At 50.9% G+C, this 288,358-nt stretch overlaps 1 protein-coding gene across 2 annotated transcripts; it reads right to left on the reverse strand.

Moving 5' to 3' along the window:
- Positions 1 to 20,740: 20,740 nt before the first annotated feature.
- On the reverse strand, positions 20,741 to 165,828 carry st8sia1 (ST8 alpha-N-acetyl-neuraminide alpha-2,8-sialyltransferase 1). 2 transcript variants are annotated; one of them, XM_072471783.1, is made up of 6 exons: positions 165,119 to 165,828; positions 151,474 to 151,660; positions 120,957 to 121,037; positions 120,269 to 120,378; positions 61,576 to 61,668; positions 20,741 to 30,571 (listed from the first exon to the last, which is right to left on the reverse strand). In XM_072471783.1, exons 1-6 carry the CDS (start codon positions 165,298 to 165,300, stop codon positions 30,097 to 30,099), a joined length of 1,128 nt encoding a protein of 375 aa, XP_072327884.1. In that variant the 5' UTR covers positions 165,301 to 165,828; the 3' UTR covers positions 20,741 to 30,096. The 2 variants fall into 2 exon arrangements, with proteins under 2 accessions (XP_072327884.1, XP_072327885.1); XM_072471784.1 differs by lacking the exon at positions 151,474 to 151,660 and having other exon boundaries at positions 120,893 to 121,037; positions 165,119 to 165,827.
- Between the last annotated feature and the right edge of the window lie 122,530 nt (positions 165,829 to 288,358).

Below are 288,358 nucleotides of genomic sequence, written 5' to 3' on the forward strand. Positions count from 1 at the left end.
TCAGCAGTTTACGGAGCTATTTTGGAAGAGGAGTAGGCACCACTGGAAGGGATCAAAGTAAAGTGGGAGGAAGAGTTGGGAGAGGATATGGAGGAGGGGTTCTGGTGTGAGACGCTCCGGAAAGTAAATGCCTCCACCTCGTGCGCGAGGTTGGGGCTGATACAGCTGAAGGTGGTATACAGAGCACACCTCACGAGGGCGAGGATGAGACGATTCTTTGAAGGAGTAGAAGATGTGTGTGAACGTTGCGGGGGGTGCCCCGCTAATCATGTTCATATGTTTTGGTCCTGTCCAAAGCTAGAGGATTACTGGAAGGAGGTTTTTAGGGTAATTTCTAAAGTGGTGCATGTGAAACTGGACCGGGCCCCCGGGAAGCCATATTCGGGGTGTCGGACCAGCCAGGGTTGGAAACGGGTGCGGAGAGAGATGTTGTAGCCTTCGCCTCGTTGATCGCCCGAAGGCGGATCCTGATAGGTTGGAGATCAACCTCTCCACCCTGTGCCCTGGCGTGGAGGGGGGAACTGTTGGAATTCTTGACTCTTGAGACGGTTAAGTTTGAACTGAGGGGAAGGATGGAGGGGTTCTACAATTCATGGGCATTATTCATTATGCACTTTCAAGAACTGGATAACATCGAACATTAGTTGGGGCCTGTGGGTGGGGGGGGGGGGGGGGGGGTTGGGGGGAGGGGGGCTGTGTGTGTTAATGGCGACTATGGGTGATCCCTAATTCCTTTTTGTCATTTGTTTGTGTGAACATGCGGGCTAATGTTTGGGGTTTGGTGGGAGGATGGGATCATTGTTATTGATATGGGGATTGACATATTTGTTACTGATTATTGTTTATTGTTGGCGGGTGTAAATTTGGGAGAAAATGTGAAAAAGGAGGAGAATAAAAATATATATTTTTTTAAAACAGAGATGAGGAGCAATTTCTTCAGCCAGAGGGTGGTGAATCTGTGGAACTCTTTGCTGCAGAAGGCTGTGGAGGCCAAATCACTGAGTGTCTTTAAGACAGAGATAGATAGGTTCTTGATCAATAAGGGTATCGGGGTTATGGCGAGAAGGCAGGAGAATGGTGATGAGAAACATATCAGCCGTGATTGAATGGCGGAGCAGACTCGATGGGCCGAGTGGCCTAATTCTACTCCTATGTCTTATGGTCTTATGGAAATCTATCACTGAGTAGCTGATCCATAAAAGGACTTAGAGCAGCCCTGATACAAGAGAGAAAACCAATAGCACTCACACCCAAAGCTCTAACCTGAGCTAAGAATATGTATATATAAGAAGAATCTATGTAGGGCACCAGCAAGACTACAGAGATTGCTCTTGAAGTATCAGAGGGAGGATTTCTCTCAGAAATACCAGGAAGCCAGGAAGAGTAACGGTGCCAACAGATACCCGGGGCAGGATTCTCCGACCCCCCGCCGGGTCGGAGAATCGCCGGGGGCTGGCGTGAATCCCGCCCCCACCGGTTGCCGAATTCTCCGGCACCGGATATTCGGCGGGGGCGGGAATCGCGCCGCGCCGGTTGGCGGGCCCCCCCCCCCCATGATTCTTCGGCCCGGGTGGGCCGAAGTCCCGCTGCTAAAATGCCTGTCCCACCGGTGTAGATTAAACCACCTACCTTACCGGCGGGACAAGGCGGTGCGGGCGGGCTCGGGGTCCTGGGGGTGGGCGCGGGGCGATCTGGCCCCGGGGAATGCCCCCACGGTGGCCTGGCCCACGATCGGGGCCCACCGATCCGCGGGCGGGCCTGTGCCGTGGGGGCACTCTTTTCCTTCTGCCTTCGCCACGGTCTCCATCGCGCCAATACCGGAGAATTTCGCCCCCGATCTCTGTTGTTACCACAGGAGAAATATGAGATAAAGATCTGGGTATAAAGATTCATCACCTAGTGAATGGAACACCACCATAACTGAATCAAATTAGAGATGGGAGCAGCAAAGATGAAGAGTTAGAAATGTTCTCTCAGGATGTGGCCCAGGGAGGGATGGCCTGAGGAGACACTGCAAATACAATCAGCAATTTGGCTGTGTTAGTCTAACAGAAGTGACAGTTCACTAGAAAATGGTACTCTGCTGGCCAGATCCCAAATAATCATTCCCAAAACAGTTCAGGAAGAACTTCTCCAGAAGAGACCTGAAGGTCACATGGGAATGGAGAAGTGTGAGCTCAGAGTCAGATCAGCTGTGTATTGGATGGAAATCTACAAAGAATGGTGTCTACATGCAAAGTATGTCAGAAGTACCGTAATACTCAGCGGAAAGGGGAGGCGATAGCTACTGAAGGACCACCCAGAACATGGCATACTATGTGGAGCTGATCTATTCACATAAAGTCAAGAAAGGGATCTCCTCATTGTAGGCCACTACTCAAAAGTCCCTTTATCTGAAAGGTGAAAGATTTTAGAGCTGCACAATCAATCTGGGATTCCTGAAAGATTAATATGTGACAATGGCACCCAGCCACTTTCAGGAAATGTAAGAGATTCACTGGACAGTATGGATTCAACACCATCACCTCATCCCCACACTACCCAAGGGGATACAGCTTGAGAAAAGCCACGTCCAGATGGCCAAGAGTACCCCGATAAAATGCTGGGACAATGGAAGACCCAAACATTGTCTTATTGTCACACTGATCTACACTTCTCAAGGCTGACATTAAATCGTTTAAAGAGCGGTTTAATGGAAGAAAGTATGACACAACTCCGCCAATCGGATACTCCCTCCAAATGATCAGGAGCAAGTAAGACAACAACTCACTAGTGCTCAGGTAAGCTTGCTTCAGCAAGCACGCTAAATCCCTGCCTGAGTTCTTGACAGGAAAGGCTGTACATGTACAGGATCTAATCATGACAACCTGCAACCCAGCAAACGTTGATGAAACTAAAACTCCAAGGTCAGACTTCATTGAGGCTGAAACCAGGACACAAATGATAAGGAATGGAGTCTATATTTGACCTATAACTGAGCTAGAAAAGCAGAGGTCATGTAGCCATGGATAGAACCGGGATAGCTGGTTCAGTAGCCACAGAGAAGTCCGGAAGGGAGAGTCAAATTAATGATTTATTACCAAAAGTAAAGTATTTACAAGTAACAATCCCAGCCCCAGTCAGGAGTACACTACAGCTCCTCAGCGGGAAAGCTCAAATTCCACGAAGTTTATGGGCCGATTAATCGGGTTGTCCCATGGATCTCATTCGGGTTATAACATCCCCCCCCACACCCCGAAATCTGTAAGTCCCCCCGAAAAAGGTGGAACAGGAGGACATCTGCTCCTTTTCACCCACGGCTGCAATTTCAGTGGCAGCAGAGCTCAGTTGGGAGGGCGTACGGTGTGTCGAGCAATGCCATTTTCTCGATGACCATCTGGGGAATTACCACCACATGCGACTGATCCCTGGCCAGGTTGCCGTCGGAAACCTCAGATGCCTGGGTCTCCATTCTGAGTCGGGGTTTACCACCTCGCGCATCTCAGTGTCAGGGCCCCAGAGGGTGATGCTCCCAGGCCCCATGTGTTGGGGAGACGCGCCTTATTTCTGTGCCCCTGCTTCTGAGCTGGTCAAGGTGCTTCCGCACCGTCCATTCTTGCGTCTTCACCTGGTACAAAACCATTCCGGTCTGGTTTACCACTGTCCCTGGGATCCATCGGGCAATGTGCCCAGAGTTTTGGAGGTATACTGCGTCCCCTGGTTTGAACCCCCTGGTCCGCGTCCTCCTGCCTTGGCCTCTTCTCTATAGGTCCTGACCCCATGTCTACGTTCCAGCCAATATCGGGGTACGTGTGGCTGAGATGTGTCCTGAGCTACTGTCCCATCAACAGTTCTGCTGGCGCTACACTTGCAATCAGTCCACCATAAATTGGGTCTTTCAGATGTTTTCCGATTTCTAGTGGAGCGAAGCAACTCCTCTGCTTCCACTGGGGTAGTTTCTGTAGAAACCATGATACCCGACATCTCCTCAGGTACTGGTAACTCAGCTTTATCAGTTTCCATGGGGACAACAGACTCATCACTGGCTGGCTCGGTACTTTATTGCCTGGATAGTCAACAACGTTTCCTGATGGCACCATGGTTTCAGGTGGCAGTACTGGCTACTGGGACAACTCCCATCCTCATAAGTGGTCTACATGATTCCACAGGATTCTTGGTCCTGTTTTTGATAAAGGTCCTGTTTTGATACAACATTTCCTGGGACCAAATACGAGCCGCTTCCAAAATTTTGACATATCGGCATTTTCCACTGAAAATGACCTTGTTGATTTACCTGAATCATGATATTTCTTCTGACTGGTCTCTACCCTCCCCGGCAAATTCAGAAACACCAGGCTTAGTCTGGTTTTAAGATTTTTTAAAAAATCATTTTATTTGCCATATTTTCATCATTTTCACCATACAAACAGAAAAAATCCCATAGAAACAATAAAACAACCCCACCAATTGGATTGGATTGGATTTGTTTATTGTCACGTGCACCGAGGTATAGTGAAAAGTATTTTTCTGCGAGCAGCTCAACAGATCATTAAGTACATGGGAAGAAAAGGGAAGAAAAGAAAATACATAATAGGGCAACACAAGGTACACAATGTAACTGCATAAGCACCAGCATTGGATGAAGCATACAGGGTGTAGTGTTAATGAGGTCAGTCCATAAGAGGGTCATTTAGGAGTCGTAACAGTGGGGAAGAAGCTGTTTTTGAGTCTGTTCGTGCGTGTTCTCAGACTTCTGTATCTCCTGCCCGATGGAAGAAGTTGGAAGAGTGAGTAAGCCGGGTGGGAGGTGATGTGTTATTTGAGTTGATTTAACATTGACTGCAACTGGATGCAGTGAGACTAGAAACAGGCTTCCAACACAGGAGATGGTCCAACACTGTTTTATTGAACCTGCTGGTTGCTGTACATAATCTGCTGTGGGTTGACACTCTATTAATCTAAACTGATAATCTCTGACTGGCTTGACCAGACTAGCTCTCTGTCACATGGAGACGGTGCTCACAGCCTTGTACACTCTAACCATCTCTGTAGCTGTATCCTGTGAGAAGAGGGAGAGTCTTAATGCCTTGTGTGTTTTATCGTGGTAGTGTCCTGTCTGGTGATTGGTTGTTCTGTGTCGTGTGTGTTCATTGGTTATCCTGTGTGTCAATCACTGCCTGTCTGCATCGCATTGTGTACATGAGTAGATATTAAGACATCTCCCCTTTATGAAATAAATTTTGGAATGTGGCTATATATACATGTATGACTATGTACAAGTGGTGAGTGAATAAACATATGTACATGGGAAGGTGTCTATCGTGCAGATACAGAGCAAACTGAACAAAATTTTCAGGATTCAAGTCTATAGATTCAGTTTTTGTGGTGGGCGACAGATTCTTGTTGATCGCCTCAGAGGTGGAGGGACGCCGGCACCTGGACAGGCGGGATTGCTGCCAGATCGGTGGCCTCGTGGACAGGCGGGATTTCTGCCAGATCGGTGGCCACGTGGTGCGAGATGTCCTGAGGCAGCATGATGACATGCGGAGAAGTGCGGTCAGGTGGTGGGCAGGCAACTGTGCGCAGCGCCCTCCTGTTGCGCCGTAGAATGGAGCCATCAGCCATTTGAACAACGAAAGACCTGGGGGCGGCCTGTCTGACGACAACAGCTGGGGCTAACCAGCCTCCCTCAGGCAACTGGACGCGAACAACATCTTCTGGAGCCAGCGCACGCAGATCAGTGGCATGAGCATCATACGTGATCTTCTGCTGGTCCCTGGATCGCTGCACTTTCTGCAGCACCGTGAGGTGGTCAAGGTCTGGAACATGGATGGCTGGAACAGTTGTCCGCAGGTTGCGGTTCATGAGCAGCTGCGCCGGAGACAAACCAGTTGACAGAGGGGTTGCCCTGTATGCCAACAGCGCCAGGTTAAAATCAGAGGCTGAGTCTGCAGCCTTGCAAAGCAGCCGCTTGACAATATGGATCCCCTTCTCGGCCTTCCCATTTGATTGCGGGTAATGGGGACTGGATGTGATATGCCTGAAGTGGTAGGCTCATGCAAAGTCGGACCACTCTTGGCTGTCGAAACATGGACTGTTGTCACTCATTACTGTGAGTGGTATCCCATGCCTGGCAAACGTCTCTTTGCAGGCTTTGATGACTGACTTGGACGTGAGGTCCGACAGTTTCACCATTTCCGGGTAGCTGGAGAAGTAGTCGACTAAAAGCACGTAATCACGCCCATTTGCGTGAAAGAGGTCTATCCCCACTTTGGACCACGGAGAGGTCACGATCTCGTGCTGTTGCAGTGTTTCCTTGGGCTGGGATGGTTGGAATTTCTGGCATGTTGTGCAGTTGGGGACCATGTTGGCAATGTCCTACCTGATGCCAGGCCAGTAAACTGCCTGCTGAGCTCTGCGTCGACATTTCTCGACCCCAAGGTGACCCTCATGGATCTGTCTGAGCACCATGGTTTGCATGCTTTGGGGAATGACGATTCTATCCAGTTTAAGAAGGATCCCCTCGACAACCGTTAACTCGTCCTTAACGTTGAAGAACTGCGGGCACTGCCCCTTTTGCCAGCCATGGGCGTGGTGTTGCATCACACGCTGCAGTAGAGGGTCTTTGGCAGTTTCTTCGCGTATTTGGACAATTCGTTCATCAGTGGCTGTGAGGTTGCGGGCACACAACTGTACCTATGCCTCCATGTGGTGAATGAAGTCGCCCTGTTCACACGGCATGGTGATGGATCGGGATAGGGCATCCGCGATGATCAGCTCCTTACCCGGTGTGTAGACGAGTTCGAAGTCATATTGGCGACCCAAGCACTCTTTTTCGATCTGGGCATACCGTTGTTTGGTCGGAGTCATGGTCCTGGATGCATATGCCACTGAAGCCCAAGACGAGGAGTCATCTCTCTGGAGGAGCACCGCACCAATGCCGTCCTGGCTTGCGTCTGTGGATATCTTGGTATCCTTGGTCGGGTCAAAGAACGCCAGTACTGGGGCTGTGGTGAGCTTCGCCTTCAGCTCAAGTCACTCCGCTTGATGTTCGGGAAGCCACTGGAACACTGTAGACTTTTTTACAAGATGCCGGAGGGCTGTGGTGTGGGATACCATGTTAGGAATGAATTTTCCGAGAAAATTTACCATCCTAAGGAAACGTAGGACCGCCTTTTTGTCCTCTGGGGTCTTCATGGCATTGATTGGACAGGCATCAGGTTGCACACTCTGCTGTGAAATGTGGTCACCCAGAAACTTGATAGCGGACCGACCAAATGAGCATTTGGCCCTGTTGAGCAGGAGGCCATTTTCATGAATCCTCTGGAAAACCTGTTTGCAATGTGATCCACGGGCGTCGTGGACCAGATGATCACGTCGTCCACATAGGCTCGCACCCCCTCGATGCCCTCCATCATTTGCTCCATTATGCGATGAAATACTTTGGAAGCTGATATGATACCAAAAGGCATGCGGTTGTAGCATTACCTGCCGAGTGTTAAACGTGCACAGCTTCCTACTGGACTCATCCAGCTGTATCTGCCAGAAGCTACGGGAAGAATTTGGCATGAGCCATCTTGCAGGTCAATTCTTCACGCTTCGGGATCGGGTAATGCTCTCGCATGATGTTGCGACTCAGGTCTTTGGGATCAATGCAAATGCGGAGTTTGGCAGAGGGTTTCTTGACGCAGACCATGGAGCTGACCCAGTCTGTTGGTTCCGTGACCTTTGAAATGATGCCCTGGCCTTGGAGCTCTCGTAGCTGCATTTTCAGACAATCCTGGAGGGGAGCCGGCACTCGGCCTGGTGCCTGGATGACTGGGGTGGCATTCGGCTTGAGCAATATCTTGTAGCGATATGGGAGCGTGGCCATCCCATCAAACACACTGTGGTATTGCGTGAGAATGTCATCTATCTCAGCCTGTAGGTTCGCATTGGGTGAGGCCGTCGCAGGTGTAGGGGACATGGCATGAACTCGCTGTACCAGATTTAGGAGTTTGCATGCACGAGCACCGAGCAGGGATGCCTTGTCAGGCCGGACGATCTCGAATGTTTTTTTAAAAATATATTTTATTAAATTTTTCAAACAAAATTTTTCCGTTTTTACAAATCAACATAAAAATAATACAATAACTGGTAAATAACATTATTTAAATAATATAGTGAACTAACAAAATGACAAAAAATAGTGCTCCCCCCCCCCTCCCGGGTTGCTGCTGCTGTCACTCTATCTTCCCTTAACGTTCCGCGAGATAGTCAAGGAACGGTTGCCACCGCCTGGAGAACCCCTGAGCTGATCCTCTCAGCGCAAATTTTATTCGTTCCAGCTTTATGAACCCTGCCATGTCGTTTATCCAGGCCTCCACGTCAGGGGGTTTTGCTTCCTTCCACATGAGTAGAATCCTACGCCGGGCTACTAGGGACGCAAAGGCCAGAATATCGGCCTCTTTCGCCTCCTGCACTCCCGGCTCTTCCGCTACCCCAAATATCGCTAACCCCCAGCCTGGCTTGACCCGGACCTTCACCACCTGTGAAATCACCGGCGGGACAAGGCGGCGCGGGCAGTCTCCGGTGCCCCCACGGTGGCCTGGCCCGCGATCGGGGCCCACCGATCCGCGGGCGGGCCTGTGCCGTGGGGGCACTCTTTCCCTTCCGCCTCCGCCATGGCGGTCTCCACCATGGCGGAGGCAGAAGCGACTCCCTGCAATGCGCATGCACGGGAATGCCGTCAGCGGCCGCTAACGCTCCCGCGCATGCGCCGCCCGGAGATGTCATTTCCGCGCCAGCTGACGGGGCACCAAAGGCCTTTTCCGCCAGCTGGCGGGGCGGAAATTCGTCCGGCGCCGACCTAGCACCTTAAGGTTGGGGCTCGGCCCCCAAAGATGCGGAGCATTCCGCACCTTTGGGGCGGCGCGATGCCCGACTGATTTGCGCCGTTTTGGGCGTCAGTCGGCGGACGTCGCGCCGTTTCCGGAGAATTTCGTCCCTGTCCTCCATTCCGAAGAAACTGCTGTCTTGCTGCCGTCATATGTGCTCTGTGTAGAACCTTAAATTGAATCAGGCTAAGCCTGGCACACGAAGACGAGGAATTTACCCTGCTTAGGGCATCAGCCCACAGCCCCTCCTCAATCTCCTCTCCCAGCTCTTCTTCCCATTTTCTCTTCAGCTCCTCTATCATCGCCTCCCCCTCGTCTCTCATCTCCTGATATATTTCGGACACTTTGCCCTCCCCGACCCATACCCCGGAAATCACTCTATCCTGGATCCCCTGTGTCGGGAGCAGCGGAAATTCCCTCAGCTGTTGCCTCGTAAACACCCTCACTTGCATATATCTGAAGATATTCCCCGGAGGCAACTCATATTTTTCCTCCAGCGCTCCCAGACTTGCCCGTCTATAAACAGGTCCCGCAGTTTCCTAATTCCTACTCGTTGCCAACTCTGGAACCCCCTTTCCATCCTTCCTGGGACAAACCTGTGGTTATTCCTAATCGGGGACCACACCGAGGCACCCGTCACCCCCCTGTGTCACCTCCACTGCCCCCAGATCCTCAAGGCTGCCACCACCACTGGGTTTGTGGTACACCTTTTCGGGGAGAATGGCAGCGGCGTCGTCACCAGCGCCTTTAGGCTCGTTCCTTTACAGGACGCCATCTCCAGCCACTTCCACGCCGCCCCCTCTCTCTCCCTCATCCACTTACAAACCATCGCCACATTGGCGGCCCAGTAGTAGTCGTTCAGGCTCGGCAGCGCCAGTCCCCCTCTATCCCTACTGCGCTGCAGGAACCCCCTCCTTACCCTCGGGGTCTTCCCTGCCCACACAAAGCTCATAATGCTCCTGTCTATTTTTTTGAAAAAGGCCTTTGTGATCAGAATGGGGAGACACTGAAACACGAAAAGAAACCTCGGGAGGACCATCATTTTTACCGCCTGCACTCTGCCCGCCAATGAGAGCGGCAACATATCCCACCTCTTGAAGTCCTCCTCCATCTGCTCCACCAGTCGCGTCAGATTAAGTCTGTGTAGAGTTCCCCAGTTCCTGGCTACCTGGATCCCCAGATATCGAAAGCTCCTTTCCACTCTCCTTAACGGCAGAGAGTCTATTCCTCTTCCCTGGTCCCCGGGGTGTATTACAAAAAGCTCGCTCTTCCCCATATTTAGCCTGTATCCCGAGAAATCTCCAAACTCCCTCAGTATCTGCATAACCTCTGGCATCCCCTCTACAGGGTCCGCAACATATAGCAGTAAGCCATCAGCGTAGAGTGACACTCGATGCTCCTCTCCCCCTCTAACCACTCCCCTCCATTTCTTAGAGTCTCTCAACGCTATGGCCAGTGGTTCAATTGCCAACGCAAACAGTAATGGGGACAGGGGACACCCCTGTCTTGTTCCCCTGTGTAGCCGAAAATACCCCGATCTTTGCTGGATTGTGACTACACTTGCCACTGGGGCCCCATATAGGAGTCTGACCCATCGAACAAACCCCTCCCCGAACCCAAACCTCCTCAGTACCTCACAAATAGTCCCACTCCACCCTATCGAATGCCTTCTCCGCATCCATCGCCGCCACTATCTCTGCCTCCCCCTCCGCTGGGGGCGTCATCATCACCCCCAGCAGTCGTCGAACATTAACGTTCAGTTGTCTCCCCTTTACAAACCCTGTCTGGTCTTCATGCACCACCCCCGGGACGCAATCCTCTATCCTTGTCGCCAGCACTTTTGCCAGCAGTTTGGCGTCTACATTTAGGAGTGAGATCAGCCTGTATGACCCGCATTGCAGTGGATCTTTATCCTGCTTCAGAATTAGTGATATCGTCACCTCCGACATTGTCGGGGGTAGTACCCCCCCTTCCCTGGCCTCGTTAAATGTTCTCGCCAGCAGCGGGGCCAACAGGTCCACATATTTCGTGTAGAATTCCACTGGAAACCCGTCTGGTCCGGGGCCTTCCCTGCCTGCATGTTCCCCAGTCCCTTAGTCACCTCGTCCACCCCGATTGGCGCCCCCAGACCTGCCACCTCCTGCTCCTCCACCCTCGGGAACCTTAGTTGATCCAGAAAATGTAGCATTCCCTCTTTTCCCACCGGGGGTTGGGACTTATATAGCCTCTCATAAAAGGTCTTAAACACCTCGTTTACCTTCCCTGCTCTCTGCTCCATAGTTCCCGTTTCATCCCTAACTCCCCCAATCTCTCTCGCCGCTATCCTCTTACGAAGTTGGTGGGCCAGCAGCCGGCTCGCCTTTTCCCCATACACATATCTCATCCCCTGTGCCTTCCTACACTGTGCCTCTGCCTTTCCTGTGGTCAGCAGGTCAAACTCCGTCTGAAGTCTTCGCCTTTCTCTATATAATCCTTCGTCTGGGGCCTCCGCATATCTTTTATCCACCCTCAAAATCTCCCCCACTAATCTCTCCCTTTCTTTGCCCTCTTGTTTCTCCTTGTGGGCTCTAATGGAGATCAGCTCTCCCCTAACCACCGCCTTCAGCGCTTCCCATACTACCCCCACCTGAACCTCACCATCGTCATTGACCTCCAGGTATCTCTCAATACATCCCCGCACCCTTCCACAGACCCCCTCATCCGCCAATAGTCCCACATCCAGTCGCCAGAGTGGGCGCTGCTCCCTCTCCTCTCCTAGTTCCAGATCCACCCAGTGCGGGGCGTGGTCTGAAACGGCTATGACCGAGTACTCCGTTCCTGCCACCTTCGTGATCAGTGCACTACTCATAACAAAGAAGTCTATTCGGGAATATACCTTGTGGACGTGGGAGAAAAAGGAAAACTCTTTGGCCAACGGCCTAGCAAACCTCCACGGATCCACTCCCCCCATTTGTTCCATAAATCCCCTAAGCACCTTGGCCGCTGCTGGCCTTCTCCCGGTCCTGGATCTAGACCGGTCTAGCCCTGGATCCAGCACAGTGTTGAAGTACCCCCCCCATTACCAAGCTTCCCACCTCCAGGTCCGGGATACGTCCCAGCATCCGCTTCATGAATCCTGTGTCATCCCAGTTCGGGGCATATACATTCACCAGCACGATCGCCTCTCCCTGCAATCTACCACTCACCATCACATATCTGCCCCCGGTATCCACCACTATATTCTTAGCCTCGAACGACACCCGTTTCCCCACCAGTATCGCCACCTCCCTGTTTTTCGCGTCCAACCCTGAGTGGAATACCTGTCCCACCCATCCTTTTCTTAACCTAACCTGATCCGCCACCTTCAGGTGCGTCTCCTGGAGCATGACTACGTCCGCCTTCAGTCTCTTTAAAGTGCGCGAACACCCGGGCCCTCTTAATCGGCCCATTTAGGCCTCTCACATTCCACGTGATCAGCCAGATTGGGGGGCCGCTCCCCCCCCCCCCCCCGCCAACTAGCCATCCCCTTTTCTGGGCCAGCCCCCCGTCCAGGTCCCACGCACCCACCTGTCCCGACCACCTCTTCTCTTGCCAGCTCCCCCTTGCACTCAGCAGCAGCAACCCGGTTAGTCGTCGTTGAGGCCTCAGCTCCCATTAGCGAATGGAGCATCGTGCTCACATAAGCCCCAACATCATCTCCCTCTGCTCCTTCGGGGAGGCCTAGAATCCTTAGGTTCTTCCTCCTCGAGCTGTTCTCCAGGTCTTCCAGCCTTTCGATACACCTCTTACGTAGCGCCTCATGCGTCTCCGTTTTTACCACCAGGCCCTGTATCTCATCCTCATTCTCGGCTGCCTTTGCCTTCACTCCACGGAGGTCTATCGCCTGGACCTTTTGTGTTTCCTTCAGTCCCTCGATTGCCAATAACATCGGCGCCAGCACCTCTTTCTTTAGTTCCTCCACACATCGTCGGAGGAATTCCTGCTGGTCCGGGCCCCATGTCGTCTGGGCTCCATCCCTCGCCATCTTGTTTCTCCCTTCTCTTCTCTGCCGCTGCTCCAAAGGATCCTTCGCAATCTGGCCACTACCGCTGGTCCTTTCCATACACACACGGGGGGGGGGGATCTTCCTTCGTCACCCCACACTGAGCTTGGTCTAAAAAAAAATTTCCGTTGGGGCTCCCGAAAAGAGCCCAAAAGTCCGTTAGAACGGGAGCTGCCGAAACGTGCGGCTTAGCAGTGCATCGCCGCAACCGGAAGTCCCACAATCTCGAATCTTAACGTCGCCTTGATTGCCTTGTGAGATACACCTAGCTGACATGATCCACTGGCAGCTATGGCATTGCCATTGTAGTCCAGGAGCTGGCAGGCTGGTGGAAGAATGCTAGGTTGGTTTTGGATGCTGTCGAGGTCTGACTGTGATATGAGATTCGCAGACGCGCCAGTGTCCAATGTGAATCGGAAGTGACACTGGTTGACCGTGATGACAGCACACCATTCGTCGTCAGGATCCACACTCAGGATTGAAAGGCGGTTTGCAGGCGCGGTGGAGACCAGCTCGCGTGTGGTGATGATGCCCACCCGATATGGAGACTCGAGGCAGTCAGCATCGGGGTCCGTCGGGCTTTCGGGATCAGAATCCTGCATGCCTTGTTATACGTAGCGGACACGTCTGCGCTGCAGCTGGGATCGCTGGCTGTTGCTCAGTGGAGCGGACCTGCAGAGGGCCGCATAATGCCCAGGCTTTCCACACTGTAGACATCGCCTGCCTTTGGCCGGACCTTGCCGCTTTAAATGGGCGGAGCCACAATTCGGACACGTCACGACGCTGACGTCAGCGCGTTCTGTGCGCTGTCGCGCATGCGCAGTGCGGTCGGCCGACGTTCGTGCATGCGCAATAGCTTCTTCGGCCTCATCGTCCTCACGGTCGTGGCGCGCATGCGTAGGGACCCGGGAAAAGCGAACGAAACGGCCACTCTCCTCGATGCTCAGGCCTTGCATTTCTGCAATGGCCTGCACCCTTTCTGCCTCATGGGAGGCCAGCTTTGCAGTTTCTGCCGCCTGATGCGGGAGTAACGATTTCTGGCATGCTCATGGACAACGCACGTTTCGATGGCGATGGAGAGGGTCAACTGTTTGATTTTGAGTAGCTGCTCCCGCAGGAAGTTGGATTGGACCCCGAAAACGATCTGATCCCGGATCATGGAATCAGCCGTCGAGTCATAATTACATCACTGCGCTCGGATGCGGAGATGGGTCAAGAAGGACTGAAAAGGTTCATCCTTATCCTGAAGCCTCTGTTGGAAGATGTACCGTTCAAAGCTCTCATTCACCTCGATGTCGCAGTGGCTGTCGAATTTCAGCAGAACTGTCTTGAACTTTGTCTTGTCTTCGCCATCGGCAAACGTGAGCGAGTTAAAGATGTGGATGGCGTGATCCCCGCAGTCGACAGGAACAGCACGATCTTCCTGGCATCCGATGCTGCCTCGAGGTCAGAGGCCTCGATATACAGGAGGAACTTCTGTTTGAACACCTTCCAGTTGGCGCCGAGGTTGCCGGAGATCCGGAGTTGCGGGGGGGGCTGGATCTTTTCCATGCCGCTGGATGGTTGCTTGCTGGTCATTGCAGATTCACTCGAGGTAGGTTCGTTAGAGTTAATCGTTCCCTGGTACCATGATGTGTTATTTGAGTTGATTTAACATTGACTGCAACTGGATGCAGTGAGGCTAGAAACAGGCATCCGACACAGGAGATGGTCCAACACTGTTTTATTGAACCTGCTGGTTGCTGTACATAATCTGCTGTGGGTTGACACTCTATTAATCTGAATTGATAAGCTCTGTCTGGCTTGACCAGACTAGCTCTCTGTCACATGGAGACGGTGCTCACGGCCTTGTGCACTCTAACCATCTCTGTAGCTGTATCCTGTGAGAAGAGGGAGAGTCTTAATGCCTTGTGTGTTTTACAGTGGTAGTGTCCTGTCTGGTGATTGGTCGTTCTGTGGCGTGTGTGTTCATTGGTTATCCTGTGTGTCAATCCCTGCCTGTCTGCATCTCATTATATACATGAGTGAATATTATGACAGGAGGGGTCTTTGATTATGCTGCCCGCTTTCTCCAGGCAGCGGGAGGTGTAAATGGAGTCAGTGGATGGGAGGTAGGTTCGTGTGATGGACTGCATCAATATGCAACCTAAAACATCGACTCGTAAGTTAAAAACAAAGAGCAAACAACAAACAAACCCCCCTCCCTCCCCCCGTTAATGCTCAACGGCAACCAACTCCCGAAATTACATGATAAATAAACCACATGAATTGTAGAACCCCTCCTTCGCCATCGCACTGCCCCCCCCCCCCCCCCCTTAACTCAAACCTCACCTTCTCCAGAGTCTAAAATTCCAGCAGGTCCCTCCACCACGCCAAGGCACAGGGCAGAGAAGCTGACCTCCACCCCAACAGGACCTGCCTATGAGCAATCAGCGAGGCGAAGGCTAAAACATCCTCCCCTGCACCCACCTGCAGTTTGGGCCGGTCCGACATCCCGAAAATGGCCTCTAGGGGACCCGGCTCCAAATCTATATGCAGCACCCCACGAGATGATATTAAAAATCTTCCTCCAATACCTTTGCAGCTTTGGGTACGACCAAAACATATGCACATGGTTTGCCGGGTCCTCTCACACCGCACACAGACATCCTCCACCCCCTCAAAGAGCTGGCTCATCCTTGCTTTTGTGAGGTGCACCCTATACACAACCTTCAATTGTATCAGCCCCAACCTCACACATGAGGTTGAGGCATTCACCCTTCACAGCACCTCACACCACAGACCCTCTTCCATCTCCTCCCCAACTCTTCCTCCCACTTAGCCTTAATCCCGTACATGGACACCCATTCTCCTCCAGAATCCTCCCATAGATCGCCAATACCAGCCTCCTCTCCAGCCCCCCACCGATAGTACCGCCTCCAACAGTGAGGGGGCCGGCACTATCGAGAAGGTCGGGAAATCCTTCCTTGCAAAATCTCGGACTTGTAGGTACCCTCCCGCCTGCGCCAACCCGTACTTCTCTACCAGCTCCTCCAAACTCGCAAATCGTCCTCCCAGGAACAGATCCTTCACTGCCCTAATTCCCGCTCCTCCCAACTCCAAAATCTTACATCCAGCCACTCCAGCTCAAACCTATAATTCCCCCTAATTGGCATCCCTCCCAACCCGGCTCCCAGCTTAAAGTGCTGTCTAAACTGCCTCCAGATCTTCAAAGCTGCCACCACCACCAGGCTCACTGAATACTTGCCAGGGGCCATCGGGAGCGGCTCTATTGCCAGTGCCCTCAACCCCAACCCCCTACATGAGCCCTCCTCCATCTTAACCCACCGGGACTCCACCCCCCCCCCCCCCCCCAACCACCACTCCACCACCCCTCCCCCACTCTTACCTACTTGCCTGGGTTCAATTTATACCCTGAGAAGGACCTAAATCTTTGGAGCAGCCCCATTATATTTCCCACCGACGTACTCGACTCGGAGATGTACAGTAACAAGGAAACCCTATGTTCCACCCCCTCATTATCCCCTGCACAACCCCAAGCTCCTTAGAGCGATGGCCAACAGCTCCGTAGCCAATGCAAACAGCAGGGGGGGACATAGAATACCCCTGCCGAGTGCCCCGGTGCAGAGCAAAATACCCAAACTCATATTATTTTTGTGATCACTCACCATCTGCTCCGTATACAGCAGCCATACCCACGCCGCAGACCTCGGCCCAACCCCAAATCTTTCCAAGACGGCCATCAAATAACCCCTCTCTACCCGATCGAACCCCTTCTCCGCATCCTGTGCCACCACCACTTCCGTCTCCTTCCCATCCATCGGTGACATGACCCCATTTAACAACGTTCTAACATTCAAGAACTGCCTTCTCTTCACGAACTGTGGGCAGCACGGTGGCACAAGTGGTTAGCACAGTTGCTTCACAGCTCCAGGGTCCCAGGTTCGATTCCCGGCTTGGGTCACTGTCTGTGTGGAGTCTGCACGTTCTCCCCGTGTGTGCGTGGATTTCCTCCGGGTGCTCTGGTTTCCTCCCACAGTCCAAAGATGTGCGGGTTAGGTGGATTGGTTATTCTAAATTGCCCTTAGTGTCCAAAGAGGTTAGGTGGGGTTACGGGGATCAAGGGGGATGGGGTGGAGGTGTCGGGCTTAAGTGGGGTGCTCCTTCTAAGGGCTGGTGCAGACTCGATGGGCTGAATGGCCTTCATCTGCACTGTAAATTCTATGAACCCTGCCTGATTCTCTCCTATCACCTTTGGGAGGCACCCCTCCAACCTTGCCACCAGCACCTTTTCCAGGATCTTAGCATCCACATTTATTAGGGATATGAACCTGTATGACCCACACTCCACCGGGTCCTTGTCCTTTGTCAACAGCAGGGAAATCGAAGCCTGTCCCAACGTCTGTGGCAAAACCCCCCTACCCATCGCCTCCTTAAACATTTTCACCATCAGCGGCGCTAACTTTTTATAATACTCCACAGGGAACTCATCTAGTCCTGCTGCCTTCCCTGACTGCATCCTCTTTTACCTCCTGCTCCCCCACTGACAGATAGGCCTGCCCTATCTTCCTCCGCCAACCTCAATACTCCAATCCATCCAGGAACTCCTTCATCTTTCACTCTCCTCCCAGCGACTCCGACCTATACAACTTCTCATAGAACTTCTCAAAACTTTATTAATCTGCTCTGGGCCACCACTAACTTCCCCATCCTCTCCCGTACCTAGACTACCTCCATCGTCACCGCCTCCCTCCAGAGATGAGTGGCCAATATACACCCCGCCTTCTCCCCATGTTCATAGTCTGCCCCCATCCCTGCCTTCCCTGTGGACAACCGATCAAATGTTACCTGAAGCTCCTACCTAGTCTCCAGAAGGGCCAGATCCGAGTCCCCCTCAAAACTCCTATCCACCACCAACATCTCCTCCATCAACTTTTGCACTCCACCCTATCCTCCTTGTCCACCTTTGCCTTAAAAGAGATCACCTCCCCCCCCCATTACTGCCTTCAGAGCCTCCCAACCCAGCGCCAGTAAACTTCACCTGTGCAATTAAATCCCACATATTCCTCAATCACTTTCCCAATCTTATCACAAAAAGTCTGGTCCCCCAACAACCCACATCCATACTTCACCCCGGCCGCTGGGTCACCCCGTCTCCAAAACCACATCCACCCAACGCGGCGCATGAATACTCTGCCCCTTGACCCCAGCCAATAACGCCTTCCCCACCACAAAAGAGTCGATCCTCGAATACACTTTATGTACTTGGGAGAAAAATGAGTACTCCCGCTCCCTCAGATGCAGGAACCTCCACGGGTCCACTCCTCCCACCTCTCTCATGAGCCCAGTCAGCACTTTCTCCCACCCGACTGGGCCAGTGAGGGCGGCTGCAATCCTCGATCCATCCTCTGCTCTTGCACCATATTCCAGTGCGCACTACTATTACCTCATGAGTGTTCAAGTCTTGGATGGCACCCAGCACCCTCTTTGCGAACCCTACATCATCCCAGTTGGGGCCATTTATGTTCACCAGCGCCACCATCCTCCCCTCCAATGCCCGTCACAATCACGAACCTGCCCCCTGGTCCGCCACCACCTTCTCCTACTGAAACCTCACCCTCTTGCCCAGCAATACCGCTACCTCCCCGAGCTCGAATCTCTCGTTTTAACCCCAGTCCTTCAGCCTTCATGAACGCCTCAAAGTCAAAGTCATTCAAGCTATTGGTCACCCTCAGCATCGCTGGGTACACCATGCCAAATCTCACGCCATTCCTGGAGAGTGCTGCCTTCACCCGACCGAAGGCTGCCCGCCTTCTCGCCAGCTCGACGGTTAAATCCTGGTATATATGAATACCAACTTCTTCCCACCTCCCCTCATGCCTTTGTTTCACCCAACTCAGGACCTTCTCTTTAACGTGGCATTTATGAAAACTAATTATGACTGCCCTTGGTGGCTCATTTGTCCTCATCTTGGGCCTGAGTGACCGACGACCCCTGTCCAGTTCATACTGAGAGGGTTCCTCCCACTCCCCCAGCAACTCCGCCGTCATCTTCGCTCACCACCACCTTCTCAAGGGAAAATAGAGATGGTCCCGCATCCCATGAACGAATAATAAAACAAATTACAAAAAGACTACAGAGGAACTGGTGAAAGAGCAAAGAATGATTTACGACAATGGTACAAGAGCTGTGGCATTATAACTATCAGGCGGAAGGACTCTTCTTAGAAAGGAGAAGTTTGAATCCGGTAGTTATAGCTTTGTTGAGAATTTGGAGGCAGTCTCGTCAGCACTTCGGGTTGGGGCAGGGTCAAGGGAAATGCTGATTCAGGGGAAGCACAGATTTGAACCAGGGAAGTGAGATGGAAATTTTCAGAGATGGGAGGAGAAGAGAATTAGGACCCTAAAAGATTTGTTTTTGGGGGGTCAGTTTGCAGGATTGAAGGAGCTGGGAGCGAAATATGGGCTGGAGTAGGGGGAAATATTTAGATACATGCAGGTTCGAGACTTTGCTCGGAAGGAGATAGAGCTTCCCAGTGGAGCTGACCTCCACATTGCTGGAGGAGGTGCTGACGATGGGGGACTGGAGAAGTGGGTAGTGTCGGCAGTTTACGGGGCTATTTTGGGAAAGGTGAAGGCACCGCTGGAAGGGATCAAAGCAAAGTGGGAGGAAGAGTTGGGCGAGGATATGGAGGAAGGGTTCTGGTGAGAGGTGTTCCGGAGAGTGAATGCCTCCACCTCGTGCGCGAGGTTGGGGCTGATACAGCTGAAGGTGGTATACAGAGCACCTTACAAGGGGGAGGATGAGCCGGCTCTTTGAGGGGGTAGAAGATGTGTGTGAACGTTGCGGGGGGGTCCCGCAAACCACGTTCATATGTTTTGGTCCTGTCCAAAGCTGGAGGATTACTGGAAGGAGGTTTTTCGTGTAATCTCTAAAGTGGTGCACGTGAAACTGGACCCGGGCCCTCGGGAGGCCATATTCGGGATATCGGACAAGCCGGGGTTGGAAACAGGTGCGGAGGCAGATGTTGTAGCCTTCGCCTCATTGATCGCCTGAAGGCAGATCCTGTTGGGATGGAGATTAACCTCTCCACCCTGTCCCCTGGCATGGCAGGGGGACCTGCTGGAATTCTTAACTCTTGAGAAGTTTAAGTTTGATCCTGGACGGGGGGAGGGGGATTGAGGGGTTCTACAATTCATGGACTTATTCATTATGCACTTTCAAGAATTGGATTACATCGAACATTGCAGGGGGGGGGGGGGGGGGGGGGGGTTGGGGGTCTGTCTGTGTTAATGGTGACGATGGGTGTTTCCTGATTCCTTCTTGTTTTTATTTATATTAACATGCGGGCTGTTGTTTGGACGTTTGGTGGGAGGATGGGATTGTTGTTGATAAGTGGATTGACACTGTATTTGTTACTGTTTATTGGTGGGTGTAAATTTGGAAGAAATGTGAAAAAGGAGAATAAAAATATATTTTTTTTGTAAAAGAAGTTTGAGGGGTGACCTAAAAGTAGTTTTTAAAATTATGAAAGGGTTTGCCAGGATAGACAGATATTGTGGAGAAGTGAAAAACTAGAAATCATGAATACAAGGCCATCATTTCGCAATCCAATAAGCAATTCAGGAAAAACCTCTTTACCCAGAGGGTGGTGAGCATGTAGACTTTTCAAACACATGGAATGGTTGAGTCAAATTGTATAAATGCCTTTAAGGGAAAATGAGATAAGTACATGAGGGAGAAAGGAATAGGATAGGATTTTCTTAGGAGCAGCATGAGAACTGTTTTGTCAAATGGCTGATTACAATGCTGTGCATTCTGTATAATTATTTGATATGAAGTCAAGAATTTCAACAAACAAAAGTCACATTTTATAACTTGCAGAAATTTATTGCATGTTGACACAACACAGGGGCCTACTGACAACTACAAGGCCTAAACCAGTAAGAATTCTGAATCCATAAAAACTCTCATTACAAAGTTAGTCAATAAACATTGTTAGCCACTGCATTGAGCTGAGGTCTGTTGAAGCTGGACTGTACGTCACCTCCTCACGTCGGTACCGGTGCACATTGTGTCATGAGATGCCAGATGTGAGCCTGAAAGTAACTGAGAGCAACATTACTGTACAATTGCTTGGTAGTACAGGGCTTGCATGTCGCTGAAATGAGGGACATGTTGCCAAAGCTTTTTACCCGGCCCTCATCCGGACACCCAGAAAAATGCCCAATTTCAAACGTGTGGTATAAATCGTTGTAAAGGTTTGAAATTTGGCATTCTTGTGATTGTCCTGATGAGTGCAAGATGAAAAGCTTCGACAATATGGGCACGATTCTCCGACCCCCCGCCGGGTCGGAGAATCGCCGGGATCTGGCGTGAATCTCGCCTCCACCGTGTCCCGAATTCTCCGCTACCAGAGAATCGGCAGGGGCGGGAATCGCGCCGCGCCGGTCGGCGGGCTCACCCCGGCGATTCTCCGACCCGCGATGGGCCGAAGTCCCGCCGCTGTCAAACCTCGCCAGCCGGCATGGATTGAACCACCTACCTTACCGGCGGGAGCAGACGGCTCGGGCGGGCTCCGGGGTCCTGGGGGGGGGTGCCGCCACGGTCGCGATCGAGGCCCACCGATCGGCAAGGGAGCCTGTGCCATGGGGGCACTCTTTTTCTTCCGCCTTCGCCATGGTCTTCACTATGGCGGAGGCGGAAGAGACCCCCTCCACTGCGCATGCGCAGGGATGCCGTGAGCGGCCGCTGACGCTCCCGCGCATGCGTCGCCCGGCGAAGTCCTTTCGGCGCCGGCTGGCGTTGTGGCAAAGGCCTTTCCCGCCAGCCGGTGGGGCGGAAATCACTCAAGGTGAGGGCTTGGCCCCTAAAGGTGCGGAATTCTCCGGACCTTTTGGGCGGTGTGACGCCGGAGTGGTTCCCTCCACTCCATTACGCCGGATTCCCCTTGCCCCGCCGGGTAGGGGAGAATCCCGGCCCATGTCTCTCCTTTTAGCAACATTACTGCGTGTATACATGGTTCATTCATGAACAGTTTCCTACCTCCGAAGATGGGCCCCTTTGAAATAGGGAGTAGAGAAATTGATCCAAATGTTTGATAGTTAAAGGCAAGTCCAGAATTAGGGGCCACAATGTTAAAATTAGAGTTATAGGCCATTCAGGGGTGATGTCACGAACCACTTCTCCGCACAAAAGATAGTTCGAAGCTGGAACTGTTGCCTCCAAAATTCTGTTGAGGATGAGGATCAACTGAAAATTTCCAAGCTGAGATCAATGCATTTTTGTGAGGGAAGGTGTAAAAATGGAGTTAAGAAAAAGACAATTAGTAGAAGGACAGGCTCAAGGTGCCGAATAACCTATTCCTGTTTCAAAGTTTTCCATGCATGGAAAAGATAATTTCAGAAAATTGTTTTAAATTGCAAAAGTTAGACAAGATGGACACAGGTCCAAACTGGTATAAAGCAAAATGTAGATCGAAAGTCAGGAAATGCTTCCAACAGAATTCTCGCATAAACAACGGAGGCAAAATGCCTGAGGTCACTTTAACAGCTGGCTGAATGCCACAATGAGGGAATGTAGGAACTTTCTGGGTCAACAAAGTAAGCTGAATGGCCTTTCCACATCTGGAATTAAACAGAAAAATGGGATGGTTTCCTTAACCAATTATTTCCCCAGGTGAAGGCTCAGGATTTGGAAAAATCTTCATTCGTGGACTGAATGTCCATAAAATAATGCTGCACTCAGTAAGTTACCAGACCAACAGTACCCTCAAGTATAAAGCTAAAAATATCTGACTGCCCTCTTCGAGGGCTGCTGGGTGAATGTGAGGAACGGTCATAAACCTGGCGTTCATGAATAAACAGTGTTAAAATAGAGACATTGGGCGTCATTCTCCGACCTCCCGCCGGGTCGGAGAATGGCCGTTGGCCGCCGTGAATCCCGCCCCCGCCCCCGCCGAAGTCTCCGCTCCCGGAGATTGGGCGGGGGCGGGAATCCGGCCGCGCCGGTTGGCGGGACCCCCCGCTGGATTCTCCGGCCCGGATGGGCCGAAGTCCTGCCCAGGAATTGCCTGTCCCGCCGACGTAAATCAAACCTGGTATTTACCGGCGGGACCAGGCGGCGTGGGCGGGCTCCGGGGTCCTGGGGGGGGGGGGGCGCGGGGCGATCTGACCCCGGGGGGTGCCCCCACGGTGGCCTGGCCCGCGATCGGGGCCCACCGATCCGCGGGCGGGCCTGTGCCGTGGGGGCACACTTTCCCTTCCGCCTCCGCTACGGCCTCCACCATGGCGGAGGCGGAAGAGACTCTCCCCACTGCGCATGCGTGGGAAACTGACAGCGGCCGCTGACGCTCCCGCGCATGCGCCGCATTTCCGCGCCAGCTGGCGGGGCAACAAACGCCATTTCCGCCAGCTGGCGGGGCGGAAATCCCTCCGGCGTCGGCCTAGCCCCTCAATGTTGGGGCTAGGCCGCCAAAGATGCGGAGACTTCTGCACCTTTTTGCCGGCGCGATGCCCGTCTGATTGGCGCCGGCTTTGGGGCCAGTCGGCGGGCATCCCGCCGTTGGGGGAGAATTTCGCCCATTAGTTTTGAAATAAAGTATCTTCCATTTTCGTTAAACTTTGGCTGTGATCTACCGGCCCTGTCGCACTCGACTCGAGATTTAATGGCGTGGTTACATCTCGCGAGGCGTCGCGATCTGGATCGCACCCATTGAGGTCGGGATCCAGGGGCGAGATTCTCCGACCCCCCACCGGGCGTAAATTAAACCACCTGCCTTACCGGCGGGACAAGCGGCGCGGGCGGGCTCCGGGGTCCTGGGGGGATCGCGTGGCCTGGCCCGCGATCGGGGCCCACCGATCCGCGGGCGGGCCTGTGCCGAGGGGGCACTCTTTCCCTTCCGCCTCCGCCACGGTCTCCACCATGGCGGAGGCAGAAGAGTCTCCCTCCACTGTGCATGCGTGGGAAGCTGTCAGCGGCCGCTGACGCTCACGCGCATGCGCCGCCCGGAGATGTCATTTCCGCGCCAGCTGGCGGGGCACCAAAGGCCTTTTCCGTCAGCTGGCGGGGCGGAAATTAGTCCGGCGCCGACCTAGCCCCTTAAGGTTGGGGCTCGGCCCCCAAAGATGCGGAGCATTCCGCACCTTTGGGGTGGCGCGATGCCCGTCTGATTGGAGCCGTTTTGGCCGCCAGTCGGCGGACATCGCACCGTTTCCGGAGAATTTTGCCCCAGGTCTGCAACATCAAGTGTGCAGTCAGGCTCACTTGAATATGCTCTCGCCGGAGTTACCCAAGGTCCGGGATCTAACCCCCGTGCGTCGGAGATACTGAGCGAGCGCTGTTTAGCACTAGTCTCCACGAACGTGGACCAGGTGTACAGGCACTTTGGGGGGTTCTCCCAGGCACTCAGGGGGCCCTGGGTGGTTGGGCTCCAGGCTGCACGGTAGCACAGTGGTTAGCATTGTTGCTTCACAGCGCCAGGGGCCCAGGTTCGATTCCCGGCTCAGGTCACTTGAGTCTGCACGTTCTCCCCGTGCCTGAGTGAGTTTCCTCCGGGTGCTCCAGTTTCCTCCCACAAGTCCTGAAAGACGTGCTTGTTTGGTGAATTGGGCATTCTGAATTCTCCCTCTGTGTACCCGAACAGGCGTCAGAATGTGGCGACTAGGGGATTTTCACAGTAACTTGATGAAAGCGTACTTGTGGCACTGATAAACATTATTATTAGGATGGTACCCTGGCACCTTCAATGCCACCGGGGTATTTTGGCACTGCCAGCCTGGTGCTGCCACCTGGGCACTCGTGTGCCCAGATATCACTGTCATGCTGGCAGTGCCAAGGTGCCCAGGTGGCATCTTGCCTGTGCCAGGGACCAGGCCTGGGGTGCCCTGCCCTTTAGAGGTGGGTTGCGGGGCAGCTCAAGGACCTCTCGTTGGTAAGTTGGGCACGGCTAAACGCGCTCGACAAAGGGCTCTGTTTCATTTCCGTTAAATCGTGTCCTTTGTCAAAAAGTATTTTGATACCAGTGACATTACGTGTAAAATATCAAAGTCAGACACCAATAAAACCTTGCACACCAAGAAATCTTTCGCCGTTACTCTTCCAGAGAATTTTGCACACAATGATGTTGTCTACTTTCAAAAATGCATTCCCATCCAGAACAATAGCTCGGGCCTGGGTAACATACTTCAGCGGTGGCAGGTCTGGAGTGTTCAGGCTGGCTGCATGTGGAGTTACAGTTTCAATTCCCAAGTACGAGTACTTCTTGCAAGACGACATCGACACAAATATCATGAACAATTAAAGCTGCAAAGAGGCTTATTGCCCAAGGAACAAAACACACACAAAAAAAAGACCGAATGAACAGGAGGAGAATATTAACAAATCGTGTCTTCATGCAATTCTGCAATCTTGTTATTATCCACATGCTACACTTAAAATGCTAACAATCAGAGATCGATTGCGACATTTGAAAACAAAAAAAAACTTCTGCCCAATAGCTGGACATCCACCTCATATGTCTGCTGGTGCACCATTGATTTCAATGTGCATGACAAGGTTTTCACCAACTCACCGAAATACAATACTGTTTTCTGATATGAAAAAGTACTAAAGCATTACAATGACAAACTCCATCATCCTAAACTGAAAACCTTGATAAGGAGAACGAACACATACAAGCGTAAACGTCAGCTGCTGGTATCGTACTTTCCTATTGTGAAACTGACTGAGCCAGTAGGAGTTAAAATATGCCATCATCTTTTAAAACATGGAGCAACTCATCAAAACTGGAAATAAATGTGATACACATCTTTTTGCTCAAATGTTTAAGAAAAAATAAATAAAATTGTTAATCTATTATAAAATGACTCAAATTACACCTCCAATAAATCTAGTGGACCATGAAATGCTCAGAATTCTCTTTTTCGCAAAGTAGAACCAGTCAAAAAGTACACTGTTGTTCAAAGAGAGGAACCCGGTGTACCGGGGCAGCACGGTAGCACAAGTGGCTAGCACTGTGGCCTCACAGCGCCAGGGTCCCAGGTTCGATTCGCCGCTGGGACACTGTGCAGAGTCTGCACATTCACCCCGTGTCTGCGTAGGTTTCCTCCGGGTGCTCCGGTTTCCTCCCACAGTCCAAAGACGTGCAGATTAGGTGGATTGGCAATGTTAAATTGCCCTTAGTGTCCAAAATGGTTAGGAGAGGTTATTGGGTTACGGGGATAGGGTGGAAGCGAGGGCTTAAGTGGGTCGGTGCAGACTCGATGGGTCGAATGGCCTCCTTCTGCACTGTATGTTCTAATGCTATGTTCAGCATAGTTTTAGGATACACAGGGTTTTTTTTTAATTTAGAGTATCCAATTCTTTTTTTCCAATTAAGGGGCAATTTAGCATGACCAATTTACCTACCCTGCACATCTTTTTTCTTGGGTTGTGGGGGTGAGACCCACGCAGACACGGGGAGAATGTGCAATCTCCACACAGACAGTGACCCGGGGACAGGTTCGAACCTGGGTCCTCAGCACTGAGAGGCAGCTGTGTTAACTACTGTGCCACCGTGCCGCCCTAGGATACACAGGTGAAGGGCTTTGTTTAATTAGACATTTTGAGAACATATGAATAGGGGACTTAACTACGCTTGAGGCCTTCTGCGACGGGTGGGTGCATCGTTTGTCCCTGGAACACCATTTCAACTGAATTGGTTACAATTCCTTTCAAAGTTCCATTTTTGTTTCAGTGCCTCATCAGCGGCTGTCACCCTCCTTAATAATTTATTTTACTAATTACTGTTTTTTTTATAGAAGAGCATACTAATAGGGGATAGCTGGGACACCGGGTGTGTGTCTGTGAGGAGAGCTGTGAGACTAAACAAAGAAAAACTCTGTGCCTTGGCTTCAACTTCAAGGATTCTTGGGCCCGGATTCTACGAACGCCAGGAACTTTCATATTACTAGAATGGGCATCATAATAAAGAGGATTCGTAAATTGATAGTAACATGGTGTAAATTAACTGGGTTACAATGACAGAAAGATCAATCAAGTTGAATCTTGCCCTTTTATCTTCTGTCCATTTAATCCTCAGATATGTGTCCCTTTTCATTATCAGGTGGGAGAATAATTAAGGCAGCTAGTAGTCAAATACATACCTGAGGTTAGGCAAATATGAAATCGGGTGAAATCATGTCAGCTATTCGTGGTAAATGAACAGGCCAGCTAGCTGAAATATTCTCATGCTGCAGTATTACCCTGCTGCAACATTTGGCTTAAACACACACTGTGCTCACAGTACACATAACACTGTTAATTGTCCCTTTTTCAAACAAAAATACACATAACAATAAAGATCAGCACACAGAGAAATGCTGGTATGCACCTTAATATGTTTGGGATCCTAAGTAAAGCACTGGTCTCAGTGCTTGGTCCCATCGAGGGAGTTTGCAGTTGCTTTGCTAACAGGCACCGACAAGAGCAATGGGGTTGAAGACAGGAATGAGCTGGGTTTTCCTGCACCCTTTTCAAATATCTTACAAAGTTGAAAGATGACCCTGTTTAACAAGGTAGATCAGCAAAACACTACAGGATATGCAATTCTCCGACTAGAGTTCTACAGACCTATTCTAAAGCCTTTTAAGGAACATACAGAGAGTGGACAGGGTAACCTCTGAAGGTTTGCTACAGGGTTTCATAGACAACACATCCACGGGTACCCTTCTAACATTTACTATCTGTGATAACACTATTAGATCCACCCAGCTGAGTTTGCAATATGCACAGGCAGATCTTTCATTTGCTTTAAACATCTCGGTCACAATTGATTGCAATGCATTTTGACTTTAAATGTAGAGGCTCTCATTCTTTCTCTTTTGATGGGTGTCTCCCACTCTGACAGACAAGGTCCTAGCTAGGTCATAAACCTCCTTCTGACCATTCATCAATTCTGGTTCCGTGATGAGCATTTAGGAAGCAGCCTTCATAGGATGGGATTGACCGCTGCCCTGGAAATGAAGCATTCTGCTCTCTCCAAAGGCCTGACTCCAGCTCACACAATAAGGTCAAACAGTATCAAAGTGGGGCATAAGAAAGCTCCTGCCTCTGCATTAAAAATACAACACTCATTGCCAACACCTGGGATTGAAACTGATACCTATCTGAATTAGTAAGAAGTCTTACAACAGCAGGTTAAAGTCCAACAGGTTTGTTTCAAATCACTAGCTTTCGGAGCGCAGCTCCTTCATCAGGTGAGTGACTCACCTGATGAAGGAGCTGCGCTCCAAAAGCTAGTGATTCAAAACAAACCAGTTGGACCTTAACCTGGTGTTGTATGACTTCTTACTGTGCCTACCCCAGTTCAACGCCGGCATCTCCACATCATGGCTATCTGAATTAGTAATCCCTTCCATTTGCAATTCAAATTGAAGATCCCCTTGATTGTTGACACGGTGTTGACCCTACCAAGCGCAGTTGTCTGGGGGGATTTCAACAGGATACCAGTTTTCACCGAGTTCACCCCTTTCGTATTATATGGCAAGTGAACTCAGTCATTTGGATCGCCTTATTCCTTTTACTAATGTACAAAACCGTTCATAAATTTAAGCAAGCTCAAAACTTGTATCTTAAAATCGAGACTTCCTCAGAAAGGTATCCATGCAGAAGTATTTGTCACACCCAGCTTGGATGGCTCACTGGAAAAACAGCCAAAGAGTTGGTTGTCAAAATATCGCGCAGAAACCCACGAAGATGAGCCCAAAATAATTCTACCACCTGGAACAAGTGCTCCCGGGAGTTCTATTATTTTCCCAGGATTTGACACGAATTTGCTTCAAATAATACTGTCACCTGTCACTAAAATGTTGTCACAAGAAAATTCAATACTGAAGGAGTAATGTATTGCAAACTGCTTTAAACCTGAGTTAGAAAAATCATTTTAAAAACATCTACACCAGGCATCCCTCTTCCATGGGCATTCCAGCCACAAGCCTCTTTTAACCTAAGCTACCGAAGCAGAAAAAAACAAAGGCGAGACTCCCACAGGAACAAAACAGGAAAACCAATGGGTTTGCCATATAAATCAATGGCAGGATATGAAACAAGTGGCTACATCCTTGGCCTGAAATGCGATTTGCTGACAATGGACGGCATATTATTACTACTTGTAAGGAGTAATTTTGCACAAGTCACTCCCAATGTACGTGGCTCTGGTTTACAAGACCATGGGGGAGCACAGTCTCCACGTCAGGGGGGATGCCTTGCCTATCCTGCGCATGAGACAGGTGCAACAATCTTTTGATTAAAGTTTCAAGCCTGAGGATATATAACCAAATAAAGACCTTCTGCCATGTCTAGTCCATAAAGTAAATGATTGCATTCAACTGCTGTCAGTTATCTGTCAGTTGTTACTCCAATTGGATTTTCATCCACTTGTATGCTTTCAAACAGAATCCTCGCAGCGTGGAAAACAGTCAGATCGCCCAGTTGGTTCTTTTGTCGACTGCAGCTTATTGGATAGGAGGGAAATGGAAAACAGAACATAAGGATGGAACAAAGAGAAAAGACAAACACAAAAGGTGAACGCCTATTCTGTATCTGCAAAGTTAAGGCAAAAAATGATTGAGATTGACTTGTTTATGCCGGACCAAAATAAACCACAAAACAAAGTGCAACGCTAATTCCATTACACTGATGCTTGCAAATAGAATCCTATCAATGAACAAAAGTGAGCAAAAGAACTCAGAAGATCTGGCCTGGATCCAATATAACTGAGAAGGCAAATCCCATTATGATGGCGATCTTTTTACCAATTGCTTCCACGTTCATTCAGGAATCTTTCAACAGCAACTGAAGACAATATTTACAGGCAACCTTTGAAAAACCTAGGCTTCCGGCAGTCTATGTGTTCATTAACGATGGGTGTGCCGACTAAATGGTATAAATTGACACAGTCCCTCAATTCTATCAGTCTCTCTACACTCTTTTCAGCATGATATTCCATGCACAGTGCAGGTCAAGTGTTGGAAGTACAAGTCAGTAAGGATCAGGGCCACTCCATCACTTGTTCCAGTAAATGCATTCATATGTTATGGTAATGAAGAGAGAATGTTCCGGTTTCGTTCTCAGTCACCATTTCTCTCCGAGGGTATTGTTCAAAGCAAGTCGATAGATTATTCCCCAAGGGATAAACCAGAAACCTCCAGGTTATACATCTCCATTCTTCTGCAACGAGGATTACTTCACGTCCTCTTCACATTTGCCAATCTGCATATTTAATATGCCACTTTTATGCAAGAGCCAGAGTTGTAGAAACTCCTCCGGCATTGCATGGTAGCCTGAATAAGGCATCACATTGTCATAGTAGTGGTGGCTAATTATCCTCCTTTGCAGGTCCATTGAAAATGGCCAAAATCCATAAAGGGTCACATCTTCACAGAGGCCCAAGGCAACACTGACCAGGAATAGGCCTGTGGACAGGCGTTTGGCATGGATTCCCTTGCTCTTCCAGAACTTCTCCACATTGCGCAGGAAATCCGGATTTGCAAAGAGTATGGTTTGGTTGGCACTGAAGTCAGACAGCGTGTAGTATGTGCGGAAGGAAGGATCTGTCCCCGTCTTCATGGAAAAGGCAGGCATGTAAATGTAGCTGCGACCATACACCTTCATACTTTCCACAAAGGATTTCCTGGACCACAAGAGGTTCTGAAATCTGAAAGATAATGATAGAAATATTGAATTTTCATTCCTAGTGATTAACTGATGGAAGAACATTTATGAAAGTATTAATTTGACAGGTAACAATGAATTGCACCAAGCATTTAACTCTCTATAGGACATGTATTCATATCATTCTGAGTTATCATCTATTGTAATCAATGAGGTGTCCCGAAGTGGAGAGTCAGAAATAATTTATTTCCTACTCACGCTAGGAAATGCAATAGCAAAGTAACAGTCCAAGTCCCAGCCGGGACCATCCTGAGATGCTGGCTCCTTCATGGGGTGGCTTTATTCTCGGGGAATTAATTATTCTTTTAAAGATAATTTATGGGGGGTGTTTATCTCGGGCAATTAATGAGCCTACCCTTCAGCAGGGAAGCTTGTACTCCACAAGCTCCACGGGGAGATCAATAGAGTCAGTCCGTGGGTCTCATGGGGGTTGTGACACCACCTTTACCGTTTCTAGATATTTCATGAGTTTATTGAAAGGTTCAGACAGATTGATGTGGTGAACTACTGAATTCTGCAATTCCCTCCCGACATCTCCCTCCCCTTCCACCTCGCCTTTCTTCTTTAAGACATTTCTTAAAACATACCTCTTTGGCCAAGCTTTAGGTCAGCTGACCTGATATCTCCTCATGTGATTTAATATTTGTTTTGTTTTATAACGCTTCGATGAAGCACCATGGGATGTTTTATTCCATTAAAGGCACTGCTTAACATAAGTTACTATCGTTGAAATGAAGAAATGGCACAGATAGTGTCAGTCTTCACAGCAGAAAACACACATCTCCCAGAAATAGTGAAGAACAAAGGATCTAAGAGAGTGAAGGACTCCAAAGTAATTAATATCAGCAAAGAAAAATTACTGAAGCAATTAATGTGACTAAAATCCGATAAATTCCCAGGACCTGACAGCCGACACAAGGGTCTGAAAAGAGCTTGTTGCAGATATAGTGGATGCACTTGTTCTAATCTTTCAAAATTCCCCAGATTCTGGACCAACCCTGGCAGATTAAAAGTAGAAAATGTGACGTCGATATTCAAAAAAGGCAGGAGAGAGAAAACACAGGCCAGTTGATGCTGGAATCCATTATTAAGGAGGTGGTAATGGAGCACTAAGAAAATCATAATGTAATTTGGCAGCGTCTGTATGGTATTTGGTAAGGGCAGCACAGTGGCGCAGTGGTGCCTCACGGTGCCAAGGTCCCAGGTTCGATCCCGGCTCTAGGTCACTGTCCGTGTGGAGTTTGCGTATTCTCCCCGTGTCTGCATGGGTTTCGCCCCCCAACCCAAGGATGTGCAGGGTAGGTGGTTTGGCCACGCTAAATTGCCCCTTAATTGGAAAAAATTAATTGGGTACTCTAAATTTATAGACAAAGTATGGGGCGCGATTCTCCGCTCCCGCGACTAAGTGCCCACGTCGTTGTGAACGCCGTCGAGTTTCACGATGGTGCGAAACGGCCCCGATCGCAATCGATTCAAGGCCCGAAAATGGGCTCGAGGCCGGGCCGCAAGGAACTCGGGGGGCGTGTCGCGAAGGCAGCGTCGTCAGCGCGTGTCGGGCATTGGCTTGCGGATCCAAGATGGATCTTGCGGGGCGCGGAGGAAAGGAGGTCCTCCTTCAGAGAGGCCGGCCCGCCGATCGGTGGGCACCGATCGCGGGCCAGACCCCATTTGAGGCCCCCCCCGGTGCAGGAACCCCCCCAAGGGGCCATCCCCCCAGCGTTCCCACGCTGTTCCTGCCGGCAGCGACCAGGTGTGGACGGCGCCGGTGGGAACCCGTCGTATTGGGCAGGCCGCTCAGCCCATCTGGGCCGGAGAATAGCGGGGATAGCGGAGAATCGCCATTTTGGGTGTCTCGTGCGATTCTCCGGCCTGTGCCGCACAAAACACGACGGGGCCGTTCTCGCCGCTTGGGAGAATCGCGGGAGGGCGTCGGACCGGCGTCGCGTGGAAAAATGGCACGCCAGGCAATTTTCCCAACCGGCGCGGGAACGGAGAATCGCGCCCATGGTATTTGGAAAGGGAAGTCATATTTAACAAATCTACCAGATTTCTAAAGGATATAGCTAGCATGGAAGAATAAGGGGAACCAATGGGCGCGGTGTATTTGGATTTTCAAAAGGGATTGGATAACATACCACATGAAAAGTTGATACACAAGTTAAGGATTTATAGGATTGGGGAAAATATATTTGCATGGATATACATCGGTAACAAACAGAAAACAGAGCGTAAGAATAAATGGATCATTGTCAGGTTGGCATGCTTTTACTAGTTGGGTGGCACAAGGATCAATCCTGGGGTTTCAGTGATTTACAATCTATATTAATTACTTAGATGAAGAAAACAAATGTAATGATATCCAAGATTGTTGAAGATACAAAGCTGGGTGGGAAAGTAAGCTATGAAGAAGGCATCGGCAAAGAGCAACAGTGGGTAAAAAGGTAACATGTAGAATATGGGGCGGAATTCTCCGCAATGGGCGCGATGTCCGCCGACCGGCGCCAAAATCGGCGCGAATCAGTCCGGCATCACGCCGCCCCAAAGGTGCGGAATCCTCCGCATCTTGAGCGGCCGAGCCTTAACCTTGAGGGGCTAGGCCCACGCCGGACTGATTTCCGCCCCGCCAGCTGGCGGGAAAGGCCTTTGGTGCCCCGCCAGCTGGCGCGGAAATTAGTTTGCCAGGCGGCGCATGCGCGGGAGCATCAGCGGCCGCTCACTGCATCCCCACGCATGCGCAGTGGAGGGAGTCTCTTACGCCTCCGCCATAGTGGAGAACATGGCGAAGGCGGAAGGAAAAGAGTGCCCCCACGGCACAGGCCCGCCCGCTGATCGTTGGGCCCCGATCGCGGGCCAGGCCACCGTGGGGGCACCCACCGGGGCCAGATCGCCCCGCGCACCCCCCCCCCCAGGACCCCGGAGCCCGCCCGCTCCGCCTTGTCCTGCCGGTAAGAGAGGTGGTTTGATTCTTGCCGGCGGGACAGGCATTCCAGCAGTGGGACTTCGGCCCATCGCGGGCCGGAGAATCGCTGGGGGGGGGGGGGGGGGGGCCTGCCAATCGGCGCGGCACGATTCCCACCCACGCCGAATATCCGGTGCCGGAGAATTCAACAACCGACGGGGACGGGATGCACACCAGCCCCCGGCGATTCTCCAACCCGGCAGGTTGGATCGGAAAGTCCGCCGATCGGCGCAAAAAACGGCGCAAATCCCACTTGCGTCACGTCATAAAAATGGGCCGATAGTCTCCGGCCCGAAATGGGCTAGCAGCGACATAACGGGATCCGCGCTTGCGCAGTGGTTCACGCCGTGCAGCGTCATACGCGCTGCACGGCGTGGCGGCTCATAAGGCCGCGCAGCTCCCCCCCACCCAACCAGAACAACCGACCGCAACACCCGACTGGATGGCTGGCCGTCGCTCAGCCCCGAGGTTCGAGTCACGCGATGTGGAGGCGCTCCTGGACGCGGTGGAGCAGAGGAGGGACGCCCTGTATCCCGGGCACGGCCGCAGAGTTGCCCCACGCCACAGCCGGCGTCTGTGGAGGGAAGTGGCAGAGGCCGTCACCGCTGTGGCCCTGACACCACGGACAGGCACCCAGTGCCACAAGAAGGTGAACGACCTCGTCAGAGCAGGCAGGGTGAGCCCCCCCTCCCCCATATCCCCCCTCCCCATATCCCCCCCTCCCCCATATCCCCCCTCCCCCATATCCCCCTCCCCCATATCCCCCCTCCCCCATATCCCCCCTCCCCCATATCCCCCCTCCCCATATCCCCATATCCCACCTCCCCATATCCCCCATATCCCCCCTCCCCCATATCCCCCTCCCCTATATCCCCCCTCCCCCATATCCCCCCTCCCCCATATCCCCCTCCCCCATATCCCCCATATCCACCCCTCCCCCATATCCCCCCTCCCCCATATCCCCAAGTGAATCCAGCCCTAACCTTAACCTCTGCAATGCACGCGCAACCGATGGCGTGCATTCATATACCTGCCTAACACTGTTGCCTTTTACCCCTGCCACCACCCCCCCCCCCCGCCCCCCAGGAGAAGCGCGCACACAACAATAGGGAGCATGTGAGGACTGGAGGAGGGCCCGCTGATGAGAGGCCACTGACCGTACACGAGGAAAGGGCCCTGGAACTGGCTGGCGGACCTGAGGACCGGGAGGTTGCTGATGCAGAGGTCGGGGGCCCACGAGCAAGTGAGCCACCGACAGCCCGTCCCCATATCCCCCCTCCCCTATATCCCCCTCCCCCGTATCACCTGATCACTGCCTGATGTCTAACCATGCATGCTTCATTGTGTATCGCAGGACCAAACGTCCAGGCACCCATCCCCGCAGATGCACACCGCCCGCAGGATGCCCCTCAGAGACCACAGGAGACGGAGAGACCCGGACCCTCCAGCATGCGACGCCCGCAGGATGCCCCTCGGAGACCACGGGAGACGGAGAGACCCGGACCCTCCAGCATGCGACGCCCGCAGGATGCCCCTCGCACACCACGGGAGACGGAGAGACCCGGACCCTCCAGCATGCGACGCCCGCAGGATGCCCCTCGCACACCACGGGAGACGGAGAGACCTGGAGCAACAGGGAGACGACACCCCCGTCACGTGCGAGAGCGACCACCCAGCGTTGAGGGGGGCAGCCACAGGCCCCCGTCACATCCGAGCCAGGACACCACTACCCAGGACACCACTATCCAGGACACCCCTACCCGGGACAGCACTACCCGGGACAGCACTACCCAGGACACCCCTACCCGGGACAGCACTACCCGGGACAGCACTACCCAGGACACCCCTACCCGGGAAGACGAAATACCGGACAGTGACTCAGAGTGGATGGGTGGAGACGAACCCCCACCCCAAAGTGCCATGGAGTCAGAGTGGGACGAAGAGCACGACACAACGCCACTGCTGTCACCAACACCCTCCACCATCGCAGAAACACTCACCACGGTTGGGCACTTTAGTGATGAGGCGTCTGGTACACTCACTGGTGCGCACAACACAGCCGTCCCGGTACAGCAGGTGGAGGTAGGAGCAGCAGAGGGACCGGGCGGTCGGAGGGCAGCCCAGGCCAAGCGAACATCTGCCGCCCAGATGGATCCCGGGTTCCTGCAGTTACCACACCCACACATAGATCCGATGCAACCACCGACACGGAGACGAGCGAATAGGGTGACGGGTGGCTTGCGGCGGCTGCGGTCGCAGGTGGAGGAGTCCACCCGCGTCCAGGAGCTGGGAGTGGTCCCGGTCATGCGTGCCACCCAGGCTGACACCGCACGGGTGGCGTCCGCGGTGGAGGCAATGGGTGCGACGGTGTCAGACATGGGGAACGGTTTGCGAGGCCTGGGGCCTTCCGTGCAGGCGGCGTCTGTGGCCCAGGAAATGGCTGCCCTCTCACAGGAGGCCATGAGCCAGTGCCAGCGCCAGATGGCAGAGGCGCTCAACGCCATAGCCCAGTCTCAGCAGGCCATGGCCCAGTCTCTGCAGGCCATGGCCCAGTCTCAGCAGGCCATGGCCCAGTCTCAGCAGGCCATCGCTGAGGGCATCGGCGCCAGTGGCCATGTGCGAGCCGGCGTCGCACTGTCACAGACAGGGTTTGACAACCCCCTGGGCTCCATGGCTGCAAACCTGCAGACCCCTGTCGATACCAGCACGGGCCTCCAGGACTGGCAGCGCCAGATGTCGGGGGCGCGTCGGATGGCCAGTCCGTTAGCATCCCCCACCCATGTAGAGGCCTGGGGGCCATCGGGCACCCCGAGGGAGGAGGAGGTGGTGTGGTCCGTCCCGGCTCCCTCTGTAGGGGAGGTCCCGGTACACCGCGACACCTCGGACTCCCCCCCTTCCGTCCCAGGTGCATCGGGTGTGCAACGGGCAGGACAGGCTGGCAGCTCGCCATCCCAGTCGCCCGGGCCGCAGCCTGGCCCATCTAGGCCAGGACGCCCCAGGAAACGGCCGCCAAAGGGATCCAGTGTCAGAGGGCAGGAATCACAGGAGTCCACCTCCAGTTCTGCTGTACCGTCTGGGGAACCATGTAGACGTAGTCAAAGGGCCCGTAAGGCCAAACAATTAGACACTGAGTAAGTTGGCACGGGTGCAGGGCACAGATGAGTTTTAGGGGCTAGGGCACGTGCATGAACTCCTTTGGTTATTAAAGTCAATGTTACACCTACCGAAGCTGCCTTTGTGCTCTGTCCAAAGTGTGCGGGCGTGTCATGTACGTTGAGCGCAAGTGTGTGTGTGACGGGTGGTCTTACCTCAGCCCCAGGTGAGTCTGCCCCCTTCTCCCTGGGCCGCCATCAACATGCCCCGGGCAGAGGACGGGACCGTGCGCTGCAGTGTCACAGCCGCATGCAGGGATGGTCCGGGTGGATGGTGGTACTGTGGCCATGGGTCAGACATAGTCCAACGATGTAGAGCCAGGAGCTCATCGCAGGGCGGGTTGTCATCATCCTCCATGGCCTGCGATAGACACGCGTCCACCCGCAACTGGGTGAGCCCGGCCCGTTGTGCCGCCGGTGGATCGGCAATTGGGGGGGGGGGGGGGGGGGTGGTGTGCATGCGGGTGGGGTGTGTGGGGTTGGGGAGGGGGGTGAGGGTGCTGGGTGGGTGGATGGGTGGGGGGTGTGGGTGGTCGGCTGTTGCCATGGTGTGCGGTCTGTGGCCATACTACCCGATTCCCACGCCCATCTAGTCAGTGAAGCGGGCGGCTATCAGTCTGTCCCGTGCCCGCTGGGCCAGCCGGTAACGGTGGACAGCCACCCGCCTGTGTCTACCCCGTCTGCCCTGACCATTGCCCCCATCCCCCTCATCTGGGGAGGACTGGGCCTCTTCCTGCTGCTCCTCCACTCCGCCCTCCTCTGCCTGCGGCACATCGCCCCTCTGCTGGGCTATGTTGTGCAGGACGCAGCACACCACAATGATGCGGCCGACCCTATCTGACCGATACTGGAGGGCGCCCCCAGAGAGGTCCAGGCACCTGAAACGCATCTTCAGCACGCCAAAGCACCTCTCGATCACTCCCCTTGTCGCTACATGGGCATCATTGTAGCGGTTCTCCGCCTCATTGCGTGGCCTCCATATAGGCGTCATCAGCCACGATCGCAATGGGTAGCCCCTGTCGCCCAGCAACCAGCCCCTCAGCCGGGGATGGCGTCCCTCGTACATGCCGGGGATGGATGACCGCGACAACACGTATGAGTCGTGTACACTGCCTGGGTAACAGGCGCAGACGTGCAGGATCATCATGCGGTGGTCGCAGACCACCTGTATGTTCATCGAATAGGTCCCCTTCCTATTGGTGAACACGGCCCTGTTATCTGCAGGTGGCCGCACGGCGACGTGCATCCCATCGATCGCGCCCTGGACCATGGGGAACCCGGCCACGGCAGAGAAGCCCACGGCCCGGGCATCTTGGCTGGCCCGGTCCACGGGGAAGCGGATGTAGCGGTGCACCATGGCATATAGGGCATCTGTCACTGCCCGGATGCACCGATGCACCGATGTCTGCGATATGCCGGACATGTCCCCACTCGGTGCCTGGAATGACCCCGTTGCATAAAAGTTCAGGGCCACCGTAACCTTGACGGACACGGGGAGAGGGTGTCCCCCGCCAGTGCCACGCGGTGACAGGTGTGCCAGCAGGTGGCAGATGTGTGCCACGGTTTCCCGCCTCATCTGGAGTCTCCTCCTGAATTCCCGGTCCGTGAGGTCCTGGTATGACTGCCGGGGCCGGTACACACGGGGCGCCCTCGGGTGCCTCCGTTGCCGTGGGGCCGCGACGTCCTCCTCCCCCTCCTCGTCCTGTCGGTCAGGTGTCCCTCCAGCCTGGGCGGCTGCCGCCTGTCCCTCTGCGGCAGCCTGCGCCGCCTCTCTGGCACGCTCCTCCTCCTCCTCCTCATCCAGCGCAACATAGACATGAGCAGCTGCCACCACGGCGGCCAACATCGCTGGATGGTCTGAAAACATGACGGCCTGGTGGGGGGGGAGGGGAACGACGACATGTCATCATTGCCCATATCCCCTCCTCCCCCCAGCCAGGTGGCATGGACCGCATGGGTCCAACTGTTGGAGGCTGGCACCTGGCCAGGTGGACCAACTCATTTGCCCTCCCATCACCCTCCTCGGCACGGACCCCCTCCCCAACCTCCACCCCAGCACGGACCCCCCCCAACCTCCACCCCGGCACGGACCCCCTCCCCAACCTCCACCCCGGCACGGACCCCCTCCCCAATCTCCACCCCAGCACGGACCCCCTCCCCAACCTCCACCCCAGCACGGACCCCCCCCAACCCCCAACCTCCACCCCGGCACGGACCCCCTCCCCAACCTCCACCCCGGCACGGACCCCCTCCCCAACCTCCACCCCAGCACGGACCCCCTCCCCAACCTCCACCCCAGCACGGACCCCCCCCCCCCAACCCCCAACCTCCACCCCAGCACGGACCCCCCCCAACCCCCAACCTCCACCCCGGCACGGACCCCCTCCCCAACCTCCACCCCAGCACGGACCCCCCCCCAACACCCAACCTCCACTCCAGCACGGACACCCCCCAACCCCCAACCTCCACCCCGGCACGGACCCCCCCCAACCCCCAACCTCCACCCCAGCACGGACCCCCTCCCCAACCTCCACCCCAGCACGGACCCCCCCCAACCCCCAACCTCCACCCCAGCACGGACCCCCCCCAACCCCCAACCTCCACCCCGGCACGGACCCCCTCCCGGCACTCCCCTGGAGCCCAGCCTACTCTAACCACCACCCCCCCCCCCCCCCCCCCGCCGCACACACACACACACAAGCCGAGACACACCTCTCCTCACGCAATCAGTCTGCGGCCACGCCATTTCCTGCCCAGAGCCAACCCCCCAGGCCGTCACTCACCTCCTCGCTGGTCGGCATGAACCTGGAGCACCGGGTCACGCCGATGAAAAGGAGGTTTGATTCACGTCGACGTGAACGGTCATCACGTCGACGGGACTTCGGCCCATCCGGGAGGGAGAATATCGGCAGGCCGAAAATCGGCTGCCTTGCGCAGACCCGTGACATTCTCCGCGGCAGCGGCGCCATTAACGCCCCGCCGACTTTTCTCCCTTCGGAGACTTCGGCGGGGGCGGGATTCACGGCGGCCAACGGCCATTCTCCGACCCGGCGGGGGGTCGGAGAATGACGCCCATGATGTTAATCACAAAGGTAGGAAGAATAAAAAAAGGAATATTTTCTGAAAGCTAAGGAACTATTAAGTATTGGTGCTCCTTCTAAAAGTTAACATAGGTACAGCAAGCAATAAGGAAGGAAAATAGATTTTGACCTTTACTACAAGATGATAGAATACAATGTGCCACCCATTTATACATCAGAAACACAAATCATCCTTCCCTATTGTCCTGTTACTCATCTTGATGCGTGAAAAATTGGAAAAGCTATGAGTCAGACTTTCTGACTGCTGCACTTGGCAGCTTCAATTCTTCTCCCTCACCATGAGCTTCTATTACAAAGCTGTAGCCTCACCTCGTATTAAACCTACAAAAAGGTGTAACATGAAGGTTCTCGAAGGAAGGCAAAATATTCCAAACCCCAGAAATCTCATCCTTCACCTGTTCTCTGTATTACAAGTGCACCTCTGCACCCTCCCTAAAACAGATACATTTGAATTTCTCAGCACTGATGCACTGAAACAATTTTGTCTTCGTGACTAGAGTGACTGTACTTCATAGTTGAATGAATTGGTTGTGATATGCTTGGAATTCCCTGACGACAGATATTATTGTGGTATGTGAATACAAGTTGTTTCTTACCAGTGGTTTTCAGTACATTCATGTACATTTATAGTCCGGAATAAGCAGATTAATTTAGATATTAATTAAAAGGCTCTTTAGCCCAGCAGGAGATTTTGTTTATTTAAAACCAGCACTGAAATTTAGAAAGTCGGGATTTTGTTGTACGCTACGATGTGAGTAGATTGCAGCAATTCAGTGTCTGCCGGCCATTTGAGGGTAGGTTTGGAACAAAAAACAAATAATCAGCCTATTATAAATACTACTGAGAGGTGCGTTGTCAATAAACCAACATCAGGCTGCCTCCCATTACTGGGGAGTGAGACAAGGTTCATGACAGATGATGAAGGCAAGAAATATTCAGGATAGATCAGACCCTTCTCTTGTTTTCCTTCAAACAAGAACTTTCCTCACAATCGAATCAACGAGCATTGGTCTGGATGGGCTGCAGCCACTAACAAGAGCGATGAGCAATTGGTGGCAGGTCAAGCATTATTAATGGGCTTCATTTCATTCCCCCGTCACCTCTCCACCCTTCCCCCCAAGCCCAGAAAAAAGGTTTGAATTCAATCAAGACAAAAGAAAGCTGTTTCGGAAATTTAGAGACTTCAATAGCTCTTGTGTATTTTCATGATGGACAATTGAGATACTGAGTCAGTGACATGGAATATCCCTCTCCAGACTTTCATTGTCTGATCAAAATGTTAATTAGCACTGAAGGAACGTTGCAATTGGCAAGCCACTGAAATGGACACAAAAACATGAGGTGCAGGGCCATGAATAGCTGCCTGTGGGAACTGCTGGAGATTACAGACTATAAGGGTGAGCAGAGAAGTGGTGTTCATGCCTTTATTGTTCTGTCCGGGTGAACATTGTAAATGTATCATTTCCTGTGTGAGGGCTGGAAGTAGAGCCCACGGGCCCGATCGTATGGCCTCGCCGCGTCCGGCTCGGGATGTGACCAGGTCGTTAAACTCGAGAGAGAGAGAGGTCTCTCACGGGATTTGCGATGCTCAGGACACAGGATCTAAGATCTCGTGAGGCATCGCAAATGGATCTCGCCCTCAGTGGGCCGGATCCAGATTTGTATATATACACGAGCAGTCAGGTTCACTTAAATATGTCTGCACGGAGTCTCCCAAGGCCTGGGATCGAATGCCTGTGCCTAGGAGACCTCGCCACGGCGCCATTTAGCAGTGATTCACACAAACGTAGGCACTTGGGGGGTCTCCCAGGCCTCGGAGGCCCCCGGGTGGTCGGGCTCTGGCAGCGTGATACCCTGGCACGCCCGCTGTCCCCCGGGGACCTCGCACTGCCAGGCTGGCAGGAGCACTCCCGGGAGCCAGGCTTGCAGTAAGGTGCCCTATGGGGCAGGTTGTTCGTGCTGGGGATCGGGCCTGGGAGTGCCCTGCCCTTATGAGGTGGGGTGCGGTGGGCACGAAGACCTCCTAAGAAGTAACTTGGGGCAATGGGAGGGGGTCGGTCTGGAGGCTAATGCGTGGGGTTGAGAGATAAATGCCGCCCTGATCTCTTCCTGTGCTGACGAGCTGAGGTCGTCAATGCAGGGAATGAAGATAAGTGTGTCCTCAGGGGGGCGTGCCGCACTCAGGCCAGAAAAAAGTCTTGTTTGATAGCGAGGTCGTTTTCAGCACTGCACGCTCTGAGAAACACCCCTCTAAACGTGCCCAAAACTGGACTGTTTTCCCCCGTTCAATCACGCCTCACGTCTTTTTAACTTATTTTTTGTGGAATGTGAGTGTCAATAGAAAAGCCATCATTCGGTGCCCATCCCTAATTGCCCTCAAACTGAGTAGCTTGCCACATCATTTCAGAGGCCAGTTAAAAGCCAACCACATTGCTGTTGGTCTTTTAAAAATATCACTTACAGGTTATGGGCATCGCTGGCTAGGCCAGTGTTTATTGCCCATCCCTAATTGCCCTTCAGAAGGTGGTGGTGAGCTGCCCTCTTGAAACGCTGCAGTCCCTGTGGTGTAGGTACATCCACAGTGCTGTTGGTGAAGGAGTTCCAGGATTTTGACCCAGCGACAGTGAACGAACAGCCATACATTTCCAAATCAGGATGGTGAGTGACTTGGAGGGGAACCCCCAGGTGGTGGTGTTTCCCATGTATCTGCTGCCCTTATCCTTCTAGATGGTGGTGGTCATGGGTTTGGAAGGTGCTGCCTAAGGAAACCTGGTGAGTTCCTGCAGTGCATCTTGTAGGTGGTGCACACGACTGCCACTGGTGAAGGGAGTGAATGTTTGTGAAAGAGGTGCCAATCAAGGGGGCTGCCTTGTCCTGGAAGGTGTGGAGCTTCTTGAGTGTCGTTGGAGCTGCATTCATATCGGCAAGTGGAGAGTATTCCATTACACTCCTGACTTGTGCTTTGTAGATGGCGGACAGGTTTTGGGGGGCCAGGAGGTGGGTTACTCACCGTAGGATTCCTAACCTCTACCCTGCTCTTGTAGCCACAGGATTTATAATGCTAGTCAAATTCAGTTTCTGGTCATATGTAGGCCTGACCAGGCAAGGGTAGATTTCCACAGGGCGGCACGGTGGTTAGCACTGCTGTCTCATGGTGCCGAGGACCCGGGTTCGATCCTGTCCCCGGGTCATTGTCCATGTGGAGTTTGCACATTCTCCCCTGACTCTGGATGAGTCTCACCCCCTCAACCCAAAAGGTGTGCATTGTAGGTGGATTGGCCACGCTAAAGTGCCCCTTAATTGGAAGTTTCTTTAAAAGGATGGTAGATTTCCTTCCCCGAAGGACATTAATGAACCAGGTTTCATGGGGTGAAATTCTCCGTTATCGGCGGAAAGTCCGCCGATCAGCGCAAAAAACGGCGCAAATCCGACTTGCGTCACGTCGGAAAAATGGGTCAAAGTCTCCGGCCCGAAATGGGCTAGCAGCGACGTAACGGGATCCGCGCTTGCGCAGTGGTTCACGCCGTGCAGCGTCATACGCGCCGCACGGCGTGACGGCTCATAAGGCCACGCTGCTCCCCCCCACCCGACCGCAACACCCGACCGCAACACCCGACTGGATGGCTGGCCGCCGCTCAGCCCCGAGGTTGGAGTCACGGGATGTGGAGCCGCTCCTGGACGCGGTGGAGCAGAGGAGGGACGCCCTGTATCCCGGGCACGGCCGCAGAGTTGCCCCACGCCACAGCCGGCGTCTGTGGAGGGAAGTGGCAGAGGCCGTCACCGCTGCGGCCCTGACACCACGGACAGGCACCCAGTGCCACAAGAAGGTGAACGACCTCGTCAGAGCAGGCAGGGTGAGCCTCCCCCATATCCCCCCCCTCCCCATATCCCCCCGTCCCCCATATCCCCCCCTCCCCATATCCCCCCGTCCCCCATATCCCCCCTCCCCCATATCCCCCCTCCCCCATATCCCCCCCTCCCCCATATCCCCCCCTCCCCCATATCCCCCATATCCCCTCTCCCCCATATCCCCCCTCCCCCATATCCCCCCTCCCCCATATCCCCCCTCCCCCATATCCCCCCTCCCCCATATCCCCCCCTCCCCCATATCCCCCATATCCCCTCTCCCCCATATCCCCCCTCCCCATATCCCCCCTCCCCCATATCCCCCATATCCCCAAGTGAATCCAGCCCTAACCTTAACCTCTGCAATGCACGCGCAACCGATGGCGTGCATTCATATACCTGCCTAACAGTGTTGCCTTTTACCCCTGCCACCACCCCCCCCCCCCCCACAGGATAAACGTGCACACAACAATAGGGAGCATGTGAGGACTGGAGGAGGCCCCGCTGATGAGAGGCCACTGACCGAACACGAGGAAAGGGCCCTGGAACTGGCTGGCGGACCTGAGGACCGGGAGGTTGCTGATGCAGAGGTCGGGGGCGTAGTAGCAAGTGAGCCACCGACAGCCTGTCCCCATATCCCCCCTCCCCCATATCACCTGATCACTGCCTGATGTCTAACCATGAATGCTTCATTGTGTATCGCAGGACCAAACGTCCAGGCACCCATCCCCGCAGATGCAGACCGCCCGCAGGATGCCCCTCGGAGGCCACGGGAGCCGGAGAGACACGAACCCTCCAGCATGCGACGCCCGCAGGATGCCCCTCGAGGCCACGGGAGAAGGAGAGACCCGCACCCTCCAGCATGCGACACCCGCAGGATGCCCCTTGGAGGCCACGGGAGACGGAGAGACCTGGAGCAACAGGGAGACGACATCACCGTCACGTGCGGGAGCGACCACCCAGCGACGAGGGGGGCATCCACAGGCCCCCGTCACATCCGAGCCAGGACACCACTACCCAGGACACCACTACCCAGGACACCACTACCCAGGACACCACTACCCAGGACACCACTACCCGAGACACCACTACCTGGGACACCACTACCCGGGACAGCACTGCCCAGGACACCCCTACCCGGGACAGCACTACCCAGGAAGACGAAATACCGGACAGTGACTCAGAGTGGATGGGTGGAGACGAACCCCCACCCCAAAGTGCCATGGACTCAGAGTGGGACGAAGAGCACGACAGAACGCCACTGCTGTCACCTACACCCTCCACCATCGCAGAAACACTCACCTCGGTTGGGCACTTTAGTGATGAGGCGCCTGGTACAGTCACCGGTGCGCACAACACAGCCGTCCCGGTACAGCAGGTGGAGGTAGGAGCAGCAGAGGGGCCGGGCGGTCGGAGGGCAGCCCAGCCCAAGCGAACATCTGCCGCCCAGATGGATCCCAGGTTCCTGGAGTTACCACACCCACACATAGATCCGATGCAACCACCGACCCGGAGACGAGCGAAGAGGGTGACGGGCGGCTTGCGGCGGCTGCAGTCGCAGGTGGAGGAGTCCACCCACGTCCAGGAGCTGGGAGTGGTGCCGGTCATGCGTGCCACCCAATCTGACACCGCACGGGTGGTGTCCGCGGTGGAGGCAATGGGTGCGACGGTGTCAGACATGGGGAACGGTTTGCGAGGCTTGGGGCTTTCCGTGCAGGCGGCGTCTGTGGCCCAGGAAATGGCTGCCCTCTCACAGGAGGCCATGAGCCAGTGCCAGCGCCAGATGGCAGAGGAGCTCAACGCCATAACCCAGTCTCTGCAGGCCATGGCCCAGTCTCAGCAGGCCATGGCCCAGTCTCTGCAGGCCATCGCTGAGGGCATCGGCGCCAGTGGCCATGTGCGAGCCGGCGTCGCACTGTCACAGACCGGGTTTGCCAACCCCCTGGGCTCCATGGCTGCAAACCTGCAGACCCTGTCGATACCAGCACGGGCCTCCAGGACTGGCAGCGCCAGATGTCGGGGGGGCGTCGGATGGCCAGTCCGTTCGCATCCCCCACCCATGTAGAGGCCTGGGGGCCATCGGGCACCCCGAGGGAGGAGGAGGTGGTGTGGTCCGTCCCGGCTCCCCCTGTAGGGGAGGTCCCGGTACACCGCGACACCTCGGACTCCCCCCCTTCCGTCCCAGGTGCATCGGGTGGGCAACGGGCAGGACAGGCTGGCAGCTCGCCATCCCAGTCGCCCGGGCCGCAGCCTGACACATCTAGGCCAGGACGCCCCAGGAAACGGCCGCCAAAGGGATCCAGTGTCAGAGGGCAGGAATCACAGGAGTCCACCTCCAGTTCTGCTGTACCGTCTGGGGAACCACGTAGACGTAGTCAAAGGGCCCGTAAGGCCAAACAATTAGACACTGAGTAAGTTGGCACGGGTGCAGGGCACAGATGAGTTTTAGGGGCTAGGGCACGTGCATGAACTCCTTTGGTTATTAAAGTCAATGTTACACCTACAGAAGCTGCCTTTGTGCTCTGTCCAAAGCGTGCGGGGGTGTCATGTACGTTGAGCGCAAGTGTGTGTGTGAGGGGTGGTCTTACCTCAGCCCCAGGTGAGTCTGCCCCCTTCCCCCTGGGCCGCTATCAACATCCCCCGGGCAGAGGACGGGACCGTGCGCTGCAGTGTCACAGCCGCATGCAGGGATGGTCCGGGTGGATGGTGGTACTGTGGCCATGGGTCAGACATAGTCCAACGATGTAGAGCCAGGAGCTCACCGCAGGGCGGGTTGTCATCATCCTCCATGGCCTGCAATAGACACGCGTCCACCCGCAACTGTGTGAGCCCGGCCCGTTGTGACGCAGGTGGATCGGCAATGGGGGGAGGTGGTGTGCATGCGGGTGGGGTGGGTGGGGTTGGGGAGGGGGGTGAGGGTGCTGGATGGGTGGATGGGTGGGGGGTGTGGGTGGTCGGCTGTTGCCATGGTGTGCGGTCTGTGGCCATACTACCCGATTCCCACGCCCATCTAGTCAGTGAAGCGGGCGGCTATCAGTCTGTCCCGTGCCCGCTGGGCCAGCCGGTAACGGTGGACAGCCACCCGCCTGTGTCTACCCCGTCTGCCCTGACCATTACCCCCATCCCCCTCATCTGGGGAGGACTGCGCCTCTTCCTGCTGCTCCCCCAGTCCGCCCTCCTCTGCCTGCGGCACATCGCCCCTCTGCTGGGCTATGTTGTGCAGGACGCAGCACACCACAATGATGCGGCCGACCCTATCTGACCGATACTGGAGGGCGCCCCCAGAGAGGTCCAGGCACCTGAAACGCATCTTCAGCACGACAAAGCACCTCTCTATCACTCCCCTTGTCGCTACATGGGCATCATTGTAGCGGTTCTCCGCCTCATTGCGTGGCCTCCGTATAGGCGTCATCAGCCACGATCGCAATAGGTAGCCCCTGTCGCCCAGCAACCAGCCCCTCAGCCGGGGATGGCGTCCCTCGTACATGCCGGGGATGGATGACCGCGACAACACGTATGAGTTGTGTACACTGCCTGGGTAACGGGCGCAGACGTGCAGGATCATCATGCGGTGGTCGCAGACCACCTGTATGTTCATCGAATAGGTCCCCTTCCTATTGGTGAACACGGCCCTGTTATCTGCAGGTGGCCGCACGGCGACGTGCATCCCATCGATCGCGCCCTGGACCATGGGGAACCCAGCCACGGGAGAGAAGCCCACAGCCCGGGCATCTTGGCTGGCCCGGTCCACGGGGAAGCGGATGTAGCGGTGCGCCATGGAATATAGGGCATCTGTCACTGCCCGGATGCACCGATGCACCGATGTCTGCGATATGCCGGACATGTCCCCACTCGGTGCATGGAATGACCCCGTTGCATAAAAGTTCAGGGCCACCGTAACCTTGACGGACACGGGGAGAGGGTGTCCCCCGCAAGTGCCACGCGGTGACAGGTGTGCCAGCAGGTGGCAGATGTGTGCCACGGTTTCCCGCCTCATCCGGAGTCTCCTCCTGCAGTCCCGGTCCGTGAGGTCCTGGTATGACTGCCGGGGCCGGTACACACGGGGCGCCCTCGGGTGCCTCCGTTGCCGTGGGGCCGCGACGTCCTCCTCCCCCTCCTCGTCCTGTCGGTCAGGTGTCCCTCCAGCCTGGGCGGGTGCCGCCTGTCCCTCTGCGGCAGCCTGCGCCGCCTCTCTGGCACGCTCCTCCTCCTCCTCCTCCTCAACCAGGGCAACATAGACATGAGCGGCTGCCGCCACGGCGGCCAACATCGCTGGATGATCGGAAAACATGACGGCCTGGTGGGGGGGAGGGGAACGACGACATGTCATCATTGCCCATATCCCCTCCTCCCCCCAGCCAGGTGGCATGGACTGCATGGGTCCAACTGTTGGAGGCTGGCACCTGGCCAGGTGGACCAACTCACTTGCCCTCGCATCCCCCTCCCCGGCACGGACCCCCCCCCCCCCCCCAACCTCCACCCCGGCACGGCCCCCCCCCCCCCCCCAACCTCCACCCCGGCACGGACCCCCCCCAACCTCCACCCCGGCACGGACCCCCCATCCCCCTCCCCGGCACGGACCCCCCCCCAACCTCCACCCCGGCACGGACCCCCCATCCCCCTCCCCAGCACGGACCCCCCCCCCAACCTGGCACGGACCCCCCCCCAACACGGACCCCCCATCCCCCTCCCCGGCACGGACCCCCCACCCCCAACCTCCACCCCAGCACGGACCCCCCCCCCCAACCTCCACCCCGGCACGGATCCCCCCATCCCCCTCCCCGGCACGGACCCCCCCCATCCCCCTCCCCGGCACGGACCCCCCCCCCCCCAACCTCCACCCCGGCACGGCCCCCCCCCCCCCAACCTCCACCCCGGCACGGACCCCCCCCAACCTCCACCCCGGCACGGACCCCCCATCCCCCTCCCCGGCACGGACCCCCCCCCAACCTCCACCCCGGCACGGACCCCCCATCCCCCTCCCCGGCACGGACCCCCCCCCCAACCTGGCACGGACCCCCCCCAACACGGACCCCCCATCCCCCTCCCCGGCACGGACCCCCCACCCCCAACCTCCACCCCAGCACGGACCCCCCCCCCCCAACCTCCACCCCGGCACGGATCCCCCCATCCCCCTCCCCGGCACGGACCCCCCCCATCCCCCTCCCCGGCACGGACCCCCTCCCGGCACTCCCCCGGAGCCCAGCCTACTCTAACCCCCCCCCCCCCCGCCGCACACACTCACACACAACCCGAGACACACCTCTCCTCACGCATTCAGACTGCGGCCACGCCATCGCCTGCCCAGAGCCAACCCCCCAGGCCGTCACTCACCTCCACGCTGGTCGGCGTGAACCTGGAGCACAGGGTCACGCCGATGAAAAGGAGGTTTAATTTACGTCGACGTGAACGGTCACCACGTCGACGGGACTTCGGCCCATCCGGAAGGGAGAATATCGGCAGGCCGAAAATCGGCTGCCTTGCGCAGACCCGTGACATTCTCCGACGGCAGCGGCGACATTAACGCCCCGCCGACTTTTCTCCTTTCGGAGACTTCGGCAACCGGCGGGGGCGGGATTCACGGCGGCCAACGGCCATTCTCCGACCCTCTGGGGGGTCGGGGAATGACGCCCCTGGTCACCATTACTGAGGCCAGCTTTTCAATTCCAGATTATTAGTTGGATTTAAATTCCACTGGCTACTGTGGTGGGTGGTCCCAAAGAATTAACTTGGACCTGTGGATGATTAGCCCAGCAACGTTACCACTACACCACCACTTCCCCCTCATGTGTTTGCATTAATTTGTTTCTTTCTTAATTCTGAGCTTATGGACATCAGTGGCAAGAACAGCATTTACTCCCCAACCCTTGATAATCCCCTTTTATTTTAGCGTTTATTGCAAAAGAACTGGAGTACAAAAGTAGAGAAGTGTTGTTGCAATTGGTATAGGGTGTTGGTGAGACCATATCTGGAGTATTGTGTCCAGTCTTTGATCTCCATATTCAAGGAAGGATGCGGTGGACCTTGTAGGGCAATCTAGAACGATTCGAGATGTAGGTTGAGAGGCGGTAGGTTTAAAACTGAGATGAGGAGAAACGACTTCTCGCAGAGGGTGGTGAATTTGTGGAACTCGCTGCCCCATTTTGCAGTGGAGTCTGAGTCATTAAATGGTTTCATCGATATATTTTTGATTTTTTAAAAACGGGTTAAAGGGATATGGGGAACAGGTGGGGAGGTGGATTTGAGACCAGGAAGAGATCAGCCAGGATCTGATTGAATGGCGGAGCAGTTTAGAGGGGCTGAATTGCCCACTCCTGCTCCTAATCCCTATGTTTGAAGTGAACCACAATAATGTGGGACTAGAGATACATATAGGGTGAAAGCAGCATGTTTACTTTGCTGAATGACATTGGATCAGCTGGGTTTTTACTACAATCTGACGCCCTCATGACCATTTCTACCGACATCGGCTTTTCACTCCCAGAATTCGCTCTTGATGTGCACACAAATTCTCAAGCTGTTGTGGTTGTGATCTGGATTCACATTCCTTGGATTACAAGGCCTGTGGCGTAACCACTATATTGTCATAACCCTTGATATATATCACATCTTTAACATAGCAAATGAAGTTAATATGGAGAAGTGTGATGTAGTTTCGTAGGAGAATGAGAGGCACCATTTTAAAGGAGGTGGAAGCACAGTGAGACTGGGGAGTGTATGCAGACAAATGTTCAGTGGTAGACATATTTAGAAAGTTGCTAAAAGACGAATCATAGGATGGTTACAGCATAGAAGGAGGCCATACAGCCCACCATGTCCACACTGTCTCTCAGCAAAGAAGAACTCACTGAGTCCCACTCCACCCCACCTTTTGCCTCATGTCCCTGCAAATCTTTTATTTGAATTATCCAATTTTATTTTGAAAGCCTCGATTGAATCTAGGGCAGCACGGTAGCCTTGTGGATAGCACAATTGCTTCACAGCTCCAGGGTCCCAGGTTCGATTCCGGCTTGGGTCACTGTCTGTGCGGAGTCTGCACGTCCTCCCCGTGTGTGCGTGGGTTTCCTCCGGGTGCTCCGGTTTCCTCCCACAGTCCAAAGATGTGCAGGTTAGGTGGATTGGCCATGATAAGTTGCCCTTAGTGTCCAAAATTGCCCTTAGTGTTGGGTGGGGTTACTGGGTTATGGGGATAGGGTAGAGGTGTGGACCTCGGATAGGGTGCTCTTTCCAAGAGCCGGTGCAGACTCGATGGACCGAATGGCCTCCTTCTGCACTGTAAATTCTATGAAATCTCCCTTCACCATATTTTCAGGCAGTACATTACAGATCGTAACCATTCACTGCGTGAAAAATGTCTTCCCTCCTGCCTCTTTTGCCAATCACCCTAAATCGATGTCCTCCCATTCTCAACCCTTCTGCCAATTACAGTTTCACCCTATTTACTCTGTCCAAGCCCCGTAATTCAGAAAAACTCTATCAAATTTCGACTTGACCTTTCTCTCATCTATCTACATAGCTGAAGTCCCGCACCCCTGGAACCATTCTTGTAAATCTTTGCTGCAGCCTCTCTCAACTGCCTTCTTAAAATGTGCTGCCCAAAACTGGGCAGAATGCACAGGAGTTCAGGCAGCACAGGGCAAAGCATGCCCAGTGCAAACATCGATGATGAACTGGTTCCCCACTCCAGCGTGCTGTCCCGCAATAATTAGACGCTCAGAGGCAATTTAAGTGGCTCAGGGAGAGACATCTGGCCCCATCTGGGGAGTCAGTCCAGCCTCTGAGAACTGCCAGACAATCAAATGGCCGGCAGTTCTCTGGTCCCAACAGCATCACTGGGAGCAATGGCCATTGCCGGGACTGCATCTAGTCAGCAGCAGAGATTGTCGCTGGAGCCGGATCAAGAGATAAGTTGGGGTGGAGGGTTTATTGTATAAAAAATTTGAAAATCAAAGTTAAAGGAGAAGGTAGGAGTGCAGGTTAATGATGGGGACTTTAAGCTCGTTAAACGAGGGGGAAGGGCTCAAGAGAGGTTAGTAAAGTTTCCAGAACACGTAATAGGACAGAGAGCATGGAAAGTGGCAGGAATCGAACTTCAGGCATAGCAGATAAGGGGACAACTATGAGAAGGGGGGCAGTCAACGCAGGAGCTAAATGTGCACAGTATACAAAACAAGGTAAATGAGTTGTAGTGCACATTGAAATTAGCGGGTACGATGTTGTGGGCATCACAGAGATGTGTGTGCAGGGGGGATCAGGGCTGGGATCCAAATATCCAAGGATATGTGTTCTATCGAAACGACAGGCAGCTGGACAGAGGGGGTAGTGATGCCTTGTTGGTAAGGAATTAAATTAAATCGATAGCAAGAAGCAATATAGAATAGGAAGGCGTAGCATCTGTGTGGATAGAGTTGAGGAATGGCAAAAGAAAAAAGACCCCATTGGGAGTTATTTTTAAGCCCCCTAGCAGTAGTCAGGATGTGTGGCAGAAAATAAATCAGGAGATAGAAAAGGCAGTATTACAATAACCATGGGGGACTTCAATATGCAGGTGGATTGGGAAAATCAGTTCGGTAGCGGATCCCAAGAAAAGGAATTTGTGTAATGTCTCGGAAATGTTTTTTTAGAGCAGCTTGTGGTAGAGCCTACATGGGAACAGGCAATTCTGGATTTGGTGATGTGTAATGAGGCAGACTTGGTTTAGGAAGTTAAAGTGAAGGAACGCTTAGGGAGCAGTGACCACAATATGATAGAATTTACCCTACAGTTTGAGAGGGAGAAGCTGCAATCAGATGTAACAGTATTACACTTAAATAAGAGTAACTACAAAGACATGAGCGAGGAGCTGGCCAGAGTTGGTTGGAAGGGGCGCCTAACAGGGATCACAGTGGAACAGCAATGGCAGGAGTTTTTTGGGGGTTATTCGGGACGAACAAAAGAGGTTCATCCCAAGGAAGAGAAAACATGCTAAGGGGAGGACAAGGCAACCATGGCTGACGAGGGAAGTCAAGGACAGCAAAAAAGAAAAAGAAAAAGCAGACAATGTGGAGAGAACCAGTCGGAAGCCAGAGGATCGGGAAGCCTTTAAAAGCGAGCAGAGGACAACTTAAAAAGCAGTAATGGGGAAGATGAAATATGAGAGTAAGCTAGTTAGTAATATAAAAGAAGATTGAGGACAGCACGGTGGTGCAGTGGTTAGCACTGGAACTACGGCGCTGAGGACCCGGGTTCGAATCCCGGCCCCAGGTCACTTTCCGTGTTGAGTTTGCACATTCTCACCGTGTTTGCGTGGGTTTCACCCCCACAACCCAAAGATATGCAGGTTAGGTGGATTGGCCACGTTAAATTACCCCTTAATTGGAAAAAAAAATTGGGTACTCTAAATTTAAAAAATAAATAAATAAAAGAAGATTGCAAGAAGTTTTTTGATATATAAAAGGTAAGAGAGAGGCAAGAATGGACATTGGACCATTGACAGATGAGGCTGGAGAAGTACTAATGGGGAACAAAGAAATGGCAGAGGAACTGAATAGGTACTGTGCATTAGTCTTCACGGTGGAAGACTCCAGTGCCATATCAAAACTTCAAGACAGTCAGGGGACAGAGGTGAGTGTAGTGGCCATCACTAAGGAGAAGGTGCTGGGGAAGATGAAAGGGTTGAAGGTGGATCAATTACCCAGACAGAATGGACTACACCCCAGGGTTCTGAAGGAGATAGCTGAAGAGATTATGGAGGCATGGTGGTGATTTTTGAAGTGGTGGCACAGTGGTTAGCACTACTGCCTCACAGCACCAGAGACCCGGGTTCGATTCCAACCTTGGGTGATTGTGTATGCTCCCCGTGCCTGTGTGGGTTTCCTCCGGGTGCTCCAGTTTCCTCCCACAGTCCAAAGATGTGCAGGTTAGGTGGATTGCCCATGGTAAATGTCCCAAGGTGAGGTTATGGGATAGGGTGGAGGATTGGTGGAAGGTAGTAAAACAGGGACAGAAACAAAAGGCAGTAAGGGGGAAAGTGTAAGGCAGAGAAGCCATAGTCAAAAATCAAAAAGGGCGACAGTACAAGGTACAGTGACTGAGGGGAGCTCAGTGAATAGGACCAGGGATACTAAAAGAAATAAAACGGGAAGTGCAAACATTAATGGTAAGTGACGCGGCAGGTTGTTACATGAAGATATGGGTTCAACGACAAGGAAAATTAGGAGAAAGATTAAGAGGAAATATAACTTAGGAGAGGTTACTGATTGAGGTGTTAAGATTCAGAACAGAGGTAAAAAAGCCAACATAAGTGTACTTTACCTGAATGCTCGTAGTATTCAGAATAAGGTAAATGAGTTGATGGCGCAAATCATCGTGAATGACTATGATTTAGTGGCCATTACTGAAACATGGTTAAAGGATGGTCACGACTGGGAGTTAAATATCCGAGGGTATCAAACTATTCGGAAGGTCAGAGTGGATGGTAAGGGAGGTGGTGTAGCTCTGTTATTTAAGGATGACATCCGGGCAACAGTAAGGGATGACATCGGTGGTATGGAGGATAAGGTTGAATCCATTTGGGTGGAAATCAGGAATAGTAAGGCAAAAAAGTCACTGATAGGCGTAGTCTATAGGCCACCAAATAGTAACATTATGGTGGGGCAGGCAATAAACAAAGAAATAACTGATGCATGTAGAAATGGGACAGCAGTTATCATGGGGGATTTTAATCTACATGTTGATTGGTTTAACCAGGTCGGTCAAGGCAGCCTTGAGGAGGAGTTTATAGAATGTATCCACGACAGTTTCCTAGAACAGTATGTAATGGAACCTACGAGGGAACACGCGGTCCTAGATCTGGTCCTGTGTAATGAGACAGGATTGATTCAGGATCTCATAGTTAGGGATCCTCTCGGAAGGAGCGATCACAATATGGTGGAATTTAAAATACAGATGGAGGGTGAGAAGGTAAAATCAAGCACTAGTGTTTTGTGCTTAAACAAAGGAGATTACAATGGGATGAGAGAAGAACTAGCTAATGTAGACTGGGAGCAAAAACTTTATGGTGAAACAGTTGAGGAACAGTGGAGAACATTCCAAGCAATTTTTCACAGTGCTCAGCAAAGGTTTATGCCAACAAAAAGGAAGGACGGTAGAAAGAAGGAAAACCGACCGTGGATATCTAAGGAAATAAGGGAGAGTATCAAATTGAAGGAAAAAGCATACAAAGTAGCAAATATTAGTGGGAGACTAGAGGACTGGGAAATCTTTAGGGGGCAACAGAAAGCTACTAAAAAAGCTATAAAGAAGAGTAAGATAGATTATGAGAGTAAACTTGTTCAGAATATAAAAACATATAGTAAACGTTTCTTCAAATATATAAAACAAAAAAGAGTGGCTAAGGTAAATATTGGTCCTTTAGAGGATGAGAAGGGAGATTTAATAATGGGAGATGAGGAAATGGCTGAGGAACTGAACAGGTTTTTTGGGTCGGTCTTCACAGTGGAAGACACAAATAACATACCAGTGACTGATGGAAATGAGGCTATGACAGGTGAGGACCTTGAGAGGATTGTTATCACTAAGGAGGTAGTGATGGGCAAACTAATGGGGCTAAAGCTAGAAAAGCCTCCTGGCCCTGATGGAATGCATCCCAGAGTGTTAAAAGAGATGGCTAGGGATCTATGCACTAGTGATAATTTACCAAAATTCACTAGACTCTGGGGTGGTCCCGGCGGATTGGAAATTAGCAAACGTGACACCATTGTTTAAAAAAGGAGGTAGGCAGAAAGCGGGTAATTATAGGCCAGTGAGCTTAACTTCGGTAGTAGGGAAGATGCTGGAATCTATCATCAAGGAAGAAATAGCGAGGCATCTGGATGGAAATTGTCCCATTGGGCAGACGCAGCATGGGTTCGTAAAGGGCAGGTCGTGCCTAACTAATTTAGTGGAATTTTTGAGGACATTACCAGTGCGGTAGATAACGGGGAGCCAATGGATGTGGTATATCTGAATTTCCAGAAAGCCTTTGACAAGGTGCCACACAAAAGGTTGCTGCATAAGATAAAGATGCATGGAATTAAGGGGATAGCAGTCGCATGGATAGAGGATTGGTTAATTCATCGAAAGCAAAGAGTGGGGATTAATGGGTGTTTCTCTGGTTGGCAGTCAGTAGCTAGTGGTGTCCCTCAGGGATCAGTGTTGGGCCCACAACTGTTCACAATTTACATAGATGATTTGGAGTTGGGGACCAAGGGCAATGTGTCCAAGTTTGCAGACGACGCTAAGATAAGTGGTAAAGCAAAAAGTGCAGAGGATACTGGAAGTCTGCAGAGGGATTTGGATAGGCTAAGTGAATGGGCTAGGGTCTGGCAGATGGAATACAATGTTGACAAATGTGAAGTTATCCATTTTGGTAGGAATGATTGCAAAAGGGATTATTACTTAAATGATAAAATATTAAAACATGCTGCTGTGCAGAGAGATCTGGGTGTGCTAGTGCATGAGTCGCAAAAAGTTGGTTTACAGGTGCAACAGGTGATTAAGAAGGCAAATGGAATTTTGTCCTTCATTGCTAGAGGGATGGAGTTTAAGATAGGGAGGTTATGCTACAATTGTATAAGGTGTTAGTGAGGCCACACCTGGAGTATCGTGTTCAGTTTTGGTCTCCTTACTTGAGAAAGGACGTACTGGCACTGGAGGGTGTGCAGATGAGATTCACTAGGTTAATCCCAGAGCTGAAGGGGTTGGATTACGAGGAGAGGTTGAGTAGACTGGGACTGTACTCGTTGGAATTTAGAAGGATGAGGGGGGATCTTATAGAAATATATAAAATTATGAAGGGAATAGATAGGATAGATGCGGGCAGGTTATTTCCACTGGCGGGTGAAAGCAGAACTGGGGGCATAGCCTCAAAATAAGGGGAAGTAGATTTAGGACTGAGTTTAGGAAGAACTTCTTTACCCAAAGGGTTGTGAATCTATGGAATTCCTTGCCCAGTGAAGCAGTAGAGGCTCCTTCATTAAATGTTTTTAAGATAAAGATAGATAGTTTTTTGAAGAATAAAGGGATTAAGGGTTATGGTGTTTGGGCCGGAAAGTGGAGCAGAGTCCACAAAAGATCAGCCATGATCTCATCGAATGGTGGAGCAGGCTCGCGGGGCCAGATGGCCTACTCCTGCTCCTAGTTCTTATGTTCTTATGATTGGGCCTAGGTGCTCTTTCAGGAGGTCGGTGTAGACTTGATGGACCGAATGGCTTCCTTCTGCACTGTAGGGATTCTATGAAACTATGAATCACTGGTGGGTCCCAGAAGACTGGAAAATAGCTAATGTAACACCCCTGTTAAAGAAAGGAGGGAGGCAGAAGACAAGAAATGATAGGCCAGTTACCCTGATTTAGGTCGTTGGTACGATTTCTGAGTCCATTATTAAGGAGTATTTAAAAGTACATGGTAAAATAGGGCTGAGTCAGCACGACTTCGTCAAGGGGGATCATGACAAATCTGTTAGAATTCTTTGAGGAGGCATTGAGGAAGTTAGACAAACGAGAATCAGTGAACGTGATCTGTTTGGATTTCCAGAAGGCCTTTAACAAGGTGCCATAAGATAAGGGCCCATATGGTATTACGGTCAAGGTACTGGCATGGATAGAGGATTGGCTGACTGGCAGAAGGCAGCGAGTGGAAACGAAGGGGTCTATTTCAGGATGCAAACCACCACTAGTGGTGTTCTGCAAGGGTCGGTGTTGGGACCACAACTATTCACGATATACGTTAATCATCTGGAAGAAGGAACTGAGGACATTGTTGCTAAGTGTGCAGATGTAACAAAGATATGTTGAGGGACAGGTATTGTACATGGAAGCGGGCAGTTTTAAGGGATCATCTCTGCTCTCATATGGTCTTATAAATTTGAAGGGTGCTGTTTCGCCGGGGCCTGGATAGAGAGCCCTGGTAAGGGTGGCAGGCAGGGATTGGGGTGCACAGGCTAAGTGGAGGTAAAACTTGGGTTGCAGGGGTGCCAGGCATAGTGGGAGGGTGAACTTCCGATGGGCCCCATAAAGGAGGTATCGCTCCCCTTTCTTCTCAGTAACCCCAGGAGTGGGAACTGGCGAGCTTCAAATCTGGCTCACTCATCCACCCGCCATGTGAAAAACTGTGGGGCAGGAAGAAGGCCTGAAGTGGCCCGAGATGTCAACGTAAGAGCTCAGGTGGCCCAAGGGCTGCCCAATGTCTCCCTCTGCCAGGTGTAAAACTGCGGTGGACTTGGAAGCACGTAGATAGTCATTGGGAGATGTGCTCATGGCATCATACCTAATTGTACACTCCCCACCGGTCTGCTACCCTGCCCCCGGGAGGATAATATTCTACCCAATATTGCAGCTCAGGCCAAACCGGCATTTTATACATGTTTCACATCAATTCCTGACTTTTGTATTGACGCCCCATTTCTAAAGCCTCAGTACCATTTATTCACCACTTTCTCAACATATAATTTGTGCACATACAACATCAGTCCCACCCCTGTCCCTCTGCTCTTGCCACGTATTTTGAATTGTATTCTTTTATTTTATATTGCCTTTTCTCTTAATTCCTACCGAAATGTACCACTTCACACTTCTCTGCATTACATTTCATCTGCCACATATCCACCCCTTCCATCAGCCTATCTGTGCCCTCGCCAAGTTTATCACTATCCTCACAGGTCACAATACTTCCCAGTTTTGTGACATCCTCACTTGTTGAAATTATGTCCTATGCAAATAAATCTAGGTTATTAATGTACATCAAGAAAAGCAGGGTCCTAATGCCAGCCCCTTGGCCCTAAACCTTCCTCCAGTTCAAGCCACAGCCATTCGCCACTGCTGCTTCCGGTCAATCTGTCAATTTTGTATCCTCTTTTAATATAAATTTAGAGTATCCAATTTTTTCCAATTAAGGGGCAATTTAGCATGGCCAATCCACCTGCCCTGCACATCATTTTGGGTTGTGGGGGTGAGACCCACACAGACAAAGGAAGAATGTGCAAACTCCACACGGACAGTGACCCGGGGCTGGGATCAATTCCGGGTCCTCGCAGCCGTGAGGCAGCAGTGTTAACCACTGCGCCGCCATGCCGCCCTCAATTCTGTATCCATGCTGCTACTTTCCCTTTTATCCCAAGATTTCTATTTTGCTGAAAAACCTGGTGAGATACTTTATCAAAAACCTTTTGAAAGACCAGGGGCGGGATTCTCCGATATCGGCGCGATGTCCGCCGACCGGCGCCAAAAACGGTGCGAATCAGTCCGGCATCGCGCCGTCCCAAAGGTGCGGAAGTCTCCGCATCTTGAGGGGCCGAGCCCTCACCTTGAGGGGCTAGGCCCGCGCCGGACTGATTTCCGCCCCGCCAGCTGGCGGGAAAGGCCTTTGGTGCCCTGCCAGCTGGCGCGGAAATGACTTTGCCGGGCGGCACATGCGCGGGAGCGTCAGTGGCTGCTCACGGCATCCCCGCGCATGCGCAGTGGACGGGGTCTCCACTGCGGTGGAGACCATGGCGAAGGCGGAAGGAAAAGAGTGCCCCCACGGCACAGGCCCGCCCGCAGATTGGTAGGCCCCGATCGCGGGCCAGACCACTGTGGGGGCACCCCCCGGGGCCAGATCGTCCCGCGCCCCCCCCCCCAGGACCCCGGAGCCCGCCCGCGCCGCCGTGTCCCGCCGTCCCAAAGGTGGTTCAATCCACGCCGGCTGGCATGGTTTGACAGCGGCGGGACTTCGGCCCATCGCGGACCGGAGAATCGCCGGGAGATTCCCACCGACCGGTGCGGCGCGATTCCCGCCCCCTCCGAATCTCCGGTGGCGGAGAATTCGCGACACGGCGGGGACGGAATTCACGCCAACCCCCGGCGATTCTCCGACCTGGTGGGGGGTCGGAGAATCGCACCCCATATAAGTCACATCAACCACATTCCCCTCATCAACCCTTTCTGTTAATTTCTCCAAAAAACTCAATCAAGTTAATTAAACATAATTTGCCTGAAACAAATTAGTGTTGTCTTTCCTTAATTAACTACATCTGTCCAGGTGACTGTTCATTTGTCAATCATTGCTGGGGTTATCCTTACAGCCTTTATAGAACAAGAGTTCTGTTTGTGGATCTTGTTAGATGTGATTTAATGGAGGACGTTCTAAATTTGGGACTTCCCGGGTGCTTTCCGATGGCCGGGCAAGCAAGGCCGCTGTCGTATTTAACGGCATTTTGTGCCAGAAAGAATATCCCATGGTCTCCATGCCGGAGCTGGCGGTCCCACCAGCTGATTCGCATGGACTGCGTCCAGAAGTTCCCCAAGGACAAAGCACATGCAAGCTCCCTCCAAACACAATCCACTCAGCTCGTACCATGGAGACCAGCTCTACGTTTTGGGGACGCTGACCTGGCCAGGTTTGTGGACGCTGAGAGGACAGTGAGACGGGCACCCTGTTCCCCCGAAGGGGTGGGAGGACCAGCCACGGGACCGCCAATGCTACCTGGAGGCAGTGGCAGCGGCTGTTAGTTCTGGCAGCATCACGAGGAGGACGCTATCCAATGTCGTAAGAAGACAACGACCTGCAGTGGGCAGTGAGGGTTAAGTAAAAACCGGCTCCTGGCACCCGTCCCGCCTGCCCGCCCCCCCCCCCCCCTTAAACACTGCCCCCCCCCCCCCCAAACAAGTCAGCACTGTACCTCACACCACACCCCCGGCACAATACCGTGCCCGTGCCCCAGTACACCCAGGCACCCGCCGGCACAACCCCTCCATGTCCAGTTGCGGTGCCCACACATATCACCTGCCACAGACCTCCCGATGTATCAAGCGTGCGGCTCACAATGCCCCCTCCCTGTCCCCACAGGAGAGGTTTCCCATAACAGGAGGGAAAGGGCCCAGACGGGTGGAGGGGTCCCGAACATCGGAGTCCTCCCCCCCTATGAGGAACGGGTCCTGGAGAGGGCCGAGGAGAGTGCGGTCACTGACAGCGAGGTTGGCCCGTGTCACAAAGATAAGGAGCCACTGCCCCTTCACCCAGATGTTCTGCCTCAAGTGAGTTGTTTGTATCAAACAGAATGATCCTTCTCTCTCACTGACCACATGTCCATTCTCTCGCAGGATCTCCATCAGATGGTGCCAGGCTATCTGGAGCGATTTTCCCCCCCCCCTTCCCCCCCTCCCCCCCCCCCCCAGGGTGATCTCACCCCCCCCTCCCATTGCCATCCAAGAGAACATCCTCCTCCTCCAGCACGTCGTCCCACTGCTGGGCCAGGTTGTGAAGAAGATGGCTCCTCCGATCTCCTCGGCAGCCATTTCGCTAGGTTCCCATTTTTAAATAGAAGTGCTAAAGCGTGACCGCTCGCTGGTTAGCCTGTTAGATCACGGAAGTCCGTTTGATTGGGCTTCCATCTTGCTAATGAAATGGAGATTGCTCTTAATTGGCCTGACTTGGCTTCAAACGGCATCAATGGGAGCGGGCCGGTTAGATCACAAACCGCTCGGCCAGCCCGGTTCCCGATTTGGGCCCCTCCATGATATAACCGGCCCGCAAGCATCCTCGCCGGGCGCAACACGACCATTAAATCACGCCCATTGTGTGCTGTACGTCCTGCCTTCATAGTGTACATTATTGGCTGTAAAATTCGCTTAATGTTTGGAATTGGTTGCAAAAGGCCTGATGATTCATATCAACGACAGGGTACTCTAACTGTTGCTGGGCTCGTTTCAGATCACTGTATCGATCAAGTGTTAAAGGACAGACCAGTAGAACTGCTGTGCTTCTCCATGTCCTCCTTAGCACAGATATTGGCATCAGCGTTAATCCACATAAGGTCAGCCAAAAAACTGAACAACTTGATACAACACAGTGCAGGGAGGAGAATCCGGCAAACTAGATTCTGCCTTCACCCTGGCTTTCTGTTTTGAGACACCACAAGAACGCTGTACCTTACCGTTTCTCGATAATGCTTGGGTTGGCAGTCACGAGGTGTGTCCTGTACCCAGCGTCCTTGGTGTACTCATTAGATAGAGGAGGAAGGTTACACCTGCAAAGAGAGAAGAAACAGGTTACGGACGTCTTTTTATAATCTAGAACTGCGCATTCTTCACTTGTCCACACCCATAACAAAGATAGAATTCATCCTTGTTGCATCAGAAAGGCATATTTTGGCCAGGGTCTCTTTCTTAGGCCTGGACATACTGCTGTGCCTTAACAGAGAGGCCTGAGGTTCGTTAGAATTTGGTCCCTAGAGTCGGGGCACATACAGCTGCAGGTGTTGGTCGTGCCCCCGTCAGAGACGCTGGGTCAACTGCCTCGCTGGCAGTCACCTTCAGCTAATTTGAAGGGGTAGGGAGGGGTTACGTTCCTGTTCCTCCTGGCTTCACAGGAAAATAGTTTAGAAAAAAACAACTCAACTTTTGTTGGCAGGTGCGGGACCCCTGAAGAATCCTGAGGAGTTTAGGCTCAATGTCTGTCCTGCTCATTGTTGACTAATTTCAAAATGGGATACTTCACAGACACCTCATTCACACTTTTACAGCACACACGTTTCAAAGTGGGGGAACAATCCACGTACAGATTGGAAATAGGCTGACCCAGTTTAAATTGGTTAGCTTTACATCTGCTTTATACCATGAAAAGACATGCCAGTTTCTCCATAGAGAACATGGCGTCCCTACAGAGCAGAGGAGACCATTCGGCCCATCAAGTCAACATCGAAACACCAAAACAGCATCCCACACCCCCTATAACCCCACCTAACCTGCGCATCTTTGGACACTAAAGGGCAATTTAGCATGGCCAATCCGTCTAACCTGCATTGTACAAACTCCACTCAGGCAGTCACCCAAGGCCAGAATTGAACCTGGGTCTCTTGCGCTGTGATGCAGCAGTGCCACCATGCCATCCTAACCCCAGCTACTGGAGCCACCTAAGTTGGTCAACTCCCGATTTAAAATGGCGAACGGCAAAGGCTGAAGGGAAATTCAGCCAACACAGGCAGAAACCAGCAGGTGCCGGTCTGCTGTGTATTTAACTCTGCAAAGCCCAGACAGCATCGATACCAGCGACCATCAGCATAATAATGTAGCAGCCATCTACATTTTAATGAGCAATCCCCGGGAACAATAGCAACATTTGGGACACACAAAACTAAGCCAGACTCCCCGGCGCCAGCAGGAGCCAACACAAAAGAGGTTAACGAACACCTCAAGACCGCCCATCGATCAGGGAAACGCTCCAGTATTGGAGAAATCAAACCAAGCGATTGGGACAAAGTCCAATCACTTGGGACCAGGTACAGGGTCCACCCCGAACGGCGGGAAGCCCCTGGCGACTATAAAGTTAAGCTCCCAAGTTCAACTCACTCTCTTCTTCCTGCCTGGGTCACCCAGCAATGCGAACCAACCTTGACCGTGACCGGTGCAGTGACCGCCGAAAGCCCGTAAGTCTTAATTCAACGCTCGCTACGAGATAGGCGCTCCTAGCTACCAATCCGTACCAACTTCGAATCCCGCAGACTCAGAACCCGAATGAAAGGTCATTTGTTCCCCTGACCTGGTGGGCCAGTCCGAAGTTAAGTATAGGCCTGTTAGTTGTAGAAGTAGTTTAGATGTAGAATTTGTGCATGAGTAGCGATTACTGTGTATAATAAATGTGCTTTGATTTGAATCTTACTAATCGGTGTATTGAGTTATTGATCATTACTTGGACTTGAACCTCGTGGCGGTATCATAAAGATACCCGGCAACTCGAGAGCAAAGGTAATAAAACAGAGCAGTTGAACCAACCGAAAAGTTAGCAACACTACCCTCAAGGGTCTGAGTCTGATCAACAAAGGTGCCATAATAAGTATAATATATTAAGTCTTCTGTATAACACTGCACGTGTCACATATGTAATACCGCCCCTATCACACACAAACAAAAACTACTGTCTGGTGAATTAACACTGACGACACCACTGCAGTTAAATACGATACTTCAATTTGCCTTACAACAATGTGCATTTATATAATTCTGCGATCACTTGGGCAGCACAGTGGCACAGTGGTTAGCACTGCTACCTCACAGCGTCAGGGACCTGGATTCATTTCAGGCCTTGGACGACTGTCTGTGTCTGCGTGGGTTTCCTCCGGGTGCTCCAGTTTCCTCCCACAGTCCACAGATGTGCAGGTTAGGTTGCTTGGCCATGATAAATTGCCCCTAAGTGTCCACAGATTAGGTGGCGTTACGGGGATAGGGCTGGGGATGGGCCTGGGTAGGGCGCACTTTCAGAGGGTTAGTGCAGATTCAATGGGCTGAATGGCTTCCTCCTGCACTGTCGGGATTCTATGAACATCTACGAATTCCCTTAACATAACAAGTGCCAAGTGATTCCATGGAGACACAGGGTCAAAGTAGGAGATACTAAGAGGGTTATTTTTCAAAACTGGTACCTATCAACATAATGTTAGAAATAAATTATAAGGAAGCTACCAGTAAGTCTTGAGGTTGTTAATATTTATTTGGATTTATTCACATGCCTGGAAAGGCTGAATTGCCGTCCTCAGATTAGACAGCTCCTCTTACCATCACTGTAAATAGCACCACTGCAGACATTATCTTCATTTTGTGATCTACCTCAGCAGTATCATTATCTTCTGAATCATGCACAGTGTTTGTCAGGTAACTCTTCTTAACGTCCTGCATCATTAGAGGTGGATCAATGGCATCCCAGGCTTCTGTGAACCATTGGGCATTGAGAAAAACATCTGGGGCGAAATTCTCCCCAAACGGCGCGATGTCCGCCGACTGGCGCCCAAAACGGCGCCAATCGGACGGGCTGGAACTGCCTAGGTGCCCAGGTGGTGCAGGCAAGGGCGCTGCCAAGGTACCAAGCTGGCATATATTTCATGCCGTTTGGGCCCACGTGTGCCTGGTGCAGCGGGTCTGGGTACCTCCTTATAGTGAGTTGGGGGCAGGCAGTTGGGGGTTGCTGGGGGGGGGGGGGGGGGCGGGAGAGATCAGGGGCAAAATTCTCCCCAAACGGCGCGATGTCCGCCGACTGGCACCCAAAGCGGCGCCAATCAGACGGGCATCGCGCCGCCCCAAAGGTGCGGAATGCTCCGCATCTTTGGGGGCCGAGCCCCAACATTGAGGGGCTAGGCCGGCGCCAGCTGGCGGAAACGGCCTTTGTTGCCCCGCCAGCTGGCGCGGAAATGACATGTCGGGGCGGTGCATGCGCGCGAGCGTCAGCTGACAATTTCCCGCGCATGCGCAGTGGGGAGAGTCTCTTCCGTCTCCGCCATGGTGGAGACCGTTGCGGAGGCGGAAGGGAAAGAGTGCCCCCACGGCACAGGCCCGCCCGCGGATCGGTGGGCCCCGATCGCGGGCAAGGCCACCGTGGGGGCACCCCCCGGGGTCAGATCGCCCCGCGCCCCCCCAGGACCCCGGAGCCCGCCCACGCCGCCTGGTCCCGCCGGTAAATAGGTACTCTAATTTACGCCGGCGGGACAGGCAATTTATCGGCAGGACTTCGGCCCATCCGGGCCGGAGAATCGAGCGGGGGGGCCCGCCAACCAGCGCGGCCCGATTCCCGCCCCCGCCGAATATCCGGTACCGGAGACTTCGGCAACCGGCGGGGGCGGGATTCACGGCGGCCAACGGCCATTCTCCGACCCGCTGGGGGGTCGGAGAATGACGCCCCTGGACTCTATTTTAAAATGGTGTCCGGATATCTCGCTGCACTGAGGAGTTCAGGCGAGCAGTGCTGCTCAGTGCTGAAAACACTGCAGGGAATTTCCCGCTGAGGCCTCCGATCTACCCGGGTGGGTGTTAGATAGTGTGGCGTTTCTTAGCGCTCCGAGCACCGGGAAACACCAGGCTAATCTCTTACACTACGGGGCTCTGACCCATTCAGGTAGATCACGTCCAAAGATATTTTTCCTCTCCGAATTGTGAGTCGTTGGAACTCTGTTCCCCAGAAAGTGGTGGGGGCAGTGTCCTATGTTCATATGTTTGTCTTATCATCTGGGATATCTTTGATTCATGACATTTGGTGACACCTAAACGTATCAAGGACCAGCAAATGATGTTCCTGAGGGGGATCTTTACACCAGACAGAGCCAATCCTTGGTCAAACCTCCATCTATTCAATCTTTCTCATGTTCTCAGATGCTCACACTTTTTGTCCACGTGATATTCTTTGGAGGCGTTTTTCATTTGACTGCAGGGTGGCACCTTTGTCGGCTCTTTATGGGACGGGGCGGTGGTGTAGAGGTGATGCCACAGTGTTTGGAGGCCCAGACTCTCTGGGGAATAAGTTCTGCTCCCAGCATGACAGTTGGAGGGATTTGAATTTAACTAATAGATCTGGAATATGAAGCTAGTCTCAATAATAGTGACTTTAATAAGGCCTGAGGAGTCCAAAAGTAAGTAAACAACATTAATTTTACAATTGTATACATGAGTATCAGTAGAACGTCACCGGGTACTCTCTCCTGTCAGTCGGTTCCAGATTGGTTGATCTTTTATACAAGTACTGTTAAGCTACCCTGCCCTTAACAGGGGAGCTTGTGACTTCCGGGTGCGGCGATGACCAGCTGAGTCGCACGTTTCGGCAGCTCCCTGTGAAACGGACTTTTGGGCTCTTGATAGGAGCCCCAACGGCAATTTTGACGGCTAAAAACACTGTGCGGTAAACCAGAAGGGAATCCCCCCTGGATACGGATGGAAAAAGGAGGAGAAAGTGGCCGGATTGCAGTGGATCCTTTAGAACAGCGGCAAGGAAGACAAGCAAAAACCAAGATGGCGTCGGAAGGTGGCAGTTTAACATGGGGCCCTGAACAACAAGAGTTCTTGAAATGCTGTGTGGAAGAGATCAAAAAGGAAATGAAGAAAGAGCTGTTGGCCCCGATACTACAGGCGATCGAAGGGCTAAAGGAGGAACAAAAGACCCAGGAGCGGGAGCTTCGGGTCGTGAAGGCGAAGGCAGCCGAGAATGAGGACGACATACAGGGCCTGGTGGTGAAGACGGGGACGCATGAGGCACATCAGAAACGATGTGTGGAAAGGTTGGAGGCACTGGAAAACAACGCAAGGAGGAACAACCTGAGGATTCTTGGTCTTCCTGAAGGTGCGGAGGGAGCGGACGTCGGGGCATACGTGAGCACGATGCTGCACTCGTTAATGGGAGCGGAGGCCCCGGCGGGTCCGTTGGAGGTGGAGGGAGCATACTGAGTGATGGCGCGAGGACCGAGAGCAGGAGAAATTCCCAGAGCCATAGTGGTGAGATTCCTCCGTTTTAAGGATAGAGAAATGGTCCTTAGATGGGCAAAGAAAACTCGGAGCAGTAAATGGGAGAACACGGTGATCCGCGTTTATCAAGACTGGAGTGCGGAGGTGGCGAGAAGGAGGGCGAGCTTTAATCGGGCCAAGGCGGTGCTTCATAAAAAGATAAAATTTGGAATGCTGCAACCGGCAAGACTGTGGGTCACATATCGAGGGAGGCACCACTACTTTGAGACGGCGGATGAAGCGTGGACTTTTATTGTGGAAGAAAAACTGGAATGAGCGGGTTATTAAAAAGAACGTTTGAACAAAGTGGTGGGGCGAATGTGGGGGGCGAAGAGGGGGGTTAAAAAGGGGGGAAAGAGGAGTTTTATGTACTACTCCTGCGATGTGGTAACTTTTCTCTCTTCCACAGGTGGTGATGGGGGCAGGAGGGGAGGTGGAGGAGATGGGGCGTTGGCCATTGGGGGCGGGGCCAAGGGAGAAGCGCGGGCTTGGTTCCCGCGCTATGATAATCATGGCGGGAATAGAGAAGCAGGAAGGAGGGGGCGTCGCACGGTGCAAGCCGAGGTCACGGGGGGAAGCCGAGGTCGGCCAGAGTTTGCTGACTTCTGGGAGCAACATGGGGGGAGTAATTACGCTAGCGGGGGATGTAGCGGGGGGTGTGGGAGGGGGGAATTACTGGGTTGCTGCTGCTGGGGAGAGGGGGGAGCTGGTATGGGAGGGGATGGGCGGGGGGGGCACCGCCTGGGAGCTGCGTGGGAACCGGGTGAGGAGCTGGAAAAAGGGGATGGCTAATCGACAAGGGGGGGGGTAGGAAGCCCCCCAACCCGGCTGATCACGTGGAACGTGAGAGGGCTGAACGGGCCGATAAAGAGGGCACGGGTACTCGCACACCTTAAGAAACTTAAGGCAGATGTGGTTATGTTACAGGAAACGCACCTGAAACTGATAGACCAGGTTAGGCTACGCAAAGGATGGGTGGGGCAGGTGTTCCACTCGGGGCTAGATGCGAAAAACAGGGGGGTGGCTATATTAGTGGGGAAGCGGGTAATGTTCGAGGCAAAGACTATAGTGGCGGATAACGGGGGCAGATACGTGATGGTGAGTGGCAAACTACAGGGGGAGACGGTGGTTTTGGTAAACGTATATGCCCCGAACTGGGATGATGCCAATTTTATGAGGCGGATGCTAGGACGCATTCCGGACCTAGAGATGGGAAAGCTGATAATGGGGGGAGATTTTAATACGGTGTTGGAACCAGGGCTGGATAGGTCGAAGTCCAGGACTGGAAGGAGGCCGGCAGCAGCCAAGGTACTTAAAGATTTTATGGAGCAGATGGGAGGTGTAGACCCGTGGAGATTTAGCAGACCTAGGAGTAAGGAGTTCTCGTTTTTCTCCTATGTCCATAAAGTCTACTCGCGAATAGACTTTTTTGTGCTGGGAAGGGCGTTGATCCCGAAGGTGAGGGGAACGGAGTATACGGCTATAGCCATTTCGGATCACGCTCCACACTGGGTGGACTTGGAGATAGGGGAGGAAACAGGAGGGCGCCCACCCTGGAGAATGGACATGGGACTAATGGCAGATGAGGGGGTGTGTCTAAGGGTGAGGGTGTGCATTGAAAAGTACTTGGAACTCAATGATAATGGGGAGGTTCAGGTGGGAGTGGTCTGGAAGGCGCTGAAGGCGGTGGTTCGAGGGGAGCTGATATCAATAAGGGCACATAAAGGGAAGCAGGAGAGTAAGGAGCGGGAGCGGTTGCTGCAAGAACTTTTGAGGGTGGACAGACAATATGCGGAAGCACCGGAGGAGGGACTGTACAGGGAAAGGCAAAGGCTACATGTAGAATTTCACTTGCTGACTACGGGCACTGCAGAGGCACAATGGAGGAAGGCACAGGGTGTACAGTACGAATATGGGGAGAAGGCGAGCAGGTTGCTGGCACACCAATTGAGGAAAAGGGGAGCAGCGAGGGAAATAGGGGGAGTGAGGGATGAGGAAGGAGAGATGGAGCGGGGAGCGGAGAGAGTGAATGGAGTGTTCAAGACATTTTATAAAAAATTATATGAAGCTCAACCCCGGATGGGAGGGAGAGAATGATGGGCTTCTTGGATCGGCTGGAATTTCCCAAGGTGGAAGAGCAGGAAAGGGTGGGACTGGGAGCATAGATCGAGGTAGAAGAAGTGGTGAAAGGAATTAGGAGCATGCAGGCGGGAAAGGCCCCGGGACCGGATGGATTCCCAGTCGAATTCTATAGAAAATATGTGGACTTGCTCGCCCCGGTATTGACGAGGACCTTTAATGAGGCAAAGGAAAGGGGACAACTGCCCCCGACTATGTCTGAAGCAACGATATCGCTTCTCTTAAAGAAGGAAAAGGACCCGCTACAATGCGGGTCCTATAGACCTATTTCCCTCCTAAATGTAGATGCCAAGATCCTGGCCAAGGTAATGGCAATGAGAATAGAGGAATGTGTCCCGGGGGTGGTCCACGAGGACCAAACTGGGTTTGTGAAGGGGAGACAGCTGAACACGAATATACGGAGGCTGTTAGGGGTAATGATGATGGCCCCACCAGAGGGGGAAACGGAGATAGTAGTGGCGATGGATGCCGAGAAAGCATTTGATAGAGTGGAGTGGGATTATTTGTGGGAGGTGTTGAGGAGATTTGGTTTTGGAGAAGGGTATGTTAGATGGGTGCAGCTGTTGTATAGGGCCCCGATGGCGAGCGTGGTCACGAATGGACGGGGATCTGCATATTTTCGGCTCCATAGAGGGACAAGGCAGGGATGCCCTCTGTCCCCATTATTGTTTGCACTGGCGATTGAGCCCCTGGCGATAGCGTTGAGGGGTTCCAAGAAGTGGAGGGGAGTACTTAGAGGAGGCGAAGAACACCGGGTATCTTTGTATGCGGACAATTTGCTACTATACGTGGCAGACCCGGCGGAGGGGATGCCAGAAATAATGCGGATACTTGGGGAGTTTGGGGATTTTTCAGGGTATAAATTGAACATGGGGAAAAGTGAGTTGTTTGTGGTGCATCCAGGGGAGCAGAGTAGAGAAATAGAGGACCTACCGTTGAGAAAGGTAACAAGGGACTTTCGTTACCTGGGGATCCAGATAGCTAAGAATTGGGGCACATTGCATAGGTTAAATTTAATGCGGTTGGTGGAACAAATGGAGGAGGATTTCAAGAGATGGGATATGGTATCCCTGTCACTGGCAGGGAGGGTACAGGCAGTTAAGATGGTGGTCCTCCCGAGATTCCTCTTTGTATTTCAGTGCCTCCTGGTGGTGATCACGAAGGCTTTTTTTAAAAGGATTGAAAAGAGCATCATGGGTTTTGTGTGGGCCGGGAAGACCCCGAGAGTGAGGAAGGGATTCTTACAGCGTAGTAGGGATAGGGGGGGGGCTGGCACTACCGAGCCTAAGTGAGTATTATTGGGCCGCTAATATTTCAATGGTGAGTAAGTGGATGGGAGAGGAGGAGGGAGCGGCGTGGAAGAGATTAGAGAGGGTGTCCTGTAGGGGGACTAGCCTACAGGCTATGGTGACAGCCCCATTGCCGTTCTCACCGAGGAACTACACCACAAGCCCGGTGGTGGTGGCTACACTGAAGATTTGGGGACAGTGGAGACGGCATAGGGGAAAGACTGGAGCCTTGGGGGGGTCCCCGATAAGAAACAACCATAGGTTTGCCCCGGGGGGAATGGATGGGGGATATGGAATGTGGCAAAGAGCAGGAATAACGCAACTGAAAGATCTGTTTGTGGATGGGAAGTTCGCGAGTCTGGGAGCGCTGACCGAGAAATATGGGTTGCCCCAAGGGAATACATTCAGGTATATGCAACTGAGGGCTTTTGCGAGGCAACAGGTGAGGGAATTCCCGCAGCTCCCGACACAAGAGGTGCAGGACAGAGTGATCTCAAAGACATGGGTGGGGGATGGTAAGGTGTCAGATATATATATAGGGAAATGAGGGACGAGGGGGAGACTATGGCAGATGAACTAAAAGGGAAATGGGAAGAAGAGCTGGGGGAGGAGATCGAGGAGGGGCTGTGGGCAGATGCCCTAAGCAGGGTAAACTCGTCGTCCTCGTGTGCCAGGCTAAGCCTGATTCAGTTTAAGGTATTACACAGGGCGCATATGACTGGAGCACGGCTCAGTAAATTTTTTGGGGTGGAGGATAGGTGTGCGAGGTGCTCGAGAAGCCCAGCGAATCATACCCATATGTTTTGGTCATGCCCGGCACTACAGGGGTTTTGGATGGGGGTGACAAAGGTGCTTTCAAAAGTAGTGGGGGTCCGGGTCGAACCAAGCTGGGGGTTGGCTATATTTGGGGTTGCACAAGAGCCGGGAGTGCAGGAGGCGAGAGAGGCCCATGTTTTGGCCTTTGCGTCCCTCGTAGCCCGGCGCAGGATATTGTTAATGTGGAAAGAAGCCAAGCCCCCGGGGGTGGAAACCTGGATAAATGACATGGCAGGGTTTATAAAGCTAGAGCGGATTAAGTTCGTTCTAAGGGGGTCGGCTCAAGGGTTCACCAGGCGGTGGCAAACGTTCGTCGAATACCTCGCAGAAAGATAGATGGAATGGAAAAAAGGCAGCAGCAGCAGCCCAGGATCGGGAGGGGGGTGGGGGGGAGGGGGGGGAAGAGGGGGAGGGGGGGAGGGGGTGGGGGGGGAGGAGGAACCAGAAGGACTCTCAGGGTTGTTAATATATACTGTATAATATGTATAGGTCGTTGCGACAGATAATTATATATTGGACTGTTAAATTATATTTTTGGAGAGTGTTACTTGTGATAAGGCAGTTGCCAATTAGGGTTAGTTTTCATTTTTGTTATTTATTATTTATTCATTTTTTGTTTATAAAATAGGTCATTGTTATTGGTGTTGTTATAATATTGTGTAAAGGATGCACAATGTACTGTGTTGGTTGACCAAAAATTTTCAATAAAATATTTATAAAAAAAAACAGGGGAGCTTGTATTCCTCAAGGAGCACAGGGAAAACAATCAGCCCAACACCGTATGTCCCATGCTGGTTATTACAGTGACCATGAAGGTATCAGTGATTGTTATAAAAGCCCATCTGGTTCACCAACACCCTTTAAGGAAGAGAATCTGCTATCTTATCCTACCTGACTCCAGACGCACAGCAATGTGATTGACTCTTAACTGCCCTCTTAAATGGCTGAGCAAGCCACTCGATATAAGGGCAACTAATGTTGGGTAACAAATGCTGGCCTTGTCAGTGGCGCCCCCGACATCAAGAAGAGAATAAAGGGGGAAATAAAATATGCCCAAGCTAAATAATTCCTTTTGTTGCCAGTTATTCTTAGAGATCATCTTGTTTGATAACGATGACAGAACAGAATGTCCAATGTGAGGTGTGTTTGATCCATGTTGGCAATACAGAAGGCCCTGCAGTGGTGTTGCTTCCACTGCATTATGATATAACATTAGTACTTTCATCGATTCTCATTAACGTCATCAGGCATGCATTGTACGATTCAAGTGCATCGATGTGTGGATGTCATAGAGAATAGAGTATGAGTATGTCACATCTTTGCATCATGCGGTGCTGCCATTTAAAAAATGATGTGGTGATGCCTGCGTTGGACTGGGGTGAGCACAGTAAGAAGTCTTACAACACCAGTTAAAGTGATTCACCTGAGGAAGGAGCAGCGCTCCGAAAGCTGGTGACATCGAAACAAACCTGTTGGACTTTAACCTGGTGTTGTAAAACTTCTTACTATTTTGAAAATGATAAGGTGGCAAAGGTTGGAGTCCAGGAATTTCTACATTCTGACTGCACAGCCAGTTGCGCTACTTTGGCCGATTATATTCTCGGCCGGTGGTTCCCAACCTTTTATATGTCACGGCTCACCTCTACACGATAGAAACATTTTGAGGCACACCTCCTATTTTCTCTGTGCTGCCCTCCAGCAAAATAATTTGGGGGGGCGATTTTCAGCCCGCATTTGCTGCCAGAGTGAATGGTGACGCTTGCGGAAAATCCGGAGAGAATCGGGAGACGCGGGTTTCCGTGTTTTACTGCGCATGTGTGGATGCCAAAAATCTAATCTCCACCATAATAAGGCTGAGCACTGATACCTTCAGTTCCAGTGATGAATAACCTGCGCCATTGACTCGGAAAAGTGTTGGTACTTATAAACAAAAATCTCCAATTAAGCTGCAATTTAGCATCTACCCTGCACATCTCCTGTGTTGTGGGGTGAGACCCATGCAGCCACGGGGAGAATGTGTAAACTCCACATGGACAGTGGCCCAGGGCCGGGATCGAACCCGGGTCCTCAGTGCCGTGAGGCAGCAGTGCTAACCACTGCGTCATTGTGTCGCCTTGGGAAAACGTAAATACAATATAAATGGAATTATATAAAGGAAGGCAAAGGTTAGTTTTAGTTTAATTAATTTTTTTAGTTTAATGAAGTTTGAATCATTTTGAATCTTTTTTCACTGCAGACTGAGGGGGGCTTGGTAGTGGACAGTGGGGGTTCTTAACGGCACACCAGTGTGCTGCGGCACAGCGATTGGGTACTAGTTCTTAGCATTGTCATTTGAGCTGTGGGGGCTGATCTTTTCTTCCACATCCAGGAGCTTCGGCTTATCCGCCTTGGTACTTGCAGCCTTCCTTTCAGCTACCCCAAAATCAAAGGTTTGCCTCATTAACATCGAATTCCCGCTCTGTTACCATGGTTTTTGGCAATTTCCATCACCTTATGTTTGAAGGCTGCCATGTAAAAGAATTGCTATTTATTCTGTGATGAATGTCGAAGTTGTTATGTATTAAATTTTATATTTGTGGCAGTAATGTTATTAAAAGCCTGGGTTAAGGTATATATTTGTTGCAGTAATATTATTAAAGAACCTAGTTCAAGGTATCCAGACTGTGTGTCTGCTGAAGCTGTAATTAAGAAGTCATAAAATATGAGGTCATGTTTGATTCTAACTACTTACCTGTTCACAGCTGGATATTGTTGTGATTGCTGGAGATTCCCTAGAGAGTTGATCATTTATGTGGGGTTGTATTTAGTCCTAATTAGGACTAAGGCTCGCGAACTTCCCGTCCACAAACAGGTCCCCCAACCTTCTTATCCTTGCCCTGTGCCACCCCTAAAACCCTCCATCTATTCTCCCTGGGACAAAGCGGTGGTTCCCCCGTATTGGGGTCCACACCGAGGCCCCCACTTCCCCCCTGTGCCGCCTCCACTGCCCCCAGATTTTGAGGGTAGCCGCCATCACCGGGCTCGTGGTACACCTCCTTGGAGGGAGCGTTGCCAGCGCCTCCAGACACGTACCCTCACAAGACGCCGTCTCCAGCCTCTTCCATACAGCCCCCTCCCCCTCCATCACCCACTTGCGCACCATCGCCACATTGGCGGCCCAGTAGTACCCACAGAGGTTGGGCAGTGCCAGTCCCCCCCCATCCCTACTCCGCTCCAGGAACACCCTTCTCACCCTCGGAGTCCCTCGAGCCCACACAAACCCCGTTATGCTCCTGTTGATCCGCCCAAAGAAGGCCTTCGGGATAAACATGGGGAGGCACTGGAACAGAACAAAAACCTTGGGAGCACCGTCATCTTAACTGACTGCACCCTACCCACCAGGGACAGCGGCAACACGTCCCACCTCTCAAACTGCTCCTCCATTTGCTCCACTAGCCTCATAAAATTAAGTCTATGCAGGGCCCCCCAGCTCCTGGCCACCTGGACCCCCAAATACCTGAAGCTCCTCTCCGCCCTTTTTAGTGGGAGCTCGCCAATCCCCCTCTCCTGGTCTCCTGGAACAACTCGCTCTTCCCCATGTTGAACTTGTACCCTGAGAAATCCCCGAACTCCCTGAGGATCCTCATTACCTCCGGCATTCCCCCCACCGGGTCCGCCACATATAGCAGCAAGTTGTCCGCATAGAGCGACACCCTATGCTCCTCCCCACCCCGCACCAACCCCCTCCAGTTCCTCGACTCCCTCAATGCCATAGCCAGGGATTCAATCGCCAGCGCGAAGAGCAGGGGGGACAGGGGACACCCCTGCCTCGTCCCTCGATGCAACCAAAGGTACTCAGACCTCCTCTTGTTCGTTGACACACTCGCCATCGGGACCTCGTACAACAGTCTAATCCACCTGACGAACCCCTCCCCAAACCCGAACCTCTTCAGCACCTCCCACAAGTACCCCCATTCTACCCTATCAAAGGCCTTCTCAAAGTCCATCGCCATCACTATCTCCGCCTCCCCCTCCCTCGCCGGCATCATAATAACGTTCACGAGCCTCCGCACATTCACGTTCAACTGCCTCCCCTTCAGGAACCCCGTCTGGTCTTCGTGGATGACCTGCGGCACACAATCCTCAATTCTCGTGGCTAAGACCTTTGCCAGCACCTTGGCATCTACGTTTAACAACGAAATCGGCCTGTAAGACGCACACTGCAGGGGATCCTTGTCCCGCTTCAGGATCAAGGAGATCAATACCCGGGACATCGTCGGGGTCAAGGCCCCCCCCCCTCCCTTGCCTCATTGAAGGTCCTAACCAGCAACGAGCCCAACAGGTCCACATATTTTTTGTAGAATTCGACCGGGAAACCATCCGGCCCCGGTGCCTTTCCCGCCTGCATACTCCCTATCCCTTTGGCCAGCTCCTCCAGCCCAATTGGGACCCCTAATCCCGCCACCAGTCCCTCCTCCACCTTCGGGAACCTCAACTGGTCCAGAAAGCGGCCCATCCCTCCCTCCTCCAGTGGGGGCTCGGACCGATACAGTTCCTCATAAAAGTCCCTGAAGACCCCATTGATGCCAACCCCACTCCGCACCACACTCCCTCTCCTATCCTTAATTCCCCCGATCTCCCTAGCTGCGTCCCGCTTCCGAAGCTGATGCGCCAGCATCCGACTTGCCTCTTCCCCATATTCATAAATCGCCCCCTGGGCCTTCCTCCACTGTACCTCCGCCTTCCTGGTGGTCAACAGGTCGAATTCGGCCTGGAGGCTACGCCTCTCCCTCAACAGTCCCTCCTCAGGCACCTCCGCATACCCTCGCCATCTCCCCCACCAGCCTCTCCCTCTGCTCCCTCCTCTCCTTGTGGGCCCTAATGGAGATCAGCTCTCCCCTAACCACTGCCTTCAGCGCCTCCCAGACCATCCCCACTCGGACCTCCCCGTTATCATCCGCCTCCAGGTATCTCTCTATGCTTCCTCGGATCCGCTCACTCACCTCCTCGTCCGCCAACAGCCCCACCTCCAAGCGCCACAACAGGCGCTGGTCCCCCTCCTCCCCAACTCTAGGTCTACCCAATGCGGGGCCTGATCCGAAATGGCTATCGCCGAGTACTCGGTATCCTCTACTGTCGCTATCAGTGCCCTGCTCAGAAAAAAAAAAGTCGATCCGGGAATAGGCCTCATGAACATGCGAGAAGAATGAAAATTCCCTAGCCCCCGACCTTGCAAATCTCCAAGGGTTCACCCCTCCCACCTGGTCTATAAACCCCCTCAGTATTTTAGCCGCCGCCAGCTTCCTACCCGTCCTAGGCCTGGAGCGGTCCAGTGCCAGAGCCAACATCGTGTTAAAGTCCCCCCCCCATTATCAGGCCCCCCACTTCCAAGTCCAGGATCCGACCCAACATGCGCCCATAAAACCCGCATCATCCCAGTTCGGAGCGTACACGTTGACCAGCACCACTCTCTCCCCTTGCAGCTTACCATTTACCATTACATACCTGCCGCCATTGTCTATCACAATGCTCGACGCCTCGAACGACACCCTCTTTCTCACCAAGATCGCCACCCCCCGATTTTTGGCATCCAGCCCCGAATGAAACACCTGACCTACCACCCCTACCTCAATCTTACCTGGTCTGCCACCTTCAGGCGTTTCTCCTGGAGCATGACCACATCCGCCTTCAGCCCCTTCAGGTGCGCGAACACCCGGGCCCGCTTGACCAGCCCCTTCAGTCCCCTTACATTCCAGGTTATCAGCCGGATCAGGGGGCTACCCGCCCCCGTCGACAAGCCATAACCCCTCCTCGGCCAGCCACGCGCCCAGACCTTACTCCCGGCCCGTTCCCCACGGCGGCAGACCCCCGTCCCAACCCCCTCTACTCGCTCCAGCTCCCCCTTGACCATACCAGCAACAACCCTCGCTTCCCCGCACCGGCCCCGCCCCCTCCAGCCTTCTGCGCGGGAAAAAGCCCGCGCATTCCACCTGCCCGGCCCCGCCACCTCTGACGCAGCTCCTTTTACAGGCCCAGTCCCCTCACCCCTGACTCAGGCCTCCCCCTCCCCCGCGGGGCCCCATCCCCACTGCCGGCCATCCACCCCTACTCCATTTACTTGCCCCCCTCCAAGAGCCCACCCGACAGGCCCAACCAAAACAGTGCCCAACCCACCCTAACCACCCACACCGAATCAAAAAGAAACAAGAGCAAAGAACCCCCCCTCAAAATGTAACACACCAACAACAATCCCCGACCACCCATCCCGACCCTCAGTTTGTGTCCAGCTTCTCGGCCTGAACAAAGGCCCACGCCTCCTCCGGGGACACAAAATAATGGTGCTGGTCCTTGTAGGTGACCCACAGTCGCGCCGGCTGCAGATGCCAAACTTCACCCACTCCCTGTGCAGCACCGCCTTTGCCCGGTTGTATCCGGCCCTCTTCTTCGCCACCTCCGCGCTCCAGTCCTGATATATTCAAACCTCCGCGTTCTCCCACCTGCTGCTCCTCTCTTTCTTGGTCCATCTGAGCTGCACTCCCGATCAGCGAACCGATGGAACCTCACCAGCACCGCCCGCGGCGGCTCGTTAGCCTTGGGCCTCCTCGCCAGCACTCTATGGGCCCCTTCCAGCTCCAGGGGCCCCTGGAAGGACCCGGCTCCCATCAGCGAGTTTAACATGGTGACCACATAGGCCCCCACGTCCGACCCCTCCAGCCCCTCCGGGAGGCCAAGGATCCGCAGATTTTTCCGCCTCGACCGATTCTCCATCTCCTCGAGCCGTTCCTGCCATTTCTTGTGGAGCGCCTCGTGCGCCTCCACCTTTACCGCTAGGCCCAAGATCTCGTCCTCGTTATCGGAGCTCTTTTGTCGGACCTCGCGGATCGCCAACCCTGGGCTGTCTGGGGCTCCAGCAGCTTATCGATAGAAGCCTTCATCGGCTCCAGCAGGTCTGCTTTGTGCTACCTGAAGCAGCGCTGGATAACCTCCTGCTGCTCCTGCGCCCACTGCATCCACGCTGCCTGGTCCCCGCCCGCCGCCATCTTGCTCTTCTTCCCTTGCACTTTCTTTGGGTTCACCACCACTTTTTTAGTCGTCAAGCCATACACTGTCGGGGGAATGTTACAGTCTTCTTCCCACACCGGGAAATGTCGAAAAAATGCCGTTGGGGGCCCTGAAAAGAGCCCAAAAGTCCGTTCCAAGCGGGAGCTGCCGAACGTGCGACTTAGCTCTGCATAGCCGCAACCGGAAGTCGTGTGCAGCCTTTCACACACATTCACAAAGAGCCTGTTCACTCTGCCAGGTTTCACAAGTGCTCGTGCTGTTTCATTCGACTTTCTTTGAGGGTGTACACTGGCTGTGACCATTGAATACTTGTATGTGATTTGCCAATTGTTGATGTACTCTCTCTAGCTGCTTCAGTATTGTTCAATCAACTGATCGTACAGAGTCACTAAGGCGCAGATGGAAGCCATCAAGTGCAGACTATTTCTCTGTGGAGCAATCCCATTCTCTAGTTCTATTCCTGTCACCCTCCAAGTTTATTTTCTCTAAGTGAAAATCCAATTTCTTTTGAAACCATTTATCATCTCTGTTTCCACCACCCCTCACCCGGAGAGTTATTACCACTTGCCGCTCAACACTTCTCTGCCAACGTTTTGTTAACTGAACAAAAATACCCATCTCCTTGGCGCTGGCTTCTTCCTACCCTCAGAAAGCATCGCACAACACATCCAGTTCTGAAAGCCGGTCTACTCTCATTCGGAAGCACAGGGTAAGTAAAGCCCGACCTATGCCTCAGCTGAGGAGAGGCTCCGCTTCTCACTATCTTCATTTGCACAAGTTTCTGAGAGGTTTGCTTCAAATCATTTGCATTTCCACGTCAGCCAAGTAGGGGAAGGATTTCGGAGAGTTCCCTGTTCCCCCTTCCAATTCCCAACTTCTGTCTTCAGTCATCTGATTCTTCTACAAATACCAATGAACTGATATTAACCTGGCTGCATTGAACGGTTTGCTTGCCTTCCACCTCCCATTCTGCCGGTATATCTTGATTTCATTTTTTTTTTATTTCTCCCGGAGAATGCACAAGAGAACATTTGTTTGCCTGATTCCTCTCGAACGTGTTCCATCATTTCTCCATTTTATCAACCTTACTGTGATCAGCATTCTGATGAATGTCCTTTCCTTGATCGCTCTAATCGTCGAATGCGCCATCCTTCCCTCGGCTCTCTGCACTTTCCCATTCACACCAACCACACATCTTTTATGCTTGTTTTCCAAGAACCTCAACTGTGCTGTATTCATTTCTGGGATGTGAGCTTCACTGGCACTGCCAGCATTTATTGCCCATATCTAGTTGCTCAGCGAGCTTCTTAAACAGGTGCAGGTATATTTCAAGCGCTGTTTGGGAGGGAGTTTCTGTATTTGGCTCGGTGTCAGTGAAGGAACAGATAAATTTCTCAGTCAGGGTACTGTGTGCTTTGAAGGTGAACTTGCCATGTGTCTACTGCCCTTGTTATTCTCCCAATTCCAATTCCCTTCCCACACCTAGTGGGTGCACTAATGCAGATTTTTGTCTGTTTCCATAGCTAGTAATTCCCGGAACAAGTCGCCGGTCTGTCACCAGGGGCTTATAGTTTGAGGGGCCGTCACTCTGATCAGGAGTCTCTCCCACTCTTACCGCCAGCCATTGGCGTATTGGATGGATTTTGCAGGTTGGTACTCAACCTATTTGGCTGTATTATTAACGCAACTTCCTTGACCATCAAGGTCTAGGGTGAGACTCAAACCCAGAGCTTCTGGATCAGAGGTCAGGGGCGAAATTCTCCCCAAACGGCACGATGTCCGCCGACTGGCGCCCAAAACGGCGCCAATCAGACGGGCATCGCGCCGCCCCAAAGGTGCGGAATGCTCCGCATCTTTGGGGGCCGAGCCCCAACATTGAGGGGCTAGGCTGGCGCCGGAGGGATTTCCGCCCCGCCAGCTGGCGGAAACGGCCTTTGTTGCCCCGCCAGCTGGCGCGGAAATGACATGTCGGGGCGGCGCATGCGCGGGAGCATCAGCGGCCGCTGACAGTTTCCCGCGCATGCGCAGTGGGGAGAGTCTCTTCCGCCTCCGCCATGGTGGAGACCGTTGCGGAGGCGGAAGGGAAAGAGTGCCCCCACGGCACAGGCCCGCCCGCGGATCGGTGAGCCCGATCGCGGGCCAGGCCACCGTGGGGGCACCCCCGGGGTCAGATCGCCCCGCGGCCCCCCCAGAACCCCGGAGCCGGCCCACGCCGCCTTGTCCCGCCGGTAGATAGGTACTCTACTTTACGCCGGCGGGACAGGCAATTTAACGGCGGGACTTCGGCCCATCCGGGCCGGAGAATCCAGCGGGGGGGCCCGCCAACCGGCACGGCCCGATTCCGACCCCCGCCGAATATCCGGTACCGGAGACTTTGGCAACCGGCGGGGGCGGGATTCACAGCGGCCAACGGCCATTCTCCGACCCGCTGGGGGGGTCGGAGAATGACGCCCAAGGTCCCTACTCACTGCACTTCCCCCATGTTCTCCTAAATGATTGACATTACGGGCTGGATTCTCCGCAGCCCGACGCCGTAATCACAGCTGGCGCCGAGGCGGAGAATCCAGTTTCACGAAGTAATCGGACCCGGCGCCACTCCGGTGGTTCTCCAGGCACCGAAAATTGGCGTCGCAGCGGAGTACGCCATGCGGACGGGGGCCCATTGCCAGAGGCCCACCCAGCAATCCCCCGCTCCCGACCAGCTGAGTTCCCGATGGCGTGGAACTAACTACCTATTGGTCGGGATGCTGGCCTGGCAGCGGCGGACTTTGTCCGCGGCCGTCCTGGTTGGGAACGGGTGAATCGGAGACCGGGGGGGTGGGGGGGCCTTATAGGTGGCCGGAGATTAGATGTGTGGGGTTAGATGCTCGGATGCGCGGCCGATCGGTGGGTTTATTTTTTTTATCTGGTTCGCCATGGAGCACGGCGCGGCCGCTGGAGGTCGCCGCCGTGGGCATGTGCGGCCTCTGACCGGGAAGATTCACTCCGGGTCCCTGGTAGCCCCCTGCAGGGCTCAGAATCCATTTCACTTCTTTCTCGGAATTTCGGGAGTAAAACTCCACCGTTTATATGCCAGCGTCGGGACATAGTCCCATTTTGGGAGAATCCAGCCCGACATGTTGGGAAGGTGCTGTCAGAACAGTTTTGGCAAGCTGCTGCAGTGTGCCTTGCAGGTGGAACATCCTGCTGCCAGTCTGTATCTGTTCAAGAGCTTTGGATACTTGTTGGGGGGGGACACTTACCAGGGTTAAGCCATGGGGTACGGGCCTCTGGCACGGAGTCTGTCCCTGTTGCTCAGAAGGGAAGGGGGGAGAGCAGGAGAGCATTAGTAATTGGGGACTCGATAGTCAGAGGCACAAATAGGAGATTTTGTGGGAGCGTGAGAGACTCACGTTTGGTATGTTGCCTCCCAGGTGCAAGGGTACGTGATGTCTCGGATCGTGTTTTCCGGGTCCTTAGGGGGGAGGGGGAGCAGCCCCAAGTCGTGGTCCACATTGGCACTAACGACATAGGTAGGAAAGGGGACAAGGATGTCAGGCAGGCTTTCAGGGAGCTAGGCTGGAAGCTCAGAACTAGAACAAACAGAGTTGTTATCTCTGGGTTGTTGCCCGTGCCACGTGATAGTGAGATGAGGAATAGGGAGAGAGAGCAATTAAACACGTGGCTACAGGGATGGTGCAGGCGGAAGGGATTCAGATTTCTGGATAACTGGGGCTCTTTCTGGGGAAGGTGGGACCTCTACAGACAGGATGGTCTACATCTGAACCTGAGGGGCACAAATATCCTGGGGGGGGGAGATTTGTTAGTGCTCTTTGGGGGGGTTTAAACTAATGCAGCAGGGGCATGGGAACCTGGATTGTAGTTTTCGGGTAAGTGAGAATGAGAGTAGAGAGGTCAGGAGCACAGATTTGACGTCGCAGGAGGGGGCGAGTGTTCAGGTAGGTGGTTTGAAGTGTGTCTACTTCAATGCCAGGAGTATACGGAACTAGGTAGGGGAACTGGCAGCATTGGTTGGTACCTGGGACTTCGATGTTGTGGCCATTTCGGAGACATGGATAGAGCAGGGAAAGGAATGGATGTTGCAGGTTCCGGGGTTTAGGTGTTTTAGTAAGCTCAGAGAAGGAGGCAAAAGAGGGGGAGGTGTGGCGTTGCTAGTCAAGAGCAGTATTATGGTGGCGGAGAGGATGCTAGATGGGGACTCTTCTTCCGAGGTAGTATGGGCTGAAGTTAGAAACAGGAAAGGCGAGGTCACCCTGTTGGGAGTTTTTTTATAGGCCTCCTAATAGTTCTAGGGATGTAGAGGAAAGAATGGCGAAGATGATTCTGGATAAGAGCGAAAGTAACAGGGTAGTTATTATGGGAGACTTTAACTTTCCAAATATTGACTGGAAGAGATATAGTTCGAGTACATTAGATGGGTCGTTTTTTGTACAGTGTGTGCAGGAGGGTTTCCTGACACAATATGTTGACAGGCCAACAAGAGGCGAGGCCACGTTGGATTTGGTTTTGGGTAATGAACCAGGCCAGGTGTTGGATTTGGAGGTAGGAGAGCACTTTGGGGACAGTGACCACAATTCGGTGACGTTTACGTTAATGATGGAAAGGGATAAGTATACACCGCAGGGCAAGAGTTATAGCTGGGGGAAGGGCAATTATGATGCCATTAGACGTGACTTGGGGGGGGGGGGGTAGGGTGGAGAAGTAGGCTGCAAGTGTTGGGCACACTGGATAAGTGGAGCTTGTTCAAGGATCAGCTACTGCGTGTTCTTGATAAGTATGTACCGGTCAGGCAGGGAGGAAGGCGTAGAGCGAGGGAACCGTGGTTTACCAAAGAAGTGGAATCTCTTGTTAAGAGGAAGAAGGAGGCCTATGTGAAGATGAGGTGTGAAGTTTCAGTTGGGGCGATGGATAGTTACAAGGTAGCCAGGAAGGATCTAAAGAGAGCTAAGACGAGCAAGGAGGGGACATGAGAAGTATTTGGCAGGTAGGATCAAGGAAAACCCAAAAGCTTTCTATAGGTATGTCAGGAATAAGCGAATGACTAGGGAAAGAGTAGGACCAGTCAAGGACAGGGATGGGAAGTTGTGTGTGGAGTCTGAAGAGATAGGCGAGATACTAAATGAATATTTTTCGTCAGTATTCACTCAGGAAAAAGATAATGTTGTGGAGGAGAATGCTGAGACCCAGGCTAATAGAATAGATGGCATTGAGGTAAGTAGGGAAGAGGTGTTGGCAATTCTGGACAGGCTGAAAATAGATAAGTCCCCGGGGCCTGATGGGATTTATCCTAGGATTCTCTGGGAGGCCAGGGAAGAGATTGTTGGACCTTTGGCTTTGATTTTTATGTCATCATTGGCTACAGGAATAGTGCCAGAGGACTGGAGGATAGCAAATGTGGTCCCTTTGTTCAAAAAGGGGAGCAGAGACAACCCCGGCAACTATAGACCGGTGAGCCTCACGTCTGTAGTGGGTAAAGTCTTGGAGGGGATTATAAGAGACAAGATTTATAATCATCTAGATAGGAATAATATGATCAGGGATAGTCAGCATGGCTTTGTGAAGGGTAGGTCATGCCTCACAAACCTTATCGAGTTCTTTGAGAAGGTGACTGAACAGGTAGATGAGGGTAGAGCAGTTGATGTGGTGTATATGGATTTCAGTAAAGCGTTTGATAAGGTTCCCCACGGTAGGCTATTGCAGAAAATACGGAGGCTGGGGATTGAGGGTGATTTAGAGATGTGGATCAGGAATTGGCTAGCTGAAAGAAGACAGAGGGTGGTGGTTGATGGGAAATGTTCAGAATGGAGTTCAGTTACAAGTGGCGTACCACAAGGATCTGTTCTGGGGCCGTTGCTGTTTGTCATTTTTATCAATGACCTAGAGGAAGGCGCAGAAGGGTGGGTGAGTAAATTTGCAGACGACACTAAAGTCGGTGGTGTTGTCGACAGTGTGGAAGGATGTAGCAGGTTACAGAGGGATATAGATAAGCTGCAGAGCTGGGCTGAGAGGTGGCAAATGGAGTTTAATGTAGAGAAGTGTGAGGTGATTCACTTTGGAAGGAATAAAAGGAATGCGGAATATTTGGCTAATGGTAAAGTTCTTGGAAGTGTGGATGAGCAGAGGGATCTAGGTGTCCATGTACATAGATCCCTGAAAGTTGCCACCCAGGTTGATAGGGTTGTGAAGAAGGCCTATGGAGTGTTGGCCTTTATTGGTAGAGGGATTGAGTTCCGGAGTCGGGAGGTCATGTTGCAGCTGTACAAAACTCTGGTACGGCCGCATTTGGAGTATTGCGTACAGTTCTGGTCACCGCATTATAGGAAGGACATGGAGGCTTTGGAGCGGGTGCAGAGGAGATTTACCAGGATGTTGCCTGGCATGGAGGGAAAATCTTATGAGGAAAGGGTAAGAGTGGTCCGAGGATGAATGTGCTAAATTGGGGGAAGGCTAATTATAACAATATTAGGCGGGAACTGAAGAACATAGATTGGGGGCGGATGTTTGAGGGCAAATCAACATCTGACATGTGGGAGGCTTTCAAGTGTCAGTTGAAAGGAATACAGGACCGACATGTTCCTGTGAGGAAGAAAGATAAATACGGCAATTTTCGGGAACCTTGCATGACGAGTGGTATTGTAGGCCTCGTCAAAAAGAAAAAGGAGGCATTTGTCAGGGCTAAAAGGCTGGGAACAGACGAAGCCTGCGTGGAATATAAGGAAAGTAGGAAGGAACTTAAGCAAGGAGTCAGGAGGGCTAGAAGGGGTCACGAAAAGTCATTGGCAAATAGGGTTAAGGAAAATCCCAAGGCTTTTTACACGTACATAAAAAGCAAGAGGGTAGCCAGGGAAAGGGTTGGCCCACTGAAGGATAGGCAAGGGAATCTATGTGTGGAGCCAGAGGAAATGGGCGAGGTACTAAATGAATACTTTGCATCAGTATTCACCAAAGAGAAGGAATTGGTAGATGTTGAGTCTGGAGAAGGGGGTGTAGATAGCCTGGGTTACATTGTGATCCAAAAAGACGAGGTGTTGGGTGTCTTAAAAAATATTAAGGTAGATAAGTCCCCAGGGCCTGATGGGATCTACCCCAGAATACTGAAGGAGGCTGGAGAGGAAATTGCTGAGGCCTTGACAGAAATCTTTGGATCCTCGCTGTCTTCAGGGGTTGTCCCGGAGGACTGGAGAATAGCCAATGTTGTTCCTCTGTTTAAGAAGGGTAGCAAGGATAATCCCGGGAACTACAGGCCGGTGAGCCTTACTTCAGTGGTAGGGAAATTACTGGAGAGAATTCTTCGAGACAGGATCTACTCCCATTTGGAAGCAAATGGACGTATTAGTGAGAGGCAGCACGGTTTTGTGAAGGGGAGGTCGTGTCTCACTAACTTGATAAGAGTTTTTCGAGGAGGTCACTAAGATGATTGATGCAGGTAGGGCAGTAGATGTTGTCTATATGGACTTCAGTAAGGCCTTTGACAAGGTCCCTCATGGTAGACTAGTACAAAAGGTGAAGTCACACGGGATCAGGGGTGAGCTGGCAAGGTGGATACAGAACTGGCTAGGCCATAGAAGGCAGAGAGTAGCAATGGAGGGATGCTTTACTAATTGGAGGGCTGTGACCAGTGGTGTTCCACAGGGATCAGTGCTGGGACCTTTGCTCTTTGTAGTATATATAAATGATTTGGAGGAAAATGTAACTGGTCTGATTAGTAAGTTTGCAGACGACACAAAGGTTGGTGGGATTGCGGATAGCGATGAGGACTGTCGGAGGATACAGCAGGGTTTAGATTGTCTGGAGACTTGGGCGGAGAGATGGCAGATGGAATTTAATCCGGACAAATGTGAGGTAATGCATTTTGGAAGGTCTAATGCAGGTAGGGAATATACAGTGAATGGTAGAACCCTCAAGAGTATTGAAAGTCAAAGAGATCTAGGAGTACAGGTCCACAGGTCATTGAAAGGGGCAACACAGGTGGAGAAGGTAGTCAAGAAGGCATACGGCATGCTTGCCTTCATTGGCCGGGGCATTGAGTATAAGAATTGGCAAGTCATGTTGCAGCTGTATAGAACCTTAGTTAGGCCACACTTGGAGTATAGTGTTCAATTCTGGTCGCCACACTACCAGAAGGATGTGGAGGCTTTAGAGAGGGTGCAGAAGAGATTTACCAGAATGTTGCCTGGTATGGAGGGCATTAGCTATGAGGAGCGATTGAATAAACTCGGTTTGTTCTCACTGGAACGAAGGAGGTTGAGGGGAGACCTGATAGAGGTATACAAAATTATGAGGGGCATAGACAGAGTGGATAGTCAGAAGCTTTTCCCCAGGGTCAATTACTAGGGGGCATAGGGTTAAGGTGAGAGGGGCAAGGTTTACAGTAGATGTACGAGGCAACTTTTTTACGCAGAGGGTAGTGGGTGCCTGGAACTCGCTACCGGAGGAGGTAGTGGAAGCAGGGACGATAGGGACATTTAAGGGGCATCTTGACAAATATATGAATAGGATGGGAATAGAAGGATACGGACCCAGGAAGTGTAGAAGATTGTAGTTTAGTCGGGCAGCATGGTCGGCACGGGCTTGGAGGGCCTGTTCCTGTGCTGTACATTTCTTTATTCTTTGTTCTTTTTGAAAGGCTGATGGACTTGAGGTTGTTTTCGTTGGAGAGAAGAAGGTTAAGAGGAGACTTAATAGAGGCATACAAAATGATCAGGGGGTTAGATAGGGTGGACAGTGAGAGCCTTCTCCCGCGGATGGAAATGTCTGGCACGAGGGGACATAGCTTTAAACTGAGGGGTAATAGATATAGGACAGAGGTCAGAGGTAGGTTCTTTACGCAAAGAGTAGTGAGGCCGTGGAATGCCCTACCTGCTACAGTAGTGAACTCGCCAACATTGAGGGCATTTAAAAGTTTATTGGATAAACATATGGATGATAATGGCATAGTGTAGGTTAGATGGCTTTTGTTTCGGTGCAACATCGTGGGCCGAAGGGCCTGTACTGCGCTGTATCGTTCTATGTTCTATAAGAGTGCATGTTTAAGGTGGTGGATTGGGTGCCTAACAAGCTGGCTTCTTTGTCCTGGGTAGCATCAAGCTTCTTGATTGCTGCACTCATCCAGGCAAGTGGAGAGTTTTCCATCACACTTCTGACTTGTGCCTTGTAGATAATGGACATGCTTTGAGAATTCAGGAGGTGAGTTACTCGCTGTAGAATTCCCAGGCTCTGACCTGCGCTTTTGGTCACAGTATTTAGAAGCTCAAACAATGGCAATAGCAAATAAGCTGCCTGGTTTAAAATGTTCCCAATTTTCTTTCCCATTGCTTGGCCAATTTCGGGGTGATGTTTTCTGTTTTCAATGACCGCCTCAATCGTCAGGTTCCAAAACGCAAATTCCAATCCCTTACTTTATTCCCTTTACATTCTTCAACAACATTGGAGATTTGGACTTCACATTACTTTCCCAATTAATAATAAAAATGTTTTAATCAGTGAACTGGCCACAAGTTAGAGAAGGAAACACAGGCTGTTTTTATGCTTCAACCTGGGGCAGATACAGGGAGTGGGTAGAATGTGCCAGCGACTTTCTCTAGAGCTAATGAAAAGAAGAGAAAATGTGCAACAGCAAACCTCCTTCTCACGATATGGTGCATTACAGTGGCTTTCAGACACTGTTAGTAAATTAGATATCCTGCCGCATTTCACATAATTGTTCATTTAAAATACTTGCTAACCTAACTGTAATTAAGGTTCAGCCATTAATGGTTTCTTTCCCATGGTCCCATCATGCCTTGCCAAAGTTGCAGCAGACTGAAAGAGAACCCATCTTGAAGATGCAGGGCCTATTTTCAATGCTCGAAATGTAAAATGATTTACAAATGTTTTTATTTACAAAAGGCCTTGATGTAATAAATTACGAGGCAAAAGAGTCGTACTATAGGCTTGAATACAGAATGGGCGGGAACTATCAGCCTCAAGTGCCTGACTCGGAACGTAAGATCTAATGAGGGGCGCAATCTATCAACCTCGTTGTGCCCGACTCAGGACGCGATGAGACCGGGAAATCTCGCAAGAGGCCTCTCACGATCTGGACCCCGCTCACTGAGTCGGGACCCAGATTTGCATTTCAAGTGAGCAGTAAGTCTCACCTGAATATGTCTGCGCCGGATCTACTCAGCACCTGGGACCTAACGGCCTCGCCTCGGAGAACCCAAGTGGGCTCCGTTTAGCGCTGGTTTCCACAAACGTGGACCAGCGTACTAGCACTTGGGGGGGTCTCCCGGCCCTTATGTGGTGGGATACGGGGGGGTTTGATGATCCCCTTATTGATGAGTTGGGGTGTTGAGGGGGTGCGGAGGCCATGGTGGGGGGGTCTAGAGATTTCTTCTTGCACTGGCGAGCGGATCTAAGTGTGGCCTCAGCCAAGAGTTCCTTGGCGAGGCCCAGAAATGAAGCTGAGTCCCGTTTAATAGCAGAGTCGCTCTCAGTGCTGCCAGCACCTGGAAACACCTGGCTAAATGCGCTCGACATGGGATTCTGTTTCATTTCCGTTAAATTGCACCCAATATCTTTCCATCCATTTGATTCAATTCTTTCAGAACACCAAAGCCATCATCCCCCTTTCACAGTTCCTGGTGGTTTCTTCTAGCAGTCCAGTGGCATCCTAATATTTCCCTTCATTCCATATCATAATGTTGATCTCCATATTTTATAATCTCTTTGACAGGAGTACATAAAAAGCTCTCAGCATTGTAAAATTCGGATGACACCCAAAGGGTTAAGTACCGTTTAGATTTCCCTGTCACTTTTTAAGTACACTGGAAATTATGAAGAAAGACCTGCATTGATATAGTGCTTTTCATCACCACTGGACGTCTCAAAGTGTCTTTGCAACGAACAAAGTATTTGTGAAGTGTTCTCACTGTCACAATGTTTTAAGTTCCACTGTTGCTCTGGTGGGATTTCAATCCATGTGTCCAAAGCATGAGTATGGGCATCCCAATTACTAACGAGGTGACATTACTACTATTGCACCATCTCCCTTGGCAGTCAATTAGTGCACAGCAAGCTCCCACAAGCAGCAATTTGATAATGACCAGTTAATCTGCTTTCTGATCTTGAGCAATGACTCCCTGTTTTTCTTTCAAATAGTGTCATGGGATTCTTTGCGTTTGCCTGAGAGGTCAGATGGGTGCTTCGGTTTAACATCATACTGTGACACCCTGAGAGACCCCCCCCCCGATGACATTACGACTGGGCCACATTTGTGGAAGCCTGTACTAAACGGCGCCCTGGCAAGGACTCCCAGGCGCATCTATTGGGTCCCGGGCGCTGGGAGAATCCTGCAAACGCATATTTAAATTAGCCTAATGAATCATTTAAATATGCTGATCTAGATCACACCCAGTGAGGGTGAGGTCCAGATCACGATACCTCGCAAGACTCCATTAAAGTTTACGAGGCATTTCGAGCATCGCAAATCCCGCCAGAGGCCTCTCGCAAGATTCAACGGCTTCATCCCAACACCAAGTCAGGCGCAACGAGGCCGTTAAATCACGCCTCCTGTTCCTTCACTGTCTAGGTCAAATCCTGAAACTCCCTCCCTAACAGCACGGTAGCACAGTGGTTAGCACAGTTGCTTCACAGATCCAGGGTCCCAGATTCGATTCCCGGCTTGGGACACTGTCTGTGCAGAATCTGCACGTTCTCCCAGTCTCTGCCTGGGTTTCCTCCGGGTGCTCCGGTTTCCTCCCACAGTCCAAAGATGTGCGGGTTAGGTGGATTGGCCATGCTAAATTGCCCTTAGTGTCCAAAAGGGTTAGGTGGGGTTACTGAGTTACGCGTATAGGGTGGAGACGTGGGCTTATGTAGGGTGCTCTTTCCAAGAGCCGCTGCAGACTCGATGGGCCGAATGGCCTCCTTCTGCACTGTAAATTCTATGATTCTATGAGCACTGTGGGTGTACCTACACCACATGGACTGTAGCGGTTCAAGGTGGCTCATCATCACCTTCTCAAGGACACTTAGGTATCGGCAATAAATGCTGGCCGAGCCACATCCCCAAAATGAATAAATTAAAACAAAACATCATTTAAACAGAGAAATTACATTAGATTTCATTGAAGTCAGTTCTGGCAGTTTCAGGCTTTCATAGTTGAAGCACTAATTCAAAAAAAAGTTACTCCATCCTTAAAAGTTACAAAGCCAATGCGCAGAGTGGATAGGACAAGCACTTAATCCATCTCATTGCTGCTCCCAAAAGCAATTAAAATTCAAACTGAATCCAATTCATGGGGCTGGATTCCTCCGCCCCGACTGCCGCAAGAACGCCAAGGGCGAGCCGCGGACAATGGAGAAGTCCATTGACCTCAGGCGGCTTTCTCCAGTCGCCAGGCGGACGCGGCCGCGATCAGGCACTCAAAGTTTGAACGAGGAACCTTGCCTGGGAGCCTGTCATCAGCCCCACACCTGTTTTCTCGTCATGTTCCCCACATGGTGAGCCCACTCGTCACATCCTGCCACCTAGAAAAGGACCCAGTTATGGGTCGCCGGAGCATTTTACGATGGCGTTTTCTGGCCCCTAGGATTAGCGATCCTGCGCCGCACAGGGGGCCAGCATGGCACTGGAGCACCTCCCGCAATTCCTGTTGCCGATACGGGTGCCAGCATGGCCAGCGCGAATTTGCGCATGCGTACCACGTCCGGCACGAGTTCGCGCATGCGCATAGGTTGCCTTCTCCGCGCCGGCCACCGGGCAGCATAGCGGACCTGTACAGGGGCCCGGTGCAGAGGAACATAGGCACCCCCCCCGTGATAAGCCCGCCCGCCAATCGGTGGGCCCTGATCGCGGGCCTGGCCAACGTGGAGGCCCCCCCGGAGTCGGAACTCCCCTCCCCCACAGCATGAATGCCGAGGTCCCGCCGGGTAGGACCACACACGAACGGCGCCGGCGGGACTCGGCCAAACTCGGCGGGCATTTGGCCCTTCGAACGCGGAGAATCGCCGGAGGGGGCTGCGTTGAGCGGCATCCGACCGGCACCGCGCCGACGCCATTGCCGCCGATTTACCGGTCACCGGAGAAATGGCAGACCGGCATTGGACCGGCGCGGGGTCAGAGAATCCCACCCAAGGTGTTAAATGATCGTTAGGAACTATATCAGCCATTTTTTGAAATAATACAAGTAGCATTTGGATAGAAATTCACTTTCTTGCTAAATAAGCAGCAAAGGTTGTTAGACGTTTTAGTTGCTGTGATATGAAGAGTCTAAACTTCTGTTCCTTTTTCACCAAGACACATTTATTTTGTTCCAACAGCCTTTGCACAAAACTCTCACTATACATCACCTGACAGAGGCCACCTGAAGCCCCTTTACATATCAGTGTTAATTAATGGATATTTAACATAAATGAGACAACTAATTGCAATGTCTCTTAACCCATTACTTAACAGTCTCCCCTTCCTTGGAGAAAAAGAAATTAGGGGAAAACAACATTTCAAGAAACTCAAAAACACACACATGATTTCGCCCCTTTTTTTTTGTTTCGACGAGAAAGAGAAAAAAAAAGTCACAGAAACAAGTGCCCTTCATTAACAATATCCAAAAGTTTCTGTGAACTCACCCCTCTTTTCGTAAAACAGTCTGACCCATGTCGACCCATTTAATTTTTGTTATTTCCCCTCTGTCCAACATCTGCTTCAAACTTGCGATGTCTATCCGTAACCTCTTTTCATTGACACTTTTTGTAGAGTGCCCATTTTCCCACAGGGATTTATTGTCAATAGGTATATTACCCAAATCCCCTAATACCAAAATTTCTGTCAATATCATACTTATATAAAAGGCCATATCCACCGCCTCTACAAGGCTTAACGTCTCAGCAGCCAAAGTGCTTTTTACCACTCTCCTTATTTTCTTTGTTTCCCACACAAGCGGGCAACATTTACCATTGTTTCCCAAAAGGAAAATTATAAAACCTCCTGCGCTTGAAACCCCATCACATAAATTTGCGTAGGACGCATCACTATAAACTATGAGTTTCAAGTGCCTAAGGTCACCGAAAACCGGGAAATTCAAAACACACTCCTGCATTTTTAGTTTGGCCAACGCTTTATTTGCTCTTTTTCTATCTTTGAAACCATTGCGTCTTTTTGTGAAACTCGGCCACGACTAATTGCTATTGGGCTGATGCTTTCCAAATAAGATTGCTGACGTAAAGTTGCCCCTAATTTAGTCTGTCCAATTTCCAGTCCAATATATTTAAATGCACCGGAAGCCTGACTTCCAACCCTGAATTCTTTCCTCAAACCAGAGATTACAATAGCTTCAAAATCACTAGTCCCACGCCACAAAAAATCATCGACATGCATCAGAAAAATGCCAGAAAGATTTCCTTTATAGTGCTAGTAAAACATTGCAGGATCTGCTTTTAACTGGCAACAGGCTAACTTTAACAAAACTGACCTTACCGAAAAATACCAGACTCTAGATGCATCATTTAATCCATATACACATTTGTTCAACTTCCAGAGTACCCCTTCTGTGTTAGCTGCTTCTTTAGGAGGACGGAGAAAAATGTCTCTCTGGAGCTGATGCCCCTGCAAAAAGGCAGCTTTTATATCTATAGATTTGCATTCCCGTGACTTTGTGGCTAATAGAGCCAAGAAGATCTTTAAAATAACCTTTCCTGCTGTAGGTGAATCTACCCTTAAAACCTGATCTTCTAAGTTTTCTTCAAATCCCCTTGCCACAAGGCTGGCCTTTCCTTTGCCTTATCCATTCCATCCGGAAGAACCTTTTCCGTGCAAATCCATCTGTGGGATAGAGCTCTTTGTCCCCTATCCGGTACTTCCGTGTATACCCAAATTCACTCCAACTATGCAATTCTAGCAGTTTAGCTTCTTTGATAACTTTTTCATCTAATTTATTTGAAGCCACCAAAATCTCACGTGCATGTGGGCTTCTACTCCTATTAGTATTCATAGTCTTACTCATGTTCCGAGATCTTGATAAACTACGTCCTCTCTCCCGCCTGGTATCTCATTCTGTACTGCTACTGTTTGATCGTTCCCTTCTGCTGTGGGATGTCCTTTCAATAGTTCTCGATCTTTTCCTGTGGACCTGTTCACTATCCAATGTACTATCTGAACAGGCACTGCCTTTCTGTGCCCTCTATTTTTGAATTTTGTTTTCCCAATCCATTGTCTTGACGCCTTCCACTGAATGCTGTACATTCAACCAATGTTTATACTTTCCAGTGGCCTTCCCTGCTCTACTAATAACAGTTGCATTCTTCCATTGACTAGACCCTTCAGGCATGTATGTCACTTTTGTACCAACTTTTGGCAGCTGCCCTTTCGGAAAAATGGTCTGTTCTAATTCATCAGAAGTGTTGTGTTCCTCCACAGAAACCCTGTCTATATCAGTTAATTGGTCCTCATAGTTCTGTAACACATGCGTACCAGATGACTCTGGTTCCTCATCATGTCTGTCTGCTCTGTCTAAGTTTGAAAATTTGTAATCTGTACCCATTATCCTTGATGAATGTACCCTAGCAGTTTGATTACCATGTTGCAAAATAATTGTTTTGCCATCTATGCCTATGATCTTCCCTGGGCCTTTCCATTCATTAGAATTGTCTCTCTTATAGTATACCATGCCTCCTTGCTGAGAAACGGCATCTGACTGCCGTACGTTATGTCTTACAGCTCTGTGAATTCTTTCAGAGACTTCTGCTTCGAAAAAAGCTTTTCAACTGCTGTGTAATGCATTTAAATGTTCAGCAAAACCAGAGCTAATTGTAGTCCCCTCCCAAGCTGGAGGCTGGTCATCCAAAATGGACGGAATTTTAGGATTTCTACCAAACATTGATAAGGACTATAGCCTCCAACTATCTGCAATGAATTCTTTGCATGTACTGCCCATGCTAAAGCTGAATTTAGCCTGCAATTTGGTCGATCTGCCAAAATTTTCCGAAGCATGTCATCGATGAAAGCATGATTTCTTTCACAGACACCATTACTAAATGAGCTTTCTGCAGCCGTATTCATAACTCTGATATTCATGTTGTCACACATATCCCTAAACTCATCATTAGCAAATTCTCCCCCATTGTCCGTAAGGAATTTTGTCGGTGGACCCATTCCAGTCCCTATCCATTTTTCCACGATTTGATCCAGAATTACTCTCTTTTCTTTACTTCGTACAATCGTTGATTGACTAAATCTGGTTGCTAAATCTACAAAATGCAAAATAAATATATTATTTGCTTTATCCCAGATCTTAAGGTCCATGGCCACAATGTCGTTAAAATCCCTGGCCAAAGGTAGGGTTACTATCGGTCGTGCTGGTGTCCTTCTGTACTTCCTACAAACTTCACAGCGGTCACTAACCTATTCTATCAGTTTAGTATAGTCATCATCCCTTACCCCTGCATCCTTTAATAAATTTTTCAACCTCCGAGGAGATGGATGTGCAAATTGCCTATGCAGTTTTAATACCACAAACTTTTTATCAGCTAAAGTCCCATTTTCAACTGCCATTTTTGGGAGCAGGAGAGAGAGGGGGAGCCGGAGCGCAGCGAGTGCAGCTTGGGATTCAGGTAGGTGTTTAAACTTGCCCCCAGGTTCCTGCGGCCTTCATTTTTCAGAGCGGGAGAGAGGGAGCCGGAGCGAAGCGAGTGCAGCTTGGGATTCAGGTACGTGTTTAAACTTTCCCCCAGGTTCCAGCGGCCTTCATTTTTCGGAGCGGAAGAGAGGGAGGGAGCCGGAGCACAGCTTGGGATTCAGGTAGGTGTTTAAACTTGCCCCCAGGTTCCAGCGGCCTTCATTTTTCGGAGGGGGAGAGAGAGAGGGAGACGGAGCGCAACGAGTGCAGCTTGGGATTCAGGTAGGTGTTTAAACTTACCCCCAGGTTCCAGTGGCCTTCATTTTTCAGAGCGGGAGAGAGAGAGGGAGCCGGAGCACAGTGAGTGCAGCTATGGATTCAGGTAGGTGTTTAAACTTGCCCCCAGGTTCCAGCAGCCTTCATTTCCGGGAGGGGGAGAGAGAGAGGGAGCCGGAGTGCAGCTTGGGATTCAGGTACGTGTTTAATCTTGCCCCCAGGCTTCAGCGGCCTTCATTTCCTGGAGCAGGAGAGAGGGAGCCGGAGTGCAGCTTGGGAATTAGGTAGGTGCTTAAGTGTTTGATTTTTACCTCTATTTAAGTTGGGCGGTTGCTAAACCCAAGACATTACACTTGTAGTGTCTCCCACCCTTCCACCTCCTCTAACCTAAGGGGGTGAGTGAATATCAGGTAAGCCCACTCTTTTCTTTTTCTTTTATCCGCAAGTTATAGCTTCAGATTTTCGGCGGGAGCAGTGGCCAGGGGTCTGTCGGAAGGTGAGTTTACCTTGCAGGAGAAGCGGCCTTCAGATTTTTCGGCGGGAGCAGTGGCCAGGGGTCTGTCGGGGAGGTAAGTAGCTGGGAGAAATTTAACTGTTCCTGGGTTGGTAACTATTGTGATTGGTAAGTAAAATCCTTATTCCTTTCACTTATTCATTATTTGATATTATATTTGTAATCAGTTACGCCAAAGTGTAAAAATGGCAGGAGATCCCAGACCCGTGTTATGTTCCTCATTCTCAATGTGGGAGTTCAGGGACGCGGCCGATGCTCCTGACTCCTTCATGTGCGGGAAGTGTGTCCAGCTGCAGCTCCTGTTAGACCACATGACTGCTCTGGAGCTGCGGATGGACTCACCTTGGAGCATCCGCGATGCTGAGGAGGTCGTGGATAGCACGTACAGTGAGTTGGTCACACCGCAGATTAGGGTTGGTGAGGGAGACAGGGAATGGGTGACCAAAAGGCAGAGAAAGAGCAGGAAGGCAGTGCAGGTATCCCCTGCGGTCATCTCCCTCAAAAACAGGTATACCGTTTTGGATACTGTTGGGGGAGATGACTCACCAGGGGAAGGCAGTAGTAGCCAGGCTCATGGCACCGTGGCTGGCTCTGCTGCACAGAAGGGCGAGAAAAAGACTGGCAGGGCTATAGTCATCGGGGATTCAATCGTAAGGGGAGTAGTCAGGCATTTCTGTGGCCGAAAACGAGACTCCCGAATGGTATGTTGCCTCCCGGGTGCACGGGTCAGGGATGTCTCAGATCAGCTGCAGGACATACTGAAGGGGGAGGGTGAACAGCCAGTTGTCGTGGTGCATATAGGCACCAACGATATAGGGAAAAAATGGGATGAGGTCCTACAATCAGAATTTAGGGAGTTAGGAAATAAGTTAAAAAGTAGGACCTCAAAGGTAGTAATCTCAGAATTGCTACCGGTGCCACGAGACAGTCAGAGTAGAAATTCAAGAATAGTCAGAAGGAATACGTGGCTTGAGAGATGGTGCAGGAGGGAGGGATTCAGATTCTTGGGACATTGGAACCGGTTCTGGGGGCGGTGGGACCATTACAAATCGGATGGTCTACACCTGGGCAGGATTGGAACCAATGTCCTAGGGGGTGCTTTTGCTAACACTGTTGGGGAGGTTTTAAACTAATGTAGCAAGGGGATGGGAACCAGATTAGGAAGTTAGAGGTCAGCAAAGAGGCAGCAACTAAAGCCAGTAAGGTACTAGATAATAAACTCAATGTGACTAAGGGGAAGAGTAGACAGGGAAGAGATGATGAATGCAAAGGGACAGGTGATCTGAGGTGCATTTGTTTCAATGCGAGAAGTGGAGCAGGTAAGGCAGATGAACTTAGGGCTTGGATTAGTACCTGGGAATATGATGTTATTGGTATTACGGAGACTTGGCTGAGGGAAGGGCAAGACTGACAACTAAATATCCCAGGGTATAGATGCTTCAGGAGGGATAGAGAGGGAGGTAAAAGGGGTGGAGGAGTTACATTACTGGTCAGAGATGATATCACAGCTAAGATTCAGGAGGGCACGATGGAGGATTCGAGCATTGAGGCAATATGAGTAGAGCTAAGAAATAGGAAGGGTGCCGTAACATTGTTGGGACTTTACTACAGGCCTCCCAAAAGCGAGCGTGAAGTAGAGGTACAAATATGTAGACAGATTATAGAAAAATGTAGGAACAATAGGGTGGTCGTGATGGGAGATTTTAACTTCCGCAGCATTGAATGGGACTCATGTAGTGTTGGAGGCGTAGATGGAGCAGAATTTGTAAGGAGCATCCAGGAGAGTTTTTTAGAGCAGTATGTAAATAGTCCAACTCGGGAAGGGGCCATACTGGATCTGGTATTGGGGAATGATCCCAGCCAGGTGGTTGAAGTTTCAGCTGGTGATTACTTTGGGAATAGCGATCACAATTCTGTAAGTTTTAGAATACTCATGGACAAAGACGAGAGTGGTGCTAAAGAAAGAGTGCGTAATTGGGGAAATGCCAAGTATAACAAAATTCGGCAGGAGCTAGGGCATGTGGATTGGGAGCAGCTGTTTTAGGGTAAATCCACATTTGAAATGAGGGAGTCTTTTAAGGAAAGGTTGATTGGAGTGCAGGACAGACATGTCCCTGTGAAAATGAGGGATAGAAATGGCAAGATTAGGGAACCATGGATGACAGGTGGAATTGTGAGACTAGCTAAGATGAAAAAGGAAGCATACATAAGATCTAGGCGACTTAAACTGATGAAGCTTTGGAGGAATATCGGGAAAGGGACAGGGCAGCACGGTAGCACAAGTGATTAGCACTGTGGCTTCACAGCGCCAGGGTCCCAGGTTCGATTCCCCGCTGGGTCACTGTCTGTGCGGAGTTTGCACGTTCTCCCCGTGTCCGCGTGGGTTTCCTCCGGGTGCTCCGGTTTCCTCCCACAGTCCAAAGACGTGCAGGTTAGGTGGATTGGCCATGATAAATTACCCGTAGTGTCCATAAGGGTTGGGAGGGGTTATTGGGTTGCGGGGATAAGGTGGAAGTGAGGGATTAATGTGTGTCGGTGCAGACTCGATGGGCCGAATGGCCTCCTTCTGCACTGTATGTTCTATGTAAAAAAAAAAAAAAAAGTAGGACAAATCTCAAATGCGCAATAAAGAGGGCTAAAAGGGATCATGAAATATCTTTGGCTAACAGGGTTAAGGAAAATCCCAAAGCCTTTTATTCGTATATAAGGAGCAAGAGGGTACCTAGAGAAAGGATTGGCCCACTCAAAGACAAAAGAGGGAATTTATGTGTGGAGTCAGAGGAAATGGGTGAGATTCGTAATGAGTACTTTGCATCGGTATTCACCAAGGAGAGGGACATAACGGATGTTGAAGCGAAGGATGGATGTTTAAATACTCTGGGTCAAGTCGGCATAAGGAAGGGGGAAGTTTTGGGTATTAAGGTGGACAAGTCCCCAGGTCCGGATAGCATCTATCCCAGGTTACTGAGGGAAGCGAGGGAAGAAATAGCTGGGGCCTTAACAGATATCTTTGCAGCATCCTTGAGCACGGGTGAGGTCCCGGAGGACTGGAGAATTGCTAATGTTGTTCCTTTGTTTAAGAAGGGTGGCAGGGATAATCCAGGGAATTATAGACCTGTAAGCTTGACGTCAGTGGTAGGCAAACTGTTGGAGAAGATACTGAGGGATAGGATCTATTCACATTTGGAAGAAAATAGACTTATCATTGATAGGTTTTGTGCAGGGAAGGTCATGTCTTACAAACCTAATAGAATTCTTTGAGGAAGTGACGACGTTAATTGATGAGGGAAGGGCTGTAGATGTCATATACATGGGCTTCAGTAAGGCGTTTGATAAAGTTTCCCATGGCAGGTTGATGGAAAAAGTGTAGTCGTATGGGGTTCAGGGTGTACTAGCTAGATGGATAAAGAACTGGCTGGGCAACAGAAGACAGAGAGTAGTGGTGGAAGGGAGTGTCTCAAAATGGAGAAAGGTGACTAGTGGTGTTCCACAGGGATCCGTGCTTGTTTGTGATATACATAAATGATCTGGACGAAGGTCGGTGGCCTGATTAGCAAGTTTGCAGATGATACTAAGATTGGTGGAGTTGCAGATAGCGAGGAGGACTGTCAGAGAATATAGCAAAATATAAATAGATTGGAGAGTTGGGCAGAGAAATGGCAGATGGAGTTCAATCCAGGCAAATGCGAGGTGATGCATTTTGGAAGATCTAATTCAAGAGCGGACTATACGGTCAATGGAAGAGTCCTGGGGAAAATTGGTGCACAGAGAGATCTGGGTGTTCAGGTCCATTGTACCCTGAAGGTGGCAACGCAGGTCAATAGAGTGGTGAAGAAGGCATACAGCATGCTTGCCTTCATCGGACGGGGTATTGAGTACAAGAGTCGGCAGGTCATGTTACAGTTGTATAGGACTTTGGTTAGGCCACATTTGGAATACTGCGTGCAGTTCTGGTCGCCACATCACCAGAAGAATGTGGATGCTTTAGAGAGGGTGCAGAGGAGGTTCACCAGGATGTTGCCTGGTATGGAGGGTGCTAGCTATGAAGAAAGGTGGAGTAGATTAGGATTGTTTTCGTTGGAACGACGCAGGTTGAGGGGGGACCTGATTGAGGTTTACAAAATTATGAGAGGTATGGACAGGGTGGATAGCAACAAGCTTTTTCCAAGAATGGGGGTGTCAATTACAAGGGGTCACGATTTCGAGGTGAGAGGGGGAAAGTTTAAGGGAGATGTGCGTGGAAAGTTTTTTACGCAGAGGGTGGTGGGTGCCTGGAATGCTTTGCCAGCGGAGGTGGTAGAGGTGGGCACAATAGCATCATTTATGATGCATCTAGATAGATATATGAACTGGCGGGGAACAGAGGGAAGTAGATCCTTGGAAAATAGGTGACAGGTTTAGATAAAGGATCTGGATCGGCGCAGGCTGGGAGGGCCGAAGGGCCTGTTCCTGTGCTGTAATTTTCTTTGTCCTTTGTTCTTAACACATCATTAACCACTCTACTTGAAATATTATTTGTCAGTAAGGGAATACAATAGTGTCTCGACTGTATAAATTGTAAGTCCACCGTCTTTCCAAAAACTGTTGCCATATCCTGTTCCATATCCAGTTTCATGTGTGCTTTCTTCATCGACGGTCTGCTCAGAAGCAAAGGTATCTCACTTTCATAGAATTTACAGTGCAGAAGGAGGCCATTCGGCCCATCGAGTCTGCACCGGCTCTTGGAAAGAGCACCCTACCCAAGGTCAACACCGCCACCCTATCCCCATAACCCAGTAACCCCACCCAACACTAAGGGCAATTTTGGACACTGAGGGCTATTTATCATGGCCAATCCACCTAACCCGCACATCTTTGGACTGTGGGAGGAAACCGGAGCACCCGGAGGAAACCCACGCACACACGGATGTGCAGACTCCGCACAGACAGTGACCCAAGCCAGAATCGAACCTGGGACCCTGGAGCTGTGAAGCAATTGTGCTATCCACATGGCTACCGTGCTGCCCCTTGATACAACGTCCGTGCTAATGAAATGATTCACTCCGGCAATATTGCAAGGGATCACCATTCTTTTCAGCGACTTCAGAGTATTATCATCCCCAAACCTGAAACTTGTGGAACTTTCAAATTCCTTAACCTTGTTACGATTTTCAGCATTCAAAGAGTCCAGGTAACATTTTAACCAGTCAATTCCACACACAATAGATGTGCAGCCACTGTCCAATACAGCACAGTTGAAGGATTCTGCAACCAACACCCTCATTACCGGACAATGCCTTCTTTCTGGTCACTATCTTTTTCCTCTTCTGACTCTTCCGTGTCATGTGTCGCTTCAAACACTCTATCGTAATTAGTTGGACAGTTGAAAGCATAATGGTATTGAGAGCCACATCGAAAACATCGATTTATCATGCCCCGTGCATTTCTGGGGTTCATCTTCCTGTTGTAGGTTGTAACTGGGTTTCTGTCTTCATAATTTCCTTGTCTCGGACTCCTTCTATAGTCTTGAGCCCTGTTCGTAGCCATACGATTTCGCCATCCTGTTAGTAGCGTATCTTCCATATTCTGCCTTATTGCAGGCTGACCTATTTGGGTCATCAGAGCCATCGGAATCGAATGTTTCCCCAGAAACTTTTGTAAAGCTTTTGTCATCTGTTCGAATAAGGTATCCTTATCAGTAAACTGAACTCCTGTCAAAACCAGGAGCCTATCCCTGTTGCTCACTCTAGCACAGTCAAGTAATTTAAAGGCCAACACAGACTGTGGAAATTCCAGGTTGTGTTTCTGCAGTCTTTTATATAGTCTGCCAAATTCCATTATATAGTCTTCCATGGAGATATCCTCCATTTTCCGGAACTTATCAAAATCCGACCATGCTTCATACGCACTTAAGAAGTCATCTTTCTTATAAATCTTATCCATATAATGTAATAGAGTCTCCAGACCTTCTTCTGAGTCTAACTCTTCCAATTCCAGCTCAGAAAGCACTCTGTTTCGGATTTTACTGCCAAATGGTAGAGAAAGAGCCAATGCCATACCTTGTTTTCTCTTTCCCAAAGCAGTTACCTTAGTCCACATAACTACTGCACTTCTCCATTGGTCGTACGATTCCCTTTCAGAAAATAAGGGAGGATAGTCATATCCAGCCATCTTTATCCTCGGTTCAGCCATATATACTTTTTTTTTCTTTTCTCACTCACTCCTTGGTTTGATCTGGAAAGTTGTATCTTTCAACCGTTCACATTTACACAGCAACCATCCTCTGCTACCAATTGTTAGACATTTTAGTTGCTGTGATATGAAGAGTCTAAAGTTCTGTTCTTTTTTCACAAACAAACATTTATTTCCTTCTAACAGCCTTTGCACAAAACTCTCACTACACATCACCTGACAGAGGCCACCTGAAGCTCCTTTACATATCAGTGTCAATTAATGGATACTTAAGATAAATGAGACAACTAATTGCAATGTCTCTTAACCCATTACATAACCAAGGTGTTAATGAAATAAGGAGGGGTGGGGAGGTGGAATGAGACAAGAGAGCAATGGCATTCATGGCTTCCCTGCTTCATTCTGTAATCAAATTGACTTTCAGACCTTTACTTTATGACAGCTATTGACTCATCTGAGAAAGTGAAGATCTTTGGAATATCATCTCAAAACTAGTTATTTTACTCACTTTTAGATAGCGTCAAGATTCTTTTGATTAAGAGTGTTACTACCCAACTTCCATGGTGCTGCTCAGGTCAAGGTTTCTCAACAACTTATATTTATTTAGTACCTTTAATGAAATGAAAGTATACCACATCTACTGGTTCACCTTTATCCACCCTATTGGTTACATCCTCAAAAAACATGAAGACATTTTTCAACAGGATTTCCCTTTTGTACAACAATGCTGATTTGTTCTTTGCTTTTCTAAGTGCCTTGATAACAGAATCCAGCACCTTCTTGATGACTGGTCCCATAGTCAATATTCATCCTGGCTGCTAGTTTATTTTCACTGACATCATTGCTGAGAATCTAGTTTCACAGAAGTAGGTTGCATTAATTGGGGCCAACACGGTCGGTGCTGCAGAAGAACAGCACTGTATTGAACTGCAACATAGCCAACATGATCCTACTTCACGTGATGTTCACATATCTGTGCTTACCAGTAGGCTCATTGAATAGCAATCAGGAGTGGTCTTTATCTGACTTAATTTTGTCCTTAAAACAGATGTGGGAGGCTCATATACTGCCGTTCGATGGCTAACTGTGCATAGCCAAGGACTGTTCTGGTGGTATCACATTGACTTAGTGCACTTAGCCAGCGATTCAGCAGAAGAGGACTCCATGTCACTATATATCTACAGCCAGTGTAGGCACCCAGTACAACAGGATATATTCCCAAGAATTATCTTGATTAGATTGAAATAATAGATCAGGTTTCATTTTTTTAAACTGAAGTTATTTAAAAATGGCGTCTAACCTATATATGTACACATAACGATCTATAAAAGCAAACTAATTCAATGTTACTTGAACAGATTCCCCATTAAGTCAGCAACCCCGAATACATGTATTGCTTTTCCTAGCAGTTTTGCCACCTTTACCCCCCTACATATATTTTCTTAGTACTCAACTGTGTTTAATGGACAAACCTCAATGCTATACAAACTCAGAGAATCCTCCTTGTGTTCATTCCTCAGGAGGTATTGCAAGAGATCAACCAAAAGAGAAAGAAACTGAAACTCAGGTTCTTTAATCAGGTAAAAGATCGAGCAGTTTGATTAAAAAATATAAATATATATACCAGAAGCCAGACTTCAGGGAAAGTGAGAACTAAAATCCATCGACAAGGAAAAGATGGTGCATTTCTTCAGCCTGGTCCCTGTTTTGAGTTTTCTTTTGCAAAGTTAAATCCTGAGACAATGCTGACATTACATTAAAACACAGAGAAATCAGTACAACAATGTGATCAAAGATTGCTGAACACAGAGATGGAAGTGTGTGGAATTGGTATGGGGCAACTTGATTAAATGTCAGATAGAGTAGAAGGTGCACATTTCCCTTCTGAAGAAAGTGGCTGAAACAGGCCTGTGTTAAAATCAAGTTTTCAAAGGATACAACTAATTTCCGGTTGCACTGACTACTTGGATGTTTTTTTTAAATAAAGAGTCAGATCTTCAATTGCCTGTGGTATGCCTAAAATGGCAACTCCAGTCACTCTGAATACAATTCAGTCTTGTATGAGATCTGATTTAAGGTTGTCATAGTCACAACCTTCAGCGAATCTGTATAATTCATTTATTAAAGACTCCATGGGTTCTCCAGGCTGTTGAACTTCACTTGTTCTAAAATTTTATTACTTGAGGATTTCAAAATATCTTTAAACCTATCTGAAGATTAATTTATTCCTTGTCCCACAATTATGTCATTGGCTATCAGACCCACTGAGTGCAGCAGTGCATTTACTTGTTCAGCCTCTGTTTCTCAGCTTTCACGTAGCTGTCATGATATCCACATTAGCACATCATGGTGCAATCACACACACACTGATGGACAGGTAGTTAGACCAACCAACACACACACACATCGCAGCCAATCACCAGTGAGAGCACACGCACTATAAAACAGGGAACACCACAGTTCCCGCTCATTCTACCAGGAGATAGCTCAGAGCACAGAGCTCACAGCGTGCCACTCAGGCATAGACCATGTGCTGAGTGCCTCACCAAGACAGTGATAGGGCTGGGGCCACAGGTTAGCTAGTAAAGCACGAACCTCAGCCAGCAGTTAGTAGTTGTTATTGTTTAAGACAATAAAACAGAGTTGCACCATCAAAAAAAAAAAAAATTTTTAAATTTAAACATTTAAAAAAATTTAAAAATAAAAGGATACAACTATGGAATTCAATCCGGACAAGTGTGAGGTGATGCACTTAGGCAAAACAACCAAGGCAAGGGAAGACATGATAAATGGTCGGACCCTGGGAAGTACCAAGGATCAGTGGGACCTTGGTGCGCATGTATACCAGTCCCTTAAGGTAGCAGGGCAGGTGGATACAGTGATTAGGAAGGCATGTGGTATACTTGCCTTTATTAGTCGAGGCATAGAGTTTAGGAGTAGAGAGATTATGCTGAAACTTTATAAAAATTTGGTTAGACCACAACGAGAGTATTGTGTGCAATTTTGGAATCCACATTATAGGAGTGATGTGATAGCTCTGGAAAGGGTGCAGAGGCAATTTACCAGGATGTTGCCTGGGCTGGAGAGTTTTAATTATGACGTGATATAACGTGGGCAGCACGGTAGCACAAGTGGATAGCACTGTGGCTTCACAGCACCAGGGTCCCAGGTTCGATTCCCCGCTGGGTCACTGTCTATGAGGAGTCTGCAAATTCTCCCCGTGTCTGCGTGGGTATCCTCCGGGTGCTCCAGTTTCCTCCCACAGTCCAAAGATGTGCAGGTTAGGTGGATTGTCCATGCTAAATTGCCCTTAGTGTCCAAAAAGGTGAGGAGGGGTTATTGGGTTACAGGGATAGGGTGGAAATTAGGTCTTAAGTGGGTTGGTGCAGACTCGAGCGGCCGATTGGCCTCTTCTGCACTGCATGTTCTATGTGATATTGGATAGATAGGGGTTGTTTTCCTTGGAGCATAGGAGACTGAAGGGGGACATGATTGAGATGTATAAAATTATGAGGGGCATAGATAGAGTAGACAGGAAGAAACCTTTCCCCTTGGTGGAGGGACCAATGACCAGGGGGCATAGCTTTAAGGTAAGGGACAGGAGGTTTTTTTTACCCAGAGGGTGGTGGGAGTCTGCAACTCACTGCCTGAAAGGGTGGAGGAAGCAGAGATCCTGATGACATTTAAGAAGTATTTAGATGTGCACTTGCGACCCCAAGGCATAGAAGGCTATGGGCCAAGAGCTGGAAAATGGGATTAGAATGGTTCGGTGGTTGTTTTTGACTGGTGCAGACTCAATGGGCCGAAGGGCCTTTTCTGTGCTGTATGACTCTATGGGCGCAATCCAACGGTCACGTTGCTCCTGAAAAGCAGCTCACTGCGACGCAGTGTGGCCGTTGAAAGCCGGGAGACCCCACTCCCAGGATCTACCCGGCTCGCAACGCCACACCAGATTCTACGCAATCTCGCAAGACGCTGCAATGTGAATCCCGGCCACAATGGGCGGGATCACTTTTTAGCAAATCTACATATTAGAGAGAGGCAGTAAGCCTCACTCTAACATGCAGATTCCCGAGGTATCTGAGGCTTTGGAATTGAACCCCTTTGCCTCGGAGACATCGGGCAAGAGCCTTTCAGCACTGGCCCCACAAACGGGAACCAGATGGAACGGCACTCATTGGGGTCTTCCAGGTGCATGCCTTTTGGGCAGGGCGGTGCCCTGACACTGCTGGAACCAACTGGGTATCCGGGAAGTGCTACCAGTGTGCCAGCCTAGCACTGCCAAGGTGCCAGTGTCAGCTGGCATGGGCACTACCAGAGTGCCAGGTTGGCACTGCCAAGGTGACAAGCTGGCATTTTGTGCACGCGCACAATCGGGCCGGGGTTGCCCGGCGTGGATGTTTGGAGGATGCGGGGAGGGGGGACCCTCCCACCTTCCCATATTGCGTTCGGGCTGGGGTGGAGGGGTGGGGGTGGGGCGGGGATTGTTGTTGGGGCCTCGGAGATCAGGCCGCTATTTAAAAATGGCGTCCCGATCTCTCGCTACAATGGGGAGTTCCGGCGAGCATAGTTCCCTACTGTACAAAGCGGGGCTATGGGCGGCCTTGGCTACGCATTCCCCTGGCGGAATTCTCTCACCCCGGGTCCGGCCCGGACAATCGCAGCGACCGGCACGAATCGCGCCATGCTGCTCTGACGCCGGGGCGCGATTCTCTGCAGAGCAGTGTGGCCGTTGAAAGCCGGGAGACCGCACTCCCAGGATCTACCCGGCTCGCCACGCCACACCAGATTCAACGCAATCTCGCAAGACGCTGCAATGTGAATCCCGGCCACAATGGGCGGGATCACTTTTTAGCAAATCTGCATATTAGAGAGAGGCAGTAAGCCTCACTCTAATATGCAGATTCCCGAGGTATCTGAGGCTTTGGAATTGAATCCCTTTTCTTCGGAGACATCGGGCAAGAGCCAGCGAATCGGCGCCATTGGCGCCGGCGCAGCGCCGGCCAGGAGCCGCTCTACGGGGCCCAACCCGGCGATTCTCCACCCAGGGTGGGCCGAACGGCCGTACCGAATAACCCGAGTCCCGCAGGCGCCGTTCTAACCTGGTCTTACCTGGCAGGACCACGGCATGGAAGGGTCAGGGGGCGGCCTATGGGAGGGAGGGGGGGGTCTGACCCTGGGGGGGGGCCTCCGTTGTGGCCTGGCCCACGATCGGGGCCCACAGATCGGCGGGCCGGCCTCTCGGGCTGGGGGCCTCCTTTGTTCCGCGCCGGCCCCTGTAGCCCTGCGCCATGTTGCATCGGGACCGGCGCGGAGAAGGGAGACACTGCGCAGGCATGGAAGTCGTGCCACTCCCACTGCGCATGCGCGGACCCCGCAGCGCCCATCTGACGCCGGGATCGGCAGCTGGCGCGGCGTGGGTCGCTCCAGTGCCGTGCTGGCCCCCAGTAGGGGCCTGAATTGCTGATCCTGAGGCCATGTTGACGCCGTCGGGAAACGCGATGGCATTTACGACAGCGTCAACACTTAGCCTCAGGACCAGAGAATCCCGCGCCCCCCCCCCCCCGTTCAGACCCTTTATTCAACGCAAGGCGAAACACACGGCTAAACATGCTCGCTATGGGACTTTCTCCCCTTTTGGGAGAATCGTGCCCAGTGACTCTATAATGAATCTAACCCTTACCTAGTTTTAAAATCAGGGCTGGATTGACTTTTATAATAAACTGATAGGAGAAAATGCACAGAGCGTGCGACGTGCAGGGGAGGAGGGAAAGCTTTGTGCTTGAATGTTTATTCTGACCACTCCCCCCTGTAAACCAGAAACTAAAATAAGCAAATTTACCAAAGGAACAAATTATCACCAAGCAAAACTGAAGCAGCAGCAGTACAATTGTCCAATTCACAGTCTCAGCTCGAACCCAGGGTTAGATTCTCCGTCCCGGGACGCCCAGCATGTGTTCCCGATGAGGCGGAGAATCGGGCACCAGGGCAAAATCGGGATCAGTGCCAGCCGCCCACATCGAGGAGCTATCAGTTGCAGTTTGTGCATTCCAATCACTCAAGTGCGTGATTTCACTGCACTTACCTCTCTTTTATGTGAGTAATGTTTACAAACATTGGGATTCCACCACCTAGGCCACTGAAACGTGAAGGGAGATGAATGGTTCAAAGCGGCAGATGGTTTTTAGAAGCTGTCAATCACAGACCACTACTTGAAAGCAATGAATGGGTTGTAGACAGCAAATCTGTGAGAACCATATGTAGGCACAGCTGCTCAACTTTGAGGAAGAGACAAGTGGATCTGCAAGGTAAATAGTACAGCTACAATGCTTCCCACATTCCCTGTCTGGACTGCACTCTAGCTTCCAGATAGGGGTCTTTTTTTCTGGGGGGGGGGGTTTGGGGGGGGAAATCATTGTGATGGGGAGTCTGTGTGTTGGGTGGGGTCTGTGTGTGTGTGGGGGGGGGTCTCTGTGTTTGCGGGATTTCCTTTAGGCAGGGGTTCCCTGTGGGGGCATCTCCCTCTTACAGGGATCCCTGTGGGGGGTCCCCTATTACAGGGGTCTGTGGGGGGTGGGGGGGTTCGGGTCACCCCCGTACTTGGGGTGGGGAGGGGCACCCAGACAATCCGGGGGTGGGAGGCTGCCGTGCGGTGCGGGGTGGGGCAGGTTGCGGCTGATCTGTGGTATGGGGCGGAGGGAGAGGGTCTTGGCTGATTTGTGGTCGGGGGGGGGGGGGCGCACTGGCAAAAAGACTCCGCTACTGGACTGCCCGCTTAAGATGGCAGCGCGATATCAGAATTCCTGGGAATCGCCTCGTATTCCACGCCATGCATAAATTTGCATGGCAAGGAATACAGAATTGTAACCTGTGTTACGACCACAAATCAATCGTAAAACTAGTGCAATTCATCTCCGGCAGGAGGACCTATCTCCCAAATGGAGAATCCCGCCCTGTCTTTGCCACATTTTATGACTTGAGGGTGTCCCAAAGTGCTTTGCAATCAATGAAGAATGTTTGAGGTGTGATTACTGTTCTAATGTAGGAACTACAACCAATTTGCACACAGAAATCTCCCACACACAGCCATGGGATAATGACCAGAAGTCTAATTTTGTAATGTTGTTCTAGGGCATTCATTCTTCCTAGTGTGGCTGCAGAGGTTAGGTTTGTACCCACTAGAGTTTAGAAGAGTAAGAGGCAACTTGATCAGAACCTTTAGGATCGTGGGCGGTATTGACAGGGTGGATGTGGAGAGGATGTTTCCTCTTGTTGGAGAATCTAGAATTAGGGGTCACTGTTTAGAAATAAGAAGTCGCTCATTTACGACTGAGATGACACAAATTGTTTTCTCTCAGAGGGTTGTGAATCTCTGGAACCCTCTGCCTCAAAAGGCAGTTGAAGTGGAGTCTTTGAATATTTTAAGGCAGAGCTAGATAGATTCTTGATTAACAAGGGGGTGAAAGGTTATCGGGGTGAGAGGTTATTGGGGGTAGGCAGGTATGTGGGGTTGAGGTTACAATCATATCAGCCATCATCTTATTGAATGGTGGAGCAGGCTCGAGGGGCCGAGTGGCCTACTCCCATTCCTAATTTAAATTTTTGTAGGTATAGGATGGGTTTAAACTAAATTGGCAGGGAGCAGGCAACAGCACAAAGAAGCAAAAAAGAGGAATACGATGCCGAAAGGAGCGAGAGCGTTTGATAGTACTAGAGAAGAAAGTTGTACCATATACAGAGGGGCAGAATGAGAAGAAGGAGATCTTGTGGCGCAGTGGGTAGTGTCCCTGTCTCTGAGCCAGATGCTCCGGGCTTGAGTCCCAACCCGAGACTTGATGGTCAAGGAAGGTGTGTTCATAATGCAGTCAAACACACCAATGGCGCTGGTAAGACTGTACTTTAATGCACAAGATATGGAGAATAAGGCTGGTGAACTCCAAACGCAAATATCTGTCTGGGAATATGGTGTACTGGCAATAAGGGACATGTGGTTTAAACATGATGAGGACTGGGTGCTCAAATTCACAGATACAAGATAGAAAAGATAGCGAAGGAATGAAACAAGGTGGTGCGGCAGTACTAGTTAGGGAAGACATCTTCCTCCATGTACCATGACCTCAGAGGACATTAGCGACCATGACTTCCTCTGAATTGGTCCACGATTACTCTCGCCAAAGCTCTGCAATACAGCCGATCAGGAAACCCTCCCGCACTTAGGTGTTGGAATGATTTCCAGGTTGTTAATCGAGCTGTTGGCCACATTATGAACTCCGATTAAATGGCCACCAAGTCCTGCAGCGGTACTTGAACCCAGAAGACATCATAGTGTTGAAAAGAAGGGGGCCGGGATTCTCCCTTTTGGGGACTAAGTCCCCACGCCCGCCGGAAAACGGGCGAGAATCACTCCGGACTTTTTCCTCGAATGTCCGGGGTGATTCTCTGCAGCTCTGAATGCCGGCGGGGCCCTGCGGTCTGTACCGCAGGGCCGCACATGCGCACGGCGGCCGTAAATGGGTCCGCGCATGTGCGCAGTGGCCCACCTTGACGCGAGCTCTGCCAACATGGCGGAGCTACACAGCAAGCCCGTACGGAGTAAGGTAGGCCCCTCCCAGATCGCGATGGCCCGCCGATCGGTGGTCCCCGATCGCAGGCCTGGCCACCGCTGAGCCCCCCCCCCCCCCCCCCCGGAGTCAGATACCCCCCGCCCCCCCACCAGGACCGCCACCGAGGCCATGGTTCCCAGCTCCTGCCGGGTGGTACCAGGGGCGGGATTCTCCGACCCCCCATCGGGTCGGAGAATCGCCGGGGGCTGGCGTGAATCCCGCCCCCGCCGGTTGCCGAATTCTCCGGCACCGGATATTCGGCGGGGGTGGGAATCGTGCCGCGCCGGTTGGCGGCCCCCCCCCCCCCCGGCGATTCTCCGGCCCGCGATGGGCCGAAGTCCCGCTGCTGGAATGCCTGTCCTGCTGCCGAGAATCAAACCACCTCTCTTACCGGCGGGACAAGGCGGCGCCGGTCGGCAGACATCGCGCCGATTGCGGAGAATCCCACCCCAGATGTTGACTGTGGAGAATCGACGAGGGGGCCTGTTCCAATGTCCCCCGACTGGCGTCGCGTCGACAGCGCGCGCGCGACTTGCGTGTCCGCGGAGAATCACAGCTGCGCCGTCGTGCGGGATTTTGGCGTGAGCGGCAATTCTCCGCCCCTCCCCACGCCGGCCGCGATTCCGGCGCAGTGGGTCGGAGAATCCCGCCCGGGATGTCCCAGGGAGGAGAAAAGATAGAATGCATTTAGGTAGATTTGAGAAGCAAGAAGGTTTTGATCATGCTCCTTGGGTATTCTATAGGCCTCCAAATGATGAGAGAGAGATAGTAGAAGAAATCTGCAGGGAAGTCACAGACATGTGCAAGAGCTAGAGATCGGTGATGTTAGAGGATTTTGATCACCTAACTTTCGAGTGGGATAATGTTAGCATGTGGGAGGCACAGCTGCACAGTGGTTAGCACTGTTGCTTCACAGCGCCAGGGGCCCAGGTTTGATTCTCAGCTTGGGTCACTGTCTGTGCAGAGTCTGCACGTTCTCCCCGTGTCTTCATGGGTTTCCTCCGGGTGCTCCGGTTTCCTCCCACAAGTCCCAAAAGGACATGCTATTAGGTCATTTGGACATTGTGAATTCTCCCTCTGTGCACCCGAACAGGTGCCGAAATGTGGCTACTAGGGACTTTTCACAGTAAATTCATTGCCGTGTTAACGTAAGCCTACTTGTGACAGTAAAGATTTTTTTTTTAAATTAAAGGGAAAGGATGAGGATGAATTTCTGAAGTATGTCCAGGAGAACTCCCTTAAACAGTATGCCTCAGTCCAAGTAGGAAGGAGGCATTAAAATAAAAGCAAAATACTGCAGATGCTGGAAATCCAAAATATAAACAGATAGTGCGAGACATACTCAGCATGTCTTACAGCATTTGTGGAGCAGCATCAGCTCTGAAGAAGAATCATCCTCAACTTGAATCATTGACTTTGTTTCTCTCTCCACTGATGCTACCAGACTTGCTCAGTATTTCCAGCATTTTCTGTTTTTATTCAGGAAGGGGGACTTGCTGGATCTGGTGCTGGGGAATGGGGTGAGCCAAGCAGACCAAGCGGCTGTGGGGGAACAATTAGATAAGAGTGATCATCGTATCATGGAAAAGAACAAGGACAATCGAAAACAGAAAGGTAGGAGGGCCAAAAATAGGGGTCCTTGGATGAGAAGAGAGATAGAACATAGAATATACAGTGCAGAAGGAGGCCATTCGGCCCATCGAGTCTGCACCGACCCACTTAAGACCTCACTTCCACCCTATCCCCATAACCCAATAATGCCTCCTAACCTTTTTGGACACTAAGGGCAATTTAGCATGGCCAATCCACCTAACCTGCACGTCTTTGGACTGTGTGAGGAAACCGGAGCACCCGGAGGAAACCCATGAAGATACGGGGAGAATGTGGAGACTCCACACAGACAGTGAACCAGCGTGGAATCGAACCTGGACCCTGGAGCTGTGAAGCCACAGTGCTGTCCACTGTGCTACCGTGCTACCCTCAGAGACAATGATAAGACAAAATGAGGGTGCATAATGTATGTATGCCAGGTGAATTCTTCTAGCCAGAACCATGTCAAATGCAATATGTTGACAGGGGAAGTAAAGAAGAAAATAAGAGAAGTGGCATGGTGACGCAGTGGTTAGCATTACTGTCTCACATTGCTGATGATCTGGGTTCGATCCTGGCCCAGGTCACTGTCCATGTGGAGTTTGCACATTCTTCCCATGTCTGCATGGGTCTCAACCCCCACAACCCTAAGATATGCTGGGTAGGTGAATTGGCCACGCTAAATTGCCCCTTAATTAGAAAATTATTTTGAAAGAATTAAGAAAATAAAGAGATAATATGAGAATAGAATGGCAGTTAACGTAAAAGGGAAGCACTTGGAGCCCAATCCCCTGGGGGCCATATTCAGGATTAGGGACTGGACGAAGTTGCAGATGGGTGCGGGGGGCGATGCGTTAGCCTTCGCCTCGCTAATCGCTCACAGGCGGGTCCTATTTGGATGGATGTCAGCTTCTCCACCCTCTGCCTTGGTGTGGCTTGGGGTTTAAATGGAGTTCCAGGGCGGGATTCTCTGAGCCTCCACGACCAAATCATGCTCGGCACGGGGGCAGAGAATGGGGGCCGGGACACGATTCTCTGCGGACAGGAGAATCGCCACGTGCGCAGTCGACGCAGCGCCGGTTGGGGGCTGTTGAAAGAAACCCCCGGTGCGATTCTCCGCGATCGACCGGCCGGGTTCTCATCGAGTTCCGCCGGCATGGTTCCAACCTGGTTCCACCCGGCGGGAGCTCGGACTCGCGGCCATGCTGGCCGTCCAGGTTGTGGGGGGGGGGGGTCACACTCCGGGGGGGTCCTCCACGATAGACAGGCCCGCGATCGGGAACCCCGGCCCCTGTGTCTGGAACAGGTGAAATTCACCTTGAGGGGGACGAGTGAGGTATTCCACAAGACATGGGATTCTCCGAAAATGGGGCTATGTCCCCACGCCAGCCAGAAAACGGGTGTGAATCACTACAGACTTTTTTCATAAAGTCCAGAGTGATTCTCCGGTTGGATATTCACCTTGTTGGGTATTCTAAAAATTCTCCCTCAGTGTACCCGAACAGGCGCCGGAATGTGGCGACTTGGGGATTTTCACAGTAACTTCATTGCAATGTTCCTGTAAGCCTACTTGTGATGCTAATAAAGCTTATTATTGTTAAAAAATTATCTTAAGGACCAGAAAACAGCATGTCGGGATAAATGGCTGTTTTTCAGACTGGTGAATCGTGGTGTTCCCCAAGGGTCAGCACTAAGACCGTTGCTTTTTCTTTTGCGACATTTATAAATGATTTGAATATTTCAATACAGAGTGAATATTTACCAATTATACGAACCTTGGAGCAACTGAAACAGTGGGGATGATATCAATTGACTAAATCAGAACATAGTTAGACCAAAATGGTCAGACAAGTGGCAGGTAGAGTTTAATACAAAGAAGTGTGAGGTGATTAATTTTTGCGGAAGAGATAGGAGGAGGCATTAAAGACTTATTGGCATGGTTCTAAAGAGTGTGCCAGGGCAGAGGGACCTGGGCTCGCATGCATCCATCTTTGAAGATGGGGAAATTTTGAGAGAGTGGTTCGTAAAGAATCGGGATCTTGAGCTTCATAAATCAAGATACTGAGTACCAAAGCAGGGCATTTATTCTGAATGTTTATAAAGCTCTAATTAGGTCACAGCTGTGGTGTTGCGTCCAGTTCTGGTCACTACACTTAAGGAAGGATGTGAGGGTCTTTGAGAGGGTGCGGAGGAGATTTACCAGAATGATTCCAGAGATGGGGAATTTTAGTTCTAAAAGGTTTGGCTGGAGAAGCTGGAGGTGCTCTCTTTGGAGCAAAGAAGATTGAGGGGACGTTTGATAGAGGCTAATAGCGCAAGGACTGGGAGACACAGATTTAAAGTTTTAAGCAAGAGGTACAGGGGGGAATATGAGAAAGAACTCTTTCACACAGTGAGTGGTGATAATAGGGCTAGAGAAAGCGAAACCAATTGATGGTTCAGAAAGGAAATTGGATCGACACTTGAAGAAAGTAAACTTGCAGGGCTACAGGGATAGAATAAGGACATGGGGCCAATTAGACTGCCAGCATTGTCTCGCTGGGCCAAATGGGCAACTTCTATGTTGTAGTGACTCTTCTTCGAATGGAATGTGGCAGTCTACATCCACCTGAGAGAGCAGACCTGGGGCGTCATTCTCCAACCCCCCGCCGGGTCGGTTGGCGGGCCCCCCCGCTCGATTCTCCGGCCCGGATGGGCCGAAGTCCCGCCGATAAATTGCCTGTCCCGCCGGCGTAAATTAAAGCACCTTTCTTACCGGCGGGACAAGGCGGCGCGGGCGGGCTCCGGGGTACTGGGGGGGCGCGGGGCGATCTGACCCCGGGGGGTGCCCCCACGGTGGCCTGGCCTGCGATCGGGGCCCACCGATTCCCGGGCGGGCCTGTGCCGTGGGGGCACTCTTTCCCTTCCGCCTCCGCCACGGTCTCCACCATGGCGGAGGCGGAAGAGACTCCCTCCACTGCGCATGCGCGGGAAACTGTCAGCGGCCGCTGACGCTCCCGCGCATGCGCCACCCGGGGATGTCATTTCCGCTCCAGCTGGCGGGGCAACAAAGGCCGTTTCCGCCAGCTGGCGGGGCGGAAATTCCTCCGGCGCCGGCCTAGCCCCTCAATGTTGGGGCTCGGCCCCCAAAGATGCGGAGCATTCCGCACCTTTGGGGTGGCGCAATGCCCGTCTGATTGGCGTCGTTTTGGGTGCCAGTCGGCGGACATCGCGCCGTTTCGGGAGAATTTCGCCCAAGGTCTTTGTTTAATATTACTTCTGAAAGAGAGCAGCTCCAACGCTCCTCAGCGCCACATTGGGGAGCCGAGCCTTACAATTTTGTGCTGAAGTCTCTGGACTGAGATTTTAACCAATTTACCTTTCAAAATTCCTCATAATTTCAAATGCCAGCGTGGTGGCACAGTGGTTAGCACTGCTGCCTGACAGCTCCAGGGAGTCGGGTTCAATTCCAGCCTCAGGTGACTGTCTGTGTGGAGTTTGCACTTTCTCCCCGTGTCTGCATGGATTTCCTCCGGGTGCCCCGGTTTCCTCCCACTGTCCAAAGGTGTGCAGGTTAGGTGTATTGACTATGCTAAATTGCCCCTTAGTGTCCAAAAGGTTGGGTTGGAGGCGTGGGCTTATAAGTAGGGTGCTCTTTCCAAGGGCCGGTGCTGACTCGATGGACCAAATGGCCTCCTCCTGCACTGTAGGGATTCTACGATTTTAACCCACAACGCTCAGACTCAGAAGCGACAATACGACCCACTGAGCCATGGCTTCAGTCGTGAGTCATTCCCTCCTTCCTGGAGAGAGGCAAGAGCTGGAATGGGAGGCAAGAGCTGGAATGGGGGACAAGAAAATCAAAATGAAAATTAACGTGCAATCAAAATCTCAGCATGCACAGCAGAACATTTAACCAGTGCAAGGAAAATACTGGTGGCTCTTCGAACTGGTTCACCAACCAGTTTGTTTGTTGTACAAGCTACAAATTAGTGTAATTTCTGTTTTAATAAGAGAAATTGTGATGACTAATTTTTGCACAGTCAAAAGAAAAAGAAAAACTTAGACTGGGATTTTCTAGCCCTTCCCACCAGCAGGATCTTCAAGTTCCGATTAAGGCAACTTCGCCCATTTAGTACTCCACAAGGCTCACGGGGAGATTAATCAGGTTAGACCTTCCAAAATGCATTACCTCACATTTGTCCGGATTAAACTCCATCTGCCATCTCTCCACCCAAGTCTCCAAACAATCTAAATCCTGCTGTATCCTCTGACAGTCCTCATCGCTATCCGTAATTCCACCAACCTTTGTGTCGTCTGCAAACTTACTAATCAGACCAGTTACATTTTGCTCCAAATCATTTATATATACTACAAACAGCAACGGTCCCAGCACTGATCCCTGCGGAACACCACTGGTCACAGCCCTCCAATTAGAAAAGCATCCTTCCATTGCTACTCTCTGCCTTCTATGACCTAGCCAGTTCTGTATCCACCTGGCCAGCTCACCCCTGATCCCGTGTGACTTCATCTTTTCTACTAGTCTACCATGAGGGACCTTGTCAAAGGCCTTACTGAAGTCCATATAGACAATATCCACTGCCCTACCTACATCAATCATCTTTGTGACCTCTTTGAAAAACTCTATCAAGTTAGTGAGACACGACCTCCCCTTCACAAAACCATGCTGCCTCTCACTAATACGTCCATTTGCTTCCAAATGGGAGTAGATCCTGTCTCGAAGAATTCTCTCCAGTAATTTCCCTACCACTGAAGTAAGGCTCACCGGCCTGTAGTTCCCTGGATTATCCTTGCTACCCTTCTTAAACAGAGGAACAACATTGGCTATTCTCCAGTCCTCCGGGACATCACCTGAAGACAGTGAGGATCCAAAGATTTCTGTCAAGGCCTCAGCAATTTCCTCTCCAGCATCCTTCAGTATTCTGGGATAGATCCCATCAGGCCCTGGGGACTTAACTACCTTAATATTTTTTAAGACGCCCAACACCTCGTCTTTTTGGATCTCAATGTGACCCAGGCTATCTACACACCCTTCTCCAGACTCAACATCTACCAATTCCTTCTCTTTGGTGAATACTGATGCAAAGTATTCATTTAGTACCTCACCCATTTCCTCTGGCTCCACACATAAGATTCCATTGCCTATCCTTCAGTGGGCCAACCCTTTCCCTGGCTACCCTCTTGCTTTTTATGAACGTGTAAAAAGCCTTGGGATTTTCCTTAACCCTATTTGCCAATTACTTTTCGTGACCCCTTCTAGCCCTCCTGACTCCTTGCTTAAGTTCCTTCCTACTTTCCTTATATTCCGCACAGGCTTCGTCTGTTCCCAGCCTTTTAGCCCTGACAAGTGCCTCCTCCTTTTGCTTTTTGATGAGGCCTACAATATCTCTCGTTATCCAAGGTTCCTGAAAATTGCCGTATTTATCCTTCTTCCTCACAGGAACATGCCGGTCCTGAATTCCTTTCAACTGACACTTGAAAGCCTCCCACATGTCAGATGTTGATTTGCCCTCAAACATCTGCCCCCAATCTAGGTTCTTCAGTTCCCGCCTAATATTGTTATAATTAGCCTTCCCCCAATTTAGCACATTCACCCTAGGACCACTCTCATCCTTGTCCACCAGCACCGAAATGCTCCCCTACTGAAACTTCTAGCACCTGGCCAATACCAGGTCCAGTACCGCCCCTTCCCTAGTTGGACTGTCTACATATTGTTTTATGAAGCCCTCCTGGATGCTCCTTACAAACTCTGCCCCGTCTAAGCCCCTGGCACTAAGTGAGTCCCAGTCAATATTGGGGAAGTTGAAGTCTCCCATCACCACAACCCTGTTGTTTTTACTCTTTTCCAAAATCTGTCTACCTATCTGCTCCTCTATCTCCCGCTGGCTGTTGGGAGGCCTGTAGTAAAACCCCAACATTGTGACTGCACCCTTCTTATTACTGATCTCTACTCATATAGCCTCACTGCCCTCTGAGGTGTCCTCCCGTAGTACAGCTGTGATATCCTCCCTAATCAGTAGCGCAACTCCGCCACCCCTTTTACATCCCCCTCGATCCTGCTGAAACATCTAAATCCTGGAACGTTTATCTGCCAATCCTGCCCTTCCAGGTCTCTGTAATGGCAACAACATCATAGTTCCAAGTACTAATCCAAGCTCTAAGTTCATCTGCCTTACCCGTAATACTTCTTGCATTAAAACATATGCACTTCAGGCCACCAGACCCGCTGTGTTCAGCAGCTTCTCCCTGTCTGCTCTGTCTCAGAGCCACACTGTCCCTATTCCCTAGTTCTCCCTCAATGCTCTCACCTTCTGACCTATTGCTCCCGTGCCCACCCCCCTGCCATACTAGTTTAAACCCTCCCGTGTGACACTAGCAAACCTCGCGGCCAGGATATTTATGCCTCTCCAGTTTAGATGCAACCCGTCCTTCTTATATAGGTCACACCTGCCCCGGAAGAGCTCCCAGTGGTCCAGATAACGGAAACCCTCCCTCCTACACCAGCTGTTTAGCCACGGGTTTAGCTGCTCTATCTTCCTATTTCTAGCCTCACTGGCACATGGCACAGGGAGTAATCCCGAGATTACAACCCTAGAGGTCCTGTCTTTTAACTTTCTGCCTAGCTCCCTGAACTCCTGCTGCAGGACCTCATGTCCCTTCCTGCCTATGTCGTTAGTACCAATATGTACAACGACCTCTGCCAGTTTGCCCTCCCCCTTCAGGATGCCCTCTACCCGTTTGGAAACATCCTGGACCCTGGCACCAGGGAGGCAACATACCATCCTGGAGTCTCTTTCACGTCCACAGAAGCGCCTATCTGTGCCCCTGACTATAGAGTCCCCTATTACTATTGCTCTTCTGCACTTTGACCCTCCCTTCTGAACATCAGAGCCAGCCGTGGTGCCACTGCTCTGGCTGCTGCTGTTTCCCCCTGATAGGCTATCCCCCCCCGACAGTATCCAAAGGGGTATACCTGTTCGAGAGGGGGACAACCACAGGGGATTCCTGCACTGACTGCCTGCCCTTTCTGGTGATCACCCATTTCTCTGCCTGCACCTTGGGTGTGACCACATTTATATAACTGCTATCTATGACGCTTTCTGCCACCTGCATACTCCTAAGCGCATCCAATTGCTGCTCCAACCGAACCATGCGGTCTGTGAGGAGCTCCAGTTGGGTGCACTTTCTGCAGATGAAGCCATCCGGGACGCTGGAAGCCTCCCGGACCTGCCACATCTCACAGTCAGAGCACTGCACCCCTCTAACTGACATTGCATCAATTAATTAGTGAATTGTGTCTCATTTTTGTCAGTTACAATGAAACATCATTGAGGTGAAGTGTTAACTTTGGGGAAAACATGCTCTCACCTGCGCATTTTGAAGAACAAAACCGGAAGTCATCCCACACCCTCCCACCCTATATTTTAGTGGATGAGTAGGACCCGTCAACCAGTCTGCCCATCCTTATGCCGTGCTGCTGGGTATTTCTGATATTATTTCTGATTTCCAGCATTTGCACTATGGTATAGGCTTTGCTGGGTTTCAGTAATTCTATGCGCCAATTATACAATTCTCCCCAACACCTTTCCATAGATTAATTTTCTTCTTTATTCTTTCATGGGATGTGGGCGGCACTGGTAAGGGCGGCATTTGCTGCCCATCCCTAATTGCCCCTTGAACTGAGTGGTTTGCTGGGTCATTTCAGAGGGCAGTCAAGAGTCAGCCACATTGTTGCGGATCTGGAGTTACATCTAGGCCAGACCAGGTAAAGATGGCAGATTTCTCCCCCTAAAGGACATTAGTGAACGAGGTGAGTTTTTACGACAATCGACGATAGCTTTACGTGCCAGAATTCTCCCGCCGTTGGGATTCTCTGTTCCCACTGCCAGGGCATCGCCGCCTGTGGGTTTCCCGGGGGCGTGGGGTTGCTTCAATGAGAAATCCCGCCGCCAGCGAACATCTCCGCTGCCGAGAAACACGAGACGGGGGACCAGAGAATCCAGCCCATGGTCTCCATCACTGAGACTAGGCTTAGATATTCCAGATTTATTAACTGAATTCAAATTTCCTCAGCTGTTGCGGTGGCATTTGAACCCATGTCCCCAGAACATTAGCCTGGACCTCTGGACCACTATTTCAGTGGCTTAACCATCTCCACTGTGACTGTAGTTCGGGAGAACCCATTTCAACAATTCAGACAAGAGATTTATTCAACAGATCCATCAAGTCTATTAAAAAGGTGTGCAGAAGGCAACAAAGGCAGGCGGACCTGGAGTTGAAAGTCAAGAGCAGGAATTTTTTCTTAACTGCAGACAATCATTAAAAAGGTCTCTTACCGCATGACAAAATCCGCCTTGTCGATCTGCCTGCCGCAATCACTCGCCTTCAAAATTCCGCCATTTCCCACCACCGAGCACTTTTTCAGTGGCAACTGGAATGGTGTATCCTGGCAACAAAGAGAGCTGCTTTCAATTACTGGATTCATCCCTTTAGAAAGCCCTTTAGATCTTTAGTTCCCTTTGGCCTTTAAGGCCTGGTAGCTTAAAACAGAATTTCGAAAATACACTCCCTTTACAAATGCTCACTTTGCTTTAAGATCCTTCAAAGGTTTTAGCACGATTACAATCTTTCATGCTTTATATAAGATTTACAATTGCTTAAACGCTATACCGGGTATATGTTTCATGCACTATATCTTATTTAAAATGCTTCATGCACTATTCTAGGTTTAAATTCCCTCAACTTTCTTTTGTTTAAGATCCATTTTACACAATGAAAATAATTGTGCTCTGTCGGCAAGATTAAAACATGCCCAGGAACATTTTGTTTTACAAACTGGAACAGCTTTCATCTCTGTAAATGTATACAGTTTACATATCTACTTTCGTTCCTGGTTTATTTCGTTTTCTAAGAACATTTTGACTGAGTTTCGGGCTGAAGTCAAAACATCGACTGTTAACCTGTGGAAACATGGAGAAGATTTCATTGTTGACAGCGAGCGAGTAGAGGAACTCTCCATCAAACCTGAGGCTCTTTCCCAAGGGAGAGTTCAACTTTGTTACAGCAAACAGTCGCTGGGCATCGCAACATTGTTCGAGGAGCCTCCTACAATGAAACAGGAACCGTTTTAAATGGAAAACAGGTATCATACATGGAAACGTGACAGTAAATTTCACAAATCTGTGCTCCTGGTATGGGGCTGTACCAGGACAGATAATTTAAAAGAAAACCCAGGAGTCTTTTACAAACATATCAATAATAGAAAGGCAATCGATGGAAGGGTTGGGCTGGTTAGGGATCAAAAAGGAAATATTCTTGAGGAGGCTGCAAAACTAATTGTGTATTCTGCACCTGTCTTCACTTGAGGAGAGGGTGCTGTCAGTGTAGAAGTAAAGGAGGGAGGGAGCAGCGATAATGGATTGATTTTTTTTTTTAAACTACAGATGAGGATAAATAAGAAGTAAATTACTGCGGATGCTGGAATCTGAAACAAAAACGGTAAATTTGGCAAAGCTTTGATCAAATTTGGCAAAGCTTGACAGCTTTGGCAAAGGATAAATAAAAATATGGCTTGTTGGAATGTTTTTTGTTGATATTTTCACTCATGCTTGTTTGAGAGCCCAGATTCTCATAAAAGGATTAACTTACTTTGTTCACGTAACTGGAGAGAGGATTGATAGCTTTATATATTAAGCTGGTTTTCCTGTGACTACGTTTGCCAATGACGCAATGCTAATTTGAACATGATAAAGAGGTGTGAAATGCTCATTGCTTCCTGATACTTTAAAAGTCTGGCTGATTGACACTTTTATAAGGTTGTAACAACAACTCTTGTTTGAGAAAATTATGAATGGGTATTTTTGTAAGCAATTACACACACATGCCATTGTCTACATGCAGAGATAGAAATGTCCTTACAGCCCCCGGTAGATACAGACATGAAGCCTTTGACAGTTCAAACATGGACAAAAGAGCTGAATTCCAGAGCTGAGGTGGGAGTGACTGTCCTTGGCATCTAGGCATCATTTAACCGAGTATGGCATCAGGGAGCCCTGCCATCTCTGAATATCCCACAATCAACATCCTGGGGGTTACTGTTGATCAGAAACTGAACTGGACTAGCCATAATAATACTGGAGCTACCAGAGCAGGTTAGGAATTCTATGGCGAGTAACCCATCTCCTGATCCCTCAAAGTCTGTCCGCCATCTACAAGGCAAAATTCAGGAATGTAATAGAATACTGTCCACTTGCTTGGATGAGCGCAGTTCCAATAAACTCAAGAAGCTCAACACCATCCAGGACAAAGCAGCCCGCTTGATTGCTACCCTTTCCACAAACATTCAATCCCTCCACCACCGATGAACAGTGGCAGCCGTGCGTACCATCTACAAGATGCACTGCAGTAACGCGCCAAGGTTCCTTCGGCAACACCTTCCAAGCCCATGACCACTACCATCTAGAAGAGCAAGTGCAGCAGATACCTGGGAACTCCATCACCTAGAGGTTCCCTTCCAAGTCACTCACCACCCCGGCTTGGAAATATATTGCCGTTCCTTCACTATCACTGGGTCAAAATCCTGGAACTCCCTCCCTAACAGCAATGTGGATGTGCCTACACCTCAGGGACTTACGCTCTCCATTTTCTTCCTCATGCATTTCTTGATGTTGGCTGTCATGACATGCGAGCCAAATCCGCAAAGTAATTTCTGAGGGCACAGCCGTGGTCTACAAATTGTGTTTTTGGTGCCTTGTCGGGAGGAGCTGGTCGGAAAATTAAACCTTTTCTTGAGGATATCAGGTCAGAGTGCATAATAAAATTACGAGAAAATCTGGTGTTCGGCATTCCCTGAACGGCTGGCTGTCCTTCCATTGGATCCAACAGTTTTATGGGAAAAACACATCATGGTGTATATGGGCAGTGAACGTTTTGACCATTTATTCCTTCGACCTATGTCTTCCTATGTGTACACATCACAACTATGGTCATTTTTATTTCATTTGAAAGGTTACACTCAAAGTCTTTTGCCCATCTAAACAGCTAATATAATTTGCTAAGTGAGGGGTGGTCTGTAAACTATTGTCACTACACCTGGCTTGGTCCGGTCTAAAAATGACAAATTCGCATTGGCTGTCCTGTGGTTCAGCATGTTTTACTGGGGGCGGGGGGGGGGGGGGGGTGGGGGTGAGGTGGGGGAGCACCTTACATACCTGCAGCCTCTACCGCTGAGAAGGACATGAGCAGCAAATACATGGGAACACCACCACCTGCAAGTTCCCCTCCAAGTCACACACTATCCTGACTTGGAACTATGGGCAGGATTCTTCATTCTTCCCGCCACGTGCTTCTCGGCAGCGCGCCGTTCGCTGGTGGTGGGATTCTCCACTTCTGCCTCTTATCAATGGGATTGCCCATTGAATCCACCCCACGTCGGGAAACACGTGGGTGGGGGTGCGCTGCCGGCGGGAACAGAGAATCCCAATGGCCGGAAGATTCCGGTCTATATCACCGTCCCTGCACTGTCGCTGAGTCACAATCCTGGAATTCTCTCCCTAACAGCACTGTGGGTGTACCTACACTGCAAGGGCTACAGTGGTTCAAGAAGGTGGCTCACCACCATCTTCGCAAGCGCAATAAAAATGCAGCACCCACACCCAGTTCAAGAATTAAAAGAAATCATATGCCCACTAACGATGACGTTTTTTACTAGCTTCCAGAAGAGAAATAACATCTACCTTATCCGCTGCACACACACAGTTTGGTTTGCGCACAATTCATCCTTGGATAAATATCCTAATGCACTCGGGGTGTCATCTCGTTGACATTTATCTTTTTAGGTTCTGACTTTTACACTGCAGGCCTATAAATGTTTATAAAGAATGACCGTCTATGAAAAGCATCACTTCAACAACAGTTGGTGTCAATAGAAGGTTCTGTTTAAACATTCAAGACCTATTATTAAAAGTCTCTTCTGAACCAGAACACTGGCACAACATGTCCTATGTAACTTCAGTTTTCCTGACCGCTTTGCGAGTCTGCGATGCAACGGAGTGCATGCTGCAGGTGTACCCATTTGGAATGCATCACAGAATACTCACTGATATTCTGTTTGGTATCTTTATCCGGCTTGGAGCTTTGCAGGTCTGTTTTGTAAAATGGTCCCAATGAAAACTTCTTTTTTTGGCTGAATTTTGTTGAATACCAAATCTATTGATAAATTCTGTCATCAAACCTTCACAGTGGGGCTGGAACACGGTGAGGTTTCCCATTATTTCTTGGCCAGGGAAGGGAGCAGGAATAGGGGAGTTATGTGGCTTAGACTGAAAGAAAGATAATCAGCTCACCCATTCTTCTGTATATTTTTATGTTTTACAAATAACGCAACAACCCCTCAAAACGGACACAGTCCAGCAGAATGCTTCTTCATACATCAATGAAGAAAAATTCAGAACACCAACACAGTAAGTTCAGCTTAATCATTAAAGTTGGTTCCTAGGCAGCACGGTGGCGCACTGGGTTAGGCCTGCTGCCTCACGACGCCGAGGTCCCAGGTTCGATCCCGGCTCTGGGTCACTATCCGTGTGGAGTTTGCACATTCTCCCCGTGTTTGCGTGGGTTTCACCCCCACAACCCAAAGATGTGCAGGCTGGGTGGATTGGCCACGCTAAATTGCCCCTTAATTGGAAAAAATTAATTGGGTACTCTAAATTTTTTTTTAAACTTAGTTCCTCCGTATATATGGTCAAAGAGACACAGCCTGAGTGAGTGGGACACAGACAGAGTGAGAATTTGAAACTTGGTAATTTGGTGCAGTGAGGTAACCAGGAAAGGTAAGTGGTTAATCTAATTGTGCTGTTTTTCAGTTAAAAGTGCAGTGTAGATTAGTGTCTGATTGGCTGAAGCTGCCCCCACCCTAATTGCTGAGAGGCAGTTATCTGGCAGTCACTTGAGGCCTGTTTAGGGGCACAAAGGTATACATTGTATTTTTCTCTTTGAAGTTTTAGTGTGAGTCATCCTGAAGTCTGTATAAAAGACAGACAGAAAGCGTACTCAGTAAGCGTTGCGCTGGTCAAAGAGAGACAGCCTGAGTGAGTGAGACACAGACAGAGTGAGAATTTGAAACTTGGTAATTTGGTGCAGTGAGGTAATTCGGTGCTGTGTGGGAGAAGGTGCTTTTTCCCGACTGTTTTGTTCTCTCTCTTTCTTCGGGCCTAATTTCAGGAGCCGTTCAGAGGAAGAGGAGCAGTCTCTGAGTATAAAAATCTAACGGTAACTACCTGTTTTCCAGGTTTTTTTTCAAAAGTAACGTCAGAGGGAAGCTGTGATCTGATTGGTTGATAGCAAATCTGCCCCAAATTTTTAAAAAAACACAGCTAAACTCGTAAACTTAAATTAAACTAATTAATTAATTAGAGATGGCTGGTTAGGTGATGTGCTTGAGCTGCTTGATGTGGGAGCTGGCAGATCCCATTGCGAGCTGCAGCGACCACATCTGCAGTAAGTGTTGGCTGCTCGAAGAGCTCCGGCTCAGAGTTGATGAGCTGGAGTCTGAGCTTCAAACACTGAGGCACATCCGGGAGTGGGAGACCTACCTGGACACTGTGTTTCAGGAGGCAGTCACACCTGTCAGAGTAAGTAGTTTAAATCCTGCCAGTGGCCAGGGACAGCAGGGTGTGACTGCAAGTCAGGCAGGTAAAGGGAACCAGCAGTCAGGAACTCAGGAGCCTCAGCCCTTGACCCTGTCCAACAGGTATGAGGCACTTACTCCCTGTGTGGATGGCGAACAGGGCTGCAGGAAGGATGAGTCAGCTGACCAAGGCACCGTGATTCAGTAGGCCATTCAAGGGGAGGGAGTAAATAGGCAAGTTGTAGTTGTAGGGGATTCTATTATCAGGGGGATAGATAGTATCCTTTGTGAGCAGGGTAAAGAGTCCCGCATGGTATGTTGCCTGCCCGGTGCTAGGGTGTGGGACATCTCTGACCGGCTTGAAAGGATACTGGAGAGGGAGGGGGAGGTTCCAGTTGTTGTGGTCCATGTCGGTACCAACAACATAGGCAAGTCTAGGAAAGAGGACCTGTTTAGAGATTACAAAGAGCTAGGATTCAAATTTAAAAAACGGTCCTCAAGGGTCATAATCTCCGGATTACTGCCCGAGCCACGTGCAAATTGGCATAGGGAGGCAAGAATAAGGGAAGTTAACACGTGGCTGAAAGAGTGGTGTGGGAAAGAGGGGTTCCTTTTCATGGGACACTGGCATCAGTTTTGGGACAGGGGAGACCTATACCGTTGGGATGGTCTCCACCTGAACCGAGCTGGGACCAGTGCTCTGGCGAAAAGAGTAAATAGGGTCGTCAATAGGACTTTAAACTAGAGATTGGGGGGGGAAGGGAAAGTCAGGGAACCAAGAGGTGAAGTAATCAGTGGGAAGCGTAGCTGCTTAGGAATACAAAAAAGCACGAAAAGACAAAACTCAGGAGAGGTTACGATAGTCCCCATCCCACAAAATATGACACAGTGTATGGAAAGGCTCAGTAAACCAAGGTCCACCACACTAAGAAAACAAAAAGGGACGGTCAATAGAGAATTAAAGGTGCTATATTTAAATACGCTCCAGTGTACGGAACAAGGTAGATGAGCTTGTGGCCCAGATTGTGACTGGCAGGTATGATGTGGTAGGCATCACAGAGACGTGGTTGCAGGGGGTTCAGGACTGGCATTTAAACATCCAGGGATTCACAACCTATCGAAAAGACAAGAGAGGTGGGCAGAGGGGGCAGGGTTGCCTTGTTAATTAGGAATGAAATCAAATCAATAGAACTAAACGACATAGGGTCAGATGATGTGGAGACTGTGTGGGTAGAGTTGAGGAACCACAAAGGCAAAAAAACCATAATGGGAGTTATGTACAGGCCTCCTAACAGTGGTCAGGACCAGGGGCACAAAATGCACCACAAAATAGAAAGTGCATGTCAGAAAGGCAAGGTCACAGTGATCATGGGGGACTTCAATATGCAGGTGGACTGGGTAAATAATGCTGCCAGTGGACCCAAGGAAAGGGAATTCATTGAATGTTTACAACAAACAAAGAACAAAGAAATGTACAGCACAGGAACAGGCCCTTCGGCCCTCCAAGCCCGTGCCGACCATGCTGCCAGACTAAACTACAATCTTCTACACTTCCTGGGTCCGTATCCCTCTATTCCCATCCTATTCATGTATTTGTCAAGATGCCCCTTAAATGTCACTATCGTCCCTGCTTCCACCACCTCCTCCGGTAGTGAGTTCCAGGCACCCACTACCCTCTGCGTAAAAAACTTGCCTCGTACATCTACTCTAAACCTTGCCCCTCTCACCTTAAACCTATGCCCCCTAGTAATTGACCCCTCTACCCTGGGAAAAAGCCTCTGACTATCCACTCTGTCTATGCCCCTCATAATCTTGTATACCTCTATCAGGTCTCCCCTCAACCTCCTTCGTTCCAGTGAGAACAAACCAAGTTTATTCAACCGCTCCTCATAGCTAATGCCCTCCATACCAGGCAACATTCTGGTAAATCTCTTCTGCACCCTCTCTAAAGCCTCCACATTCTTCTGGTAGTGTGGCGACCAGAATTGAACACTATACTCCAAGTGTGGCCTAACTAAGGTTCTATACAGCTGCAACATGACTTGCCAATTCTTATACTCAATGCCCCGGCCAATGAAGGCAAGCATGCCGTATGCCTTCTTGACTACCTTCTCCACCTGTGTTGCCCCTTTCAATGACCTGTGGACCTGTACTCCTAGATCTCTTTGACTTTCAATACTCTTGAGGGTTCTACCATTCACTGTATATTCCCTACCTGCATTAGACCTTCCAAAATGCATTACCTCACATTTGTCCGGATTAAACTCCATCTGCCATCTCTCCGCCCAAGTCTCCAAACAATCTAAATCCTGCTGTATCCTCCGACAGTCCTCATCGCTATCCGCAATTCCACCAACCTTTGTGTCGTCTGCAAACTTACTAATCAGACCAGTTACATTTTCCTCCAAATCATTTATATATACTACAAAGAGCAAAGGTCCCAGCACTGATCCCTGTGGAACACCACTGGTCACAGCCCTCCAATTAGAAAAGCATCCTTCCATTGCTACTCTCTGCCTTCTATGGCCTAGCCAGTTCTGTATCCACCTTGCCAGCTCACCCCTGATCCCGTGTGACTTCACCTTTTGTACTAGTCTACCATGAGGGACCTTGTCAAAGGCCTTACTGAAGTCCATATAGACAACATCCACTGCCCTACCTGCATCAATCATCTTAGTGACCTCCTCGAAAAACTCTATCAAGTTAGTGAGACACGACCTTCCCTTCACAGGAGGGCTTTTTGGAACAGCTTGTGATGGAGCCCACGAGGGAACAGGCCATTCTGGACTTAGTGTTATGTAATGAGCCAGACTTGATGAAAGATCTTAAAGTAAGGGAACACTTAGGAGGCAGTGATCATAATATGGTAGAATTCAATCTGCAATTTGAAAGAAAGAAGGTAGAATCAGATGTAAAGGTGTTACAGTTAAATAAAGGTAACTACAGGGGCATGAGGGAGGAACTGAAAATCGACTGGGAGCAGAGCCTAGTGGGAAAGACAGTAGAACAGCAATGGCAGGAGTTTCTGGGAGTAATTGAGGACACAGTACAGAGGTTCATCCCCAAGAAAAGAAAGGTTATCAGAGGGGGGATTAGGCAGCCATGGCTGACAAAGCAAGTTAGGGAATGCATCAAAGCAAAAGAGAAAGCCTATAATGTGGCAAAGAGTAGTGGGAAGTCAGAAGATTGGGAAGGCTACAAAAACAAACAGAGGATAACAAAGAGAGAAATAAGGAAAGCGAGGATCAAATATGAAGGTAGGCTAGCCAGTAACATTAGGAATGATAGTAAAAGTTTCTTTAAATACATTATAAACAAACGGGAGGCAAAAGTTGACATTGGGCCGCTCATAAATGACGCTGGTAATCTAGTGATGGGAGACAAGGAAATAGCTGAGGAACTAAATAAGTACTTTGCGTCAGTCTTCACAGTAGAAGACATGAGTAATATCCCAACAATTCAGGAGAGTCAGCTGAATGGCTTACTTCTGTTCCTATAATTCCTTTGTTCCAATCAATGAAAGGATACCCCAAGGAGAGGGGAACAACAGGATACCGCCATCAGTACAAGTCATGGCTTGGCAGTGTACACTCTTGTTCGTATACAGGATCTAGAAAGTCAAGGATTCTTGTACCCTGCAAAGACTCACAACACAACGGACCTTACTCCTCTCAAGCCAAATCAAAGGCACCATTCAGGCCCCGTCATTACCGGAAACCTAAGCCATTTTCCATCGAGGAAACCGCACCAACAAGAAGAATCATCAAGACACCCATCGCAGAAACATAGAAAATAGGAGCAGAAGAAGGCCATTCAGCCCTTCGAGCCTGTTCCGTCATTCATTATGATCATGGCTGATCATCCAACTCAATAGCCTAATCTCGCTTTCCCCCATATCCTATGATTCCCTTCACCCTAAGTGCGATATCTAACTGCTCCTTGAAAACATATTTTGGCCTCAACTACTTCCTGTGGTAATGAATTTCACAAACATGGAAAGCTGCCAACAACAAACAGATCCCCCAAGCGCTCAATCCCAGCTCTCTGCCCCTGCCGAAACCCCCCATCCAGCCTCCCCCGCGCAAACCGGTGGTTCCCACAAATTGGGGCCCACACCGACGCTCCCTACACTCCCATATGCCCCCGTCACTGTCCCCATACCCTCAGAGCTGCCACCACCACCGGGCTTGTGGAGTACCGAGCCGGCGAGAACAGCAGAGGTGCCGTTATCAGTGCCCCCTGGATAAACATCGTTACTACTGCTCTAACCTACTCCACCGAGCTAAACAGAGACACACTAGAATAGAGGCCGTCAGGGCCAAGGGTACTCACATCACTCTTATACATTGAACAAATCAAACTACTCCTATCTCTAGACACCCAGTGGTACCATTTAGGCCCTGCCATCAACAAGATTCCATCCACTTCTCCTCACCACAGCAACCCTAACAACAGAATGATATGCCCACCGTACATTCCATGAGCCAAGTAATCAAGTAACCACTGTCACTAACCAAGCAGCCTATAAATATAAAAGACCAATCCAAGAAAGACTACATATCCCAGAATTAACTCACCCCACCCAGGCATGCATCAGTACATATTCCCCCAACTCCTACACCAGAGATGCCAAGGAAGAAACAAAAAAATAACCCAGTCTTTTCTGGGGTACATGGTCTGTCTCTACTTACATAGGAGACAAGCAAGGATTCCTTAATCTCAAAATAACAAAAGTACAAAAGAAAAACACGGCACCAATAGTTCTAACCAGAGTTTCCTTCACCCTCAATGAGGACCTATATGACCATACCAATCACCCCCATATTAAACCACCTACCTGCCACCCTGCTGTGGTAGAACACCCATTGGTCGTGATTTAACTAAATGGGAACAAAGACCCATAATGAGTGGGTTTAGCCATATGTTTCCCGGCTCGCAGTGCCGAGAGACACAACGCTATCAAACGTCACTCGGGTTAGATCGGGGGTCTCAGCAGGGAACGTGCGGCCAAACAGCACCGTTTTCTGCACTCCGCCCGCTGGAACTCCTCAGTGTAGCAAGAGATCGGGACACCCCCGCCGCGGCAACCAAACCCCTCCCCAAGCCCCAGCTCACTATGAGGGGTACCTGCCCCCCCCCCCGCACCCCCGCCCAACACCTGGCCCAATCGGCGCCACACAAAAAATGCCAGATTGGCAGTGTGAACCTGGTATCTTGGAAGTGCCCCTGCCAAACGACAGTGCCAGGGTGCCCGGGTGGCACCAGCAGTGCCAGGGTACCACCCTGCCCAAAGGGCACGCACCTTAGGGGGCCTCCAATCCCCTGGGAGATCCCCATGAGTGCTGTTCCATCTGGTCCCCGTTGGTGGAGACCAGCACTGAACGGTGCTCGCCTGAGGTCTCCGAGGCAAAGGGAGCAGGGTCTCCCTGCTTCTACCGCACTGCTTTTCGGGCACAGCGTGGCCAATCGATCACACACCTTATCTAAAAATAAACAGAATGGTACGAAAGATGTATTCCCTCTGTGTAAAAGTACGGATTACAGCACATAAATAAACCAGGTAATTACTGCATAACCCTCATATCATACAACCATCACAGCATGAATTTCATAGTGTAACAGGATAACAGGTGGCAAACGCCCCTGTGCTTATGTACCATACACCCTTGTCAGGATAAAAGGCAATAACATGAAATCAGGAGTATCATCACAAAAGAACAAAGTTCAGGGTTAATGATGAACTACAGGATAATATAACCATCCATGGACCTGAAAAGGTTAAAGCCACGACAGGAGCGTCAAAGCCATGACAGGAGCGTCAAGCAACAACCTGGATCCATCCAGAGTTTCAGCGAAGTCCTTGTACCGCCGCCATGTTGTTGCCCTGAAGCCCCAGTAAAGAAACATCTAGGCTCCGGCTGGTGGTGAAGACCCATCATGTCCAGCTGCCTCCAACCCTTCACGATGAACAGCAATACAAGACAACGTAAGGCCCATGGTCAAAGTTTTCGACTGACCCCAGGCCTCAAAGACTGGACACAATATGCTCCGTCGAACTCAAAATGGCCAATCTTCAAATCGAGATTGTGGAAGCATCACAGCCAGTTCTCAAATTCGGCTGGGAATTCAGCCACAGCTTCTCTTAGGCGACAAGGCACACAAACACTCCTTCCCCAGCTCCAACTCCCCGAATCAATCAGGATGTTCGACAGGCTATGCCACAGGGTTTTAAAGGACTGCAGGCGAGGCTCCCACTGAGGAAACTGCCCTATCGACTGACAGGATTCTCTTCTCCATTTCAGCCATTCTCTTTAATATATCTTGCAGTTTATCAATGTGAGCACTAATAATCTGTGCCGGGGATTCAAGACCTTCGTCCACAACTTCATTCACAATGGCAGCCATCATCTCGACGCCAATAGCATCCCTGAAGCGTAGGCCCGTTCAACAGCGAATCCGCCACCGCAAACTGGGCCCCACCCCGCCGTCTCCGACTGCCGCCATCAACCAAGGAGTTTCTTGCCTTAACTCAGCTCCCCATTGCCAAACTTTAACCAGGATCTTCCAGGAACACAGCACAGATCACACACATCAGGATCAAATAATTGTAGGTTGTGCTTCAGGGTTTAAAAAAAGATTAAAAGAGTAGCAGCGCCAGAGCTTGTAAAAACGCAGCCACTCCTGTGCTTACATCACGTGACCCCCTCCCCCACCCCACCCCAGTTCACCAGTTCTAGTTAGCCCAGCGCCCAGTGCAGTCATTATAGTTTCCGCATCAGGCAGAAAACGAATATGTCGGGCAGAGTTAGGATGTGAATTTGGTTTCCACAGTGCGACGAGCACTCGGCCTTCTTGAGAAGGTGGCTCAGGCGGCGTGTTCCCCTCGGGCACCGGCAATGCTTGTTTCGGTGTTATCTTGATGCCAGATACATACAGGCCAGTCCCAGAATGGACACAAGTTTCCTCCCCTAAAGGGATCTAGTGAATCAATGGGATTTTTAACAACAACCTGACACAAACACCTCATGTAAACTGGAACTCAAGTTTTCAAATTGCTGTGGTAGGATCTGAGCTCATTTTCTCTGGATTGATAGCTCAGTAACATAACACGACAATACTCTACCCAGGTTTGTATACTGGCCTAATCATACTACATCATCTTAACATAATATTTACAAGCAAGTACACTGACTGACTATACAACTGTAAGTACTCACACCGTTTTACTTCCTTTTGGGCTCAGTCAACCCATATTCAAATACATGTCAACGGAACTCACTTGCCACGAGTCTGCAGAGATGCATTTTCCTGTGAAAAGGGAAGATACACAAACACCTCCAAACTACTTGGGACTTTTCTAGTTCCATCGCTGCCATGGATCACACCTTCTGGCTGCGATTCTCCTGAATGAATTCTAAGTAGTGCTGCCAGTGGGAAAATCGGCCTGTTTCCGCTGAACCTGCCAGTGTAAATGAGGCTCCATTCAATGTATTCAAATGAGCCAACTCTTCCCCCACGGGAGTCACGTTGGCCCCAACTCCCCAGGCGTGTGATTCGCTGGAGTCGGGAATCAGCTGTTTGTCTCTGACAAGTGGGGGCACCACTAAAATGCTCCCCGCAGCACTGACTATCATTTCAGCCGAGAAGATCAGCACCACACATCCTAGAGCGATTGTTTGATGCAGTGGACAAGAGGGGGGGGGGCACCCTATTCCCCTTGGCTAGCAGGAGACCACCAGCAAATGCAATAAATCGTGCCTGGGATCCAGTGGCAAAGGTCATGAGTGCCAACAGCCTGACCAAGAGGGCCTGCATCCAATGCTGGAAGAAGATGAATGACCTCCTTCAAGCTGCAAGGGTGAGTACCCACCTCTCTGCCCCTGGCATCACTCCCATCTTGAACCACTGGCATCTCACCCTTAATCCCCTCCATGCCGCCTCACAGGCCTGCAACACCCCTACTCCTCCTGAGCCTGACGGCTAACCAACCATCACCATTCCTGCTGCCCAGAGCAGCCCTGAATAGCTGCTGCCCACAACGACCTTGCACACGCGGTCACGGACACTGGCCCACGCCACCTCGTAGCCGTCCATGGGCTCCTGGCCACTAGATCTCTCCCTTCACTTTGTCAGTAATTGTTCCTCATTTGCTGCTGAGAGTGGACGCGCCTCTGAGGCTTCATGGCGACTGGATCCAAAAGTGCTGTCGCAAGGCACAAGCCCACCCCTCACTATGCCTGGCCCGCGACCCTCAGGCCTTACCTCTGACTGGTTCTTCCCCCCTGCTCCTTACTTGGAGATTGAGGCAGCTAAGACAGATGAATGAGCAATGGTTGATGGGCTTTGGAAAGGAGGCACATAACGAGCAGGAATGTGAGATGGCGCTGGTGCTTTCAGAGGCGAGGTGGGATGCACCGTGGTTGCTCAGGTTTGAACATCATGCGACCCTATCCCTGTCAAGTAGCCACACTCCATACAGCAGAGCAGCCAGACCATCCACCCGTCCCCGCCCAACAACCCCCACCACTCCCATGCCATTACCTTGACTGTCCAGCCCTGTCTCCATGAGTGACATGGAGCCAGCTAGCCCTATGGGATGGAAAGCTTCAAGCTCCCTCCCGCCCTTATCAAGAACCCAAATCCCCCCAGGCCCGTGGCGGCAGCATCAAGGTGGATTTATCTCGGCGCTGTAGCCCTCATGAAGAGATTTCCAGAAACTCTGATAGGGGGTCCTCATTGAGGGACCCTTGAGTCTTCTTACCTGAGCTGTGGTAGATGCTTGTGTGGCGGAAATGTGACAACTGTCCAGGCATGTGGTTACAGTGAACCCACTGCCAAAGGATTGACGCTATACAAAGATATCTGTCATTTCAGGAAGCTAGGCAGAGTTTTTTTAAAAACAGAGAGGGAAAAAAGCAGCAATGTAAAGCTTATCAGTTTTGTAATAGGCAAGTAAAGAAAAAAGCCATTGGAATTATATCTGCTATCCAGGAAGGTTCAGAGACTTGTGAAAAAAAATACAGACTTAAAAACTGCAGTTAGAAACACCTGCCTTCTCTAGAGCACTCTTAAGAAAAAAAAGAGACACCTCCTTTTTTTAAAAACTGCAGTCAGAAAGAGCATCTGCTTAGAAGAAGAGGCACTAAATAGCAAATGGAATGTGGCGAGCTATAAAAACAAACAAAACTAATCCCGCCTTTGAAATAGTATGGACTAGTCAATCAAGAGACTTGTAAAAGGTAATGGACTTGGAAATTGAATGTAAACTATGCTGTTCAAAGCTTTTAGTCTTCTCAGCAAGCCCAGTCAATTGAAAAATTTAAAGAGGAATGAAATTGGATGTGAAAAAGCCACGTCAAAGGTATCCAACACACCAAAGGGAAGAGCTTTATCTTCACCTGCCCCACCCACTCACATAACTGGTTGGCAGTTAAGTGTCAGTCACTTTAATCTACTTTGATCTAAAAGCAGGTGGGGGAGGGAATTCAACTCAGGCGAATTTAAAAAGAGCAACTTGTAACTCACTCCCAGTGAGTTCTCCCTGTGAGACAGAGAGGACACAGCCAGAGTGTGACAGCAAAGAGTGAGTTTGGGAATTTGAATCTTGGTGGGAATTCGAAGCTGGGTGGGGAGGAGGTGCTTTTTATCCCTGGTAAGTGACTGGTAAGTAGTTTTTCTTTTCATTGTCTAATTTATTTATTTTTTCTTTCGTTTTTTGGAATTGTAGTTGTATAAGTTTACCTAAGGTTTAAGACATGGCAGGAGATCTCAGACCCGTGTCATGCTCCTCGTGTGCGATGTGGGAGCTCAGGGACTCGTCCACTGTCCCTGGCTCCTTCACGTGCAAGAAGTATGTCCAGTTGCACCTCCTGTTAGACCGCTTGTCGGCTCTGGAGCTGCGGATGGACTCACTTTGGAGCTTCCGCGATGTTGAGGATGTCATGGATAGCACGGTTTAGCGAGTTGGTCACACCGCAGGTGAAAGGTACTGAGGGAGATAGAAAGTGGGTGACCAAAAGACAGAGCAAGAGTAGGAAGGCAGTACAGGTGTCCCCTGCGGTCATCTCTCTGCAAAACAGATATACCGCTTTGGATACTGTTGAGGGAGATGGCTCACCAGGGGAAGGCAGCTGCAGCCAGGTTCATGGCACCGTGGCTGGCTCTGCTGCACAGCTGAGCAGGAAGAAGAATGGCAGAGCTATAGTGATAGGGGACTGAATCGTAAGGGGAATAGACAGGCGGTTCTGCGGACGCAATCGAGACTCCAGGATGGTATGTTGCCTCCCTGGTGCAAGGATCAAGGATATCTCGGAGCGGCTGCAGGACATTCTGTGGGGGGGGGGGGGGTGAACAGCCAGCTGTCATGGTGCACATAGGCACCAACGATATAGGTAAAAAATGGGACGAGGTCCTACAAGCTGAATTCAGGGAGTTAGGAGTTAAACTAAAAAGTAGGACCTCAAAGTTAGTAATCTCAGGATTGCTAGCAGTGCCATGAGCTAGTCAGAGTAGGAATGTCAGGTTAGATAAGATGGATGCGTGGCTCGAGAGATGGTGCAAGAGGGAGGGATTCAAATTCCTGGGGCATTGGAACCGGTTCTGGGGGAGGTGGGACCAGTACAAACCGGACGGTCTGCACCTGGGCAGGACTGGAACCGATTTCCATGGGGGGGGGGGTTGCTAAAGCTGTTGTGGAGGGTTTAAACTAATGTGGCAGGGGGATGGGAACCAATGCAGGAAGTTGGAAGGTAGTAAAACAGGGACAGAAACAAAAGGCAGTAAGGGGGAAAGTGTAAGGCAGAGAAGCCATAGTCAAAAATCAAAAAGAGCGACAGTACAAGGTACAGTGACTGAGGGGAGCTCAGTGAATAGGACCAGTAATACTAAAAGGAATACAACGGGAAGTAAAATCATTAATGGTAAGCGACATGGCAGGTTGTTACATGAAGATATGGGTTCAATGACAAGGAAAATGAGGAGAAAAGTTAAGAGGAAATATAACTTAGGAGAGGTTACTGATCGAGGTGTTAAGATTCAAAACAGAGGTAAAAAAAAGCCAACATAAGTGCACTTTACCTGAATGCTCATAGTATTCGGAATAAGGTAAATAAGTTGATGGCGCAAATCATCGTGAATGACTATGATTTAGTGGCCATTACTGAAACATGGTTAAAGGATGGTCACGACTGGGAGTTAAATATCCAAGGGTATCAAACTATTCGGAAGGACACAGTGGATGGTAAGGGAGATGGTGTAGCTCTGTTATTTAAGGATGACATCCGGGCAATAGTAAGGGATGACATTGGTGCTATGGAGGATAAGGGTAGAAATCAGGAATAGTAAGGCGAAAAAGTCACTGATAGGAGTAGTCTATAGACCACCAAATAGTAACATTATGGTGGGGCAGGCAATAGACAAAGAAATAACGGATGCATGTAGAAACGGTACAGCAGTTATCATGGGGGATTTTAATCTACATGTCGATTGGTTTAACCAGGTCGGTCAAGGCCACCTTGAGGAGGACTTTATAGAATGTAGCCGCGATAATATCCCAGAACAGTATGTAATGGAACCTACGAGGGAACAAACGGTCCTAGATCCGGTCCTGTGTAATGAGACAGGATTGATTCATGACCTCATAGCTAGGGATCCTCTCGGAAGGAGCAATCACAATATGGTGGAATTTAAAATACAGATGGAGGTTGAGAAGGTAAAATCAAACACTAGTGTTTTGTGCTTAAACAAAGGAGATTACAATGGGATGAGAGAAGAACTAGCTAAGGTAGACTGGGAGCAAAGACTTTATGGTGAAATGGTTGAGGAACAGTGGAGAACCTTTTCACAGTGCTCAGCAAAGGTTTATACCAACAAAAAGGAAGGGCGGTAGAAAGAGGGAAAATCGACCGTGGATATCTCAGGAAATAAGGGAGAGTATCAAATTGAAGGAAAAAGCATACAAAGTTGCAAAGATTAGTGGGAGACTGGAGGACTGGAAAATCTTTAGGGGGCAACAGAAAGCTACTAAAAAAGCTATAAAGAAGAATAAGATAGATTATGAGAGTAAACTTGCTCAGAATATAAAAACAGATAGTAAAAGTTTCTACAAATATATAAAACAAAAAAGAATGGCTAAGGTAAATATTGGTCCTTTAGAGGATGAGAAGGGAGATTTAATAATAGGAGATGTGGAATTGGCTGAGGAACTGAACAGGTTTTTTGGGTCGGTCGTCTCAGTGGAAGACACAAATAACATGCCAGTGACTGATAGAAATGAAGCTATGACAGGTGAGGACCTTGAGAGGATTGTTATCACTAAGGAGGTAGTGATGGGCAAGCTAATGCGGCTAAAGGTAGACAAGTCTCCTGGCCCTGATGGGATGCATCTCAGAGTACTAAAAGAGATGGCTAGGGAAATTGCAAATGCACTCGTGATAATTTACCAAAATTCACTAGACTCTGGGGTGGTCCCGGCAGATTGGAAATTAGCAAACATGACACCATTGTTTAAAAAAGGCGGTAGGCAGAAAGCGGGTAATTATAGGCCAATGAGCTTAACTTCGGTAGTAGGGAAGATACTGGAATCTATCATCAAGGACGAAATAGCGAGGCATCTGGATGGAAATTGTCCAATTGGGTTCATAAAGGGCAGGTCGTGCCTAACTAATTTAGTGGAAATTTTTGAGGACATTACCAGTGCGGTAGATAACGGGGAGCCAATGGATGTGGTATATCTGGATTTCCAGAAAGCCTTTGACAAGGTGCCACACAAAAGGTTGCTGCATAAGATAAAGATGCATGGAATTAAGGGGATAGTAGTCGCTTGGATAGAGGATTGGTTAATTAATAGAAAGCAAAGAATGGGGATAAATGGGTGTTTCTCTGGTTGGTAATCAGTAGCTAGTGGTGTCCCTCAGGGATCAGTGTTGGGCCCACAATTGTTCACAATTTACATAGATGATTTGGAGTTGGGGACCAAGGGCAATGTGTCCAAGTTTGCAGACGACACTAAGATGAGTGGTAAAGCAAAAAGTGCAGAGGATACTGGAAGTCTGCAGAGGGATTTGGATAGGCTAAGTGAATGGGCTAGGGTCTGGCAGATGGAATACAATGTTGACAAATGTGAGGTTATCCATTTTGGTAGGAATAACAGCAAAAGGGATTATTATTTAAATGATAAAATATTAAAACATGCTGCTGTGCAGAGAGACCTGGGTGTGCTAGTGCATGAGTTGCAAAAAGTTGGTTTACAGGTGCAACAGGTGATTAAGAAGGCGAATGGAATTTTGTCCTTCATTGCTAGAGGGATGGACTTTAAGACTAGGGAGGTTATGCTGCAATTGTATAAGGTGTTAGTGAGGTCACACCTGGAGTGTTGTGTTCAGTTTTGGTCTCCTTACTTGAGAAAGGACGTACTGGCACTGGAGAGTGTGCAGAGGAGATTCACTAGGTTAATCCCAGAGCTGAAGGGGTTGGATTATGAGGAGAGGTTGAGTAGACTGGGTCTGTACTCATTGGAATTTAGAATGATGAGGGGGGATCTTATATAAAATTATGAAGTGAATAGATAGGATAGATGCGGGCAGGTTGTTTCCACTGGCGGGTGAAAGCAGAGTATAGCCTCAAAATAAGGGGAAGTAGATTTAGGACTGAGTTTAGGAGGAACTTCTTCACCCAAAGGGTTGTGAATCTTGTGAATTCCTTGCCCAGTGAAGCAGTAGAGGCTCCTTCATTAAATGTTTTTAAGATAAAGATAGTTATTTGAAGAATAAAGGGATTAAGGTGTTCGGGCCGGAAAGTGGAACAGAGTCCACGAAAGATCAGCCATGATCTCATTGAATGGCGGAGCAGGCTCGAGGGGCCAGATGGCCTACTCCTGCTCCTAGTTCTTATGTTCTTATCTTTGATATTCTCAGGTTGGGAGAGAGTTTAAAGGTTCATAAGGCTACAGAGAGAAGTTTTGCCACAGGACCCCCATCCCGGGAAAAGCCCCTGACCTGAGTCCTCCAGGCCAAGCCCCCCCCCCCCCCCAAACCCCAAAACCCCACCTTCCTTGAAGGAACCGCCTCAGCACCCTGGAGGTGTGTGTAGAGAGGGTACTCACCTCCTTCCCCTTTCTCCCTCGCAGAGCTCACGACGCCTGGTCCCCGCTTTCAAGGACCAGTACTGATTTGTGGAACTTCCAGCTGGGGGAAGTATCCCAGGAGGCCAGAGCATTCTGCTTCAAACCCGCTAATTACATTCAAATGAATGGTAATTAGCTTGGATCAGGTTCTTGCCCTCTCTAGGTGGGAACCTGATCTCGCCAATTTGGCTCTTACGCCCGATTCAACAGGACATCGGGAATCCCACCTGGGGCTTGAGCCCCCGGAGAGTCGCGCTCTCTGACTGGTGAATGTCCCATTGGGGTTTGTAGCAAAATAGAGGCTTTGTCATATTTGAGGATTCATTTAGCTATTGGATAGGTACATGGATTACGGTAAAATGATATAGTGTCGATTTATTTGTTCTTAAGGGCAGCACGGTAGCATTGTGGATAGCACAATTGCTTCACAGCTCCATGGTCCCAGGTTCGATTCCGGCTTGGGTCATTGTCTGTGTGGAGTCTGCACGTCCTCCCCGTGTCTGCGTGGGTTTCCTCCGGGTGCTCCGGTTTCCTCCCACAGTCCAAAGATGTGCGGGTTAGGTGAATTGGCCAATGATAAATTGCCCTTAATGTCCAAATTGCCCTTGGTGTTGGGTGGAGGTGTTGAGTTTGGGTAGGGTGCTCTTTCCAAGAGCCGGTGCAGACGCAAAGGGCCGAATGGCCTCCTTCTGCACTGTAAATTCAATGATAATCTATGATTAATCTAGGACAAAGGTTCGGCACAACATCGTGGGCCGAAGGGTCTGTTCTGTGCTGTATTTTCTATGTTCTATGTTCATTCTCTCAGAAATGACACTGTAAATTGCAATAACTTCTTCATCTCATTTAACCACTATACCCTTGAGGAACAGACCCAGAAGACAATGAAGAGGGGCTTCATTATTGGTCATGCTCCTTCTGTTTTCTGCGATTATTGCCTCGGTGACTAGATTTGGCTGTAGAGTTAGAAGGTGTATGAGAGCATGCAGTTTGGTCATAATTCCCCAACCTTCATACAATTTGTCAGGCTTTGCATCAGATGTTCTCTGGTTCACCATTACAGCCGCCCTCAAAACTGCTTCTCAAGTCCTCTGTAATCCAGAGACCACCTTCACTCCCCAATATCTAGTTCGACAATATGTGACCCAGGGATAGTAACACAGAGCCATCGCAATGTAGTCTCACTCATCACTCATCACATATTCTTCTATTAATTATCTGCCTTCCCTTTATAGCCTCGCTGTTCTCAATCTCAATTAGATGCAGGAATCAGCCAACTGTAATTAGAAAGGGTGCACTTTATACTGAAAAATCAATAACGCAAAACACAGGAAAATATTGAACAAACTCGCACGTGCCAACCCATTTTAACAGCACATGGACTGAAAGGCTCACTAGGCAGGCAATATCCATAGAATTCCATAAGTGCAGAAGGAGGCCATTCTGCCCATCGAATCTGCACCGACCCTCTGAAAGAGCACCCCATTTGGCCCACTCATAACTCCACTTAACCTTTGGACCCTTGAAATACAGTTTTCACACTGAGGACCATCAATTCTTGCACTGTACGAGTAGAGCTGTTCCAAAGATAAGTGATACTGCATTGGGGCCAGGAAGATAGGTTGTTCTGCTGTTGTGACATGGCTGCCAGAGTGTGCATTTGTGTGTGTAAAAGTCAGCATTCTGACCAAAGGCGCAACCCCTTTGATATGGAAACCTTTAGCAAGTGAGTGACTTTGTGTGGACAAATGCCTTTCCTGATTTAATTAGCCGACAATGGGTTTTCACCTGAGACCTTATCAACCCGCCGCAGGGATGACGATAAATGCTGACCCAGCCAGAGACGCCTGCATCCCGTAAATGAACACAAAAAAGGAAAAGAGTGAAACTGTGTTTGCTGGGTTCAGCTTTGTAACGTGTTTCTCAGTGAATAAATGCTTGTAAAGATGGCACAAGCTCTATCCTTCACCGCCATTAAGGCGTTCTAGAATATAAAGTGGTAGCAGAGGATGTCTGTCTGAAGGCAGGTTGGAAACTAAGGGTGGGGTTTTCCAGCCCTTTCCCGCCAGTTGGATCTTCCGGACGCGTCTACAGTGACCATTCCCTGTAACAACCTGCACGGGACATACGGTGTGCGGATTATTGGTTTCCCCTGCTCCTTGAGGAGTACGGATTCCCCCACTAGGGGGCGGGTAGCTTCCCCATACTTGCATAAATGGTCGGCCAGTCTGGAACCGACCAAAAAGAAAGAGTATCTGATGAGGTTCTACAAGTACTTGTGTATATAACTGTTGTAAAATAAATGTTGTTTACTTTTGCCTACTTTGCACGCCCCAAGCCTTATGAAACCATGACAACCCCCCCTCCCCACGGCCAAGCCACACAAAACGTTGTACGCTTCAGCGGGACCAGAAGATCCTGCTGCCGACCAATGGCGAGCTGCCTCCGCAAAACATGCAGTGGTGGCTAGGAGAGGTGGGGTAGAAAATGTCAACCTAAGAAAACGTTTTCAGACAGAGAACTAGAACTCTGGTGACCACTGTGGGAAATGGCAGACAGCACGTTAAGTTGTTGGGGTGGAAGTAGTCTCCAATCTTCTCTGATTCAGAACAATATGAGTGGAAGAATTAAGTGGATACCTGGACAGGGGTCCTTTCCAACCTGCCACTTCCTACAAGGAATAAAATCATAAATAGGTATCTTGTCAGATCAATGTCGATTGGATAGTAATGAAGGTTTAGACTTTCTATTAGAGCCCTTGGCTAAGATCCTCATGAAAGATCATCTGTTCGGTGCCGACAAAGCACAGGCTTTGATAAATTTTAGAAAACAGATGGCCATTCTATGGAAGAATATATTCTGAACTTTAAAGTTTATACAAAATATTGACAAGGGCGACACGGTGGCACATTGGTTAGCACTCCTGCCTACGGCGCTGAGGACCCGATTTCAATCCCGGCCCCAGGTCACTGTCCCTGTAGAGTTTGCACATCCTCCCCGTGTCTCCGTGGGTTTCACCCCAACCCAAAGATGTGCTGGTTAGGTGGATTGGCCACACTAAATTGCTCCTCAATTGGAAAAAAAATAATTGGGTACTCTAAATTTTAAAATAAATAAAATATTGAGGGTTTTTTTAGATAAATTTAGAGTATCCAATTGTTTTTCCAATTAAGGGGTAATTTAGACTGGCCAATTCACCTACCTTTTTGGGTTGTGGGGTGAGACCCACACAGACGCGGGGAGAATGTGCAAACTCCACAGACAGTGACCTGGGGGCGGGATCGAACCCAGGTCCTCAGCGCCGTGAGGCAGCAGTGGTAAAAATGTTGACAAAATTTAATATGAGGTTTCCTGGAACGCTCCGAATGTTTTAATTGCTGGGTTCTGCGGGGCTCATATGAGCAGGTTATTGTTCAGTTCTTGGGAAACGCTCAGAAGTCAGCTGCTTTAAAAAAAAACGCATGGGGGGAAAGTCATATTTTTCATGGAACAAATTAGATGTTCTGCAGTGACACAAAAGCCGAGGACTTAAATGATTGCCAGATTTTGAAATGGTGTTGATGCCAGGTGCAGGTGCCAATGTAATGGAGAGATTGCACGGAGAGGCAGAATGGGGATCAAAGCATCTTTCGCTGATCTTGCTATTACAGTGGGAGATAACATTGCAACAGCAATCATAGACCAATGAACCCCAAAATGTCCCAGGACCAGTTGATAAGGTGTGATTAGAAGTATCATTATGCAATGAACTGCCTAAAGCAAAGAGACAGGGTGATCAAAACGACAAAAAGAGAATTCTGAGGAAGGGGATGAAGATAATGGTGAATCCAAACAAATTATACCGGCCACAAGGAGCTTTAGGGCTGGATTCTCCATCAGCAGGATCCTCCGTTTCATCAGCAGAGCACTCACGCTCGCGGATTTCCAGACGGTGTGGGGGTGCCCACAATGGGAAACCCCATTGGGCAGCTGCCAGGACGGAGAATCCCGCTGCCAGTGGGGGCTGGCCACACCAGAAAACGGGCGCAGCAGGAAGGAGAATCCTGCCCCAAATCTTTATTATGTATTAGTTGCAGACTCCTTTGACCATGAAGTACTAGATAGAACTTGTACTTCAATAGTATATGGGACGGACTTCCGGGTGCGGCGATGACCAGCTGAGTCGCACGTTTCGGCAGCTCCCTGTGAAACGGACTTTTGGGCTCTTGATAGGAGCCCCAACGGCAATTTTGACGGCTAAAAACACTGTGCCGTAAACCAGAAGGGAATCCCCCCTGGATACGGATGGAAAAAGGAGGAGAGAGTGGCCAGATTGCAGTGGATCCTTTAGAACAGCGGCAAGGAAGGCAAGCAAAAACCAAGATGGCGTCGGAAGGTGGCAGTTTAACATGGGGCCCTGAACAACAAGAGTTCTTGAAATGCTGTGTGGAAGAGATCAAAAAGGAAATGAAGAAAGAGCTGTTGGCCCCGATACTACAGGCGATCGAAGGGCTAAAGGAGGAACAAAAGACCCAGGAGCGGGAGCTTCGGGTCGTGAAGGCAAAGGCAGCCGAGAATGAGGACGATATACAGGGCCTGGTGGTGAAGACGGAGACGCAGGAGGCACATCAGAAACGATGTGTGGAAAGGTTGGAGGCACTGGAAAACAACGCAAGGAGGAACAACCTGAGGATTCTTGGTCTTCCTGAAGGTGTGGAGGGAGCGGACGTCGGGGCATATGTGAGCACGATGCTGCACTCGTTAATGGGAGCGGAGGCCCCGGCGGGTCCGTTGGAGGTGGAGGGAGCATACCGAGTGATGGCGCGAGGACCGAGAGCAGGAGAAATTCCCAGAGCCATAGTGGTGAGATTCCTCCGTTTTAAGGATAGAGAAATGGTCCTTAGATGGGCGAAGAAAACTCGGAGCAGTAAATGGGAGAACGCGGTGATCCGCGTTTATCAAGACTGGAGTGCGGAGGTGGCGAGAAGGAGGGCGAGCTTTAATCGGGCCAAGGCGGTGCTTCATAAAAAGAAGATAACATTTGGAATGCTGCAACCGGCAAGACTGTGGGTCACATATCGAGGGAGGCACCACTACTTTGAGACGGCGGGTGAAGCGTGGACTTTTATTGTGGAAGAAAAACTGGAATGAGCGGGTTATTAAAAAGAACGTTCGAACAAAGTGGTGGGGCGAATGTGGGGGGCAAAGAGGGGTTTTATGTACTAATCCTGCGATGTGGTAACTTTTCTCTCTCCCACAGGTGGTGATGGGGGGAGGAGGGGAGGTGGAGGAGATGGGGCGTTGGCCATTGGGGGCGGGGCCAAGGGAGAAGCGCGGGCTTGGTTCCCGCGCTATGATAATCATGGCGGGAATAGAGAAGCAGGAAGGAGGGGGCGTCGCACGGTGCGAGCCGAGGTCACGGGGGGAAGCCGAGGTCAGCCAGAGTTTGCTGACTTCTGGGAGCAACATGGGGGGAGTAATTACGCTAGCGGGGGATCTAGCGGGGGGGGGTGGGAGGGTGGAATTACTGGGTTGCTGCTGCTGGGGAGAGGGGGGAGCTGGTATGGGAGAGGATGGGCGGGGGGGCACCGCCTGGGGGAGATACAGCTGCGTGGGAACCGGGTGAGGAGCTGGAAAAAGGTGATGGCTAATCGACAAGGGGGGGGGGGGGGTGGGAAACCCCCCAACCCGGCTGATCACGTGGAACGTGAGAGGGCTGAACGGGCCGATAAAGAGGGCACGGGTACTCGCACACCTTAAGAAACTTAAGGCAGATGTGGTTATGTTACAGGAAACGCACCTGAAACTGATAGACCAGGTTAGGCTACGCAAAGGATGGGTGGGGCAGGTGTTCCATTCGGGGCTAGATGCGAAAAACAGGGGGGTGGCTATATTAGTGGGGAAGCGGGTAATGTTCGAGGCAAAGACTATAGTGGCGGATAACGGGGGCAGATACGTGATGGTGAGTGGCAAACTACAGGGGGAGACGGTGGTTTTGGTAAACGTATATGCCCCGAACTGGGATGATGCCAATTTTATGAGGCGGATGCTAGGACGCATTCCGGACCTAGAGATGGGAAAGCTGATAATGGGGGGAGATTTAATACGGTGTTGGAACCAGGGCTGGATAGGTCGAAGTCCAGGACTGGAAGGAGGCCGACAGCAGCCAAGGTACTTAAAGATTTTATGGAGCAGATGGGAGGTGTAGACCCGTGGAGATTTGGCAGACCTAGGAGTAAGGAGTTCTCGTTTTTCTCCTATGTCCATAAAGTCTACTCGCGAATAGACTTTTTTGTGCTGGGTAGGGCATTGATCCCGAAGGTGAGGGGAACGGAGTATACGGCTATAGCCATTTCGGATCACGCTCCACACTGGGTGGACTTGGAGATAGGGGAGGAAACAGGAGGGCGCCCACCCTGGAGAATGGACATGGGACTAATGGCAGATGAGGGGGTGTGTCTAAGGGTGAGGGGGTGCATTGAAAAGTACTTGGAACTCAATGATAATGGGGAGGTCCAGGTGGGAGTGGTCTGGGAGGCGTTGAAGGCGGTGGTTAGAGGGGAGCTGATATCAATAAGGGCACATAAAGGGAAGCAGGAGAGTAAGGAACGGGAGCGGTTGCTGCAAGAACTTTTGAGGGTGGACAGACAATATGCGGAAGCACCGGAGGAGGGACTGTACAGGGAAAGGCAAAGGCTACATGTAGAATTTGACTTGCTGACTACAGGCACTGCAGAGGCACAATGGAGGAAGGCACAGGGTGTACAGTACGAATATGGGGAGAAGGCGAGCAGGTTGCTGGCACACCAATTGAGGAAAAGGGGAGCAGCGAGGGAAATAGGGGGAGTGAGGGATGAGGAAGGAGAGATGGAGCGGGGAGCGGAGAGAGTGAATGGAGTGTTCAAGACATTTTATAAAAAATTATATGAAGCTCAACCCCCGGATGGGAGGGAGAGAATGATGGGCTTCTTGGATCGGCTGGAATTTCCCAAGGTGGAAGAGCAGGAAAGGGTGGGACTGGGAGCACAGATCGAGGTAGAAGAAGTGGTGAAAGGAATTAGGAGCATGCAGGCGGGAAAGGCCCGGGACCGGATGGATTCCCAGTCGAATTCTATAGAAAATATGTGGACTTGCTCGCCCCGGTACTGACGAGGACCTTTAATGAGGCAATATCGCTTCTCTTAAAGAAGGAAAAGGACCCGCTACAATGCGGGTCCTATAGACCTATTTCCCTCCTAAATGTAGATGCCAAGGTCCTGGCCAAGGTAATGGCAATGAGAATAGAGGAATGTGTCCCGGGGTGGTCCACGAGGACCAAACTGGGTTTGTGAAGGGGAGACAGCTGAACACGAATATACGGAGGTTGTTAGGGGTAATGATGATGGCCCCACCAGAGGGAGAAACGGAGATAGTAGTGGCGATGGATGCCGAGAAAGCATTTGATAGAGTGGAGTGGGATTATTTGTGGGAGGTGTTGAGGAGATTTGGTTTTGGAGAGGGGTATGTTAGATGGGTGCAGCTGTTGTATAGGGCCCCAGTGGCGAGCGTGGTCACGAATGGACGGGGATCTGCATATTTTCGGCTCCATAGAGGGACAAGGCAGGGATGCCCTCTGTCCCCATTATTGTTTGCACTGGCGATTGAGCCCCTGGCGATAGCGTTGAGGGGTTCCAAGAAGTGGAGGGGAGTACTTAGGGGAGGAGAAGAGCACCGGGTATCTTTGTATGCGGACGATTTGCTACTATACGTGGCGGACCCGGCGGAGGGGATGCCAGAAATAATGCGGATACTTGGGGAGTTTGGGGATTTTTCAGGGTATAAATTGAACATGGGGAAAAGTGAGTTGTTTGTGGTGCATCCAGGGGAGCAGAGTAGAGAAATAGAGGACCTACCGTTGAGGAAGGTAACAAGGGACTTTCGTTACCTGGGGATCCAGATAGCTAAGAATTGGGGCACATTGCATAGGTTAAATTTAACGCGGTTGGTGGAACAGATGGAGGAGGATTTCAAGAGATGGGATATGGTATCCCTGTCAATGGCAGGGAGGGTGCAGGCGGTTAAGATGGTGGTCCTCCCGAGATTCCTCTTTGTGTTTCAGTGCCTCCCGGTGGTGATCACGAAGGCTTTTTTTAAAAGGATTGAAAAGAGCATCATGGGTTTTGTGTGGGCCGGGAAGACCCCGAGAGTGAGGAAGGGATTCTTACAGCGTAGCAGGGATAGGGGGGGGCTGGCACTACCGAGCCTAAGTGAGTATTATTGGGCCGCTAATATTTCAATGGTGAGTAAGTGGATGGGAGAGGAGGAGGGAGCGGCGTGGAAGAGATTAGAGAGGGCGTCCTGTAGGGGGACTAGCCTACAGGCTATGGTGACAGCCCCATTGCCGTTCTCACCGAGGAACTACACCACAAGCCAGGTGGTGGTGGCTACACTGAAGATTTGGGGACAGTGGAGACGGCATAGGGGAAAGACTGGAGCCTTGGGGGGGGTCCCCGATAAGAAACAACCATAGGTTTGCCCCGGGGGGAATGGATGGGGGATATGGAATGTGGCAAAGAGCAGGAATAACGCAACTGAAAGATCTGTTTGTGGATGGGAAGTTCGCGAGTCTGGGAGCGCTGACCGAGAAATATGGGTTGCCCCAAGGGAATGCATTCAGGTATATGCAACTGAGGGCTTTTGCGAGGCAACAGGTGAGGGAATTCCCGCAGCTCCCGACACAAGAGGTGCAGGACAGAGTGATCTCAAAGACATGGGTGGGAGATGGTAAGGTGTCAGATATATATAGGGAAATGAGGGACGAAGGGGAGACTATGGTAGATGAACTAAAAGGGAAGTGGGAAGAAGAGCTGGGGGAGGAGATCGAGGAGGGGCTGTGGGCAGATGCCCTAAGCAGGGTAAACTCGTCGTCCTCGTGTGCCAGGCTAAGCCTGATTCAGTTTAAGGTATTACACAGGGCACATATGACTGGAGCACGGCTCAGTAAATTTTTTGGGGTGGAGGATAGGTGTGCGAGGTGCTCGAGAAGCCCAGCGAATCATACCCATATGTTTTGGTCATGCCCGGCACTACAGGGGTTTTGGATGGGGGTGACAAAGGTGCTTTCAAAAGTAGTAGGAGTCCGGGTCGAACCAAGCTGGGGGTTGGCTATATTTGGGGTTGCACAAGAGCCGGGAGTGCAGGAGGCGAGAGAGGCCGATGTTTTGGCCTTTGCGTCCCTAGTAGCCCGGCGCAGGATATTGTTAATGTGGAAAGAAGCCAAGCCCCCGGGGGTGGAGACCTGGATAAATGACATGGCGGGGTTTATAAAGCTAGAGCGGATTAAGTTCGTCCTAAGGGGGTCGGCTCAAGGGTTCACCAGGCGGTGGCAACCGTTCGTCGAATACCTCGCAGAAAGATAGACGGAATGGGAAAAAGAAGGCAGCAGCAGCAGCCCAGGATCGGGGGGGTGGGGGGGGGGGGGGGGGCGGAGGAGGAACCAGAAGGACTCTCAGTGTTGTTGATATATACTGTATAGTATGTATAGGTCGTTGCTACAGATAATTATATATTGGACTGTTAAATTATATTTTTGGAGAGTGTTACTTGTGACAAGGCAGTTGCCAATTAGGGCTAGTTTTCATTTTTGTTATTTATTATTTATTCATTTTTTGTTTATAAAATAGGTCATTGTTATTTGTGTTGTTATAATATTGTGTAAAGGATGCACAATGTACTGTGTTGGTTGACCAAAAATTTTCAATAAAATATTTAATTTAAAAAAAATAGTATATGGGACAGATTTGATAAAATTGTACTTTGATTCACTAAAGTAGTGAGGATCAATGCAAGCTTAAGGAGTATAAATGACACACTAGATTTGGCAATGGCAACAAATTGAAGTCACTAAAGAGAGTTGTAATTCCATGTAAAAGAGCTGGAGTAACCTGTTTTATCAGCACTGGTGTAGTTTCCAGTAAGTTACCTATGCTGGTGAGCAAACCTTTGAAAAAAGAACAAATGAAACTTGACACCAAGCATGACAAAGCAATTATTTTTGGAAAGGCAGTTGATTTGGAGTTCACCCTGTCACGACAGGAGTTCCTCAAGGTAGTAGCCGAGAATCTAACCACCAATGCCCTTTCCTTCAATTTAAGGTCCGAGGTGGGGATATTCGCTGATGATTGCATAGTTCAATATCATTCACAGTCATGAAATAAGAAGCAGTCACTTGCAGCAAGACCTGGACAACATTTGTGCTTGGGCTGATTAGTGGTAAATAACATTAGCGCCACACATGTACCAGGCAATGACCATCTCTAATAAGAAAGAATCTAACCATTTCTCCTTGTCTGTCAATTGCATTACCATAGCTGAATCCTCCACCATCAATATCCTCTGGGTTACCGTTAACCAGAAATTGAACTGCATAAATATAAGTACTATAGCTGCAACAGCAAGCCAGGGATTGGGAATTCTGCAGAGGGTAACCTACCTCTTTACACACCAAAGCCTGTCCACCATCTACAAAGCACAAGTTTTTTTTAAATTTTGAGTACTCAATTCAATTTTTCCAATGAAGGGGCAATTTAGCAGGGCCAATCCACCTACCCTGCACATCTTTGGGTTGTGGGGGCGAAACCCATGCAATCACGGGGAAAATATGCAAACTCGGGGCAGCAGGGTGGCACAGTGGGTTAGCCCTGCAGCCTCGCGGCGCCGAGGTCCCTGGTTCGATCCCGACTCTGGGTCACTGTCCGTGTGGAGTTTGCACATTCTCCCCGTGTTTGCATGGGTTACGCTCCAACAACCCAAAGATGTGCAGGTTAGGTGGATTGAACACGCTAAATTTCCCCTTAATTGGAAAAAAATAATTGGGTACACTAAATTTATTTTTTTTAAAAGAATATGCAAACTCCACACGGCCAGCGAGTGACCCAGAGCCGGGATCGAACCTGAGACCTCAGCGTCGTGAGGCACCAGTGCTAACCACTGCACCACCGTGCTGCCCCACAAAGCACAAGTTAAGAGTGTGTAGTGTGCATGTTCTCCTTGTGTCTGCATGTCTTTCCTCCGGGTGCTCCGGTTTCCTCCCCCAAAGATGTGCAGGTTTGGTGGATTGGCCATGAGTAATGTGCGGGGTTACAGGGATAGGGCCGGAGAATGGGCATAGATAGGGTGCTCTTTTGGAGGGTTGGTACAGACTCAATGGACCAAATGACCTCCATAGGGATTCTATGGATTATTCTATGAATTAGCTTGGCTGTGCACAACTCTAAAACACTCAAGAAGCTTGACTCAATCCATCAACACACAATGGGAGCAGTGTGTATCTCAGGCAAGATGCACTACGGTGACTTGCCAAACAATAGCAACTCACCTCCTGACTCCACAAAGCCTGTCCACCACCTACAAGGCACAAGTCAGATGCACACTCCAATGGCTTGGATATGAATAGCTTTAACTAAAGAAAGAAGCATTCTCTCCATCTAGGTCAAAGCAGCCCACATGATTGACAGTCCATCCAGTAACTTAAGCGTTTACTCCCTCCACCAGCAGATACAGTGGCTGTAATATACACCATCTACAAGATTCACCCGGACAGTTCACCAAATCTCCTTCTGCAACACCTTACAAACCTGAAATCTTTACCACCTAGAAGAGCAAGGTGCCAGACCCATGGGAACCACTATCACCTGCAAGCTCCCCCCAAGCACTCACCACCCTAACTTGGAATGATATCAATGTTTCTTCACTGTTGCTGGGTCAAAACCCATCCTTAAGAGCATCCTGAATGTATTTGCACCACATGTACTGCAGCGATTTAAGAAACCAACCTTCTTAGGGCGGCACAGTGGTGCAGTGGTTAGCACTGCTGCTTCACGGCGCTGAGGACCCAGGTTCAATCCCGGCCCCGGGTCACTGTCCTTGTGGAGTTTGCACATTCTCCCCGTGTTTGCGTGGGTCTCACTCCCACAACCCAAAGATGTGCAGGGTAGTTGGATTGACCACGTTAAATTGTCCCTTAATTGGAAAAGAAAAAGAATTGGGTGCTCTAAATTTATGGAAAAAAAAGAAACCAACCTCCTTAAAGGACAATAATGATGGCCTTGGCAGCACCATTCACATTCCAATAATGAATTAAAAAACAAGACTTGTGAAATAGAGTCGTAGAGTTTTTACAGCGCAGGAAGAGTCCCTTTGGCCCATCATGTCTGTGCTATCCTAATGACATTTTACAGCACATAGTCCATAGCCTGGTATGCCAAGCCTTATCAAGTGCTAAGTACTTCATAAATGCTGTGAGGGTTCCCGCCTCTACCACCTTTTCAGGCAGTGAGTTCCAGATTCCCACCCCGCTCTGGGTGAATAATCTTTTCCTCAGATCTCCTCTAAATCTCCTGCCCCTTACTTTAAATCTATGTCCCCTGGTTATTGACCCCTCAACTAAGGGGAAATATTTTCCTATCTATAGCCCTCAATCAGGTCCCCCCCCCCCCCCCCCCCTCCTCCACACACCCTTAGCTTTTTCTGCTCGAAGGGAAACAATCCCAGCCTATCCAGTCTCTCTTCATAACAGAAACACTCCAGCCGTGACAGCATCCTGGTGAATCTCTTCTGTATGCTCTGTAGTGCAATCACATCCTTCCTATAGTGTGGTGACCAGAACTGCACACAGTATTCTAGCTCTGGCCTATCGAAGGTTATATACAGCTTCATCATAACCTCCCAGTTCCTATATTCTATGCCTCAGCTAATAAAGGCAAGTATCCCATATGCCTTCTTAACCACCATATCTACCTGGTCTACTGCTTTCAGGGATCTATGGACATGCACCAAGGTCCTCCGTACTTCCTAGCATCTTACCGTTCATTGTCTATTCCCTTGCCGTGTTAGTCCCCTCAAAATGCATCACCTCACACGTTTCAGGGTTATATCTGTAAAGATTATCAGAGGATGCTGTTTCATCCTGTTGTAAACCTTGCCTTCACACATGCGTTTAACAAAGTAGTCGTCGTAGATCTAATAGCAATGTAGACCAGGCGACCAGATTTAATCTTTCTACAAGAACACGGAGTGAAGATCAAAGGGTGATTGTAGACAAAATCAAAGAGAAATGGAGAGACACTGGGGGCATCAGCAAAGTTTCTGTCTGAGAATGGAGGAGAATTTACCAATGATGAGTTCAGAGACGTGTGAAAACATGAACATCATGGTCTTGAATACTACAGCTGAACATCCTAGCAGCAGAAATGCGTGTGGCTGCCAATAAGCATAAACTAATGAGAGGCAAAGCAAAAGGAGTTAGGTAGTTGGGGAGAGTTTGGAGTTTATTCAGGAGTACCAGATAAGGCTCAACCAGCTTTTTCACATGGATGGATTTCTACTGAAGAAATCCTTGCAGACAGGGCTTACAAGGCAAAAATGAAGCTAGTTGCCAGAGGTTTTGTAGTGCGACTGGGTGATACTGATGTTACAGTGGTTGCTCCTAGCTGCAAAAGCAATTATTTTAGCTCCTTTGGCTACATGCTCATGGGAATGTGGATTAATCAACGTTTCTGCGGGGCAATACCTTTTAGACAAAGTATTTCTGAACTCCCCCCTCCATCCTCCATTCCCCCAAGAAGAACAGATGCAGAAAGAAAACTATGGAAAGAAAAGATGCACATCTCTTGCCTGAATGATCCCTCCAGGGTGCAGTGTTTTTCAGAGGCGAGGCTGTGAAAAGATGCTGAAAAGAGACTTGTGTTTGACTAAAAGCTGATTCTGCAATGTTTCGCTGGAATCATAAAGGAAAATGTTCAGGCACCATCATGATGCATGTTGAGGTTTCTTGCAGGGTGGTATTGTGCCATTTGAGAAATGTGCTCCTCATAAGGTTACGGTAAAATTTAAAATTGCTTTTTAATATATCGGTTTAGATATTAAGCAGAATAGGTCTTAAACTTAGAAGCTTTCCACAGCAAATGACTCGTGAGGCAGTCAAAGTACATGCTTATGTCTGTTTCCATTGCTAGTTATGTCTGGAAGTGGTAGCCAGAGGCTTGAGGAGCATCATGCCACATTAAGCACATCTGACCAGGAATCTCTCCCGCTCATATCACCATTCCTACATTTATTGGAAGGGTTTACAGGCTGATAATCAACTTGTTCGGCCACATTTTATGGCCATCAAATCATGGAGTGGGACGTGAAGCCAGAGCTTCTGCTACGGAGGCAGGGATGTTAGCTACTGCGTCACAAGACCCAAAAGGTATGTCTGAACTAGCTTAAAATGAAAAGTCATTTTTAGGGAAGTGTTACTTCCATCCCAAATGATCATACTAGGCCATCACAGAAAGATAAGATTATATCTTTAAAAAACGAGAAAGCAATTGCAAAGCTTGATTGGTCAATCAAACTATTTGTGCTCTCAGACTAGAAGAGATTTGATGTGTCAGAGTGGAACACCCTAAAGTAGAAAATCTTTTAAAGGCAAATAAAACATTAATGAAATTATATCTGCAATAATGTGCGCCTAAGTTTCTATCCTTAGGTGACCCAACAAGCGTGAAACTTATCACTTTTAGTGATGCTAATCTTCCTGATGGGTATGTGAGTGCAGGTGCTTCTATATTTCATATGGGCGAAAATAGGAAATATTGTCCTTTAGCTTGAAAGCTAATACAATAGAAAGGGTTATTAAAAGTACTCTGGCTGCTGAAACGCTTGTCCCTATGGCGGCCATGGATATGGGATTCTATTTGCCAAACATGTTAAATAAGATTCAGTACAATCGATGCACTGAACAAAGTATACCCATCTAATATTGTGTAGATAATTGTTCCTTGTGGGATAATGTACACTCCATTATAAGTGTGAATAAAAAACAGTTATGGATTGACCTCGCTGGCTTGAAACAAATGCTAGAAAGCAAATATTAAAAATAAAATGAGCAGATGCATGTCATCAGCTGTTGAACAGTAAATGCATGTACAAGGAAATTGTTAGTGGTCCGAGAGGAGGAGTGTTTCACAATGTAATGCTTTGTGCAGAGTATGGAGGCTTCTGATTTGTTTTGTTTTGAAATTTTGGTTTCACACATAAACTCTCATTTTTATTTAAAGAAAGAGAAGGAAAATTGTTAATTGTATATTAATTGTATTTAACTGTGTAGGTGGCAGTGTTAGGCCTGTAATTGTCTCTGTGCTTTGAGGTAAAACAGAATTTCTAGAATGGGGGGATGGTAATATCATATTGAACTCTGTCTAAAGATCAATCCATGTGATTTGGTTATCATGAGGACATAGGCCCAGGTCGTAACCCATTGAAACCCAGGTAGAAGTTTTCTCACCTTGACTAAAAGAGGTGTGGCTTGTAATGCTGGACACAGACTCTCACACTCAGACCCAGGAGAGAGGGAAAGAGAGAGAGATGTGAGAAAGAGCGGAAAAGGCTGTTGTTGTGGTTAGACCAAGCAGATTGCTGGTGAGAATTGATTTTCCTGTGAGAAGACATTGGAATTTTAGAGGTTTAAAGACCAAGGAGTCACCAGAGGTTGCCTTGCTGCTGAAGGCAAATTTGATTAGACTCAGGAGATTGAGTGCAGGGTCTTTTCAAAGGGAAACTAGAAGACTCGCTGCAATGTGGCAGAGAGAAAGGAGCAGGCTGAAATGCTGGGAGGAGTTGGGGACTTTATCTACAAGGCTTCACATCTTTCGAGAATGTGGTTTACTATACAAACATGGGGCGTCATTCTCCGACCCCTCGCCGGGTCGGAGAATGGCCGTTGGCCGCCGTGAATCCCGCCCCCGCCCCCGCCGAAGTCTCCGGTACCGGAGATTGGGCGGGGGCGGGAATCGGGCCGCGCCGGTTGGCGGGACCCCCCGCTCAATTCTCCGGCCCGGATGGGCCGAAGTCCCGCCCAGAAATTGCCTGTCCCGCCGGTGTAAATCAAAGCTGGTATTTACCGGCGGGACCAGGCGGCGTGGGCGGGCTCCGGGGTCCTGGGGGGGGCGCGGGGCGATCTGACCCCGGGGGGTGCCCCCACGGTGGCCTGGCCCGCGATCGGGGCCCACCGATCCGCGGGCGGGCCTGTGCCGTGGGGGCACTCTTTCCCTTCCGCCTCCGCCACGGCCTCCACCATGGCGGAGGCGGAAGAGACTCTCCCCACTGTGCATGCGCGGGAAACTGTCGGCGGCCGCTGACGCTCCCGCGCATGCGCCGCATTTCCGCGCCAGCTGGCGGGGCACCAAACGCCATTTCTGCCAGCTGGCGGGGCAACAAACGCCATTTCCGCCAGCTGGCGGGGCGGAAATCCCTCCGGCGTCGGCCTGGCCCCTCAATGTTGGGGCTCGGCCCCCAAAGATGCGGAGCATTCCGCACCTTTGGGCTGGCGCGATGTCCGCCGACTGGCGCCAAAAACGGTGGCACTATCTGGCAGGCTGGTCCACGCTTGACCGGCGCCATGTTGTACGGCGTGACCGCTGCCTGCCATCGCCATGCGCATGCGCCGCCACAGACCCGACAATTCTCCATCCGTAGCTGCATTTAACGTGGCGCGGCTGCTAGCCCCACCCCCCCCCCACCCCCAACCAGAGGGCAGCGCCGACGTTTTGGTCGTAAGACGAGACACTAGCCTCAAAATCAGGGAATCCAGCCCTTTGTCTCAGGAACAGAGAATCCAGCCACATACCTCTTTCTAACAATTATCAGTCTCGACAGGGATTGTAACGGGGCACTAACTGGGAATCACCTGTGCCTCTTTAAAGAGGAACAGATTGAAAAAATGGTTTCTCAGGTGAGGAGTCTGTAAAGCAATGATTCTAAAAGTGTGTAAAGAATGGCTTCACCGCCTCGCTTTCTGGAGTATAACACAGCGAATGTTTACATAAACTCCAGCACTGCGAGAGGATGTAAAGAGGAAATATTCTACTTTGGGTACAATGAATAAAGGCCGAGATATGCTTTTTAGAATACCAAGCTAGCATGCAAACCTTGATCTCGATCTGTGTGATGAAATAGTGAGGAAACAATTGTAATAGTTGGATCTTAAGTTAGAAGAAAATTACTGGCATAACAATCACTCTATCGGTAAGGCAGGGACAATCTTTCGCAAAGGAGTGGAAGATGCTTTATGACCCAGTTTGTACAAATTCCAGTAAGAGAAGAAAACATCTTGGAATTGATTATGAGTAACAGGGCAATGATGAAATCGTCATCGCAAAAGGTCATTGTGTCTCCCAGTATAAATGATCACAACATGGTCCCATTTGAGATTACAATGATTGATAAATTTATTGAAATCAAATGAAAATACCAAATAATAAAGAACCAACTTTATGTGCTTGAGAGATCTGATCAGCATGGGCTGGGGGTGGGTGGGGGGTGGGGGAGGGGTGCGTGAATTATGATATAACTGGAGGACTGAAGAAACTATGGAGTTCCTTCAGGGAGGTTCAACGGAAACATTTCAAACACCGGATTTGGGCGGGTTTTGAGGGGCTTTTTGTGACGGCTGCGTTGACAAAATCGCATTCAAAGGCACGTCGTGCCAAAATTGAGCCCCTCCATGGGGCAGCATGGTGGTGCAGTGGTTAGCACTACAGTCTCACGGCGCCAAGGACCCGGGTTCGATCCGGACCCCGGATCACTGTCTTATCATAGAATTTACAGTGCAGAAGGAGGCCATTCGGCCCATTGAGTCTACACCGGCTCTTGGAAAGAGCACCTTACCCAAGGTCAACACCTCCACCCTATCCCCATAACCCAGTAACCCCACCCAACTCTGGAGCTGTGAAGCAATTGTGCTATCCACAATGCTACCGTGCTGCCCAGGTGACAGGTCTGTGTGGAGTTTGCACATTGTCCCCGTGTCTGCATGGGCCTCACCCCCCAAACCCAAAGATGTGCAGGGTAGGTGGATTGGCCACACTAAATTGCCACTTAATTGGAAAAAAAAAGAATTGGTTACTTCAAATTAAAAAGAAAAATGTGCCGCCACGAGATTCTCCACATTACTGGCTTTCTCGCTGTCTGATTCACCCAACGCACGCCTCAGCTGCTTGTCGTTAACAAGGGGGAGCTGCTTTTAAATGCTCCCTCACCACTCACTCCCAGTCAACACACAAGCATGGCAGCGCACAGACCTGCTCCTTGTTTTTGGTGGCCTCACAACTGCTCTCTCGACTGATTGTAAAAGATCCCATGGCATTATTTAAAAGAAAAGCAGGCGAATTCTCCTGGTCAGCAAATATCGCTCAAGCAATATATAATCACATTTCTGTTTCTGGGAGCCTGCTTTGAGCAAATTGGGTGCCGGATCTCTCTACAATTCAGCAGTGGCCACATTTCAAAAGTATTTCCTCGGCTTTCAAAGTGCTTTCCAATGTCCCAAGATCATAAAAGACACAATAATGCAAGTCTTTTTTTTTTCTAACATTTCGATTTAAAATGTTGCAGGAAAAATGCTTGGCCTATTTATTAAACCATGCATTGTTGTATAAATGGCTGCCTCAACGCAGGGTGACAATTGCTGACCACCATCAATGCTGCTCTGTGTAGGCGTTGGGGATTGCGTGTGGATCCTTACCATCAATGTTATTTTGTGTAGAAGGGAGAATGTTCACCCATCTCTGCTGCTCAAATCTAGATGGTGTGCACCTCACCGGGTGAGTCTGCTGGTTTTATGAAGGTTCAATTTCCAACAGCTGTCACATCTGGCTGATTTTCCCGGATTAGAAGTGACTGAGAGGTTACAGTTTTTTGTTAGCTCTCTTCTGATGTCACACTGACGCCGGCTGCTAACTGCCTCAATATTACACTGAATTATAGTTCAATTGCTTCTTTATATCTTAAGCTGCCATTGTTGTCTTCTTATCACGAGTGGGATCAATGCACAGAATAGTTGTTCCCGACTTACTCAGATTTCCTCCAGGTGACAGGTGGAACTTCAGGGGACATGCGGTTAAAGGGTTAGGTTCACTCTTACTTATCCAGACAAAGGCAGATGGTTATTCCTCCAGATCCTGCATTGTTACCTTTGGAGACACTCAAACATCTTCTCTTGCCCACCCCCCAAACGTCCCCTCCCCCAATTTCTCATCCACATGCTGCCTTTTGGTGACATCATCTGAAAACGCAAATGCTGTTTTCACATGTACACTGACAATATCCACCTTTATCTCAGCACTGCACTCTCCACCCCTCCACTGCCACTCTCCCCCCTCTGCTGCCACTCTCCCCCCTCCACTGCCACTCTCCCTCCTCCACTGCCACTCTCCCCCTCCACTGCCACTCTCCCCCCTCCACTGCTACTCTCCCCCTTCCACTGCTACTCTCCCCCCCAACACTGCCACTCTCCACACCACCACTGCCACTTTACCCCCACCACTGTCCCTCTCCACCCCATCACTGCCAATCTCCCCCCTCCACTGCCAGTCTCTCCTCCTCCACTGCAACTCTCCACCCCCACTGCCAGTCTCTCCCCTCCACTGCCACTCTCCACCCGTCCACTGCCACTCTCCCCCCTCCACTGCCACTCTCCCCCCTCCACTGCTACTCTCCCCCCTCCACTGCCACTCTCCCCGCTCCACTGCTACTCTCCCCCCTCCACTGCCACTCTACCCCCTCCACTGCCACTCTACCCCCTCCACTGCCACTCTCCACCCCTCTACTGCCACTCTCCACCCCTCCACTGCCACTCTCAACCCCTCCACGACCACTGTCAACCCCTCCACTACCACTCTCAATCCCTTCATCGCCACTCTCAACCCCTCTACTGTTGTCATGCTGCTTATCTAGTTGAATGGGCACTAACTTCCTCCAACTAAACATTGGGACAGATTGAAGGCATTGGATGGGATGCTCTGTCCTGCCAACTCTGTTTTCCGGCACGGTGCACCCCCCGCAGGCAGCAGGATCCTCCATTCCGGCAACCGGCCAATGAGATACCCCATTGTGGCCATCCCATGCCGTCGGGAAACCCGCGGGCATAGGCACGCTGCCGGCGAAGCGGAGGATCCCGCCAATGGAGAATCCGGCAGAGGGTCTTCAGACCCACCACAAACTCTGTTTCCCAGCCACCAACTCCACCCTTCTCCCTGGCCAACGCCTGTGCCTGAACCAGATCATTCTCAAGCTTGACGCTCTAAACGACCCTGAGCTGAACTTCCAATTCCAAATCATTTCCATCACCAAGACTGCCTACTTTCACCTCCATACACTGCATGTGTCTATCAGTGCCGCAGCACATCTACTACTGGAATGCTCATCCATGTTTGTGTTTCCTGAGGAGAGGGTAGAAACAGCTAGCATTGAATCATTAAAATGCAGACTGGGTACATTCCCTTGAGAAAATCACATTTACGGATATGGTATATGAGTAATTTTAGATATAGCATGGGATAAATGTAACATGCTTGGGAGGAACAGGTGACTTTGGAATGAGGGTCCTAAAGCTTGCAACACAAGAGGTTTTCCACCTTATGGCTGGGCTTGCTGTAGACTAATTGATAGAGATTGATTGCTATAATCAGTCAACAACTTCATTGTCATTGTTGAAACATTCACTGCCTCCACCACCGACACACAGTGGCAGCAGCAACTCACCAAGGCTCCGTACGCTTCTAAACCCATGACCGTTACTATCTAGAAGGATAAGAGCAGAAGGCGCATGGGAACACCACCACCTGGTGGCTCCCCTCCAAGTCACTCACCATCCTGACTTGGAAAAATATCACTGTCGTTGGCACTAAACCCTGGAACTCCCTCCCTAACAGCACTGTGGGCATGCCTACACCACATGGACTGCAGTGATTCATGACGGCAGCTCACTACCCCGTTCTAAAGGGAAGATATGGATAGACAATAAATGCTAGTCCAGCCAACGACACCCACACCCTGTGAAAAAATATTTTCTGAAAGAAATCATGCAACTACCGGGCTGGCAGATGTCAAACTTGATCTTTTTCTGCCTTGTAATTCCGACGTTCTAAGTTGTTACTCTTGCACTTTGTTGCACAGGAGTAGAAATGCTTATTGATTCAAGCATTACTTTCAAAATTCTAAACAAACAAGGGGCAAAATTCTCCCCCAACGGCGCCAATCACACGGGCATCGCGCCGGCCCAAAGGTGCGGAATGCTCCGGAGGGATTTCCGCCCCGCCAGCTGGCGGAAATGGCGTTTGTTGCCCCGCCAGCTGGCGTGGAAATGCGGCGCATGCGCGGGAGCGTCAGCGGCCGCTGTCAGTTTCCCGGCGCATGTGCGGGAGCGTCAGCGGCCGCTGTCAGTTTCCCGCGCATGCGCAGTGGGGAGAGTCTCTTCCGCCTCCGCCATGGTGGAGGCCGTGGCGGAGGCGGAAGGGAAAGAGTGCCCCCACGGCACAGGCCCGCCCGCGGATCGGTGGGCCCCGATCGCGGGCCAGGCCACCGTTGGGGCACCCCCCGGGGTCAGATCGCCCCGCGCCCCCCCCAGGACCCCGGAGTCCGCCCACGCCGCCTGGTCCCGCCGGTAAATACCAGGTTTGATTTACGCCGGCGGGACAGGCAATTTCTGGGCGGGACTTCGGCCCATTCGGGTCGGAGAATCCAGCAAGGGGTCCCGCCAACCGGCGCGGCCCAATTCCCGCCCCCGCCCAATCTCCGGTACCGGAGACTTCGGCGGGGCGTGGGCGGGATTCACGGCGGCCAACGGCCATTCTCCGACCCGGCGGGGGATCGGAGAATGACGCCCCAGGTGTCCAAACCAAAATGTCCACATATGCAGGTGATGTCTGGAAGCTGCATTTGACGATTTCCCATAGGAGATATTTGGGGACCTTCAGAATTACATAGATAGATACATAGAATTTACAGTGCAGGAGGCCATTCGGCCCATCGAGTCTGCACCGGCTCTGGGAAAGAGCACCCTACCCAAGGTCAACACCTCCACCCTATCCCCATAACCCAGTAACCTCACCCAACCCCACCCAACACTAAGGGCAATCTTGGACGCTAAGGGCAATTTATCATGGCCAATCCACCTAACCTGCACATCTTTGGACTGTGGGAGGAAACCGGAGCACTTGGGGGGAACCCACGCACGCACGGGGAGGATGTGCAGACTCCGCACAGACAGTGTCTCAAGCCGAAATCGAACCTGGGACCCTGGAGCTGTGAAGCAATTGTGCTATCCACAATGCTACCGTGCTGCCCCAACACTTAAACCAACACTTGGGCATGAAGGCCTCACAGGGTAGATTAGAAATGTTGGGGGTTATTGAGGAGCGAAGGATTAAGATGGCACGGGTGAGACTCGGGTGGTAGGTTGACCAGAATAATTTCTAATTAGAATGGGGTTGCAGTATGTGGTTTGAGGTGACTATGAGCCCAGTGTCAGAAGCATCAAAGCTTAAAAAATTGATCTTCCTTCCAGAACAATAGGATCTATTTTGCAACATATCTTATAGAACATAGAACATATAGTGCAGAAGGAGGCCATTGGGCCCATCGAGTCTGCACCGACCCACTTAAGCCCTTGTGCAGGTTTGAATTTTTTTTAAACACGGATTCCTTTCCTGGGATGTCACAAAACATCCACAAAAGAAACTCTGCATTTGTGCCAAGGTTGTTCTGGTTGATTGTTACTGTGGTTGATTGGTTCTGTGTCTGCTTTGTGCATGACCCAGATACCTCATCCATCTTTACCGTGCTCTCAATGTGTACAGAGTCTTCTCGCCAGAGAGTTGAGCAGAAGGACGACATACTGGTGCAATATTGAGGATGCACTGCTCTTCCAGAGGTGCCATCTTTCAGCAAGATGTGCAACCCAACATCTGCTTACTTTCTCAGGTGCATAAGATCCCAAGACACAATTCAGAGAGGCGCCGGAGTTCTCCCTAGTGTTCTGGCCAATATTTATCCTTCAACCAAGCTCCACCACAGATTAAATAAAAACATCAAAAACTGGAACACTCAGAAAACCTGTTTTTATTTCAGGTTTCCAGCATCCGAGGTATTTTGCTTTTATGTACAACAGATTGGATTGGATTTGTTTATTGTCACGTGTACCGAGGTAAGTGAAAAGTATTTTTCTGCGAGCAGCTCAACAGATCATTAAGTTCATGAAAATAAAAGAAAATACATAATAGGGCAACACAAGGTACACAATGTAACTACATAACCCCGGCATCGGGTGAAGCATACAGGGGTGTAATGTTAATGAGGTCAGTCCATAAGAGGGTCATTTAGGAGTCTGGTAACAGAGGGGAAGAAGCTGTTTTTGAGTCTGTTCGTGCGTGTTCTCAGACTTTTGTATCTCTTGCCCAATGGAAGAGTGAGTAAGCCGGGTGGGAGGGGTCTTTGATTATGCTGACCGCTTTCCCCAGGCAGCGAGAGGTGTAGATGGAGTCAATGGATGGGAGGCAGTTTTGTGTGATGGACTGGGCTGTGTTCTTGACTCTCTGAAGTTTATTGCGGTCTTGGGCCGAGCGGTTGCCAGGCTGGACCAGGATGTATTGCAGCCAGATAGGATGCTTTCTATGGTGCATCTGTAAAAGATGCTAAGTGTTCATGTGGTCATGCCAAACTTCCTTAGTTTCCTGAGGAAGTATAGGCACTTTTGTGCTTTCTTGGTGGTAGCGTCGACGTGGGTGGACCAGGACAGATTTTTTGGAGATGTGTATCCCTAGGAATTTGAAGCTGTTAACCATCTCCACCTCGTCCCCTTAGATGCTGACAGTGGTGTGTACAGTACTTTGACCTGGTCGTTATCCTATTGCTGATTGTGGGGGCCTTCTGTGTGCTCACCAGTTGTTCCCATTCCTTTTTTTTTAATTTAGAGTACCCAATTCATTTTTTTTCCAATTAAGGGGCAATTTAGCGTGTTCAGGCCACATACCCTGCACACCTTTAGGTTGTGGGGGCGAAACCCACGCAAACACGGGGAGAATGTGCAAACTCCACACGGACAGTGACCCAGAGCCGGGATCGAACCTGGGACCTCGGCGCCGTGAGGCAACAGGGCTAACCCACTGCGCCACCGTTCCTACAGTAGAATACCGACAGCACTTCAAAAGTGCTCGATTGACTGCAAAACACTCTGTCGTGTCCTTAGGCTGTGAGAGGTGCTGCTTCATCGCATTGTTTTGCTTTTTAAGAGCTACAGAAAAGACAGATTCCCGCAGCTTCTTCTTCATATTGTAATGTAGCCCCAGCACAAAAACTGTTGTGCATTCAAACCTACATGGACTCACTACTCTCCTAACTCAGGGGGCGGGGGGGGGAGGTGGAAGGGCCACAACTAACAGTAAGTTACAATCAGCAGTATAGCTTGGGACTGCCCTCTAAGCACTGAATGAGTCTCGGCCACATACATGTAACTTCTTCACTCTGTGTGCTCAATGCTGTCAGCAGGGTTTTTGTGAAGGGCCCAGTAATAGCAGATACACGTAAGGAAGATCCCTCCCTTACAGATAATATGAATTCGGTAAAAATTTACCAGACACATATATATTTAGCAGGTCATTTAAATGCACAATCTTTAATTTACGAAGATAAAAAGTTCAATTATCATCTATTTCCCGACCTTTTAATTAGTGACCTTCTAGGTGGTTTTGACATAAAGGAGTAGGGTGGTCGGTTAAATGTTCGGGTGGGGCGGGGGGTGAGGTACAGTCACAAAATCAAACTAAAATCAATCCTTCTCAGCAGCCCCTGAGACTCGCTATGGTGGGCTCACAGTAAGATTAAAACCTCTTTGGAATACATTGTTGAGTTGTCAGCTGGTCTTTGCCTCTCAGGCAGCCTGAATTCTGGCGCGTGCAAGAATAACCCAGGTTTACAGGCCGTGCACAACATGTGTGGAGATGTGGGGGCTCTTTACAGGAAACTGGTTGCTTTGTCAAGACAGTGCAAGATCTAGCCTGTCTGTTTTATATATATGTGCACACGGATGTGTGTGCATATTTAATATACACTATTTGTTTGTGAGTGTATTATATGATGGGGTCTGTTTTATAATTTTGTATATGTGTTATATATTTGTATGTGTACCATGTGTTTGTATGTGTCATGTATATGTGTGTTATGTAGATAGATATGTGTATTAGATATATGCATGCATGTTTTATATATGTATATATGGAGTTATAATTTTACATATATGTTTGTGTGAGAGATAATTATTATTTTTTTTAATTTAATGCAGGCTATGAACATTTATATTGTATTTAATGCAGGATATGAACATTTATATTGTATTTAATGCAGGATATGAACATTTATATTGTATTTAATGCAGGCTATGACCATTTATATTGTATTTAATGCAGGATATGAACATTTATATTGTATTTAATGCAGGCTATGACCATTTATATTGTATTTAATGCAGGCTATGAACATTTATATTGTATCTATTGCATGCTGTGAGCTGCTCTGATTGCCTCCCAGTCTCATTTTACACTGCTACACAACCCCCCCCCCCATCACCACCCCCTCCTTCTCATCCATCGCTGTCCTTACCTGAATGCGGCGATGGCTGTCTGGTTCCTCTTCCACTTCGCCTGCTGCAGGATCTCGTTGACGATCTCCTTCTCGTCGGGGATCCTGTAGACCGGGTACACGTACAGCCAACAGAGCACAAAGACACCGAGAGCCACCCCGACCGGGAGCCGGGAGCGGGGACAGATCCCCCTCCACAGCATGGCTGGTGGTGCCGGGGAGATGGGGAGGAGGGGGGGCTAGCTGGGGGTGGTCCACTTTCACATGGTCCTCCGGGTCCCCCCCATTACAAGGATGTGGAGCTGCTCAGAAAGCTGGCAAGTGTGCTGGGGCTGGGGGGGCTTGTCGAGGAGAGAGCTGCCATCCTTGCCCCCCTCGGTGGCTGCCACAGCGAGTCGCCAATCCCAAGAAGAAAAGCAGGCTCGGAATTCCTTCCCCTGTTTTAAAACTCGGTGCACCCGCCAGTAAACGTGGGGAGAACGGCGGGAAAAAAAATGCACAAAGATAAATAAATATATAAATCAGAAATACGCAGCTAAGGTATCAGAGGGTCTGCCGCATGCAGAAAATAGGCTGCTGTGCTGCATCCGTGGAACGAGGCACAGAGAGAGAGAGGAGCTCTTGTGGGTTGAGGGGGATGCAATTCTCGGCCACTGCACAAAGCTCCCCTTGTGCAGGAACCACATTCACCGGTCTCGTTCCTTGTCTGCTGTCAAGTTCTTCCCACTCGGGCTATTCCTCCCCCCCCCCCCCCCCACCCACACATACGCCACTTCCACTCCCATCCAACTTCATCACAAACCATACAATTCCCATTCATTAAGCTACATTTCAAACCTTTGATTTCTACATTAGAAGGAATAAATGTAAGGCATCGACAAGCCTTACTTCCTACCCCAACCCCTTAATGTTTTATTATTACAGGGAATTTACATCCTGTGTTCTCTGTGAAGCATTTTTTTCAGATCACCATGCCTTTATTAATCCACTCCGGATTAATGGACTGGAGAAAGGACGTCTCCACCCCCCCGCCCCACCTATTTAAACATAGTGCGGAGTATCAAATATGTACTCATAACAAAAAAGGTGTAGCCTGACTCCCTCTCATTCAACCCTGTGGTGATATGCATCACTGTATATACACAAGGGGTTAATGTAAATACACTACAACTAAGTAACCACTAGAGGGAGCACCAGAGATGTAATGACATGCAGACATACAGCCAATGGGTCATTACAACAGGACACAACCAATGGGTAATCAGGACACCCAGAGGTGGCATTACCACAACGGGCACTTCACAACCCATATAAAAGAGACAGAGCACATGCTCTGTCTCTTTCCACAGACAGACATCGAGAGAGTACATCAGGGTTGATCAACAGCATCACACTCAACACGTGGCTTAGAGCAGGCTGGTAAAGATAGACTGAGTTACTACAGCTAGATTAGCAGAGAGTCAAACTCATTTAAGAACTGTGTTAATAGTTCAATAAACAAGTTGAACTCATTTCATAGTCTGGAGCTTCCTTTGTCAAAGCATACATCAAGGAAGCAGCTTATGCTACACAAAGCAGCATAACACAACAAACCCCAACCAACAATATACCTTTCGACCCAATACTAGTAACAGCACGCTCTACTGTCACCTCGGTCCCTCCTCCTCCACTGCTGATTACATATCTCAAGAACGTGGGGAGAATGAAGCACCATTTTGTGCTCTGAGCAACATCAAAGGTATTTAGCACCGGTTCCATTTGGCAACAATCTGCACATATTGTACTCTACACTCAAAGCTAAATACTACGGATGCTGGAGATCTGAAATAAAAGCAGAGGGCTGGATTCTCCGTCCCGTCGCGCCACATTTCTATATCACCCCGCCGGCGCGATGCTCCCTTATGCCGGCCGGTCAATGGGGTTTCCAATTGTGGGTCAGCCCCACGCTGACGGGAAAACCACCGGGCTGCCGGCAAAACGGAGCATCCCGCCGGCAAAGAATCCAGCCCAGAAAATGCAGGGCGGGGGGGGGGGGGGGACTGAGCAGGTCTGGCGGCGTCTGTGGGGGAGAAACAGAGTTAACGTTTCGAGTCAGTGTGATTCTTCTTCAGAGCTGAAGAGAGGGAGAAATGTGATGGACTTGTTTAAGATGAGGTGGAGCACAGTTTTTTTTAAATTAGAGTACCCAATTCATTTTTTTTCCGATTAAGGGGCAATTTACCATGTCCAATCCACCTAGCCTGCACATCTTTGAGTTGTGGGGGCGAAACCCACGCAAATACAGGGAGAATGTGCAAACACCACATGGCCAGTGACCCATAGCCGGGATCGAACCTGGGACCTCAGTGCCTTGAGAATGCAGTGCTGACCACTGCACCACCGTGCTGCCCCGGTGGAGCAGAGTTGAAGGTCGGGGGGGGATTGCAACAAAGATGTGTGAAGCACACACAGGAGAAAGTGTTTGTGGTAGTGTTTAGGACAAAAGAATGTGTTGATAATGGCTTAAAATAAGATAGCAGGATGTGTTAACAACAGAACAGGGGTCAGCTCTCTGTGAAAGCCTAAACTTAAGAACAAGTGACAGATGGCTCTGTGGGGGAGGGGGGTCAGTGTTGGGACAAAAACAAATGGATTTAAAATGGGGGTCAAGATGGAGGCGAGTTCCCAGCCTGAAGTTGTTGAAATCAATGTTGAAACTCAATTTTTTGATCCAGTGTACCCCCCACCCCTCTCCCACAGGGCCATCTTAAGTTTTGCTTTCACAGAGCGCTGCTCCTTGTTCTGCTAATACTTTGTTTCGCACACTCCACCCACTCTTAAACAGTATAAAAACCATCACATAGCTCCCTCTCTTTAACTCTGAACCTTTAGGCCTAGGTAGAGTACTCATTCAGAGGGTCAGTGCAGTCTCCATGGGCCAAGTGTCCTCCTTCTGCACTGTAGGGTTTCTATGAATCATACAGACTCGAAGCACTAACTTCCTTTCTCTCTCCACAGATGCTGCCAGACCTGGCATTTTGTGTTTTTATTGCACTTATTATACAGTGGCTTTAACTTAGAAAAGTAACTTCCCTAGGAGCTTCATGGAGACAAATCCAAAATAATGGTCACTCTACCATAAAGATGGAGATATTTAGAAGGAGGAATCAAATATTTGGACCAAGGAAAACATGCATTTATGTAACGCTTTTCACAACACCGGACAACTGAAAAGACATTGCAGCTAATTAGGTACTTTTTGAGTATAGCCACTGTAGGAACCACAGCAGACAAAATTTTGCTCAGCAAATGACAACAAACAACAATGAGCTATCAACCAGATAATCTGCCCTTTCATTTTTAAAAAAATATATTTTTATTGTTTTTTTCCTGTTTTTACAGAGTAACAGTTCATGTGTATCTGATATTTACAAACAAGTTTGTGTCTTATTGACACCGGTTTTTACATGAGGTCCACCCTCCCTCCCCCCTCCCTTTCCCTCGTTGGTGGTTTAGTTCCCCTCTTAGTATTGCTGTCTGCCCTGGCGCCCCGTATTGTCCTCGCTTCTTTCAGCTGGGGCTTTTAGTTTTTATTGTTGGGAGGGGGGGGGGGGGCCTGCGTGGGGATTAGGGAGGGAAGTTGAGGGGATTAGGGAGGGAATTGCAGAATGCGACACCTACTTGGTCCCCTTATCTAAGGAAAGATATCCTGGCATTGGAGGCACTCCAGAGACGGTGCATAAGAACATAAGAACTCAGAGCAGGTATAGGCAATTCAGCCTCTCGAGCCCGCTCCACCATTCAATACGATTCTCTCAATTCTCCTAACCCTTTAACCCTTCACTAATTAAAAATGTGTCTATCTCCTCCTTAAATTTACTCAATGTCCCGGCATCCACAGCACTATGGGGTAGCGAATTCCACAGATTCACGACTCTTTGAGAGAAGTAATTTCTCCTCATCCCTGTTTTAAATCGGCTACTCCTAATCCTAAAACTGTGACTTCTCATTCTAGATTGCCCCAATCCACCGAGCCTGCACATCTTTGTGTTGTGGGGGCGAAACCCATGCAAACACGGGGAGAATGCGCAAACTCCACACTGATAGTGACCCAAAGCCAAGATCGAACCTGGGACCTCGGTGCCGTGAGGCTACAGTGCTAACCCACTGTGCCACTGTGTTAATCTCATGTGATATTAACATTTTATGCAACACCTTATCAAATGCCTTTCGGAAGTCCGGATCTACGACATCAACAGCAGTTATTTTCAAACTCAAAATCGCTGCCGTGGGTAGTCATGGGCAGGTGTCGGGAGGGCCATGGGGCCATCGGTCACGGCATTCCCAATCGCAGGAAGAAGTGCCCAACGGCCGTGACCAGCTTTTAAAAATGCCAGCCATCCTACGCATGCGTGCCCCCTCAGCAGTGCGCAGGCCCGAAGCAGAGTGAGGCTGACCGCCTGCTCCTGACATCAGCGTGCTAACCCAGGAGCAGATTCTATTAAAAAATCGATGGAGTCTTATCTCCAGAAGCGGTGACAGAGAGCAGGTCACACACCCCGTGCACTCATATCATGTGCTCTGGGCGAAAGAAAGGTTCCCTATTTTGCAGCTGCCAGCAGTGCGGGTGAGTGCTTCAGGGCCTCTACTGAACAACCCATGAAGAAGTAGCTGAAAACAGGAACAAAGCAGCATAAAGATGATTACTTGAGGTGTGGGGTTACTAATTGTGCTACTGCAAATCAGGATCCAAAGTTCATGTGTGTTATATGCAGGGAAGGTACTGACAAAAGAAAGATTAAAACCCTCAAAATGTCAAAGGCATTTGAAGACAAAGCATGGTGAGTTCGAGGACAATCCTCTTGATATTTTTCAACGGATGCATTGACAACTTAAATCGTCTGCTGAAGTCCTTAGCAGAAATGTAATATTGAATGACAAAGCAAGTGAGATCGTGAGGACTAAGCAGGCTCACCTGTCACATTAAAGGTAAGCGAAAATGGGGGGTTGTGAAGTTCGGGCAGCGTGGGTTGCAAAATTCGGGTGACGTGGGTTGCAAAGGTCGGCTGGCGTGGGTGCCTAAGGATGGCCAGTTAGTAAAAATGGGCCCTGGGCAAAAAAGGTTTGAGAAACACTGATCTACAGGACGCCCATTGCCCACTTGGCTTTTACATCTTCGAAGAACTCTAGCAAATTAGTGAAACACGATTTACCCTTCATAAAACCATGCTGACTCTGTTGGATTGCGATTTGAGTTTCCAAATGTCCTATTATTACTTCCTTAATAATGGGTTCTAACAATTTCCCAACGACAGATGTTAACCTAACTGGTCTATAGTTTCCTACTTTCTGCCTCCCTCCCTTTTTGAATAAGGGCATTATATTCACATTTTTCCAACCCACTGGATACTTTCCCCCATCCAGGGAATTTTGGAATATTATAACCAATAGATCAGGGACGGCACGGTGGTTGCACTGCTGGCCAAGGCACTAAGGACCTGGGTTCGATCCCGGCCGGTCCGAGTCACTGTCTGTGTGGAGTTTGCACATTCTCTCCGTGTCTGCGTGGGTTTCACCCCCACAACCCAAAGATGTGCAGGTTAGGTGGATTAGTCACACTAAATTGCCCCTTAATTGGAAAAATATAACTGGGTACTCTAAAAAAAAAATGTTTAATAGATCCACCATCTCACTGCCACTTTCTTTACCACCCTAGATGTAGGCCATCAGGCCCTGAGAACATGTATGCCTTCAATCCCGATAGTTTGTTTCGTTGTTTTTCCCCATTCATGATGATTGTTCTAAGTTCCGCCCTTTCTATTACTTCTGCATTACCTTCTATTATTGGGATGGTACTGTGTGTCCTCCATTGTGAAAACTGAGGCAAAATATTGATTTTACGTCTCCACCATTTCTGTGTTCCCACTATTAACTCTCCAGTCTCATCTTCTGAGGAACCAACATTCACGTTAGCTACTCTCTTCCCTTTTATATACTTAAAGAAGCTTTTGCTATCCGTTTTTACATTTTTCACTAGTTTTCTTTTATAATTTACCTTTGGTCTTTTTATTTATTTTTAGTAACCATTTGTTGATCTTTAAATGTTTCCCAATCTTCCTGCCACTGGCCTTTGCAATATGGTATACCTTAGTTTTTGGCCCTATGTTATCTTTAACTTCCTTGCTTAGCCATGGATGTTTTTTCCCCCTTCTTACAATCTTTCTTCCTCTCTGGAATATACTTTAGTTGTGAGGACTTGAATATTTATTTAAACATCTCTCATTGCTCATCAACTGCCCTATCTTTTAATCTTCCTGCCCAGTCCACTAGGGCCAATTCTCTCCTCATGCCACCCTAATTACCTGTGTTTAACTCCAGAACACTAGTGTGGGATTACAGTTTTTTGCCCTCGAACTGAATTTGAAATTCTATCATGCATTGATCACACTTCCTGAGAGGATCCTTAACTTTGAGGTCTTAATTAATCCCTCCTCATTGCACAATATCAAATCCAGAGTAGCCTGCTCCCTGGTTGGTTCCACAACATATTGCTCCAAGAAACAATTTCTAATATATCCAATGAAGTCTCCCTCGAGGCTACCCTTGCCTATTTGATTACTCCAATCTATATGCATATAAAAATTACCCATGATTATTGTCATACCTTTCTTACAAGTCTCCAATATGTCCTGATTTATAATGTGCCCCACTGCGGAACAACTGTTTGAGTACCTGTAGATTACTCCCACCAGGGTCTTCTTTCCTTTGCTATTTCTTATTTCTACCCAGACTGATTTCACATCTTGATCTTTAGTGCTTATATCATTTCTCACTACAGCACTGATCACTTCCTTTACCAGCAAATCTATACCACTTCCTTTACCTTTCTGTCTATACTTCCAAAATGCTGAGTACCCTTGGACATTCAACTCCCAGACCTGGTCTCCTTGTAACCATGCCCCAGTAATTGCTACCAAATCGTACCCCTTTATCTCTGCGCTGTTAACTCATTCATTTGGTTCTGAATGCTTTGTGCATTCAGACATAAAGGGTGGGATTCTCCGACCCGCCAGCCCCATTTTCTGGTGGGGCATGCCCCTGTTGGCAGCAGGATCCTCCGTTCCAGCATCCAGCCAATGCGTTCCCATTGTGGCAATCCCATGCCGTTGGGAAACCCGTGCGCATAGGTGCGCTGCTGACGAAGCGGAGGATCCCGCCGATGCAGAATCCCCCAAAAAGTCTTTAAGTTTGTTCTATTATCAAATTTCCCTACTCTTGTCTGATCCCTTGGTGCAATATGACATTCACATGTTCCACCCTTTCCTTTCATTTTCTGATAACAACCCACCTCATCATTAACCCGCACTCCTACCTTCTCCTTTAATTTTGATTTTCTAATTTTCCATACAACTGAACCCTTCCCCCAACTATTTAGTTTAAATCCCTATCTACAGCCCTAGTTATGCAATTCGCCAGGACTCTGGTCCCAGCATGATTCAGGTGAAGACCATTCCATCAGAACAGCTCCCTCCTTTCCCAGTACTAATGCCAATGTCCCAAGAATTCAAACCCATGTCTCCCACAGCAACCTTTGAGCCACACATTTACCTCCTTAATCTCATTGACCCTGTGCCAATTAGCTCGTGTTTAAGTAGTAATCTGGAGATAATTAGCTTTTTGGTTCTGCTTTTTAATTTAGCCCCTAGCTGCTCATATTCCTTCAGCAGAACCTCTATCCTTTTTCTTCCTATGTCATTGGTACCTATGTGACTACAAGTGGATCAATACCCTCCCACTCCCAAGTTCCTCTGCACGCCCGATGAGATATCCCAAACTGGGTTGGTCCCGGGTATGTAGGGATTTCTTTTATGAGGAGAGGTTGAGTAGGTTGGGCCTCTACTCATTGAAGTTTAGTAGAAAGATAGGTGATCTTATTGAGACATGTAGGATTCTCATGGGTCTTGACAGTGCAGATGCTGAGAGGATGTTTCCTCTTGTGGGAGAGTTTAGTACCCGAGGGCATAATCTCAGAGTAAGACATTGCCCTTATGATGAGAACAAATTTCTTCTTTCTGAGGGTAGTGAATCTGTGGAATTCTTTACCGCAGAGAGCTGTAGAGGTTGGGTCATTAAGTATGTTCAAGGCTGAGATAGGCAGATGGTTAGTCAGTAAGGGAATCAAGCGTTATGGGGATAAGGCAGGAAAGTGAAGTTGAGGATCTGTCATGATAAAATTTAATGGCGGAGCAGACTCGGTGGACTGAATGACATACTTCTGCTCCTACATCTTATGGTCTTATCTCTGACAGTGCAGCAATTGCCAATGTAGGTGCTCCGCTCATGTCCAGGAGTACAGCTTTGTTGTCATTGAAATGGATCCAGATGAGATTCAATGTGACACAGGCCAAGTTTCTCTGTGCAGTGAAAATAATTGAATTTTTTTTGTAAATATATTTATTGAATTTCAAAAACGAATAATAACTGCAATATCAACAGACAAATATATCAGAATGTACAGGTAAAAAATAAGAAAAGTGATATACACATACATTTTTTTTTTTTTAATTATTTTTTAATTTGTTCATTGGATAATAATAATCTTTATTATTGTCACAATTAGGTTTACATTAACACTGCAATGAAGTTGCTGTGAAAATCCCCTAGTTGCCACATTCTGGCGTTTGTCCGGGTACACTGAGGGAGAATTCAGAATGTCTAAATGTGGGGCGAAATTCTCCATTATCGGCGGAAAGTCCGCCGATCGGCGCAAAAAACGGCGCAAATCCCACTTGCGTCACGTCATAAAAATGGGCCGATAGTCTGCGGCCCGAAATGGGCTAGCAGCGACGTAACGGGATCCGCGCTTGCGCAGTGGTTCACGCCGTGCAGCGTCATACGCGCTGCACGGCGTGACGGCTCATAAGGCCGCGCAGCTCCCCCCCACCCGACCGGAACAGCCGACCGCAACACCCGACTTGATGGCTGGCCGTCGCTCAGCCCCGAGGTACGAGTCACGCGATGTGGAGGCGCTCCTGGACGCGGTGGAGCAGAGGAGGGACGCCATGTATCCCGGGCACGGCCGCAGAGTTGCCCCACGCCACAGCCGGCGTCTGTGGAGGGAAGTGGCAGAGGCCGTCACCGCTGTGGCCCTGACACCACGGACAGGCACCCAGTGCCACAAGAAGGTGAACGACCTCGTCAGAGCAGGCAGGGTGAGCCTCCCCATATCCCCCCTCCCCCATATCCCCCCTCCCCCATATCCCCCCTCCCCCATATCCCCCCCTCCCCCATATCCCCCCTCCCCCATATCCCCCCTCCCCCATATCCCCCCTCCCCCATATCTCCCCTCCCCCATATCCCCCCTGCCCCATATCCCCCTTCCCCCATATCCCCCCTCCCCCATATCCCCCCTCCCCCATATCCCCCCTCCCCCATATCCCCCCTCCCCCATATCCCCCCTCCCCCATATCCCCCCTCCCCCATATCCCCCCTCCCCCATATCCCCCCTCCCCCATATCCCCCCTCCCCCATATCCCCCCCTCCCCCATATCCCCCCTCCCCCATATCCCCCCTCCCCCATATCCCCCCTCCCCCATATCCCCCCCTCTCCCATATACCCCCCCATATCCCCCCTCCCCCATACCCCCCCATATCTCCCCTCCCCCATATCCCCCCTCACCCATACCCCCCTCCCCCATATCCCCCCCATATCCCCCCCATATCCCCTCTCCCCCATAACCCCCCTCCCCCATATCCCCCCTCCCCATATCCCCCCTCCCCCATATCCCCCCTCCCCCATATCCCCCCTCCCCCATATCCCCCCTCCCCCATATCCCCCCTCCCCCATATCCCCCCTCCCCCATATCCCCCCTCCCCCATTTCCCCCCCTACCCCATATCCACCATATCCCCAAGTGAATCCAGCCCTAACCTTAACCTCTGCAATGCACGCGCAACCGATGGCGTGCAATCGTATACCTGCCTAACACTGTTGCCTTTTACCCCTGCCACCACTCCCCCCCCCCCCCACAGGAGAAGCGCGCACACAACAATAGGGAGCATGTGAGGACTGGAGGAGGGCCCGCTGATGAGAGGCCACTGACCGTACACGAGGAAAGGGCCCTGGAACTGGCTGGCGGACCTGAGGACGGGAGGTTGCTGATGCAGAGGTCGGGGGACCACGAGCAAGTGAGCCACCAACAGCCCGTCCCCATATCCCCCCTCCCCTATATCCCCCTCCCCCGTATCACCTGATCACTGCCTGATGTCTGACCATGCATGCTTCATTGTGTATCGCAGGACCAAAGGTCCAGGCACCCATCCCCGCAGATGCACACCGCCCGCAGGATGCCCCTCGCACACCACGGGAGACCGAGAGACCTGGACCCTCCAGCATGCGACGCCCGCAGGATGCCCCTCGCACACCACGGGAGACGGAGAGACCCGGACCCTCCAGCATGCGACGCCCGCAGGATGCCCCTCGGAGACCACAGGAGACGGAGAGACCCGCACCCTCCAGCATGCGACGTCCGCAGGATGCCCCTCGCACACCACGGGAGACGGAGAGACCCGGACCCTCCAGCATGCGACGCCCGCAGGATGCCCCTCGCACACCACGGGAGATGGAGAGACCCGGACATTCCAGCATGCGACGCCCGCAGGATGCCCCTCGGAGACCACAGGAGACGGAGAGACCCGCACCCTTCAGCATGCGACGCCCGCAGGATGCCCCTCGCACACCACGGGAGACGGAGAGACCCGGATCCTCCAGCATGCGACGCCCGCAGGATGCCCCTCGGAGACCACAGGAGACGGAGAGACCCGCACCCTCCAGCATGCGACGCCCGCAGGATGCCCCTCGCACACCACGGGAGACGGAGAGACCTGGAGCAACAGGGAGACGACACCCCCGTCACGTACGGGAGCGACCACCCAGCGATGAGGGGGGCAGCCACAGGCCCCCGTCACATCCGAGCCAGGACACCACTACCCAGGACACCACTATCCAGGACACCCCTACCCGGGACACCACTACCCAGGACACCCCTACCCGGGACACCTCTACCCAGGACACCCCTACCCGGGACAGCACTACCCGGGACAGCACTACCCAGGACACCCCTACCCGGGAAGACGAAATACCGGACAGTGACTCAGAGTGGATGGGTGGAGACGAACCCCCACCCCAAAGTGCCATGGAGTCAGAGTGGGACGAATAGCACGACACAACGCCACTGCTGTCACCAACACCCTCCACCATCGCAGAAACACTCACCACGGTTGGGCACTTTAGTGCTGAGGCGTCTGGTACACTCACTGGTGCGCACAACACAGCCGTCCTGGTACAGCAGGTGGAGGTAGGAGCAGCAGAGGGACCGGGTGGTCGGAGGGCAGCCCAGGCCAAGCGAACATCTGCCGCCCAGATGGACCCGGGTTCCTGCAGTTACCACACCCACACATAGATCCGATGCAACCACCGACACGGAGACGAGCGAATAGGGTGACGGGTGGCTTGCGGCGGCTGCGGTCGCAGGTGGAGGAGTCCACCCGCATCCAGGAGCTGGGAGTGGTCCCGGTCATGCGTGCCACCCAGGCTGACACCGCACGGGTGGCGTCCGCGGTGGAGGCAATGGGTGCGACAGTGTCAGACATGGGGAACGGTTTGCGAGGCCTGGGACCTTCCGTGTACGCGGCGTCTGTGGCCCAGGAAATGGCTGCCCACTCACAGGAGGCCATGAGCCAGTGCCAGCGCCAGATGGCAGAGGCGCTCAACGCCATAGCCCAGTCTCAGCAGGCCATGGCCCAGTCTCAGCAGGCCATAGCCCAGTCTCTGCAGGCCATGGCCCAGTCTCTGCAGGCCATGGCCCAGTCTCAGCAGGCCATGGCCCAGTCTCAGCAGGCCATCGCTGAGGGCATCGGCGCCAGTGGCCATGTGCGAGCCGGCGTCGCACTGTCACAGGCAGGGTTTGACAACCCCCTGGGCTCCATGGCTGCAAACCTGCAGACCCCTGTCGATACCAGCATGGGCCTCCAGGACTGGCAGCGCCAGATGTCGGGGGCGCGTCGGATGGCCAGTCCGTTCGCATCCCCCACCCATGTAGAGGCCTGGGGGCCATCGGGCACCCCGAGGGAGGAGGAGGTGGTGTGGTCCGTCCCGGCTCCCTCTGTAGGGGAGGTCCCGGTACACCGCGACACCTCGGACTCCCCCCCTTCCGTCCCAGGTGCATCGGGTGGGCAACGGGCAGGACAGGCTGGCAGCTCGCCAACCCAGTCGCCCGGGCCGCAGCCTGGCCCATCTAGGCCAGGACGCCCCAGGAAACGGCCGCCAAAGGGATCCAGTGTCAGAGGGCAGGAATCACAGGAGTCCACCTCCAGTTCTGCTGTACCGTCTGGGGAACCACGTAGACGTAGTCAAAGGGCCCGTAAGGCCAAACAATTAGACACTGAGTAAGTTGGCACGGGTGCAGGGCACAGATGAGTTTTAGGGGCTAGGGCACGTGCATGAACTCCTTTGGTTATTAAAGTCAATGTTACACCTACCGAAGCTGCCTTTGTGCTCTGTCCAAAGTTTGCGGGCGTGTCATGTACGTTGAGCACAAGTGTGTGTGTGACGGGTGGTCTTACCTCAGCCCCAGGTGAGTCTGCCCCCTTCCCCCTGGGCCGCCATCAACATCCCCCGGGCAGAGGACGGGACCGTGCGCTGCAGTGTCACAGCCGCATGCAGGGATGGTCCGGGTGGATGGTGGTACTGTGGCCATGGGTCAGACATCGTCCAACGATGTAGAGCCAGGAGCTCATCGGAGGCGGGTTGTCATCATCCTCCATGGCCTGCGATAGACACGCGTCCACCCGCAACTGGGTGAGCCCGGCCCGTTGTACCGCCGGTGGATCGGCAATTGGGGGGGGGGGTGGTGTGCATGCGGGTGGGTGTGTGGGGTTGGGGAGGGGGGTGAGGGTGCTGGGTGGGTGGATGGGTGGGGGGTGTGGGTGGTCGGCTGTTGCCATGGTGTGCGGTCTGTGGCCATACTACCTGATTCCCACGCCCATCTAGTCAGTGAAGTGGGCGGCTATCAGTCTGTCCCGTGCCCGCTGGGCCAGCCGGTAACGGTGGACAGCCACCCGCCTGTGTCTACCCCGTCTGCCCTGACCATTGCCCCCATCCCCCTCATCTGAGGAGGACTGGGCCTCTTCCTGCTGCTCCTCCACTCCGCCCTCCTCTGCCTGCGGCACATCGCCCCTCTGCTGGGCTATGTTGTGCAGGACGCAGCACACCACAATGATGCGGCCGACCCTATCTGACCGATACTGGAGGGCGCCCCCAGAGAGGTCCAGGCACCTGAAACGCATCTTCAGCACGCCAAAGCACCTCTCGATCACTCCCCTTGTCGCTACATGGGCATCATTGTACCGGTTCTCCGCCTCATTGCGTGGCCTCCGTATAGGCGTCATCAGCCACGATCGCATTGGGTAGCCCCTGTCGCCCAGCAACCAGCCCCTCAGCCGGGGATGGCGTCCCTCGTACATGCCGGGGATGGATGACCGCGACAACACGAATGAGTCGTGTACACTGCCTGGGTGACGGGCGCAGACGTGCAGGATCATCATGCGGTGGTCGCAGACCACCTGTATGTTCATTGAATAGGTCCCCTTCCTATTAGTGAACACGGCCCTGTTCTCTGCAGGTGGCCGCACCGCGACGTGCATCCCATCGATCGCGCCCTGGACCATGTGGAACCCGGCAACGGCAGAGAAGCCCACGGCCCGGGCATCTTGGCTGGCCCGGTCCACGGGGAAGCGGATGTAGCGGTGCGCCATGGCATAAAGGGCATCTGTCACTGCCCGGATGCACCGATGCACCGATGTCTGCGATATGCCGGACAGGTCCCCACTCGGTGCCTGGAGTGACCCCGTTGCATAAAAGTTCAGGGCCACCGTAACCTTGACGGACACGGGGAGAGGGTGTCCCCCGCCAGTGCCACGCGGTGACAGGTGTGCCAGCAGGTGGCAGATGTGTGCCACGGTTTCCCGGCTCATCCGGAGTTTCCTCCTGCATTCCCGGTCCGTGAGGTCCTGGTATGACTGCCGGGGCCGGTACACACGGGGCGCCCTCGGGTGCCTCCGTTGCCGTGGGGCCGCGACGTCCTCCTCCCCCTCCTCGTCCTGTCGGTCAGGTGTCCCTCCAGCCTGGGCGGCTGCCGCCTGCCCCTCTGCGGCAGCCTGCGCCGCCTCTCTGGCACGCTCCTCCTCCTCCTCCTCCTCCTCATCCAGGGCAACATAGACATGAGCGGCTGCCACCACGGCGACCAACATCGCTGGATGGTCTGAAAACATGACGGCCTGGTGGGGGGGAGGGGAACGACGACATGTCATCATTGCCCATATCCCCTCCTCCCCCCAGCCAGGTGGCATGGACCGCATGGGTCCAACTGTTGGAGGCTGGCACCTGGCCAGGTGGACCAACTCATTTGCCCTACCATCACCCACCCCGGCACGGACCCCCCCCCAACCCCCAGCCTCCACCCCAGCACGGACCCCCCCAACCCCCAACCTCCACCCCAGCACGGACCCCCTCCCCAACCCCCAACCTCCACCCCGGCGCGGACCCCACCCCCCAACCTCCACCCCCCAACCTCCACCCCAGCACGGACCCCCCCCCAACCTCCACCCCAGCACGGACCCCCCCCCCCCCAACCTCCACCCCGGCACGGACCCCACCCCCCAACCTCCACCCCCCAACCTCCACCCCGGCACGGACCCTCTCCCCAACCCCCAACCTCCACCCCAGCACGGACCCCCCCCAACCCCCAACCTCCACCCCAGCACGGACCCCCCCCCCAAACTCCACCCCAGCACGGACCCCCCCCCCAACCTCCACCCCGGCACGGACCCCACCCCCCAACCTCCACCCCCCAACCTCCACCCCAGCACGGACCCCCTCCCCAACCCCCAACCTCCACCCCAGCATGGACCCCCCCCAACCCCCAACCTCCACCCCAGCACGGACCCCCCTCCCAACCTCCACCCCAGCACGGACCCCCCCCAACCTCCACCCCAGCATGGACCCCCCCCAACCCCCAACCTCCACCCCAGCACGGACCCCCCTCCCAACCTCCACCCCAGCACGGACCCCCTCCCCAACCCCCAACCTCCACCCCAGCATGGACCCCCCCCAACCCCCAACCTCCACCCCAGCACGGACCCCCCTCCCAACCTCCACCCCAGCACGGACCCCCCCCAACCTCCACCCCGGCATGGACCCCACCCCCAACCTCCACCCCAGCACGGACCCCCCCCAACCTCCACCCCAGCACGGACCCCCCCCCAACCTCCACCCCAGCATGGACCCCCCCCCCAACCTCCACCCCAGCACGGACCCCCCCCAACCTCCACCCCGGCACGGACCCCCTCCCCAACCCCCAACCCCACCCCAGCACGGACCCCCCCCCCAACCTCCACCCCAGCACGGACCCCCCCCCCAACCTCCACCCCGGCACGGACCCCACCCCCAACCTCCACCCCAGCACGGACCCCCCCCAACCTCCACCCCAGCACGGACCCCCCCCCCAACCTCCACCCCAGAACGGACCCCTCCCAACCCCCAACCTCCACCCCAGCACGGACCCCCCCCCCAACCTCCACCCCAGCACGGACCCCCCCCCCAACCTCCACCCCAGCATGGACCCCCCCCAACCTCCACCCCGGCACGGACCCCACCCCCAACCTCCACCCCAGCACGGACCCCCCCCCCAACCTCCACCCCAGCACGGACCCCCCCCCAACCTCCACCCCAGCACGGACCCCCCCCCAACCCCCAACCTCCACCCCAGCACGGACCCCCCCCAACCTCCACCCCAGCACGGACCCCCCCCCCAACCTCCACCCCAGCACAGACCCCCTCCCGGCACTCCCCCGGAGCCCAGCCTACTCTAACCACCCACCCCCCCGCCGCACACACACACACAAGCCGAGACACACCTCTCCTCAGGCAATCAGTCTGCGGCAACGCCATTTCCTGCCCAGAGCCAACCCCCCAGGCCGTCACTCACCTCCTCGCTGGTCGGCGTGAGCCTGGAGAACCGGGTCACGCCGATGAAAAGGAGGTTTGATTCACGTCGACGTGAACGGTCATCACGTCGACGGGACTTCGGCCCATCCGGAAGGGAGAATATCGGCAGGCCGAAAATCGGCTGCCTTGCGCAGACCCGTGACATTCTCCGCGGCAGCGGCGCCATTAACGCCCCGCCGACTTTTCTCCCTTCGGAGACTTCGGCGGGGGCGGGGGCGGGATTCACGGCGGCCAACGGCCATTCTCCGACCCGGCGGGGGGTCGGAGAATGACGCCCCACGTCTTTCGGGACTTGTGGGAGGAAACCGGAGCACCCGAAGGAAACCCAAGCAGACAGGGGGAGAATGTGCAGACTCCGCACAGACAGTGACCCAAGCGGGAATTGAATGTGGGACCCTGGTGCTGTGAAGCAACAGTGCTAACCACTGTGCTACCGTGCCGCCTGTGGACGTCGCTGGCTGGGCCACCATTTAAATCCCCGTCCCTGAGGGCATTTAAGAGTCAACCACATTGCTGTGGGTTTGGAGTCACATGTAGGCCAGACCAGGTAAGGATGACAGATAGTGAACCATTAGTGAACCAGATGTTTTTTTTTACGACAATCGACAATGGTTTCATGATTGGCATTCGACGTTTGATTCCAGGTTTTTATGGAATTCCAATTCCAACATCTGCCTTGGCGGGATTTGAACCCAATTCGCCAGAACATTACCTGGGTCTCTGGATTACTAGACCCGTGACAATATCACTATGTCACTGCCTCCCCATATAACTATAACAATCAAACTTTCCCCATTATAAACTAAACCCCTCAACCATGTCCAGTTCGTTAACGAATGAGACAAACGGCCGCCACCTCTGGTAGAACCTCCCCACCGAGCCCCTAATGATATATTCGATTTTCTTCAGGTGTAGGAATTACATAAAATCATTCAACCTTCTGTGGTTCAGGCGGATGCTTTAGGTGGTGTGGGAGGTGTAAAATGAGCAATATTCGCCTCCTAGCTATCTAAGAGGCAAAGGTGATCCGCACCCACCCCCATGGAATGCCGTGAGTCCGAGACCCCAAATATTGCTACTAATGGGCAAGGTTCAAAGGCCACCCATAGAATCTTACATATCGTATCAAAAAAGGAAACCCTGTATCCAGCAAGTTTAGGACAAGACCAAAACACATGCATGTGATGTAAGTGAACAGCGATCACACTTGTTCTCCACATTATAAAAGAACCTACTCATCTTCACCTTCGTCCAACGTGTTCTATGTAATACGTTGAACTGAATAAAACTCAGTCTGGTGCAAGACAAAGTTCACCCTGTGGAGGACCTCCCTTCAAGCCTCATCAGGGAGGTTAGCTCCTTTATCCACTTCTCCTTTGCAACATCCAAAGGGGCAGAATCCGAAGAAAGAATAAGGCCATGCAAGTTTGAAGTAGATCCTCTATCCTGTTGTGCCAAAGACAGGATCCACCCCCAAAAAGAGGATGGTGGGGTCAAGGCAAAATCCCAAGAGAGGAGACCACCACAGGGCTCAAGGAGAAGCCTGCAGGGGAGAAGGGCAGCAATGCACTAATTATGGTGCGAAGAGAGGAGGTGGTGGGGCAAGACCAAACCTCCATTTTGCCCCAAATCCAGCCAGGCTCACTAAGCCATTGCAAGATTTTCAGTATGTTGGCAGCCCAATAATAAAACAGAAAATTCGCAAAGGCCAAATTTCCTGATTCCCTGTCTCTCTGAAGCAGATGCTGGATCTTGCTAACTTTTGGTTGGTTCAATTGGCTCTGTTTTATAACCTTTGCTCTAGAATCGCCAGGTATCTTTATGATGAGGTTCAAATTCAAGTAATGATCAATAACTCAACACACCAATTAGTAAGATTCAAATCAATACACATTTATTATGCACAGTAAATCACTACTCATGCATAAACTCTACTTTCTAGGCTATTTCTATAACTAACAGGCCTGTACTTAGCTTCGGACTGGCCCACCAGGTCAGGGGAACAAATGGCCTTTCGTTCAGGTTCTGAGTCTGCGGGATTTAAAAGCTGGTATGGACTGGTAGCTAGGAGCGCCTATCTCGTAGCGAGCGTTGACTTGAGACTTACTTTCTTGGAGGCAGCCGGACAGTTCACTCTCAGGGGTTGTTTCGCGTTTGAGTGACCCTGTCAAGAAGGATTATTTGAACTTGGGGGCTTTACTTCATAGTGTTGCTAACTTTCTGGTTGGTTCAATTGCTCAGTTTTATTACTTTTGTTCTCGTATCTTTATGATACCGCCACGAGGTTCAAGTCCAAGTAATGATCAATAACTCAATACACCGATTAGTAAGATTCAAATCAAAGCACATTTATTATACACAGTAATCGCTACTCATGCACAAATTCTACATCTAAGCTACTTCTACAACTAACAGGCCTATACTTAACTTCGGACTGGCCCACCAGGTCAGGGGAACATATGGCCTTGCGTTCGGGTTCTGAGTCTGCGGGATTCGAAGTTGGTACGGATTGGTAGCTCGGAGCGCCTATCTCGTAGCGAGCGTTGAATTAAGACTTACTTTGTTCAGTGGTCACTGCACCGGTCACGGTCAATGTTGGTTCGTGTTGCTGGGTGACCCGGGCAGGACGAAGAGAGAGAGCGATTTGAACTTGGGGCTTAACTCTTATAGTCCCCAGGGGCTTCCCGCCTTTCGGTGCGGACCCTGTACCTGGTCCCAAGTGATTGGACTTTGTCCCAATCGCTTGGTTCGATTTTCTCCAATACTGGAGCAGTTCCCTGATCGATGGGCGGTCTTGAGGTGTTCGTTCACCTCCTTTGTGTTGGCTCCTGCTGGCGCCGGGGAGTCTGGCTTTGCTTTGTGTGTCTCAAATGTTACTTATTGTTCCCGGGGATTGCTCATCAGTATGTAGATGGCTGCTACATTGTTATGCTGATGGTCGCTGGTATCGATGTTGTCTGGCCTTTTGCCGAGTTAAATACACAGCAAACCTGCACCTGCTGGTTTCTGTCTGTGTTGGCTGACTTTCCCATCAGCCTTTGCCGTTCGACATTTTAAATCGGGAGTTGGCCAATTTAGGTGGCTACACTAGTCCCCAGGGGCTTCCCGCCTTTCGGGGCGGACCCCGTACCTGGTTTCAAGTGACTGGACTTCGTTCCAATCGCTTGGTTCGATTTCTCCAATACTGGAGCTATTCCTTGATCGTTGGGCGGTCTTTAAGTGCCCGTTAACCTCTTTTGTGTTGGCTCCTGCTGGCGCCGAGGAGTCTGGCTTGGCTTTGTTTACCTTAAATGTTTTGATTGTTCCCGGGGATCGCTCATTACTATGTAGATGGCTACTACATTACTGTGCAGATGGCTGCTTATATCGATGCTGTCTGGGTTTCTCCAGAGACTAATACACAGTAAACTTGCACCTGCTAGTTTTTGCCTATGTTGGCTGAATTTCCCTTCAGCCTTTGCGGTTCTCCATTTTAAGTCGGGAAGTGGCCAACTCAGGTGGCTACACTTCCTCCTTGTGATCCTAACGCGAAGCGTGAAGGATCACATAACTGCGTTGTCTTCATTCCCTGACCCGGCGAGCACTCTTCTATGGCCTCTACACTGACCATAACTATGCAAGAAAATTTCAACTGACATTCTAAGTGGCGCTATGTCAAAACAGGGACATGCATTACAAAATAAGAAAAACGGTACCTCTAACTATCCTCAATAAACTATACTCACTCAAACATTCAATCATATTAACTTCTTAAACAATACACACAAAATCATGGCAGCATTGTTCACATTGTTCCTGGCTTGGCAGTCAAGCTCAGGATTGTACAATCGCTCATGAAACACATTTCTTTATTCACAAAAAGAACGCAAACGAACGTTCTTTATTATAGATCGCGGGGGTCGTGGGTCTGGTCATAACCAAAAATAGAGGATCTTACCCTATATACCGGGGTGCTAGCGCGGTAGGCTCTCCTCCATTTCCTCATGCGGATAGTCTGCACGATGCAGCAGAGTATCGCCAACACTAATAGGGATTCTATTAAGTAGGACAGGGAGTACCAGGTTATAAACCTGTCAGACCAAGATGGTGTGGTGTCGCTTGTGACTGGGCTTTGGCTACTATGGGGAAGTGAATCATTAACGGCTGCGTGGGGTTGGGGTCAGGGGGTTCGCGTTTGCGCACAACCAAATGTTCATTAGGGTGATGAGCAACACGGAGGATGTCCTCATGGTTCTTCTTTCTCTTCTCTTCCCTTCGCTGGAGCTTCTGGAGTTCTGTGGGATCAAGCATAGTGTCTGTTACTATCTTGGTTTAATGTCTCGTCTGTTAGTATGTCTGTCCTTCAGTGCCAATTCTCCCTTTACAATTTGTCACCATGTGTGACTCCCTCATTTTTTTAAAAAACCGAATATTTAGGACAAGACACACTTAAAAATACTGAACCAGTGCGAGCCATCTCGCAGGCTGTGCGATTTACCATCCAAATGTTTGAGGATGTAAATAGCATAGGGATGGCAACCTAAGGGTCGCCCGAAACGAAACCAAACTTTTTGAACAAAAATTGTGGAAATTAGGTGCGTATGGGCCACGATGGGTAAGATTTGGATGGAGTCCCCGGGTAGGACGGCGACCAATGCCGTGTGTGCTCTATCCAAGCGTAGCTGACCAGAGGGGGGTTCCCAGGCAGGGCGGGTCCCAATGCCGTTTCTCCACTGCCTGAGCACCTGACAAGTACGGGCAAAAAATGTAGTCATCGTGGGGGGGTTGCCGTATTGGTTCTTCCTTCGAACCAGAAGGGCAGTTATGAACGGGGGTCTGTTTTTCTGTCGACAGACGAGTTCCTCTGAACTGGCGTCTGGGACATTAACAAGTCTCTGTGGACAAAATAGTTCCTCTGAACTAGCGTCTGGGACAAACTAGCTTCTCTGACTGCCAGTGAGCGTCAGAATGGTGGTGGCGTGGGGCCGTGAAAAAAATTTCCGATCTTACAAACAACATTTAACAATACCACTACAAACAACATTAAACATGCTGCGGGTTCCATCAGAAAGGACACTGTTTTCTCCCAAGCGGTTCCTTTTTAAAACATCATCTGGACACCTCAGTTATCGGTTGCGAACAGGGTCGCAAAGCGGTTCTCGCTTGGGGAGTCAGACGCAAAGTCCGTATGCTGCGGAAGCCATTCCCAGGGGGCTCCTTTCATTCTGGACCAGACATTCGGGGCGAGAAAACTTTGACAAACCATTTGCCAGCTGTCGGTGGAAAATGGAGGGGGAGTTGTGGAATCCTTGTGGAAGGCATGTCCACGTGTACTGCTGATTTTTAAAAGTGAAGGCAAATTTGTATTGGCACGCCTTTGCCAATGGAATGGACCAGAATCCATTACTGACATCCAAAACCGTAAAGAATCGGGAATTGAGTCCCTGCTTGAGCATGGTCTCGGGACTTGTGGCTACCGTGGGGGCTGCTGCGGGGGTGACTTTGTTGAGTTCCCGGTAATCGATGGTCAGTCGCCATGATCCATCGGGTTTCTCACTGGCTAAATCGGGGCGTTATTAGTGGAGGCTACTGATCTGAGTACGCCCTGCTCTAATAAGCTGTCGATAACTTTTGTGATTTCTCCCTCTGCCTCTTGGGGAAATCCGTATTGCTTTTGGGGTCTAGGGTCAGGTCCTGTGATGTGAACGGAACCAATCATCCGGCCACAGTCGTGTTTGTGGGTCGCGAATGCTGTCCTGTGCTTCTGCAGATCTGCCCTAACCTGCTTGTCTGTGCTAATTGTGGTCGGGTCAAACCAAAATTCGCCTACTGCACTAATTTTGTTTGCATATTCTCCTATGGTGAGCGTTGCGGGGGCTCTTGCGGATTTTGCCATTTTCCCGACACACTGGTTGACTGGATCAAAGGATAGGTTGTGGGAATTCATAAAATCGATTCCCAAAATGTGTTCTGCTGTGTGGGGCAGGTCGACTAAATCTAAGGGGTGCTTGGTGGTGATGTTACCGATTTGAATGGATACAGGGGCGGTGATATGTCCCTGCTGTGAGTGGCCTGTAAAGCCGCTTAGGGTGATAGTGGCTGTAGTGGGCCACGTGTCCTTTTGAAACATGGTGGAGGAATTGATTGTGGTGCGGGACCCTCCTGGACTGTCCCCGTATTTTTGCTGCAACTACTGGTCGGCCGGACCTATCCCAAAAGGTGTTGCAGACCCAACTGGGGGAGCCCGAACGCCGTCAGTCCGTTCCGTTCAGGTCCATCTGATCTGAACGGGTGCTAACGCTATGTATTGGCTTTGTCCTGGTTTTATTTAGAGTGCCTGTCTGCTGGGCTCTCTGTGGCTTTCATGGGTCATTGCATTCTCTTGCAAAGTGTCCTAACTGTCCATATTTGTAACACTCCTGTGGCTTTTGTGGGGGGCTGTCCCTGCCTTCATTTACCCATGCGGGGTTCTGGTGTGCTTTTACTGCTTGTATGTCTGCTTCTGCCTGCTGTTCTTCGGGATTTTTATTCGTGGGTTTGTTTTGAACAGATTGTCCCAGGTGCGGGACAATCTTTTGACAACCCATTTCTCACTATGAGCCTCCTCTGAGGGATCATAATTGGCACAAGCTTTTTGTCCTGTTTCTGTGGCATGGGAGATAAGGGTGCGGGTCCATTTGGCCATGTTGTCTGGGGACAAACGGCACGGTCTAAGTCTCCGAAAACTGCTACGAAATGGATCCACAAGCGTCCAGCAAACGCTGTGGGGTGCTCGGTTTTCTTTTGCCTGCACTTATTGAGGCCTTCTACGGGATCACCCCTGTTATACCCGATCGCGTCTAGGATCGCGGTATGCATTTCTGCAAGGGTGCCTCCTCCTACATTCTGTGGGTCGGGAAGGGCTGCTATGACCGAAGGGTCTAAACTCAAAACTGTGAGCTTTACTTGCCCTCGCTCATCCAGGCCATACATGGTAGCCTGCTGTTTTACTCTGGCAAAGAAGTGGTGGGGGTCTGAGGTGGGGAGGAACGGTTTGATTTTATCGCGCGCGTTCCGTAATTGGGTCACTGTTAAGGGGGGGGTGTACAGAAATTCCGTGTCGTCCGATGTGGCTGTGCGGTGGGTGGTGACTGGGTTCATTGGAGCCTGAACTATCTATCTAATTTCTGGGGGGTTGGGGCGCTTTTCTCTTCTGGGGCTTTCCCTGCACACATGTTCCCTGAACATATCTCTGCACTGTCTCACTCAATTCTTCCCAATCAGGGCCTCTTCCTCATCTAGCTGTGATCCAAAGGTTTCCTGAATCCTTTTTGAACTGAAAGCAGTTCTGCAATCTGTTTCTGGCACTTTGCGTGGTCTAGTGAGCTTTGTCTTTGCTCCGTGGTGGCATCATGGAGTGCTCTTAACACTGCCTTCAGGTCACTACACTGCCTCTGCAATGCCTCTACCTGCTTCTCTGTTTCCTCTCGTACCAGGACTGCACGTTGCATGTCCTGATAGGCCTTTTCGTACTGGGATTGGAAGCTGCTTAGGTGCACCAGACAAGACTGGTGTGCCCTCCTGGCATCATCCACCACTCCGTCCTTTGCTGCTAACTTCCTTCTTAATTCTACGTTTTCTTTCTCTATCTCGCTCACATCGACCTTACTCATTCGCTGTGTCTCCTCTATCTCTTTACGGAGCGTCCAAACGACTTCCTCTGAGCCTCGCAATTGTGCCAAACAGGACACAATTGCCATCGGCTTGCGAGCTTTTCCCAAGCTTTTCTTATGGATTTCGCTCAGGTTCTCCCACAAAGTATGTCCTATACTCCCGGGACCTGTTTACTCATTTTCACAGAATTCGCTCCAAAGGGTCCATCCTTTCCCTTTGAGGTACTTTCTGATTTCCTCTTCCCAAACGGGACACTGTCCTACTCTACTACTGGTCGCTGTGACCACAAATTCTTCGGGGTTCATGAGGCGTTGCATTGCCTGCCATGCCATCTTTCTTATCTGAATGCTTCTCTTTAATTTGGAACAAGGGGTATTAAGGCGGTGCTGTAATTACGGGTACGGCTTTTGCTATTTTCCGGAATACAAACTCCCGATAGTTTTGTCGCAACAAAAAAAATCTATCAGTATTACCTTATCGCCCTGTTAGTTACGCATGTATTAACACACTTCCGAATTATGAGGATTGATCAGAACTGCTTGAACACTTGTGGTATTTCTGTTCCCAATTGGATTTCTAATTCAAATTTTGGGTTCTCCCGGAGTGGTTAAGCCACTTCTAGATCGGGTCCCGTCAGGATGTTGCCAATAATATGTTGCTAACATTTGGTTGGTTCAATTGGCTCTGTTTTATAACCTTTGCTCTGGAGTCGCCATGTATCTTTATGATACCGCCACGAGGTTCAAGTTCAAGTAATGATCAATACCTCAACACACCAATTAGTAAGATTCAAATCAATACACATTTATTATACACAGTAAATCGCTGCTCATGCTTAAACTCTACTTTCTAGGCTATTTCTATAACTAACAGGCCTGTACTTAGCTTCGGACTGGCCCATCAGGTCAGGGGAACAAATGGCCTCTCGTTCGGGTTCTGAGTCTGCGGGATTCAAAAGCTGGTATGGACTGGTAGGTAGGAGTGCCTATCTCGTAGCGAGCGTTGACTTGAGACTTACTTTCTTGGAGGCCGCCGGACAGTACACTCTCAGGGGTTGCTTCACGTTGCTGAGTGACCCTGTCAAGAAGGACGATTTGAACTTGGGGGCTTTACTTTATAGTCCCGAGGGGCTTCCCGCTTTTTGGGGCGGACCCCGTACCTGGTTTCAAGTGATTGGACTTCGTTCCAATTGCTTGGCTCGATTTCTCCAATACTGGAGCTGTTCCCTGATCGTTGGGCGGTCTTTAAGTGTCCGTTAATCTTTTTTGTGTTGGCGCTTGCTGGTGCCGAGGAGTCTGGCTTGGCTTTGTTTACCTTAAATGTTTTGATTGTTCCCGGGGATCGCTCATTACTATGTAGATGGCTGCTACATTACTATGCAGGTGGCTGCTTGTATCGATGCTGTCTGGGTTTCTCCAGAGTCTAATACACAGTAAACTTGCACCTGGTAGTTTTTGCCTGTGTTGGCTGAATTTCCCTTCGGCCTTTGCGGTTCTCCATTTTAAGTCGGGAAGTGGCCAACTCAGGTGCCTACATGGGGCTCTTGCCTGCCCAGATTAAACCCGAAATTAATTGTTAACCATAATAAAAAATGATTTGGGTAAAACAAATGGGGATACATTGAAATAAAAATAGAAATCTTGGAAGCGCATTCATCTTTATAGTTTGGATCCTACCTGTAAGAGATAAAGGAAGATTGCTTCACCTTTGCAAGTCCATTTTAACATTATTGACACGGCTTGAATAGTTCAGTTTGTGAAGTAATGCCCAGCAATGGGCTACGCGGACCCCCCGGTATCGGAAATTAGAGGGCAAGAGGCGAAAATGCAATGAACTAAGTTGAGTCTCTCTGGCAGGTGGATTCACCGGAAAACACTCACTTTTACTCACATTTAATTTGTAACCTGAGAAGGTACCAAATGTTGTGAGTTTCCTCATTATTTTGTCGACTGAGGGGGCCGGATCTGTAATATACAGACGTAGAGCATCTGTGTTGAGTGATACCCGGTTCTCCACTCTGTCCCAGCAGATACCCTTCCACACATCGGATGACCTCAACACTATCAAGAGGGGCTTAATAGCTAATGCAAAGAGCAGTGGGGAAAGAGGGCATCCCTGCCTAGTGCCCCTGCCTAATGGAAAGTATTCTGAAGATACCGTATTCGTACGAATGTTGGCCTTCAGGGCATTGTACATCCGGCGAATCCAGGTGTAAATTTCGGGCCGCAAGAAATCTCCCCCAAATCTCAGAGGTAGTTCCATTGCATCCTGTCAAATGCTTTTTCTGAAAGCAAAGATACTAAGATTTCAGGTTCCAGAGCAGTGGAGGGGGAGAGGGCAATGTTTAAGAGGCGTTGAATATTGGCCGACAACTGTCGGCCTTTAACAAAGCCTGTTTGATCCTCAGATACTATAACTGGGAGACAGGCTCCAGTCGGGACGCCAGGACCTTAGCCAGTAGTTTAACATCTGTGTTAAGAAGTGAAATGGGTCTTGTATGGCCCACGCTCTACTGGGTCTCTGTTCCCCTTGAGTAGCAAAGAAATCAAGGCCTGAGTGAGGGTCAGAGGTAGTGACCCCTTGGACAGCAAATCATTGAACATGTCCAAGAATAAAGGCGTGAGCTGCTCTGAGAACCATTTATAAAATTCAGTTGGAAAGCCATCAAGACCGGGGGCTTTGCCAGATTGTAGCAACCCGGTGCATTTCAGTATTTGTTCTGGATATAAGGTGAGTCCAATTCCCATCTCCTGTCTTCTTCTATGGCCTGAATGTGTAGACCATCTAGAAAACTCTTCACACCAGAAGTGTTTGGAGGAGGCTCTGACTCATATAGCCCACGGTAATATAAGATGTAAACTGCATTAATCTGGAGAGGAGCTGAAACCAAATTACCTTCTTTGTTCCAAACCAAAGGAATTTCTTGGGAGGCAGTCTGCTTCTTGAGTTGATGTGCAAGAAGGCGATCTGCCTTCTGCCGGTGTTCATAGAAGTTGCCCCTAGAACGTCATAACTGATGAACGGCCTTGTCTGTAGATATCAATTCAGATTGGAGTTGTACATTTTTTCTGTACATCAGTAGATTGGCGTTGGGGCAAGTGAGTATTGGCGGTCAACTTCCAAAATGGAAGCGTTTGTCGCTCCACTCTCTCGATTTTCATAACATGAGTTTTATATGAGATAATTTCCCCCCCCCATGACGCCTTTGGTGCTTCCCAGACGTTAAGGAGATAGTGACACTAATTTATTGAGTTTAATAAAGTCTGCTGTGGCAGCAGACAAACGCTCACAAAATGTGTCAGACATCAGAGTAGTGTCTAGTCGCCAAGGTGGGTGTTTGGAAGAACCAAAATAAAAATCAACAAAATGAGGGGCATGGTCAGAGATGCAATTGCCGAGTATTCGATTGCCATCACTGAAGGGAGGAGAGACTTATCAACTATAAAAAAATCAATTCGGGAATTAGCACAGTGAACATGTTATAAAAAGGAAAATTCTTTATCATTGGATGCAGAAAACAACATGGATCTACCCCACAAATCCATTCCATAAATGAGGTCAATGTCCTGGACATCCCAAATGGGGTCAGCGATTTTGGCATGGAACAGTCCAATTTAGGATCCAAGATACAGTTCAGGTCGCCTCCTAGAATCATCCGATGTGAATCTAAGTCAGGAAGGAGGTCCACCAGGGAGATTACAAAGTTCGGGTCGTCCCAGTTGGGAGCATAAATGTTTATTAAAATAACCAGAGTGAGCCATAGACAACAATGTAATGACCATTAGGGCCGTCCATAATTCAAGAGGGGGAAAATTGTACTTTTTTATGGATTAGTATTGCCGTGTCCCCAGCCTTACCATTGAAGCCTGAATGAAAGACTTGTCCCACCCAATTTTTGCAAAGCCTGATCTGGTCCTGCACACACAAATGGGTTTCCTGCAGAAACACAACACCCGAATGTAGACCCCTAACATGAGCTAAAATCCTAGTCCGCTTCACTGGACCATTTGGACCCCTAGCATTCCAGGTTATGAAGTGGAATGGAGATCCCCAATTAATTCCTAAACCGGGGATAGCCATATCTTCTGAAAACTATCAGGCAAGGAATCTTGACAAGCCAAGGTGAGGAGATCCATCCAGGATGGCAACCAAGTCAGGTCCAATGACCAGACAAACACGTAGCGAACACTGTCAACCAACGAACTTTACATCCCCACCCCACCCTCAGCACTCCCTTAGCCAACAACACCGATTAATAATGTTACCCAACAATCTCTTTTCTCTAAATCCCTACATGACATGATCCTACCAAAACTATATTCTAAACTCCTATTCGCAAAGTATTTGTGATGAGGAGCTGCAGCACACTCTCTCTTGTACCTCCCGTCAGCTAGCCTCATCATTAGCTGGGAGGCTATCCATTCAACCATCTACTTAAAGAATATACTTAAAGAATATCCAACACTTTGCTCTTTTCTTCGCCAGATTGCACTTAGGTCTTGGTGCAACCGAACAGAGTGGCCTTCCCATTTTATCTCCCGGCGCTCACTGGCCCAAGAACCTGTTCCTTTCTCTTAAAATGATGGAACCTAACAATAACTGTACATAAGACCATAAGAACTAGGAACAGGAGTAGGTCACCTGGCCCCTCGAGCCTGCTCCGCCATTTAATGAGATCATGGCTGATTTTTGTGGACTCAGCTCCACTCTCCGGCCCGTACACCATATCCCCGAATCCCTTTATTCTTTAGAAAGGTATCTATCTTTTTCTTAAAAACGTTTAAAGAAGGAGCCTCAACTGCTTCACTGGGCAAGGAATTCCAGAGATTCACAACCCTTTGGGTGAAGAGGTTCCTCCTACACTCCGTCCTAAATCTACTTCCCCTTATTTTGAGGCTATGCCCCCTAGTTCTGCTTTCCCCGACCAGTGGAAACAACCTGCCCGCATCTATCCTATCTATTCCCTTCATAATTTTATATGTTTCAATAAGATCCCCCCGCATCCTTCTAAACTCCAATGAGTACAGTCCCAGTCTACTCAACCTCTCGTCATAATCTAATCCCCTCAACTCTGGGATCAACCTAGTGAATCTCCTCTGCACTCCCTCCAGTGCCAATATGTCCTTTCTCAGGTAAGGAGACCAAAACTGAACACAATACTCCAGATGCAGCCTCACCAACACCCTATACAATTGCAGCATAACCTCCCTAGTCTTGAACTCCATCCCTCTAGCAACGAAAGACAAAACTCGATTAGCCTTCTTAATCACCTGTTGCACCTGCACAGCAACTTTTTGCGACTTGTGCACCAGCACACCCAGGTCCCTCTGCACAGCAGCATGTTTTAACATCTTACCGTTTAAATAATAATCCATTCTGCTGTTATTCCTCCCAAAATGGATAGCCTCACACTTGGCAACATTGAATTCCATCTGCCAGACCCTAGCCCATTCACCTAACCTATCCAAATCCTTCTGCAGACTTCCGGTATCCTCTGCACTTTTTGCTTTACCACTCATCTTAGTGTCGTCTGCAAACTTTGACACATTGCACTTGGTCCCCAACTCCAAATTGTCTATGTAAATTGTGAACAACTGCGGGCCCAACACTGATCCTTGAGGGACCCCACTAGTTACAGGTTGCCAACCAGAGAAACACCCATTAATCCCCACTCTCTGCTGTCTGTTAGTTAACCAATCCTCTACCCATGCTACCACTTTACCCTCAATGCCATGCATCTTAAGTTTATGCAGCAACCTTTTGTGTGGCACCTTGTCAAAAGCTTTCTGGAAATCCAGATATACCACATCCATTGGCTCCCTGTTATCTACTGCACTGGTAACGTCCTCAAAGAATTCCACCAAATTAGTCAGACACGACCTACCCTTTGTGAACCCATGCTGCGTCTGCCCAATGGGACAATTTCCCTCCAGGTGCCCCGCTATTTCCTCCTTAATGATAGATTCCAGCATTTTCCCTACAACCGAACTTAAGCTTACCGGCCTATAATTACCCGCTTTCTGCCGACCTCCTTTTTTAAACAGGGTGTTTTGGTCATAATGAGCAATAAGCACGGTCTAGCTCCAGGGAGGAGGGCGGTGGGGGGGGGGGGGGCGGGGGGGGGCAACGCAAAAACATCTCTTCACCCACCATTTTGGATACCATGTTGGTGAAATATTCCATAGGGGTGCCCTCCATCCCCTCAGTCAAACCAACGTTACGGATATTTTGCCTCCGTGACCAGTTTTCTAAGTGACTCAACTTAGCCCTTAGATTCTTATCAATTTCCACTAATGATAGCTGGTTTCTAATGAAGAGATCCGATCACTGTGGTAGGATAGGGCTGTTTCCATATTTTCTATTGTGGCCCACGTGCTTCTATAATTCTGCATGTATTCCAATTTCACGGACATTTGAGCTGGAGCTTCATCTGCTGGCCTCTTCAGCTCCTCTGCCAAACTCTGATGGTGTTTAACCAATTTGGCCGCTACAATGCGGCTGATGTCGTCGGCTGCCGGCAGCATGGTCGGCAGGTGAGAAGGAGAACCCACCCTCACCATTTTGCAGCCCGCCGAGTCATGCGAAGCCTCGGAATTGGAGGAGTAATTATGGTCCGCTTCTGTCTTGTTTTTGACTTTTCTACGGAATATCTTGGAGTCCAAATGTTTGTCTGTTGAATATTCAGGTATTTTTTATTTTTGTGAGAGGTCGCTGCATCGTAAAAAGCGATATTTGAGCAGAGAGCCTCCTCGTGCATCTCCCTACATTACATACATCATCAGAAGTCCCAAGAAATTGAATTATTAAAATGTTTTACAGCTGATGATGGAAAAATGCTTGTCACCCATCATCACAGAGAGCCAGGACTACTGGTGTGCAGGCAGTAAGTGTGCCTGGAGTCAGGAATCAGGGGGAAGGGACTGTTACTGAGGAATGGAGAAGGGTGGATGGAGAGAGAGAGACTAGGAAATGGAGATGGGTGGCTGGTGTAGCCACCTAAAGTGGCCAACTCCTGATTTAAAATGGCGAACAGCAAAGGCTGATGGGAAAGTCAGCCAACAAGACAAAAACCAGCAGCTGCAGGTTTGCTGTGTATTTACCTCTGCAAAAACCAGACAACATCGATACCAGCGACCATCAGCATAACAAAGTAACAGCCATCTACATACTGATGAGCAATCCCCGGGAACAATAAGTAATATTTTGACACACAAAGCAAAGCCAGACTCCTCGGCACCAGCAGGAGCCAACACAAAGGAGGTGAACGAGCACCTCAAGACCACCCATCGATCAGGGAACCGCTCCAGTATTGGAGAAAATCGAACCAAGCAATTGGGACAAAGTCCAATCACTTGGGACCAGGTACAGGGTCCGCCCCGAAAGGCGGGAAGCCCCTGGGTACTATAAGAGTTGAGCCCCAAGTTCAAATCGCTCTCTCTTCTTCTTGCCCGGGTCACCCAGCAACACGAACCAACATTGACCGTGACCAGTGCAGTGACCACCGAACAAAGTAAGTCTTAATTCAATGCTCGCTACGAGATAGGCGCTCCTAGCTACCAATCCATACCAACTTCGAATCCCGCAGGCTCAGAACCCGAACGAAAGGCCATTTGTTCCTCTGACCTGGTGGGCCAGTCCGAAGTTAAGTATAGGCCTGTTAGTTGTAGAAGTAGCTTAGACGTAGAATTTGTGCATGAGTAGCGATTACTGTGTATAATAAATGTGTTTTGATTTGAATCTTACTAATTGGTGTATTGAGTTATTGATCATTACTTGGACTTGAACCTCGTGGCGGTATCACAAAGATACCTGGCGACTCGAGAGCAAAGGTAATAAAACAAGAGCAATTGAACCAAGGAGAAAATCAGCAACACTGGAGAGAGAGAGACTAGGGAATGGGGGTGGATGGATGGAGAGACAGAGAGACGAGGGAATGGGGATGGGTTAGCAATGGATAAAGAATGGGATGTTGGTGACACGAGATTGGGGCATTGGGAAAACACAATATGGAAATGGGGAATAAAAAGAGAGGGAGACTGGGAAATAGGGGTGGTTTATGAGAACACTGAGAGTGATGTATAATTCGTATGGTGTATTTGGAGGCTTTTTGTTTTGCAAGCTAAAGTTTCCATGCATTTGGATCACCCAGGAAGATATTGTTCTGGGTGTACTTGGCATGGAAGTGTACCAGAGCAACCTTTTAGCCTCGAGACATTCAACAGCATTCATTTTCCTTTTGCTCTGCTTTACTCGGCTTTATTTTGCCTTTCGGAATTTATATTTTGTAAGTGAGCTGTAGTGCTGTTCAAGATTTCTTGTAGAGCAAAAATTGCCAGCATCGGTTTTACCAGATATTCTGACGGCAGAAATCAAAGTTGTATGTTTTTCTTGCTCTTTATTAAAAAGAAAAAACATTAAACCGTTGACAGCACCGTTAAGGTATTAAGCTAATGCACAGACGTGAATTTTTGAGTCAAGATGCACAAACATTTGGACTGCTCGTAGGTTTCACTTTAATTTTTTTTTTTGTTTGGCTCTATCAGTGCTGTATTTAGCACTAAATTTGAACAGGAAATAGTTCTGAAACTATTAGGGTTGTGGTTGAAAGAAAAATTAAATCACTCAAATTGTTCATTTTTATAAGGTTAGATGTAATTTATATTGTTGCTGTTGCTTAACTGATAACTATGTTGCAGCTTGGATGAAGACTAAAAATGGTAAATACCATATTTTCTAACTCGTACTGTCCTTAATTTGGGATGTAAAGCATACTTTGCTTAGTAATGTTTTGTATCAGATGTACCCATAGTAAAAGGAGAGCCCTAAAACCATCATTTGCTGTTGAATTCTAACAGCTTTGAAGATGTAACAGTCTTGCTTGCTTTCTATATATTTCAGAAATTGTTTCAACTGTCTTTTTTCACGACCGTAAATACCGTAGAACTGATGCAACTTCATCCCATAGGGATCATCGTGTGTAAAATAAACTCTGGCAGTGTGTTGTAATAGAAACTGTAGTGAATGAATAAGTACGCACACTGTTGTGTTGTTACCTTTGCAAGTGGTAGCAAAACATTTACATTTTAATATTTAATATTCAATAAAAATGACAAAATTGAAAAGAAAAAAAAATGAGAACACTGAGAGGAGACTGGGAATGGTTGGACATGGGTGACAGAATTTTCTGCAGAGCCAGGAGTCGTAACAAGGTGTTGAGTGGGACTAGCAGCAAGAGATGGAGCAACCTGTAAAAGGGATGAGTAAAACCTGCAGACCTTACTGTGCGCAAAGTGAGAAAGATTATTTTCATTGGCCTGCGACAGAAACCAAAACCTAGGATCATCTCACTGGAGGAAACTCGGCAAAGGGAGGAGGAAGGCTTTTTATCCAGGGGATATTAGACCATGAGATTCTTCACCATGAGTGGCTTTGAGGAGAGAGCTTAGAACATATTAAAAAGGGAATGGGATAAATATTGAAAAGGAGAAATATGTAAGTATCTGAGGTTAATGGGTGAGAGTACAGGACCTAGGGCTCAATGGCCTCATTCTGCATTATCATTTCAATCTTTCTATGGAACCGCTATTTTGTTGAGTCCGTCTTCAGTGAGTGATATTGAAATGTTGGTGCTGAGCTGAGTTTAGGATAATGTGTCCTTTGCAAGCTGCCCTAAACACCGAGCTCACTGCTATATGGCCGACCTCTCGGTTTGGTTCAGGATTATCTGTGCCAGTCCAACTGTGATGTGTGAAGATCAAATATAGACCAGCTCTGACTGAGATTCCCAGTTCAGAGACATCAACTTCACACACAACCAGAGTCTAAACTTGAGTCCGAGGAGATATGGAGGGAGATCAGACCTGTAAAAAGTAGCACCAACTGGGGGTCCCGACAGTGTCTTGAGCAGTTCCTGGGATCTTGGCTAGTTTCAGAATAAATATCAGAGGATTTTTAAAAAATATAAACTGAGAGTACCCATTTTTATTTTTCCAATTAAGGGGCAATTTAGCGTGGCCAATTCGCCTATCCTACACATCTTTGGGTTCTGGGGGTGAGACCCATGCAGTTACAGGGAGAATGTGCAAACTCCACACAGACAGTGACCTGTAGCCAAGATCAAACTCAAGTCCTTGGCACCGTGAGGCAGCAGTACTAACTGTGGTGTTGGGTGCTCTGGTGCACAGATGAGCCAACACAGTTGTATGTGGTACAACTCTATTTTATTTTAACTCTTATATACAGTTCGTTCTGGATACTCTGCACGTGCTGTCTCCCTGAGTGTGTCGTGTAGCAGGTCTGTCCTTGTCCTCGTCTCCAGCTAATACTGTCCACCAGGTGTCGTGTTTGTGCTTTTATATGTTTCCTGTCTTTGTCTGTGATTGGTTGTGGTGTTGTGTGTTCTGATTTGTCTGTTGGTGTGTCTATCATGATGTGTGTGTTTGAATATCATGACATCCCCCCTTTTTACAAAGATATGTGCCTACGTGGTTATAAATATAATCGTGTCGTGAATGCATCTAAGAGTGTGTGTGTGTGTTGTGTACAGCGTGTGTATATGACGTAACTATTTACATGGGGCGATGTCGGGTGCGTCACACTAACAAGGTTGTACCATAACAAAACATGAATGCGACGTCCGGTTGCGGTGATGCCGAGCTAGCCGCACGTTTCGGCGGCTCCAGCTCCGACGGACCTTCGGGCTCTTTTAAGAGCCCCAACGGGGAATTATTCGACTACCCGACCCGGTGTGGGGTGTGTGGGAAGGGAGTCCCCCCCGAACGAAGAAGGAAAAAAATCGGCGGCGGCGGCTGCAGCCTGAGGAATCATCGACCAAAAGGTCAGAGGGAGAGAAAAACAAAATGGCGGCGGAGAAAGCGCAGGCGACATAGGGGCCTGAGCAGGACAAAATCGTGAGACGGTGCGTGGAGCTGCTGAAGAGGGAGGTGCTGACCCCAATGCTACAGGCAATTGAGGGGCTCAAGGAGACATTAAAGACCCAGGAGACTGAGCTCCGCGTGGTGGAGCAGAAGGTGACAGATATTGAGGACGAGATCCTGGGCCTGGCGGTTAAGACTCAGACGCACGAGGCACTTCATAAAAAGTGTGCGGAAAGGATTGAGGCCCAAGAAAACGGAGCGTGAAGGAAGAACCTTAGGATACTAGGTCTCCCTGAGGGTGTGGAAGGAGTGGACTGTGGAGCGTACGCAAGTAAGATGCTGAGCTCTCTGATGGGTGCTGAGGCCCCTGCGGGCCCCATGGAGGTGGAGTGGGCAAATCGGATTCCGGCGAGAAGACCAAAAGCGGGAGAACCACCGAGGGCGATAATCGTGCGATTTTACCGCCTTAAGGACAGAGAAGAGGTCCTGAGATGGGCTAAAAAGGTGCGGAGTAGCAGATGGGAGAATGCTGTGGTACGGATATACCAGGATTGGAGTGCGGAGGTGGCGAGAAGGAGGGCGAGCTTCAACCGAGCCAAAGAGGTGTTGCATAAAAGGAAGGTGAAGTTTGGGATGCTGCAGCCGGCAAGACTATGGGTCACGTATCAGGAGAGACACTATTATTTCGAGACGGCGGAGGAAGCATGGTCCTTCATCAAAGAAGAGAAATTGGACTGGAACTGAGGGACTGATGCTGCAGGGAATTGTTATTGTTATTGTTTTTGTTAATGTTATGGTGGAAGTTAATTGAGAAGTAAACAAGGAAGGGGGGAGACATTGGGGAATGTGGGCGCCGGTGAGGGGGGAAAGACGGGACATAGTCGGAGAATGGGGAATGGGAGGGGGAGGGGAAAGGGAGCTGCGCCATAAGAGGCGGGTCAGGTAAAAGGATGTTCCCGCACCAGAAAGAATAAGGCGGGAAGACAGACGCAAGGCGGATGGGAGTTCCCCACATGGGGGGGGGGGGTCGAGGAGCGAGCAGGAGTAGCCGGGGTCAGTTGAAGTCAGCTGACTTACGGAAGTGATATGGGGGGAGCAATCAAGCTAGATAGGGATCTAGCGGGGGGGGGGGGGGACAACTGGGTTGCTGCTGCGGAAATCCAAAAGGAAATGGCTAAAGAGTGGGTGAGCGGGGATGGTGTGCGACGTTGGGGGAGCGAGCGGGAGCGCGGAGGCGGGATATGGGACTGGCCTAGAGAAGGTAATGGCTAGTTGACACGGGAGGGGGGCAGGTAGCCCCCTAGTGAGGCTGATCACGTGGAACGTGAGAGGCCTGAACAGACCGATAAAAAGGGCCCGAGCGCTCGCGCATTTGAAAGGACTAAGGGCAGACGTGGTTATGCTCCAAGAAACGCACTTAAAGGTGGCGGACCAAGATAGGCTAAGGAAAGGATGGGTGGGACAGGTGTTCCACTCAGGACTGGACGCAAAGAACAGAGGGGTGGCCATTTTGGTGGGGAAACGGGTAGCATTTGAAGCAAAGAACATCGTAGCAGATAGCGGAGGTAGATATGTAATGGTGAGTGGTAGGCTGGAGGGAATGGAGGTCGTGTTGGTTAATGTGTATGCCCCAAATTGGGGCGATGCGGGATTTATGAGACGGATGCTGGGGCATATACCGGACCTGGAGGCAGGAAACCTGATTTTAGGAGGGGACTTTAATACGGTGCTGGACCCGTGGCTGGATAGATCCGGAAGAAGGCCGGCAGCGGCCAAAGTACTTAAGGGGTTTATGGACCAAATGGGGGGAGTGGATCCATGGCGATTTCTTAGACCTAGGGCTAGGGAGTTTTCCTTCTTCTCCCATGTCCATAAAGTGTACTCCCGGATAGATTTTTTTGTTTTGGGAAGGTCGCTGATCTCTAGGGTGGAAGAAGCTGAGTACTCAGCCATAGCGGTTTCGGATCATGCCCCACATTGGGTGGACCTGGAAGTAGGTGAGGACAGGGAGCAGAGAGCACTCTAGCGATTTGATGTGGGACTGGTGGCGGATGAGGGAGTGTGTGCAAGAGTGCGGGGGTGTATTGAGAGATACCTGGAGGTCAATGACGACGGCGAGGTCCCTGTGGGAGTGGTCTGGGAAGTATTAAAAGCGGTGGTCAGAGGAGAGCTGATCTCAACTGGGGCCCACAAAAGGAAAACAGAGGTCAAGGAAAGGGAAAGATTACTGGGGGAGATTTTAAGGGTGGACAGGGAATTTGCAGAGACCCCGGAGGAGGAGTTGTACAGGGAGAGGAGACGACTCCAGACGGAGTTTGACCTTCTGACCACCAGAAAGGCGGAGGTACTGTGGAGGAAGGCACAGGGGAGGAGGTATGAATATGGGGAAAAGGCTAGTCGCCTGTTGGCGCACCAATTGCGAAAGAGGGCAGCAGCGAGGGGATCGGAGGAATTAGAGACGAAAGGGGAGACACGGTGCGAAGGGCAGGAAAGATAAATGAGGTGTTCAAGACCTTCTATGAGGAACTGTATAGGTCTCAACCCCCAGAGGGAGAGGAGGGGATGAGGCAGTTCCTGGACCAATTGAGGTTCCCGGAAGTGGAGGAGCAGGAGGTGGCAGGCCTGGGGGCACCGATTGAGGTGGATGAGGTTATTAAGGGACTGGGAAGCATGCAAGCAGGGAAGGCCCCGGGGCCAGACGGGTTCCCGGTGGAATATTACAGAAAATATGTGGACTTGTTGGCCCCGTTAATGGCGAGGACATTCAATGAGGCCAGGGAAGGGGGGACTCTACCCCCGACGATGTCGGAGGCGACGATATCGCTAATTTTGAAGAGGGACAAAGATCCGTTGCAGTGCGGGTCCTATAGACCTATTTCACTATTGAACGTGGACGCCAAATTGCTGGCAAAGGTACTGGCATCGAGGATAGAGGACTGTGTCCCGGGGGTGGTGCACGAAGACCAGACATGGTTCGTAAAAGGGAGAAAACTGAATGTTAACGTGCGACGACTATTAGGGGTGATAATGATGCCCCCAGTGGAGGGGGAGGCAGAGCTAGTGGCGGCAATGGACGCAGAGAAGGCATTTGATAGGGTGGAGTGCGAGTATTTATGAGAAGTGTTAAGGAGGTTTGGGTTTGGGAACGGGTTTATTAGCTGGGTTAGACTTCTTTATGGGGCACCAACGGCAAGGGTAGTTACAGGTCGACATAGATCGGAGTATTTCCGATTATATAGGGGAACAAGACAGGGATGCCCGCTGTCTCCATTGTTGTTTGCGTTGGCAATTGAACCTCTGGCCATGGCGTTGAGAGACTCCAGGAAATGGAGAGGGGTGATTAGAGGGGGAGAAGAACACCGAGTCTCGTTATACGCAGATGACCTATTGTTATACGTGTCGGACCCAGCGGGGGGGATGATAGAGGTTATGAGAATTTTGAGGGGGTTCGGGGATTTCTCGGGGTATAGGCTAAACATGGGGAAGAGTGAATTATTTGTGATACATCCAGGGGACCAGAGTAGAGAGATAGAAGGCTTACCGCTAAGGAAAGTGGAAAGAAACTTTCGATACCTGGGGATTCAGATTGCTAGGAGCTGGGGAACCTTGCACAGACTTAATCTGACACGGCTGGTAGAACAAATGGAGGAGGATTTCAAGAGGTGGGACATGCAGCCTCTGTCGCTGGCGGGCAGGGTGCAGGCAATTAAGATGATGGTCCTCCCGAGATTCTTATTTGTATTTCAATGTCTCCCTATATTAATCACCAGGACCTTTTTTAATAAAATAGACAGGAGCATCACGAGCTTTGTGTGGGCAGGGAAAGTTCCGAGAGTAAGGAGGGGGTTCCTTCAGCGTAGTAGGGACAGAGGAGGACTGGCACTACCGAACTTGGGTGATTACTATTGGGCCGCCAATGTGGCAATGATACGTAGATGGATGATGGAGGGTGAGGGAGCGGCGTGGAAAAGACTGGAGAGAAAGTCCTGTAAAGGGACGAGTTTAGAGGCGCTGGTGACGGCGCCGCTACCGTTCTCACCTAAAAAGTATACCACGAACCCGGTGGTGGCGGCAACACTGAACATACGGGGACAGTGGAGGCGACAGAGAGGGGTGCGGGGAGCCCTGGTGGGGTCCCCTATCAGGAACAACCATAGGTTCGCCCCAGGAAGAATGGATGGAGGATTTCAGAGCTGGTACCAGTTGGGAATTAGGAAGGTGGGAGATCTATTTATAGATGGGACTTTTGCGAGTTTGGGAGCATTGGAGGAAAAGTATAAGTTGCCCCGGGGAAATTTCTTGAGATATATGCAGGTGAGGGCGTTTACTAGACAACAGGTGAGGGAATTTCCGTTGCTCCCGACACAGGGGATACAGGACAGGGTGCTTTCAGGGGTATGGGTCGGAGAGGGCAAGGTGTCAGAGATTTACAGAGAGATGAGGGAAGAGGGGGAGGAGTCGGTGGGTGAACTAAAGGGAAAGTGGGAAGAAGAATTAGGGGAGGAAATAGAGGAGGGTATGTGGGCTGATGCCCTAAGCAGGGTAAATTCCTCTTCCTCATGCGCCAGGCTTAGCCTGATTCAATTTAAGGTGCTACGTAGAGCACACATAACGGGGGCAAGATTGAACAGGTTCTTTGGAGTGGAGGACAAATGTGGGAGGTGTGGCGGGAGCCCGGCAAACCACGCACATATGTTTTGGGCGTGCCCGGCACTGGATGGGTATTGGAAGGGAGTGACGGGAGTGATTTCGCAAGTGGTGAAGGCCCGGGTCAAACCAGGCTGGGGGTTAGCTCTATTTGGAGTTGTGGAAGAGCCGGGAGTGCAGGAGGCGAAAGAGGCCGATGTCGTGGCCTTTGCGTCCCTAGTAGCCCGGCGCAGGATCCTACTCATGTGGAAGGAGGCGAAACCCCCCGGACTGGAGGCCTGGGTAAATGATATGGCGGGGTTTATTAAACTGGAGCAGATAAAGTTTGCCCTGAGAGGATCGGCTCAAGGGTTCACCAGGCGGTGGCAGCCATTTCTCGACTACCTAGGGGAACGTTAGAGGGGAGATAGATGACCAGCAGCAGAAGCCCAGGGGGAAGGGGGGGGGGGAGGGGGGGGGGGGTTTAATTTAGTTTAGGTCAATGGATAATGGGGTTTTGTTACTTGTGTATTGTTAAAAATTTCTGCTTTGTTATTGTTTTGTTTGCTTTGTAAGAGGGAAAAATGTTGTTTAGAAAAAATTTTCAATAAAATATATTTAAAAAAACAAAAAACAAAACATGAATGCGAGAAAAAAAAACTTGAACATTGGTCCGGTCAGACGATATCTGGAACAATAAACAACAACAGGTTATAATACAGAAGTGTTTGACTTTTTGAACATATGAACAACGTTATAAGTCCAGTCTAATGGGTGACCGCCTCAAGAATAGGCTGGTCCTCAAGCCGGTTCAGCTGTGGAGATTTGGGTTCACACTGGTTCACATTGGACTGTTGGAGGTGATGCTGTTGCCGAAGTCTCTACTTTTCCATTTGTTGTACTTCGTGCAGTGCTTGGTTTTTCATTCGTGCAAATATAACATTCAACATCTTTGTTAGTGTTGCCTTGGCTGTAGTTTGGTTTTTTGCTGGCTAGGTGAATATTGTAGCACGTTCTAACAGCCTGTAACACAGTTCCTTCGTGTATTTCTATGTGCTGAGATGTTACTGTAGTTAGTAAGGCCTTAATTATCTGCAACTGAACACCTTCGTCGGTTTGTGGTCCTTGAGAACAACCACATATTGTCTCTATAATTCTATCAATTAATTTCTGTAAACAGTCAGATGATGTGCTGACTATGTGGGGACATTTCGACTGGCATGCCAACTCAAAAGGGAGAAAATACTTGTCTGCTTCAATAAAGTTTGCCCTGGATTTGACAGGTGGCAAGGGCCCAGAAACAGCCTTAGCTTCTGCATGGGGAGGATTTTAGCTGCTGTGGCCTGGTCACGGGTGGCGATGGAAGGGGCATGATCAATGGCATCTCCACGAAGTCATCCTTGGGAACCAGTGGAGGATCCGGCGTGTGCGTACGGTTCAGTTGCGAGCGTGGAAGGCGGCGCAAAGCTCGCTGATTGCGCCTACGCACCAATCCATCCGCCCTGCATGCCAGGAACAAGGTGGAGTCTTTTTACTTTTTATGTTTGTGGTGGACGGCATCTTGTAGCCGATGGGTCGTTGCCATCGAAGAAGCACCATCACTAATGTCATGCAAGGCGATGACTGTGCCAGATGTGGAAGTTGGCCGAGACCGTGCACGCTGGTTCCGGCCACCTGCTGTGCCAGAAGGGCGACTCTGCAGAGAAACGTCGAAGCATGTCGCCTTGGAGAGAGAATTGTTGCTCGCATCAACGTCTGGCGATGGCGCAAATTGGTGTGTCCGTCTTGGACCGCCGGTGCTGGTCGCCACTGCCGACCCAGTGGGACTGCCACGCGATCCATTCCCTGTCGCCATGGCATCCGCCGTCACCCTGAGCGTGCCATCACCGAAGCCGCGAGACCGCCCGTCCGGAGCAAGGTCTGGCGTGCGCGAATCAGAGTCGGCGCTTGGCTGCTCCCCATCTGGAGTCCGGTCTGCCTTCCGTCGATGCTCCCCGTCCGGAGTCCCAACAGGTTCACTGGAGGCAGCCGAGATTCCCTGAAGCTGCACTTCTGGAGTCGGAACATGCAGGAATGCACCGACCAGTGGAGAGGCTCGAGCCATCGAGGGTGGAAGCGGTGCGCCGCCACCGCAGTCGTCAGTGGTCCCACCGTGATCGTCGAGTGCCTCGGTACGCACTAGGCGAGGTCTGTCACCTTGCACCTTTTGCATAGGAAGTGGGATGCTGTCGTCACTCGTCTCACATCCCGTGGATAGATCCTCATTAGCAGCTTGCTGTTCACTAGGGTTGGGTGAATTGTCAGAGTTTTCATCTGGTGGTGCACACCATGTCAGTGGACTGTCATTGTCTTGCCGTTGTCCTTCATTTGGGCTTTTCTTCTTTGGAATTTTAAATCTTCCCCCAGACATTGCAGAACCTTGTTTATTACCCCCAAATTCTCCCATATGTATGGTCTCGAATATAGGATCCAATGTTTCTATCGACATTGTACTATTTTCCAAAGAACATTCCGTTTCACTTTTCTTCCCAGGTACCTCATATGTATCTTTGTCTAATGTACATGCCTTCATGGTCTCTGGGTCTGATTTTGCTGGGACTGGCATGGTCACAGTCTCTCTTTTACTGTTCTCAATTGCCCACATTATACTCCCCATACATAACTGCTTAATCACTGGGGTTAGTGTGATACAATGGATAATCGGGTCGACCTTATCTGCATCTTCACCATTAGTGGAAAGCACACTTGGTTCACTTGAAACTGCTGCGTGTTTTAAATTCGTTTTCTGGCTACTCGATGTCGGTGTCCTCGGGATTCTTGCTCCAATGTTCTGCTCATTGATCAGTGGAGTGTGTTTAGATTCAATGCAGTTAATGTTCCCCTCAAGGTTTGAAGAGTCATTATTGACTAACTGCTGGTCTCCGAAGTTGGGACTCTGCGGTGTTGAGTTGAAGGGAGACATTTGTCCCTGCTGTAGGTATGATTCAGGTTGTGTTATTTCCATTAACTGAGGATCAATGTCTTGTCCATTTTTTTTTTTCGTACTAAAACACTGGCAATTCTCAGTCTGCTCCTTGCAAATTAAACATACAGGTAATTTCTTTAGCAAATCCTCAGTATCCTTCTGTGACCGTGCAGCATTATTAATCTCTGTTCGGCTACAATGATTCTGAAGGTCAGCGCATGAACCTTTTTCCTTCGGGCTTGGAAGAGGAGATTCCTTTGGCTTGTCTTCAGTTGGGCTTGAACAGTCATCAGCGCTGTGCCCTTCACTGTAGCATGAGAGACCGTCATGGTCATGCTGCTGTGCAGTGGAGCATGGTAGGCTGTCATAGCCTTCGCGCTGTTCATGTGAGCATGGCAGACTTGCATCGTCTGCCGCTGGTTGGTCAGGAGAGGTTGCTAGACCCTCATGGTCTTGTTCCTGCAAGGACTGCGCATCGGAGTCAAGCGTTTTTTCTTTTGTGGAGTCTGTCCACGAGATCACTGTGGAGGCTTGTGACTCTGGAGTCACTTCTTGTTCATGGAAGGACTGCACTCTGGAGTCTTGCATGTCTTCTTTCATAGAGTCGGGAACGCTGAGCGGGACGTGGACCACGCTCTGTGTGGCAGCAGGGCGCTCTCCGTGTGCTTGCACCGCTCCCTGTCTGTTAATGTCAGGCTGCAGCACCATCCGGTACTGATAAGTTGGGACGTCATATCTGCTGGGTTGAAGATTTTCAAATCCGAAAAATGAATCCGCATCTGCGTCGGATTCAATGTGGGGGTCGCCAATGTGCAACACGAAAGGTTCGTCCGAGTCATAGTCGTATAGGACCACAGAGCTGTCATTGGGCTCGCGAGGTCCCGAAACACTGTAAAGATCGTCATCGAAGTATTCGAGGTCGGAATCATCGGCTTGTGCGTAGGTAACTGCTTGTTGGAGGGTTCTTCGGAGGTCAAATTCATCTCCTGGGTCAATTTGCGGCAATGTGCTGTCATTCCAGGTGAGGGAAGGTTGTTTTACAGCTTTAACAGATTTTTGTTTTTTTGATTTGGGACGTGTCCCTTTTAAATTGGATTTGGGATGTTTCCCCTTTAAATTGGTGCGGTCTGGGGCCTCTGACATCCTGACGCTCGGTATGTAGCACGTAGGAAGCGACTGCGCCTGCTCAGATCGCTGTTCCTTTACCGATGGCCGTTTTCTTGACTGCGCATGCGCAGCATCTCCCGCATGCGCAAACGAAACTTCCGGTTCTGCGCACTGCTCACGCAACTGTGCTAGCGTGATACCTTTAGCAAGATGGCCGCCGACCTCGACCCAACCCTCTCTCAGGCCCGGGATTTCGGCCTCTGGGAATTCGGGCTCCGGGATCCCGGCCACGAGGTGAGTACTGCCGCTTTTCTTACCTTTACTTGCCGATTGGATTGCGTTTTCTTCACAGTACTTGTCCAGGACTGCCTGGTAATCGTACCTTTGCTGCCTCCTGAAGAACCTGAACCTTGTGAATATTTCTCTTGCCCTTGCACCGGCGATGGTGAGGAGAAATTCAATTTTTTCGCTATCATCCAGGTCTTGGAGTTCAGCTGCCACCAGGAACAATTCGAACACTTGCCGGAATCGCCGCCAGTTTTCGCGGAGATCGCCGTGGCACTGGAGCGGCTGCGGAACCGGGAGCTGTAACATTTTGCCTGGGCACTGCTGGTTGTCTGTGTACACTGAGGTATGCCGGCAGGTATCGATCCACTCCTGTACCATGTGGTGTTGGGTGCTCTGTTGCACAGATGAGCCAACACAGTTGTATGTGGTACAACTCTATTTTATTTTAACTCTTATATACAGTTCGTTCTGGATACTCTGCACGTGCTGTCTCCCTGAGTGTGTCGTGTAGCAGGTCTGTCCTTGTCCTCGTCTCCAGCTAATACTGTCCACCAGGTGTCGTGTTTGTGCTTTTATATGTTTCCTGTCTTTGTCTGTGATTGGTTGTGGTGTTGTGTGTTCTGATTTGTCTGCTGGTGTGTCTATCATGATGTGTGTGTTTGAATATCATGACATTAACCACTAACACCGTGCCAGCCAATATCTGAGGATTATTATTAGTTACAGATAGAATAATGTGCCATGCCCAGTCAGGATGTTATGTTTATAACTTTCAAGGTATGGATATCAATCATTGTGGACTCTTTGAAATTGACTTTAAAAAGTAGACAATGTACATAGAACATAGAACAGAGAACATGTACGTCAAAGATGGTCGACAAAGGCTGGGGATACTGTGATTTCTGCACAAAGAATTAACTCATGTCTGAACATGCTTCAAAAAGAGTCTTAACATATAAATGACCAAGGGTGGGATGCACTTCCTTAAATATGTATGCTGGAAAAGAAACCACTTGTGGAATTTCCAGCCCCATTTCCTGTGTATTTACCAAAATTCAAAATCAAAACCCACGAGTTGCAGTGCCTATGAGCTCAACCCTTAACAAGAGAGGTGCTGAGAAATCAGTTTATCTAAAGCAGGTGTGAACCCATGATCCTCCATTGTTTAGCATTGGCTTCTAACTCAGAATAATTTATGTAGACAGTATAAATATAAACTGCCTTCAGATAACAAATCTTATCACTCCAAGACAAAGGCAGGGACAGGTCAATCTGGGGACCATCATGAAAAAGAGGGACCATTCATTCCAACCAGAAGCAATGAATTGTGCCTAACAACCGGTCAACCCAAACAGTGTGAGGGGGATTCATTCATTCTCACCTGAAAAGATTTGTCTCTACAGAAATTTGCCATAACCTCATCTGAAAAGGCAGTGACTTCCAACTTCCATTAATCTCCAAACAACTTTGAGAGAAAACCCATCCAGGCCTGCGCTTTGTGGAGCTTAAAGGACTATTAACCACACAATTTGCTTCTAGTTATTCTGTGTATGTGCGTATATGTGCATGAGGGTGAATGTGTTTCATTGTGTGAATAAGCTTTGGGATGGATTCTCCATTCCTGAGACTAAGTGCTGATGCTGGGGCAGGATTCGTGGACTTTCACGACAGCAAAACTGGCATCGCACCTGGACCGATTTAATAATTCACCTGAGGAAGGAGCAGTGCTCCGAACGCTAGTGATTCAAAACAAACCTTGTTGTGTTCAACTGCTTCGGATAACACAGGCTGCTATGTGATGCAGTCTTAACTAAAGGATGCTCCAGACTTTGAAATGAGTTCAACGTGTTTATTGAACTATTAACACAGTTCTCTAATGAGTTCGACTCTCTGCTAATGTAACTGTAGTAACTCAGTCTAACTGTACCAACTTGCTCTAAGCCACGTGCTGGGGTGTGATGCTGCTGATCAACCCTGTCTAACTGTCTAGATGTCTGTGGAAAGAGGCAGGGTGTGAGTGCCTCATCCCTTTTATAGTGTTTATGTCATGACCCCTTGTGATGATGCCATCTCTGAGTGTCCTGACTGCCCATTGGTTGTGTCCTATTCTGAGTGTTCATTGGTTGCATGTTTGCATATAATGACATCTCCCCTTTTTTTTTTAGATGTATATACATGTGAATGTGTCTGTCTAATGTGACTGACTGAGGAATACAGAACAGAACAAACAAAACAAATGCTCATAAGTCCAGTCTCTGAGGCTTGCGTCTGATCCTCGTCGACCACCGGAGAGGTGGTGGAAGGGATGACGGTGTCTTGACAGGCGAGTGGGAGGCACGACTGGTGGCCTCATGGTTCGAGGTGTCTGGAGGTGGCAATTCAACATGTGGAAATGGAGGGGAAAGTGGTTGTGGGCAAGCAACTTTTTGCAGTGCCCCTCGATTCCTTTGCACAATGGAGCCATCAGCCATACGTATGACATAAGATCTGGGCACGGCCTGTCGAACAACGACAGCCGGAGCAGACCACCCACCATCCGGTATCTTGATCCTGACCGTGTCTGCCGGGGATAGCACGTCCAGATCGGTGGCATGTGCATCATAGTCCTGTTTCTGGCTGTCGCAAAGCTGCTGCATCTTCTGCAGCACCGGGAGGTGATCAAGGTTGGGCAGGTGTATGGCTGGAAGCATCGTCCGCAGGCCCCTGTTCATCAGGAGTTGAGCTGGCGACATGCCAGTGGACAATGGAGTCGCCCTGCACGCAAGTAGTGCAAGGTGTATGTCGGAAGCGGAGTCCGAGGCCTTGCGGATGAGCTGCTTAACGATGTGCACTCCTTTTTCGACTTTGCCATTGGACTGCGGATAGTGCGGACTGGAGGTGACATGCCTGAAATTGTAGCTCTTGGCAAACGTGGACCATTCTCGACTGTGGAAGCACGGGTCATTGTCCCTCATGACGGTGTTCGGGATGCCATACCGTGAGAATGTCTCTTTACGCGTTTTGATGACGGTCCGTGAGGTAATGTCTGGCAGCTTCAGCACCTCAGGGTAGTTCAAAAAGTAATCGATGATTAAGATATAGTCCCGACCATTCGCGTTGAATAGGTCAATGCCAACCTTGGACCACGGAGAGGTCGCTAGGTCATGTGGTTGGAGCGTCTCCTTGCTCTGCGCTGGTTGGAACCTCTGACAGGTTTTGCAGTTCAGGACCATGTCCGTGATGCCCTGATTGATGCCGGGCCAGTAGACAGCTTGCCAGGCCCTGCATCTGCACTTTTCGATACCCAGGTGTCCCTCATGAATCTGCTGCAGCACCATGCTCTGGAGACGTAGCGGGATGAATAGCCTGTCCAGCTTGAGCAGGATACCGTTGATCAGTGTCAGGTCGTCCTTGACATTGTAGAATTGAGGGCACTGCCCTTTCTGCCAGCCATTGCTGAGGTTGTGGTTGACTCGCTGCAACCGGGGGTCTTTGGCTGTCTCTTCTCGGATGAGAACGATCTTCTCATCTGTTGCCGGGAGAGTGCTTGCACACAGTTGTACCTGCAATTCAATGTGCTGGATGATCTCCAGTGGTTCACTGGGTGAGTTGACGGAGCGGGACAATGCATCGGCGATGATGAGCTCCTTGCCAGGTGTGTACACCAAATTGAAATCATGGGCGAAATTCTCCGGTATCGGCGCGATGTCCGCCGACTGGCGCCCAAAACGGCGCAAATCAGTCGGGCATCGCGCTGCCCCAAAGGTGCGGAATGCTCCGCATCTTTGGGGGCCGAGCCCCAACCTTAAGGGGCTAGGCCGGCGCCGGACGAATTTCCGCCCTGCCAGCTGGCGCGGAAATGACATCTCCGGGCGGCGCATGCGCGGGAGCGTTAGCGGCCGCTGACGGCATTCCCGCACATGCACAGTGGAGGGAGTCTCTTCCGCCTCTGCCATGGTGGAGACCGTGGCGAAGGCGGAAGGGAAAGAGTGCCCCCACGGCACAGGCCCGCCCGCGGATCGGTGGGCCCCGATTGCGGGCCAGGCCACCGTGGGGGCACCCCCTGGGGCCAGATCGCCCCGCGCCCCCCCCAGGACCCTGGAGCCCGCCCGCGGCGCCTTGTCACGCCAGTAAGGTAGGTGGTTTAATCTACGCCGGCGGGCCAGGCATTTTAGCGGCGGGACTTCGGCCCATCCGGGCTGGAGAATCGTGGGGGGGGGGCGCCAACCGGATTCCCGCCCCCGCCGAATATCCGGTGCCGGAGAATTCGGCAACCGGCGGGGGCGGGATTCACGCCAGCCCCTGGCGATTCTCCGAACCGGCGGGGGGTCGGAGAATCTCGCCCCTGATCTCCGGAGTTTGAGCAGAATTCTCTGCAATCGAGGCGTCATGTCGTTCAGGTCCTTTTGGATGATGTGGACCAGAGGCCTATGATCCATCTCAACAGTAAATGTTGACAAGCCGTAGACACAATCATGAAATTTGAGGATGCCGGTGAGAAGACCTAAACACTCCTTCTCAATCTGCGCATATCTGGTTTCAGTGGGTGTCATTGCCCGTGACGCGTATGCTACTGGTACCCAGGATGACGTGTCGTTTCTTTGAAGCAACACCACCCCAATGCCATCCTGACTCGCATCTGTGTATATCTTGGTCTCTCGGTCTGGGTCAAAGAATGCAAGGACGGGTGCAGTGGTGAGCTTGGCTTTCAGCTCCAGCCACTCTGTTCGATGTTCTGCCTTCCACTCAAAGGCGGTTGATTTTTTTCACCAGGTTGCGTAGGGCTGTGGTGTGTGTGGCCAAATTCGGGATGAACTTGCCAAGGAAATTGACCATTCCCAGGCTATGCAGTACTGCCTTCCTGTCCTTGGGGACTTTCATTGCCTCGTTGGCTTTAATTTTGTCTGTGTCCGGGCGCACACCGTGTCGCGAAATCTGATTGCCCAGGAACTTCAGCGTGGATGTCCCAAAACAGCACTTGGACCTGTTTAGCTTGAGGCCATGTTCATGAATGCGTCGGAATACTTTCTTGAGTCGCGCCACATGTTCCTCTGGGGTTGTGGACCAGATTATGATACCGTCAACGTAGACACAAACCCCTTCTATTCCCTCCATCATCTGTTCCATGATGCAATGGAAAATCTCTGATGCCGAGATGATGCCAAATGGCATTCGGTTGTAGCAGAATCTGCCAAAAGGCGTATTGAAGGTACAGAGCCTTCTGCTGGATTCTTCAAATTGGATTTGCCAAAATCCTTGGGATGCGTCCAATTTTGTGAAGAAGCGTGCATGTGCCATCTCACTCGTGATTTCTTCCCTCTTCGGGATGGGGTAATGTTCCCGCATAATGTTTTTGTTTGGATCCTTGGGGGTCAATGCAGATGTGTAGGTCCCCCGAAGGCGTCTGTACGCATACCATCGAGCTGAGCCAGTCGGTTGGTTCAGTGACCTTGGAGATGATGCCTTTTTGTTGTAGACTCGTGAGCTCTGCCTTCAGGCGCTCTCACAGTGGAGCAGACGTGTTGCGTGGACCACTGGCTTGGCATCAGGCCGCAGTAAAATCTTGTACTCGTACGGCAGCGTGCCCATCCCGCTAAATACATCTGGGAACTGGGTTAGGATGGCGTTGATGCTGGCCTGAAGATCTGAATGGGACGGCGTTGTGGTGTAGACCCTTTGAATGAGGTTCAGTTGCTTGCAGGCGTGCGCACCTAGCAGAGACACCCAGTCTGGTTTAACAATCTCGAAGCATACGCTTGCTTGTGTGTGTCGGCTGGACACCTGCAGATGGCAGGACCCCAGTGCCTTGATTGCGTTTCCATTGTAGTCCAGGAGTTTGCAGGCAGCTGGATTGTGGGGGGTTTCTTGATTCTCGGAGGCACCTGTGTCCAGGTTGAACTGGGTGGGACAGTGGTTGACCTTCATCACTGCATGCCATTCATCCTCGGAATCCACGGCCAGGATTGATTGTACTTGCGATGTGTCCGATGTGGGTAGTCGCACTTCGTAATAATGCCCACTCGGTAAGTGTTGTCCAGGTATTCATCATCTGGATCCGTCGCACTACCTGGATCAGAGTCATGCGTTCGGTTTTGCACACTTCTGATGCGCCGCTAACGAAATTGGGAGCGCTGGCTCCTGACTGGTGGTGCAGATCTGCACAGGGCTGCATAGTGGTTTAGTTTCCCACAGTTTAAACAGTGTTTGCCTCTTGCAGGGCAGTTTTGTTTTAAATGTGGTGCCGCAGTTCGCACACGTCATGACGTCGACGTCATGATGCTCAGTGCGTCGTTGCGCATGCGCGGTGCGGTTCTCGGATGTCTGCACCTGCGCAGTGCGGGTTTCGGCCGCTTCGTGTTCCCGATCGCATTGCGCATGTGTCGGGCCCCAGGAAGAGCGCGCAAAATGGCTGCTTTCGGCAATGTGGAGGCGCTGCATCCGGGAGATGGCCTGAACACTCTCCACCTCAGGGCAGCACCGTGGCGCAGTGGTTAGCATTGCTGCCTCATGGCGCCAAGGTCCCAGGTTCGATCCCGGCTCTGGGTCACTCTCCGTGTGGAGTTTGCACATTCTCCCCGTGTTTGCATGGGTTTCGCCCCCAAAACCCAAAAGATGTGCAGGGTAGGTGGATTGGCCATGCTAAATTGTTCCTTAATTGGAAAAAATGAATTGGGTATTCTAAATTAATTTTAAAAAACACTCTCCACCTCGTGGGAGGCTTGTTTTTCACTTTCTGCTATTTTGTACTATGAATAGCGATTTTTAGAGTGCTCATTCAATCACGTTCAATCACGACTAGCAGGGCCATGTGCTTGATTCTCAACAATTGCTCTCGCAGAGGATCAGAGTGGACTCCAAAAACGATTTGGTCTCTGATCGTGGAGTCAGTGATATCACCGAAGTTGCAGGATTGCGCTAGCAGTCTAAGGTGAGTTAGATAGGAGTTGAAGGATTTGTCTTTACCTTGCATCCTCTGCTTGAAGATGTAGCGCTCGAAGATTTCGTTGGTGTCCACCTCGCAGTGGCTGTCAAATTTGTCCAGGATGGTTTGGTACTTCGTTTTGTCCTGCCCTTCGGAGAAGTGAAAGGAGTTGAAGATCTCTATCGCATGGTCACCCGCAGTGGTGAGTAGAAGAGCTATCTTCCGAGCATCGGTCGCGCCATTGAGGTCGGATGCTTCCACATATAGTTGAAATTTCTGCTTGAATGATCGCCAGTTGGCACTAAGATTGCCGGTGGTCCTGAGCTGTTGAAGAGTCTGAAGCTTGTCCATTGTGCCTGTATTCAGTAGCTGGTTGTCACGGATCTTGCTGAGTTGAACTAAATAGATTGAACAGTCACTCCTGGTATCATGTTGTGTTATGCTGCTTCAGATAACACAGGCTGCTACTGGATGCAGTCTTAACTAAAGGATGCTCCAGACTCTGAAATTAGTTCAACGTGTTTATTGAACTATTAACACAGTTCTCAAATGAGTTTGACTCTCTGCTAATCTAACTGCAGTAACTCAGTCTAACTGTACCAGCTTGCTCTAAGCCAGGTGCTGGGGTGTGATGTTGCTGATCACCCCTCTCTAACTCTCTAGTTGTCTGTCTGTGGAAAGAGGCAGGGTGTGAGTGCCTCATCCCTTTTATCGTGTTTATGTCATGCCCTGTTGTGGTGTTGCCACCTCTGAGTGTCCTGACTGCCCATTGGTTGTGTCCTATTCTGAGTGTTCATTGGTTGCATGTTTGCATATCATGACAAACCTGTTGGACTTTAACCTGGTGTTATAAGACGTCTTACTGTGCTCACCCCAGTCCAAAGCCGGCATCTCCACATCAAGATTTAACAACTGTGGAGGGGCTAGCACGAGCGCCACATGGAACGCAATTGATTCCAATGAAGAACGATGCGGGATTCGCCCAGTCCATGATTGACACTCAGGAGGCTGACAAACTGCAGCCGCATAAACGCACTTCACTCCCCACACACACTCATCCCAGCCAACAAGACGGCGCTGGTTGTGTTGGAGCACACCCATACAGCTGATGGGTCGTCTGGGGCCAGAAGGCACCAAGGGGGGTGGCTTGGGGGGCCACCTATATGGCCCACGGCCCTAAGTTCACAGTGTGCTGTCAGCGCGTGCGCAGTTGTGTGGCTACCTCTCCAGCTGCGCCAATGGTGTTCCATGCCAGTCCACCCCATTTTGCCTACCGGGCAGCGCCACAACTGTCAGCAAACTATGGCGATGTTCAACACTTTCTGTACCCCCTCCGTCTCCCTCAGCAGCCACAATTTTTGAAAGCACAAGTGAACCACACCATCGGGATCTCGGCCCATTGGAGGCAGAGAATCACAGAGACCCCGGAGAAATTGCAAGAGGTGTTTACATACGTGGATTCCGGAATGCATCGACGCTGCTATCGAGGTCACAGAGAATTGCAATTTGGCATCAAATCAGCGCCTGCCGTGATTTTGCCGCCGGAATCTAATCTCCGCCCAATTGCATTTCCCGATTTCGGTGTCGGCCATCGGAGAATCCCGCCCATTATTCTTTCTTCTGATTTCAACTTCGCTGAAAGCTTGCTTCATGTTTATCACTGAAAGTCACAGCTCTCAAAAGGTTTAAAACACTTCTTCTAAAATCCACTTCTTGGTGAAGACAACGAAGGGATGAGAAGAAAGGGAAAGAGTTGTCTCCCCATCCACAACAGACATTGCATATATTGTTGCGCGTTCCCCAGTAGGTATTCAGGGAGCCCGGTGGTGCAGTCCACGGTGAAGATATGGAATCAGCTGAGGAGGCATTTTAGGGTGGAAAGGATGTCGGTGCTAACGCCGCTGTGCGAGAATCATGGGTTTGAGCCGGGGGGGATGGATAGTGTATACAGGAGGTGGAGGGAAGTGGGTCTGGTCAAGGTGAGGGATCTGTATTTGGAGGAAAGATTCGCCAGTCTGAAGGAGCTAAGGGAGAGGGTAGAGCTGCTGAGGGGGAGTGAGTTCAGGTATCTGCAGGTTAGGGACTTTGCGCGAAAGGTCTGGAGGGGGTTTCCTAGGTTGCCGGGATACACCCTGCTGGAGTGACGGGTGCTTCCAGATGTGGAAGGGGAGGGAAGAATTGGGGATATATATGATGCTCGATCAATAACCCCAGAAGCGAGATTGGAGACAATTGCAGGCTTTATTACACTAGATGTTTCCCCCAGCAGAGCAGGTACAGAAGGCAGCTGCTGGGGAGACACGGGCTCTTATACTCCGCCTTACTGGGCGGAACCAGCAGGCAGGCTTAACCAATGAAAACAGTACCTCCTACACCAATGGTCTTACAGCATTACAGGGTACCGTAATACCTCTAATATCGACTACCACATTCACCCCATGTTAAAAAAAGAGTCCGGCGGGGGTGGTGTCCTCACATTACACAGTGGTAGAGATTAAGGTTATGGAGGTACCCAGTATACATCAGTACAGTGGTTTTGCCTCGTTACATCGCACTATTTACAAAATTTATTTACAGTTCAGAGTGAAGCAATTAGTTGATCGGGAGCCCTGGTCGTCCTCTGCGATCGTCGTAGCTTCGGTGGTGATGCAGGCGCCGGCTCGGGCATCTGTGGCTCCGGGAGCGTGGCTTCGGCTTCTTCGGCAGCTTCATCACCCCTAGACGGGACCAGTGGGAGGACCGATCCACCTGGGAAGGGGGCGGCTGTGGGGTGCGCCGGTGGGAAGGAGGGTGGGATTGGTGGTGGGGGTGGGGGTGGAATCCAGCGGGTGCCAGGTCAGGTAGGGAGACCGTATCCTGTCGGGGTACGCCACGTAGGCGCACTGAGGGTTACCGTGAAGGAGATGGACCCTCTCGACCAATTGTGCACCCGCATGTGTTTGCGGAGCAGGATGGGTCCAGGAGCTGCCAGCCAGGTTGGGAGTAAGGTCCCGGAGGAGGACTTCCTAGGGAAGACAAGGAGACATTCGTGAGGTGTTTGGTTCGTCGTAGTACACAGCAGTGACCGGATGGAGTGGAGGGCATCCGGTAGGACCACCTGCCAGCGGGAGACTGGGAGATTCCTGGGCCGTAGGGCCAGTAGGACGGTCTTCCAGACCGTTCCGTTCTCCCTCTCTACCTGTCCGTTTCCCCGGGGGTTGTAACTGGTTGTCCTGCTCGAGGCAATGCCCTTGCTGAGCAGGAATTGACGCAGTTTGTCACTCATAAAGGAGGACCCCCTATCGCTGTGTATGTAGACGGGGAAACCGAACAGCGTAAAGATACTGTGGAGGGCTTTTATGACGGTGGCTGCGGTCACGTTGGGGCAGAGAATGGCGAAAGGGAACCTGGCGTACTCGTCAATTACGTTCAGGAAGTACGTGTTGCGGTCGGTGGAGGGGAGGGGCCCTTTGAAGTCCATACTGAGGCGTTCAAAGGGATGGGAAGCCTTTATCAGGTGCGCTTTCTCTGGCCTGTAGAAGTGCGGCTTGCACTCCGCGCAGATTTGGCAGTTCCTGGTGGCTGTCCTGACCTTCTCGATGGAGTAGGGCAGGTTGCGGGTTTTTATGAAATGGAACATGTGCCGCGGGATAGGGCATCAGGAGGCTCGTTTAGCTTCCCGAGACGATATAAGATCTCATAGTTATAGGTGGAGAGTTCGATCCTCTACCGCAAGATCTTGTCGTTTTTACCTTGCCCCGCTGTGCATTATCAAACATGAAGGCCACCGACCGTTGGTCAGTGAGGAGAGTGAATCTCCTGCCGGCCAGGTAATGCCTCCAATGCCGCACAGCTTCTATTATGGCCTGGGCCTCATTTTCAACTGAGGAATGGCGGATTTCTGAAGCGTGGAGGGTGCGTGAGAAGAAGGCCACGGTTCTGCCCGTTTGTTTGAGGGTGGCAGCTAGAGCTACGTCGGACGCGTCGCTCTCGACTTGGAAGGGGAGGGACTCGGCGATGGCGTGCTCCGTGGCCTTTGCGATATCCGCTTTGATGCGGCTGAAGGTCTAGCGGGCCTCTGTCGACAGGGGAAAAACCGTGGATTGGATTAGCGGGCAGGCCTTGTCCGCATAGTTGGGGACCCACTGGGCATAATAAGAGAAAAATCCCAGGCAGCGTTTCAGGGACTTGGAGCAGTGAGGGAGGGGGAACTCCATGAGGGGGCGCATGCATTCAGGGTCTGGGCCTATAACTCCATCATGCACTACGTAGCCGAGGATGGCTAGACAGTCGGTGCTGAACATGCATTTATCCTTCTTATATGTGAGATTAAAGATTTTTGCGGTATAGAGGAATTTTCGGAGGTTGGTGTCGTGGTCCTGCTGGTCGTGGCCTCAGATGGTGACATTATCGAGCTCCGGAAACGTGGCCCACAAACCGTACCGGTCAACCATTCAGTCCATCTCTCGTTGGAAGACCGAGACTCCATTAGTGACACCGAAGGGAACCCTTAGGAAGTGGTATAGCCGCCGATCTGCTTCGAAAGCAGTGTATTTGCCGTTGTTAGGGCGGATGGGGAGCTGGTGGTAGGCGGACTTTAGATCCACCGTGGAAAAGACCTTGTATTGTGCGGGGGAGAGGGTACGCGTCAAGCTGCGTATACCTGTTGATGGTCTGGCTATAATTGATGACCATCCTATGCTTCTCCCCGGTCTTTACAACCACTACATGAGCTCTCCAGGGACTGTTGCTAGCCTCAATGACACCTTCCATCAGTAATCGCTGGACCTCCGACCTAATAAAGGTCCAGTCCTGGGCACTGTACCGTCTGCTCCTGTTGGCGACGGGTTTGCAATCCGGGGTGTGGTTCGCAAACAGGGAAGGCGGATCGAGCTTGAGGGTCGCGAGGCTGCCAACAGTGAGGGGGGGTATAGGGCCGCCAAATTTAAAGGTTAAGCTTTGGAGGTTGCATTGAAAATCTAACGGAGCTTCCGGGTGCGGCGATGACCAGCTAAGTCGCACATTTCGGCAGCTCCCGGTGGAACGGATTTTTGGGCTCTTGATAGGAGCCCCAACGGCAATTTAAACGGCCAAAAACACTGTGTGGTAAACTAGAAGGGAATCCCCCGGACACGCATGGATAAAGGAGAGGATAGCAGCCGGATTGCGGAGGATCCTCTGGAGCAGCAGCAAGGAAGGCAAGCTCAAAGCAAGATGGCGTCGGAAGGTGGCCGTTTGTTATGGGGCCCAGACCAACAAGAGTTCCTGCGGCGCTGTGTGGAAGAGCTGAAAAAGGAATTGAAGAAGGAGCTGTTGGCCCCGATATTACAGGCGATTGAAGAGCTAAAGGAGGAGCAGGAGACTCAAGAGCAGGAGCTTTGGGTCGTGAAGGCAAAGGCTGCTGAAAACGAAGATGAAATACAAGGCCTGGTGGTGAAGACAGAGACGCACGAGGCGCAGCACCAAAGGTGTGTGGAAAGGCTGGAAGTACTGGAGAATAATTCGAGGAGGAAGAATTTAAGGGTTCTGGGTCTTCCCGAAGGCGTAAAAGGGGCGGTCGTCGGGACATATGTGAGCACGATGCTTCACTTGCTAATGGGATCGGAGGCCCCGAGGGAGCTTATCGAGTCATGGCGCGAAGACCAAGGGCAGGAGAAATACCTCGAGCCATAGTGGTGAGGTTTCACCGCTATAATGACAGAGAGATGGTCCTAAGGTGGGCGAAGAAAACTCGGAGCTGCAGGTGGGAGAACGCGGTGATCTGCGTATACCAGGATTGGAGTGCGGAGGTGGCGAGAAGGAGGGCAAGTTTTAATCGGGCTAAGGCGGTGCTTCACAAAAAGAAGATCCAGTTTGGAATGTTACAACCGGCGAGATTGTGGGTCACACACCAAGGGAAGCACCACTACTTTGAGACGGCAGAAGAGGCGTGGACATTCATTGTGGACGAGAAGCTGGAATAGTCTGGCGAGAGAAAGAGCTTCTGGGACAATGTGGTGGGGTGATTATGTGGGGCGAGGGAAAAAGGGGGGGGAATGATTTTTCAGTTTGTTAATCTTGCGATCCTGTAACTTTTCTCTCTTCCCCATGATGGGGGGGGGGGGGAGTATGAGGAACTGTGGGCGCCGGTCATTAGGGGCGGGGCCAAGTGGGAAACGCGGGCTTTGTTCCCGCGCTATGGTAATTATGGCGGGAACAGGGACGCAGGAAGGAGGGGGCCTCGCACAGTGGGGGCCGAGGACAAGGGGGGAAGCCGAGGTCAGCCAGAGTTCGCTGACTTCTGGGAGCAACGTGGGGGGTGCAACTACGCTAGGAAGGGATCTAGCGGAGGGGGGGGAAGGGGGGGTTACCTGGGTTGCTGCTGCTAAGGAGAAGGGGGAGCTGTTATGGGATGGGGTGTTCGAGGTGGGAGGGCGCCGTCGGGGGGATACACGGGTACGTGGGAACCGGGTGAGGAGCTGGGTTAAAAAAGGGGATGGCTAGTCGACAAGGGGGGGTGGGTAAAGTGCCCCCCAACCCGGCTGATCACGTGGAACGTGAGAGGGCTGAACGGGCCGATTAAAAGGGCACGGGTACACGCACACCTAAAGAAATTAAAGGCAGATGTGGTTATGTTGCAGGAGACGCATCTGAAACTGATAGACCAGGTCAGACTGCGTAAAGGATGGGTGGGGCAGGTGTTTCATTCGGGTTTGGATGCGAAGAACAGGGGGGTGGCTATCTTGGTGGGGAAACGGGTACTGTTTGAGGCAAAGACCATAGTGGCGGAGAGTGGGGGTAGATATGTGATAGTGAGTGGCAGATTGCAAGGGGAGGCGGTGGTTCTGGTGAACGTATATGCCCCGAACTGGGATGATGCAAATTTTATGAGGCGTATGTTGGGACGTATCCCGGACCTGGAGGCGGGAAAGTTGGTAATGGGGGGAGATTTCAATACGTGCTTGATCCAGGACTGGACCGATCGAGGTCCAGGACCGGGAGGAGGCCGGCAGCGGCCAGGGTGCTCAAGGACTTCATGGAGCAGATGGGAGGGGTAGACCCCTGGAGATTTAGTAGACCTAGGAGTAAGGAGCTCTCATTTTTCTCCCATGTCCACAAAGTATATTCACGGATAGACTTTTCTGTCTTGGGAAGGGCACTGATTCCGAAGGTGACAGGGACGGAATATACGGCCATAGCTATTTCGGACCACGCTCCACATTGGGTAGACCTGGAGGTAGGAGAGGAAAAAGAAAAGCACCCACTCTGGAGAATGGATATGGGCTTATTGGTGGATGAGGGGGGTATGTTTAAGGGTGAGGGGGTGCATCGAAAGGTACTTGGAGCTTAATGACAATGGATAGGTTCATGTGGGAATGGTCTGGGAGGCGTTGAAGGCGGTGGTTAGAGGGGAACTGATATCCATAAGGGCACATAAAGGGAAACAAGAGGGTAAAGAAAGGGAGCGATTGCTGAAAGAACTTTTGAGGGTGGACAGGCAGTATGCGGAGGCACCGGAGGAGGGACTGTACAGGGAAAGACAAAGGCTACATGTGGAGTTTGACCTGCTGACTACGGGTAAGGCGGAGGCACAGTGGAGGAGGGCACAGGGTGTACAGTATGAGTATGGAGAGAAGGCGAGTCGGCTACTGGCCCACCAATTGAGGAAGAGGGGAGCAGCGAGGGAGATAGGTGGGGTGAGAGATGAGGAGGGAGAGATGGAACGGGGAGCGGAGAGAGTGAACGGGGTGTTCAAGGCATTTTATGAGAGGTTATATAAGGCTCAGCCCCCGGAAGGGAAGGAGGGAATGATGTGTTTCTTGGATCAGCTGGAATTCCCTAAGGTGGAGGAGCAGGAAAGGGTGGGACTGGGAGCACAGATTGAGATGGAGGAGGTGGTAAAAGGGATTGGGAGCATGCAGGCGGGGAAGGCCCCGGGACCAGACGGATTCCCGGTGGAATTTTACAGGAAGTATATGGACTTACTGGCCCCGTTTCTGACGAGAACCTTTAATGAGGCTAGGGAAAGGGGGCAGCTGCCCCCGACTATGTCAGAGGCAACGATATCGCTCCTTTTGAAGAAGGAAAAAGACCCGCTGCAGTGTGGGTCTTACAGGCCCATTTCCCTTTTAAATGTAGATGCTAAGCTCTTGGTCAAGGTGATGGCGATGAGGATAGAGGACTGTGTTCCCGGGGTGGTCCATGAGGATCAAACTGGATTCGTTAAGGGGAGACAGCTGAACACGAACATACGGAGGTTGCTAGGGGTAATGATGATGCCCCCACCAGAGGGGGAGGCGGAGATAGTGGTGGCGATGGACGCCGAGAAAGCATTCGACAGAGTGGAGTGGGATTATCTGTGGGAGGTGCTGAGGAGATTTGGTTTTGCAGAAGGGTATATCGGATGGGTACAGCTGCTGTATAGGGCCCCGGTGGCGAGCGTGGTCACGAACAGACAGAGGTCTGATTACTTCCGTCTTCATAGAGGGACGAGGCAGGGGTGTCCCCTGTCTCCGTTACTGTTTGCATTGGCGATTGAGCCCCTGGCCATAGCACTAAGGGGCTCCAGGAAGTGGAAGGGAGTGCTCAGGGGAGGTGAAGAACACCGGGTATCCTTGTATGCAGATGATTTATTGCTGTACGTTGCGGACCCAGTGGAGGGGATGCCTGAGATAATGCAGACACTCAGGGAGTTTGGGGAATTTTCGGGGTACAAATTGAATATGGGTAAGAGTGAGCTGTTTGTGGTGCATCCGGGGGAGCAGAGCAGGGGAATAGATGACTTACCGCTGAGGAAGGTGACAAGAGATTTCCGGTACTTAGGGATTCAGATAGCCAGGAGTTGGGGAACCTTACACCGGCTTAATCTAACAAGATTGGTGGAACAGATGGAGGAGGATTTTAAGAGATGGAACATGGTGCCCCTGTCACTGGTGGGTAGGGTGCAGGCAGTTAAAATGGTAGTCCTCCCGAGATTCCTTTTTGTGTTTCAGTGCTTTCCGGTGATGGTCACGAAGGCTTTTTTCAAGAGAATTGAGAAAAGTGTCATGAGTTTTGTGTGGGCCGGGAAGACCCCGAGAGTGAGGAGGGGGTTCTTGCAGCGTAGCAGGGATAGGGGGGGGCTGGCGCTACCGAGCCTAAGTGAATATTACTGGGCCGCCAATATCTCAATGGTGCGTAAGTGGATGGGAGAAGGGGAGGGAGCGGCGTGGAAGAGATTGGAGATGGCGTCCTGCAAGGGAACCAGCCTACAAGCAATGGTGACGGCACCGTTGCCGTTCTCCCCGAAGAAATACGCCACAAGTCCAGTGGTGGTGGCAACACTAAAAATTTGGGGGCAGTGGAGACGACATAGGGGAAGGACGGGAGCCTCGGTGCGGTCCCCGATAAGAAATAACCATAGGTTTGTCCCGGGGAGAATGGATGGGGGATTTGGAGCATGGCAAAGAGCTGGGGTTGTGCAACTGAGAGATCTGTTCGTAGGCGGGACGTTTGCGAGTCTGGGAGCGCTGACGGAAAAATATGGGTTGCCCCAAGGGAATGCATTTCGGTACATGCAACTGAGGGCTTTCGCGAGGCAACAGGTGAGGGAATTCCCACAGCTCCCGACGCAGGAGGTTCAGGATAGAGTGATCTCGGGGACATGGGTGGGGGATGGTTGGGTGTCGGATATATACAGGGAAATGAGGGACGAGGGGGAGATCATGGTGGATGAGCTGAAGGGGAAATGGGAAGAAGAGCTGGGGGAAGAGATTGAGGAGGGACTGTGGGCTGATGCCCTACGTAGGGTAAACTCGTCGTCCTCGTGCGCCAGGCTAAGCCTGATACAATTCAAGGTTTTACACAGGGCGCGTATGACCGGAGCACGGCTCAGTAAATTTTTCGGGGTAGAAGATAGGTGTGGGAGATGCTCGAGAAGCCCAGCAAACCACACCCACATGTTTTGGTCATGTCCGGCACTACAGGGGTTCTGGGTGGGGGTGGCAAAGGTGCTTTCGAAGGTGGTGGGGGTCCGGGTCGAGCCAAGCTGGGGGTTGGCTATATTCGGGGTTGCAGAAGAGCCGGGAGTGCAGGAGGCGAAAGAGGCTGATGTTTTGGCTTTTACGTCCCTAGTAGCCCGGCGAAGGATATTGCTTATGTGGAAGGAAGCCAAACCCCCGGGCGTGGAGACCTGGATAAATGACATGGCAGGGTTTATAAAACTAGAACGGATAAAGTTTGCACTAAGGGGTTCGGCTCAAGGGTTCACCAGGCAGTGGCAACCGTTCATTGACTACCTCGCAGAACGATAAAGGAAATGGGAAGGTAACAGCAGCAACCCAGGGGGGGGGGGGGCCGGGCGGGTCCTCAGGGGTGTTTTTTGTATAAATATTTGTATTAGGCTATGTATATTGGATTGTTTGATTTTATTTTGGAGAGTTATTATTTTTGATAGGGCAGTTTATATATTTAGTTTATATATTATTTATTTATTTGTTAAAAACGGCCACTGGTATTTATACTGTTTTACTGTTGTAAAAAGGAAAACCTTTCTATTGTTTTGTTTGGCCAAAAAAATTTGAATAAAATATATTTTTAAAAAAAGAAAATCTAACCCTAGGAGTGTGACAGTGCAGAGGTGGGGAAGGACGTCGAGCCGGTAATTTTTAAACTCCCTTGTAGTAAACCACTGTTGCACCTATATTAGGTGATGTAAGGTAGGACCTGTACTACAGGTTCGCCGGTAGCCCCTGCCTGCTGGCACCGCCCAGTAGGAGTATAAATATGCGTGTCCTCTATTCAGCAGCCATTTCACCAGCTGTTGTGGGAGTCCACACATCTTACTGCAATAAAGCCACAGTTGCATCCAAACTGAGTCTTTGTACATTGATTGTGCATCAATTTATTGCAGTAAGATTTTCTAGAAGATGGACCTCCGAATCAAACCAGATCGCCTGCAGCTGGATCCGCAATCGAGACGCCAGAAAGGACTTTAATCACTGGCTAGCCTGCTTCGAGGCCTACATCAACTCAGCGACCACCTCTCTGATGGAGGCTCAGAAGTTACAGATCCTGTACTCAAGGTTGAGCTCCAGCGTGTTTCCTCTGATCCAGGACGCCTCGAAGTACCAGACGCCATGGCGCTCCTCAAAGAAAACTTTGCACAGAAAGCGAACACGCTCTTCGCCAGGCACGTACTCTCCACTCGCTCTCAACTCCCTGGTGAGTCCATAGAAGACTTCTGGCGGGCCCTAATCCCACTCGTCCGGAACTGTGACTGTCACACCGTTACGGCCACCGAACAGTCCAACTTTCTTATGCGCGATGCTTTTCTAACAGGGATTGGGTCGGACCTCATTCGCCAAAGACTGTTAGAAGGGGCCACGTTCGACCTAGCGGGGACTAAGAAGCTAGCACTCTCCATGACGGTCGCCTCACGTAATGCTCAGGCCTACCCCTCCGGTCGCGCGGCCCACCCCTCTATCCCTCGTGGACCCCACAAACGGCCGCCCCAGCCGGGGCTTTACCCAGCCAATACGCTTGCGCCACACACCAATCCGCGCACCCTGGGGGTCCCTGATGTCATTTCTGCGCCAACGCTGCCCGGCCCACACTGCCATTTGCAAGGCTTGCAGCAAAAAGGGCCACTTTGCTGCGGTGTGCCAGGCCCGCACAGGCGCCGCTATCGGTCCCTCCCCCCTGACCCACACACAATGGGCGCCGCCATCTTCGTCCCGGACCATGCGCGGCCAGTGGGCAGCGCCATCTTCACCTCCCCAGACCACGCGCAGCCAGTGGGCGCCGCCATCTTCCCCCCCCCTCAGTCCACGTGCGACCCATGGGCGCCGCCATTTTGTCCCCCGCAGGATCTTCAGGCGCCGCCATCTTGTCTTCCCCACGGGGCATGGACGCCAACAACATTTCACGACCTGGGCCCCCCACGATCTCCACCTTCGGACACCAGCGGCAACCAACCGCAGCTCGCCTCAATGACGCTCGACCAGTCTTGTCCGCACAACCTGGCCACCGCTTCGACTACGGTGAAAATCAACGGCCATGTGACCTCTTGCCTGCTGGACTCCAGGAGCACTGAAAGCTTCATCCACCCGGATACAGTAAGGCGCTGCTCCCTCGCAGTCCACCCCGCCAATCAAAGAATCTCCCTGGCCTCCGGATCCCATTCCGTCCCGATCCGGGGGTTCTGCACAGTGACTCTCACGGTCCAGGGCGTAGAATTCAGCATCTTCCGCCTCTACGTCCTTCCTAATCTCTGCGCTGCACTACTACTCGGCCTGGACTTCCAGTGCAATCTCCATAGCCTCAACCTCAAATTCGGCGGGCCCCTACCACCCCTCACTGTGTGCGGCCTTGCGACCCTAAAGGTCGACCCACCCTCCATCTTCGCCAATCTAACTTCGGAATGCAAACCATTGCCACCAGGAGCAGACGGTACAGCACCCAGGACAAGACCTTCATCAGGTCCGAGGTCCAGCGGCTGCTTAGGGAGGGCATCATCGAGGCCAGCAACAGCCCCTGGAGAGCCCAAGTGGTAGTCGTTAAAACTGGGGAGAAGCACAGAATGGTCGTGGACTACGGCCAGACAATCAATCGGTACACGCTGCTCGATGCGTACCCCCTCCCACGCATATCTGATATGGTCAATCAGATTGCACAGTGTTGCTCTTTTTAGCCTTAGTCTATTTGCTCTGATTACGTCACCTTTGCTCACGAGTCGCCAGGTATCTTTATGATACCGCCACGTGGTTCAAGTTCAGGTTATGATTAATAATACAGCTCACCGCTTAGTAAGAATTAAAACAACGGTCATTTATTTTTTTTTATTAAATATTTTATTGAAAATTTTTGGTCAACCAACACAGTACATTGTGCATCCTTTACACAATATTATAACAACACAAATAACAATGACCTATTTTATAAACAAAAAATGAATAAATAATAAATAACAAAAATGAAAACTAGCCCTAATTCGCAACTGCCTTGTCACAAGTAACACTCTCCAAAAATATAATTTAACAGTCCAATATATAATTATCTGTAGCAACGACCTATACATACTATACAGTATATATTAACAACCCTGAGAGTCCTTCTGGTTCCTCCTCCCCCCCCCCCCCCCTCCCCGCCCCCCCCACCCACCCACCCCCCCCCCCGATCCTGGGCTGCTGCTGCTGCCTTCTTTTTCCCATTCCGTCTATCTTTCTGCGAAGTATTCGACGAACGGTTGCCACCGCCTGGTGAACCCTTGAGCCGACCCCCTTAGGACGAACTTAATCCGCTCTAGCTTTATAAACCCCGCCATGTAATTTATCCAGGTCTCCACCCCCGGGGGCTTGGCTTCTTTCCACATTAGCAATATCCTGCGCCGGGCTACTAGGGACGCAAAGGCCAAAACATCGGCCTCTCTCGCCTCCTGCACTCCCGGCTCTTGTGCAACCCCAAATATAGCCAACCCCCAGCTTGGTTCGACCCGGACTCCTACTACTTTTGAAAGCACCTTTGTCACCCCCATCCAAAACCCCTGTAGTGCCGGGCATGACCAAAACATATGGGTATGATTCGCTGGGCTTCTCGAGCACCTCGCACATCTATCCTCCACCCCAAAATATTTACTGAGCCGTGCTCCAATCATATGCGCCCTGTGTAATACCTTAAACTGAATCAGGCTTAGCCTGGCACACGAGGACGACGAGTTTACCCTGCTTAGGGCATCTGCCCACAGCCCCTCCTCGATCTCCTCCCCCAGCTCTTCTTCCCATTTCCCTTTTAGTTCATCTACCATAGTCTCCCCTTCGTCCCTCATTTCCCTATATATATCTGACACCTTACCATCCCCCACCCATGTCTTTGAGATCACTCTGTCCTGCACCTCTTGTGTCGGGAGCTGTGGGAATTCCCTCACCTGTTGCCTCGCAAAAGCCCTCAGTTGCATATACCTGAATGCATTCCCTTGGGGCAACCCATATTTCTCGGTCAGCGCTCCCAGACTCGCGAACTTCCCATCCACAAACAGATCTTTCAGTTGCGTTATTCCTGCTCTTTGCCACATTCCATATCCCCCATCCATTCCCCCCGGGGCAAACCTATGGTTGTTTCTTATCGGGGACCCCCCCAAGGCTCCAGTCTTTCCCCTATGCCGTCTCCACTGTCCCCAAATCTTCAGTGTAGCCACCACCACCGGGCTTGTGGTGTAGTTCCTCGGTGAGAACGGCAATGGGGCTGTCACCATAGCCTGTAGGCTAGTCCCCCTACAGGACGCCCTCTCTAATCTCTTCCACGCCGCTCCCTCCTCCTCTCCCATCCACTTACTCACCATTGAAATATTAGCGGCCCAATAATACTCACTTAGGCTCGGTAGTGCCAGCCCCCCCTATCCCTGCTACGCTGTAAGAATCCCTTCCTCACTCTCGGGGTCTTCCCGGCCCACACAAAACCCATGATGCTCTTTTCAATCCTTTTAAAAAAAGCCTTCGTGATCACCACCGGGAGGCACTGAAACACAAAGAGGAATCTCGGGAGGACCACCATCTTAACCGCCTGCACCCTCCCTGCCATTGACAGGGATACCATATCCCATCTCTTGAAATCCTCCTCCATCTGTTCCACCAACCGCGTTAAATTTAACCTATGCAATGTGCCCCAATTCTTAGCTATCTGGATCCCCAGGTAACGAAAGTCCCTTGTTACCTTCCTCAACGGTAGGTCCTCTATTTCTCTACTCTGCTCCCCTGGATGCACCACAAACAACTCACTTTTCCCCATGTTCAATTTATACCCTGAAAAATCCCCAAACTCCCCAAGTATCCGCATTATTTCTGGCATCCCCTCCGCCGGGTCCGCCACGTATAGTAGCAAATCGTCCGCATACAAAGATACCCGGTGCTCTTCTCCTCCCCTAAGTACTCCCCTCCACTTCTTGGAACCCCTCAACGCTATCGCCAGGGGCTCAATCGCCAGTGCAAACAATAATGGGGACAGAGGGCATCCCTGCCTTGTCCCTCTATGGAGCCGAAAATATGCAGATCCCTGTCCATTCGTGACCACGCTCGCCACTGGGGCCCTATACAACAGCTGCACCCATCTAACATACCCCTCTCCAAAACCAAATCTCCTCAACACCTCCCACAAATAATCCCACTCCACTCTATCAAATGCTTTCTCGGCATCCATCGCCACTACTATCTCCGTTTCTCCCTCTGGTGGGCCATCATCATTACCCCTAACAACCTCCGTATATTCGTGTTCAGCTGTCTCCCCTTCACAAACCCAGTTTGGTCCTCGTGGACCACCCCCGGGACACATTCCTCTATTCTCATTGCCATTACCTTGGCCAGGACCTTGGCATCTACATTTAGGAGGGAAATAGGTCTATAGGACCCGCATTGTAGCGGGTCCTTTTCCTTCTTTAAGAGAAGCGATATCGTTGCTTCAGACATAGTCGGGGGCAGTTGTCCCCTTTCCTTTGCCTCATTAAAGGTCCTCGTCAGTACCGGGGCGAGCAAGTCCACATATTTTCTATAGAATTCGACTGGGAATCCATCCGGTCCCGGGGCCTTTCCCGCCTGCATGCTCCTAATTCCTTTCACCACTTCTTCTACCTCGATCTGTGCTCCCAGTCCCACCCTTTCCTGCTCTTCCGCCTTGGGAAATTCCAGCCGATCCAAGAAGCCCATCATTCTCTCCCTCCCATCCGGGGGTTGAGCTTCATATAATTTTTTATAAAATGTCTTGAACACTCCATTCACTCTCTCCGCTCCCCGCTCCATCTCTCCTTCCTCATCCCTCACTCCCCCTATTTCCCTCGCTGCTCCCCTTTTCCTCAATTGGTGTGCCAGCAACCTGCTCGCCTTCTCCCCATATTCGTACTGTACATCCTGTGCCTTCCTCCATTGTGCCTCTGCAGTGCCTGTAGTCAGCAAGTCAAATTCTACATGTAGCCTTTGCCTTTCCCTGTACAGTCCCTCCTCCGGTGCTTCCGCATATTGTCTGTCCACCCTCAAAAGTTCTTGCAGCAACCGCTCCCGTTCCTTACTCTCCTGCTTCCCTTTATGTGCCCTTATTGATATCAGCTCCCCTCTAACCACCGCCTTCAACGCCTCCCAGACCACTCCCACCTGGACCTCCCCATTATCATTGAGTTCCAAGTACTTTTCAATGCACCCCCTCACCCTTAGACACACCCCCTCATCTGCCATTAGTCCCATGTCCATTCTCCAGGGTGGGCGCCCTCCTGTTTCCTCCCCTATCTCCAAGTCCACCCAGTGTGGAGCGTGATCCGAAATGGCTATAGCCGTATACTCCGTTCCCCTCACCTTCGGGATCAATGCCCTACCCAGCACAAAAAAGTCTATTCGCGAGTAGACTTTATGGACATAGGAGAAAAACGAGAACTCCTTACTCCTAGGTCTGCTAAATCTCCACGGGTCTACACCTCCCATCTGCTCCATAAAATCTTTAAGTACCTTGGCTGCTGCCGGCCTCCTTCCAGTCCTGGACTTCGACCTATCCAGCCCTGGATCCAACACCGTATTAAAATCTCCCCCCATTATCAGCTTTCCCATCTCTAGGTCCGGAATGCGTCCTAGCATCCGCCTCATAAAATTGGCATCATCCCAGTTCGGGGCATATACGTTTACCAAAACCACCGTCTCCCCCTGTAGTTTGCCACTCACCATCACGTATCTGCCCCCGTTATCCGCCACTATAGTCTTTGCCTCGAACATTACCCGCTTCCCCACTAATATAGCCACCCCCCTGTTTTTCGCATCTAGCCCCGAATGGAACACCTGCCCCACCCATCCTTTGCGTAGCCTAACCTGGTCTATCAGTTTCAGGTGCGTTTCCTGTAACATAACCACATCTGCCTTAAGTTTCTTAAGGTGTGCGAGTACCCGTGCCCTCTTTATCGGCCCGTTCAGCCCTCTCACGTTCCACGTGATCAGCCGAGTTGGGGGGCTTCCTACCACCCCCCCTTGTCGATTAGCCATCACCTTTTTCCAGCTCCTCACCCGGTTCCCACGCAGCTGTATCTCCCCCAGGCGGTGCCCCCCCGCCCATCCTCTCCCATACCAGCTCCCCCCTCTCCCCAGCAGCAGCAACCCAGTAATTCCCCCCTCCCACCCCCCCGCCAGATCCCTCGCTAGCGTAATTACTCCCCCCATGTTGCTCCCAGAAGTCAGCAAACTCTGGCTGACCTCGGCTTCTCCCCGTGACCTCGGCTCGCACCGTGCAACGCCCCCTCCTTCCTGCTTCTCTATTCCCGCCATGATTATCATAGCGCGGGAACCAAGCCCGCGCTTCTCCCTTGGCCCCGCCCCCAATGGCCAACGCCCCATCTCCTCCACCTCCCCTCCTCCCCCCATCACCACCTGTGGGAGAGAGAAAAGTTACCACATCGCAGGATTAGTACATAAAACCCCTCTTTGCCCCCCACATTCGCCCCACCACTTTGTTCGAACGTTCTTTTTAATAACCTGCTCATTCCAGTTTTTCTTCCACAATAAGAGTCCACGCTTCACCCGCCGTCTCAAAGTAGTGGTGCCTCCCTCGATATGTGACCCACAGTCTTGCCGGTTGCAGCATTCCAAATTTTATCTTCTTTTTATGAAGCACCGCCTTGGCCCGATTAAAGCTCGCCCTCCTTCTCGCCACCTCCGCACTCCAGTCTTGATAAACGCGGATCACCGCGTTCTCCCATTTACTGCTCCGAGTTTTCTTCGCCCATCTAAGGACCATTTCTCTATCCTTAAAACGGAGGAATCTCACCACTATGGCTCTGGGAATTTCTCCTGCTCTCGGTCCTCGCGCCATCACTCGGTATGCTCCCTCCACCTCCAACGGACCCGCCGGGGCCTCCGCTCCCATTAACGAGTGCAGCATCGTGCTCACATATGCCCCGACGTCCGCTCCCTCCCCACCTTCAGGAAGACCAAGAATCCTCAGGTTGTTCCTCCTTGCGTTGTTTTCCAGTGCCTCCAACTTTTCCACACATCGTTTCTGATGTGCCTCCTGCGTCTCCGTCTTCACCACCAGGCCCTGTATATCGTCCTCATTCTCGGCTGCCTTTGCCTTCACGACCCGAAGCTCCCGCTCCTGGGTCTTTTGTTCCTCCTTTAGCCCTTCGATCGCCTGTAGTATCGGGGCCAACAGCTCTTTCTTCATTTCCTTTTTGATCTCTTCCACACAGCATTTCAAGAACTCTTGTTGTTCAGGGCCCCATGTTAAACTGCCACCTTCCGACGCCATCTTGGTTTTTGCTTGCCTTCCTTGCCGCTGTTCTAAAGGATCCACTGCAATCTGGCCACTCTCTCCTCCTTTTTCCATCCGTATCCAGGGGGGATTCCCTTCTGGTTTACCGCACAGTGTTTTTAGCCGTCAAAATTGCCGTTGGGGCTCCTATCAAGAGCCCAAAAGTCCGTTTCACAGGGAGCTGCCGAAACGTGCCACTCAGCTGGTCATCGCCGCACCCGGACGTCATCAACAACGGTCATTTATTATATACAATAAGCAATATTAATACACTAATACTACTATCTATATAATAAACCTATCACTACTGGCCAATACTTAACTTAGGAAGAGCCCACCAGGTCAGGGAAACGAATGGCTTGTCCAATCAGATCTGGCCCGCGGGATTCAAAAGGCTGCTACAGGTCGGTGGCTAGGTGTCTCTACCGGATAGCGATCGCTGGATTCAAGCTTACAGTTGCCGGTGGCTGGTCTTGCGAAGGTCTTGAGCAGGCGAAGAGGAGAGAGAGAGAGATCTGAACTTGGCCCCTCGCTTTTATAGGGCCCAGGGGCTTCCCGCCTCCCGGGGCGGCCCTTGACCCTGAGTCCCAAGTGATTGGATTTGTCCCCAATCCCTGGGGTCGATGTGTCCAATGGTGAGGCGATTCCTCGATCGGGGGGTGGTCGTTCACCTGTCTTTGTTTCGGCCACTGCAGGCGCCGACAGGTCTGGCCCGGTATTCAATTGCTAATATGATGCAATTGTTCCCGGGGATAGCCGATTTAACTGCAGCTGTCTGGATAGATGGGCGGCTAACAGTCCTGAATGTAACTGCAAATATCTGGGTTGATGGGCTGTTGATAGCCCTGAGTATCGATCTGGGCCAACTTCCCCAGAGCCGAATATGCAATACTGTCTGCAGCTGCCTGCTTGTGTCTTGTTAGCTGCTTTTCCCAGCAGCCTTTCGGGTTAGCCATTTCAAACTGGGTTTTGGCCAAATTAATCGGGACGCCGCCATTTTACGTGGCTACATACCCGCGTGAAGGATCACATACATTTTGTCCTCTTCGTTCCCTGACCGGGGGGAGGGGGGGGCACCTCCTACATGGCCACTACTCTGACCCTAGCTATGCACAAAAATTTACCTAAACAATTCTTGAGGGCGCTATGTCAGGCAGGGGCATGTGTCTAAAAAAAAATAAACTGGGAACCTCTAATTTTACCTAAACAATTCTTCAAGCATTATACAATGTTATCTCTCTAAACATACAATAACAGTCACAACCTTTAATATATTCTTTCCTGGCTTGGCAGTCAAGCTCAGGATCATACATTTCCATACTTTTTTCTTTTTATTTACAGGAAATATACGCCAGTGCATGTTTTATCATTCATATGTCGCGGGGGCCTGGGGTCTGGTCATAGCCGAATATCAGGGATTTGATCCGATAGACCGGGGTTCGAGCGCGGTACGCTCTCCTTTTCCACTTGCGGAGGCGCATGGTCTGTACTGCACAACCGAGTATAGCCAATGCTAACAGTGCCTCAATGATGTACGATAGAGAGTACCAAGTTATGAACTTGGCACACCAGGATAATGCAGCGTGGTTGGTGACTGGGCCCTCGGTACTACTGGGCCGTGAAGTGTCAACAGTAAAGGGGTTTGGAGTGATGGGGTCCGCGTTCCCGCGCAACCAAATGTCCAGAATGAACATGTTGAGCACGAGGAAAGGAGTCCTCATGGCTGTCTTCTTTCTTTCCTTTTCCTGTGTTCGTTGTTTTTCTCCGGACTTGGAGCTTCTGGCGTTCTGTAAGACAAGCGTAGTATGTGTAAATACTTTGGTTTAATATCTGGTGTGTTAGTGTGTCTGTCCTTCTTGGGGCCAATTAAACCCTTATAATTGGTCACAGTATGTGACTCTACCCCCCATTTTTTTTTCAAAACAAATGTTTGGACACGGCACACTTCCCAATGGTGGACCAGTGCTAAGTTTATCATCCAAATGTTCCAGGATGTAAATAGCATGTGGCAGCAACCCAAAGGTTGCCTAAATAAAATAAAACTGTTTTTGAAAGAAAAGTTCGAATGAGGTGCGTGTGGGCCGCGACGGGTAAGATTTGGGTGGAGACCCCCGGGAAATGCCTTTAGATATATGCAGGTGAGGGCTTTTGTGAGGCAACAGGTGAGGGAATTCCCGTTGCTCCCGGCACAAGAAGTTCAAGATAGGGTGATCTCGGGTGTATGGGTCAGGGAGGGCAAGGTGTCGGAAATAAACCAGGAGTTGAAAGAAAAGGGGGAAGCGCTGGTAGAAGAGTTGAAGGGTAAATGGGAGGAGGAGCTGGGGGAGGGGATCGAGGAAGGTCTGTGGGCTGATGCCCTAGGTAGGGTTAATTCCTCCTCCTCATGTGCCAGGCTCAGCCTGATACAATTTGGGGTGGTCCACGGAGCGCACTTGACGGGGGCGAGGTTGAGTAGGTTCTTTGGGGTGGAGGACAGATGTGGAAGATGTGGACGAACTGGGAGTGCAGGAGGCAAAAAAGGCCGGCATTCTGGCCTTTGCGTCCCTAGTAGCCCGGCGAAGGATCTTGCTAATGTGGAAGGAGGCGAAGCCCCCCAGCCTGGAGGCCTGGATAAATGATATGGCTGGGTTCATAAAGTTGGAGAGGATTAAGTTCGCCTTGAGAGGGTCTGCGCAGGGGTTCTACAGGCGGTGGCAACCGTTCCTAGACTATCTCGCGGAGCGTTAGAGGAAGGTCAGTCAGCAGCAGCAACCTTGGGGGGGGGGAGGGTGGAGGGGACGTCCTGGGAAGGGGGGGAGGTGGGGGGGGGGAAAGGGGGGACTGCCTGGGAGGGTGGATGAGCAAGAGATAACATGAAGGGTTGGGGAAACTGGCACGTACGGGTGAGGGCCAGTGTACAAAGCTGTGTAAATATATCATTTTGCCATGTATATATCTTGCTATGCGCGATTTCTCGTTTTTTTTTGTTACGAAGGTGGGGGGGTGGGGGGGGGGGGTTATTGTTTGTAAGGGAGAAAAATTGTGTTAAAAAACTTTAATAAATATATTTTTAAAAAAAAAAGATTTGGGTGGAGTCCCCGGGTAGGACGGCTACCAATACCGTATCTTCCCTACCCGAGCGTTTTTGACCAACGGGGGGGGTCCCCAGGCAGGGCGGGTCTCACGCCGTTTCTCCACTGCCTGAGCAACCAAAGAACGGACAAAAATGTAGTCATCATGGTGGGGTTACAGTTCTGATTCTACCATCGAATCAGAAGAGCAGCTACGATCGGGCGTCTGGTCTGGTGACCACGTATCTGTGGACAAGTTGGTACCGCTGAACAAGCGTCTGGCTTGTCCAATTGGAAAGAGCTAAAAAGGTCAGGTGAATGGGTGTGGGGCGGTGAGAACATTCTCCTGTAGGACGAACAACATTTAACAAACAGACAGACAACGTAGAACATTCTGCAGGTTCCATCAGGAAGGACAACACTTTTCACCAAGTGTCTCCTTTAAATCATCATGTGGACACCTCAGTTCTCGGTTGCGAACAGGGTCGCAAAAGGGTTGGCGGAGTCAGGCCCGAGGTCGTCACCTTCTCCCGGGTGCCAAACTCTGGAGTGAATTAGGGCGGAAAGGGCTGCGTGGTGTGAGTTGGGATCGTCTTCGTCGTTGCGGACGAGTCTGCAGGAGTTGTCGCGGTGCCAATGAGTGGTGTCGAGTTGGGTGGGGACAAAGTCGGGGTCGTCCGTGTAGTTCGGTGGTCGGTGGTGGGGTTTATGTAAGTAGGTGATGAGGAAGGGGTCACTGGAGTCGAGGTCGGAGTTGCTGGGTGTGGGACCAGGATGGTAGGGAGGCGTGCTGTGGCTGTCGTCAGAGTCACAGTCGCTGTCTGTGCTGCTGCAGTCTGTGGGTGGTCCGGGACGGAGCGTAAAGTTCGTGGGTGGAGTCGGTGGCGAGTCCGTGTCTGGGCTGGACGTGGAAGGGGTGGGTGTGGTCACGTTGGATGTGGGCGGGGTTTGGTTGGCTGCGTCAAGCATGACGTGGTGGGAGTGGTTTGACTGTGCTCCATAAACCTTGAGCTGGTTTATGTGAAACCATGCAGTCTTACCATTTTGGTATTTAATTTTATATACCGACGGGCTTATTTCGTCCGTAATTGAATAGGGGCCCGAGTATTTTGGGGACAGGAACGTGCTGGGGTTGTACACGGACAACATTACTTGCTGTCCTATGTTGTACTCCGTAGCATGTACTGCCTTAGCAAAACAGGCCTTGCTCTGTTTTCTTTTAGTGCCCAGTTTAACAGCGGCTGCTAACTGAGCCGTTTTTATATTTGTAAGTAATTGTTCAATGGCCTTCTCGTGGGTGAGGGCCGTGACTTCGGGGCTGATTAGGTCTAAACCTAGCAAGTATTCTGTCCCTTTCATGGGGCGTCCGGTCATGAGAGTGTGCGGGGTGAAACCTGTGGAGGTGGAAACAGTGTTACGCAAAAACATCAGCGCAAAGGGGACAGAATCCCAAGTGGTGTTGTTTTGCTGGACCATTTTTCGGAGGGTGGTTTTTAGGGTCCGATTCATGCGCTCCACTATACCACTCGACTGAAGGTGGTACGCAATGTGAAATTTTTGGGTTATGCCAAATATCGTGAGGACGTTTTGCATGACCCGTCCCGTAAAGTGAGAACCTTGGTCCGATTCAATGCTGCGGGGGAGTCCCCATCTTGTAAAAATGTGGTGGGTTAGGATCTTGGCTGTGGTTTTCGCGGTGTTGGCGCGGGCTGGAAATGCTTCCACCCACTTTGTAAAGGTGTCAATGACCACCAGAACATATTTATAGCCATTCCTGCAAGGGGGCAATGGACCTATAAAATCGATCTGGAGGTTCGTCCAGGGGCCGTTAACAGGTCGGGTGTGGCTGAGATGTGCCTTTTTGGCATATCTATCTGGGTTGTTTTGCGCGCAGATGAGGCAATTTTCGATGTAATGGGATACAGCCTCTTTAAGATTAGGCCACCAACAAAGCTGCTTGAGGTGGACTGCGGTGGGTTCCATTCCCTGGTGTCCATGACCGTCATGGAATAGACAGATCATCTGATTCCTATCTTGTGCAGGAACCACGTAAAGGCTGTCTTTTAGCACCACACCGTCATGTGTGGTCATGGTATTTTGGTACCTCTCGTATGAGGCTGGAAACTTCCCTTTCACGATTTCAGTAAGAGCGCTATCCTGCTTATGGGCCGCTACTAGATCTTCGATCCTAGTCTGCGCGACCTGAACTGCACTCACTGGCGCACTCACTAGGGCACTCTCGGGGGGGCTTCCAAAAGTACCCATGCCTGGATCCTGCCTTAGCCAGTGTGTCGGCTTTTACATTTCCAGGGGGGGAAGAGCAATGGTGGCTGCGGACTTTTATAATGCCAAAAGTCCTGTTCTTAGCTTTTTCTAGGATATGGCGGAGTAATGGGGCTGAGGGGAGGGGTTTTCCATCCGCGGAAACAAATCCTCTTGTTTCCCAGAGGGGCAGAAATTCGGTGAGGCTGTTGCAGACGTATAGACTGTCTGAATATATATCTGCTGGGCTGGGGAAGGAATCTGGGTGCTCTACAATGTAGGCGATGGCCGCAAGCTCTGCTGCCTGCGCGCCTAAGTGCCCGGGTAATTTTAATGCGATTTCTTCGAGGGCGCGTCCCTGCGCGTCCTCCACATAAATCCCACAACCTGTAATGCATTGCCCATCCAGGATTGTGGAAGATCCATCCACATAAATCCTGATGGGGTCACACGTGTCCGGGTGAGGGGGGTTCTGAGATGGAGTGGCTAGTTTTCTGGGGGGTGTTCTGGCTATAAAGGGGCCTGTGTTATGGTGGGGCGAGATGATTTCACACTCATTGGGGGTTCCGGGGTACTCTAGATTGTCCGCTAAGTATGTGTGAGTCTTTGTCTGTTTTACTGTGATGTCCCGTCCTTGTAAGAGAAGGGTCCACCTAGCAGCGCGGATTTGGCTGACGGTACCGTCTTTAAGTCGTCCGTCCAGTAAGAGTTGTTTGGGGGGGTGTTCGGTCAAGATGGTGATGGGGTTCAGTTCGGTAATGTAGGAAAAGTACTGGACTGCCCAGAAAACTGCGAGCAGGTGCCTCTCACAGACTGAGAATCCCTGCTCCACAGCATCTAAAAGTCGGGAAGCATAAGCTACGGGTCTTAGCTGGTCGTGCCGTTCCTGCAGGAGCACGGCTGAAAGGGTGCGGTCTGTGGTCGCTACCTCTATGGCGAAAGGGGAAAGCGGGTCGGGAACTTGTAGAGCGGGGGCAGCTATGAGTGCCTGTTTTAATGATTCCACCGCCTCCGTATGCTGCGGAAGCCATTCCCAGGGGGTTCCTTTCTTTAGGAGGTCTGAGAGGGGCGCTGCCTTGCTGGCGAAACCGTCAATGTGGTTTCGGCAGTAGCCGACCAGTCCTAAAAACGACCGGAGGGCTAACACGTGTTGGGGAAGGGGCAATTTAGTGATCGAGTCAATTCTTTTGTGCTCGATCTCGCGTTTGCCGTGTGTGATGATAGTACCCAACTATATCACCTTTTCTTCCAATATTTTGGCCTTCTTGGGGTTTACTTTACAGCCAATGGAGTGTATATGAATAGGATGGGAATAGAAGGATACGGACCCAGGAAGTGTAGAAGATTGTAGTTTAGTCGGGCAGTATGGTCGGCACGGGCTTGGAGGGCCGAAGGGCCTGTTCCTGTGCTGTACATTTCTTTGTTCTTTGTTCTTTGTTCTTTGTTCTTTGTAGTAACTCCAGGAGTTTGGACAGAAGCTCAATGTGCTCTTCCTTTGTGTCTGTCTGCAGTAGTAGGTCGTCTACATACTGTACCAGACATTCGGGGTGAGAAAATTTTGCTAGTCCATTTGCCAGCTGTCGGTGGAAAATGGAGGGGGAGTTGTGGAAGCCTTGTGGCAGGCATGTCCACGTGTACTGCTGAGCTCAGAAAGTGAAGGCAAATTTGTACTGGCACGCCTTTGCCAATGGAATGGATCAGAACCCATTACTGACGTCCAAAACCGTGAAATATCGGGCATGGAGTCCCTGTTTGAGCATGGTCTCTGGACTTGTTGCAACGGTGGGGGCTGCTGCGGGGGTGACTTTATTGAGTTCACGATAATCAATGGTTAAGCGCCACGATCCGTCAGGCTTCCTTACTGGCCAAATCGTGGCATTGTTAGTCGAGGCTACCGGTCTTAGGATGCCCTGTTCTAACAAACTTTCTATGACCTTTAGGATTTCTCCCTCTGCTTCCAGGGGAAATCCGTACTGTTTCTGGGGTCTTGGGTCCGGTCCGGTTATCTGTACGGAGCCGGTCATCCGTCCACAGTCGTGTTTATGGGTTGCAAATGCTGCCCTGTTTTTGTGCAGGACTGCCCTAACCTGTCGGTCCGTGCTGAGTGTGCTGGGGTTAAACCAAAACTCGCCTACGGCGCTGATTTTGTTCATGTAGTCCCCTATATTGAGTGTTGCGGGGGCTCTAGTGGATTTCGCCATCTTCCAGACACACTGGTTGACTGGATCGAAGGAGAGGTGGTGAGAGTTCATAAAATGGATCCCTAAAATGTGCTCTGCTGTTGGGGGCAGGTCGACTAACACTACAGGGTGCTTTGTAGTAATATTTCCGATCTGGATGGGTACAGGGGTCGTGACATGCCCCTGTTCTGAGTGGCCTGTGAAGCCGCTGAGGGTGATAGTGGATGTGGTGGGCCACGTGTCCTTACCAAGGGTGGAGGAATTTAAGGTTGTGCGGGACCCTCCTGTGTCCCAGAGAAGCTCGATCGGCTGTCCCCTAACCCTTGCTGCGACTATGGGTCGTCCTGACCTATCCCAAAGGGTATCGCAGACCCAGCTGGGGGAGCCTGTACACCGTCAGTCCGTTCCGGTCACGTCTGTCTGATCGGACTGGGTGCTAACGCTATGTATGGGCTCTGCCTTTTTCTTATTGAGAGTGCCTGTCTGTTGGGCTCTCTGTGGTTTTTTAGGGCCGTTGCATTCTTTAGTAAAATGTTCCAACTGTCCGCAATTGTAGCACTCTTGCGGTTTGGCTGGGGGGCTGCTCTTTCCCTCGTTTACCCAGGCGGGGTTGTGAAGAGTGGTTCTTACTGCCTGCACGTCTGCGGCGGCTTGGTTTTCCTCGGGGGTTCTGGTTGCTGATTTGCCGTGAGCCGCTTGCTCCCAAACGCGGGACAATCTTTTGACCACCCACTTCTCATTATGAGCCTCCTCCGAGGGGTCATAATTGCTACAGGCATTCTGTCCTGCTTCCGTGGCATGGGAGATAAGGGTGTGGGTCCACTTGGCCATATTGTCTGGGGACAAATGGGCACGATCTACATTGCCGAAAACGGCTTCAAAATGAATCCACAAGCGTCCTGCGAACGCTGTGGGGTGTTCAGACTTTTTCTGTCTGCATTTATTCAGACAGTCTACGGGGTCGCCCCGGTTGTACCCGATCGCATCCAGGATCGCGGTATGCATTTCTGCAAGGGTGCCTCCTCCTACATTCTGTGGGTCGGGAAGGGCTGCTGCGACCGATGGGTCTAAGCCGAGGACTGTGAGCTTTACCTGCTCTTTCTCATCCAGGCCGTACATGGTCGCCTGGTGTTTGACGGTGGCAAAGAAATGGTGTGGGTCTGAAGCGGGGAGGAACGGTGTGATTTTGGCACACACGTCCCGTAATTGGGTCACTGTTGGGGGGTGGAATATAAGACTTTCGCCTCGTCTGCTGTGGCGGTGCGGTGGGTGGTTACAGGGTTCATGGGAGCCTGTATTATCTGTTGTGTGGGGGGTGGGGGATGCTTTCCTCCTTTGGGGTTTTCCCTGCGCACATGCTCCCTGAACATATCTCTGCGCTGTCTCTTGCAATTCTTCCCAATCAGGGCCGTCTTCCTGGTCTAAACTTTCCCCAAAAGTTTCTTGAAATCCCTGTTGGACAGAAAGCAGTGCTTTCAAGTCTGCAATCTGCTTTCGGCACTTTGCATGGTCCAAAGTACTCTGCCTTTGTTCCGTGGTTGTGGCGTGGAGCGCTCTCAAGGCTGCCTTGAGATCACTGCATTGTTTCTGGAGCGTCTCTACCTGGTTTTCTGTTTCTTTCTTTACCAGGACTGGACGCTGCAGGTCCTGATAAGCCTTTTCATATTGTGACTGGAAACTAATCAAGTGCGCCAGACAAGATTGGTGACCCCGTTTGGCGTCAGCCACCTCTTCGTCCTTTGCTGCTAATTTCCCTTTCAATTCCAGGTTCTCTTTCTCAACCTCGCATACATCAATTTTACTCATCCGATGTATGCCTTCTATTTCTTTGCGGAGCGTCCTGACGGCCTCCTCTGTGCCTCGCAATTGTGCCAGACAGGACACAATTGCCATCGGCTTGCGCGCTTTTGCTAAACTCTTTTTGTGGATCTCACTCAGGTTCTCCCACCAAGTATGCCCTATACTTCCAGGACCTGAGTCGTCGTTATTGCAGAAATCCTTCCACACGGGCCATCCTTTGCCCTGCAGAAGTTTGCGGATTTCCACTTCCCAAACGGGACACTGTCCCACTCTAACGCTGCTGACTGGTGCGACAGCAAAATCTTCGGGGTTCATGAGGCATTGCATCGCTTGCATTGCCTGCATGGCTCTCTCTTATCTGATCGTTACGTTCAAATTTGGAACAGGGGGCTAAGGTGGTGTGGTAGATGCAGGTACGGCTTGCGCTAATTTCCGAAATACCAGTTGCCGATAGTTTTGACGCAACAAAAAATCTATCAGTTTTGCCTTATAACCCTGTTAGTTACGCATGCATACACACACTTCCGAATTGTGAATTATTAACCAGAACCGCTTGAACACTTGTGGGTTTTTTTTTTGTTTTGTTTCCGATTGGATTCTAATTCAAAATGTTGGGGTTCACCCGGAGTGATTTTCCACTTCTAAGTCGGGTCCCGGCGGAGTCGCCAATTATGTTGCTCTTTTTAGCCTTAGTCTATTTGCTCTGTTTAGGTCACCTTTGCTCACGAGTCGCCAGGTATCTTTATGATACCGCCACGTGGTTCAAGTTCAGGTTATGATTAATAATACAGCACACCGCTTAGTAAGGATTAAAACAACGGTCATTTATTATATACAACAAGCAATATTAATACACTAATCCTACTATCTATATAATAAACCTATCACTACTGGCCAATACTTAACTTAGGAAGAGCCCACCAGGTCAGGGAAACAAATGGCTTGTCCAATCAGATCTGGCCCACGGGATTCAAAAGGCTGCTACAGGTCGGTGGCTAGGTGTCTTTACCGGATAGCGTTCGCTGGATTCAAACTTACAGTTGCCGGTTGCTGGTCTTGCGAAGGTCTCGAGCAGGCGAAGAGGAGAGAGAGAGAGATCTGAACTTGGCCCCTCACTTTTATAGGGCCATGGGGCTTCCCGCCTCCCGGGGCGGCCCTTGACCCTGAGTCCCAAGTGATTGGATTTGTCCCCAATCCCTGGGGTCGATGTGTCCAATGGTGAGGCGATTCCTCGATCGGGGGGGTGGTCGTTCACCTGTCTTTGTTTCGGCCACTGCAGGCGCCGACAGGTCTGGCCCGGTATTCAATTGCTAATATGTTGCAATTGTTCCCGGGGATAGCCGATTTAACTGCAGCTGTCTGGATAGATGGGCGGCTAACAGCCCTGAATGTAACTGCAAATATCTGGGTTGATGGGCTGTTGATAGCCCTGAGTATCGATCTGGGCCAACTTCCCCAGAGCCGAATATGCAATACTGTCTGCAGCTGCCTGCTTGTGTCTTGTTAGCTGCTTTTCCCAGCAGCCTTTCGGGTTAGCCATTTCAAACTGGGTTTTGGCCAGATCAATCGGGACGCCGCCATTTTACGTGGCCACAACAGTACCGGGTCTTCTCAACGATAGACCTAAAATCCGCCTACCACCAGCTCCCCATTCGTAAATCGGACTGTCCATACACTGTTTTCGAGGCGGACGGTCAGCTCTATCACTTCCTCAGGGTTCCCTTCGGCGTCACTAACAGGGTCTCGGTCTTCCAAAGGGAGATGGACCAAATGGTCGACCGGTACGGTTTGCGGGCCACCTTTCCGTACCTAGATAACGTCACCATCTGCAGCCATGACCAGCAGGACCACGATGCCAACCTTGCTAAATTCCTCCGCACCGTCACTCTCCTCAACCTCACCTACAACAAGGAAAAGTGCGTGTTCAGCACAACCCGCTTAGCCATCCTCGGCTATGTAGTCCAGAACGGAGTCCTGGGGCCCGATCCCGACCGCATGCGCCCCCCCCATGGAGCTTCCCCTCCCCACTGCCCCAAGGCCCTCAAACGCTGCCTGGGGTTCTTCTCCTACTACGCCCAGTGGGTCCCAAACTACGCGGACAAGGCCCGCCCACTCATTCAGTCCACACACTTTCCCCTTCCGGCCGAGGCACAACAGGCCTCGCCCGTATCAGAGCTGAATAAGCCAAGGCCGGGATGCACGCAGTAGACGAGACACTGCCCTTTCAAGTAGAAAGTGACGCATCAGGCGTCGTCCTTGCCACCACTTTCAATCAGGCAGGCAGACCCGTGGCAGTCTTTTCCCGCACCCTTCATGCTTCAGAAATATGGCACTCGTCCGTCAAAAAAGAGGCCCAAGCTATCGTTGAAGCTGTGCGGCGTTGGAGGCATTACCTGGCCGGCAGGAGATTCACTCTCTTCGCTGACCTACGGTCGGTAGCCTTCATGTTCAATAACACACAGCGGGGCAAGATCAAAAATGACAAAATCGTGCGATGGAAAATCGAGCTATAGCCACCTATAATTACGAGATTCTGTATCGCCCTGGCAAACTCAACGAGCACCCAGATGCCCTATCCCAAGGTACATGTGCCAGCGCACAGGTAGACCGACTCCGGGCCCAACACGACAGCCTTTGCCACCCGGGGGTCACACGGTTGTACCATCTTGTCAAGGCTCGCAATCTGCCCTACTCCGTCGAGGAAGTACGGGCAGTCACCTGGGACTGCCAGGTCTGCACGGAGTGCAAGCCGCACTTTTACCGGCCGGACCGTGCGTGCCTGGTGAAAGCCTCCCGCCCCTTTGAATGCCTCAGTGTGGATTTTAAAGGGCCCCTCCCCTCCACCGACTGTAACACATATATTCTCAGTGTGGTCGATGAGTACTCCAGGTTCCCCTTCGCCATCCCATGCCCCGATATGACGTCTGCCACCTTCATCAAAGCCCTAAACACTATCTTCACTCTGTTTGGTTTCCCCGCCTGTATCCACAGTGACAGAGGATCCTCATTCATGAGTGATGAGATGCGTCAGTTCCTGCTCAGCAGGGGTATCGCTTCCAGCAGGACGAGCTATAACCCCCGGGGAAACAGGCAGGTAGAGAGGGAGAACGGGACGGTTTGGAGGGCTGGCCCTGCGGTCCAGGAACCTCCCAGCCTCTCGCTGGCAGGAGGTCCTCCCTGATGCACTCCACTCCATTCAGTCACAACTGTGCACCGCTACGAATAACATACCCCGTGAACGCCTTTTTGCCTTCCCCAGGAAGCCCACATCCGGGGTGTCGCTCCCGACTTGGCTCGCAGCTCCAGGACCGGTGCTGCTCCGTAGGCACGTCCGACTCCACAAGGCGGACCCGTTGGTGGATAGGGTGCACTTGCTCCACGCCAACCCCCAGTATGCCTATGTGGCATACCCCGACGGCCGCCAAGATACTGTCTCCCTCAGGGACCTGGCACCAGCAGGTTCCACACATACGCACTTCCCCGGCCGGGCGCCACCCTCCGCTCCCCCGGCCGGGCGCCACCCTCCGCTCCCCCGGCGCTCCCAACATTAACCCCACCAGGACCATCCCTCCTTCCCCTATTCATGCAAGAGGATGAAGAGGATTTTTGGCACGCTCCCGGGGTCACCCGACATCAGGCCAGCACCGACGTCGCCAGCATCGACATTGCCACCACCTTCCCTGGACCGTGAGGCTCGCAATGCAGAACCTCTTGATCTCCACTGAATGAGACCCGGGGGCCAGGGAGATTTTTTGGTTAACTGGGTGAACGGGGAGAGAACAGCGCCTTACCGTGTTGGGGTGTATGAAGCTCTCCGTGCTCCCAGAGTCGATCAGACAGGATGTTTCATGCCCATTGATGAGCACGGTCGTCGTTGCAGTTGAGTGTTCGGGGCCGAGACTGGTCCAGGGTCACCGAGGCTAGTCGTGGCAGAAGTTGGATGTTCCCCTCGGGCAGTGTGTGGTCATCCGAGTCGGGGTCCTGAGAGTCCAGCCAAGAGGACATAGGCTTTTGGAATTGGCGAACACATGACAAATGAAATTTAATGTGGTGAGATGCAAAATGATTCAATTCGTAAGGAAGTACGAAAAAGGCAATATAAAATAAAAGATACAATTCTAAGAGGGTGTAGCCAAACAGAGAGATCTGGGGGCATATACACGCAAATCATTGAAGGTGGTCTGGCATGTTGAGAAAGTGGTTAAAAAGACATAGGGGAGAGATCCTGGATTTTATAGATCGAAGCATGGTGTAGGAAGCTACGATAAACCTTTATAAAACATTGGTTCTGGGTGAAGCATTGTGTTTAATGGAGGTCACAACATGTTCAGAAGGATGTGAAGGTTCTAAGAAGGGTGCAGTAAAGATTTACAAAAATGGTTCCAGGGATAAGGGACTTCAGATAAATAAATAGATTGACAAAGTAGATTGGAGTTAATGTCCTTAGCTAAAAGAAGGTTGAGAGGCAAGTTGCTAGACATGTTCAAAATAATGGAGATTCCTGTGTCTGCATGGGTTGCACCCCCACAGTAGGCAGCACGGTAGCATTGTGGATAGCACAATTGCTTCACAGCTCCAGGGTCCCAGGTTTGATTCCGGCTTGGGTCACTGGCTGTGCGGAGTCTGCACATCCTCCCCATGTGTGCGTGGGTTTCCTCCGGGTGCTCCGGCTTCCTCCCACAGTCCAAAGATGTGCAGGTTAGGTGGATTGGCCATGATAAATTGCTCTTAGTGTCCAAAATTGTCCTTAGTGTTGGGTGGGGTTGCTGGGTTATGGGGATAGGGTGGAGGTGTTGACCTTGGGTAGGGTGCTCTTTCCAGGAGCCGGTGCAGACTCGATGGGCCTAAATTTATATTTTAAAAAATAATGAGGGGTTTGTTTGGAGTGGATAGTAAGAAACTGTTCCCATCGGCAGAGGGGTGGAGAACCAAAAGAAACAGATTTAAGGTGATTGGCAAAAAAAGCCAAAGGCGCCATGGGAACGCAGTGAGTGATTAAGGTCTGGAATGCACGGGCAGTGAAGGAAGTTTCAATGGGGATTTTCAATTGGAAATTGCATAAAGAGGTGAAGATAAAAATCTGTAGTGTTATGGAGAAAGGGCAGCCGAGTGGAACTAGCAGGATTGCTCTCGAAGAGGGCCTCGAAGGGCTGAATGGTCTCTTTCTGTGCTGTAACCATGCCACAGTCCAATGATTGCCCCAGCAATATCTGAGCTGTTGAAATTATGTAGAACAAGGGCGGTACAATGATGCAGTGGTTAGCACTGCTGCCTCATGGCACCGAGGACCCGGGTTCGATCCCGGCCCTGGGTCACCGTCCGTATGGAGTTTGCACATTTGCGCCGTGTCTGAGTGGGTCTCACCCCCACAACCCAAAGATGTGCAGAGTAGGTGAATTGGCCACGCTAAATTGGAAAAAGAAATTGGGCATTTTAATATTTTTTATAAAGAAATTATGTAGAACTTTGGTTCGATCGCGCATGGAGTACTGCACATGGTTGTGGGCTCTGTGCTACATGAAGGATACTGAAGGATTGGAGAAAATGCAGGAATATTGCTTTAAGGGTGTTAACCAGAATTGAGAAGATGCAACTGTCAGGGGCTGCTTTCTCTGGGAAAAAAAAAGCGGAAAAAGAAACCTGGGGCGAGATTCTCCGACCCCCCGCCGGGTCGGAGAATCGCCGGGGGCTGGCGTGAATACCGCCCCCGCCGGTTGCCGAATTCTCCGGCACCGGAGATTCGGCGGGGGCGGTAATCGCACCGTGCCGGTTGGCGGGCCCACCCCCCCCGCGATTCTCCGGCCCGGATGGGCCGAAGTCCCGCTGCTAGAATGCCTGTCCCGCTGGTGTGGATTAAACCACCTCTCTTACCGGCGGGACTAGGCGGCGCCGGCGGGCTCTGGGGGTGCCGAGGGGCGATCTGGCCCCGTGGGGTGTCCCCACGGTGGCCTGGCCCGCGATCGGGGCCCATCGATCCGCGGGCGGGCCTGTGCCGTGGGGGGCACTCTTTTCCTTCCGCCTTCGCCACAGTCTTCACCATGGCGGAGGCGGAAGAGACTCCCTCCACAGCGCATGCGCAGGGATGCCGTCAGCGGCCGCTAACGCTCCCGTGCATGCGCCACACGGCAATGTCATTTCCGCGCCAGCTGGCGGGGCACTTCCACCAGCTGGCGGGGCGGAAATCAGTCCGGTGCGGGCCTAGCTCCTCAAAGTTAGGACTCGGCCGGTCAAGGGGCGGAGGATTCCGCACCTTTGGGGCGGCGCGATGCTGGACTGATTTGCGCCGTTTTTGGTGCCGGTCGGCGGACATCGCGCCGATACCGGAGAATTTCGCCCCTGATCTCTGTCTGCAAACTTCTGATGGAATTCAATATGGGTAGATATGGAGAAACCTTTATCGCTTGTCAATGACACAAATATGGTGAGAGGGGATAAATTTTAACATTCAGCAGATGAGGGAATATCTGTGAAGAGAGAAAACTGGCTCATGTTTCAGGTCAATGATCTGTAGAAATATGAAATAGCGAGTCTGTGTAAAGAATTCAGGAAGAATTTCTTTAAACAGAGTGGTGTGAATATGGAACCTGCTACCACATAGCAAGGGTAAAGTAGATAGCATGGACGGATTGAGGATAGGCTTGTTGCATAGGTGAGGAAGGAGGGAATAGAGAGATATGGGAGAAGAGTGGAATAAGATAATTCGAGTAGGAGAATTGTATGGAGTATACAGACTGACATAGGCCAATTGGCCCAAATAGCCAGTTTATGTATATTCTGATGCAGGATGGCACGCAGACAATATTTGGAGCAGGCTTGGCTCTTTGAATGTCTTGTGATACAATGCTTAGCCTCCCTACCTCTGACACCTGAGCAACTCACCAAGGATTCATTGATAGGACCTTGCAAACTGTGACCTCTATCACTTAGAAGGACGAAAGCAGCAGGTACATGGAAACACCTTCAAGGGCCACACCATCTTGACTTGGCACTATATTGCCGTCCCTTCACTGTCGCTATGTCAAAATCCTGGAACTTCTTCCTAACCGCAATGAGGATGTACCTACACCACAAAGACTGCAGTAGTTCAGAGGTGGCTCAACACCACTTTCTCAATGCAAGAAGAATTCTGGCTTAACCAGCGATGCCCAGGTCCATTAAATATATTTTTTAAAAGAGTTCTACTTTGGAGCCCCATTCCAGGACGTGTTGGCCGTGGAAGGTGCATTCCTAACACAGCCAAACATTATCAACCTGCCAATCCTTCCAACATGCCTAAGGTGGGCAGTAAGAGTGGGAGAGATTCCTGGTCAGCCATGCTTGATGCCGAGTGGCGCCCCCTAAAGATATAACCTCTGGCTTCAGGCAAACACCCGTTCGAGAGAAAACAAGCTGCGTCAAACAAACATAAGCATATGCTTTGTCCGCTTCGCGCATCTCTGGACACAGAAAGTCTTCTAAATTTGGGATCTTCCCATAGAAATAATGGTTATTGTAGCATGAGACACTCATGAGACTGGATCCTTTCAAATTACCCTGGAGGACAAATGACTGACAGACTAGAGGACGTGATTGACTATGAATTTGTTGAAGGCAGATCAAGGAGATGCTGGTCAATCATCATGCAACCGGACTTCCGGGTGCGGCGATGACCAGCTGAGTCGCACGTTTCGGCAGCTCCCTGTGAAACGGACTTTTGGGCTCTTGATAGGAGCCCCAACGGCAATTTTGACGGCTAAAAACACTGTGCGGTAAACCAGAAGGGAATCCCCCCTGGATACGGATGGAAAAAGGAGGTGAGAGTGGCCAGATTGCAGTGGATCCTTTAGAACAGCGGCAAGGAAGGCAAGCAAAAACCAAGATGGCGTCGGAAGGTGGCAGTTTAACATGGGGCCCTGAACAACAAGAGTTCTTGAAATGCTGTGTGGAAGAGATCAAAAAGGAAATGAAGAAAGAGCTGTTGGCCCCGATACTACAGGCGATCGAAGGGCTAAAGGAGGAACAAAAGACCCAGGAGCGGGAGCTTCGGGTCGTGAAGGCAAAGGCAGCCGAGAATGAGGACGATATACAGGGCCTGGTGGTGAAGACGGAGACGCAGGAGGCACATCAGAAACGATGTGTGGAAAGGTTGGAGGCACTGGAAAACAACGCAAGGAGGAACAACCTGAGGATTCTTGGTCTTCCTGAAGGTGGGGAGGGAGCGGACGTCGGGGCATATGTGAGCACGATGCTGCACTCGTTAATGGGAGCGGAGGCCCCGGCGGGTCCGTTGGAGGTGGAGGGAGCATACCGAGTGATGGCGCGAGGACCGAGAGCAGGAGAAATTCCCAGAGCCATAGTGGTGAGATTCCTCCGTTTTAAGGATAGAGAAATGGTCCTTAGATGGGCGAAGAAAACTCGGAGCAGTAAATGGGAGAACGCGGTGATCCGCGTTTATCAAGACTGGAGTGCGGAGGTGGCGAGAAGGAGGGCGAGCTTTAATCGGGCCAAGGCGGTGCTTCATAAAAAGAAGATAAAATTTGGAATGCTGCAACCGGCAAGACTGTGGGTCACATATCGAGGGAGGCACCACTACTTTGAGACGGCGGATGAAGCGTGGACTTTTATTGTGGAAGAAAAACTGGAATGAGCGGGTTATTAAAAAGAACGTTCGAACAAAGTGGTGGGGCGAATGTGGGGGGCAAAGAGGGGTTTTATGTACTAATCCTGCGATGTGGTAACTTTTCTCTCTCCCACAGGTGGTGATGGGGGGAGGAGGGGAGGTGGAGGAGATGGGGCGTTGGCCATTGGGGGCGGGGCCAAGGGAGAAGCGCGGGCTTGGTTCCCGCGCTATGATAATCATGGCGGGAATAGAGAAGCAGGAAGGAGGGGGCGTTGCACGGTGCGAGCCGAGGTCACGGGGGGAAGCCGAGGTCAGCCAGAGTTTGCTGACTTCTGGGAGCAACATGGGGGGAGTAATTACGCTAGCGGGGGATCTAGCGGGGGGGGGGTGGGAGGGGGGAATTACTGGGTTGTTGCTGCTGGGGAGAGGGGGGAGCTGGTATGGGAGAGGATGGGCGGGGGGGCACCGCCTGGGGGAGATACAGCTGCGTGGGAACCGGGTGAGGAGCTGGAAAAAGGTGATGGCTAATCGACAAGGGGGGGGGGGTAGGAAGCCCCCCAACTCGGCTGATCACGTGGAACGTGAGAGGGCTGAACGGGCCGATAAAGAGGGCACGGGTACTCGCACACCTTAAGAAACTTAAGGCAGATGTGGTTATGTTACAGGAAACGCACCTGAAACTGATAGACCAGGTTAGGCTACGCAAAGGATGGGTGGGGCAGGTGTTCCATTCGGGGCTAGATGCGAAAAACAGGGGGGGTGGCTAAATTAGTGGGGAAGCGGGTAATGTTCGAGGCAAAGACTATAGTGGCGGATAACGGGGGCAGATACGTGATGGTGAGTGGCAAACTACAGGGGGAGACGGTGGTTTTGGTAAACGTATATGTCCCGAACTGGGATGATGCCAATTTTATGAGGTGGATGCTAGGACGCATTCCGGACCTATAGATGGGAAAGCTGATAATGGGGGGAGATTTTAATACGGTGTTGGAACCAGGGCTGGATAGGTCGAAGTCCAGGACTGGAAGGAGGCCGGCAGCAGCCAAGGTACTTAAAGATTTTATGGAGCAGTTGGGAGGTGTAGACCCGTGGAGATTTAGCAGACCTAGGAGTAAGGAGTTCTCGTTTTTCTCCTATGTCCATAAAGTCTACTCGCGAATAGACTTTTTTGTGCTGGGTAGGGCATTGATCCCGAAGGTGAGGGGAACGGAGTATACGGCTATAGCCATTTCGGATCACGCTCCACACTGGGTGGACTTGGAGATAGGGGAGGAAACAGGAGGGCGCCCACCCTGGAGAATGGACATGGGACTAATGGCAGATGAGGGGGTGTGTCTAAGGGTGAGGGGGTGCATTGAAAAGTACTTGGAACTCAATGATAATGGGGAGGTCCAGGTGGGAGTGGTCTGGGAGGCGTTGAAGGCGGTGGTTAGAGGGGAGCTGATATCAATAAGGGCACATAAAGGGAAGCAGGAGAGTAAGGAACGGGAGCGGTTGCTGCAAGAACTTTTAAGGGTGGACAGACAATATGCGGAAGCACCGGAGGAGGGACTGTACAGGGAAAGGCAAAGGCTACATGTAGAATTTGACTTGCTGACTACAGGCACTGCAGAGGCACAATGGAGGAAGGCACAGGGTGTACAGTACGAATATGGGGAGAAGGCGAGCAGGTTGCTGGCACACCAATTGAGGAAAAGGGGAGCAGCGAGGGAAATAGGGGGAGTGAGGGATGAGGAAGGAGAGATGGAGCGGGGAGCGGAGAGAGTGAATGGAGTGTTCAAGACATTTTATAAAAAATTATATGAAGCTCAACCCCCGGATGGGAGGGAGAGAATGATGGGCTTCTTGGATCGGCTGGAATTTCCCAAGGTGGAAGAGCAGGAAAGGGTGGGACTGGGAGCACAGATCGAGGTAGAAGAAGTGGTGAAAGGAATTAGGAGCATGCAGGAGGGAAAGGCCCCGGGACCGGATGGATTCCCAGTCGAATTCTATAGAAAATATGTGGACTTGCTCGCCCCGGTACTGACGAGGACCTTTAATGAGGCAAAGGAATGGGGACAACTGCCCCCGACTATGTCTGAAGCAACGATATCGCTTCTCTTAAAGAAGGAAAAGGACCCGCTACAATGCGGGTCCTATAGACCTATTTCCCTCCTAAATGTAGATGCCAAGGTCCTGGCCAAGGTAATGGCAATGAGAATAGAGGAATGTGTCCCGGGGGTGGTCCACGAGGACCAAACTGGGTTTGTGAAGGGGAGACAGCTGAACACGAATATGCGGAGGTTGTTAGGGGTAATGATGATGGCCCCACCAGAGGGAGAAACGGAGATAGTAGTGGCGATGGATGCCGAGAAAGCATTTGATAGAGTGGAGTGGGATTATTTGTGGGAGGTGTTGAGGAGATTTGGTTTTGGAGAGGGGTATGTTAGATGGGTGCAGCTGTTGTATAGGGCCCCAGTGGCGAGCGTGGTCATGAATGGACGGGGATCTGCATATTTTCGGCTCCATAGAGGGACAAGGCAGGGATGCCCTCTGTCCCCATTATTGTTTGCACTGGCGATTGAGCCCCTGGCGATAGCGTTGAGGGGTTCCAAGAAGTGGAGGGGAGTACTTAGGGGAGGAGAAGAGCACCGGGTATCTTTGTATGCGGACGATTTGCTACTATACGTGGCGGACCCGGCGGAGGGGATGCCAGAAATAATGCGGATACTTGGGGAGTTTGGGGATTTTTCAGGGTATAAATTGAACATGGGGAAAAGTGAGTTGTTTGTGGTGCATCCAGGGGAGCAGAGTAGAGAAATAGAGGACCTACCGTTGAGGAAGGTAACAAGGGACTTTCGTTACCTGGGGATCCAGATAGCTAAGAATTGGGGCACATTGCATAGGTTAAATTTAACGCGGTTGGTGGAACAGATGGAGGAGGATTTCAAGAGATGGGATATGGTATCCCTGTCAATGGCAGGGAGGGTGCAGGCGGTTAAGATGGTGGTCCTCCCGAGATTCCTCTTTGTGTTTCAGTGCCTCCCGGTGGTGATCACGAAGGCTTTTTTTAAAAGGATTGAAAAGAGCATCATGGGCTTTGTGTGGGCCGGGAAGACCCCGAGAGTGAGGAAGGGATTCTTACAGCGTAGCAGGGATAGGGGGGGGCTGGCACTACCGAGCCTAAGTGAGTATTATTGGGCCGCTAATATTTCAATGGTGAGTAAGTGGATGGGAGAGGAGGAGGGAGCGGCGTGGAAGAGATTAGAGAGGGCGTCCTGTAGGGGGACTAGCCTACAGGCTATGGTGACAGCCCCATTGCCGTTCTCACCGAGGAACTACACCACAAGCCCGGTGGTGGTGGCTACACTGAAGATTTGGGGACAGTGGAGACGGCATAGGGGAAAGACTGGAGCCTTGGGGGGGTCCCCGATAAGAAACAACCATAGGTTTGCCCCGGGGGGAATGGATGGGGGATATGGAATGTGGCAAAGAGCAGGAATAACGCAACTGAAAGATCTGTTTGTGGATGGGAAGTTCACAAGTCTGGGAGCGCTGACCGAGAAATATGGGTTGCCCCAAGGGAATGCATTCAGGTATATGCAACTGAGGGCTTTTGCGAGGCAACAGGTGAGGGAATTCCCGCAGCTCCCGACACAAGAGGTGCAGGACAGAGTGATCTCAAAGACATGGGTGGGGAATGGTAAGGTGTCAGATATATATAGGGAAATGAGGGACGAAGGGGAGACTATGGTAGATGAACTAAAAGGGAAATGGGAAGAAGAGCTGGGGGAGGAGATCGAGGAGGGGCTGTGGGCAGATGCCCTAAGCAGGGTAAACTCGTCGTCCTCGTGTGCCAGGCTAAGCCTGATTCAGTTTAAGGTATTACACAGGGCACATATGACTGGAGCACGGCTCAGTAAATTTTTTGGGGTGGAGGATAGGTGTGCGAGGTGCTCGAGAAGCCCAGCGAATCATACCCATATGTTTTGGTCATGCCCGGCACTACAGGGGTTTTGGATGGGGGTGACAAAGGCGCTTTCAAAAGTAGTAGGAGTCCGGGTCGAACCAAGCTGGGGGTTGGCTATATTTGGGGTTGCACAAGAGCCGGGAGTGCAGGAGGCGAGATAGGCCGATGTTTTGGCCTTTGCGTCCCTAGTAGCCCGGCGCAGGATATTGCTAATGTGGAAAGAAGCCAAGCCCCCGGGGGTGGAGACCTGGATAAATGACATGGCGGGGTTTATAAAGCTAGAGCGGATTAAGTTCGTCCTAAGGGGGTCGGCTCAAGGGTTCACCAGGCGGTGGCAACCGTTCGTCGAATACCTCGCAGAAAGATAGACGGAATGGGAAAAAGAAGGCAGCAGCAGCAGCCCAGGATCGGGGGTGGGGGTGGGGGGGGGGGGGGGGAGGAACCAGAAGGACTCTCAGGGTTGTTAATATATACTGAATAGTTTGTATAGGTCGTTGCTACAGATAATTATATATTGGACTGTTAAATTATATTTTTGGAGAGTGTTACTTGTGACAAGGCAGTTGCCAATTAGGGCTAGTTTTCATTTTTGTTATTTATTATTTATTCATTTTTTGTTTATAAAATAGGTCATTGTTATTTGTGTTGTTATAATATTGTGTAAAGGATGCACAATGTACTGTGTTGGTTGACTAAAAATTTTCAATAAAATATTTAATTAAAAAAAATAAAAATCATCATGCAACCAACCTCCCTTTACAATGGAATAATCGTCAAATAACAACGCTGGGGTATAGAAATTGAAAGGAGCTTACTCTGTTGAAAAACTAATGCAGCCTTGGGTTCAATCTCAGCCTTGGGTCACTGTCTGTGTGGAGTTTGCACTTTCTCCCCGTGTCTGTGTGAGTTTCCTCCGGGTGCTCCGGTTTCCTCCCACAGATGTGCAGGTTAGGTGGATTGGCCATGCTAAATTGCCCCTTAGATCCAAAAGGTTTGTGGGGTTACTGGGTTACGGGAATAGGGTGGAAACATGGGCCTAGGTAGGGTGCTCTTTCAGAGGGATAGTGCAGACTTGATGGGCAAAATGGCCTCCTTCTGCACTGTAGGGATTCTATAAACAGAAGAAGCTGCTAGTATTATGGCAGATACGCTTTTCATAGGATCATAAGATCAGGCATGAGATCTTCTGTGAAGATGTGAAGACGATCGTAAGGAAGCTGCTACGTTAAGTCCAATTTCTCCTTTAAGCTGTACATGTGCAGCAATCCACAACATACCACGTGCTGCGACAACCAGGCCATGCACAGCAAAGAAACATTAGAGGGAATATTAGTATCAAAGTGTTGGAACATTGGCTACTGGTCTATGCAGAGCCCTCACACAGCCTTACAGATCTGACATTGTGTACCATGCATGTTTGCATCACACAATGGAAAGCCCTGGCACAATGACAACTCACATAAGGCTTCGCCCCCCCCCCCCCCCCCGCCCCCCCCCAAAAAAATTCCAAAACATAACTTGCTTACTGAAACACAGGTCAGCCTGCAACAGATCCATCACTGTATGTCCACCAGCACATGAGATACAGGGCCACCTCAATCTCGAGAAACAGACTCTTAAATGCAGCAGTTGACACTGTCGAAGCAAGAGGTTACATTCTGGATACGGTCATCCATCTCCCTCTCGTTAAGGAGAAGCATTATGGTGCAAAAGGGCAAGAAGATATAACGGTAACTTAAGAACTGGCTTGTGATTCACTGGAGCACACATCGAAAAATCATGAGATTGTTCGCGAGCCTAGGGGCACTGGAGAAGTTCGAGTTACCCCCGGGAAATGCCTTTAGATATATGCAGGTGAGGGCTTTTGTGAGGCGACAGGTGAGGGAATTCCCGTTGCTCCCGGCACAAGAAGTTCAAGATAGGGTGATCTCGGGTGTATGGGTCGGGGAGGGCAAGGTGTTGGAAATACACCAGGAGTTGAAAGAAGAGGGGAAAGCGCTGGTAGAAGAGTTGAAGGGTAAATGGGAGGAGGAGCTGGGGGAGGAGATCGAGGATGGTCTGTGGGCTGATGCCCTAGGTAGGGTTAATTCCTCCTCCTTGTGTGCCAGGCTCAGCCTGATACAATTTGGGGTGGTCCACGGAGCGCACTTGACGGGGGCGAGGTTGAGTAGGTTCTTTGGGGTGGAGGACAGATGTGGAAGGTGCTCAGGGAGCCCGGCGAACCATGTCCATATGTTTTGGTCATGCCCGGCACTGGAGAGGTTCTGGAGAAGAGTGGCGGGAGCAATATCTCAGGTGGTGAAAGTCTGGGTCAAGCCAAGCTGGGGGCTAGCAATATTTGGAGTGGTGGGCGAGCCGGGAGTGCAGGAGGCGAGAGAGGCCGGCATTCTGGCCTTTGCGTCCCTAGTAGCCCGGCGAAGGATCTTGCTGGTGTGGAAGGAGGCGAAGCCCCCCAGCCTGGAGGCCTGGATAAATGATATGGCTGGGTTCATAAAGTTGTAGAGGATTAAGTTCGCCTTGAGAGGGTCTGCGCAGGGGTTTTACAGGCGGTGGGAACCCTTCCTAGACTATCTCGCGGAGCGTGAGAGGAAGGTCGGTCAGCAGCAGCAGCAACCTTGGGGGGGTGGGGGGAAAGTCCTGGGGGGGGGGGGGGGGGAAGAGGGGGGACTGCCTGGGAGGGTGGATGAGCAAGAGATAACATGAAGGGTTGGGGAAACTGGCACGTACGGGTGAGGGCCAGTGTACAAAGCTGTGTAAATATATCATTTTTGCCATGTATATATCTTGCTCTGCGCGATTTTTTGGTTTTTTTTACGGGGGGGGGGGTTATTGTTTGTAAGGGAGAAAAATTGAATTAAAAAACTTTAATAAATATATTTTTTTTAAAAGAAAAATCATGAGATTGTAACATGATATTCTGTCCATTAAAGTGAAAAGATAGAATATTGCAGTCTGTGGGTCTGTGACCTCCCAACCTATGCTGCCCACTGGGAGCTGCGTATTGCATAATCATCCCACATGCTTCAATTTTATTTAATGTCAACTTTCTCCAGGGAGTTTTCTCCCAAAGGTGCAGGAGAGGATGTAACGGACCGAAGAATGGGGAACTGTTGTAGTTTGGGTCAGTGCAGAGGACAATGATGGTGCTGCTACATTCTGCAAGTGGAACTGGCAAACTGCGCAGTGCTTTTTATCCCAAAGACAACATAAGTTAACTACGTGTGGACTTGGGTCACTTGGAGGCCAAATCTGGTGGGGGAGCGTGGCAGATTCCCTTCCCTGAAGGACATTACTGAACCAGTTTGATGTTTGTGACAATCCAACATCTCCAGTATCATCTTAACTATTACCTGATTTTACTGAGTTAATTTTCACAATTCACCCTAGTAACATTTGACTTTACGATCTGTGAATTTACTAGTCCAATAGCATGCTCACTTAGCTGACATACCCATTATGGAGCATGCTCGTTCCGTCGTGACATAAACAATATCATCAACCAGAAAGTCAACAGGTATATTTACTTCAGCGTCTGAATGTTCGAATTAGGTGATGCTAATGCACTGGCAATGTTCTGATGCACACTGCAGGACAATGAGTCTCCTTGGTGCTCGGCATTCTCAGACTTGCACATCGATTTTTAAATTGTAATTCCTCTTTTCTCTATCACACAAAGGGCTCTGTTGATTCATTTATTTCAATTAGGCTTAACTTACCATGACTTATTGCAAAGTCATGTGAGCGCATTTTTTTTTGTGTTTCAAGAATTTTAGCTTCCTTTTGAACAGTATTTGAGTCTGTCTCATTTGATTCAAAAAATGTTGGTAATCATTAGAACTCATGGCCGTAGGAAGGATCCTGAACACAATATATAATTCCTGCAATACACAAATGGTGATGATGTGCGCAATATTAATATTGACCTTTTCTGTACTGTGCTCTGAGGAGGGATCAGTGAGAGTTCACATTACTGTTGTGGAAACTTATATTCGAGCGACTGTGTAACTTCCATCTCAAAATATGAACGGGCAGAAACAAAAAATCATTGGTTTGTTTTCCTGTATTAAATGCATTTAAAGTTTGTACATGCTTACCAGGGCTATTATCACAGAAAGCACCTTCGACCAAGAAACATTTTACAGCTAGTTCTCAACTCCTGGTCTCAGCTGACCTTGTTCCCAAGACAACCAGCTTGTTCATGTAAAATGATAGATTGAAGCTGAGTTTGATCTCAGATGGCCTAAAATCATGACCTCCTTTTACGAGTGCACTTTTACCAAGGTTGAGGAGGGCTCAATATTTTTCTGTATTTAAACATTTTGGAAATAATGCATATGCTTCGAGGGTGTTTTTATACATTTAACGAATAAGCTATTTTTCCAATAGATAGCTTACCGCTACAGCTCATTAAAATACACCGTCTGAAATTATTTTAAACAGAACAGAATGCAGGATAAGTGCCTCGGCTGATTTAATAACTCCTGTGCCTTTCAGTGGTCTGATTACTAGTCTCTGTCAGATCATTTGATGCAGAGAGGGAAAATTGCCCAAGAAGAAATCCATTCAGTTAATAAGCGTTATTCGGAAAATCCACAAAAGCATTCCCAACATTGATTTCTACGCCTACTTATTGGAAGAGAGCAAAGCCCACACAGAGGCAAAAACGATCATTGTGCAGTTTTGATTTAAATTCCATTGTGAACATGTAAACCATCCAACACTTCAGAATTAAGCTGACCTGCATGAGAAATAAAAACAACATCCTCCAAATACTCAGCAGGCTGATGACCTCTCATCAGATGAAATTGTTTAGTAGGCCTGTAGTCTTGTGCTGTTACTTCACTAGGTTGTCACTTCATTTTTTATCAATGTTTGGTGCTGTTCCTGGTTGTCTTCTTTACATTTCTCACTGAACGAAGGCTGATGCCTTGGCTTGATGTTCACACTAAAGTGAGGGATATATCGGGCCAGGAGATTACAGACGGTGATGGAATACAACTCTGCTGCTGCTGCTGGACCACAAAACCTCAATGATGCCCAATGTTTAATTGTTGGAGCTGTCCGGACACCATTTAGCACAGCGGTAGTGCCACGCAACAAGATGGACAGGAACCTAAATGTAGAGATGGGACTTCATCTCCACAGGACTGTGCGATGGTTACTTCTACCAATACTGTCACGGACGAGGGTGAGGTCAATTATGTTTTCCCTCTTAGTTCTCTTACCACGTGCCGCAGACCCGATATGTCCTTCATGTGCCTCAGCCGGCTCAGTCAAGGGTGGTGGTAGCAAGCCACACTCATTGAACGGCATGTCAGTCCCTCACCCATAGTACATTCTGAGCCTTTTGTTATAAAGCAATGCTTCAAATCAAGAATAATTTTATTTGCTTACTGCAACCACTGGTTAAGTTTTAAAAGATTGAGCATTAGCATTTCGCAGGCTGAAAACTGCAGCTTCTAAGATGGCCAAACATTTGCATAACTTCCGTACAAATTCCATAGCCTTTCAAAATGAAGTCAGGCTTGTCGTGTTAAGCACACTGAGATAACACGGGCTGCAACTCGATGCAGCTATGACTGAAATATACTCCAGACCTTGAATTTAGTTCAATTTGATTGATTGAACCTGTCACACAGTTAGCACAGTTCTCTGTGAGTTCTACTCTCTGCTAACCTAAGTGTGGTTACTCTGTCTGACTGAACCAGACTAGCTCTTAGCCACGTGCTGTAGGTTGTGGTAAACCACTGTTAGTGTATGATGCTGTTACTGTACTACATGTATTGTGGTAAACCCTCCCCGAACAGATGCCGGAATGTGGCGACTAGGGGCTTTTCACAGTAACTTCATTTGAAGCCTACTTGTGACAATAATGATTTTCATTTCAAACCACTGCCTGATGGTGGTTTGAAATGAAGCCTGTGGCTCCTCCCCTCGGGCTCGGTATAAAGATGGCTGACCTCCGGCCCTGCCCCAGTTCGGGATCAATGGCCAGGAGGCTTCCTGGTTAGCTTATTACAGTTTTGTTCACTACTCGTCTTGTGTTAATTGATGGCACACCAATTTAATAAGCTAAACTTTTAAGATGAATTCATCACTCAAGCCTGATCGCCTGGAGCTGGACCCACAAGCAGCCGACGCCACTGCGACATTCGCACACTGGCTAAGCTGCTTCGAAGCTTACCTCGGATACTCCACTGACGATGTCACTGACCTCCAAAAGCTTCAAATACTCAACGCACGGGTGAGCCCGCAGGTTTTCCTTCTTATCAGAAACGCCCCCTTGTATATGGAGGCGATAATGCTGCTGAAGGGACAGTACGTAAAGGCAGTAAACGAGGTGTACGCCAGGCACCTCCTTGCCACGAGGCGACAACGCCCCGGAGAATCACAAGCCGAAATCCTGCATGCCTTGCGAGTACTCGGCCGGAACTGTGCTTGCCAGGCGGTATCGGCTGTCCATCACACGGAGCTGCTGATCAGGGACGCCTATGTCACGGGCATTAAATCCAATTACATCTGCCAGCGCTTGCTAGAAGTGGGTACACTCGGCTTCCCAGAGACAGTGCAGCTCTCAAACTCGCAGGGACTGGCTTTCCAGAACATGGAGGCCTATACCTCCGACCACGCGGCACCCTCGTGGACGTCGTGGGCGCTGCCATCACCCGACTCGAGTGTGGCGCAAGTCTGTGCCACGCAACAGCCTGTCAACTCTGGAAGCCCGAAATGCAACTTTTGCGGCCAGGGTAAGCACCCCAGACAACGCTGCCCTGCACGGAACGCGACTTGCAACGGGTGTGGGAGGAAGGGCCACTTCTCCAAAGTCTGCCAGGCCCGACCTGTCCCTAAAGTTCCGAGGCCCAGCAGCGCTGCCTGTTGTCTGTCGGGACTGCCCCCAATTGCCGCGCCACCCGCCATGTGCGACCCATGGGCATCACCATCTTCTCTGCCACCCGCCATGTGCGACCCGTGGGGGCCGTCATCTTCACCGCCATCTTTTATTCCACCCGCCACGCGCGACCCATGGGGGCCGCCATCATTGACGCCACCTTTGATGCCACCAGCCACGCGTGACCCACGGGGGCCGCCATTTTGGAACCACTCAGCTGCCTCCCGGGATCCCTGCTCACCCGGTCGTACGCAGGCCACCGCTACCTCCGACCGGCCCACCCACCACCTTCCAAAGCTCGCCTCAATCACACTCGACCAGTCTCGACCTCATCATCTCACGAAATCCACGATGACCGTCCGGATCAACGGGCACGAGACGGCCTGCCTCTTCAACTCCGGGAGCACAGACAGCTTTATCCACCCAGATACGGTAAGGCACTGCTCCCTCCCAGTTTTACACGCGACCCAGAAAATCTCCCTGGCTTCCAGAGCACTTTCCGTAGAAAACCGGGAGTAGGTAGGAAAAGGGGTGTGGAGGTAATAAACAAGTTCAGGGAGTTAGGCTGGAAGTTAAAAGCCAGGACAGACAGAGTTGTCATCTCTGGTTTGTTGCCGGTGCCACGTGATAGCAAGGCTAGGAATAGGGAGAGAGTGCAGCTGAACACGTGGCTGCAGGAATGGTGTAGGAGGGAGGGCTTCAGGTATTTGGATAATTGGAGCGCATTCTGGGGAAGGTGGGACCTGTACAAGCAGGACGGGTTGCATCTGAACCAGAGGGGCACCAATATCCTGGGAGGGACGTTTTCTAGTACTCTTCGGGAGGGTTTAAACTAATTTGGCAGGGGAATGGGAACCGGATTTGTAGTCCAGCAACTAAGGAAGCCGATATTCAGGACTCCAAAGTGTGTAATGAGGCAGTGGGGAAGGGAACACTGACAAAGGAGAGTACCTGCAGGCACGGAGATGGATTGAAATGTGTATACTTCAACGCAAGAAGCATCAGGAATAAGGTGGGTGAACTTAAGGCATGGATCGGTACTTGGGACTACGATGTGGTGGCCATCACGGAAACTTGGATAGAAGAGGGGCAGACATGGTTGTTGGAGGTCCCTGGTTATAGATGTTTCAATAAGATTAGGGAGGGTGGTAAAAGAGGTGGGGGGGTGGCATTGTTAATTAGAGATAGTATAACAGCTGCAGGAAGGCAGTTCGAGGAGTATCACCCTACTGAGGTAGTGTGGGTTGAAGTCAGAAATAGGAAAGGAGCAGTCACCTTGTTAGGAGTTTTCTATAGGCCCCCCAATAGTAGCAGAGATGTGGGGGAACAGATTGGGAAACAGATTTTGGAAAGGTGCAGAAATCACAGGGTAGTAGTCATGGGTGACTTTAACTTCCCAAATATTGAGTGGAAACTCTTTAGATCAAATAGTTTGGATGGGGTGGTGTTTGTGCAGTGTGTCCAGGAAGCTTTTCTAACACAGTATGTAGATTGTCCGACCAGAGGAAGGGCAATATTGGATTTAGTACTTGGTAATGAACCAGGGCAAGTGATAGATTTGTTAGTGGGGGAGCATTTTGGAGATAGTGACCACAATTCTGTGACTTTCACTTTAGTATTGCAGAGGGATAGGTGCGTGCAACAGGGCAAGGTTTACAATTGGGGGAAGGGTAAATACGATGTTGTCAGACAAGAATTGATGTGCATAAGTTGGGAACATAGGCTGTCAGGGAAGGACACAAGTGAAATGTGGAACTTGTTCAAGGAACAGGTACTACGTGTCCTTGATATGTATGTCCCTGTCAGGTAGGGAAGAGATGGTCGAGTGAGGGAACCATGGTTGACAAGAGAGGTTGAATGTCTTGTTAAGAGGAAAAAGGAGACTTATGTAAGGCTGAGGAAACAAGGTTCAGACAGGGCATTGGAGGGATACAAGATAGCCAGGAGGGAACTGAAGAAAGGGATTAGGAGAGCTAAGAGAGGGCATGAACAATCTTTGGCGGGTAGGATCAAGGAAAACCCCAAGGCCTTTTACACATATGTGAGTAATATGAGAATGACTAGAGCGAGGGTAGGTCCGATCAAGGACAGTAGCGGGAGATTGTGTATTGAGTCTGAAGAGATAGGAGAGGTCCTGAACGAGTACTTTTCTTCTGTATTTACAAATGAGAGGGGCGATATTGCTGGAGAAGACAGTGTGAAACAGATTGGTAAGCTCGAGGAAATACTTGTTAGGAAGGAAGATGTGTTGGGCATTTTGAAAAACTTGAGGATAGACAAGTCCCCCGGGCCTGACGGGATATATCCAAGGATTCTATGGGAAGCAAGAGATGAAATTGCAGAGCCGTTGGCAATGATCTTTTTGTCCTCACTGTCAACAGGGGTGGTACCAGGGGATTGGAGAGTGGCGAATGTCGTGCCCCTGTTCAAAAAAGGAACTAGGGATAACCCTGGGAATTACAGGCCAGTTAGTCTTACTTCGGTGGTAGGCAAAGTAATGGAAAGGGTACTGAAGGATAGGATTTCTGAGCATCTGGAAAGACACTGCTTGATTAGGGATAGTCAGCACGGATTTGTGAGGGGTAGGTCTTGCCTTACAAGTCTTATTGAATTCTTTGAGGAGGTGACCAAGCATGTGGATGAAGGTAAAGCAGTGGATGTAGTGTACATGGATTTTAGTAAGGCATTTGATAAGGTTCCCCATGGTAGGCTTCTGCAGAAAGTAAGGAGGCATGGGATAGTGGGAAATTTGGCCAGTTGGATAACAAACTGGCTAACCGATAGAAGTCAGAGAGTGGTGGTGGATGGCCAATATTCAGCTTGGATCCCAGTTACCAGTGGCGTACCGCAGGGATCAGTTCTGGGTCCTCTGCTGTTTGTGATTTTCATTAATGACTTGGATGAGGGAGTTGAAGGGTGGGTCAGTAAATTTGCAGACGATACAAAGATTGGTGGAGTTGTGGATAGTAAGGAGGGCTGTTGTCGGCTGCAAAGAGACATAGATAGGATGCAGGGCTGGGCTGAGAAGTGGCAGATGGAGTTTAACCCTGAAAAGTGTGAGGTTGTCCATTTTGGAAGGACAAATATGAATGCGGAATACACGGTTAACGGTAGAGTTCTTGGCAATGTGGAGGAGCAGAGAGATCTTGGGGTCTATGTTCATTCATCTTTGAAAGTTGCCACTCAAGTGGATAGAGCTGTGAAGAAGGCCTATGGTGTGCTCGCGTTCATTAACAGAGGGATTGAATTTAAGAGCCGTGAGGTGATGATGCAGCTGTACAAAACTTTGGTAAGGCCACATTTGGAGTACTGTGTACAGTTCTGGTCGCCTCATTTTAGGAAGGATGTGGAAGCTTTGGAAAAGGTGCAAAGGAGATTTACCAGGATGTTGCCTGGAATGGAGAGTAGGTCTTACGAGGAAAGGTTGAGGGTGCTAGGCCTTTTCTCATTAGAACGGAGAAGGATGAGGGGCGACTTGATAGAGGTTTATAAGATGATCAGGGGAATAGATAGAGTAGACAGTCAGAGACTTTTTCCCCGGGTGGAACAAACCATTACGAGGGGACATAAATTTAAGGTGAAAGGTGGAAGATGTGGAGGGATATCAGAGGTAGGTTCTTTACCCAGAGAGTAGTGGGGGCATGGAATGCACTGCCTGTGGAAGTAGTTGAGTCAGAAACATTAGGGACCTTCAAGCAGCTATTGGATAGGTACATGGATTACGGTAAAATGATATAGTGTAGATTTATTTGTTCTTAAGGGCAGCATGGTAGCATTGTGGATAGCACAATTGCTTCACAGCTCCAGGGTCCCAGGTTCGATTCCGGCTTGGATCACTGTCTGTGCGGAGTCTGCACATCCTCCCCATGTCTGCGTGGGTTTCCTCCGGGTGCTCCGGTTTCCTCCCACTGTCCAAAGATGTGCAGGTTAGGTGGATTGGCCATGATAAATTGCCCTTAGTGTCCAAAATTGCCCTTGGTGTTGGGTGGAGGTGTTGAGTTTGGGTAGGGGGCTCTTTCCAAGAGCCGGTGCAGACTCAAAGGGCCGAATGGCCTCCTTCTGCACTGTAAATTCAATGATAATCTATGATTAATCTAGGACAAAGGTTCGGCACAACATCGTGGGCTGAAGGGCCTGTTCTGTGCTGTATTTTCTATGTTCTATATTCTATGTACTGTGTCGCGACCCTTTCGGTACAGGGCGTAGAGTACACTAACTTTAAGCTCTACGTCCTCCCCCATCTCTGCGCTGCCCTATTACTGGGGCTCGACATTCAGTGCCACTTCCAAAGCCTTACCTTAAAGTTCGGAGGACCCCTGCCCCCCCCCTCACCGTCTGTAGCCTCGTGACCCTTAAGGTCCCCCCACCCTCGCTCCTCCCAAATCTCACCCCGGATTGTAAGCCCATCGCCACTAGGAGCAGACGGTACAGTGCCCCGGACAAGGCCTTTATCAGGTCGGACGTCCAGCGACTCCTATGAGAGGGGATCATTGAGGCAAGTACCAGACCCTGGAGAGCCCAAGAGGTGGTCGTCAAAATTGGGGAGAAACACCGGGTGGTCATTGACGACAGTCAGACATCAACCGGTACACGCAGCTTGATGCGTACCCCCTCCCCCATATATCTGACATGGTCAATCAGATTGCGCAGTATCGAGTCTTCTCCACAGTCGACTTGAAGACCGCTTACCACCAGCTCCCTATCTGCCCGGAGGACCACCAATACACTGCCTTCGAGGCAGATGGCCGCTTCTACCACTTCCTCAGGGTTCCCTTCGGCGTCACCAACAGGGTCTCGGACTTCCAGCGAGAAATGGACCGAATGGTTGACCAGTACGGCCTGCGGGCCACGTTCCCATACCTAGAAAATGTCACCACCTGCGGCCATGACCAGCAGGACCATGACGCAAACCTCTGGCATTTCCTCCACACCGCTAAGCTCCTTAACCTGACATACAATAAGGAGAAATGCGTTTTCCGCACAACCCGCCTAGCCATCCTTGGCTACGTTGTGGAAAACGGAGTCCTAGGGCCAGACCCCGACCGCATGCGCCCCCTCCTGGAACTTACCCTCCCCAACTGCCCCAAGGCCCTGAAGAGATGCCTGGGGTTCCTCTCTTATTATGCCCAGTGAGTCCCCAATTATGCGGACAAGGCCCTTCCACTTATTAAATCCACCATTTTTCCCCTGATGGCTGAGGCCCGCCTGGCCTTCAACCGCATCAAGGCAGATATTGCCACAGCCGCGATGCACGCTGTGGATGAGTCCATTCCGTTCTAGGTGGAGAGCGATGCGTCGGACTTTGCCCTAGCCGCTACCCTCAATCAGGCGGGCAGGCCCGTGGCTTTTTTCTCCCGTACCATCCATGCCTCCAAAATTCGGCACTCCTCCGTCGAAAAGGAAGTCCAAGCCATTGTGGAAGCTGTACGACATTGGCGGCATTACCTGGCCGGCAAGTGATTCATTCTCCTCACTGACCAACGGTCGGTTGCCTTCATGTTTAATAATACACAGCGGGGCAAGATCAAGAACGACAAGATTCTGAGGTGGAGGATCGAACTCTCCACCTACAACTATGATATCTTGTACCGACCTGGGAAGCTCAATGAGTCTCCAGATGCCCTATCCCGTGGTGCATGTGCCAGCGCACAAGTAGACCGACTTCGGGCCCTTCACAATGACCTCTGTCACCCAGGGGTCACCTGTTTCTATCATTTTATCAAGGCTCGCAACCTGCCCTACTCCATCGAGGAGGTCAGGACCATGACCAGGGACTGCGAGGTCTGCGCGAAGTGCAAACCGCACTTCTATCGGCCAGACAGAGCGCACCTCGTAAAGGCCTCCCGCCTCTTTGAGCGCCTCAGCAGCGACTTCAAAGGGCCCCTCCCCTCCACTGAGCGTAACGTGTACTTCCTCAACGTTGTTGACGAGTACTCACGATTCCCCGTTGCCATCCCATGCCCTGACATGACCTCTGCCACCGTCATCAAGGCCCTGCACAGTCTCTTCATCTTGGTCGGTTTCCCCACCTACATCCACAGCGATCGGAGTTCCTCCTTCATGAGCGCCGAGTTGCGTCAGTTCCTGCTTAGCAAGGGCATCGCCTGAAGCAGGACGACCAGCTACAACTCCCGGTGAAACGGACAGGTGGAGAGGGAGAACGTGACGGTCAGGAAGGCCGTCCTTCTGGCCCTATGGTCTAGAAGTCTCCCAGTCTCCCCTTGGCAGGAGGTCCTTCGCGATGCGCTCCACTCCATCCGGTCGCTCCTGTGCCCCAATGAGACCCCTCACGAACGTATGTTTGCCTTCCCTAGGAAGTCCACCTCAGGGGTCTCGCTCCCGTCCTGGCTGACAGTCCCAGGGCCCGTCCTCCTCTGGAAGCATGCAAGGGGTCATAAATCGGATCCCCTCGTCGAGAAGATCCTGCTCCTCCATGCCAACCCACAATATGCCTACGTGGTACATCATGACGGGTAGCAGGACACAGTCTCCCTCCGGGATTTGGCACCTGCAGGTTCCCCAGCGACCATCACCACCACCCCCGACCCTACACCGTCTCCCTCCACCACTACCTGGTTATTCGAGATTTGGCACCCGCAGGCCCACCAGCGACCATCACCACCACCACCGCCCCTCCACCGCCCCCCCCCCCTCCACCGACTCAACTACTGGGCGAAGAAGAAGACAACACGCTCCCGGATGCGCAGGTCTCGACACCAGTGCACACACCATAGCCGGGTCTGAGGCGATCACAGCGGAAGGTCAAAGCCCTCGACAGACTCGACCTTTAAGTCCACTTCAACCCGCTGGACTCTTCTTTAACAGGGGCTGAATGTGGTAAACCACTGTTTGTGTATTATATGTATTGTGGTAAACTGTTACTACATGTATTGTGGTAAACCACTGCCTGATGGCTCCACCTGTTTTTCCTCCCCTCGGGCTCGGTATAAAGGTGGCTGATCTCCGGCCCTGCCCCAGTTCGGGATCAGTGGCCAGGAGGCTTCCTGTTTAGCTTATTAAAGCCACAGTTTCGTTCACTACTCGTCTTGTGTTAATTGATGGCACATCATAGGTGTTATGTGATATATACACCGGACTCACTCTGTAGATGTCCACAGGAGAAAGAGGCAGAATGTGAGTGCCTCGTGCCTTTTATAGTGGGAAACCACCCCAAGTGTTCTGCCTGCTGATTGGTTATGTGCTGTTCTCTGTGCTCATTAGCTGCCTGTCTGTATCTCATTATGTGCATGTCTGCATCTCATGACATCTCCCCTTTTGAAATGTTTTACTGTAGCATATGTGAAAATATTTACATGTGTAGGCTGAAAAACTAACTTATTTACATACTATGGCAGATGGGAACACATGTACATGTGAAAACAGGGGCGTCATTCTCCGCCGGCGGGAGTCTCCGTTATGCCGGCGCCCGGGGGTTTCCCGACGGCGTGGGGCTGCCCCACAATGGGAAACCCCATTGACTGGCCGGTGTTATGGAGACTCCCGCCGGCCGGTCGGAACAGAAATGTGGTGGGGCGGGTAGGAGAATTTCGCCCCAGGTGTCTAATGTGCAAAAACAGAACATAGCAAACACAACAAATGTTCATAAGTCCAGTCTCTGGGGCTTGCGTCTGATCCTGGTCGACCGCCGGAGAGGTGGTGGTGGGGACGACGGCGCCTTGATGGGCGGGATTGCAGCCGGACTGGAGGCCTCGTGGTTCGAGGTATCAGGAGGTGGCACAATAACAGATGGAAACAACGAAGAATGTGGTTGCGGGCGGGCAACTGTGCGCAGTGCCCGCCTGTTTCGCCGCACAACAGAGCCGTCAGCCATACGCACAACATACGATCGAGGAGCAGCCTGTCGAAGAACAACCGCTGGAGCTGACCAGCCTCCACCAGGTAGCTTGATCCGAACAGCATCCGCCGGGGATAGCACAGGCAAATCAGTGGCATGAGGATCATAGCCCTGCTGCTGCTGGTCCCCGAGTTTCTGCAGCACCGGGTGGTGATCCAGGTCAGGCAAGTGTCTGGCTGGAAGAGTCGTCCGCAGGTCCTTGTTCATCAGGAGTTGAGCCCGGTGGCATGCCGGGAGACAGAGCGGTTGCCCTGTATGCAAGCAGCGCAAGGTTGACGTCAGAAGCAGAATCCGTGGCCTTGCGGATGAGCTGCTTCACTATGTGCACCCCTTTCTCAACCTTCCCGTTGGACTGCGGGTAATGTGGGCTGGAAGCGACGTGATGAAACTGATATAGCTGGGCAAATCTTCACCACTCTTGGCTGCTGAAGCAAGGAACGTTGTCACTCATGACAGTGATTGGAATACCATGCCTGGAGAACGTCTACTTACAGGCCTTGATGACTGTCTTGGATGTGAGGTCTGAGAGCTTCACGACTTCTGGGTAATTGGAAAAATAATAAATGATTAGCACATAATCATGACTGTTGGTGTGAAAGAGGTCGATGCCTACCATGGACCACGGGGAGGTCACGATGTTGTGCTGCTGCAGCATCTCCTTGATCTGTGCTGGCTGGAAGCGTTGACAGGTCGGACATTTGAGGACCATATTTGAGATATCCTGACTAATCCCAGGCCAGTAGACAGCCTGCCTGGCTCTGCGCCTGCACTTCTCGACACCCAGATGCCACTCGTGGATTTGCCGGAGCCCCAAGCTCTGGAGACTGAGTGGAATGACAATGCGATCCAGCTTGAGGGGGATATATCAACCACCGTCAGGTCGTCCTTCACATTGAAGAATTGAGGGCACTGCCCTTTTTGCCAGCCATTGGTGAGGTGGCGCATGACGCGCTGCAGAAGAGGGTCTTTGGCTGTCTCGTTGCGAATGCGGATCACCTTTTCATCCGACACCGGGAGGTTGCTGGCCCACAGCTGCACCTTTGGTTCAATCTGTTGGATGAATGCCGGCGGGTCAGTAGGCAAGGTTCTGGAGCGGGACAAGGCATCCGCAATAATGAGCTCCTTGCCAGGCGTGTACATGAGCTCAAAGTTGTACCTTCTGAGTCTGAGGAGGATGCGCTGCAGCCGGGGCGTCATGTCGTTCAGGTCCTTGTGGACAATGTGGACCAGAGGCCTGTGGTCCGTCTCGACGGTGAACGTCGGCAGGCCGTAGACATAATCGGGGAACTTGAGAATTCCAGTGAGAAGGCCCAGGCATTCCTTTCCGATCTGGGCGTACCGCTGCTCGGTGGGTGTCATCGCCCGTGATGCGTAGGCAACCGGTGCCCAGGATGAGGTGTCATCGCGCTGGAGCAACACTGCGCCGATGCCGTCCTGGCTCGCATCTGTCGAGACTTTTGTTTCCCTGTCAGGGTCAAAAAATGCCAATACAGGTGCAGTGGTGAGCTTGGCTTTCGGCTCCAACCACTCCGCTTGATGAGCTGCCTGCCACTCAATGGCAGTAGACTTTTTCACCAGATGTCTGAGGGCCGTGGTGTGTGAGGCCAGGTTTGGGATAAACTTGCCCAAAAGGTTTACCATGACTAGGAAGTGCAGCATCGCCTTCTTGTCTTCAGGGGTCTTCATGGCTTTGATGGCCTTGACCTTGTCTGTGTCCGGGCGCACAACCTGCTGAGATATCTGGTCACCTAAGAACTTCAGTGTCGACGTGCCAAAGCAGCACTTGGCCCTGTTCAGCTTGAGGCCATTGGCATGGACACGGCGGAATACCTGCTGGAGACGGGGGTTGTGGACCATATGATAATGTCGGCCACAAACACACGAACCCCTTCAATGCCCTCCATCATCTGCTCCATGATTCTATGGAAGATCTCTGAGGCTGAGGCAATGCCGAACGGCATGCGATTATAGCAGTACCTGCCAAACGGTGTGTTGAAGGTGCAGAGCCTTCTGCTGGACTCATCCAGCTGGATTTGCCAGAACCCGTGTGACGCATCTAACTTTGTGAAAAACCAGGCGTGTTTATCTCACTTGTTAGTTCCTCCCGCTTTGGGATGAGGTAGTGTTCCCGCATTATATTCTGGTTGAGATCCTTGGGATCAATGCAGATGCGCAGCTCCCCCGAAGGCTTCTTTACACATACCATCGAGCTGACCCAGTCAGTCGGTTCTGTAACTTTGGAGTTGATGCTCTGGTCCTGAAGATCCTTTAACTGCGCCTTCAGGCGCTCCTTCAGTGGAGCCAGGAAACGGCGTGGAGCGTGGACCACAGGCGTGGCATCAGGCCGCAGCAGGATCTTGTATCGATATGGCAGTGTGCCCATCCCGTCAAACACATCCGGATACTGAGCGAGGATGTCGCCAATGCTGGCTTGAAGATCTACGTTGGGGGAGGTTATTGTGTAGACCCGCTGCACAAGGTTTAGCAGCTTGCATGCATGTGCGCCAAGCAAGGAGGCCCTGTCTGGCTTGACGATTTCAAACCTTAGCCTTGCGTGAATGCTCCTGTTGGAGACGAGCAGATGGCAGGATCCCAGTGCTATGATGGCATTGCCGTTATAGTCCAGGAGCTGGCAGGCTGCTGGAAGGAGCTTGGGTGGCTTCTTGATGCGGTTGAAATCAGCCCGTGAAAGGAGATTGGCAGAAGCACCTGTGTCCAGCTTGAACTGGATAGAGCATTGATTTACTTGCATCACCGCACGCCATTCGTCCGCAGAATCCACAGTGAGGATGGGCAGGCTGCGTGATAATGTCGGTGAGGCATGTTCACGTGTGGTAATGATGCCCACATGGTAGGGGGACTGCAGGCAATCGTCCTCTGGATCCATTATACTGCCAGGATCGGAATCCTGTAAACCTTGTTGGACACTCCGAACGCGCCTGCGTTGTAATTGGGAGCGCTGGCCCTTGACTGGTGGTGCAGACCTGCACAAGGCTGCATAGTGTCCAGGCTTTCCGCAATTTAAACAGCGCCTGCCTCTTGCAGGGCAGTGTTTCTTTAAGTGGGTGGTGCCGCAGTTCGGGCACGTCATGACATCGTTACGCTACGTGCATCATAGCACATGCGCAGTGCGGTCGGCAGACGTGCACACCTGCGCAGTGTGGTGATTGGCCACTTCGTTATCCCATTCGCATCGCGCATGCGTGGGGCTCCGGGAAGAGCGCGCGAAATGGCCGCTTTCATCAATGCTGAGGCGCTGCATCCGGGAGATGGCCCGCACACTCTCTGCCTTGTGGGGGGCAAGTTTCTCATTTTCAGCCGATTTGTATTGGGAATACCGATTTTTGGCGTGCCCATGCACTGTACATGTTTCAATCGCGACTGACAGGGTCATATGCTTGATTTTTAAAAGCTGCTCTCTCAGAGGATCAGAGTGCTCTCCAAAAACGATTTGGTCTCTGATCATGGAGTCAGCAATATCACCAATATTGCAGGACAGCGCTGGTAGACGGAGATTAGTTAAGAAGGAGTTGAAAGATTCATCTTTAGGCGATGTTTGAATATATAGCCCTCGAAGATTTCATCGGTGTCCACTTCACAATGACTATCAAACTTGTCCAGGATTGTCTGAAACTTTGTCTTGTCCTGGCCTTCGGTGAAGTTAAACGAGTTGAAGAGTTGGATGGCTTGATCCCCCGCAGTTGAGAGGCGAAGCGTGATCTTTCTTGTATCAGGCGCACCCTCGAGGTCTGAGGCTTCGATGTACAGCAGAAACCTTTGCTTGAAAGTCCGCCAGTTGGCACTGAGATTGCCAGAGGCCCGCAGCTGTTGAGGATCCTGGATCTTCTCCATGGTGCCGGGATCCATTTGCTGGTCGTCACGGAACAGATTTGAGGTAAACTACCTAGGGATAGCAGTCTTCTGGTACCATGTCGTATTGAGCACACTGAGATAACACGGGCTGCAACTGGATGCAGCTATAACTGAAATATACTCCAGACCTTGAAGTTAGTTCTATTTGATTTATTGAACCTGTCACACAGTTAGCACAGTTCTCTGTGAGTTTGACTCTCTGCTAACCTAAGTGTGATTACTCTGTCTAACTGATGTGCCATAGGTGTTATGTGATATATACACCGGACTCACTCTGTAGATGTCCCCAGTGGAAAGAGGCGGAGTGTGAGTGCCTCGTGCCTTTTAAAGTGGGAAACCACCCCCAAGTGTTCTGCTTGCTGATTGGTTATGTCCTGCTCTCTGTGCCCATTAGCTGCCTGTCTGTATCTCATTATGTGCATGTCTGCATATCATGACAAGGCTGTTGAAAAGAACCCATCAAAAATTAGCCATCAAATTATCGAAGCTTCATTTACAAAGCGACGTAGAAATGAAGGCGTTAGAGATGCAGGAAAGAGATAGTCACAAGATTGTTGGACCCTGACCTTAACTTGTAGTAGGGCTAAACTTGTAGTAGGGCTGGTGAAGTCCATGCTTCGTTGTCAGAAGAAAGGTCTGAAGACTGTGAGATTGTGAAGAAAGCTAAATTGGGGGCATATGAGCTAATAACGTAGGTGTACAGACAGAAATTTCAAGCTGTAAGAAAACAAGCTGAATTAAAAAGGGTGAAGCAAAGTCATTTTGATCGGTGGGTACAAGCCTTGAAAATGGGACAAACCTATGACGCCCGTAGAGAGATAATTCTATTGGAGGAATTTAAAGATTCCTTGCCTACCATGATCAGAACTCAGGTTGAGGAGCAGAAAGTTAGAACTGTCAGACAAGCTGTGGAGCTTGCAGATGACTATAAGCTGTTTCATAGACCAAAGTCTTTCTTTTGACCCACTTTTAAATCAAAGAAAGTTAGAAATTGGGAATGTGCAAGAGCAGAGAGGTCAGCCAGAGAAAGAGCGGTCAGGAACTCTCAGGGCTCACCTCAAAATATGTCAGAGTCTATTGGAGGGGTGAGTGAGATGAAAAAGATCAAATGTTTCCATTGCAATAAACTGGGTCACACCAAATCACAATGCTGGAGATTAAATGGTCAGCCAGTTGGTGTTACAAATCTTAAAATGGGAAAATATTATTATTATGAGAACAGGAGAAACAAGCAGGATTTGTGGACTGAGTAAAGGAACAGACAACAGGAATGAACATGTGTGCACAACATGCACTGGGGCCGAGTGTTTAAATAATTTGTGTGCCAGATTAAAATTTTTCTAAATTGACAGGATCAAAGGGGAAAAGGTATTAAAATCTTATGAGATACAGGCGCAAGTTAATCCCTAATGTTGTGGGATAAAGACATCAGTTGTCTAGAAGTGATATTAAAGGAAAATGTGCTGGTCAGCAGCATTCTCGGAGAATGGAAAGGAATTCCTTTAGTAAAAATAAGCTTATAGAATAGCTTGAAGACAAGTGAACTAGTGGTACGCATGGTAGAAACCTTGCCCATTGCGGGCATTCAATTCAGTCCAGGGAATTATATCAGTCTAGGGAATGAACAGCTGATTCCTACCACAGAAAGTTTACTAACAGATCCCACTGGAGTATTTCTAGATTGCATGGTAAAGTTATACTTAACATGAACTAAGACAAAGAGGGAGGAGTTTCCAGCCCAGGGTGAAGCCAGTTAAGTCAGGTTGTATACCACCTTTACAAGCTAAATGAAAATTGGACAGAGAACGAGGCTAATGTATCCAATTCAAAGAGGTTGATTGAATTGCAGCAGAGTGACTCAAAAGTAAACCATTTAGGGCAGCACGGTGGCGCAGTGGGTTAGCCCTGCTGCCTCACTGCGCCGTGGTCCCAGGTTCGATCCCAGCTCTGGGTCACGTGTGGAGTTTGCAGATTCTCCCCGTGTTTGCATGGGTTTCGCCCACAACCCAAAGATGTGCAGTGTAGGTGGATTGGCCACGCTAAATTGCCCCTTAATTGGAAAAAAAAATGAATTGGGTACTCTAAATTTTTTTTTTTTTTAAAGTAAACCATTTAAAGACAGCCCCACAGGGAGTAAAAGCCAGGACTGAAATAAAGGCCCAGACTCAGAATTTTACCTGGAGAATGTTTGTGCTGTTAACTGTGTGAAGCAACGGGGAGGCAGTGGGGTAGTGGTACTGTCACTGGACTAGTAATCCCGAGACCGAGGGTAATGCGCTGGGGATCTGAGTTCGAATTTCTTCTGGGCAGATGGTGGAATTCAAATTCAATTTTTTTTAAATCTGGAATTTAAAAAAGTGTAAAAGATAGGGCAACACGGTGGCGCAGTGGTTAGCATTGCTGCCTCACGGCACCAAGGTCCCAGGTTCTGGGTCACTGTCCATGTGGAGTTTGCATATTCTCCCCGTGTTTGTGTGGGTTTCACCCCCACAACCCAAAGATGTGCAGGTAGGTGGATTTGCCACGCTAAATTGCCCCTTAATTGGAAAAATGAATTGGGTACTCTAAATTTATCAAAAAAACAAAACAACTGTGGGAAGCAAACCCCTGAAAGCTAGATTCAGTGGCCATGTTACATTGAAAGGAAAGTGAGTGAGGAAAACTATCTGGTACACACCCCAGATGGTTGTAAATCACACAGCGTGTGTCAAGTGAACATGTTAAAAAAAGTTATGGGTTAGAGGAGATGAGAACAAGCAGTAAATAAAGTTAGTAATGAAGCAAGGGGAGGTTAAGGGATCAAATTCTGATAATGACTTCCCGATAATTCAATTGGACAATGAGGGAATACTGAACAATTTAAACCAGTGGCTAATATATCTCCCAGATAAGAGCTGGAGAGAAGTTACAGTTATACAGACCTATAAATGTATTGGCGGGAATAAACAAGGTAGAACGGGGTTAGTAATGCATGCCATAGATGTGGGGGATTCCGTTCCAATCAAACAACATAATAATAATAATAATAATCGTTTATTGTCACATGTAGGCTTCAATGAAGTTACTGTGATAAGCCCCTGATGGCCACATTCCAGCGCCTGTTCGGGGAGGCCGGTACGGGAATTGAACCCGTGCCACTGGTGTTGCTCTACATTGCAAGCCAGCTATTTAGCCCACTGTGCTAAACCAGTCCCAACATCCATATAGGTTAAGTCCAGCTAAGTTATTGCAGGTATGGAAGGAAATTGAGTATATGCTCAGGGCTGACCTTATTGAGTTGAGTTCTAGTGATTGGAGCTCCCCTATCATGCTGGCACCCGTGCAGATGGACCCCAGATATTGGGCTGGATTCTCCGCAGCCCAATTTCACGCTGAAATCAGGCCCAGTGCCGGTCCGGCGATTCTCCAGGATCCGAGAATTGGCATGATCGCGGAGTACGCCGAGCGGCTGGGGGCCCATTGACAGAGGCCAGCCCAGCAATCCTCCGCCCCTGATCGGCCGAGTTCCCGACGGCGTGGAAATAACCTGGTTGCCGGGTGGGATGCTGTCGAGGCGGCTGTGGACTCAGTCCGTGGCCGCTCTGGGTGGGGGGCAGGGGGATCGGTCACTGGACGGGGCCTTATAGGCGGCCGGGGATTAGATCCGCGCGGTCAGAGGCTCGGGCGCACGGCCGATCGGGGGGTCTAATATTTATGTCTGCCTCCATGGTCCGAGTCCGCCATGGAGCTTGGCGCGGCTGCTGGAGCCCGGCGTCGTGTGCATGAGCGGACTCAAAACCGCTCATTGCCCATATCCGCAGCTAAAGCAGCGTGAATTACTCCGGGTACCTGCAGGGCATTGAATTCACTGTACTTTTTTCCAGGAACCTCTAGAGAAAAACTCCAGCGTTTTTACGCCGGCGTGGGGACATAGTCTCATTTTGGGGTAATCCAGCCCATTGTGTTTGAACTATCGGCTGGGGGATGCCGTTATCCAGAGGGGCTGATTTCATATTCCACGTTTGGAAAATAGCATTGAAAGCATTGGAAGGTCCCAATTCATCACCAACATATCCTTGGTAAAGGGCTATGGGCAAGTACCACTTACTGGGAGGGCACAGGAGATCGCCGATTATATGATGCCCAGAGGACTTCATAAATCCAAAGTTTAGGCGTTTGGGTTGAAGAACGCTCCCGCAACTGCTCAAAAGCTCACAAGCAAAATGATTTGAGTATGGAGTCATTGTGCTGTATACAGGAATAATGGGCTACCACATTCCCCCGCCGACAGTGGTGTTCAGCTAGAATTGGGAAGAACATCTACACTGCAGAAAGGAACTGTTTAACCGCTTATAAGAAGTCAATCTTTATAATTTATAATAATCTTTATTATCAAAAGTAGGCTTACATTGCAATGAAGTTACTGTGAAAAGCCCCTAGTTGCCACACTCCGACGCCTGTTCGGGTACACAGAGGGAGAATTCAGAATGTTCAAATTACCTAACAGCACGTCTTTTGGGACTAGTGGGAGAAAACCGGAGCACCCGGAGAAAACCCACGCAGACACTGGGAGAGCGTGCAGACTCCAGTCAGACAGTGACCCAAGCCAGGAATCGAACCTGGGACCCTGGCGCTGCGAAGCCACAGTGCTACCCACTGTGCTACCGTGCTGCCCTGTCTCGTGGTGAACCGAGTGAAAGGCGAATTTGCTAAGGTCCAAAACGTTGTATCTGGGATCCATAGTGGGACATGGTCAAATGGCACCACTAGATGCAAAAGTACAGGCCATGTGAGACTTCCTGGAACCTACCACCAGAAAAGAGACTTTAAGCCTGGTACTGGCATTGCAACATTGAGATGTATTTTACCAGCAACCCAGCCGAGACAATCATTTATGTGGACCACAGCCTTCGAGAATTTCTGCAGAAATTTCAAGATTGGATTGTGGTAAACGACGTTATTGTCTTTTATTCACGGTGCTGTATTGTACATGCCTGGGCTTGTCCAGGCTGGCTCCACCTGTGGCTCCTCCCCTCAGGCTTATGTATAAAAGTGGCAAGTCTCCGCCTCCGGACCCAGTTCGGGTCCAGAGGCAGGAGGCTTGCTGTTTAGTGTATTAAAGCCTCAGTTACGTTTATCACTCGTCGTCTATTATTGATGGTGTATCAATTTAATACACTAAACTTCTAAAGATGGACTCTTCACTCAAGGTGAAGACCTCACTCAAGCCTGATCGCTTGAAACTGGATCCACAAGCAGCTGACGCTACAGAGACTTTTGAACACTGGATAAGCTGCTTCGAGGCGTACCTCGCATCCTTCAACTAAGACCTCACAGACCTCCAGAAGAAACAGGTCCTCCACGTACGAGTGAGCCCAAGAGTCTTTAACCTCATCAGGGACGCCCCCTCGTACACGGAGGCAATAACGCTGCTACAGGGACATTCCATGAAATCCGTTAACCAGGTATATGCTAGGCACCTCCTCGCCACGAAACGCCAACACCCTGGGGAATCACTCGCGGAATTCCTCTGTGCCTTGCGCACCCTCTGCCGGAACTGTGACTGTCGGGTGATATCGGCTACCCAGCACGTGGAACTGCTGATCAGGGACGCCTACATCGCGGGCATGCACTCAAACTATATCCGCCAACGATTATTAGAAGGGGGGACACTCGGCCTTCCAGAGACAGTACAACTCTCCAGCTCACTGGAGGTGGCCTCAAGAACATGGGGGCCTACACCTCCAACTGCGCGGCACCCTCGTGGACCTCGTGGGCGCAGCCATCAACTGACCCGGTGTGACGCAAGCCTGCGCCGCGCAGAGGCCCGCCAACTCCGGAGGCCCGAAGTGCTACTTCTGTGGCCAGAGTAATCACCCCCGACAACGCTGCCCGGCACGGAACGCGACCTGTAACGGCTGTGGGAAGAAGGGACACTTCGCACAAGCCTGCCAGGCCCGACCCCCCCCCTAAATCTTCTAGGCCCAGCAGCGCTGCCAGTCGGGGCCACCCCCAGCTGCCGCGCCACCCGCCATGTGCGACCCGTGGGCGCCGCCATCTTTAATTTCGGCCGACACGTGCGACCCACAGGGGACGCCATCTTGGACACAATCTAACACCCCACCCGCCACGTGTGACCCACGGGGGCCACCATCTTGGACACCATCTTGCACCTCACCCGCCACGGGCGATTCATGGGGGCCGCCATCTTGCAACCAATCCCGGCAGCCCTGCTCACCCGACCGCACGCTGGCCGCCACCATCTCCGACCGGCCTACCGACCGCCTTCCGACACTCGCCTCCGTCATACTCAACCAGTCCCGGCCGCACCTCCTCGCAAAGTCCACGATGAACGTCCGGTTCAATGGGCACGAGATGGCCTGCCTTTTCGACTCCGGGAGCACAGACAGCTTTATACACCCAGATACGGTAAGGCGCTGCTCCCTTCCCATCCTACCCGCGACCCAGAAAGTCTGTCTGGCTTCCGGATCCCATACAATGGAAATCCGGGGGTACTGTGTCGCGACCCTCACTGTGCAAGGCGTAGCGTACACCAACTTTAGGCTCTACGTCCTCCCCCATCTCTGCACTGCCCTATTACTGGGGCTTGACTTCCAGTGCCATCTCCAGAGCCTTACCCTAAAGTTCAACGGACCCCTGCCCCCCCTCACAGTCTGTAGCCTCGCGACCCTTAAGGATGCCCCACCTGTCATGATATTCAAACACACACATCATGATGGACACACCAACAGACAAATCAGAACACACAACACCACAACCAATCACACACAAAGACAGGAATCATATAAAAGCACGAACACGACACCTGGTGGACAGTAGGTCTGGGGACAAGGACACGGACACGACCTGTTTTAACATCACAAACAGGTAATCCCCACGTGCAGAGTATCAAGACAAAACTGTACATAGAAAGTTTAAATAAAATAGCGTTGTACCATATACAACTGTGTTGGCTCATCTGTGTGTCAGAACGCCCAACACCACACCACCTTCCCTCTTCACAAACCACACCCCGGACTATAAGCCCGTTGCTACCAGAAGCAGACGCTACAGTGCCCAGGACAGGGCCTTCATCAGGTCAGAGGTCCAGCGACTCCTGCGAGAGGGGATCATTGAGGCTAGTAACAGTTCCTGGAGAGCCCAAGTGGTGGTCATCAAGACTGGGGAGAAACACCGGATGGTCATCGATTATAGCCAGACCATCAACCAGTACATGCAACTCGATGCGTACCCCCTCCCCCGCATATCTGACATGGTCAATCAGATTGCGCAGTATCGAGTCTTCTCTACAGTCGACTTTAAGTCTGCGTACCACCCGGAGGACCGTCAATACACTGCCTTCGAGGCAGATGGCCGCCTCTATCACTTCCTCAGGGTTCCCTTCGGCGTCACCAATGGGGCCTCGGTCTTCCAAGGGGAAATAGACCGAATGGTTGACAAGTACGGGCTACGGGCCACATTCCACAACGTCACCATCTGCGGCCGTGACCAGCAGGACCATGATGAGAACCTCTGGCGCTTCCTCCACACCGAGAAACTCCTGAACCTTATTATAATAGAGAGAAATGCGTCTTTCGCACAACCCGCCTGGCCATCCTCGGCTACGTTGTGGAACACGGAGTCCTATGGCCTGACCCCGACCTCATGCGCCCCATCCTGGAACTCCCCTTCCCCCACTACCCCAAGGCCCTGAAGAGATGCCTGGGGTTCTTCTCTTACTATGCCCAGTGGGTCCCCAACTACGCGGACAAGGCCCGCCCATTGATCAAGCCAACATGTTTCCCCTGACGACTGAGGCGCGACTGGCCTTCGATCACATCAAAGCAGACATCGCCAAAGCCGCGATGCACGCTGTGGATGAACCCATCCCTTTCCAAGTGGAGAGCGATGTGTCGGACTTTCCTCTGGCCGCAACACTCAACCAGGCGGGCAGGCCCGTGGCTTTCTTCTCCAGGACCCTGCATGCCTCTGAAATTTGACACTCCTCTGTCAAAAAGGAGGCCCAAGCCATAGTAGAAGCTGTGAGACATTGGAGGCATTACCTGGCCGGCAGGCGATTCACTCTCCTCACTGACCAGCGGTCGGTAGCCTTCATGTTCAATAACACACAGCGGGGCAAGATTAAGAATGACAAGATTCTGAGGTGGAGGATCGAGCTCTCCACCTACAGCTATGATACCTTGTATCGACCCGGGAAGCTCAATGAGCCCCCAGATGCCCTATCCCGCGGTACATGTGCCAGCGCACAAGTAGACCGACTCCTTACCCCCCACAACGACCTCTGTCACCCGCTTTTTCCACTTTATCAGGGCTCGCAACCTGCCCTACTCCATCGAGGAGGTCATGTCCGTGACCAGGGACTGCCAGGTCTGCACGGAGTGCAAACCGCACTTCTATCGGCCAGGCAGAGCACATCTGGTAAAGGCCTCCCGCCCTTTTGAGTGCCTCAGCATGGACTTCAAAGGGCCCCTCCTCTCCACTGACCGTAACGTGTACTTCCTCAACATCGTTGACGAGTATTCCAGATTCCCCTTTGCCATCCCATGCCCTGACATGACCTCTGCTTCCGTTATCAAGGCCCTGCACAGCCTTTTCACCCTGTTCGGGTTCCCCGCCTACATCCTCAGTGATCGGGGCTCCTCCTTTATGAGCGACGAGTTGCGTCAGTTCCTGCTCAGCAAAGGCATCGCCTCCAGCAGGACGACCAGCTATAACCCCCGGGGAAACGGACAGGTGGAGAGGGAAAACGCGACGGTCTGGAAGGCCGTCCTCCTGTCTCCCAGTCTCCCGCTGGCAGGAGGTCCTCCCCGATGCGCTCCACTCCATCCGGTTGCTTCTATGTACGGCCACTAACGCGACTCCTCATGAGCGTATGTTTGCCTTTCCCAGGAAGTCCATCTCCGGGGTCTCGCTTCCGTCCTGGCTGACAGTCCCAGGGCCCATCCTTCTCCGCAAGCATGCGAAGAGCCATAAAACCGACCCCCTCATCGAGAAGGTCCTGCTGCTCCATGCAAACCCCCAATATACCTACGTGACACACCACGACGGGCGGCAGGACACGGTCTCCCTTCGGGATTTGGCTCCTGCAGGCTCCCCGGTGACCATCACCATCACCCCCCCACCCTACACCACCTTCCCCCATCTCCACCCACCTCCCTCACGAACTGACTCCGGCAGGCCCACCGAGGACAAACACCACCACTTCCGCCCATACACCGCCCCCCCCCCCCCTTCCCCGGCTCAACATCTGGGTGAAGAAGTCAACACGCTCCCGGATGCGCAGGTCTCGATGCCGGCGGCCACACCACAGCCGGGACTGAGGCGGTCACAGCAGAAAATCAAGGCCCCCGACAGACTGGACCTTTAAGACCACTTCACCCCCGCCGGACTTTTTTTAAACATGGGGTGAATGTGGTAAACCACGTTTTTGTCTTATATTCACTGTGCTGTATTGTACATGCCTGGGCTTATCCAGGCTGGCTCCGCCTGTGGTTCCTCCCCTCAGGCTTCTGTATATAAAAGTGGCAAGTCTCTGCCTCCGGACCCAGTTCGGTCCAGAGGCAAGAGGCTTACTGTTTAGTGTATTAAAGCTTCAGTTACGTTTATCACTCGTCGCCTATTATTGATGGTGTATCATGGATCACTCAGTTATTTTGATGTTACAACTCAGATGCAACGATGTAACTTAAAAAAAACCTTTCATGTGGCCGGGAAAGAAAACATCATTGTGGGTACTTTATCCAGAGTAAAAAATAAACTTTGGGAACAGTGGGAAACTTTCTGGGGTATAGCTAACAAGGTGGACCCAATTGGGTGTACTCGAAGGGCCCCCTTCAGCTCTGTAGGGATTCTATGATTATATATATATATATATATGAAAAGGGTTGAGAAATGAAACATCTTTCGCATTAAAACATTTCATTTTTAAAAGGAGTGAATCTGCCTAGTAACAGCAGTAAACAAGACATAATAGGATGCGAGATATCCAGTAACAGGTAGAGACATACACAAAGACTGTATTATGAGTGCTCCAGGGTCCCAGGTTCGATTTCCGGCTTGGGTCACTGTCTGTGTGGAGTTTGCACGTTCTCTCCGTGTCTGCGTGGGTTTCCTCCGGGTGCTCTGGTTTCCTTCCACAGTCCAAAGATGTGTAGGTTAGATGCACTGGCTATGCTAAATTGCCCTTAGTGTCCAAAAACATTAGGTGGGGTTGCGGGGATAAGGTGGAGGTGTGGGCTTAGGTGGGGTGCTCTTTCCAAAGGCCGGTGCAGACTTGATGGGCTGAACGGTCTCCTTCTGCACTGTAGATTCGCCTGCATCCTCGTTATTGGAGGAAGTGCTGTCGGTCATGGGATTGGAAGGTGGGGTCATCTCAGAGATTTGTGGGAGGATTTTGGTGGAGGATAAGGGGCGAAATTCTCCGTTATCGGCGGAAAGTCCGCCGATCGGCGCAAATCCGACTTGCGTCACGTCGGAAAAATGGGTCGATAGTCTCCGGCCTGAAATGGGCTAGCAGCGATGTAACGGGATCCGCGCTTGCGCAGTGGTTCACGCCGTGCAGCGTCATACGCGCCGCACGGCGTGACGGCTCATAAGGCCGCGCTGCTCCCCCCACCCGACCAGAACACCCGACCGCAACACCCGACTGGATGGCTGGCCGTCGCTCAGCCCCGAGGTTCGCGTCTCGCGATGTGGAGGCGCTCCTGGACGCGGTGGAGCAGAGGAGGGACGCCCTGTATCCCGGGCACGGCCGCAGAGTTGCCCCACGCCACAGCCGGCGTCTGTGGAGGGAAGTGGCAGAGGCCGTCACCGCTGTGGCCCTGACACCACGGACAGGCACCCAGTGCCACAAGAAGGTGAACGACCTCGTCAGAGCAGGCAGGGTGAGCCTCCCCATATCCCCCCCTCCCCATATCCCCCCTCCCCGCATCCCCCCCTCCCCCCTATTCCCCCTCCCCCTATCCCCCTCCCCCTATACCCCCCTCCCCCCTATCCCCCCTCCCCCCTATCCCCCCCTCCCCCCCTCCCCCCTATCCCCCCCTCCCCCCTATCCCCCCTCCCCCCATATCCCCCCTCCCCCATATCCCCCCTCCCCATATCCCCCCCTCCCCCATATGCCCAAGTGAGTCCAGCCCTAACCTTAACCTCTGCAATGCACGCGCAACCGATGGCGTGCATTCATATACCTGCCTAACACTGTTGCCTTTTACCCCTGCCACCCCCCCCCCCCCCCCCCCCCACAGGAGAAGCGCGCACACAACAATAGGGAGCATGTGAGGACTGGAGGAGGCCCCGCTGATGAGAGGCCACTGACCGAACACCAGGAAAGGGCCCTGGAACTGGCTGGTGGACCTGAGGACCGGGAGGTTGCTGATGCAGAGGTCGGGGGCGTAGTAGCAAGTGAGCCACCGACAGCCCGTCCCCATATCCCCCCTCCCCTATATCCCCCTCCCCCGTATCACCTGATCACTGCCTGATGTCTAACCATGCATGCTTCATTGTGTATCGCAGGACCAAACGTCCAGGCACCCATCCCCGCAGATGCAGACCTCCCGCAGGATGCCCCTCGGAGGCCACGGGAGACGGAGAGACCCGGACCCTCCGGCATGCGACGCCTGCAGGATGCCCCTCGGAGGCCACGGGAGACGGAGAGACCCGCACCCTCCGGCATGCGACGCCCGCAGGATGCCCCTCGGAGACCATGGGAGACGGAGAGACCCGCACCCTCCAGCATGCGACGCCCGCAGGATGCCCCTCGCACACCACGGGAGACGGAGAGACCTGGAGCAACAGGGAGACGACACCCCCGTCACGTGCGGGAGCGACCACCCAGCGATGAGGGGGGCAGCCACAGGCCCCCGTCACATCCGAGCCACGGCACCACTACCCAGCACACCACTACCCAGGACACCACTACCCAGGACACCACTGCCCAGGACACCACTACCCGGGACAGCAGTACCCGGGACAGCAGTACCCAGAAAGACAAAATACTGGACAGTGACTCAGAGTGGATGGGTGGAGACGAACCCCCACCCCAAAGTGCCATGGACTCAGAGTGGGACGAAGAGCACGACACAACGCCACTGCTGTCACCAACACCCTCCACCATCGCAGAAACACTCACCTCGGTTGGGCACTTTAGTGATGAGGCGTCTGGTACACTCAGTGGTGCGCACAACACAGCCGTCCCGGTACAGCAGGTGGAGGTAGGAGCAGCAGAGGGGCCGGGCGGTCGGAGGGCAGCCCAGCCCAAGCGAACATCTGCCGCCCAGATGGATCCCGGGTTCCTGGAGTTACCACACCCACACATAGATCCGATGCAACCACCGACCCGGAGACAAGCGAAGAGGGTGACGGGCGGCTTGCGGCGGCTGCGGTCGCAGGTGGAGGAGTCCACCCGCGTCCAGGAGCTGGAAGTGGTGCCGGTCATGCGTGCCACCCAGGCCGACACCGCACGGGTGGTGTCCGCGGTGGAGGCAATGGGTGCGACGGTGTCAGACATGGGGAACGGTTTGCGAGGCCTGGGGCTTTCCGTGCAGGCGGCGTCTGTGGCCCAGGAAATGGCTGCCCTCTCACAGGAGGCCATGAGCCAGTGCCAGCGCCAGATGGCAGAGGCGCTCAACGCCATAGCCCAGTCTCAGCAGGCCATGGCCCAGTCTCTGCAGGCCATGGCCCAGTCTCAGCAGGCCATGGCCCAGTCTCTGCAGGCCATGGCCCAGTCTCTGCAGGCCATGGCCCAGTCTCTGCAGGCCATGGCCCAGTCTCTGCAGGCCATGGCCCAGTCTCAGCAGGCCATGGCCCAGTCCCTGCAGGCCATCGCTGAGGGCATCGGCGCCGTTGGCCATGTGCGAGCCGGCGTCGCACTGTCACAGACAGGGTTTGCCAACACCCTGGGCTCCATGGCTGCAAACCTGCAGACCCCTGTCGATACCAGCACGGGCCTCCAGGACTGGCAGCGCCAGATGTCGGGGGGGCGTCGGATGGCCAGTCCGTTTGCATCCCCCACCCATGTAGATGCCTGGGGGCCATCGGGCACCCCGAGGGAGGAGGAGGTGGTGTGGTCCGTCCCGGCTCCCTCTGTAGGGGAGGTCCCGGTACACCGCGACACCTCGGACTCCCCCCCCTTCAATCCCAGGTGCATCGGGTGGGCAACGGGCAGGACAGGCTGGCAGCTCGCCATCCCAGTCGCCCGGGCCGCAGCCTGGCCCATCTAGGCCAGGACGCCCCAGGAAACGGCCGCCAAAGGGATCCAGTGTCAGAGGGCAGGAATCACAGGAGTCCACCTCCAGTTCTGACGTAGTCAAAGGGCCCGTAAGGCCAAACAATTAGACACTGAGTAAGTTGGCATGGGTGCAAGGCACAGATGAGTTTTAGGGGCTAGGGCACGTGCATGAACTCCTTTGGTTATTAAAGTCAATGTTACACCTGCAGAAGCTGCCTTTGTGCTCTGTCCAAAGTGTGCGGGGGTGTCATGTACATTGAGTGCAAGTGTGTGTGTGAGGGGTGGTCTTACTTCAGCCCCAGGTGAGTCTGCCCCCTTCCCCCTGGGCCGCCATCAACATCCCCCGGGCAGAGGACGGGACCGTGCGCTGCAGTGTCACAGCCGCATGCAGGGATGGTCCGGGTGGATGGTGGTACTGTGGCCATGGGTCAGACATAGTCCAACGATGTAGAGCCAGGAGCTCACCGCAGGGCGGGTTGCCATCATCCTCCATGGCCTGCGATAGACACGCGTCCACCCGCAACTGTGTGAGCCCGGCCCGTTGTGCCGCAGGTGGATCGGCAATGGGGGGGGGGGGGGGCTGGTGGTGTGCATGCGGGTGGGGTGGGTGGGGTTGGGGAGGGGGGTGAGGGTGCTGGGTGGGTGGATGGGTGGGGGGTGTGGATGGTCGGCTGTTGCCATGGTGTGCGGTCTGTGGCCATACTACCCGATTCCCACACCCATCTAGTCAGTGAAGCGGGCGTCTATCAGTCTGTCCCGTGCCCGCTGGGCCAGCCAGTAACGGTGGACAGCCACCCGCCTGTGTCTACCCCGTCTGCCCTGACCATTATCCCCATCCCCCTCATCTTGTACTGTCTCTGGAAGGCCGAGTGTCCCCCCTTCTAATAATCGTTGGCGGATATAGTTTGAGTGCATGCCCGCGATGTAGGCGT

The sequence above is a fragment of the Scyliorhinus torazame genome, chromosome 13, assembly GCF_047496885.1.
Source record: "Scyliorhinus torazame isolate Kashiwa2021f chromosome 13, sScyTor2.1, whole genome shotgun sequence".
NCBI lineage: Eukaryota > Metazoa > Chordata > Chondrichthyes > Carcharhiniformes > Scyliorhinidae > Scyliorhinus > Scyliorhinus torazame.

Bases quoted from the DNA above. Each gene is read 5' to 3' on its own strand.
- st8sia1 (XM_072471783.1), bottom strand. From the start codon at position 165,300: ATGCTGTGGAGGGGGATCTGTCCCCGCTCCCGGCTCCCGGTCGGGGTG. The intron at 151,661-165,118 runs GTAAGGACAGCG...TTTCCAATTAAG, and splicing joins ACAGCCATCGCCGCATTCAG to GGACAATTTAACGTGGTCAA. The intron at 61,669-120,268 runs GTAAGAGACCTT...CTCTCTTTGCAG, and splicing joins AAGGCGGATTTTGTCATGCG to GTGTAACCTTCCTCCTCTAT.